At 43.0% G+C, this 238667-nt stretch overlaps 2 protein-coding genes and 1 long non-coding RNA gene across 3 annotated transcripts; all 3 read right to left on the bottom strand.

Annotated features, from left to right (window-relative positions):
• Positions 1-4448: 4448 nt before the first annotated feature.
• LOC124236437 (cytochrome c oxidase assembly factor 6 homolog) lies at positions 4449-12118 on the bottom strand. Its single transcript, XM_046655442.1, has 3 exons — positions 12053-12118; positions 11261-11420; positions 4449-4749 (listed from the first exon to the last, which is right to left on the bottom strand). Exons 2-3 carry the CDS (start codon positions 11402-11404, stop codon positions 4654-4656), a joined length of 240 nt encoding a protein of 79 aa, XP_046511398.1. The 5' UTR covers positions 11405-11420; positions 12053-12118; the 3' UTR covers positions 4449-4653.
• A 62582-nt stretch (positions 12119-74700) lies between these two features.
• Positions 74701-192305, bottom strand: SLC35F3 (solute carrier family 35 member F3). Its single transcript, XM_046651964.1, has 7 exons — positions 192096-192305; positions 176697-177024; positions 89185-89404; positions 82544-82669; positions 80309-80501; positions 79383-79472; positions 74701-76143 (listed from the first exon to the last, which is right to left on the bottom strand). The coding sequence occupies exons 1-7, from the start codon at positions 192169-192171 to the stop codon at positions 75908-75910; spliced, it is 1269 nt and encodes a 422-aa protein (XP_046507920.1). The 5' UTR covers positions 192172-192305; the 3' UTR covers positions 74701-75907.
• LOC124234649 (uncharacterized) lies at positions 134652-151926 on the bottom strand. Its single transcript, XR_006887366.1, has 3 exons — positions 151844-151926; positions 136706-136792; positions 134652-134725 (listed from the first exon to the last, which is right to left on the bottom strand). It is a non-coding gene; the product is annotated as an uncharacterized LOC124234649 (long non-coding RNA).
• Positions 192306-238667: the final 46362 nt, after the last annotated feature.

Here is a 238667-nt window from a genome sequence, read left to right as displayed (position 1 = left end):
TTTAATTTATTTTTAAAGCCATGAGCTAGGCCATAATCATTCCTGTGAAGCTTTTAGGAAGTTTTTCATATAATACCTTTGCTCAGAGTTCAAATAGTGATCAGAAGTAGTCTATATTTTGAAAACTGTCATATGGACCCAAAGGAGGTGAATTACTCTTGCACATCACTACCAAAAGTGAGAAGGGGACCACGAAGGTTGATTTACTGTTTCTGTTGTTCTGAGGTTTCTTGTTTGTTTGTTTGACTGGGCCACTTCATTACCTAGCGGTAACCATTTATCACCGTCTGGCAATGAACTTCAATTACATCTGAGTCCTTTTTAATAACATTTAAATTTCAGGGTCCATTACCTGTATTTTTTTCTTCTGTAGCTTTATTAAAATAATTTTTGTTTTGCAGAAGAGTTGCAAAGATAGTAGTTTCCATGCACTGCACCCAGATGCCTCTAATAGGATCTTACATAACTATGGACATTTACCAAACTAAGAAACCAACATTGATAATGGTGCTGTTCACTAAACTACAGATCTGGTCTATAGTCATATTTCCTGTTATCCCACTAATCTCTTTTCTGTTCCAGGAGCCAGTCCAGGCCACTACATTGCATTTAGTTATCACGTCTCCTTAGTCTCCTCCAATCCCTGATAGATCCTCAGTCTTTCCTTGTCTTTCATGACCTTGACACTTTTGAAGAGTACTAGTCATAACTATGTCCAGTTGTGGTTTGTCTGGTCTTTTCTCATGATCAGACTGAGGTTATGGGTCTTAAGGAAGGATACTGCAGTGGAGTGCCCTTGTCATCACGTCTCAGCATGACTTACTGCCTCAACCATTTGTTGAAGGCAACGTTTGCTATGTTCTTCTCTGTAAAGTTGCTATTTTTCAGTTTCCACAGTCTGTGTGTTAGGAGTGAGTCACTAAGCCCCGCCTACAATCAAGGGTGGGAAAATAAGCTTCATCTCTTCGGGGGAGGAGTATCAAAGAATTTGGGGGCAACTGTTAAAACTACTACAGTAATTAATAAATATTTTGGGAGAGATACTTGGAGGCTGTGCCAATATACTGTTTCTCCTGAACGTTTTGCCCACTGATTTTAGCATTCATCAGTGGACATTGCCTGTACCAGTTATTATTGTAGTGTTCCTTTTTTTTTTTTTTTAGGAAGATTAGCCCTGAGCTAAATGCTGCCAATCCTCCTCTTTTTTCTGAGGAAGACTGGCCCTGAGCTAACATCCGTGCCCATCTTCCTTTACTTTATATATGGGATGCCTACCACAGCATGGCTTGCCTAGCAGTGCCATGTCGGCACCCGGGATCCAAACCGGCAAACCCCGGGCCACCGAAGCAGAACGTGTGAATTTAACCACTGCACCACTGTGCCGGCCCTTACTGTAGTGTTCTAGTGGTGATATTCTGTATTTCCCTCGTTTCTTCTACATTCATTACTTGGAATTCTTCTGTGAGGAAGACTTGTCCCTTATTTAGTCATGTTTATATCAATGTGGATGGTTGGCTCTCGTGTCCTTTTGACATGCTTTTTTTCTGAGTACTTCCTTACTTTCTAGCACTACAGAATGCTCCAGGCTCTTTGGTTTTCTCTACCCTAGTTTCTAGAATCAGACATTTCTCCAAGGAGCATTGGTTCCGTTTATTGGAGAATGGCATTAGAAACCAAGATCTGGGTGCTAGATGTGCTTGTTGCTAGTGGGGTATCACTGCAGGCCCTGTCAGGAGGCAGAGCTAGGGAATCTAGGTGTCTTCCAACCCACGTGTATGTATATAAATACAATGTCTAGCTGTTAACATAAACATCTCTGACACCAATCGAACACCATAGGATTCATTCTAACATTGACCTCTTGCTTATTTTTACCTTTTTTCTGACATAAACCTCGTGCTCATTATTGTGGTTTCAGAATTGCTAAACCATACCCCTGTGAAACTCAGCAATTTGTATCTCTTTTCGTCTTTAGCTTTACAGTATCCAGTCAGAAGAGCATTTTTCATTTATTGAGATTAGCCCCCATCTTACCTACCCCACTGAAAAGTGAGTTTATGTCATATATTTATAATATGGTTAGACTCATTTATGACAATCTGCATTCCAAACTGGAATCCCTCCAAAATTTTGGCTGACCTGATTTTAATGTGCATACCATCAGAGTCACTCTTTGCAGTGTACAGTTTTGTGGGTTTTGACAAGTACATACTCACAGATCCACCCCTGCAGTACCACAGAAAACAGTGTCAGTACCTAAAAATTCCTTTGTGTAACTCCTTCACAGTCAACCACTTCTCCATTCCCAACCACTGATCTGTTCTCTATACTAATTTTGCCTTTTCCACAATCAAATAAATAGCAGCATATAATTTATAGCCTTTTGGGTCCGGTTTCTTTCACGTAGCAAAATGTGTATAAGGTTCATCCATGTTGTTGCCTGAGTCAGAAGTTCACTTCTTCCTATTGCTGAGCGGTATTCCAGTGTATAGACAGACCACAGCTTGTTTATGCATTCCTCTATTTCAGGCACCTGGGTGTTTTCCAGTTTTTGGCAATTATGAATGAAGCTGCTATAAACATTCATATAGGTTTTGTTTTCAGTTTATTTGGTGAACTATGTAGGAATGGGGTTGTTGGGTCATAAGGTAAGCATGTTTATAAGAAACTCCAAACTGTTTTCCAAAGGGGTTTTACCATTTTGCATTCCCACCAGCAGTGGCTGTGAGTTTCTGTTGCTCTGCATCCTCATCAGCACTTGGTACTGTCAACTTTTTTTTAAGCCATTCTAATAGATATGTAGTGATAGATCATCATGGTTTTAATTTGCATTATTCTACTAAGATGGAGCTTCTTTTTATAATATTATTCATAACACTATAAGTAGATATGTGAAAATATCTATTCACATAATTTGCCTACTTTTTAAACTTGGGTGATTTTTAAGTTGTAAGTTCTTTATTCTGGATACAAGTTCTTTATGAGATATGTAATTTGCAAATACTGTCTCCCAGTCTGTAATTTATCTTTTCAGTCTCTTATTGTAGCTTTTACAGAGCAAAAAGTTTTAATTTTGATAAAGTCCAACTTAGCATATTTTTTCCTTGTATGGATTGTGCTTTTGATGTTATCTAAAAATTCATTTCCAAACCCAAAATCATGCAGAATTTCTCATTTTCTTGTAGAAGTTTTATAGTTTTATATTTTACATTTAGGTCTAGGATGCACTTTGAGTTGGGTTTTTAATAAGGTATGATGTATACATCCATGTTCATTTTGTGTGTGTGGGTGCACAATTTTTCCAGCACCATTTGTTGCAGATTATTCTTTCTCCATTGAATTGCCTTTGCATGTGTGTCCAAATTCACTTGACTCTATTAGTGTCAGTATATTTGTGGACTCTCTCTTCTGTTCCACTGAACTGTGTGTCTGTCCTTCTGCCAATACTATACTGTTTTGATTACTGTAGCTTTATAGTAAGCCTTGAAATCACGTAATATGAATCCTCCAACTTTATTCTTTTCAGAATTGTTTTAGCTTTTAGGTCCTTTGTCTTTCCCTACAAATTTTAGAATCAGCTTGTCAATAGTGAGTATCTACAAAAAATCTTGTTGGAATTTTGATTGGGATTGTGTTGAACCCATAGAACAAACTGGGGAGACTTTTAACAATACCTTAACAATATTTAGTAGTCCAATCCATGAATACAGTATATCTCTCCAATTAATTAGATCTTCTCTGATTTCAAGTGTTTTGTAGTTCTCAGCATATAGCCAATTGCACGTATTGTTAGATTTATACCTAAGTATTCCCTTTATTTTTTATTTTTTTAGTGCTATTGTAAATGGTATATTTAAAAATTTCATTTTAAATTCCAATTATTCATTGCTAGTATACAGGAATATGATTTTCCTTTGTATATTGATTTGTTTCCTGCCATCTAAGATTCACTTATTGGTTCTAGGAGCTTTTTTGTCAATTCTTTGGGATTTTCTACATGGAATAGTAATATTATCTGTGAACAGAGCTAGTTTTATTTCGTCCTTCTCAATCTTCTGCTTTCTGTTTCTGTTTTGTCTTAATGAAGTAGCTAGGAACCCAGCACAATGTTGAACAGGAGAAGTGAGAGACAACATCTTTACTGTGTTACTGATTTAGGGAAAAAGCATTCATTGTCTCATTATTAAGTATGATATTAACTGTAGGTTTTTTGTAGATGGTCTTTATTATTTTACCTGTATATTTTAAGTTCAAGCTTCTTCCAGTCCTCCTTTTTTGTGCCTGTATAAAAATGCTAAGTCCCAGGACGCACAATGACAACCTACTTTTTTCAGTATCTAGATCGATAATAATATTTGCCTACCACCCATCCTCCACTAAAAGAAAAAAATGTGTTTTTTAATGGGCTTTTTCTTAAAATATAGAATTCTTACAAAATGAAAACTAAGCATATTTCATCCCATTTTATTTCAATTCTTCAGTTTGAATGATGGGATCTTCCGTTTCTTGATCACTTTAATTACTGAGAGTTGTACATATGGAGTAAGTATTGATGTTCACCATGATTCAAACCGCTGTTGGCCCCTTGTCAATGGAGCATTTGTGAATGTCCACAAAGAACAGATTCAACCTTCCTGAAAAGTTCAGGACAGCTTAGGACTCTGCACTTGTTTTTGAAGGCTGGAATTCTCCTGCTTCAAATTTTTCTTTGAATTTTAAGTAGTCTCTTCTTTTATCAAAATATTTTATCTGTGGAGAGAAAAGGGTTTGAAATAAGGGCAAGTTATGCAGCTTACATAAACAAAAGCACAGATTTAAATGTAACAAATGCTTCAATATAAGTTGTATAAGTGGCATAAGTGATTTATATTCTAGAACCACTTTGAATCAATGCATTTGATGTATAAGAGTCTCTAAAGAGGGTGCAGACCAGTGAGTCCTAATCCTCTTTGGGTTACAGCTCCTGTTGAGAACTGGAGTAACCCATGAGTCTTCTCCTTAGGAAACGTACATGTTCTCAGACGCGTGAAACTTGCCTTGCAAGTTCAGACAGTTCTAGAGCTCCCAGGTCCTAAGACTTCATGATTTAAAGACACTATACAAGTTCTTCTTATCAAATGAAAGTTTATTAAATTTTGTAATTCATTAGCTGTGATATTTTTATCAAGTTTATCTCATCCAGAAACATACATTTAAGGAGACACATAGTTAAAAATTATATTTATGAACTATCAGGAAGTAAATTGATGGTAAAACTTAAGTAAATTAAAGACTTCATTTTATTATTTCTATTTATGTCCTCCTCTTGCCATAGGAAATCTGAAGTATCTTAAAGCCCCATACTCTGAAACAGTAAAATCACAGCAGAAAATCAAGGTCAACGCAAAACTGTCACAGTATCTGTATCTGAGCTGCTCTGCAGACAAGGCAAAGGCAGAACACCACACACGTTCACTGTCAGAATAGAAAACACTAGTTCTCTTGTGAAAAGCTTTTCTTAGGATTTAATTCTTAAATTATTCAGAGGAGCCTGAGTAAGTGAAAATTAGAGTAGACCGAGAATATGAAAACCTGCCCTGCCGGGTCTCAAACTGGAGTGAGACACAAACAAGGCCAGCTGCATAGGGAACACCTCTCCTGAGGACACACCACAGCCACGGGGTGTCCTACCAGACCCCTCTGAGTGCCTACTACTTCCTTATGAACCAAGAAACCTTGTTCTCTGGAATCACAGACTATCAGAAATTTGCTCTTTGAAGTTAGGTCAGTAAGAATGAAACACCCTCCTTTTGCCTGGAGGATCTAAGGCACTTGGACACAGAGAAGCAGCCAGGATTTCCAACCCAGGTGCAGGACTTCAAATGAGGGATTTCTCAACATGACATTCAGCATTTATCTCTGTAGAGAATAGGACCCTGGACCCACTTCTCAGGCCGGAGCTGATGATGACCTGTTTAGACGCAGCCCTGCTTTGCTCTGAGCCTATCAAAGCACCACTTCCCTTCAATTTTACCTAAACTCCACCCTTCCCCCAAATCCTCGGACAACTCCTTTCTTTTGGTTGGTGAGATGCCCACAGTTCCTCTGGAGTGCGGTGTCCCTGGTTACAGCACATTCATAAATCTGACTGTCAGACTACAGACTTACTCCTGGTTGTCTTAGCTGACTGGGCTGGGGCAGGTGTTATTTATAAAGGATATCAGATGAAGAAGTAGACAATGTCCTTTACATTTTTGTGGCAAATTAACAGATCTTTGCATCTGCTGCCATGTCTCCAACTGCCTAACGGACAATTCTATTTAGAAATCCTCTTGACACTTCAGCCCCAGTTTGTCCAGAACTTAGCTCTTCTCCAAACTTGTTTCTCCTCGTCTAGTACCTATTTCAATGAATGTATCACTATCCACCCAAACACTTAGATCTCTTTCACCCTCTTCCTCACTACAGTACAGGCCCTCATCATTTCTCGCTCGGATTGCTGTAATAGGTCCTTAACTGGTTTCTCTACCATCCTTAATCCATCTCTCACACTGCTGCCAAGTATAACCTTTTTGAAACCCAAATCTGATCAAGCCACTTGCTTGTTTAAAGATCTTTCTTGCTTCAAGGTCAACATCTAAACTCCTCGGTAAGACAAACAAGGCCAGTCATGGCTTAATCTCTGCCCATGTCTCTCCTCTCTGAATTTACCACGTTTCTAAAATGCTAGCTGTACAGAGCTCCTCCATTTCCTGAATGTGCTTATTTCATGTGCATCCTGCCTCCATGCCTTTGCATATACCATACTCTGCCTGAAAAGCTCTCCTCCTCAGCCTTCACCTCCTCATTCAATGAACAGTAGAGGATCCTCATATGGTGCACTCTCTAAAAGTCTAATGAATGTCTAAAAAGCTAATGAATCAACAAAGGTTTATTGAGAAGCATTGTGTACATATAACATGAGTGTCCCCTAAGCCATTAAAGGGGATTCAAGATAGTAGTGTGAAGGCCAAAATATTGGAATTTCTGAAACATTTCAAAGGTTTATAGGAAAAAGACAATATCTGAAATTGATATTGGGATCAAATATCTTAGATGTCTGGTTGCTCTATTTGTGGAAGACTTCTGGATGATGCTAGAATGTTAGACCTGATCCCTGCTTCCTAAGTTATGAAACAACAAGAGACTTTAAATAGGACCATTATACAAGTTAGATTGATGAGTGCTATAAAAGATAAGCAAGATGCTAGAGAAGAGTAATTTGTTTTTGTGACAGCTAGCATATTAGTTGTATGGCATATTTATTATGTAACAAATTGTATTTTTAGTGTTTTATGATAGAAGTATCATTGTAAATTTCCATCTGATGGGTTTATTTTTATCTTTATTCTTTGGCTGTGACTTCAGCTAAGTAAAAGAACACAAACTTTCAGATCACAGAGACCTACATTCAAATTCCCTCTCTACTGCTTTACTGGTTAGCTGATCTCGAACAAATTATTTCACCTTTGTGAGCCTTAGTTCCTACTGTGTAAAACAGATACAATAGTACCTCACAAGAGTGAATGAAAATTAAAGCGCTAATGAACAAAACATCTCACATTCGATGCATTCAAATGATATTTCCATTCTCTCCCCTCCTCTCTACCTCCCTACCTTCTCACACATATCTCTGGAAAAATCTTTAAATTTTTAGTCTATGGCTGTTGGGTAAGACTTCAAAAAGGTAATACTTGAGTAGAGAGCACAGGTGAACAGGCAGCAAAGGACTGAGGGAGCAGGCTAAGAAACGGAACTCAATTACCAGCTTAGCAGAGTACTGCAGAAGAAAACAGTTTTACACGGAGCAGTGGCTATCACTGCCAAATGCTCCAGAAGTCAATTAGAATATTTGGCTATACTACCCACTTCCCTTCTTTGTTGGAGTCATCTATAACTGCAGGTCACTCTCATTTTCTCCAACAGCACTCATAACTCTTGGGTGATTTTAGTATCCATGTGGTTGACCCTCTAATAACCTGGACTCTCAGTTCCTTGACCTCTCCAATGATCTTGTCTTCCAAACTGTCCTACTCCCAGGAGGAAAACCTAGACCTTGTCCTTACCAACAAATACAGCCCTTCCATAATCCCAATTCTAAGCATCCCATTCTCCAAACACCACCTCTTCACTTGCCGTGCAGGATGCTGATGCCAACAACCCATTGATCCCACCACGTTTGCATTGACAGTCATTCTTCTCATATCCTCACTCATCTCCTTACTCCTGAACTCAAAGCTCTCCAATGGCTTCCTCTATCACTCAGAGTAAAAGTCACCGTCCCTGGCCTCCCATCACCTCTCTGACCCTAACTTCTGCTATTCTCCCCTTGCTGTTTGTTAAACACACTGGGCCTGTCCCCACTGCAGGGCTGCTGTTTGTGTTATCCCGCTTCCCTCCTGAGAACACTCCTTCAGTAATTCCTGCAGTGAAGGTTGGGGCCCTGGCCTCGGAGTGTTGGTGTCTTTCACTGAGGTTGGGAGCACAGAGGAGAGGCCTGCTGGGTACAGGATGGGGAATAGTTCAGTCTTGTAGATGCAGAGGTCAAGGTTGGTCCTTGTGAACAGCTAACTAGAAAGCCTGAGGGGTGCTTCTGGAGTTGGAGAGAAAGCCAGGCTGGAGATGCAAATTTGGGCATCAACACATAAATGATACTTTAAGCCATGGCTATAGACAAGATTGCCTCGGGAGAGTGAGTAGCAGAGAAGGGAACTCTAAAGAGCATTGGCTTAAGAGACATGCAGGAAAGCATTCCAAGAAAGCAGCAGCTGCTGAGATGGAGGAGGAAAATTAGGGGAGTGAATTGTAAAGGGACCCAAGGAGATAGGGCTTTTGTACTGAAATAGACTCGAATCATGACTAAGCTTCTAAAACAACATGAAACATGCAGGCTGTTTTCATGGATCGTGGAGCAGGGAAGAGCATGGGTCTGGACTCAGACCACTGAGCTCAAATCCAGGCTCTGCACTTACGGGTGACTTCACGTCAATGTGCGTGTGTCCTCGTCTGTAAAACTGGGTAACAAAGTTATTGTGAGGAAGAGATGAGATAGATGATGCATTTGAAGTGCTTGGAACATGTCAATAAATGTTAGCTGTGATTAGGACACAGTGACCTGGAGAGAGGGTGAGTCCTCATGGCATGGCACTCAGCCTGTGTAGGAGTAGAAGAGACGTACAATAAACCAGCAACTGGCTGGCTGTAAAAAACCCTTTATGATGCAGACAACAGAAGTTGCCCTGAAGTTAGCGGAGTGGGAAGGTCTATTAGCCACTAGGTTGGATAAAAAGCAGCAGGGGTTTTGGGGAAAGAGAGAGGATAAAAAATAGGACTGAAGTGTGACTTACCAAAGGGGCTAAGACAGTGACTCCCAACTGTGGTTATCTCCAGGATCACCTGTAGAGCCAGAGCCCTTTAAAAGAAGCTTGGGTTCCATTTCCAGAAATTCAGCAGATCTGAGGTGAGGTCTAGGACATAGCTATTTTTTAAAAACTCTTCATATGGTTTTTTTTTTTTTTTAAAGATTGGCACCTGGGCTAACAACTGTTGCCAATCTTTTTTTTTTTTTTCCTGCTTTTTTCTCTCCCCAAACCCCCCCCGTACACAGTTGTATATCTTAGTTGCAGGTCCTTGTAGTTGTGGGATGTGGGATGCCGCCTCAACGCGGCCTGACGAGCAGTGCCATGTCCGCGCCCAGGATCCGAACCCTGGGCCGCCGCAGAGGAGCGCGCGAACTTAACCACTCAGCCATGGAGCCAGCCGCTCTTCATATGATTCTGACGTGCAGCCTGAGTGAAAAATCATGGCTAAGCTGTCAAAAGACAAGGTCTCATAGTGGCAGAGTTCTCCTGGGAAAATGTAGGAGTGGAACCCGCCAACACTCTGGCCGTGACTTACCTCAAAGGTCTGGCTCTTCGTCTTCATCACCCTCTGCCACCCTCAGAGTCCCAAGTCCTTCCCTGTTCTCAGCCCCACCTTGCTCTCAGTGACATGGGCCAGAGAGCAGAGGGGGAGAAGGGGACGGCAGAGGCAGTAGCGGTTATCAAGGCCTTAAGGGAATCAGGCATGATGTCAGCCCAGACTCCCATGTTTTCTATCTTCTTAAACCAGGAATTACTCTCAATGCGTCTATCTAATGGGAAAACCAGGGATGCATAACATTTTTTGCCTAAATCATTATCTAATCCAATCATAAAGCCCCACGTTTATCAGTTTTCAGTTTAGAGGTCAAGTTAGACATTTGATCTTCATAGTAATCCCGTGAGATGGTTGCATCATGCCAGTTTTACAGACGAAGAGTTCATCGACAGCAGTTTCTATTCACTGCATTCATTCCCAGCTCACTCCTTCAATATGGCCTACACCTTTCTTGTGACCTCCTTCAAGCCACAGGCTCATCTAAAATTTGAGGTTTGAGAGGCTGAAGACCCTAAATCCATGTCATTTCTAAAAGGATCTGTTCTCACACTACTTGTCATACTTTGGAGCAGCATGAAACAGTGAAAAAGCACAGATAAATCCAGGTTGAAATCTCCCATCAGCCAGCTGGGCCTGACTTCGAATTACAGTTCTGCCACTTACCAGTACTGAGCAAGTTATTCCAATACTCAGCTTCAGCTGCCTCCTCTGGAAATTGAGACCACCACCACTCATCTCCACGGGTACTGACGAAGGAGCATGGAGCACTTAAGTAGCAGGACCACTGACTAAGCTCAATGATGCTAGCTCCCTTTCCCAACCCCCTCCCACACTAAGGACAGGCAATACGGAGCACGAACTGTCAGGGAGGCATTTGGGGCAGCTGGTGGCAGAATCCACCATATGAACATTTTCTTCCACTTCCTAAACTCCTTTCTTTATATTTTGGGTATATGTGACTATATGATTTTGGGTGGGCACCTTTATTTCTGTTAGTAGCTCTAGGCCACTGAATTTGCCAACTCTTGCCCAAGATTAAATTTATCCCTTCAGAAGATCCCAGAGAAGTCTACCGATTCAGTAGGTTGGAATTTTTGGGTTATTGTTCATATGTTTGTTTTGATTTTCAATGATCTTTAAAGTGTCAGGTGACATTTTCCAAAGGTCTGCCGGATATAAGTACATAAAACAAGCCTGGATCACCAGACAAGGTTTTCTCTGCTGCTCACAGAACTGTTGATGTGACATGCCTTAGACAGCTCTTCACTTCACTGTAAGCTGTGTATTTTAACAGTGAACAGAAACACGTCCAAATGTGACTTACCCACTGTTGGGGACAACTTGATTCAAATGATCTCCGTAACTTCTGGCATTTAGAAACGTCCTCTGTGTTCTCATCTAAACACTTCCAGTACTCGTCCCGGGCTCCCCAGCAAGCCTGCCTTTCCTTCATAGATGGGGCTGCCATTCCCAGTGGGCTCAAGCTGTTGGCCAAGATAACATTGGACATTAACAAGGAACTTGTAATTTTAGAGAAAGCAAAGCAAGGAAAACACTCTTTCCCTCCAACCCCCTCTTTTTAAAGTTAGTGATGCAACTGAAACTAATCAGTTCTAAATTAACGATGCCATAGGAGCACTCGCTTTTGAAGCTTATCTCCCATACTATGTAATCTGATCCGTCGCTGGGGCGGCAGCGTAGTCTCAGGAAGCCCGCGTTAGAGTTACGACTCTTGCACGTAGTCTGTCACTCAGGGCAGCTCATTTATTCTCTCGAGCCCGTTTCCCCATCGCTAAAACGGCCGTGGCAGTGGCCATTTTATAAGGCTGCTGTTCGAACGAAACTGCGGTACAAATAAACGCACGGGAGCAAAGCTGCCAAGTAGGACGAGGAGCGCTCCCCATTTTGCAGAAGAAGAACCCGAGGTTTGCGGGCACCGCCAGGACCCACCGGCAAGCCGACCTCTCCGCGCGCCCAGAGGCCGGTCCCTTCGGCGCTGGCGGGAGGAAACGGTCACGCAGCCCTACGACCGGGGGAGAAGGGCGCGGTGAGAGTGCTCGTGCACGGGCGCGGGCTTAAGAGGCGGAGAACGCCAGACTCGGAGAACACAACTCACGCGGCGAGCTCCCTGGCCTTGCAAAGACCTGTCCGGCCTCCGGTTACTGTTCTGGGGGGCGGGACTTCCGGCTTCGCTCTCCGCCGGTCGGGGTAACTTCCGGGCCCTCGCGGCGAAGGAGGCGGTGCCTGGGGCTGTGCAGGTGCAATTCGAGTAGGATCTGGTCCCTCCTTAGAGCGGCCTTGAGCTTGCTAATTGCTAACGTTCTGGTGCCTGTTTACCCGCCCTTTTTCACAGCTTTGACCAGCGGTGCCCCTTGCGTGAGTGGACATTTCTATGTATGTCTCGCCCGGCGCCGCCCGGAAGGCTCAAGGTGCGAGCCCTTCGGGTCGAGGAGGCGCCTTGTGGGAGTCTGCGCCTGAGGGATGGGGCGGGCGACGCGGGAGAGCGGTGAGGGTCTAACTCCTCGCTCTGAGATTAAAAGAAAAGAACGGAACGGCCCCACGAAGAGGCAGGGGGCGCCCCCGGGACGTGGCAAGTGAGTGACCGAGCTGAGACCCCAGGGCCCTGAGCCCCCTCTCCTGGCTGAGCCTTCATCTGGTGCAGCGCCCAGCGTCAGCCCCTTCCCTTCAGCCCTGGCGGCTGTCAGCTGTGGATGGAGAAGGTCCTCTTATTGCCATTCGGAGACGCCTAGTGAAAAAATAGGAGAGCAGAGTTCCCGTCGGTGAGAGGTGGTAGCTGGCGTGAAAATGTGAGCCCGATGCGAGTTCACAGCCCGGATCTGTGGACGTGCATCTGAAATTGGCCGGGGGCAGTGCAGTTGGTCAGGAGAGCGGGGAAAATAAATTTTCGTGTTATTGTTTTAACCTCACTTGTGGCTTCTTTACTCCCCAACGCCAAGGCATTTTTAAAAGAGTGAAAAGAGCTGCTGCAGAGGTTTCGAAAGGATGCTATTTTTAATACATAAGTGAGTTAGTATCTCTCAGCAGAATCTTTATTTAAAAGCACGTTTACGATAAAGTTGAGTCAGTTGTCTGGCGTCTGGTTCCCGTCACGGATTCCATCTGCTCCAGCATCTCATCCTGTTGAAGTTCTCAGTGCTTATAAACCTCATAAGCAGTTTACAGCTCTGCACTCAGTGCCGGTGTTTGATCTTGTCCACATTCAACAAAGGCGGGTTTTCAAGGTGGCCTTGTGAAGCTAACTCCCACCAAACATATGTTCTACAGTATGGGAAGTATTTCTGTAATAGTTAAGGCATTCTAATAGTGGACTGCTTTAGCTTTACCAGAGCCGCTCATTTCTTTTACACTGTGTCTATCAAGGGCGGCTTATAGAAAGATAGTATTTTTTAAATATGACTGATGAGATATAAAACAGAGGAAAGGAGTCTTGGATTACTTCTGAGTCAAAAAAAAGGAATACTTTTTAAATTTAAGTTTATATGTATTTAATGATAAGTATATAAAGTGAAACCTGACAGAATTACAAAGAAAAAAACAGATGGTCATGTTGGGTGATTTTAACAAGCCTTTCTCAGTGATTGTTAAGATGAGCAAAAGAAAAATCAATGAGGATATAGAAAGTTTGAATAACATGATTTACAAACGTGACCTAATGAATGTACATGGAATAACACAACCAAAATCAGAATGTACGTTTTTTTGAAAGCAAACATGACGCATTACCAAAACTGACCACATCCTTAGCTGTAACACAACGCTCAACAAATTTTAAAGATTGAAATCACCCAGCACGTTTTTTTTTACCAAAATGCAATTAAGCTAGAACTCAATAAAGAACTATAAAAACAAGTCCATATAACCCTTAGTCAGAGTCATAATGGTAATGAGAAAATATTTTGAGCTGAATAAAATACAATAGCAAGACCTGTGGAATGAAGCTAAAGCAATATTTGGAGGGAAATTGATAGCCTTAAGTAAGTATATTAGAAAAGAGGCTGAAAAGTCTTTAGCTAAAAATCCCTTTTCAAGAAATTAGAAAAAGGAGAGAAAAATTAAAGGAAGTAGAAAGAGGGAAATAATGTTAAGAGCAGAAACTAGTGAAATGGGAAACAAAAGTAGTGGTGTACCAGAGACAACCTGTACTGGCTCAAGAGAGCCAATTGTGCACACCTCTTTCTAACTCCATGGTCAATAACATCAAATTGGTAGCTTGAAATTGCCCATGATAGGAGTATTCACAGACTGGAAATCAGCAAATAAGCTAGTGTTTTGTTGTGTTCAGAGCCAATTCATTAGCACCCCACTGCATATAGTAGATTCAAAAAATCCAGAAGTTGATTTTTTTGGAAAAGACTAATAAAATTGACAAATATCTGATAGTATGGAGCAATGAAAGGAGAAATGTACACAACCAATATCAGTAAAGAAAACCATACTTTGGACATCAAAGTTAGAACAACCTATAAACAATTTAATGCAAATAAAATTTAGATGAATGTACAAATTTCAAGAAAAACACAACTAGCTGACTCAAGACGTAAAAAATATGAATAATCCTAAACCATTAAATAATTTGAGTCAGTAGTCAAGAGTCTTCACATGCAAATTCCAGGTGCATGGCTCCACCAGTAAATCCCTCCAAACGTTGAAATAATTCCGTTCTTATTGTATGAGGCTGCCATAACTTTTGTACTAATTACAAAATCCCCAAACCTCTGAAACACCAGACTCTTTAGAACTCATTTGGTGAAAATGTGACATGAGGCTCTTTATTCATTATTTATTTGTCATTATATATATCACTTATTATTTATATATCACTTAGGTGACTATATATATGTTTTGCTGTAAAAATACCAATATGTTTGATTATAGATGTTGTCCGAGTTCTTGCTGAGAGTATTACATAGTATATGTTGTATGTTCCATAATAGCTTTCCAATATCCAAAAAAGTCTGCATTTCAAAACACATATGGCTCCAAGGATTTCAGATAAATTATGTGAACCTGTATGGAGTAATGTTTTTATGAATTTAAGATTGAGAAGAATTTGTTTTAGCTGTAAAGGAAAAGATCAATAAATTCAACTACATTAAAATTAAGGACTTTTATTTACCAAACAACGCTATAAAGGGAGTGGAAAAGACAAAGCCACAATGTGAGAGAAGTTTGCAAGACTTATAACAAAGAATTAGTACCTAGAATATATAAAGAACAACTACAAATCAATAGACAACATAATTTTTTAAATAGGCAAAAGGCTTAAATAGGCACAGTACCAAAGATGAAATAGAAATGACCAGTGTAAGAAAATATGCACGTCCTTATTAGTAACCACAGAAATGAACATGAAAATCACAATGCAATACTATTAAAAACCCACCTAGACACCCACCCGTCCAAATAATAATTAAAAAGTCTGACATTAACAAATTTTAACAAGGATGAAGCGAAAAGAATCCTCGTACACTGAAGGTAGTATTATGGATACAATCCTTTGAAAACTGTGTGGCATTATCTACTAAAATTGAAGATACACAGTCACTATGACTCAGCAATTCTGTTCTACAGAATCTCTTGTATGTGCATCTTTGTAATAGCTAAAAACAGCATACAGCCCAAACTTAGGTCAACAACAGAATGAATAAATTACCGCATAGTCACACTGTGAAATATGATGCAGCAATGAAAAGGAGCAAATTGTAGCCAACCATTTACAATAACATGATGAATCTCAATATTGAGTGAAGGAAGCAAGTCGAACAAAGAATAGACACTGTGTGTTTCCACTTACATAAGGTTCAAAAACTGGTAAAATTCAACTACAGTTTAGGATATATACATAAGTAGTAAAACCATTAGGAAAAGAGAAATGGGTTATGATCAGGGAGGGATACACAGGGGGATTCTGAGATGCTAACAATATTCTATTTCTGGACCTGCATGTTTGTTTTATAATTATTCTTTAAATAAACTGTACAAGTATGTCTTAGTCACTCTTCTGGATGAATGATATATGTCACAATTTTTAAACAAAGAAAGAAAATAGAGTAATTGTTTGGCCTGAGAAAGGTTATCTTTAGTACACAGAAAGGTAAAAATAATGGTCATATAGAACATTTATAGTGTGATTACTAAATTGTTAATGGATTTAACGTCTTATGTGCTCTTCTAGGTCCAAAGTTGGTAGTCTTAACGCTAACTGCCACCTGTGCAGCTGGGCAATTCCTACTGGGCAGTGGTGGGCCTAAGGCACAGACAGAGGAAGTATTACCAAAGGGATTCAATGAACTGTAATAATGGTCCAACCCTTACCCCCAAGGAGGTCTGTGGTTCTCCACTTGAGAAACACTGGTTTAGCCAACAGAGTAAAAACAACTAGAAAAGAACTTTTGAGATGTTGATAAGGCAAAAAAAAAAAAAAAAAAAAAAAAGAAAAAAATTAATGAAGGATAAAAGTTTCAAAAACCAAATTCACCTTATAAAATATTGACTATGGACAAATAAAAGAATGTAGGTGCCATAAGATGATTTCAGATGTGCTGTTTTGACACAAAGGGAGTGAAATCTCCCAGCCTATGTTTGGAGGAGAGAGGAGGCGAAGAGAAGTCAGTGTGAAGAGGTGGAAGACATGCTGTGCTGGCTGTTCCATCCAGAAGAAATTTCCTGTGGGTGTTCTCTAGTCTGATCTAAGTAGAACCCCAAACCACTGGTAGGCAGGGCCAGACAGACCCAGTAGCACTGAAAACATATGTGTTGTTTTTCTGTTGCTGCCCACAGACTTTTATTTATAATCTGTACTGTTTTACATAGCAGTTATCACAGACACCTACTCAGGGACACAAACAGGAGCAAGTCCTGTGACTTCAGTGTTGCTGCAGAGATCCTTCTGAATTACTTTTCGAGCTCTGCACTGGCTCCTGTCTTTATGCTCCAAGATGCTGTCCTTTTTTTTCTCCTCTTTTCTCTGCGTTCTGTTTTCCTCGGTGAGCTGATTCACTTGCATAGCTTCAGTTATCACTTCCATCAGAAAGACTTGCAGGTCTGTATTTTAGTCCTAAAAGAACTTTGTGCCAGTTTTCTCTTTGCAGCTCCCTAATACACGTCTCTACTCGTCTGTCCTTCCATCACTGCAGTAAGTTCAAAATCTCATAGCATTCTCTCCAGGAAGCTCCTCTCTCTAAGCTGTTTCTTTTCATCGGTTCTACAACTCCTTTGTCTGCCAGTTAGGAACCCTTGAATCCTCTTCCATGCTTCTTGCTGTGTGCTTACACAGCCAATCTACTTCATAGACATCAAGCACCTGCCCAGGGCCAGGCCCTGCTCTAGGCCTTAGGGATAGAAAGACAAATAGGGATAGGTCTCAGCCCTTGAGAAGCTCAGTCTAGCAGGGGATGTAGGCCATATTATGCTCTAATAAAGGGTAGTCGGAGCATGACAGAGGTGTGCACCAGCACAGTGGGAACTCGGAGGGGAGCTTGCCCGGAGAAATCAGGAAGGGAAACACAGGCAACATTAGAGACAGCAGTGTGTACGTTCTGGAACCAGACTAGGCTGGAATCCTACCTCCTCCAGGGTCAAGCTGTGTGACCTTGGGCAGCTTACTAAACCTTTGTGCACATTGGTTTCCTCAACTGAGAATGTGGAGGAGAGTAATATCTACATCAGGTTTCTTGTGCAAGTTAAACGAAATAATCCATGCAAAGCACTTAGACCAGTGCCTAGCATACAGAAAGATTTCATTCATTCAACAAATATTTATTGAGAACTTACTATGTGCCAGGCACTGTTTTAAGGACTTGGGAGACGTTAGAGAACAGTGTATGTAGGTGAACATTCCTGCCCTCATGGAACGTGCATTCTAGCAGGGAGACAATAGCAACAAACATAAAAAAATAACTTCTATGTATAGTAGATTAGATAAGTGTTACAGGAAAAAGAACAAGATAAGTGCTAGTTATTAATACTACTATATTTTAGAGATCACTTGATCTTGGACTTAAAGGGAGAGGAATTCTTTAAAGAGAATAATACTATGTTTCATCAAATCTAAGATGCAGTAATTATAATTTTCACCTTTATTTTATGTACCAGTAGGAAAGGAAAAAGCACTGCCAATTAAACTATAGCACAATGCTTTTTTATTACCCAGGATTCCTATCTTAAACTTATTAAAACCTATTTAGACATATTCAGGCGTGAAATTTTTTAAATCATGTCACACTTATACATCCATAAGAAGGAAAATAAAAGCAGAAATTGATTAAAGTACGCCTGAAACTTCTTATATTTGGAGTTCTAGTCTTAGGATTCAGTCACCAATGTCTTTTTCCATCAATCTTATCATCTATGCCATTAAGCACTTTGAGCCAGTCTTCTTATCTTCTCCCCTCCTCCCCTCCTCTTGTCTTGTCTTTTAGGATGCGCAGAAGAGCTAAAAGCCATTGGTGCTGAGCAGTTCAGCCAACTTTGCAATTAGGTAAGCATCTGTATTCCAGGCACGTTGCTAAACACGCTTACCCTCTCCTCCAGCCCTTCCCTTACTGCTTTGATTCCAAGAGGTTAAGAGTGCCCCCTTCTGATCTCCTAGATTTTCGTCTAGGCAGCTGACACTCTGCAAGTTTGGATGCTTGTCCTTTTGATGTGTAAGCACACACAGGCAGTGATAACTATGTTGTGGTTAGCTTCTGGGCAACACGACTGTTAGACACCATCCTAGTGTCCCACATGTGAAAATGCGGGAACAAAAATGGAGGTGTTAGAGTCAATGAAATACTGCAGTAATAACCACACTATTTTCCTTTTCTGAGTATTTGCTCTTTGTCAGGCACTGGGCTAAACATTTGATACCTACGATCTCATTTACTCTTTAGAACAACCCATTGAGGTAAGCACCCTATTATTCCCATTTTACAGAGCTGCATTATCCAATAGAAATATAAGGTAAGCCACATACGTAGTTTTAAATTTTCTAGTAACTACATTTAAAAAAAGTAAAATAGAAACAGGTGAAATTAATTGTAATAATATATTTCCTTTAACCCAATATATTTAAAATATTATCATTTCATCCTGTAATCAACCTAAAATATTAATATTTCTTTTTTTTCATACTAAGTCTTCTAAATCCAGTGTGTATTTTAACTTAAAACACATCTTAGTTTGGACTAACACATTTCAAGTGCTCAGTGGCCACATGTGGCCAACAGCGACCGTATTGGACAGCACAGTTAGACATGACAGGTTTCCAGAGTTTAAGTTGTCTAAGACACACATTAAGTGTGGGGCAGAGTGGAAACTCCAAGTCAGATCTTAACAAAGGGTTATGCTCTCTAAACTGTACCCTATGGGAGGGAAGAACCTTCTGGACAGAGCAAACAGTAATACAAATATCCAGAGTTGGGGCAGAGCAAGTCTCTTATAAACTGTAAATGACTGACTATGGCTGAAACATAGGCTGTGGGATGGGGGTCTGGGGCGGAGGGGATCGTAGGCCTCTGTCACTGGAGCCTACTGTTCCTGGATTGAAAACAGCGCTTAACTCTTTTCTTCTAAATTCTGACCCTTTCATTCACATGTTTAACAGACATCTATTCAGTCCCTACCACCGGTATGGGGCCACTATGGTGATCCAGACAGAGTCCCGGCCTGAAGTTGTTGCCAAGCCCCCAACTCCCTCAGGCCATGTATGATGGATTCTGTGTCATCCAAGTTCCAGGTCCTTTCCCTCCCATCCATCCTGCCCTACACGGGCAGACGGAGCCTTCACAAGTGCTGCTTTCATCATGTTCCCCGTTCCTCAAGAACAACAATGAACAGCTATTTGATTTCTCAGTCTTGCTCTCTGGGGTCTCCGTAATCTGACTCCAGCCTTTCCTGACCATGCTGATTCCTCCCTGCTCTCTCAGTCAGGCCCCCTCATGACCCACGTGTCCACCCACTCATTCCCACATCTATACTAGTTCTTATCTCTGCGTTGCCTTGATGCCCTTCTCCCTGCTCAGCAGCCAAACTCATACACCCTGCCCGACTTAGCCCACCAATATCCTTCCAGAAGACTTCGGTGACAGGAGGCCACATTCATTTTGTCTTTCCCTAACAGCTTTTGTATTCGTAGGCAGTAAAACATGCTTGTAATTAACCCTGTCCATTTATTTCACATCTGTACGTTTGGTCCCCTCAACTCTACGTAGGGCAGGGGGTTGACAATTTCCGAATTATTAGTACAGACTACCTTATAACTGCATGTGGAAGACACTTAGGAAACACCTGCATGAAAGACAGGAAACACATGTTGAAACAGAATTGCTTTACTTAATACAGAATCTCTCTCATTTGATCTGCAAACACTTGCAGAGTGTCTTAGGTACCAAGTCCTAGGTAGTGGAAAGCAGAGCTAAATGAAACCCAGTCCTTGCCTTAGATTTGTGCATGATCTGGTGAGGGGAGTCAGACATGAAAACCAAAAGCCACAATGTAACATATACTAATACTGAGCTATGGGCCGAGCGCTTTGAACGTAGAAGACAGAGTAACACATTCTTCCTGGGGGAGCCAGGGACCTTCACTGAGGAAGTGAACTTTGAGCTCACCTTAAAGGATGAGAGGACGTTTCCCAAATATGATGGGGAAAGGAGGCATTTCAGAGACCCACGTGCACAAAGGGACTTTGTACTGTCACAGGGACATATAGACTGCCTTACTGTTCTTCAGACTCACTAAGCACTTCCCCACTTTAGAGCCTTTGTACTTGCTGGTCCCTGGGGCCCCTCTGCCTGCAATGTTTTCCCCCAACCACCTCTCCTCCTCCAAGTCATTGCTCACCCAGGTCTACCCAAATGTCCCTATTTAAATGGAAACCTGCTCCCACCTCCTTTGATGATCTCAATACCAATTTTGAATATTCCATTCTTTCCCCATTGATTTAAGATGTCAAATTAATCCATGGATGTTTGTAATATTTATAGTCTCTGCTGGGTAAATCAATCAATCTACTATATCTATGTATCTGTGTATCTATCTCTCCATATCCATCCATCCATCTATACAGCTAAGCTTGTCTTATTCACTCAAAACCCATACATTTGTTGTTGTTGTTGTTATTATTTGTTGATTACTGAGAGAGGCATATTAAATATGTTACTAAAATTGTGTATTTGTTTCTTTTTTAATATTTCTAACAGTTAGAATAGCTCACAGCTATTTGTTAGGATTATATATTCCATCAATATAAAGTCCCTATTTACTCAATATTTCTGGCCTTGAATTTTATTATATTATCTGGTGTTAATATGACCTCATCTACTTTCCTTTTTGTAGCATTTCTTCAGTATATCTTTTCTCAGTCTTTTATTTTCAACCTTTTTTTCTGTCGTTTCATTTTAGTTTTACCTATTATACACAGCGTATAGTGACATTTAAAAAATCTTATCTGAGAATCCTTGTTTTTAAATGGGTGATTGTAACCTATTTTCATTTACAAGGATTACAAATATGTTTCAAATTATTCCAGGCTATCCAAGCCTCTTTCTAGTAATCTGGAGCAAATGGGAGCCCACGTTCCATAGACCTAGTATTTGAAAGTTACAAATCAAGCTAAAATTAATAGGTTCCATTCTTTATCCCGATAAATGTACCTTTGTAATGGCGACATTTAAAAGTATGTTTATAAGTATGATCTTTGTATGACTACAAGTTGCCAGAATGTCAAAGACAGCTGAATTAAATTATTCCATACTGGGTGTCATATTGATGGATGTCTTAGTCTATGCGTGCTGCTGTAACAAGATAGCACAGACTGGGTAGCTTCTAAACTATAAAAATTTTCTCTTGCCATTATGGAGGCTGGCAGTCCGAGATCAGGGTGCCAGCGTGGTCAGATGAGGGTTCCCTTCGGGGTCATAGACTGCTCCTTGTATTGCCACCTGTGGGATCTCTGTTAGAAGAGAACTAATGAATCCCATTCATGAGGGCTCCACCCTCAGAACCTAATCGCCTCCCAAAGGCCCCACCTCCGAAGGGGTTAGAATTTCAACATACGAATTTCAGATGGATACATTCAGACCATAGCAATGGACCCACAATATTTGATTAATTAAATAATTTATACAAAAGTATATATTTATTCTACAAAATGCATTTTTCTTGGCTTCATTTCAGCAAAATTATGATGCTAAATAAAGATTTTCACATAATTTGTGTACAGATCTAAAAGAATTAAAAAGTAAATGTAACTGTATTCAAAGTACACAAAATTTGAATATACACTCATAAAAAATGTAAAATGAAGTCAATGTAAAGAATTGAAAAATTAAAATTGTTTTTACATACATTCACAGTATGGTTATTCTAAAATATTCAAACTTATCTATTAAAATTTAAAAGGCAAAATAAATGATAATCGATGGCTATGAAAGAATAAATCATTATTAAAAGAGAGTTGAATTTTTATTTAATTTTCTGAAAATTTAAATTTTTTTATAAAAAATATAGTGTTTGCAAGTTTAATGTACAAAGTTTATCTGGTTGTCAATTTAACAAGTTGTACCATATTTCATTCATGTTAAATCTAGACCACTATGTATACACCTTTGAATATTATGAATTGCTTAACATTGAAAATATTCTTTATTCACCAAGTGCAACTGTTATGAATATCATACTAATTTGTGAGTATCTTCAGAACCATGAATTGAAACACAAATGGGGGCTTGCCACTCCTGGGAAAAAGGTATTTTGTAATTCAAGAATTGACTGCATTCCTGGTACCTGAGAAGAAGGACTTGACGAGTTAATGTATTTTTTCTCTTACCGAAGTACTTCTGCCATGCAAATCTTCCCTCTACACTGAAGCATCTACGTGCTGACATCAGCAGTGACACAACACCAAACTTTCGTGATATTGGGATGCAGTCACCATCTGTTTCAAGGATCTAGACCCAGTTATGAGAGCTGATATTTAGAGTTGAGTCCCAGAGCTGAAGGCTGGATCCAGTGACTGAGTAACCTGTTCTTGTTTTATACAATCCTCTGAAAATATTAATCATACCTTATTTTAAAGTCTTATGTTCATTAATTTACTCTTTTTCCTCAGATTGTAGTACCGCTGACTTCTGTGTTTAATAGCTTCGTTCATAGTGTTGGTTTTGCTTAAATGCTCGGTGAATCTTGTAGTCTATCTGTTCATACTCATCACTGCTAATTTATGTTTTAGTCAGTATCCTGACTCATTTCATTGAGGGGAATTATAGTTGGGTGGGGTGTGTGGATAGACTGCCTTCTGTGTGTGGGGTCTCTCCCTGGCCCACTTGGAGGGTCTCTTGTGTCATGACTTCCCCTTCGGGAAATAATCACCGTGTGCCAGAATCAGCTGCATCTTTCCTTTTTCTTCTTCACCTCTACTGGGTTGAGGGGGCCCAGAGTTATCTCATCCTAGTTCTGCTCCCCTCACCATCGCAAACAAATACAGCTCTTCCCAGGCAGGTTAATCCCTTTGGTTAGCAAGCATTCTAGCATTTAACCCTAGGGGCATGTGCCACAACTGCCTGCCTTCGTCCTACCCGGCTGTTTGGATTCGTGAGCGTTGTCAGCGCTGCCCCTTTATGTTTTCATTTTGGTGGGGAGTTTCTCTGGAGCCATGTAGGGGGAAATGGCTCATACTCTTGATAACACTTTCTCCTGTGTATGTTTTAAATGGCAGTTTCATTTGCTTAGTTTCCTTTCCATGAGTAAAATCCCACCTCCTTTCTATCCTCAAGAACTCCTCAACATTCCTGAGCCTCTATTTTCAGGACTTGGGTTGGGAGAGAAAATAGGTACTTCATCTGCCATCTTAATCTAATCTCTTTCCTGACATTTTTTTCCTCCATTTTGAATAAAAGACTTTTTTAACGAGCAGTTTTAGGTTCACAGCAAAATTGAGAGGAAGGTACAGAGATTTCCCATATGCCCCCTGCCTCCACGCATGCATAGCCTGTTATCAACATCACTAACCAGAGTGGTCTCTTTGTTACAATTGATGAATGTACATTGACACATCATCATCACTCAATGTCCATAGTTTACCTTAGGGTTCACTCTTGGTGTTGGGCATTCTATGGGTTTGGACAAATGTTTGATGTGTATCCTTTATTACAGTGTCATCCAGAGTCTTTTCACTGCTCCAACAACAGTGTTCTGCCTATTCATCTCTCCCCCTCCCCTAACCCCTGGCAACCCCTGATCTTTATATTGCCTTCATAGTTTGCCTTTTCCAGAATGTCATATAGTTGGAATCATACAATATGTAGCTTTTTCAGATTGGCTTCTTTCACTTAGTAACATGTATTTAAGTTTCCTCCATGTTTTTTCATGGCTTGATGGCTCATTTCTTTTTAGCACTGAATAATATTCTAGTGTCTGGATGTAACACAGTTTATTTATTTATTCACCTACTGAAGGACATCTTGGTGCTTCTAACTCTTGGCAATTATGAATAAAGCTGTTATAAACATCCATGTGCAGGTTTTTGTGTGGACATGAGTTTTCAACTTCTTTGGGAAGAATGGGATTACTGGATCGTATTGTAAAACTATGTTTAGCTTTATAAGAAACTGCCAAACTATGTTCCAAAGTGCCTATACCATTTTGCCTTCCCACCATCAGTGAATGAGAGTTCCCATTGCTCCATATCCTCACTAACGTTTGGTGTTCTCAGTGTTCCAGATTTTGGCCATTCTCATAGGTATACAGTGGTGTCTCATTGTTGTTTTAATTTGCGCTTCCCTGATGACATGTGATGTAGAGCATCTTTTCACATGCCTATTTATCACTATATAACTTCTTTGGCGAGCTGTCTGTGAAGATCTTTGGCCTACTTTTTAATTGTTTTGTTTGTTTTCTTATTGAGTTTTAAGAGTTCTTTGTATATTTTGGATAACAATCCTTTATGAGATGTGTCTTTTGCAAATACTTTTTCTCCCAGTCTGTGGCTTGTCTCCTCATTCTCTTGACACTACTTTTGCAGAGATGTTTTCAATTTTAATGATGTCCAAATTATGAATTATTTCTTTCGTAGATCATGCTTTCGGTATTGTATCTAAAAAATCATTACCATACCCAAGGTCATCTAGGTTTTCTCCTGTGTTGTCTTCTAGGAGTTTGACAGTTTTCCATTTTACCTTTAAGTCTGTGATCTATTTTGAGTTAATTTTTGGAAAGGTGTAAGATCCGTGTTTAGATTCATGTTTTTGCACGTGGATGTCCAGTTGTTCCTGCACCATTGTGTAAGAGACTATCTTTGCTCCATTGTTTTGCCTTTGATCCTTTGTCAAAGACCAGTTGGCTATATTTATTTCTATAAATAAATCTATTTCTGGGTTCTCGATTCTATTCCATTGATTTGTCTGTTCTTTCACCAATACCACACTGTCTTGATTACTGTAGCTTTACAGCAAGTCTTGAAATCAAGCAGTGTCAGTCCTCCAACTTTGTTCTTCTCCTTCAATATTGGGTTGGCTGTTCTGGGTCTTTTACCTTTCCATATCAACCTTAGAATCATTTTTGTCAATATCTATAACATAACTTCCTGGAATTTTCAATGCAATTAGATTGAATTTATAGATCAAGTTTGGAATAACTGATGTCTTAATATTGAGTCTTCCTATCTATGAACATGGAATATCTCTCCATCTATTTGATTCTTTTATTTTATTCATGTGAGTTTTGTGGTTTTCCTCATATAGATCTTATCCATATTTTGTTAGATTTATGCCTACATATTTCATTTTTGAGAAGTGCTAATGTAAATACTATTGTGTTTTTAATTTCAAATTCCACTTTTTCATCACTGGCTTATAGGAAAGTGATTGCTTTTTGTATATTAACCTTGTATCCTGCAACCTTGCTATAATCACTTACTAGTTCTAGGAGTTTTTGTCGATTCTTTTGGATTTTCTGCATAGACGATCATGTCACCTGCAAACAAAGACATTTTTATGTTTTCCTTCCCAATCTGTACACCTTTTATTTCTTTTTCTTGTTTTACTGCAATAGCAGAAACTTCCAGTCCTTTGTTGAAAAGGAGTAGTAAGAGGGGACATCCTTGCCTTGTACCTGATCTTAGTGGCAAAGCTTCAAGTTTCTCACCATTAAGTATGATGTTAGCTGTATGGTTTTTGTAGATAGCTTTATCAAGATGAGAAAGTTCCCCTCTATTCCTAGTTTACTGAGTATATTTATCATAAACGGGTGTTGGATTTTGTCAAATATTTTTTCTGCACCTATTGATGTGATCATATGATCACATGATTTTTCTTTTTTTAGGCTGATTTTTCTTTTCTTTGATGTGATGGATTACATTAATTGATTTTCTAATGCTGAACCAGTCTTGCATATGTGGGATAAATCCTGCTTGCTTGTGATGTATAATCCTTTTCATACATTGTTGGATTCAATTTGCTAATATTTTGTTGAGGATTTTTTGCATCTGTGTTCATCAGAGGTATATGATTTTGGCATTAGGGTAATGTTGACCTCATAGAATGAGTTAGGGAGTATTCCCTCTGCCTCTACCTTCTGAAAGAGATTGTAGAGCATTGGTATAATTTCCTTCTTAAATTTTTGGTAGAATTCACTAGAGAACCCATCTCAATCTGTGCTGTTTTGGAAGATTATGATTTATTGATACAATTTCTTTAATAGGTATAGGCCTATTCAGGGTGTCTAATTCTTCTCTGTGAGTTTTGGCAGATTATGTCTTTCAAGGAATTGATCTATTTCATCTTGGTTATTGAATTTGTGGGCATAGTTATTCATAGTATTCCTTTATTATCTTTGTAATTTTCACAGAATCTGTAGTGATGTGCCCTCTTTTATTTCTGATAGTGGTAATTTGTGTCCTCTCTTTTTTTCTTAGTTAGCCTGGCTAGAGGCCTATCTAAGATTTTATTTTTTCTTTTTCCCCCCAAAGCCCTCTGGTACATAGTTGTATATTTTAGTTGTAGGTCCTTCTGGTTGTGGCATGTGGGATGCCACCTCAACGTGGCCTGATGAGCGGTGCCATGTCTGCACCCAGGATCCGAACCTGTGGGCCACTGCAGCGGAGCGCAAGAACTTAACCACTTGGCCCCGGGGGCCACCCTGAGGCTTATCAATTTTATTGATCTTTTTTAAAAACCAGCTTTTGTTTTGTTGATTTTCTCTATTGATTTCTTATTTGTGATTTCATTGATTTCTGCTCAAATTCTTATTATTTTCTTTCTTCTGCTTACTTTGGATTTAATTTGCTTGTCTTTTTCTAGTTTCCTGCAGTGGAAACTTAGATTACTGATTTTGAATCTTTCTCCTTTTCTACTATATGCATGCAATGTTATATTTTCCCTGTAAGTACTGCTTTTCTTGCATCCCACAAATTTTGATAAGTTGTGTTTTCATCTTCATTTAGTTCAAAAATATTTTAAAATTTTCTCTTGAGATTTCTTTTATCCACGTGTTATTTAGAAGTATGTTGTTTAATCTCCATGTATTTGGGGATTTTCCAGTTTTTTTCTGTTGTTGATTTCTAGTCTAATTTCATTGTGGTTCAAGTGCAGAAACTGTATGATTTACATTCCTTTAAATTTGTTAAGGTGTGTTTTATAGCCCAAAATGTGGTCTTTTTGTTGAATGTTCCACTTGAGCTTGAGAAGAATGTGTGTTCTGCTGTTGTTGGATGAAGTAGTCTATAGATGTCCATTATATCCACTTGATTGAGTTCAATTTTGTCCTTACTGGTTTTCTGCCTTTGGCTCTGTCCATTTCTGAGAGAGGGATGCTCTACTCATGGTGGGTCACCGGAACACAAGAATCACTCACACTTGCTTAAAAGCAGCAAGAGAAAAACAACTTGTTACATACAAGGAACTCCCATAAGAATATCAGCAGATTTTTCAGCAGAAATTTTGAAGACCAGAAGGGAGTGGCATGATATATTCAAAGTGCTGAAAGAAAGAACTTCCAACCAAGCATACTCTACCCAGCAAAGTTATCATTCAGAATTGAAGGCGAGATACAGTGTTTTCCAGACAAGCAGAACTAAAGGAGTTCATCACCACTAAACTGCCTTCACAAGAAATGCTAAAGGCACCTCTTTAAGCTGAGAAAAAAGGGTGCTAGTCAGTGACAAGAAAATACATGGATGCATAAATCTCACTGGTAAAGGTAAATATATAGTAAAGGTAGTGGATTAATCACTTATAAAACTAGTATGAAGGCTAAAGACAAACATAGTAAAAATAACTGTAATGTAATTACAATAACTAGTTAAGGAAGACACAAGATAAGAAGATGTAAAATGTGACATCAAAAGCATAAAACATGGGAGGTGAGTAAAAATGTAGAACTTTAGAAGGCATTTGAACTTAAGTTGTTATCAACTTAAAATAAACTGTTACAAATGTAAGTCGTTATATGTAAGCCTCATGGTAACCAAAAAACCAGATTCTACACAAAAGATAATGAGAAAGGAATCAAAGCCTACCTCTAAAGAAAGTCATCAAACCACAAAAGAAGAGAGCAAGAGAAGAAGAAAGGAACAGAGGAACTACCAAATAGCCAGAAAACAATTAACAGCATGGCAATTAGCACATACCTATCAATAATTACTTTAAATGTAAATGGATTAAATTCTCCAATCAAAAGACACAGAGTGGCTGAATGGATAAAAAAACAAGACCCACCTATACGCTGCCTACAAGAGACTCATTTCAGATGGAAGTAGACACACAGACTGAAAACGAAGGAATGGAAAAAGGTATTCTATGTGAATGGAAACAAAAAAAGGCTGAGATAGCTTACTTATATTGGACAAAATTGACTTTAAAACAAAGACTGTAATAAGAGACAAAGAAGGACATTACACAATGATAAAGAGGTCAATCAAACAAGAGAATATAATATTTGTAAATATTTCTACACCCAACATAGAAGCACCTAAATATATAAAGCAAATGTTAACAGACGTAAAGGGAGAAATAGAGAGCAATACAATGACAGTAGGGGACTTTAATACTCCACTTATATCAATGGATACATCATTCAGAAAGAAAATCAATTAGGAAACATCGATCTTAACACACTGGGACAGATGGACTTAACAGATATACACAGAACATTCCATCAAAAGCAAAAGTATACAGTTCTTCTCAAGTGCACATGGAACATTATCTAGAGTAAACCATACGTTAGGCCACAAAACAATTTTAACAAAATTAAGAGGATTGACATAATATCAAGTATCTTTTCCAACCACAATTGTATGAAACTAGAAATAATTATAAGAATAAAACTGAAAAATTCACAAATATGTGAAGATTAAACAACATGCTACTGAACAATGGGTCAATGAAGAAATAAAAAAAGAAATAAAAAATACCTGAGACAAATGAAAATATAATACCAAAAATTATGGGTTGTATCAAAAACAGTGCTAAGAGGGAAGTCCATAACAATAAATTCCTACCTCAAGAAATAAGAAAATCTCAAATAACCTAATTTACACCTCAAGGAAATAGAAAAAGAAGAACAAGTGAAGTACAAAGTTAGTAGAAGGAAGAAAATAACAAAGATCAGAGCAGAAATAAACGAAATAGAGACTAAAAAAACAACAGGAAAGATCAATGAAACCCAGACCTGTTCTTTGAAAAGATAGAGAAAATTGACAAACCTTTAGCTAGACTCACCTAGAAAAAATGAGAGAAGACTCAAATAAATAAAATCAGAAATGAAAGAGGAAATGTTACAATAGATGCCACAGAAATACAAAGGATCATAAGAGATTACTACGAACAATTATAGGTCACCAAATTGGAAAACCTAGAAGAAATGGATGAATTCCTGTAAACATACAACCTTCCCAGACTGAATCATGAAAAATAGAAAAACTGAACAGATCAATTACTAGCAAGGAGATTGAATCAGTAATCAAAGTCACCTAATAAACAAAAGTCCAGGACCAGACAGGTTCATGGGGAATTCTACTAAACATTCAAAGAAGAATTAATACCAATGTTTTTCAAACTCTTCCAAAAAATAGAAGAGGAGAGAACACTTCCAAACTCATTTTATGAGGCCAGCATTACTCTGATACCAAAACCAGACAAGGACATCACAAGAAAATAAAATTACAAGCCAATATTCCTGATGAACTTAGATGTAAAAATCATCAACAAAACATTAGCAAACCAAATTCAACAATACATTAGAAGGATCACACACCATGATCAAGTGGGATTTACTCTAGGGACACAAGGATGTTTCAACATCTGCAAATCAATCAATGTGATACACCACATTAACAAAAAGAAGGATAAAAATCACATGGTCATCTCGATAGATGCAGAAAAAAACATTTGACAAAATTCAACATCCATTTATGATAAAAATTCTCAACAGAGTGGATTTAGAGGGAATGCACATCAACATAATAAAGGCCATATATGATAAGCCCACAGTTAACATCATACTCAATGGTGAAAAGCTGAAAGTTTTCCCTCTAAGATTGGGAACAAGACAAGGAAGCCCTTCTCCTGACACTTTTTTTTCTGAGGAAGATTAGCCCTGAGCTAACTTCTGCCAATCCTCTTTTTGCTGAGGAAGACTGGCCCTGAGCTAACATCTGTGCCCATCTTCCTCTACTTTATATGTGGGACGCCTACCACAGCATGGCTTGCCAAGCGGTGCCATGTCCACACCCGGGATCTGAACCGGCGATCCCCAGGACGCCGAAGCAGAACATGCGGACTTAACCGCTGCACCACCAGGCCAGCCCCACCACTTTTATCAACATAGTATTAGAAGTCCTAGCCAGAGCTATTAGGCAAGAAAAATAAGTGAAAGTCATCCAAATTGGAAAGGAAGAAGTAAAACTGTCACTATTTACAGACGACATGATATTATATATAGAAGACCCTAAAGACTCCACCAAAAAACTGTTAGAACTAGTAAATGAATTCAGTAAAGTCGCAGGATACAAAATCAATATACAGAAATCTATTGTGTTTCCATACACAAATAACAAACTATCAGAAAGGGAAATTAAGAAAACAAGCTCATTTACAATCACATCAAAAAGAATAAAATACCTAGGAAAAAATTCAACCACGGATGTGGAAGACCTGTACACTGAAAACTAGAAGACATTGATGAAAGAAATTGAAGACAACACAAATTACTGGAAAGATTTTCCATGCTCATGGACTGGAAGAGTTAATATTGCTAAAATGTCCATACTATCCAAAGCAATATACATATTCAATGCAATCCCTATCAAAATTCCAATGCCGTTTTTCACATAAATACGGTCATGCATCGCTTAATGACCATGATACATTCTGAGAAATGCGGCATTAGGCAATTTCGTCATTGTGTGAACATCATAGGGTGTACTTACACAAACCTAGATGATAAAACCTTCTATACACCTAGGCTATATGGTACTAATGTTATAGGACCTCCTTCATATACGTGGCTCATCGTTGACCAAAAGATCATTATACAGCTCATGTAGAACAAACAATCCTAAAATTTGTATGGAACCACAAAAGACCCTGAATAGCTAAAGCAATCTTAGGAAAGAAGAACAAATCCGGAGGTATCATGCTGCCTGATTTCAAATTATTTTACAAAGCTATAATAATCAAAACAGTATGATAAGCAACTGGCCCAGTGGCACAGGGGTTAAGTTCACACGTTCCACTTCTCTGTGGCCCAGGGTTTGCCGGTTCGGATCCCGGGTGCAGACATGGTACTGCTCGGCAAAAGCCATGCTGTGGTAGGTGTCCCACGTATAAAGTGGAGGGAGATGGGCATGGATGTTAGCTCAGGGCCAGGCTTCCTCAGCCAAAAGAGCAGGATTGGCAGTAGTTAGCTCAGGGCTAATGTTCCTCAAAAAAACCCCACAAAAAATAAAAAACAGTATAGTATAAAAACAGATACACAGATCAAGGGAATAGAATAGAGTGCCGAGAAATAAACCCACAAATATATGGTCAATTAATTTACAACAAAGGACCCAAGAATACACATGGAGGAAAGGACAGTCTCTTCGATAAATGGTGTTGGGAAAATTGGACAGCCATGTGTAAAAGAAAGAAACTGGACCACAATCTTACACCATGCATAAAAATTAACTCAAAACAGATTAAAGACTTGAATTTAAGACCTGAAACCATAAAACTTCTAGAAGAAAATACAAGTGATAAGCTCCTTGACATCGGTCTTGGTGATGGTTTTTTGGATTTGGCAAGAAAAAGCAAAGGCAACAAAAGGAAAAATAATCAAGTGTATATGCACCCCCATGTTCATTGCAGCATTGTTTACAATAGCTAAGATATGGAAACAAACTAAATGTCCATTGTTGGATGAATGGATACACAAAATGTGGTGTATACATAAAATATATACAATATAATAATATATAATATATATAATTCCATGTATAATGGAACATTATTCAGCCACAAAAAAGAATGAAATCCTGCCATTGTGACAACATAGATGGAACTTTAGGGCATTATGCTCAGTGAAATCGGTCAAAGAAATATAAATACTGTATGATTTCACTTACATGTGGAATCTAAACCAAAAACACGAGCTCGTAGACACAGAGAAGAGATTGGTGGTTGCCAGAGGTGAGGGGTGAGTGAAATGGGTATAGGGAGTCAAAAGATCCAAATTTCCAGTTATAAAATAAATAAATCATAGGGACGTAATGTACACCCTGGCAACTATACTTAATACTATACTGCATATTTGAAAGTTGCTAAGAGAGTAAATCTTAAAAGTTCTCATCACAAGAAAAAAAGATTCTGTAACTATGTATGGTGATGAATGTTAACTAGACTCATTGTGGTGATCATTTCACAGTATATACAAATATTGAATCATTATGTTAAAAAAAAGGAATCACTCCAAACTGTGCAAGCACATTTGAAGCCTCGCTTACATCAAGCCACTCATTCCATTGGCCAAATAAGACTTGGGGCCAAGCCCAAAGTCAGTGTCATGGGTGAAATATACCTTGCCCCAAGTGGATGGGGGTGGTGAGTGCAATATGCTGAGCAATACGCCAACACATCTCAGTTTTGAGGTGGGAAAGGAGGAAAGAAAGCACTAAACCATCAATTCTTAACTCACAGAGGGTAGAGGGTTAGACCCGCCGTGAAAGAGGACTTGGGGCAGGAGAAGGTCATTTAATGTCACAAGAGGCCTACTCATACTAGGTATGCTCTCTGATTACCTTAAAATGTTGCACAGAAATAAATTTACCCAATACCCACTATTGGATAGAGATACAACTATGACAAAAATGAGGCTCTGTTTTTGTAGCATAAATTGCTCTTTTCACAACTGTGGCTTTAAGGAACATTGATAGAGTCAAGATTGCCAAGTGTATACGTCTATCCCCAACCTCTCTCTTACGCTCCAAAGCCATGTGTTTAACGGCCTCATAACATCCCCACAAGACAGTACCTCAAACTAATATGTCCAAAACTAAACTCTTGATTTCCCTCTAAATCTATTATTCCCGTTATCTTTCCCATCTTAGAAAATGCAACTTTATCCATCGAGCTGCTCAGTCCAAAAACCTTAATGGCAGCAAACAGATTGTTGGCAAATTTAGAGTTTCTTGCACGTTAAGGCAGTATCTACAGCAAGGGATTTCTGAAGATGGCAGGAAAAACTCCTCTGCTAATGGAAGCTTCTTTGAAAACAGGAGAGGGTGAGAGGTGAGGAAAGGGAGGAAGAAAACAGAATTCCATCTTGCACATGGTGGAGGTAAGCTTGAAGGGAAAAAGCACTGGATGCCCTCACCAGACCCCTCCAGCCTGTAACAGCCTTTGATGCTATGATATGAAATATATATTTGCAAAGCTAATGCTCTGTTTAGATGCAGTCCATGCAAACACTGTCTCAATAGGCTACTCTTTGATTCCCGCTTAGAAGAGGCCCTGTTTGTGAAGATGAAACAGGAAATAAGCTTCTTTCCCATTAAGAGAATGCAAATAATAGACCTTCAGCACTTCTGGGAATTAAATTCTGTGTTATAGAAACCAATGTTGGGGCTGTCCCAGTGGTGCAGCAGTTAAGTTCCCATACTCTGCTTCGGTGGCCAGGGGTTCACCAGTTCGGATCATGGGCACAGACCTACACACCACTTATCAAACCATGCTGTGGCAGGCATCCCACATATAAAGTAGAGGAAGATGGGCACAGATGTTAGCTCAGGGCCAATCTTCCTCAGCAAAAAGAGGAGAAAGAAAGAAACCAATGTTAATTAAATAGCCAGTTCTAACTCACTGCATACCTTTAAGACCTAACAGTTTGCCTCAAATTTCATTATATATAAGGTCATATGACCTAGACTTTGGTGTTAATTTTGTTCCCAGGCAAGGACATAAATGAGCATGTATTTCAAAAAGAGTTAGTTAGTGAAAGCTTCTTATACCAGCGTAGATGAACGTTGTGAGTTGACCCCTTTCCTATTCTATTTATAGAAAACACAATAGGTGGAAGAGAGAAGCTCACGTTTCATTAAGCCCTATGAATATTTTTCAGTGTTTTACAGTTTATAGAGCACTTTTCACATGTGTTGCCTCATTTGATCCACACAAGAATCCTGTGAGATGCTAATGTAATCTGGCTTTAAAGATGACTTTCCAGAGAGATTAAGTAACTTGCTCAACCTCACAAAGCTGGCACACGGCAGAGTCAAGATGCCAACCCAGGTCTTCAGATTCTATCTCCGCCACCCCACACTGACATTTACCCTGACAGATGGTGGTAGACCTCTGGCCAGGCAGCTTTCCTCAAAGGAACACACTGAGGTGGTCCTCTGTAATTGGAAGGAAAGCAAAAACAACAAAATGTGCTTGGGAGCATCTTCTGGTTTTCCCCTTTTCCAGGAATTTAAAGAAGAGAGAGGAGAGAAAGTGCCTGCAGAGAGGAGCCTCAGTGAGCAGCGAGTGCCCGGCCCTGTAGGGATCCCAAGGCTCTGTGCTGGGTACCACCAGCTTCATGACAGAGACGAGAGCAGTGGGGATGGAAGTCCAGTGCAGGCCAAGGGGGTGCATTGTCTATAGAGTTTTAAACATGCATCTGTAATAACATATACATAATATGTACTATATGATAATATATGCATAATAACCTGTGTAATGTCAATGAACAAGAGGCATAAACTGTACGAGAATCAAAAATTTTTATTTGGGGCCTTAGGAATTGCAATTTGGGAGACACAGACTCAAGTGGAAACTCAAATGTGCTCCAAGGAGAACAAAAGAGGCAAGGGTTTATGAAGGCAAAAAGAGAAATTCCAGCCAAGTTGTATAGGTTGTCTTGCAAGACTTGTGGTTCGTGCTGGCAGCAACTGTCACTTCTTGGCTACATGTGACTGGCTGCTAAGGCCATCCCTAAGGCAGGAAGTTCTTATCTATGGGAGTAAGCGTATTTCTTGGAAGCAGGTCAGACTGATGGTGGCGAGGCACAGTTCAAGATCTTACTTTCCACCTGGGTAGAGATGTGGGTAAGCCCCACTTCCCTCATGGCCTCCCAGTTCCATTTTAGGTGCCCTTGATGTGTGACTCCATTTTGTAATCACCTTCCACAATACACACACACACACATGTATATGCTTCAAATTAGCACACTTGTATTACTTATTCTTTTGTTTTTAAGGACGATTGGCTCTGAGCTAATGTCTGCTGCCAATCTTTTTGCTTGAGGAAGATTGCCGCTGAGCCAACATCTGTGCCAATCTTCCTCCGCTTTATGTGGGGCGCTGCCACAGCATGGCTTGACCAGCGGTGCTAGGTCTGTGCTCGGGATCCAAACCTGTGAACTGCTGGCTGCCAAAGCAGAGCGTGCGAACTTAACCGCTACACCATTGGGCGAGCTGCCTGCTTATTCTTTAATAAACATTGTATTCTACCTGGAATTTAATTCGAGAACTCCGAGAACTCCGGTTATAGTCAGTCTCTGACATACACAGACTCTGCTAGCCTATTCTTCTTGAGTAAGTTTGTATCAGAATTGCTGTCTTTCAACGGAGTTCCTCACCCCAGCCCCTGTGGTCCTGCATAGTCCTACATTTAAAGAACAGACTTGAACAAAATGATTGCACAGTGACTGTAAAGGCAGAGAAACAGATCTTAAGTTACTTCAAGTCTCTCATTCTGTGTGACTATTTGAGCTTCTTGTGTTTAAAATTAAACAGAGGGAAAACTGCAAGGTGCAATATTTTTGTTTGGTAAGTACCAATTTCAGTTTACATATGAGATATTTTACTGATATTTGAATATATTTCATGCTAGAATGTATTCTTTTAATTATTAATTGTCTTAAAACTGAAGAGGGGATCAAGAAAATAAGATGTTATTTCAGAGATATAATTTAGTAGTTTTTTGGTGTGAACTTTTAGATAGGGTTAATCAGGCACAAAAATATTTGCAAACAGCCAGATTCAGGCAGAAACAATGGGCAGTAGAAAACTACGTTTTAAAATTGCTCCTTGAAGATCTGTGCACAAAATTTGTGGAGAAGGTCAGTAAGTGAGCAACAACATAATGTGAGAAAATTGATATGCACTTTGAAGAGAAATTCACATTTCAGAGAAGAATGCAAAGAGAAACTACAAAAGCAGCTGGTCAGATATTGCCAGAAGAAATCACAGGGGTGATGTTTGAAAGCCTCGAACATTCTCACCAAGAACTGGGTCCCATTCTAAAGCGATACAATAATGTCAATGTTCAGTATGATTCAGTGATGTTCTCTAATTTTTGCAGAAGAAAACTTTCAGAAGCTTTTACAAGTATAATAAAAATTTATGATGGATTCTCAGATGGAGATAATCTAGTGGAATTCTTTTGACTGCAGAGATATTCGAAAGCTGCTGGAATTGAGCTCCCCAATTCTGAGATAATACGAACAGCACTGCAATTTCCAGAGTTCACTGTGAAATGGGGTTTTTATGAATATCTGCCAAAAATATACTTAAGGCTTTTTCTAAATATTTATATATCTTCTCTTCATATGAGAAATATCTTAAATAAAATTAATGAGTTTTTAATTAACTGTGATTGAAGATCAATGGACTCATCCGACCATATTGTCTAATGAACATGAACATGTAAAGATAAATTCTGCTTGCTCAAGTTGAAACCTGAAAACGTAAACAGCAATGTTTCATAGTCATTACTGTCCAAGGTCAATATGTAGGAATATATTTGTTTGTTTTTCAAAAAGTATATTTATGTTGTTAAAAACGTTACCCATTCCTTTTTCCTTTTTTGCGTGTAATATTTATTTTACTTTGATTTTACTGATTATATATACAAAGTTCAATAAAGAAAATGTTCACTGTTTCTTTCCTATTCATTATTATTGTTTCACTTTATAATTATCACTGAAAGTAATTTTGCTATATAGAGGAGGAATGTTTGCAACACGATCAGCTCTGGGTGTAAATATGTTAGGTGTGGCACTGGGTGAGGTGCAGGGCTGGAAAGGCATAGATCTACACATGTGAGAATTAAATGGAAGTCTATCTGCTCAGCTGTGTTACCTTGAACCCCATTCTCTAGCCCCAATTCCATAAGGCCAGTATCAGGTACATATTGCCTATCCCTTGACTACACCTTGGGCAAGACAGTGAAAGATCTCATTGTAGAGAAACCGAGGGGCTCTAGAGAAGAGAATTTGAGGAACTGACATGTGGAGGTTCCTTCAAAAAGCCTAGCTTGCTCCTCGATCAGTGCAGAATGCAGCCCAGCAGTCCACTGGTCCACTCACACTAGCAGAATACAAACCAACTCTTCACTGCCTGACTCCACACACCCAGCCAAGAATTACCCAATCTTTGAGACAGACTTCCAAAGTGAAAAGAGAGACTAGAATAAACAAAGTATAAAGAGCTAGAAGGAAATAGACAACACAGAGAACAGAGGAAAACAACACAAATAATAATTTCTCCCTTCAGAGGGATGAGAGAAAATGTACATCCAAAAAAAGTAGGATAGTTGTTACATATAAAAGGTAACAATCAGGGAATAAGAAAGGATTCTGAGAAACTCAGAACGCGATAAACACTTTTTAAAAGTCAACAGAAAGAGTCTTTACCCACATAACACAAAAGGCATTGACCGAAAAGAAAAAAATAGATAACATGGAATTCACCAAAATTAAAAACTGATTCTCATTAAAAGACATCGATAATAATAAAAGACATTGGAAAGGCAAGCCACAGACTTGGAAAAACATCTGTAGTACATAGGTCTAACAGAGGACTTGTACAAGAATATAAAAAAAGCACTGGTACAAATCAATAAGAAGTAGAGAAAGTATGCCATTTTTTTTTTAATTGGCAAAAAGACTTGAATAGCTACTTTACAAAGAAAGGTGCTACACAAAGGTCTAAAAAAGTACATAAAAAGGAGCTTTCCATGATTAGTCATCAGAAAAAAAAATGAAACTAAAACTGTAACGAGATACTATTATCCCATCAGAATGGCTAAAATTTAAAAATATTGACAATATCAAGTTTCGATAAGGATGTTAGCCTCTGACACTCTTATTACAAAATGATAAAACTACCTCAGAAAACTTTTAAGCAGTTTCTAATAAGTTAAATATACACCTATTTGTGACCTGGCATTTCACCTCTAGATACACATCAGGGAGAAGTGAATGCATATATCTACAAAAAGGCTTACAAAAGAATGTTCATAGCGGCCTAATTCATAATAACTAAAAACTGGAAACAACCTACAAGCCCATTAACAATGGAGCAGATAAACATGCTATAGTATATTCATACAATGGAATTTTACTAAGCAATAAAAAAAGAATCAACTACTGACACATGCAACAATGTAAATTTCCTTAAAAAATCATGATGAACAAAAGAAGTCAGACACAAAAAAGTACATATTGTATAATTCACTTACATAACAATTGAATAGGCCAAGCTAATCTATGTTGATAGGAGTAAAAATAGTGGTTTTTCTCTTGTGGGAGGAGGTTTTGGTGGGAAAAAGGGCATAAAGCAAATTTCTGGGGGTAATGGATGTGTTTTATATCATGATCTGGGTGATGATCACAGGTAAAGAGTCATTTAGTTGTACATTTATTGTTGTTTTGACTTTAGTATGCATAAATTATATCTCAATAAAGCACTGCAAGGGACAAATCAACTCGTTTCAGAGCAACCTACTTGTTGGAAACAACCAGAAAAGGCACCAACACAACAAGAAGAGAGAAGAGATGTGCAGAGGGGTAAATCTCACATTTGGCACTTTTTTTCTCAAGGCATTTGCCAGTTTGAAAGCTGTCACTCAAAAGTTGAGAAGATGAGCAGGGCTTGTGACCAATTTTTAGGGCTGGAGGAACAAAAATTAAAATTCAGATTCCATCAATGAGAAGGATTCCTCCTAGAAACTCAGGCTTTCATTTGAGGCGCCAAAGGTCTATACTCTAGTAATTGGGTAAAAAAACACAAAAACGATCAGTGCTCATCTATTAGTTTCCTGTGGCTGCTGTAACAAATACCACAAACATGGTCTCTTAAAAGAATAGATATTTATTTTCTCAGAGTTCTGGAGGCCACAAGTCCAAAATCAGTATCACTGGGCCAAAATTAAGGTGTCAGCAGGACCACACTCTCTCCCAAGGCTCCAGGGGAGAATTCATTCCTTGCCTCTTCCAGCTTCTGGTAGTTGCCAACATCCCTTAATTTATGGCCACATCACTCCAATCTCTCCATTTGTAGTCACATCGCATCCTTTTTTTCTGTGATTGCATTGAGGGCCTACCAGGATAATCTCTCCATCTGAAGATCCTTAACTTAATGACATCTACAAAGTCCTTTTCTGCCTTACAAGGTAACAATCACAGGTCCTGGGGATCAGGATGTGGACATCTTTCGGGACAGGGGTGATGGGTTACTATTCAGCTAACCATATCTCACAAGAATTAAAGTTTAGCCTTGAATAATCTTAATCTCTGATTGGATTAAGGTAACCTGTCCTAGTCTAATTGCTAGACAGAAGCAAAAGTAAGTCCTCTCTGGAGGAAAATAACATCATTCAGAGCTTTAAACTATATCTGTAATTTTTCAAACAAAATATTTGAAATGTCAATCAAAAATAACCAGATATAAAAAAGAATTAGATGAAAATTAAGAGGAGGATATAGACCGTACAAACAGATTCACAGAAGATACAAATTTTGGAGTTACCAGATACAGACTTTAAAATAACTATGATTAGTATATTTAAGAAATTAAATGATAAAGTGGGAATTTTTGGCAATGAAATAGATACTTTAAAGGAGAAACAAACAGAAATACTAAAAGTGAAAAATACTTTCACTAAAATTATATGTTATGAGTATAGTAGATTAGACACAACAGAAGAAAAAATTTAAACTGGAAGATATGTCAGAAGAAAAATACTCAGATTAAAGCATGGAAAACAAAAAGATGGAAAATACAGAAACGAGCATGAAAATATATGACACACATTGAAAAGTTTTAACATATGTATAATCAGATCTTGAGAGGAAGGAGAGGAAGGAGAGAATGGAATGTGTGCAATATTTAAATAGCTATCGACTGAGAATTTTCCAAAACTAAATACACCAAGCCACAGATTGAGAAAACACTATTAAACCCAAGCACTGCGAACATCAAGCCCAGATTTAAGAATCACTATTAACAACTAAGCACACACTAAAACTAGTGAGAATCAAAGATAAAGAGAAAAATCTTAAGTGCAGACAGAGAGACAAAAAAAGAAATTTCATCTTCAAAGGACCAATAATAAGATACACTGTTGGCTTCTTAACAGAAAGAAGACTGAAAAAGTTTATTGTGTAGTGAGAATGGTATCTTCAAAATGATGAGAGAAAAGAACCGGCAACATAGAAATCTATACTTTGCAAAAAATGGCTTCAAAAATTGGGGAGAAATCAATACATCTTACAACAGAAAAGAAGTGAGAGAATTCAAGAGCAACAGACCTCAACTCAAGAAAACATGGGAAGGAGTTCTTCATGCAGAAAGAAAATTAGTCTAGAGAGAAGGATGGAGAGACAGACAAGATATATTGAATATGCCTAATTAAAATGGTAAATCTGTGGGCATACCTAAATAAACATTAATTACATAAAATATTAATTAAAATGTTTTGTTGGGTTTGAAATATATATAGATCCATAAATTATATAACATATTGATAAATCATACATTTAAATATCTTTATATATTTATTAATATATCATTATATGTTTAGTGTATATTTATATTTTTGTACATGTTTTTATATAATATATTGAACACATAAATATAGTATGTATATTTAAATAAATACATATTTAAAATACGTTATATTTAATATTTATTATATTTTGATGTATTTGTATATATTTTATAATATAATATTGTATTTTTTATTACACTGTAAACAATTGTATATTTATTTTATATATATATTTAAATATATATTTTTATAGATATAATTAAAATTTACAACAATAAACCAAAAAGTTAGAGGGAGTTGTATGAAATTAAAGTGTTCTAAGGTTTCAGGATTGTCCAGAAAATAGTAAAAGTCTAGGTTATATTAGACTTTAATGAATCAAAGATGAATATTGTTATCTCTAGGTTAAGTAGCTAATAAAAAAAAGGTAAAAGAATGTAACTATACATAATAATGAGGAAATGGCATAAAATCTCGATTAATAAAAAAGAAGACAAAAATAATAGCAACATAGTGTGGGGTTTATAACATATTTAAAAGTAAAACGTATTATAACAATAGCACAAAGACTGTTAGGGAAGAGATGAAAATAGACTATTGTATGCTTCTTATAGTACAAGTGAAGTGGTGTAACATCAGTTAAAGATAGAACGTGATAAATTTAAAATGCATACTATAAACCCTAAGGCAACCACTGTAATTTTTTATAACAGAGATATAGCCAGTAAATCAACAAAGAAGATAAAATTGAATCATGAAAATATTCAATTAATTCAAAATTAGACAGAAAAAGAGGTAAAAATAAAAAAGAACAAACAGGACAAATAAAAACCAAATTTTAAGATGATGGATATAAACCTAACCATATTGATAATCACATAAAGTGTAAATAGCCCAAATATACTCAATTAAAAGACAGAGATTTTCAGATTGGGTTAAAAAAAAAAACCCAACTATACTCTGCCTACAAGAAATGCATTTCAAATAGGCAAGTAGGTTAAAGTGAAAAGACAAAAAAAGATATACTATGGTACACTAATCAAAAGAAAGCTGGAGTGGCTTTATTAATATCAGACAAAATAGATATCAAAGCAAAGAATATTATCACAAATAAAGAAGATCATTTTATAGTGATAAAGGAGTTTATCAATCAAATTAATCAAAAGGATATAATCCTAAACGTTTATGCCCCAATAACTGAGTTTCAAAATACATAAAGCAAAAAATAATAGAACTGCAAAGAGAAATGCACTAACACAGAATATAGTCAGAGATTTCAATACCACTCTGTCAATAATTGAGAGAACAAGTAGACAGCAAATCAGCAAAGATGTAGAAGATTTGGACAACACTATCAACCAAATTGACTTGATTGATATTTTTAGAACTTTTCACCCAAGAACAGCAGAATAAACATTCTTCAAGGTGGACATGAAACATTTACTAAGATAGACCATATTCTGAGCTATAAAACAGAATTCAAGCCATTCCACACTTGAATTTAATTAGAAGTCAATAACATAAAGATCTCTGGAGAATCCCTATATATTTGGAAACTAAATAACATATTTCTAAATAACCCATAGATCAAGGAAGGAATCAGAACAGAAATTAAAAGCATTTTAATGGAATGAAAATAAAAAATACAACATATCAAAATTTGAGGGATGTAGCTTAAACATTACTTAGGGAGAAAATTTTAGCACTGAAGGTTTAGCTTAGAAAACATGACAGATTGAACTCAATGATCAAAGCTTCTATTTTAAGAAACTGGGGGGAAAAACAAAAAATTAAACCCAAAATAACGGAATAGGAAAATAATAAAGATCTAAGTGGAAATGAGTAAGATAGAGAACAGATAAAACAATATAGAAAATCTTTGAGAAGGTCAATAAAATTGATAAACCTCTAGCCAGACTGATCAGGAGAAAAGGAAAGATACAAATTACCAACATTAGAAATGAGAAATGTAACATCACTACAGATTCCACAGATATAAAAAAAATGGTAAGAGAATAATATGAACAATTTTCTGTCACAAATTTGACTAGTTAGATGAAATAGACAAATCCCCTGAAGGACACAAAATACAAAACTCACTTAAAAATGAATAGGTAACCTGAATAGCACTTTCTAGTGCTATACCTGAAGAGCACTCTTCCAGAAAATGGAAAAGTAGGAATAATTCCCAACTCATAATGAGGCTAGCATTATCCCAATATCAAGCTAGGCAAAGACATTACAAGAAAAGAACTACAAAACAATATTCCTCAAGAAAATAGATGCCAAAATTCTAAAGAATATTTTAGCAAATTGAATCCAACAATATTTTTTCTCCACTACAAAATATTTCAATATTTCCCTAGCACCAGTTACATAATAGTAGGAACAGGATCATCCTTGTCTTGTTTTCTTCTGTCTTTGCATCTTTAAAAGGAAAAAGCAATTTCAAGATCTTTTTTAATTTTTATTTTATTTATTTTAATTAGCTTTTTATTGAGATTGCGATAGTTTACAACCTTGTGAAATTTCAGTTGTACATTATTGTTTGTCAGTCACGTTGTAGGTGCAATCCAACAATATTTTTAAAAGATAATATATCTTGATCAACTGGGGGTTTATCTCAGGAATGCAAGGTTGGTTTAACATTGGGAAAAAAATCAATGTAATTCACTATATTACCAAACATAAAGAGAAACCATATGATCACTTCAGTAGATATAGAAAAACATTTGACAAAAACCGACATCTGTTTCTGATAAAAACCTCTCAGAAAAGTAGGAATAGAAGGGATCAACCTAATGAAAGGCATGTACAAGAAACCTACAAGAAACATCACAGTTAATGGTGGAAGACTGAACACTTTCCACCAAAGATCAAGAACAGTAAGAGGATAACTCTCACCTGATGTCTTACTATTCGACACTGCAATGGAGATTTTAGCCTGCGTCATAAACCAGGAGAAAGAAAAAAAATGCAACCAGACTGAAAGAAAGAAGTACAACTGTCTTTACTCTCAGATAACATTATTATCTATGTAGAAAATATGATGGAATCAACAAGAAGTGGTACTTCCAATATATATTGTTACCTTCTTCCAAACAATCTTCCTTACAACTTTTTATCAAGTGCCTAGCCACTCAAAATAAAGGCTACACTTTCCAGACTCCTTGTAGCTAGGTATGGCTATATGACTAATTCTTGACATGTGAGTAAAGATATGTTTTGTTGACTTCTGAGAACTTTCCTACAAACATAACTGATATGCACCATAAGGCAAACTTGGAGATAGAAAGAATCTGACTGGACCCCTTCCTAGAGTAGAGCTGTCATACCAACAATAGACAGCCTATCTCTGGACATTTGCATAAGAGAGATATATAAACTCCTATCTTGATGAAGGCATGACTTTAGGTCTTTGTTACTTGCAGCTGAAGAAATGGAAAAAATTTGATCATATTTCCCTTAGAGACAAAATTAGTGGATTGGTCCAATAAATCCAACATCCTACCAACAGTTCAAGAAAGAGCAAACAGAGAAAAGGAAGAGGAGGAAATTTCCCAGAGCCAAAGGACACAAGACTCTAGATTGAAAAGGTTCCCCAAGTGCCTACCAAAAGGCTTGAAAGAGATTCATATTGAGGTATGTTATTGTGAAATTTCAGAATAATAGAGAAGACATTGGAAGCTTCCAGAAAGCTAAATAGAGACTACTTACAAATTATTAGCAATCAGAATGGCTTCATATTTCTCACTAGTGGCATCAGAAGCCAGATGACAATAAATCAAATGACTTCAAAATTCTGAGGGAAAATTATTTGCAGCTCAGAATTCTAGAGCCAGCTAAACTATCAATCAAAGGTGAGGGCAGGATAAAGACGTTTTCAGATATGCAAGGACCCAGATTCCTCCCATATACTCTTCTGCAAGAAGCTACGGAATATACCTTCCATGAAAACAAGGAATTAAAACAAGAAAGAAGATGCCACAGGATCCAGGAAAGAGGATTTCTGCTACAAAGGGAAGTCTCACAATTAGATCTCTGCAGAGAGTAACCAACACATATAGCAGCAGAAGGAAGGAGATTCCAGAAGATAAACACATACACCTGTTAATATGCATACGGCAGAAACGTTGGACCATTTGAGAAAAAAAATTAACGATAGGTAGATAGAAATTCAGAGCCTCAGAAAGGGCTAGTATCAACCCCCACTAAAAAGGAAGGAGAAAAAGGAAAAATATTTGAGTAGTAGATTACTTGGCTCAGTAGCGAACAAGGTTGGTATTACCATAATAATGTAAATACTGACTATTAATTTAACCAAAAGTTGTTTAAAAATTAAGTAAGGGGAATGAAGGGAATGTAAGCCGTGATGGGGAGGGAGGTATGCAGAGCGAAGAGAATAGCTTCAGGGGTGGATTTTGTGGCCAAGTTGCCTTCAAATCCTAGCTCACTTCTTACTAGCTGTATGATCTTACGTAAGCTACTCAACTTCTGTCCCTGAGTTTCCTCATTTGTAAAATGAGGATAATAATACTACTTATCTCAGTTATTGTAAGGATAGGATGAATATGTGTGCATGTGTGTGTATATAAAGTATACATAAGTATATAAAATGTACTGATAAAAATGCTTGGCACAAAATAAATTACTCAAATATTTATTACGTTATCATATTTTCATTAACATAGTGGAAGTCAATATATATTCCCTAAACTTGATAAGTTAAAAATGCCAGTATAAACATGCTATTTAAAAAGATAGAGATAAGGAAAATAGAAGAGGTGAGGGTAAGGGGTAGAGCAGAGGACTGCAGACTTTCGTATAATCCTTTTAGATCTCTTTGATTTAATAAAAAGCGTTGTGCACAGACTACTATGATAAAAGTAAAACTTAGTTCCAAACAAGGTGGCCTTAGTCCCCAAAGCATTCTGCCTATTGGAAGGTCACTGAGTGAGCCTTAATGAGCTCTTCCTGCTATCTTCATGTAATGGCATCCATCTATTTCCCCAACTCACTTCTCCTCCATTAAGCGTAATCATCTTTGCTTACTCGAAGGCCTGTCACTTAAAGCACAGCTGGTTTCCATAGCAAATTGAAGGCCAAACATGAGGGAGAAAACTCCCACCAAGTCAACATGGCCTCTCCCCAGAGTCTCATACAAGCTAGTGTCTCCCATTTTCTCTAACAGACTTTACTAGCTATGTGACTTTTGGCAAGTCATTCACCTCTCTGTGCTTATTTGCTGTGAATTGTAGCAAGTCTGCAGGGAAATCTAGAGTTGACGCTCTACCCCCTTGTGAACTCGCTTTTAAGGAATAGTCATCAAAGCAATGTTAGACAGGCTTTCAGTGAACAGGTGCTCCCTGAACGTCCCCTGAACAGGGAGCAGAACACTGTTCTGAGAACTCTTCCATAACACAGAGAGCATATTCTGAAACAGGCCCCCAGTCCTTCATTACACTCTCTGTCTCATGTACTTTGAAGAAAAATCGTAGGGTGTTAGTCTGGCTATGGATGCATTTACTAATCTCATTGGTAAGAAATTGCTAAGAAAAGTTTTATAACTTAACTCATCACACTTAATTCAAAAATATAACAATTAGAAATTTATTTCTCTACAATAAAGGTCAAAATACATCTGGGGATTGAAACTCTGGAGGATGGAGGAATGGAGACAGAGGATTAGCTATTATAATTATTTGCATATCTAAAGGTTGTTTTCTGGCAAAACCACCACCACTATTAACAGACACGAGCGTAAAAAGTTAACCATCACCACCAAGAAAGTTTCAACGAGCAATAGCTGTTTAGTATTTCCTAGATGATGCTTTCATACTATTAAAATTCAAGATATTTCTTTGACACAGACCCATGCGTTCCCATGGAAACCCACATCATTACTAGACAACTAAGGGCTCAGGCTGGCACAGTTAGATTATTTTAAAATTTTCAGAAAATTCAGATCTACTTAGATAAAAATCATGCTTCTTGGCTAAGTTAAAACTCTATTTCATATTCCCCTCTGCCAGATTTGAAACTTTTCATTTAGCCTCAATAAACACAAACAACAATAGAGTTTCTAATTGATCTTGTGAATTCTACAACTCTATTAGCCAGATAGATACTAAAGGAGTTACAGTTGCCTGAAGGTTTTATGAAGGATCTGTTTGAGAAAATCCATACTTTCTTTGGAGGTTGATTGAAAACCAAGGAATGGAACTGAGATTCAAGCGTCTGGAACAGGAAAGAAGTTGCAGTTTAAAGGAATGCACAGAAAATGTCAATAGTCTCATCTCATAGGGTTGGTGAAAGGCTTAAATAAGATAATGAAGGTAAATCATGTGTATTGATATAAGCAATCAGTAATATCTGCTATTATTGCTGAGAACTGTGGACTGGATGCTATTATACATGGGTATTATGCTGTTGGATAAGCATAGCCCGGAGAGTTTGAGTAATCATTAACCCAGAGGGAGGTCACTTTTCGGATTATTATTTGGGCTATGACTTTTGTACATTTTGTAGTCAAATTAGAGAAGCATACTCGAAGATGCTTATCTGACCTACAGGGGGTCTGGGGCCAGAGGAGATAGCTCATAGTTTTAATGACAGACTCAAGATCAACAAGATCTCAACAGACTGGGATGATGGGCTGGAATAGACAATATTTAATCATGCTACTTTCCTGTAGTCACTTCTAGTGGCTTTCTATTGCTGACCAACAAATGCCCTGGTGTCTCAGCACGGCACGGAAGACCCTCACCTTGGGACTTAGCCTGTTATCTGATTTTATCTCCTACCCAAACAGCATGTAAAACGTTGATCAGCTTAAACTAGTTTTGCTTCCTTAGAACAGGTTGTTGATTAATCAAACTTTGCTCAATAACAGAGACAGCAATGCACATGTACCAGGCAGGAACCTATAACCCCAGGATGATCCTGGAATGAAGAATCTTCATAAATGTTGCCACCTGAGTCCTTTATGAAGCAAGAAGCCCTTCAATAAGGAAAATATGGCTTCTAGCAGCTTGATTACCATATGTGGATTGATTTGAGACTAGCCCATCACCTTCTGCCCCTAACTCCTTAAATTTTTCCCTGAACCCTGGATTGGGGAGTCAGATTTGAGAGCCTTGCCTCTTGTCTCCTTGCCAGTCAACCTTGCAATAAAGCCTTTTCTTTTCTGAAAAACTGGTGCCATAGTATTGGCTTTTACGCATGTTGGGCAGTGGACCCTTGCTCGCTAACACTACAGATGCCCCTAATACTACAGATTTCCCCTACAGATGTCCATCTCTTTATCTGAGCTATTTCCTGTTCCCACATCTTGCCCCTAACATTCTGCTTCTCTTCCTGCTTTTCCGTTCATCTGAACTACTCTGTCATCCACCTGTTTCCGAAAATCCTATTCATCCTATTAGGTCCAACTCAAAACGTTATTTCCTTCATGAAGTAATTTCCCATCCCCCCAGATCAAAACAACATAAAGTGTGTACCTGAGTCAACTGAGAGTCAATTGTCTCATGCTGCCTTGTATTAGAGGTTTGGTGACCTCGATCAGCCCTCTTGTTAATTTCTAAGTTTCTCAAAGACAAGAGCTGTTTCAATATGCAGATTCCATTTTAAAAAATATTTAGAGAACAAATAAATGATAAATGTGAAATCTTGTTTGTGTCAAAGATAAAACAATTTCAGGAGAATAGGATGGAATGAACATCTAACTAAATCTTAGGGGTCTAGTTGACCATAAGTAGAATAAATACAAATACTGTGGGCACTAAACGCTAACATGAATAGGCTACACTGTTCAGACGAGAGAACAACTCTCATGTTATCAGATATGAAGCTCAGATTATTCAATGCTTAGGGAATGCTACAAATTGGGCTTATGAAGGTAAGGGGCTTCACCTGTAGGGTGGTGAATTATCATTTACCCTGCCAGTAACAGCACATTCCTCGCTCTGGAAACTGATTAAATCTCTACACATTCTCACACCCAACGGGGACTAAGAAGCTTGACTCCTATGTCTCTGGCCACGGCTGGAAAGGGGACACACCAGCCAAAAATGAATGGGCTCATCTTATGGCGGGAAATCAAAATGCTGACTGCTGGAAGGGATAGGCTGAGACCCATGAATCAGGATGGGAGCACAAGAGGGGTGACCACTATGGGGGTTAAGCTCAAAATCTGTGGGCCAGGCCAAAAGCCATGAGGGAGGTGGCCACTGGAGGAAGGGGAGGGGCAGCTCTGTCACTGAAGGCTCAGGGTTAACTGGGGGAAGCATCTACGTTTGCACAGTTTCTCTTTTCTGTAATCATTTCTGTTTTTGCGCCACCTCAGTCTTTCTTAAAGTTCTTTTAAAAAGTAAGGTGAGCCCTCTGGTTTCCAGTTCTGCAAGTAAGAAGCTTAGAAGTCACCATTCCGTCCTAACAACAGATTAAGAGATCAATGACTCTTCTGGGATCTGTAAGAGAGGTAAAGATACAGGGCGAACCACTGCCCCCGAGATTGGAGAGACAGACAGATGAATACAGAGAAAACTTACCACAGCAGAGACAAATGAGCAGAAACTGCCCTGGGAACCAACACCAGGGTAGAAAAACCAGAACTGTAATTGATGGATTCCTGGAGGCTCAGAGTGAATAACTCTGGGAGTTAAAAACTCCATGGGGACCCAGTCATAGAAGGGCCTCCACCAATTGTGGGTTTTACTTCCAGGAGCTTGACTAGGTTTCCACAGTAAATATTGGAAAAACATCCCCTCATGCTTCTGGCAGGAGAAGGGGAAGAGAAACCATTTTGGTTTACACCAGTGCACTCTGGTGTGCTGGGACGCATAGGCTGAGACCCTGAATCGGGATGGAAGCACAAGAGAGGTGCTTCTGTTCTTCTTAACAAGGCCTGTGCTCAGGAGAAACTAGTTAACCAGAGCCTAACCTGCTGGAGTATTATCAGAGCCTAAATGACCTGAGGGAAGGGAAATACCCAACTCTAGTCATCAATAACCTTCCACGTGGGAAAAGAGAAATACCCAACTCCAGCCCATGCTAGCCATCTTCCCCAACCTAAGAGAGGAGAAAAAACTAAGATTCATTTGAGAAGTCTACAGTCCAGAGGCACAGGCACACTAAAAGAGTGAGACCTAATCTTAAGCCTGTAGAGTGGTTCCCCTCCCCCATACTCACCACCACATTGCTAAAGGCGTATTTACAGCAGTTCCTTTTATCTGGTACCTCATGCCTGGCTATCAAGAAAAAATTTATAAGGCATACCAAAAGGAAAAAAACATAACTTGAAGAGACAGAGCAAGCATCAGCATCAGACATGGCAGAAATGTTGGAATTATCAGATTGGGAATTTATAGCAACTATGATTAATATACTAGGGACTCTAATGGGTAAAATAGACAGCATGAAAGAACAGATGGGCAAGGTAAGCAGAGAGATGGAAGTCCTAAGAAAGAACCAAAAGGAAATGCTTCAGAACACTGTAACAGAAATAAAGAATGCCTTTGATGGGCTGTTAGTAGACTGGACACAGCTGAGGAAAGAATCTCTGAGCTAGAGGACATAGCCAATAGAAACCTCCCAAACTGAAAAGCAATGACAACAAAGACTGAAATAAAACAGAAAAGAATACCCCAGGACTGTGGGATAACTACTGAAGTTGTAACATATGTGTAATGGGAATTCCAGAAGGAGAAGAAAGAGAGAAATGAATGGAAGAAATACTTGAAACAACAATAACTGAGAATTTCCCCAAATTGATGGCAGACACCAAACCACGGATCCAGGAAGCTCAGAGAACACAAAGCAGGATAAATTAAAAAACAAAACAAAACAAAACAATGACACCTAGGCATAGCATTTTCAAACTATAGATAATCAAAGATAAGGGAAAAAATCCTGAAAGAAGCCACAGGAAAAAAACACCTTACACCTGACTTCTCAGAAACCATGCAAGCAAGAGAAGGAGTGAAACATTTAAAGTGTTGAGAGAAAAAACTCACCAATCTAGAATTCTGTATTCCACAAAATTATCCTTCCAAAATGGAGAAATAAAAAAATATTGAGGAAATCTGTTGCCAGTAGACCTGCCTTGCGAGAAATATTAAAAGAAGTTCTTTAGAGAGAAGGAAAAATAAAATAGGTCAGAAACCTGTATCTACATATATAAAGGAAGAGCACTGAAAAAGGAATAAACAAAGGTAAAATAAAAACTTTTATTTTTCTTATTCCTAATTGATGTAACAGATAACAGTGGGTTCAAAATAATAATAGCAATGATGTATTCAATTATATGTGCTTAGGTTTACATGTTATGTTTATAAATGTGTCTGTATATATATATATATATATATATCTATGCTTATGCATGCTTATGTATAAATGAAATGAATGACAGCAATGATATAAGGGATGGGGGAGAATTAGGATTATTTTGTTATTATAAGGTACTCATACTACATGTGATGTGGCATAGTGTTATTTGAAAGTAGTGTGATTTTTGTAAATATATATTGCAAACTGTAGGGCAATCACTAAAAAAATTAAAAAATAAGTATAACTGATATGCTAAGAAAGGAGAAAAAATGGAATCATATAAAATGCTCAATTACAACCACAAAAGGCAGAGAAAAAGTGGAAGACACAAATAGGAACAAAGAACAAGGGCAGCTTTATCTGTGGAACAGACCTGAATGTCCCCTTTAGGGGAGCCCCACTGTCAGCCTGCTGCCCAGCCTGGACCAAGCCTCAAGTGCAGCAGAGCTGCTCAGCTGAGCCAAGCCTACGTCAGCCAAAGTGCAGTCACCTGCAGCCAGTGGGCATGAACAAATGCGTGCTGGTTACAAGTCACTGAGTGTGAGGGGGATTATTTTATTTTATTTTACTGAGGTCATAATAGTTTACAACATTGTGAAATTTCAGTTGTGCATTATTTGTCAGTTACCATATAAATGTGCCCTTTACCCCTTATGCCCACCTCCCACCTCCCTTCCCCTCTGGACAACCACCTCTTTGTCCACGTGTTTATCTTCCACATATGAGTGAAATCTTATGGTGTTTGTCTTTCTCTGTCTGGCTTATTTCACTTATAATACCCTCAAGATCCATCCACGTTGTTGTGAATGGGACGATTTTACAGCTGGATAGTATTCCATTGTGTATATATATATATATATATATATATATATATATATATATACACCATACCTTCTTTATCCATTCATCAGTTGATGGGCATTTGGGTTGCTTCCACATCTTGGCTATTGTGAACAATGCTTCAATGAACATAGGGGGTGCATAAGTCTCTTTGAATTGTTGATTTCAAGTTCTTTGAATAAATACTTAGTAGTGGGATAGCTGGGTCATATGCTGTTTCCATTTTAAATTTTTTGAGAAATCTCCATATTGTTTTCCATAGTGGCTGCACCCGTTTGCATTCCCATCAGCATTCCACATCCTCTCCAACATTTGTTATTTTTTGTCTTGGTGATTATAGCCATTCTAACAGGTGTAAGGTGATAGCTCATTGTAGTTTGATTTTATTTCCCTAGTGATTAGTGATGTTGAACACTTTTTCATGTGGCTATTGGCCATCTGTATATCTTCTTTGGGAAAATGTTCATATCCTCTGCCAATTTTTTGATTGGATTGTTTGTTTTTTTGTTGTTAACTTGTCTGAGTTCTTTATGTATTTTAAAGATTAACCCCTTGTTGGATGTATGATTTGCAAATATTTACTCCAAGTTGGTGGGTTGCTCTTTCATTTTGTTCCTGGTTTCCTTTGCCTTGCAGAAGCTCTTTAGTCTGATGTAGCCCCATTTGTTTTTCTGTTGTTTCCCTTGCCCGAGTGTATGTGGTATTTGAAAAGATGTTTTTAAGGCTAATGTCAAAGACTGTAGCGCCTATATTTTCTTAAGGGAGTTTTATGGTTTTACATCTTACCTTCAAGTCTTCAATCCATTTTGAGTTAATTTTTATGTGTGGTGTAAGACAATGGTCTACCTTCATTCTTTTGCATGTGGCTGGCCAGTTTTCCTAACACCATTTATTGAAGAGACTTTGCTTTCTCCATTGTATGTTCTTGGCTCCTTTGTCAAAGATTAGCTGTCCATAGATGTGTGGTTTTATTTCTGGGGTTTGGATTCTATTCCACTGATCTGTGTGTCTGTTTTCTGTTTTTGTACTAGTGCCATGCTATTTTGATTATAGCTCTATAGTATATTTTGAAGTCAGGGATTGTGATGCCTCCAGCTTTGGTCTTTTTTCTCAGGATTGCTTTAGCTATTTGGGGTCTTCTGTGGCCCCATATGAATTTTGGGATTCTTTGTTCTATTTCCATGAAGAATGTCATTGGGTTTCTGATTGGGATTATGCTGAATCCATAGATTGTTTTAGGTAGTATGAACATTTTAACTATGTTTATTCTTCCAACCCATGTGCATGGAATATCATTCCATTTGTTTATGTCATCATCGATTTCTTTCAGTACTGTCTTACAGTTTTCATTGTATAGGTCTTTCACCTCCTTGGTTAAATTTATTCCTAGATATTTTATTCTTTTTGTTGTGATTGTAAATGGGATTTTATTCTTGACTTCTCTTTCTGTTAGTTCATTATTAGAGTATAGAAATGCAACTGACTTTTGTAAGTAGATTTTTGTACCCTGCCACTTTGCTTTAGTTGTTGATTATTTCTAATAGTTTTCCAATGAATTCTTTAGGGTTTTCTATATATAGAATATGTTATCTGCAAACAGTGAGAGTTTCACTTCTTCCTTGCCGATTTGGATACTTTTATTTTTTAAAGATTGACACCTGAGCTAACAGGTGTTGCTAATCTACTTCTTTTCTTCTTCTTCCTCCCAAAGTCCCCCAGTACATAGTTGTATATTCTAGTTGTAGGTCCTTCTGGTTGTGCTATGTGGAACGCATCCTCAGCATGGCTTGCTGAGTGGTGCCATGTCTGCGCCAAGGATCCGCACCTGTGCAACCCTGGCCTGCCAAAGCAGAGTGTGAGAACTTAACCACTTGGCCATGGGGCTGGCCCCCCTGGATACCTTTTATTTCCTTTTTTTGCCTAATTTCTCTGGCCAAAGCCTCCAGTGCCATGTTGAATAAGAGTGGTGAGAGTGGGCACACTTGTCTTGTTCCTGTTCTCAGAGGGATGGCTTTCAATTTTTCCCCATTGAGTGTGATGTTGGCTGTGAGTTTCTCATATATGGCCTTTATTATGTTGAGGTACTTTACTTCTATACCCATTTTATTGACAGTTTTTCTCATAAATGGGTGTTGGATCTTGTCAGAAGCTTTCTCTACATCTATTGAGATGATCGTGAGGTTTTTATTCCTCATTTCGTTAATGTAGTATATCACATTGATTGGTATGCGATTGTTGAACCATCCCTGCATCCCTGGTACAAATCCCACTTGATCATGCTGTATGATCTTTTTTTTTTTTATTATTAATGTTATGATAGATTACAACCTTGTGAGATTTCAGTTGTATATTTTTGTTAGTCATGTTGTGGGTACACCACTTCCCCCTTTGTGCCCTCCCCCCACCCCCCCTTTTCCCTGGTAACCACCGATCTGATCTCCTTATCAATATACTAACTTCCACCTATGAGTGGAGTCATATAGAGTTCGTCTTTCTCTGACTGGCTTATTTCGCTTAACATAATACCCTCGAGGTCCATCCATGTTGCTGTGAATGGGCCAATTTTGTCTTTTTTTATGGCTGAGTAGTATTCCATTGTGTATATATACCACATCTTCTTTATCCAATCATCAGTTTCTGGGCATGTAGGTTGGTTCCACGTCTTGGCTATTGTAAATAATGCTGCGATGAACATAGGGGTGCAACGGACTCTTGAGATTTCTGATTTCAGGTTCTTGGGATAGATACCCAGTAATGGGATGGCTGGGTCATAGGGTATTTCTATTTTTAACTTTTTGAGAAATCTCCGTACTGTTTTCCATAGTGGCTGTACCAGTTTGCATTCCCACCAACAGTGTATGAGGTTCCTTTTTCTCCACAACCTCTCCAACATTTGTCGCTCTTGGTTTTGGATGTTTTTGCCAATCTAACGGGTGTAAGGTGATATCTTAGTGTAGTTTTGATTTGCATTTCCCTGATGATTAGCGATGATGAACATCTTTTCATGTGTCTATTGGCCATATTCATATCTTCTTTTGAGAAATGTCTGTTCATGTCCTCTGCCCATTTTTTGATCGGGTTGTTTGTTTTTGTGTTGTTAAGCAGTGTGAGTTCTTTGTATATTATGGAGATTGACCCTTTGTTGGATAAGTGGCTTGTAAATATTTTTTCCCAATTAGTGAGCTGTTTTTTTGTTTCAATCCTGTTTTCCCTTGCCTTGAAGAAGCTCTTTAGTCTGATGAAGTCCCATTTGTTTATTCTTTCTATTGTTTCCCTCAACTGAGGAGTTATAGTGTCCGAAAAGATTCTTTTGAAACTGATGTCAAAGAGTGTACTGCCTATATTCTCTTCCAAAAGACTTATTGTCTCAGGCCTAATCTTTAGGTCTTTGATCCATTTTGAGTTTATTTTGGTGTGTGGTGAAAAAGAATGGTCAATTTTCAATCTTTTGCATGTGGCTGTCCAGTTTTCCCAGCACCATTTGTTGAAGAGACTTTCTTTTCTCCATTGTAGGCCCTCAGCTCCTTTGTCGAAGATTAGCTGTCCATAGATGTGTGGTTTTATCTCTGGGCTTTCAATTCTGTTCCATTGATCTGTGGACCTGTTTTTGTACTAGTACCATGCTGTTTTGATCACTGTAGCTTTGTAGTATGTTGTGAAATCGGGGATTGTGATTCCGCCGGCTTTGTTTTTCTTGCTCAGGATTGCTTTAGCAATTCGCGGTCTTTTGTTCCCCCATATGAATTTTAGGATTGTTTGTTCAATTTCTGTGAAGAATGTTCTTGGGATTCTGATTGGGATAGCATTGGATCTGTAGATTGCTTTAGGTAGTATGGACATTTTAACTATGTTTATTCTTCCAATCCATGTGCATGGAATGTCTTTCCATCTCTTTATGTCATCGTCAGTTTCTTTCAAGAAAGTCTTGTAGTTTTCATTGTATAGATCCTTCACTTGCTTGGTTAAGTTTATCCCAAGGTATTTTATTCTTTTTGTTGCGATTGTGAATGGGATTGAGTTCTTGAGTTCTTTTTCTGTTAGTTCATTGTTAGTGTATAGAAATGCTACTGATTTACGCACGTTAATTTTATACCCTGCTACTTTGCTGTAGTTGTTGATTATTTCTAATAGTTTTTCTATGGATTCTTTGGGGTTTTCTATATATAAGATCATATCATCTGCAAACAGCGAGAGTTTTACTTCTTCGTTACCTATTTGGATTCCTTTTATTTCTTTTTCCTGCTGAATTGCTCTGGCCAGCACCTCCAGTACTATGTTGAATAGGAGTGGTGAAAGTGGGCACCCTTGTCTTGTTCCTGTCCTCAGAGGGATGGCTTTCAGTTTTTGTCCATTGAGTATGATGTTGGCTGTGGGTCTGTCATATATGGCCTTTATTATGTTGAGGTACTTTCCTTCTATACCCATTTTATTGAGGGTTTTTATCATAAATGGGTGTTGGATCTTGTCGAATGCTTTCTCTGCATCTATTGAGATGATCATGTGGTTTTTGTTTTTCATTTTGTTGATGTAGTGTATCACGTTGATTGACTTGTGGAAGTTGAACCATCCCTGTGTCCCTGGTATAAATCCCACTTGATCATGGTGTATAATCTTTTTGATGTATTGCTGTATTCGGTTTGCCAAAATTTTGTTGAGGATTTTTGCATCTATGTTCATCAGTGATATCGGCCTGTAGTTCTCCTTCTTTGTGTTGTCCTTGTCAGGTTTGGGGATCAGAGTGATGTTGGCTTCATAGAATGTGTTAGGGAATATTCCATCTTTCTCAATTTTCTGGAACAGTTTGAGAAGAATAGGTATTAAGTCTTCTTTGAATGTTTGGTAGAATTCTCCAGAGAAGCCGTCCAGTCCTGGACTCTTATTTTTGGGGAGGTTTTTGATTACCGTTTCTATTTCCTTACTTGTGATTGGCCTATTCAGATTCTCCATTTCTTCCTGATTCAGTTTGGGGAGATTGCAGGAGTCTAGGAATTTGTCCATTTCTTCCAGGTTGTTCAATTTGTTGACATATAGTTTTTCATAGTATTCTCTTATGATCTCTTGTATTTCATTGGTATCTGTTGTGATTTCTCCTCTCTCATTCCTAATTTTATTTATTTGCGATTTCTCTCTTCTTTTCTTGGTGAGTCTGGCTAAAGGTTTGTCAATTTTGTTAATTCTTTCGAAGAACCAACTCTTTGTTTCATTGATCCTTTCTATTGTCTTTTTTGTTTCAATATCATTTATTTCTGCTCTTATTTTTATTATTTCCCTCCTTCTACTGACTCTGGGCTTTGTTTGTTCTTCTTTTTCTAGTTCTGTTAGGTGTTGTTTGAGGTTGCTTATGTGAGCTTTTTCTTGTTTAGTGAGGTGAGCCTGTATTGCGATAAATTTCCCTCTTAGGACTACTTTTGCTGCATCCCAAATGATTTGGTATGTCGTGTTCTCATTTTCATTTGTCTCCAGATAATATTTGATTTCTTCTTTAATTTCTGCAATGATCCATTGTTTGTTCAGAAGCGTGTTGTTCAGTCTCCACATTTTTGCACCTTTCTCTGCTTTTTTCTTGTAGTTGATTTCTAGTTTCATAGCATTATGATCAGAAAAGATACTTGATATTATTTCAACTCTGTTGTATTTATTGATGTTTGCTTTGTTTCCCAAAATATGGTCAATCCTTGAGAATGTTCCATGTGCACTTGAGAAGAATGTGTAACCTGCTGTTTTTGGATGAAGTGTTCTATATATATATCTATTAAGTCCATCTGGTCTAATTTTTCATTTAATTCTATTATTTCATTGTTGATTTTCTGTCTGGATGTTCTGTCCATTGGTGTTAATGGGGTGTTGAGGTCCCCTACTATTATTGTATTGTTGTTGATGTCTTCTTTTAGTTCTATTAAGAGTTGCTTTACAAATTTTGGTGCTCCTGTGTTGGGTGCGTATATATTTATAAGTGTTATGTCTTCTTGGTGGACAGTCCCTTTTATCATTATATACTGTCCCTCTTTGTCTTTCTTTATCTGTTTTGCTTTGAAATCTACCTTGTCTGATATTAGTATAGCGACAGCTGCTTTCTTTTGTTCATTATTAGCTTGGAGTATTGTCCTCCATCCCTTCACTCTGAGTCTGTGTTTGTCTTTGGGGCTGAGGTGTGTTTCCTGGAGGCAGCATATTGTTGGGTCTTGTTCTTTGATCCATCCTGCCACTCTGTGTCTTTTGATTGGGGAGTTCAATCCGTTTACATTTAGAGTGATGATTGAGATGTGGGGGCCTACCACTACCATTTTGTGTCTTGTTTTCTGGTTTTCTTCAATTTCCTTTGTTTCTCGTCCCATGGTTTAATCTGTTCTGATGAAGAGCTGCTACTCTCTGTTGTTGTCCTTCTACTTATCTCCTCTGCTCTTGGTTTTGTAGCCCCTTTCCTTTTTTGGATTTTTCAGGAATGAGGGTTTTCCTGAGGATTTCCTGAAGAGGAGGTTTTGTGGCAATGAACTCCCTTAATTTTTGTTTATCTGGGAAAGTTTTTATTTCTCCATCGAATTTGAAGGATATTTTCGCTGGGTAGAGAATTCTCGGCTGTAGATTTTTGTCCTTCAGATTTTTGAATATATCATTCCACTCTCTTTTAGCCTGTAAAGTTTCTGCTGAGAAATCTGCTGATAGCCTGATGGGGGTTCCTTTGTAGGTTAGTTTCTTTTGCCTGGCTGTCCTTAGTATTTTCTCCTTGTCGTTGACTTTTGCTAGCTTCACTACTATATGCCATGGAGTTGGTCTTCTTGCATTGATAAAGTTTGGAGATGTATTGGCTTCTGTCACCTGAAAATCCATCTCTCTCACCATATTTGGGAAGTTCTCAGCCATTATTTCTTTGACTAGGCTTTCTGCCCCTTTCTCCTTCTCTTCTCCCTCTGGTATACCTATAATCCTTATGTTGCATGTCCTAATTGTGTCTGATAATTCTTGGAGAGTTTCTCCATTTCTTTTTAGTCTTACTTCTCTCTTCTCCTCTGCCTGTAGCAATTCTATATTGTCATCTTCCAAATTGCTAATTCTTTCCTCCATATTATCGGCCCTACTGTTCAGTGCATCTAGATTTTTCTTAATCTCCTCTATTGTGTTCTTCATTTCCAATATTTCTGTTTGGTTCTTCTTTATTGTATCAAACTCTTTTGTGACATAGCTCCTGAACTCGTTGAGTTGTCGGTCAGAATTCTCTCTTAACTCAGTGAGTATTTTAATGATGGCTGTTTTGAAGTCATCATCATTTAGGTTATATATCTCATTTTCTTTGGGATTGTTTTCTGTGTATTTGTTATTTTCCTTCTGTTCTGGAGATTTAATGCATTTTTTCATATTGCTTGATGTTGTTGATTTGTGCCTCCGCATAGAGATAGAGTTTAGTTGCTCCTTTCACTTGTTTCTGCTGCTGCGGTGGGTGAGCAGCTGTTTATACTGCACCAACCAGGAACCCTATCCGCAGTTGCTAACTGGGCCTGGGCCCCTCCTCGTAGTCACAGTGGTCCTTTGGATTCCCTCCTCTGCCATGGGGGCCGTCACAGGGGGGCTTCAGGCTGCTGGTGCCTACTGTTGCAGCCCACCATGATGTGCTCCCTCCTTGGGGTCTGCAACGGTGTTATGGGATTTTCCAGCGGCCAGGGGTAGGATCACTTATATTTGTCGCTCCGTCACTGTCGGCACCCACAAAATCTCACTTGTCCACTATGGGTCGCAGGAGAGCTATTGGCATCTTCTACAGTCTGTGGTTAGTTCACCTAGCTATGCTACTTTTGTCCCAGTGTCTTCCAGCCTTGTGGCTGCCGGATGGGTGCTTTCTACCAGTGCTGTGCAGAGGCTTTCCCTGAGGCTGCTGTGAGCCTGTAGGGTTTCCCCTAGGCTACAGAGCTGGGTCGCTGGAACTCCACCCAGCCCCAGTCCTGTTCCCCAGGAACTCGGGGAGCCCTTTGCCCTGTCTTGGGGGGATAGCCGGAGATCCTGATTTCAGTGGTAGCTGGTCAGCTGCTGCCCTGCCTGATATTCTCCTCTCCGGGACCCTCCTGGTGTTGTGGATGCTGGGAGTGGTCCCTCCACTAATAGCAGACAGAGAGTTTTCTCTGCTGCCCAGGCAGAACTCTGGAGCTTCCCCTCCGGGCCGCGGAGCGGGCCTCTGGAGCTTCACCCAGCCCCAGTCCTCTCCAAGATCTCCGGCAATCCCTAGCCCCACGGGGCGGGCAACGGCAGCTGGAGGTCACCTCGCCCTCTGGGATTCTCTCCGGGACTTTCCTGGAGTTGAATGCTGGGTGTGGCACCTCCGCTAATGGCAACAGAGAGTTTTGTCTGCTGCCTGGGCAGAACTCTGGAGCTTCCCCTCCGGGGCACAGAGCCGGCCTCTGGAGCTTCACCCAGCCCCAGTCCTCTCCGAGATCTCTGATAATCCCTAGCCCCACGGGGCGGGCAATGGCAGCTGGAGGTCACCTTGCCCTCTGGGATTCTCTCCAGGACTTTCCCGGAGTTGTGAATGCTGGGCGTAGCCCCTCCACTAATGGCAGACAGAGAGTTTTGTCTGCTGCCCGGGCAGAACTCTGGAGCTTCCCCTCCGGGCCGCGGAGTCGGCCTCTGGAGCTTCACCCAGCCCCAGTCCGCTCCGAGATCTCTGGCAATCCCTAGCCCCACTGTGCAGGCAGTGGCAGCCGGGGGACCTCCGTACCTTCAGCAATTCTCTCTGGGACCCTCAGGGCGCCGTGAACACTAGGCGGGATCTCCCCACCAATGGCAGGGAGAGACTCTCCCCGCGGGCTCAGGTGTGTAACTCTAGAGTTTCCCTCTGCGTTTAGGAGTAATTGCGGGGCGTTTAGGTAGGGTTCTGGTCACCTGTTTCCACCGTCGCTCCTCTGTTGTGTGCTCGCTCCTGCCCTAGATGTGTGTTGATCTTCTGGGGGCGTCCGTTGGAAGAAAGCCACTTGCGGGTACTAGGCTGTTCGGTCGGGGTCAGAGAGTTTTCACCTATTTCCACATCCTCCCGGAGGAAAGTCCATCCGCCTTCCGGTGTATAGTCGCGTGGGTCTCTCAGACGTCCTGAGATGCTGTCTGGATATCCTTTGTTAAGCGATAAGTGTCCAAATAATTGTAGACTCGAAGGGGGAGAGACAAAGAGGACTACTCACGGCGCCATCTTGGATCCTTCTGCTGTATGATCTTTTTAATGTATTGCTATATTTGGTTTTCCAATACTTTGTTGAGGATTTTTGCATCTGTGTTCATCAGTGATATTGGCCTGTAATTTTCCTTCTTTCTGTTGTCCTTGTCTGGCTTTGGGATTAGGGTGATGTTGGCCTCATAGAATGAGTCAGGAAGTGTTCCATCTTCTTCAATTTTTTGGAATAGTTTGAGAAGGATAGGTATTAAGCCTTCTTTGAATGTTTGGTAGAATTCTCCTAAGAAGCCATCTGGTCCTTGACTTCTATTTTTGGAAGTTTTTGATTACTGTTTCAATCTCTTTACTTGTGATTGGTCTATTCAGACTTTCTATTTCTTCTTGATTCAGTTTTGGGAGGTCATATGAGTTTAGGAATTCATCCATTTCTTCTAGATTGTCCAATTTGTTGGCATATAGTTTTTCACAGTATTCTCTTACAATCCTTTGCATTTCTGTAATATCTGTGTAATTTCTCCTCTTTCATTTCTAATTTTACTTATTTGAGTCTTCTCTCTTTTTTTCTTAGTGATTCTGGCTAAGGGTTTGTCAATTTTGTTTATCTTCTCAAAGAACCAGATCTTAGTTTCATTCTTCCACTGTTTTTTGTGGTTTCTATTTCATTTTTATGCTCTAATTTTTATTATTTTCTTCCTTCTGTTGATTTTGGGCTTAGTTTGTTCTTCTTTTTCTGGTTCTGTTAGATGTAGTTTAAGATTACTTATTTGAGATTTTTCTTGTTTGTTAAGGTGGGCTTGTATTGCTATGAATTTCCCTCTTAGGATCACTTTTGCTACATCCCATATCAGTTGGTATGGTGTATTTTCATTTTCACTTATCTCCAAATATTTTTTTATTTCTCCTTTAATTTATTCATTGATCCATTGGTTGTTCAGTAGCATGTTGTTTAGTCTCCACGTATTTGTCACTTTCCCAGCTTTATTCTTGTAGTTGATTTCCAGTTTCATAGCATTATGGTTGGAAAAGATGCTTGATATGATTTCAACGTTCTTAAATTTATTGTGGCTTGCCTTGTTGCCCAACATATGTTCTATTTTGAGAATGTTCCAAGTGCACTTGAGAAGAATGTGTATTCTGGTATTTTTGGATGAGATGTTCTCTATATATCTATTAAGTCCATCTGGTCTAGTTTTTCCTTTAATTCCACTATTTCCTTATTGACTGTCTGGATGATTACTTTGATGTAAGTAGGGTGTTGAAGTCCCCTACTGTTATTGTGTTGCTGTTAATTTCTCCTTTTAGGTCTGTTAATAGTCAGTTTATGTACTTTGGTGCTCCTGTGTTAGGTGCATATATATTTATAAGTGATATGTCCTCTTGGTGGAATGTCCCTTTTATCATTATATACTTCCCCTCTTTGTCTCTCATTGCACTTTTAATCTTGAAGTCTACTTTGTCTGACATAATTATGGCGACCCCTGCTTTCTTTTGCTTGTCATTAGCTTGGAGTATCATCTTCCATCCCTTCACTTTGAGCCTGTGTTTGTTTTTAGAGCTGAGATGTGTTTCTGGAGGCAGCATATTGTTGGATCTTGTTTTTTAGACACAGGCACTCTGTGTCTTTTGATTGGTGAATTCAGTCCACTTACATTTAGAGTAATTATTGATATATGAAGGCTTAATGCTGCCATTTTATCACTTGTTTTTGGGTTCTTCTGTATTTCCATTGTTCCTCATCCCATTTGTTTCTAACTGCCAATTCAGACTGGTGTTTCTCTATGATGGTTTTCTCAGTTTTCTCTTTATTTATAGTTTGCATCTCTGTTCTGATTTTTTATTTAATGGTTACTGTGAGGTTAATATAAAAGATCTTGTAATTGAGACAGTCCATTTTCTGATAACCTCTTATTTCCTTAGTCTAAGCAGGTTCTATCGCTTTCCTCTTCCCCATCTAAGTTATTGTTGTCACAACTTATTCCGCTTTGTGTCATGAGTTTGTGATTAAAATGAAGTGATTATAGTTACTTTTGATGCTTCCCTTCCCTTTATGTTTAATGTTATAATTATTTGCTAACCTGTTCTGATAGAGAGCTGCAATTTTCTGATTTCGTCTGTTTATCTTCTTGCTCAAGGCTTTGTAAACTCTTTTTATTTCCAGGTATGAGGACCTTCTTGATCATTCCTCGTAAAAGGGGGTCTTGTGGTGATGAACTCCCTCAGCTTTTGTTTATCTGGGAAAGTTTTTGTCTTGTAGAATTTTGAATGTATCATTCCAATCTCTCCTAGCCTATAAGGTTTCTGCTGAGAAATCTGCTGAAAGCCTGATGGGAGTCCCTTTGTAAGTTATTTTCTTCTGACTTGCTGCCCTTCATATCTTTTCTTTGTCATTGACTTTCACCAGGTTTACTAATATATGCCTTGGAGAAGGTCTTTTTACATTGATGTAATTAAAAGTTCTATTAGCTTCATTTGCATGTAATTCCAGTGCATTCTCCAGGTTTGAGAAGGTCTCAGCTATTATTTCTTTGAACAAGCTCTCTCTTCCTCTTTCCCCCTCTTCTCCCTCTGGAACACCTATAATCCTTATGTTGCATTTCCTAATTGAGTCTGATATTTCTCAGAGAATTTCATTTCATTTTAGTCTTAGTTCTCTCTCCTCCTCCATCTGCAACATTCATATATTTCTGTCCTTTAAATTACTGATTCTGTTAGCTCTGTTGTTTAAGGATTCCAGATTTTTCTTTATCTCATTCATTGTGTTTTTCATCTCCAACACTTCCCATTGGTTTTTTTTTTTTGTAGTTTCAATCTCCTTTGTGAAGGATTCCCTCTGTTCATTAATTTTATTCTTGAGATATTAAACTGCCTTTTTGAGTTTACTTGTAACTTGTTGAATTTCTTTATGATAGCTATTTTGAATTCTCTGCCATTTAGATTGTAAATTTCTGTAACTTCAAGATTGATTTCTGGGTACTTGTCATTTTCCTTCTGGTCTGGAGTGTTCATATGGCTTTTCAGACTATGTGACAGAATGGATTTGTGCTGTCGCATAGTGGTAGTATCTGGTCACAGATTCCACCTGCCACCACTGCTGAGGATCAGGAGCTATGTCTTCTGACCCCTCTGGGACCCCTGGCAGATGTGCCTGTCTGTTGGAAGCTGTGCCAACTGGGCTTGCCTGCTTTTGCCTGCTGGCCACTACTGTTTTACACACATATGCGCAGGTACTCTGGCAAGGATCCTCTGTTCTGGCTGACTGGCCAAGCTGGTGTGCCAAGTAGGAGGGCAATTTCTTTTGCATGTGCAATCCCACATGCCTCTGCTCTGCACTCACTCTCTGCCGGCCTGGGCTGCTCGACTTCATGTGGATGCTCCCACGATTGCTTAGCTGCCTTAATGTGTCTTGTTCCCATAGGCTAGGAGGCAATTCTGAGAGCACAAGAGTTCCTGTGGAGTTCCTTTTTCCCCTTCTCCTCTCAGTGTCTTGCACCAGCTGCTGCAAGGTCCTGTGCCCTCATCGCTGCAATTTGAGGAGAGAGAGGAAATCTCCTTACCCCCCTCCACTGCCTCCTGGGTGGGTCCAGCACCCCCACCTTCAGATGTATGGCTGAGTGGATCTTTCAGACACCTATTCTGTTGTGTGAATGTCCTCTGTTGGTCTATTAATGTCCTTTTTGTTGTATCTCAGGGAGAGAGACTAAGGGAAGAGTTTACTCCACCATGATGCTGACATCACTCCAGGAGGTACATTTTTAACGCAGCATTATTGTGGCAATAAGCCTGGCTGCCCTATGTCCCATTTTCTCAGCAGTATATTAGGTGATTTACTGGGAAATCATTGAAACGAATTCTGGTTAAATAAATTAATGGATTCTATGAGCTCAATGGATGGCTCTTCCCAGAAACTGATTTTGAATTTCAAAAAGACCTTTCTGTGCTATGCCTCAAAAGAATGACTCCATCAGTGGTCATCAGAGTGACCAAGGTGGTAAGCTAATAGCTGTAGACATGTACCCAAAGCAGATCTAAAGAATCTTTTCTACTCCTTATGCAGGGTGGTGCTCAGAAGCCTAGTATTGACTGGACTGAAAGGGCAAGCCAACTGAATCATAGCAAGTGCTACTATTTCTTGTTATTGCTGTAAACTGGAGCTATATTGAATATTGAGTTAAATTATTAAAATCTCAAAAGTTATTCATTATAGCAAAAGATCATAGATGATGAAGAAGTCATTTTAGTTTCTAGTTTTTAGTATTAAATGTTCAAAGCAATTCCAAGATCATATATGAGAGTGACAGACTAGTACAGATGAAAGGGTACATATATAGAGTCCTTAATATGCTCATTCATAAACACAGAATTTTTAGAATTGATTTCTCATCATAAGTGAAGTATAAAACAACTTGGCAACAACCTAAAAGAGTCTTAGGATTCTCTGTGGTTGAGTTGTTTGGAAATATGTAGTATTTCCTGCAATCATCTATTATTAATTCTAATGTTAGTAAAATCATCCATATAGTATATACTTCCGAGTTCCCATAAAAGTTAAAAGAGTTTCTATTTTCAGTTTTGACTTTTCTGCTTGCTGACTTTTTATCAGAAATCCCCACTGAACTCTCTCAGCCAGACCTTGGCCTAGGAACTGAAATGCTCTCCTTATTGATTCTTTGCTGCTTGTGTCGTTGCTTGCTTGATTGATCTGGTAACGTCTCTGTATTGAAAGGAGCCCACTCTCGATTCCATTAGCCACTTTTATGAGCATGGCAGCCATATGCAGTCCTAGATGGGATTCTGGGACCAGCCTGCCTCCACCTGACAGTGTGCAAGGCCCCTGGGCTCTGCTCTTTGGAAAGTATTTAGACAGATGCTGGCTGCCTGCTCCCTCCCAGAGTTCCATTATAGTGCTTTGCGAAGGAGGGAGACCTCCCCAGTGGGATGTTCACCATATGCCCCTTTTAGTCATAGTCAGTTTATGTATCAGTCAGAAAAAGGTGGGTATTTGGAAGCATTATTCAAGATTTGGACCCTACCTATTTTTCCAGTCTTATCTTCTTCCATAGATATTGACAGACATACACACATTCTATTTATATATATGTCCATATATGTCTCCATCTGTATCTCCATATGTATCTTATGCACTTGTGCCCCTGCACTCTATATACCATGAATAGTAATCTCAAAGGCCCACAGAGCCCAGGTAAGTAATGCAAAGAGCAAAGGCCAGTGCAAACACACAGCAGATACTTGTGAATGGTCTGGTGAAGGGTGTAGCCACAACTAGGGTTTGCTGATTTTTGCTATGAAATGCAGACCTTATATTGCTGCAAGCTTCTGTCAAGAGAAGTTATTCAAGAGAAATCAGAAATCCATATTTTTATGTGAAATCTCCCAATTTAAAAATGTTGGCTATAATGCCTCTAAAATGCAGTAAATGCAAGAAATGTAAATTGGTGCCGTCACCATGGGAAACAATGTGGAGGTTCCTCAAGAAATTAGAAATAAGACTAGCATATGATCCAGCAACTCCACTTCTGGATAAATGTCCAAAGAAAACAAAATCACTATCTCAAAGAGATATCTGCATCCATGTGTTCTTGAGGGCATTATGCTAAGTGAAATAAATCAGACAAAGACAAATACTGTATGATATCACTTACACGTGGAATCTAAAAAAGCTGAACTCATAGATACAGAGAACAGACTGGTGGTTGCCAGGGATGGCGGACTGGGGATGGGGAAGACAGGTGAAGGTGGTCAAAAGCTACACACTTCCAGTTATGAGATAAATCCTGGGGATGTAAGTACAGCATGGTGGCTATAGTTAACAATACTGCATTGTATATCTGAAAGTTGACAAGAGAGTAGATCTTAAAAGTTCTCATTACACACACACACAACGCAACTATGTGAGGTGATAGATTTCAACCAAACTTATTGTGTTAATCAATTCACAGTATATACATATTTCAAATCATTATGTTGTATACTTTAAACTGATACAGTGTTATATGTCAATTATATCTCAATAAAACTGGAAAAAATAAAATAAACTCCTTTAAATCATATAGGAAAAAATGCAATCAAAACAACTATGTATGTCACCAATGTATACAAAAGACAACTTGCACGTCACCATTTCTCAACTTTTGGCTTCCCATTTCTTACTTTCTCATTTTTGTACAGCTATTTCCTCTGTTTTTAGTCCTCTTCTCCCACTTTATTTCCCTTGAAAATGCCCTCTCACATGGGCTCTCGTCTATAAAGTTTTCCTGGTCTCTCTCTTGCTAGGCCGCCAGTCAGTTTTAGCCCCACATTATCTATCCTTGTATATATAACCACCATAGTTCTTAGCACGTTCTGTTTTTTTTAAATCTGTCTCCATTCATAGCTCATGCCCTTAAAAAAATTGTGGTAAAATATATGTAATGTAAAATTTGAAATTTCAACTATTTTTAAGTGTACTATTCAGTGGCATTAATTATATTCATGCTGTTATGTAACCATTACTACTACCTGTTTCTAAAACTTTTCATCCAAACAAAAACTTGGTACCCACTGAGCAATAACTTCCCATTTCCTCTTCCCCCGGGCCCTGGTAACCACGTCTACTTTCTATCTCTATGACAGAACGTCTATGGGGTACCTCATATTCTAGGTACATTGCCTAAGTGGAGTCATACAGTATTTGTCCTTTTGTGACTGGCTTATTTCACTTACAATGTTTTCAAGATTTATCCATGTTGTAGCATGCTCAGAACTTCATTCCTTTTTAAGGCCGAATAGTATTCCACTGTATGTATATATCATATTTTGTTTATCCATTCATGTTTTAATGGACACTGGGTTACTTCCACCTTTTGGCCATTGCGAATAATATCGCAGTAAACATTGGTGTATGAGTATCTGTTTAAACTCCTGTTTTCAGTTCTTTTGGGTTTATACCTTGGAATGGAACTGCTTGGTCATATGGTAATTCTATGTTTAGCTTTTTGAGGAACTGGGAAATTTTCCATGGCAGCTGTACCATTTTACATTCTCACTAGCAACATATGAGGGTTCCAATTTCTCCACACTCTCACCAACAATTTTTATTTCTGTTTTTTAAAAAAATATATAGGAGCCAGCCCGGTGGTGTAGTGGTTAAGTTCGTATGCTCTGCTTAGGCAGCCCGGGGTTTGCGGGTTTGGATCCTGAGTGTGGACCTACACACTGCTCATCAAGCCATGCTGTGGTGGCGTCCCACATACAACATGGAGGAAGATTAGCTCACTGACAATCTTTCTCAGGCAAAAGGAGAAAGATTAGCACAGATGTTAGCTCAGGGCCAGTCTTCCTCTGCAGTCACATGGTCTTGGGCAAGTGTCTTGAGAAGTACTTAGAGCCATAGGACATTCTGCAGATTGTAAGTTGCTCTCACAAACATACGCGTGACAACCCTGGGGACCAGGGTTTCAGTGCATTGTATGTACTTTGATTTATCTCAGCAGTTTAAGAAGCAGATGTCCCTCTTTTTGTCTCTGCCCTCAAAATCTTTTCATTCATCTTGTGCTCAGAAGTCCTGGTCAAATGTTTTTAAGTGACCTCTTGGCATCTAAAATTCTAATAACATTTGTCCTGTAGGAGGAAAGATGGCAGAACATGGGTTATTTCTTAACTTCTTGGAAACACCAAGAAAAATACTCTGCAACAGATAAGACCTAGAATTTCATCTTATTAAATGGTCATTAGCAAGAGAGAGAAAAGGATCTGCCAGCGTATTCAGGAAGGTAGTTGAGACTACTAAATAGTAACTTAACACCTGCTCTGAGATTAAAAAAATAAGGAGGAAATTAAATGCTATCAGAAAATATGAGACCATCCAGATAAAAGTAACCTGTAAAAACTTTTGATGCAATAATGCCTTCAGGTGAGCCAGATCTGGGGCAAGTTAAATGTCCAAATGTGCTTTAGACTTTAAATTGGTGCTGATAGTAAGACTTGATTTAAAAAAATTAAGCTTTGGAGAAAAACACCAGGGCCACCGTCAATCGTAATTGCAATGCTATAAGGGTGAAGAAGGTCCCCAGGCTGTAGCTGGATGAGTATAGGTCTAGTGCTAAACGGTATCATTAAAAAAAAAAATAGTGATTATTATGTAGTGATTAGTTTGCATGGATGATTTATTTATAAAACGTTAAAAAAAAAAAGAAATAGCCTAATTGGTTGGAAAGATGTGCTACAGAAAATCCCACAGTAAACGTGCCATATGCGTGCAGACACACTCACACACAGGGCCCTTGAGGAAATCTAACATCTGGTGTAATACCATTCAGCAGGGCTACCTACAAAACAGAGATATTTGCAAAATCTGAGAAAAGTGCTGGATTACCAGCATCCCCTTGAGGCTGCCTGCTGTACACACTCCAGATTATAAAGGAAGGTAGGCCCTAAATGCCATTTTCTCACTCGGGAGATGAAGTCAGATAACAGGCAGAGCAAGAGAACAATGGGTGAATAATTACATCTAGTTGGTGTAATTGAGTTTCCAGTTCCCACAAATGGAGGTGCCAGACGAGGGTGGTCAGGGGATAAAACAGTGAAGGCAAACTCTAATCCCTGATCAATACGTAGAAGTGGAAAAAGAACACATACCAAGAGCTTTCTTTTCTTTCTTTCCAAATTTCCCCCTTCTTGGTATGCAGAGATTGGCTGGGGGTTCATCAAACTGATCCATTTCCCGAACTGCGAGCAGAAGTGAGGTGAGCCAGCTCCAGTCTCCTCTCCGGTCTGTCACCACCACCCTGAAGCTTCATGTTGAAGACGAAGGGCCGCACAGAAGGGGTCCGGGTCCGAGTCACTGCTCAGGGGAGAGCTGCCCGATGATCAAGAATATCTGTTTGGACGTGAGCGAGTTTGGGCTATGCAACAGGTGTGTTTGTGCCAGCAGCTCGTGCTCCACATTGCCACTTCCACTCCTCATCCACACTGCTGCAGGGGGGCGAAAACAGGGCCTGCAAGATGGTGGGTTAACTGTTGTCTCTCCCTAGCCTCTGAGATTCCCACAGTGTTGGCGTACAACTGAATTCCTAACGAGTTGAACTATTAGGTGGCCAGCTGGTTTTCTATCCCCGATGAGGAATAAACACCCAGGATTCCTGGAATTTCCTTCTGGAGGCCTTTAAGTCTCTCTAATTTTGTTTCTTATGGCAAAGAGCCTCTTCCTTAGGGTGCCTTTCTGTTGCTCTCAGAGAGAAAGAGCCTGGGAGCTCCCTCAAGTCCTTCTCGGAGAGACGGCTGGGTGTGGGGCTCCCTCTGGGCTCCTCTCATGTGTCACAGGCTACGAGGCCAACTGCAGCTATAGCTGGGTTGTAGCTTCATGGGTATTTCTAAATGTTCTCCAGGAAATGTATTCTTTTTTCAACAAGAAAAAATTCACAATTTTTTTTGTCATGAGCTAAAATTCACAGTGATACACAGAAAGCAATAGGATATATTGAAGTATATGAAGAAACCATTTGGTTTAAAATTAATTCATCCTGACCTTGTTTTTCCAAAAGGTCCTGACCTGGCCTGTTAAGTATGCATTGGACATCTGCTTTAAACATTCACATGTCCCAAGGCCAAGAATGATGCCCTTAACGACAGGGGCGTAGCTTTCCGACCTCCATATCGGCATTTCCTTAAGGATAAGCATCTCTTCCTGGAAACTGAGGATTAATTACCGACCTGCTGTGCTCACCTTGTGACCTCTGACCTGCTGTGCTGTGACTGTTGTAAAAGAGATATTCCTGTGATATGTGATGTCTGCTCTTTGCTTCAAGACGATATATAACCGCTCTGTACACCCCACTTCTTGGGCGTTTTTCCTTATAAATCAAGGATTATGGATTATTTGTATCGACAATAGTAATTACACTGCAATTACATAAAATTTCATTTCCTATGATTTTACTAACTCAACATTTTTTGGATAATTTAGAGAAGATTTACCTCAGCTGAAGTGTACCACTATTTTAACTCAATAAAAGGATTTTTCTCAAGAATTTGGCAATGCTGAACACATGAAAAAATATGTAAGGGAATATATTATTGTTTAAAATTCCTTTAAAAAATATTTTAAGAACTATGAAGAACTTTTAAACCCTCTTTATTTATCACTGTTGTATTTCTTATAAATCATTCTTATCGATTCTTTAAAGCAGTTCCACCAAGAGTCCTGCTACATCATAATGAGCCCGGTTTCAAGAAGTGTCAGGACCAGGAAGGAAAACAAACAAACAAATCCCAAATAAACAAAGCTGTAACTTTTCTTTGAGCATCTCAGTTTTCTCCCACATATTATTCAGATTTCTTGGACTCAAGCAACAGAAATGGCGTCCTGCCATCTTAAACAAAGAATGTATTGGAAGGTTCTTTGGGACTGTGGGAGTCTGAAGGATCTGTCTGGTAATGGGGAGGAGCCATGGATCTCCGTGGTGGGAGGAGGCCAGACCCATGGCAGGGACCTCAGGCGCTGGCTGGTCAGCCCAGCTCTCCTGGGCTATCCTTGGGGTCTGACATCCCTGGTCTCAGAGTTGAAGTCCTGGGAGACTGCAGCCCACTGGGTGAGCCCAGATCACACTCTCTTCTCTCTCCCCAGACTGTGGGTGGGTCCCAGATGGAGAATCTGTTCCCTTAGCTTCTGCAACAATAGCAAGGCTCTATTTCCAACAGGGATCAGATGCTACACAGCCAAAGACAAGCCAACAACCCAACAAATGTCCTCTCTACTTGTGAGATTTTGGCAAAGGAATTTTAAATCTTTTTTGAAGCAACCATTTATCTATTCATTAAACTGCTTTGTTAAGACATAATTCACATACCATGAAATTCCCATTTAAAGTGTTCATCGAATTTTAGCATATTTGCAGAATTCCGCAACCACTCCCACATTCTAATTTTAGAATAGATCATTTATTTTAAAATTGAAGATAAAGAACTCCATGTCATGCGTCCTTGGCTAGATTTGCAAACACGCCTGTTCTACAGGGTGGTTAAGTCTCTGACCACGGTTTCCTCTCTCCTGATTCTCTTGATCCTTGTTGGCCCAAGAAAGGCAAGAGCTCAGGGTCCGCACAGGGCGTGTGGTTCCTAGAGACAGCTGTGACTCCGTGTGGCAGACAGCCGGCTGGTCCCATCACGCCCTCTGGCCCCAAATGACCACATTCTGAAGGGGCGGGCTGGAGACTGTGGAGGGCCTTTGCCCCTTCATCAGCACCAGAGGCCCCAGCATCCTCTTTGTACCTCTGTCTTCGCTCTGCTTCACTCCTTAAAGGAATGAACATAGAAAAATCCTTTCATTGCTGTCCAGACTGGTCTCTAGAGGGAGACAATTCCCCAGACAGAGCAGGGGTGGAGACTGTTGCCCAAAGCCACCCCAAGGTTCCATCTGCAGGAACCCCCTTCTGGAATTTTCTGTTCATGCATCCCTTCCAGGTTTGCCAGAGCTCATCCCAGTCCTTGAAACCTGCTTGGGGGTGGGGGTAGGGGTTGTGATTTGTATCTTTCTGGAAAGAAGTCTCTCAAATCTCCCCACCCCCACCCCAACTGATGTTTAGAATGTCCTGAAAAAGAGCATTAAAACTCCTGAGAGTTTTAACCCTTTTATTTCATATACCTCACTCTTCATAGTTTTTTTTATTGTGAAATATACATAACATTACCATTTTGATGTGTACAGTTCAGTGGTATTAAATACATTCACATTGTTGTGCAAACACCACCACCATCCATCTCTAGAACTTTTTCATGTTATAAAGCTGGAACTCTGTACCCATTGCACACTAACTCCTCATTCCCCCCTCCCCAGAGCCCCTAGTAACCACCATTCTATTTTCTGTCTCTATGATTTTGACTCCTCTAGGTACCTTATATAAGCAGAATCATATGTGTCCTTTTGTGTATGGCTTGTTACATTGAGCATAATGTCTTCAAGATTCATCCATGTTGTAGCATGTGTCATAATTTCATTTTTTAAGGCTGGATAATATTCCATTGTATGTATGTACCACATTTTGTCTATCCATTCATCTGTTGATGGACACTTGGGTTGCTTCCACCTCTTGGCTATTGTGAATGATGCTCTATGATCAGAGGTGTACAGTATCTCTTTGAGTTTCTGCTTTCAATTCTTTTGGGTCTTCATAGTTTTTTATGCCCAAGGGGAGAATAGGGTAAATCTGCTCTAGCGTAGGGCTTCCCAAATTTTTCATGTTATGGCTTACAAAGGAAAGATTTGTTTGGCTCCCTGCAGCAACTGGAAGGGTTGGGAGCCCAGACAGAGTCGTGGGTGACTGGCCCAGGATCCTGCTGGCCCAGGCTCCACTGTGGGGGCTGAGGGGATCCCCCTCACAGCACACATTGGAACATTGCAAGGAGTTCTGCTCTGAACAGCTAGACTCTCCAGGTCCTGACCCCATGTAGCAAGTGGTGCGTGGTATGTAGATGCTCTAGCAAGTGGTGGGTGGCGGGATGAGGTGTCCTAAAGAGGCTCATCATCTCCTCTCTGCTCACATCCCCTCTGCGAGAATCTGGCCCTTTGCAGCCACAGAATGAGAGACATTGAACTGCACAGCCTCTGGCCACAGCTGCCTGGAACACATTACTGAAGCTGGGTAAAGCAGATTCTCTGTAGAGCTAGAATTAGGTTAGGACACCCCGGGCAGAAGTTAGGTGTGGGGGCTGAGTTGGAAGACCGTGCTGATTCAGGGACTGAGGCCGCCATTTTGTGGCAGCTATGAGAGACCAGTGTAAGCCGAGCTGTGGAACCAGTCTGTAAAGGAAAGGGAGACAGAAGCAACACCCAGGGCTGAGGAGACGGCAGGCACCTGGAGGCAGAAAGAGGACACGAGAAAGGAGGAGGGGAGGGAAACGCTGCCTCAGACTTATTTTCTTCTAGGCCCGGCTGAGCGGTCTGCATTCCACTTTTGTGAAAGTCAAATCTGTCTTCACAATAAGAATTTTCTTCCCCTGAGGGGGGTGGATGGGTTTATAAGCCCTGAAGGTGCAGGAAGGTGGGGCTTGCTGGGGGAACAGTGCAAGGCAAGGAAGAATGTATCTCGTGTAGTGGGAAAGTAACAAAGTGGCCACCAAGACAGCGCTAAATGCTTCTTTTTTAAATAGTTTATTAATCTGGCCAAACAGGTAATGGAAACAGAGAATAATAATTTGCTAAAAAGTTCAGGTCATGAATGCCCTTTCCCCTATGAAACGAAAGACTCCATGGTTACAGAGTGCACCATTGGGTTATGACAACATTTCAAAATAAAGTTTCCATTTTGTATGTAACAATGTAAACTTCAAAAATAGTAAACTCTAGTCCCCTTGTCCCTCTTTACAGATCTATCACAGATAGAATTTTCTGGCAGACCTAAATTGTGTAAGTAAACAGCCTGGTGCTTAAAAGTTTCATAAAAAGGTTTACAGATTCAGTAAATAATTTTTCAGTCTTGGTCATGAAGTAAAAGCAACGAGCAATTCACCACCCCCTGTGGAGCCGACCTGATATGCACACTGCACACCGAGAACCACGTTCCATTATACTGGTCATCAGCTTTGTCATTTTTGTACACACACACACCCATATATATATATAATTTTATTTGTTTCTAAAGATTTCTACGTCTAAATTATAAGACGGCGCCAGTGACTTATAATGTCACCTCGCTTCACAAAGGTAAAGACGAAAATTCTGTAGAAGGCACTGTAATTTCTCTTGCATGATCTTACACAGACACGTGAGAGCAAGCCAGCTGGGCGTGGATTTATCTCCTTTTCTGTTACCCGGCTCAGGCCTGGCCTCTAACTGCCATCCCGAGATTAGCCACAGTCGATGGTGTTTGATGTCCATTACCCTTTCACAGTCCATCCGTCTCTCCGTCCAAATCAACTTACAGTTATCTTTTGGTTCATTGAAATCCCTTAAAATTAAGAGTACAGCTCTGGTATAAAACAAAATATGACCTACCATAGCTGAAAAATAATCACAGTGTGCAATGTAATTTCGGTTGCTAAGATTCAAAACATTTGCCCGGCCTTGTCAAGAACGTGTGACATCCAAAACAATCGAGGCAAGCAGAATTTTCACTTGCTTTTACATTCATTTAAAAAGAGCTGAGAGGTTCTTCTTTTCTCTTTCATATTGAATTGGTACCCTTTAGTGAAAGGGCTGATGTGAAAAAGTGCAAGCAAATTGGACATGCCAATAAATACCGTATAACTTACTGCAGATTACCAAAACTGTACAGGTATGTACACCTTACCCAGCTGAGGTTCCCCTGTCGGGAACAGACCTCCAGATCCTTAACAGAGCGGTCACCGCGGAGACCCAGAGAGCGGGCGTCCGTCAGTGGGCGAAGGAAGGGCGGGCCCTCCTGCTCTTGCTCTGAGGTCCCGAGCCCGGGTCCGCGCTGCCCTCAGCCGTCTCCTCCTTCTTCCTCACTTTGAGGCGGGTGAGCAGCTTAATCAACCAGACATCCCACTCCTCTGGCAGGAGCAGAAGGAGGAAGCCCAGGCCGATGATGATGATGGCGATGACCCGGACCCCGTTGAAGACTATCTTACTGGTGTAGTGATCAACCACTGCAGGGGAGAGAGAACTCGGGTTACTGGGCAACAAGCCAGGCCCGGCTCAGGGCGAAGATGCGCGTCCTCGAGATGGGCGGGGCCTCCAGCGTCCCTTTCTGCGGGGACGGGAAGGGGAGAGGTCTCCTCTGACCACCGACTCCTGCTCGCTTTGGTTTTGTTCCAGGTGGCCGGGGCTGTCTCTAGCCAGTCACCCTTCCCTTTATAAAACCTCTCTGGGAAGAGGCCTCGCACTCGTATTTCACTTCCCCACACTGATCTGAGCCCTTAGTGCGAGAGACCAAAGAAAACACGAGGGGCAGTTGGAGAAAGGGACAGACATCAAAGTTTCATCGAGGCCACCTCTGGGTGGCAGGATAATGAAAACATTAGTACTTTCTTTATATTTCTGGTACTGTTTACATTCTCTACAGCAACATATGCTACTTTTACAAATTAAAAGCATTATTTCACAAGACATGCAAATATATGTATATTTTGAAGACCAAACTTGGCCTGGTTCTTTGAAGATGATAAGCATAAATTCTGGTTCTGCCCTAGGGCATCCCACTATTTAATGTTTATAAAGGCCCACCGGGCACAGGGCTCATTCCTGCCTCACATCAGGTGAGGGAAGAAAATGAGCAGCAGGACTCATGTCAGTTAATAAAAACCCAGATCCTCATTCTCTTCTGAGCCAGAAGGTCAAAAGTGTTGTAGATGTTAAGGCTTTTTCCTTCTCTCTTTTTTTTTTTTTGCTTTCTTTCTCTTTTCTTTTTTTAATTTTTAATTTTTTTTTTATTTTGAGGAAGATTAGCCCTGAGCTAACATCTACCACCAATCCTCCTCTTTTTGCTGAGGAAGACTGGCCCTGAGCTAACATCTGTGCCCATCTTCCTCTACTTTATATGTGAGATGCCTGCCACAGCATGGTGTGCCCAGTGGTGCCATGTCTACACCCGGGATCCGAGCTGGCGAACCCTGGGTCGCCGAAGAGGAATGTGTGAACTCAACTGCTGGGCCACCAGACCGGCCCCTTCTTTCTCTTTTCTTAACTAAACCAGACAAAGCAAATTTGGAGTCTGCCTTCTAGACAAGAGAGAACCAGATTGCTTTTCTATTATATCATTTTTGGTGAAAAAGAGGGTTTGCTGACTTCAGAGCGTGTGGCTTTAGAAAACGGACTTCCTGGACAGCTGGCCACCAGCTCTCCACATGTAAGGGTTGTTCAGCGGCCCAGTTGGACGCTGGCTCTGTCATTCTCCTCTCGTGTTCCTCCTCTTCCTCCGGCCTCCCCCCTCCCCAGCTCTCACCTGTCTAGAGCGTGGGCGGAGAAGGAGTAAGAAGGATAAAAGTTAAACCTGAAAAAAAACTTTGTTAGTAGCCCTCCTGTGGAATTAAAGTGCCCCTTGTATCCATTCAGAAATACTTTAATTTTTAATATTGGCAAAACATTCTGATAATTCAACGGAAGGGGATAGTCAATTAGCAAGTCACAGGACATGCCCTAGAGACAGACGTCAGGGAGAGTCCAAAGGCCCTCAGTGGCTCCGCTCTGACATGTCCCATAATAGCCCACTCCTCTGCTTCTCTTTTGCAGTAGAGAAGTGAATGGGGTTCCTCCCTCTGACACATTATTACACCTCTTATGTTGCAGGTAAGCGATAAGAGATGATTCTGATTAATCTCTCCAACACCTGGCTGTGTGATACGGTCAAAGTCAGCTTCTATGTAAGAGCTTCCTGGAATATGTCTTCGTGGTAAGAATGCTGTGTGACTATAAAGACTCAATAAGACATAGGGGGAGTAAGTTACTTACTTACTGGTAAGCTATTTTTCAGAAGCCTGCAGCATCTGGAGACTGACAGACTGGACAGCTTTCTACCAGCTCTCCAGGAGCCTGGGGGTTTACTGCTGTTGAAGTGCCATCCCATAGATTATTTCATTTGGTTCTCATGTCGACCAAGGTAATGAGGGTCGGTGCAACCTTCACTGTGAGGGGGGACAAGCTAAGGCCCAGGGAGGTGATGAGTTGGGACCACCGTCCTCCAGGTGGGCAGTCCGCTGATGCCCTAGCAAGGCCTCTTTTCACACTGCCACCCTGAGGCCCTTCTAGAAGAGTCGGGGGCCAGGGTAAGGCACATATGGAACCTGTGGGATGGGAGGGGTGAGAAACCAAACCATGGGCAAGGGCTGAGGAAATGGGGCACTGCACAGCGTCAGAGGCTGCCGTTCTGGGAGGTTAATCCTCCAACGGACCAGAGCGGGAGGGCTCTGGAGATGGCTTCTGAGGAGCTGAGCCAGGGCCGGGCTGAGTGCTCTGGGGAGACATGCTTCACAAACCCTCGCCTGGCTGAGAATTATGCAGGGGGTCAGAGGGGAGGAAGGGGGATTCTGGGAAGAAAATCCAAGATTCATACCAGAATGAGCCGGGAAAAGGAAGGAGATGAGGGGCAGGTGACGACAAGCTTTGGAAGAGCTGCCACCTGAGTGCGTTGGCAGGTACCCAGCGGAAAACAGGCCAGGTGCTGAGGAGCCGGGCAAGGGGCACCCTCTCCTCTGGGGGCGAGGATACTGTTCATGCTTCTTCAGTTTATCAACACGTCTTCACGTCATACCCGTCAGACTCTGAGCAAATCTCCCCCAGAAAGTCACTTATGAAAATTGAATGTTTTTCCTGCTACATATTTTTCTACATTTACTAGTAATATTAATTATAGTCATCTCTGATCCCCACATCAGTTAGAATCCAGATGGCTTTAGACTTTCTGTATCTTGGTGTGGTAAGTGAAAATCAACCCATTATGGAGAAAATATTGCATATATAACAAACCCACATTTTACCTAAGCGCTTTCTTTCTATGCAGGAGGTTAAACATGCATTCTATACCAGGGATGACGAGAATATACGTGAGTATGTGTGCGTGCATGTGTGTATGTGTGCATGTGTATTTGCAAGTGTGTGTGCATATTTGTGTTTGTATGTGTGCATGAATATTTGTGTGTTTGCGGTTTGTGTGCATGTCTGTGTGCGTGCATGCACGTTTTTGTATGTGTGCACGTGTATTTGTGTTTGCAAGTGTGTGTGCATGTCTGTGTGTGCACATGCGTGTTTATATGTGTGCATGTGTATTTGTGTGTTTGCGAGTGTGTGTGCATGTTTGTGTGTTTGTGAGTGTGTGTGTGTTTGTGTGTGTGTGCACGTGTGTGCTTACAAGCAGATATAGGAAGCCGTATAAGAAGCCATATACATTTACCTGCATTCACAGGTACACTGAGGACGATTCCAAGAGACATCAGAGTGGGATATGTAACAGCAATTCCAAAATTTAATACAATATTGAATGCTGAAATAAAGAATAAACACACGGGTGTTATTCATGACAGGCCTGGACGCTCAGACTCCAGCTTCTCTGCTGGCGCTGGAGGCAGGAGTGACTGCTGCCCTTTGCTCTGACTCAGTGAACTCGGGGCTCCTGCAAGGGCTCCAGGACTTGGGGAGTAGGGACAAACATCCTGATTACTCAGCTCTCCTCTCTTCCCTGAGCTTTGAAGGAGGGAAAAGAAATTTGGAAAAGGTAACCAGTGAGAAGGCCCCAGAGCAGAGGACTGGAGCCATCCTGCTCATCCTACCGACTCAGCTTTTCTCTGTCGCTGGCAATGGTTCTGGGGTGACCATAAACAGGAGCTGCAGTTTTAGAGGCAACAGGGTGAGGCCCCTCCTTGGTTGCTTCTCTGCTTAAGACCAGCCCTATATTAGGTAATGGTGATGATGATAATAATAATGATAACTGATAATATTTATTGAACATCAACACATATCGGGCAGTGTTCTAAGAGCTTGGCATGCATTAATTTACCAACCCCTTACCAGCCCTATAAGGAATATACTATTATCAGTAGGTAACATATAAAATGCTGGGCTATAAGTTCACTATTCAGAGCAGCAAGGACCATGGCTACCACTGCAGCGACTGCGGCCCTGGAATTAGAATCCGATGTCTTCATCACCAAGGCTTTCCTTCGTGAAACAGAACGATCTTGGAAAGCACGGGGAACGTAAGGGTAACAATAGACTGTTTTTCTCCTCCCAGCGCGGTTTCCAAAGATGCCCCCGAGCTGCACAGATCCTGCTGCTCAGTCACTGCTCTCTGGGGATCCTGACGGGGTGATCGCCACTTACTCAATAAGAGGACTGAAAATCCACAAAGGTTTCCCCAAGGAATGTCATCGAAAGAGCTCCAGTATTCCACTTTGGTAAAGTAGAGGATGACAGGAATACAGGTGATGAAGAGGATGTTAAACACACCCAAAATGGACAAAAATAAGGCGGCTTCTCCAAACTTAGCGCTGCCCAGGAGGAGCTTGAAGAGAACCTGCCAGAGAGAGAGAGGAGGAGGGGTGAAGGTTCAGACTCCAACTTGCCACTGAAGCGAGTGCGCTTGGTAAGGTCGGGGCTGGACCACAGGCCCGACAGCCATATGACAGGCACATTCTACCCTACCAGGCTGCAGTGACCGCGCTCACTTATGCACACAGCCAAATCTCAGTAACATCACGGTGGACGGTTACGCTCTGGCTACACAGAGAGCATTTTCAGGAACCATGGGTTGTCACACTAGGCTTGATTTGTCTGTGTTGTGTTCATGACACCATATCCCAGCTTCAGAGCATCCGAAGATGAGGAAGCCACCTATTAGAAATATCTGCCGTGATTACACGTGGGACCCCTAAAATTGATCTCTGACCTTGTACAACACAGTTTGCAAACTACTGCCCCTAAGAAAAGGGCTTTGGCTGCATGATATTTTCTATAAATTGAAGGTACAGAGATTATAACACTCAAAGCTCAACCCACCACCCTGGTCCAGAAATGGCATGGCTTTGAGCGGAATGCACCCAACTTTGACTTCTTGCACCTGTTCTTGTTTTACATATTTCAGGTGTGTGAAAGGCCAGAAAGCGAGGGACAAATGCGACTGGACTGGCTGGGAAGCTGAACTTACAGAGGCAGCAGGCCCCAGTAGAGCCCTTGTGTTAAGTGAACTATTGACGGTTACAGAACTGGTGGTCCAATTTGAATCTCTGCATTGTTGTCTCTCCTACTTTTCCTGCTTGTCCTTTGTCAGCCGTCTCACAGCTCTTTCAGGTCTTTCTGGGCATATGTGCAGAAAGCGTTTAAGGGAAATAAGTCGTTTTCAGTCCTCTACCTACCAGGTCCTTTGGGTAAAGGGATAAAGAGCAGGCAGTGGAGGAGATGGAAATGGAAGTCCAAATCAGAATATTTGTGTTCACTGTAGATTGAATTTCTATATGTTCCCTGCTTCCCATTAGCACAGAGCTAACTGAGTATAGCAGAGTGTGGCCTTTTAATATTTTCTGCATTTGGAGAGTGGCTTTGGAGTCTCAGAATGGTGCTGAACTATCACGTCCTCTTGGTGAGGTGTGTTCCAGAGAAGGAAGATGACACGTGTCTCTCTCTGTGGGCAGGGAGGGCAGGGAGCAGAGGAAGGATATCTTAGAAGGCACAGTCATTTCACTTTCCAAAATGATCAAATGCATTACTCACAGAGCTGGGGAAAAAAAAAGCCTTTTCTTATCATTTTCTACAGTACTTAATTTTCTCTGTCCTACTGTCTGGATCCACAAAGGGCCAATAAGCTAAAATCTCATTTCTCATTGAATCCTCCAGGTCAGTTTCCCAACTTGGAGACCAAATTTGCATTCTCCACTAGGGACCTAAAGAGAAGGAGAGAGGAAGAAAGGGGAATCCAGAGGAGAGAGCAGCCAGGAGCAGGGATGGAGCAGGGGAGGAAACAGCGAGGGACTCGAGTCAGGGGATAAAAATCATTTCCTCTAGACCTGCAGTGGGACATGCTTTCCAATGGCTCCCAACGTTTTGTCAAAAATATTTTATAATCCCCATCTTAGAGTAGTTGTGCTTTCATTTATTCAGCCTATGGGCAATGCTTGAAACGCACATGGATTCATGCTGGGTACTGGTGGCTGCGGAAAACTCCCGTGATAAAAAGATTTAAATGACAAAGCTGCTCCAGATATTCAAATCTTCATGCCTAATCTGGTGGGAAATTGTCTGAGGAAACAATGAGCCAGCCATTTAGGGACCCTGACCCTTCTCCTGTCCTTGCCCAACAATGAAGTTGCTAATCAGACTCTGTGATCCACTGTTTCCCTCATTTTGTCCCAAATGCTGCAAATGTATGGCCATTGATGCAAAGGTCTAGAAAGCCAAAGCCGAAAGCAGTAGCATGCCTCGGCACTGCAAGTCTCAGTTTGCCTAGTGCACATTGCGAACAACCACTCATCACCATCAAAGGCTGAAGTAATGGGCCAGCCATGCTGGGACCTGCTGCTGTCTCAGAGGAAAGCTCAGAGAGCTTGCTCCCCGTGCACTCACCTTGTAGAGGGCAGACATGGATGCGGAGCCCACCACCAGTGCTATGCCGATGACAGAGTGGCTGTGGAAGCCATCTGCGTAGGTCATCATCACGATCCCAGCGATGGCGAGGATGGCAGCCACAATCTGGATAGAAGGAAGAAGAGGGCCGTCAGGGTAATGGTGGGGAACTGGATGGCCACCTAAGTGCTGATGCAGTAGAAATGTTCACGGGGCTCAATAACATGAGGGGAGAGTGGTGTCTCCTTTCTAGTCCTTCTTTGGAGAACAACAAGCAAAGCCTACTCTCCTGTCTAAATACTGCTCCTGCTTAGAAGCGGACACTTAGCAAAGCTCGGCATGACCAAAGACCCGGAAACAGTCAGAAGCAAGGAGAGGCGCCGTGGCTTAGCGTCCCGTGGTAGTCAGTCACCGTCATTCTTAGACAGCTGAGAGGAGGTGGTCATAATCCCCACCACAGGCACTTTGGTCATGACAACAGTTGGCTGACACCTGGAAATTACCTCCTAGTTCCTTCCCAGCCTTCTGAAAGCACCTCACGTGATCTTGCTTTATGTATTTCATCTCAACAGAGAGGGCGCGGTGAAGACCGCAGATCTTGGCTGCATTTCACACTCCAGCACTCCAGAACGTGTGTCACCTGCCAAGCAGGGCTACAGACAGTGTCCCAACCTGGAGGTGCAGTTCCTTTACTCAGCTGCTGCGGGACCCTCCCCCAACGGCCCCCCTGGATCCTGTTCTCGTCTAGATACAGACTTCTCAGGTTGAACGGGAACTCCCAGGGGATGCACACATTTCTGTTGTGCAAGTGAAATCGTCGGAGTCCACAGGAGACACCACTTCCCAGAGCAGAAATGCATTAGAGCGGAAAGTAAGTACAAGTTCTAATGGGAGGTGGTCATGGAGCTGCATCAGTACCGCGGGCTGGGAAGCGGGGAGGGGGTGATGTAGGCAGAACACAGGGGAGGGCAGAACGATGGGTGCAATACAGGTTTCAATGGCTGGATTTACTGTGAGTTTTATCCCTCTCATGCATCATTCCAAATTGACCTCAGCTATCTATAACAATATCAAATAGCTAACATTTACTGAGGGGTCATGGATAAGTGTTTTCTGTGTATTTTCTCATTGAATCCTCAAAATACATAAATGTTATCATTCATTTCATTTTATAGACATAAAAACTTAGGCTCAGAGAGGGTAACTAACTTGCCCAAAGTCACAGAGCTGCTGTGGCAGAGCAGCGACACAGATTCCAGGTCTGTCCGATTGCAAAGTCAGTGTTTATATATATAAATAGGAAAGTATGAGTCACATAATAAGGCATTGCCAGCCAAACTCTGAGATTTGAGCTGAGGTTTCCTTTGTGGTTTAAACAAAATTTTTAGGTTAGTGCAAGTTACTGTGGTTGAATCTCAGAGTTTGTCTGGGTTACAAACTTCTTCTGGTGTATTCCTCAAGCAATGGTTTCATCTAATGATAGATCCATAACACAGAGGTCCTTGAGAGAGCAGGTGATTATCATTTCCTGGAGAAGAGCCAGGCCCTAATTGTCTACTTGTTCCTTCCGGTTTGATAATCCACTTTTAGCCAGTGGCATCATTCTGCATCACGGGGTGCAGACATTTCATATTCAAATGTACTTGTCCTGTGTACAACTGTTCATTAAGAAAAGGAAACAGAGACAGCAAGACAATCAGTATAGCCCCCCAAGAGAACAAGAAAGGAGCAAGTGAGCAAGCAGGCAGGGAGAGGGGATGGCTCCTGCTCCAGGGGACACGCATCACGCAAAGATGCCACTTGGGATGGTTCAGGCTGCCTCAGCATGGGAGGTCAACAGAGAGAAAAATAATTAGAAAAAGAAAGGAGGGAAGAAAATAGCTACATTTCAGATGTTTTGGTCCATCTCTAAAGGTGCCTGAGTTTTCCAAACTTAGGGCTGAAGTTTGAGGAAATGAAGGAGAACAAGGGGTTATTTCTTCCTAAAGACTTAAAGGCAGGTTTCCAGCCTCTTCCTCTCTCTTCTCTGTTGAGTAAATAATAAACAGCTAAAAGCTTCTGCCTGTGCTGTGCTGTGCAGTGCGGGGGAGCTGAGGGAAGGGGCTGAGGGCTGAGAAATAGAGAGTGTGGGTGGTCACCGGCCTTCCGGTCAGCATTTGAGGAGCCCAGGGCCCATGAGTTCGTTATGAGAGGTGGCATCAAGGGACAGCGATCCCCTCATTCATGCCTCCAGCTCTTTTCCTCCTGGGGGGTCCCAGCCCCAAGTCATGGGATCGGCCAACCCAGCTGTGGGGCACCTGCTCTCTGGGCATCAGCAGCCCTGCTGGGACACCCCCAGCCCTAAGCCTGGGGCCCGACCAAGGTGCTGGAGGGGAAACTGGAGGCTCTACCCCAATGCAACCCCCCTACAGCGGAGCAGTTGGAACATAACCTACGGGTTTGGGGGGCAGAGCCTGAGAGTCCGTCCTCAAGCCTGAACTCCTTGGAAGGTTCCAGCTCTATCTTTAAAAGTAAGTGTCTATTTTACATTGTACCCCACTACATCTCTGGGTTTCTTGGTTTACACTTGGAAATATTTCCCTGCCTGTTTCCTACACTGAGATGAACTCTCCAGGAAGGCTGGTCACGCTTGGCCTGTGCTTTCCCACACCCCTCACCTTCCAGATCTGCGTGTCCCTGGAGGAGGATGCTGAGTGTGACGACGAAATAAAGACAGGTGAATTCCCCTACTTCCCCGTGCCTCTCCTGTCTCACACTCTCCTGTTGCCCCCTCTCCCCCCGTGTAGCCCACTGAACTATCCTAAAACAAGCACTTTGGGATCTAGACTAATGGGTAACAGTGGCCTTGAGACCCAGGGCCGAGAGCCGCCATCTCTACCTTGGCTGGGAAGAATCAGCTGGAGAAGAGGAAGAAACGCAGATGTGGGAGACACTGCGGCCGGCACATTGCCACTTAATCTCTTGCTGGTGGCCTCACCTAGTGTGGGGATCCTATTGTAATCTGTCTGGCCCCGGGGCTCCAGACTCAGTGCCCCAGCAACTCAGTGACATGTCCTGTATCCCTCACGGCCACACTGCTCCTATCCGATGTCAGGCCGAGGGAAGGAGAGCAAAGTGTTGAGCGTGAGGAAGAACGAGGAGGGTGGTGCAGGGCTGGGTGAGTCTGGTCACCTCCCTGCCCAGCGCTCCCCACTCCTGCTAAGAGTGCGATGGGCTGCGTGTCCTCTGCCAGTCAGAGCTGTAATGTGTTGTAGATTTGTACGGTTTGGGCAATTTTGAAGAAGGGAGAGAACAGACTAATTTTTAAATATATTTCCCCCAGCTCTTTCCCTCCCGGCTCCTGGACTGCTCTCATCCCCTCAAAGCAAGAGTTTGGAGGGAATTTAGAGATCCTCCGGTTCATCCCTCTTATTTCGGAGACTGGAAAGGGATGTGGGCTGTGAGCTCCTCTTGCTGTGCTCAGGGGGCAGAGGACAGCCTCCCAAACAGAGGGAGTCAGGGTCAGAGTCGGAGTTCTGTTCAGGGATGGCCCCTGGTGAAACACTGAAAGCATCGTAATTACTGGAAACATCAGCTGCAATCTGACTGAGATGGGGGCTGGTCTGGGAAAAAGGGCAGGATCCCCAGGGATGTGCTGCTGGGGTTTGAGGACCCCCTGGGATGATCTCTTAGCTCGCGTTCTTGCTCCTTCGTCAGTCCCTCCTGGTGTGAAAGCCCTAACTGTAGTGGGCGGTTATTAACAGCCGCTGAACCATCAGAGAACCACCATCTTCCGTTTCCCTGGAGCTGTGGGCTAGGGATGGTCTCTCTGACCCGGGTGAGTGAGCTTCATCTTTAGGAGGGGCCATACTTCACGTCCCCTGAGTTCTACTTACTCTCATCCCACCACTGCTTTTGCTACACAAAGCTGCCTCCCTAAATAGTTGTCAGCTTCTGACACTGTCAACAAAAGGACTGGGCTGATCCATGAAATCCCCCTACTTAAAAAGGAATAATAACGACAAGACTGTGAAAGACAATATTTATTGAGTTTTATGTGCCAGACACGCATCATCTTATTTTACTCTCACATCTGTTCTATAAGATGAGCATGAATATTCTGTTTTAAAATGAGGTAAGTAAGGCTCAGAGATGTTAAGTAAGTTGCTCAAGGTTCAACAGCTTCTAAGAGGGAACCACAATCCACATCCTAGTCACTTGACTCTAGACTGGAGCACCCCCTTTTCTGTTAGAAACCTCGAGTCTGGAGAGCCAGGAAACAGATGAAAAGCACATCGAAGCACAGAGTCAGAGGGTGACACAGGGGCCAGCTTGGGCTCCTTTCAACAGCCACCTCTGGTGCCAGAAGTGGCTGGGATGTCCTCAGAATTAGGAGATACATTTGCTTCTTTCTGGTCTATGCGCAGGACTGGGACCTGTTGATGTTTTCCAGGAACACAGCCCTTGTGATCTGAGTAATTGTCTTAATAACACAAGTCCTCTGTGCTGTCTGTCCCCAAGCATAATGCTGAGGCTCCATCATGTTCTTTATGTCTGTGTGACTCTCAAGCTTCTATGCTCAGCTGTCCAGGATGGGGAACAGTGTCGGCTCCCTTCAGTCATTGGAAATTACCCAGTGGAAGGTGCTGGATAACCCAGCAGTCAGAGAGAAGTCTAAGAGAACCCATGCACCAGGCAGCTATTCTCTTGGGCTTAGATTTCCTCCTGTCTATCAAGGGGGAAATTCAGGCACTGGCCAGCTGCTGGTCTCTCACAGATTTTCCTGGCTCTCTGAACCTTTGAACACGAGAAGAGGGAAATCCACCACGCCTTAGAGTGGAAAGCTCTCAGGTGACGGGTCATGTACTTCTAAGAGGAGTAGTGATTATCAGAGAGCCCCACGCTGCACGGTGCTTTACAGGTTATAAAATTCCACCACCACCCCGGCTCCTTGGACCTGTGTTTTGGTGCTGGCCTAGAGCCAAAGGCTTCAACACAAAACTCTGTCCCGTCCACAGTGGTCAGCACAGACCAGATGGGTCGAGTGGCCAGGAAGGCTAGACCATATCAGTTCAGGGACGTTGGGGGTACCCTCTTATCCATGTAGAGCAATAAAAGAAAGATCTGGATGTTCCAGATTGTTCTCTATGAGTCTGGGAGGCTTTCCAGTATTTTCACACCTCCTCTTAACCTCAAAAACTTCCTTTTCTCTGTTCAGACGCAGAAGCTTCTTTTCAGTGACTGGGTCTCGCTTGGGATTTGCTTGGGATATCAGAATCAGGCCCCAAAGTCCCACGAATTCCCTTGGCTCTTTGCACCAAAATAAGGTCATGCAGGGCACGCACTCGTGGCGTGGGGCCCCGGGACAGCTGAGTCTGCGGTGTCCAGTCAGGCAGGCCGTTGCACAGATTACTGCCGGAAGTACCTGCATTTCTTGCGGAGAAGCATTAGATCATTTATTTGCTGAAAGCTGTTCTGGGTGGCAGCGCAGGGAGTGAGTTTTTATTCCAAAATTAACACGAAGCCCCAAAACAAATTCTCCCCCTGCTGCAAACTAAAAATACGACCCAGCAGCTGACTCATGTCCCCGCTGCTGTCTGAATAACTGGGTGGGCGTGAATCTGCCGCTGGGGTGATGTCATTGTTCCCAGGGCAGTGAGTGAAGGACACAGTAGAGGGCCTGGGGCTGGCCCCTCACTGGGTGCCAGCATGACTGCTCTCGTGGGACTGCCCATCAGAAGGGCTCTCAGCTTCACGGCCGGCCACATGGTCTGGGGGGCAGGAAGGAGGAAGAGACGCTCTCTGGTGACAAGAGAACTAGCTGCGTGGCTGAATCCTCTTTTTGTCCCTGTTTGTGGAAAGGTGATGATGGGCAGTAGCAGCTCCTGGCCACCAGAGGGAGACAAGCAGAAGCCACCAGGATTCTGTCCACACTATTGTCACCTGTTCCTGTTATTCAGGGCCAGTCCCTTGCTATTTCCACTGACATTTGATAGTGCAGTTATCACATTTCATATGACTGTTATGAAATTTGACTAGATTTTAATGGAATTTACTAAGTCTAGGTTGTAACAACGAGAGGTAATTCAAGGGGTATAATTCACTCCCCGTTCGTCTAGGGTGGGAAGGAAGTAAAACTGTCCCTCCACAGTTTGGATTTAGCGGAAGTGTGTCTGGCCCACTTCAGCTTGTACACGTAGTCCAGACAAGGGGCCTCCCGAGACCACACACCCGTGTGGATGTGAAGGACGCCCTGGCTTTCAGATACCTCCTAAGCAGAGAGTGGCAGTGTTAGCAGAGAGCTCCAGGCTGCAGGGCACTGCTGCCCATGAGAGAGGGAGTGAGCACGCAGAGAGGGGAGCACATCACCAGCCCCGGGGTGGGGGGGTCCCCGACTGGCACACACTTTAGGGAATGCTTGTTGAAATGCTTGAAATGAAAGGTGCTTTAATGAATGCTTGTATGGTTTGCAAGCAAGAAGGTTTGCAAGGCACACCGAGAACCAGGCCCTCTGCTGGGCTCCTTTTCTGCTGCAGATCAGAAGGAAAGTGGTCAGCAGCTTATGCTTATGGTCCAGCACATGGAGCTAATAAGCAAGCCAATGGGCAGGTTTTGGTGGACATGACTGAGTGAGGGAGGAAGACAGATAATAAGGAACTTACCCTCACTCCCATGAATCTGTCCCTGAGAACGATCCATGAGAGCAAGAACACAAAAGCTTTGTTGCAGCAGAACAACACGGAGACATCCGTAGTGTTTATTTTCTTTATTGCATGTAAGTACAGGTAGTTTGTGAGTGTCCAAAGAACACCAAAGGGTGCTGCCTTGGTAAAAAACACCTTCAAAGTCAAGCCATTGTCTCCAAAAAATCGACAGCACTCCCTAAAACAAGGAAAGAGAGGCAGTGTTATTATATTCTTGGGTTGAGACAGACCATTTTTTTCTTATACCCAGTTTTTGTGTATTTTTTAAGCAAATATAGGAAGGGGTGAAGTCTTTTTATTTATTATTTTTTATAAACATCTTTCTATTAAAGCTCTTCAACCTATTGCTTTAGTCCATTGAAGAAAACGTCGCACAATGATCTGACGTCATGGATTATTCCTTCTGTTCATTTTGGGTTTAGAGGGGATGGCTCTAGACAGAAGGTAATGTTGGGATTATCTGACCTGAAGAAGGCCCAAGGCCATGTTGATGGACTGAGAGATTCTGTCCTTTGCTTAGTAAGAGAAGGAAGCCACTAGCTCTTTTTATTTTTGGGGGTGGTGGTGGTGGAGACTTGAAGAGAACATTGAAACATATTTTTAAAAATCTGCCCCAAACTGAAATTGTCTTTGTTATCAGGCAGGGGCAGTCATTTCTGGGGTGCATCTAAAACATTTTGGCTATGATACAAATGGTGTCACCTATCTATACATTTTCTCCTTGAGGCCGTTCTGAGAGTTTGTTATTCTACCATGAGGAACTTCATGTCCTAACCAGGTCTAAAAGACGAGCACAGGAGGAGTGAGCAGATCCGAGGGTTCAGCATCTTAAGAGAGAATGAGATGAGGAAACACCTGTAGAAGAAAGTTTTTCAATGCCATTCTAGATTCTAGGGGGAAGGACCACTGATATTTAAAAAATGCTGAAGAAAAATAAAGCCAACCATCTACATGCAGAAGATAGTAGAGGAGGCTGCTGGGGAGAAAGCCTGGAGAGAGCTCTGAGAGGGGCGTGGTCTACAGACAGCCAGCAGCTGTCCTGACTGTCGGGAGCAAAGATCATTGCTCTTCTGGGCTTGACGAGCCACGCTAGGAGACAGATGAGTGAGGGCGTGCTGCTCCCACGGCCGTCACTGTCCAGGCTCACAGACAGGGCCCAGCGTGGCCGTGTACGAGTGAGGAGGACAGGAGTCAGTGAAAGAAAAGGTATAACTAGAATAAGCCAAATACACCGGGGTGGGGGAAGAGCTGTGGCCTGTGCCACTTAAAATGCAGCAGTAAAGGAGGAAAATGAAAAATAAGTCAAAGGGGATTTGATGTGATTTAAAATTTAATTTTGTTTGTTCTTACCATCATCAATCTAAAATGAAATCTGCCTTTGTTCATTGCTCAACTATGTGGCATATCTATAGAAGAAAGAGAAAACTCATCACCCTTCACTAAACTCAGTCCTATGTTTCTTCTAAACAAACTAGCACCAGGTAACACATCCCAATCACTAAATTTACCATCAAACCAATTCAACTGAATTGATTCCATTTTGGTTTTATAGAGATGAAACTCTCATCTGATAGGTTGATATTCGTTTGCTGTGTAGTTTTCATATAACTGTTCAGCTGCATTTTCTATGAGATTTTCTCAAGCCCCTATTCACAGAAGAGTCTTCTTTCCTCCAGGGATAGTGACCAAGGTTGGCTCCCTTGATTTCTGTGATTATGGGCTATCAAGTGATGCCAGTCCCTTGAGTATGATCAACAGGAAATACAAGTATTCCTTCCTGCCATTAATGTCACTCTATTTTAGCTATATTTAGAGGTTACTCTTCTTAAGGGAACACAATGCAAGTAGGATTTCCAAGTTTCCCCTGAAAGTCAATGGGACACCGTACATCCTCTCTGAGAGTCTGTGTTTGATTCCTCCAAAGTGTGATGGTTATAGAAGTCATGGGGAAGGGGCGGGGTACAGACATGACTGTATATTGATGGCCCAAGTTGCTGACTGGAAGTGGGGAGCGAAGTGGGGATCCATTCTGGAGATGGAAGAGGCAAGATTTCTGGGCCCAGTAGAGCTCTGTTGGCCCTTTGAAGACTAATGGCCTGGGGATTACAGCTCAGGTGGATAGATTTTGGTTTTAATTAGACCAAGTGACTGGCCCCCAAGGCCAGTGATGGTGCTGTTTTAAGACCAAAGACTGTGCACTCATCTTTGTCAGCTGGCTTGTCCCTATATACCCTTAATTGCAAGGGGACCCAAGAGAGATGAGGAGTACAAATCCACTTCTTCCAGAGACTTCTTCTTACATACAAAGAATATAGTACAGGAGATGCGTTCTTGACTGATTTCCACGTAACTGACATGATAGTCTAATGCCCTTCATTTCCTGGCAGACTAAAGGCCCCAGGCTGGCAGGTTACTCTCCAGCGTGCTCCAGCCCTTTGCTTCCTACCAATTGAGTCATGTGTTGACTGAGATTTAGATGTGTTTGTTTCCATTCTGCTTGTGCCAGTTGTTCTTGGTTATTTCAACTGGATAATTCAATTAAATATTTCCTAAACCAATGAACTATAAATGAGAAGAGAAAGTTGCGTTTTTCCTATAGAATCTAAGTCGAGAGCTTCAAAGAAGGCTTAATAAAAGCAAGTCACTAAGATATTGCTATTGAATTAGGTGTGAATGAAATACTGTGAAAGACAGGAAAAATGGTAAAAATCTATAAGTTCTGCACTCATGCCATTTGACAAATACCTCTGTTCTTGGTACTCTTTAAAGAACCCTGACTGGGATAGCCTGGCTTGGTGGGATTAAGATGGCTTGTCATTTAATTCAAATCAACAAACACTTGTTTGTCTTGTTATAGTCACAGTTCTAAACAAGGTACTGTGACTGATACATAACAAGTAACCAGTCTCGGCTCTTGAGAAGATTATGGTACAATTGGGGAGATAAGACTGATTCCTCAATAGGAAGCAATGCGAGTTTAGATATAATCACATATTAGGTGTGGAATATAATAACGCCATAGAATTTCTGTTAGTGGAGAGAGTTAGACTGATGGGAGAGGTTCTCATAAAAGATATAGATTCTGAATTAAAAAATAATTGGAGACAAATGAAAATGAAAACACAACATACCAACTCTTATGGGATGCAACAAAAGTGGTACTAAAAGGGAAATGAAACTAAGAGCTGGTTCTTTGAGAAGATAAACAAAATTGACAAACCCTTAGCCAGACTCACTAAGAAAAAAAGAGAGAAGGCTCAAATAAGGAAATAAAAGAAATTAAAGTTAAAAAAGAAAGTGGAGAAATTACCATGGATACCACAGAAATACAAAGTATTGTAAGAGAATATTTTGAAAAACTATATGCCAACAAATTGGATAACCTAGAAGAAATGGATACATTCTTAGAATCATACAACCTCCCAAAGGTGAATCAAGAAGAAATAGAGAATCTGAATAGGCCAATCACAAGTAAAGAGATTGAAATAGCAATCAAAAATCTCCCCAAAAACAAAAGTCCAGGACCAGATGACTTCTCTGGAGACTTCTACCAAACATTCAAAAAAATTTAATACCTATCCTTCTCAAACTATTCCGGAAAATTGAAGACAATGGGATGCTTCCTGACTCAATCTGCAAGGCCAACAGTACCCTCGTATCAAAACCAGGCAGGGACAACACAAAGAAGGAAAATTACATGCCAATATTGCTGATGAACACAGATGCAAAAGTCCTCAATAAAATATTAGCAAATCAAATACAGCAATATATTAAAAAGATCATACACCATGATCAAGTGGGATTTATACCAGAGACGCAGGGATGGTTCAACATTCATAAATCAACCAGTGTGATACACCATATAAACAAAATGAGGAAAAAAATCACATGATCATCTCAATAGATGCAGAAAAAGCATTTGACAAGATCCAATATACATTTATGATAAAGACTCCCAATAAAATGGGTATAGAAAGAAAGTATCTCAACATAATAAACGTGATATATGAGAAACCCACAGCCAACATCATACTCAACGTCAAAAAACTGAAAGTCACTCCTTTGAGAACAGGAACAAGACATGGGTGCTCGCTCTCACAACTCTTATTCAACATAGTGCTGGAGGTTTTGGCCAGAGCAATTAGGCAAGAAAAAGAAATAGAAGGTATCCAAACTGGAAAGGAAGAAGTAAAACTTTTGCTGTTTGCAGATGACGTGATTCTATATGTAGAAAACCTTAAAGAATCCACCAAAAAACTACTAGAAATAATCAACAACTATAGGAAAGTTGCAGGGTAGAAAATCATCATACAAAAATCAGTTGCATTTCTATACACTAACAATGAACTAGCAGAAAGAGAAATTAAGAATACAATTCCATTTGCAATCGCAACAAAAAGAACAAAATATCCTGGAATAAATTTAATCAACGAGGTGAAAGACCTATACACTGAAAACTATAAGACATTATTGAAAGAAATCGAAGAAGCCATAAAGAAATGGAACGATATTCCATGCTCATGGAATCCTAAAATTTACATGGAACAACAGAAGAGCCTGAGTAGCCAAAACAATCCTATGAAAAAAGAACAAGCCTGGAGGCATCACAATCCCTAAATTTAATATACACTACAAAGCTATAGTAGTCAAAATAGCATGGTACTGGCACAAAAACAGACACACAGATCAATAGAACAGTTTGAAAGCCCAGAAATGAACCCACACATCTACAGACAGCTAATGTTTGACAAAGGAGCTAAGAACATACGATGGAGAAAGGAAAGTCTCTTCAACAAATGGTGCTGGGAAAACTGGACAGCCACATGCAAAAGAATGAAAGTAGACCATTATCTTACACCATGCACAAAAATCAACTCAAAATGGATTAAAGTCTTGAATGTAAGACATGAAATCATACAACTCCTAGAAGTAAATATAGGCAGTATACTCTCCAACATCAGTGTCAGCGATATTTTTTCAAATACCATGTCTATTCAGGCAAGGGAAACAAAAGAAAAAATAAACACTAAATAAACACTAAATAATAATAAAGAAAAAATAAACACTAAATAAACACTAAAAAGCTTCTGCAAAGCAAAGGAAACCATCAACAAAATGAAAAGACAACCCACTAACTGGGAGAAAATATTGCAAATCATATATCTGACAGGGGTTAGTTTCCAAAACATGTAAAGAATTCATACAACTAAACAACAAAAAAACCAAAGAACTCAATCAAAAACTGGGCAGAGGAAATGAACAGACATTTTTCCAAAGAAGATATACAGATGTCCAACAGGCACAGGAAAAGGTGTTCAACATCACAAATTATCAGGGAAATGCAAAGCAAAACTACAAATGAGATATCACCTCACTCCCATCAGAATGGTATAATCAACAAGAAAAGAAATAACGAATGTTGGAGAAGATGTGGAGAAAAGAGAACCCTCCTACACTGCTGGTGGGAATGCAAACTGGTGCAGTAACTATGGAAAACAGAATGGAGATTTCTCAAAAAACTAAAAATAGAAATACCATATGACCCAGCTATCCCACTACTGAGTATTTATCCAAAGAACATGAAATCAACAATACAAAGAGATTTATGCACCCCTATGTTCACTGCAGCATTATTCACAATAGCCAAGACATGGAAGCAACCCAAGTGCCCATCAACTGATGAATGGATAAAGAAGATGTGGTGTATATATATAAGTACACACACACACACACACACACACACAGGAATACTACTCAGCCATAAAAAAGGATGAAATTAGCCCTTTTGCAGAAACATGGATGGACCTTGAGTGTACAATGTTAATTGAAATAAGCCAGACAGTGGAAGACAAACACCATATAATTTCACTCATATGTGGACGATAAACAAACACATGAATAAGGAGAACACATTAGCAGTTAGCCAAGGGGAAGCGGGTGGGGGGGAGGGAGAAAGGGATAATGGGGCACATATGTATGGTGACAGATGAAAACTAGACTACTGGGGGTAAGCAAGATTCATTCTATACAGAAACTGATATATACTAATGTACACCTGAAATTACACAATGTTATAAACCAATATGTCCTCAATAAAATAATTTTTTAAAAAAAGGTGGGTTTGAGCTGAACCTTGAAGGACAGGTAGGATTTATACAGTTGGGGTCAGGGGAGAGAGAATATTCTAGATAAGACAAGAAATTGTATCCATGAAACAAGAACAAATGGCTATAAAAAAGGAAATAATCTTGGAAATGAAATATAGGATAGCCAAATGAAAAAACTCAATAGAAGAGTTGGAATTTAAAGTTAAGATACTCTCCCATGAGAGAGAAAGAGAAAGAGAGAAGGAAAGAAAAGATAAAATTAGAAGGTCAAACCAGAATGTCCAATATTGAACTAAAAGAAACATCAGAAAGAGAAAATGGAAAAAATGAAGCAGGGGGAGATTACAAAAGAAATTATTCAAGAAAATGTTGTAGAACTCTAGGGCATGAATTGTCATAAGGAAAAGGCCTATCAAGTACCAAGCAAACTGAATGAAGAAAAAAAACACAAGGCACATATTTGTCACATAAAGGGACGAAGATAAGAATGAAAAGCTCCCAAGAGAAATAAAACCAAATGGGTTGAAGGGATAGGAAATCATAATAGCACTAGACATCTCAACCAAAAAAATGGAAGCCATACAATAAAGGCCTTAACATTTTTCAAGGAAATGCTTTTCAAGCCAGAATTCTATAACCATCCAACCATCAATCAAATGTGAAGGTAGAATACAGACATTTTCAGTTAGCAGTACTGGAAAACATTGTCTCCCAAGCCACTGGAGGATAGATTGCATCAACACAGGGTGTAAACCAAGGAAGAGGAAGGCACAGCAGCAGGAGGCAAGGCTCCAACACAGGCAAGAGTGAAACCTCGTTCGAGAGGATGCTCTGCCGTAGACCAGAGAGGCGCAGAGGGTTCTAGGAGGGGAGTCCCCGGGGAAGTCTGTCATCAAGCAAGCACAGGGAAAATATTGATGGATTTTGGAGATGGTGAAACATTTATGAAAAAAAAGCAATCATTAATGGAAATCAAGGTAAATGAGACAAAAGAGGCAAATATTACTGGCAGGAGAAATGACAGGTTGTTCACAAAAGGAGACAGAGTTGGTGAGCAAGAATTGCATGCTTATACTAATGAAAACATTATTAACCCAAACTTGGGATAGCATTATACTGGAGGGAACAGAAGCATGGTGGGACAGAAATCAACGGAGGTCTACATTTAAGAAAAATGGAGATAAGAATTTAACTTAGGTAAATTGGCATAAATACCACAAGAACTGGGAGTGGCTGAGAGGGAGCAGGGGTGGAGCAGGAGTTGCTGTTTTTTCATGATAATTCTTTGACTACTGCTCTGCTTTTCCAAAATAAATGCGTGTATTAAAATTGCTCAAAATAAAGATTGTTTAAAAACACACGAGAGAGAGGTCAAGTCACTGTGGTTGAAGGTGACATGTGAGAGCTGAGACAGCCTTGAGGATTGCAGTTTGAAAACCATAGACAGAGAAAACCTCTACAAGTTGCAGATAAGGATGGTGTAGCCCAGATGGATTAAACGACACAAGTTCAATCAGACATCGGTGAGCCAGCCCCGCAGCTCTGCCCCCTCCTCAAGAACTCTCCCAACGATCCCCTCTCTCTTTTGGATCCTTTCCATCACCATTGAAATATGTCTAAGCCTCGCCAACCTTAAAATACCCCGCAAAGCAAAAGCAGGCATCTTGTCAGCCCCTTTTCCTCTGTCTTGCCCTCTTTCAGAGCCAAACGTTTTCAGAATAGTCACCTGCGCTGATGTCCCCATGACCACCTCTCTCACTCTTCAGCTCACTCTAATCCAGTGGCTGCTCCCACCACCCACCCAAACCTCTAGACTGATGACTAATGACCTTGGAGTTGCAAAATCCAATAGGTACTTTTCCGTGTTCATCTTACTCTTGGACGCTTCTGACATTGTTGACTGTTCCTCCTTCAAACACCCTTCTTGACTTCCAACTTAGCACATTCCCCTTGGTTTCCTCCATCCTCTCCACACCCTTCCAAGGCTTCCTCTGCAAGACTTCTTTGGTGTTTTCCCAGGGTTCCCTTCTAGTTCCTCCTCTTTTTACCCTGCAGTCACTGAGCAATCTCATCTACTGTCATGGTTTCAAAGCCCAGCTGATGACTCTCCAGTCAAGACACCTCTTCTATCAGATCTGCATCTGCAACCTGGACATCCCAGACACCTCTAATTCAGCCTTCCCAAATGAGCACTTTATCTTCCACTTCAATTCTCAATCATGATATCGCACCACGATTCATATTCCTAACCAGGCTAGATACTTGGGAATCCTTCTTAACTTCTCCTTTTTCTTCTTCACATCTAGTTCATCACCGAGGCCTATAGATTATTTCTCGTAACTATCTTATTCCCATGGTCCCTGTACTGCCTGGCTTAATGCTTCTGTCTCCTCTATCCCCTCTCACTTGGACCACTGCTGCTGGAATCTAATTGAGCTTCTCTCTCCATTGTTGTCTCATCTCCAATTTGATCCATTCCATACTCCAAGCTACAGTCAGAGAGGTCCTCCTCTTCGCTCACTTACCCTTAAGATAATGGCCAAACTCCCCATAAGACTTACCAGGTCCTTCCTGACCTGGCCTTCACCCTTCCTTTAACTTTATCCATCACTCCTACTCTGAACGGAAGCCATCTTGAATCATTTCAGTTCTGTGAATTCAATGCTCTTTCTTCCTCTGCTCTAGATTTCAAAGGATTTTCTGTTTCCTTTTCCTGAAACACGCTTCCTTTTTCCCTCTTCCTTTGTTTAGTTTCTTTCCATCCACTGGGCATCCGCTCATAAATCCTCTTCAGTGAAACGCTCCTGATGTGTGCTCCCCAAATTCCTTGTATTCCTCCTCATACACACAGGACCCTCTACTGTAATTGCACTTCACTATAACTGCGTATTTAATTGACTTCTTCACTAGAACGTAAACTCCATGTGGTCTTTCGACTTTTGCGTCATCTTATATTCTCAGGGTATATACGTTAATATATATGTAACATGTGTTAACAAATTCTTTTTTTTTTTTTACAGAATGAATGTGCTTATTCCTTTATGGGGGACTACTGATTTTCAAATAATGATGCATAGACCATCAATCTTAAAAATCCCTCCAGGGAGCTTTCGAAAATATGGATTGCATGGATTCAACCCTAGGCATATTCAATCATATTGTCTAGTGAGGGGTCAAGGATTCTGAAGAGAATTGGGCAGTTTATATGAGGGATACCTTCTTAACAACATTCCATAATTCAAAATGTACAAATCTTGATTAGCATTCCCACAGTAGCACCGTATTTCTGTTTGCCAGCTAATGTCAACACCGCCACCTGGCTTACAGTTCACTTGGCCTCCCAGAGTTGATAATGTGATTCATTTAACTTTTAGAATCTCAATGGAGTCACATTATTTGAAATTTTATGCATAAATGAAACATCTGTCATGCTTATATTTTGTTACTGCAAATTTGCATTAAAATGTGACTGCACTGTATTTAAAAACATTTCCAAATGATTCTCAGGTGCAGCTAAGTTTGGATCCAAAATTCATGCTATCTCTCTCTCTTTCACTGTTTTCTTTCTTTTCAAAACATATTTTTAAGTTGTGGTAAAATCCATATAACATAACATTTACCATCTTAGCCATTTTGAAGTGTACAGTTCAGTAGTTTAAGTACATTCATGTTGCTCGGTAACCAATCTCCAGAACTCTTTCATCCTGCAAAACTGAAACTCTGTACTAGTTAAACAACTCCCCAATTCTTCCCTCCCCAGAGCTGATGGCAATCGCCATTCTACTGTCTGTGTCTACGACTTTGACTACTCTAGGTACCCTATCTCAGTGGGATCATACAGTATTTGTCCTTTTGTGATTGGCTTATTTCACTTAGCACAATGTCCTCAAGGTTCATCCATGTTGTGTCATGTGTCAGAATTTCCTTCCTCTTTAAGGCTGAATAATATTTCATTGTATGTACACACCACATTTTGTTTATCCATTCATCTGTTTATGGACACTTGGGCTGCTTCCACCTTGACTATTGTGATAACGCTGCTATGAACATGACAAATACCTTTTTGAGACCCATATTTCAATTCTTTGGTATACATACCCAGTAGTGGAATTGCTGGATCATGTGGTAATTCTACTTTTCATTTTTTTTGAGGAAAATGGCTGCACCATTTTACATTCCACCAAAAATATACAAGGGTTCCAATTTCCCCACATCCTGATCAACATTTGTTATTTTCTGTTTTTTAAATTTTTATTTTTTATTGTAGCCATTACAATGGATGTAAGGTGATATCTCGTTGTGGTCATGATTAGTGATTTTGAGCATCTTTTCAGGAACTTTCTCCCCATCTGTATATCATCTTTGAAGAAATGTCTATTCAAGTCCTTTGCCCATTTTTCAATTGTTTCTTTTTGTTGTCATTGAGTTGTAGGAGTTCTTTTATATTCTGGCTATTAACTCATTATCAGATATATGATTTGCAAATATTTTCTCCCATTCCATAGGTTGCCTTTTCACTCTGTTGATTGTGTCCTTTGATACACAAAAGTTTTTAATTTTGATGTAGTCCAATTTATCTGTTATTACTTTTGTTGCCTGTGTGTCTGGTGTCATATCCAAGAAATCATTGCCAAATACAATTCTGTAAAGCTTTCTTCCTTAGTTTTCTTCTAAGATTTTTATAGTGTTATCCCTGACATTTGGATCTTTGATCTATTTTGAGTTAATTTTTGCCTATGGTGTAAAGTTAGGATCCAACTTTGCTCACTTGTGTATGGATATTAAGTTTTCTTAGCACTATTTGTTGAAAAGACTGTCCTCTCCCCATTGAATGCTCTTGGCATTTTTGCTGAAAATCATTTGACCATATATATGAGGGTTTATTTCTGGATTTTCTATTCTATTCCATTGGTCTTTATATCTCTCTTCATGCCATACCCCACTTCGTGCCAGTTTTGATTACTGTAGCTTTATAGTAGGTTTTGAAATCAGGAAATGCAAGACTTCCAACTTTGTTCTTCTTTTTCAAGACTGTTTTGGCTATTTGGAGTCCCTTGAGATTCCATATGAATTTTAAGATGGATTTTTCTATTTATGCAAAAAACACTGTTGGGATTTTGATAGGAATTGCATTAAATCTGTAGATTGCTTTGAGTAGTATTGATATCTTATCAATATTAAGTCTTCCAATCCATGAACACTGGATGTCTTTCCATTTCTTTGTGTCTTCTTTAATTTCTTTCAGGAATGTTTTATAGCTTCCCATATACAAGTCTTTCACCTCCTCATTTAGGTTTATTCCTAAGTATTTTATTCTTTTTGATGATATTGCAAATGGAATTGTTTTATTTTCTTTCTTCTTTAGAAATACTTTAAAAAATTGAAGTATAACATATATTTCCTTAAGTGCAGAAAGATTAGGGTGTATAGTTTAATTTTTACAAGTAAAATCATACATGTAACACCATCTCTATCAAGATAAAGAATATACCAGCACTCCAGAAGCTTCCCCTGTGCCCTCTCCTAGTCATTTCTTATCCCTCTAAATATAATCATTATGGAGAGTTCTGTCTCCATAGTTTAATTTTTCCTTTATAAAGTTGGAATCATACATTATGTACTCTTTGGTGTCTGGTTTCTTTTACTCAATATTATGTCTGAGAGATTTTATCTGTATTGTTGTAGGTAGCAGTAACTCACTTGATATATAGTATCTAACTTTATGAATATATCACAATTTACCCATTCTCCACAGCTTATGGACATTGAGTGGTTTGGAATATGAATAATGCTGCTATGGACATTCCTGAGTATATCTTTTGATGCACATCTATATGCATTTACGTGGGACATGTACCAAAGAGTGGAAATGCAGGATCAGAGGGTATGTATATGGTTAGCTTTAGAAAATACTGAAATACAGTTTTCCAAAGTAGTTTACTAGTTTATACTCCCACCAATCTTTTAATTGAAACTTTATTTACATTTAATGTAGTTACTCCTATATTTGGGTTTAATTCTGTCACCTTACTATTCCTTTCTATTTGCCGCATCTGTTCTTTATTCTTTTTATTTGTCTTCTTTGGCATTATTATGGGTTAATCAAATTAAAAAAATGATCCCATCTCTCCAACATCAGCTTGTTAGAAATACATTCTTTTATTATTCTTCCAGTGGTAGATATTACAACATGTATTCTTGACTTATCAGAATATATTTTACTTGATAGTTTTATCACTTCTGGGACAATACAAGGGCCTTATAATGCTTTAATTCCATCTGACACATTTCTTTACCATGTTTTGGGCTTTTATTGCCATGAATTTTTATACTACATATTTTAAAACTCTGTAATGCATTACTACTACTCTTTTAGACAGTCAGTATTTCTTTACATTTTACGACATATTTACTCTTTCTAAAGTTCATCATTCTTGCTTGAGTTGTACTTCCATCTGGGATCATTCCTTCTGCCTCAAGTATCCCTTTAAGTATTTCTTCTCATGTTGGTCTGTTTGCATGAGAATATCCTTATTTTGCCTTCACTATTTAAAGGGTATTTTTACTGGGCTTAGAATTCTAGATTGACGGTCATATTCTTTCAGCCCTTAAGATATCATTCCATTGTCTTCTGGCTTTCAGTTTTTCTGTTGAGAAGTCAATTGTCAGTTCTTAGTTTTGCTCTTTTGATGCCAATGTATCTTCTTTTCCAGCTTCTTTAAAGATTTGTATCAACTTTGGTTTTTAGAAGATTTGCCATGATGTTCATAGGTGTGGTTTTCTTTTATTTTTTTGGCTTGGGATTTGTAAATCTTTTTGAAACTGTAGCTTGATGTCTTTCATCAGTTTTGAGAAATTCTTGGCCAATATACCTCTCCTCTTTATTCCTGAGACTCCAATTATACACATATAGGATCTTTTCACTGTTCCCTATATGTATCTTTTGCTTCTTTTTATATTTCCCATCTATTTTTCAATTTGTGCTTTAATGTAAATATTTGCAATTGACCAACTAAATATTTGCAAAAATATTTTCCATTTTACTAATCCTCTCTATTATTGTGTCTAACCTGTTCTTAAATCCAAGATTCTTAATTTCTATTATTATGTTTTTCAGTTTTAGGATTTCCATTTGATTATTTTTCCCAGATTTTAGTACTCTGGTGAAATACATTCATCTATTTATTCTCTTAAACATAATAATCAGTTATTTTACAGTGTGCATTTGATAATTCCAAAATCTATAACATCTCTGGATTTGTTTCTAATCTTTATTTTTCTTTCTTGAGTTTTGTCATCTGTTCCTGTTTCCTGGCAAGCTTTGTTATTTTTCATTGATGGCAGATTATGTATGAAAAATTGTTGGGCTGTGAATGATGTTATCTTCTTCTAGTGTGGATTTAATTTCTTTCTGCATGAAGATTACCTTGACTAATTGATGTTGGTCAATTTATGTTTTTTTGCTCTGAAACAGAGAAAATTTCTACTGCCATCCATGGAGGTGGGAATGGGAATATATATTTTCATCGATTAAGTCCAAATGCAGTCTCTGAAGAGGGTGAGGGGGTGGGGTTAAGATGTAGACGGAATATCACTTCTACAGATGCCAAGGCACTCCAGACAACTGCATTCCAAGATGAGAAACCAGACTCTTAACTTGGTTCATGTGCAAGAACTATCCCCAGATACAAATCATTAGGATAGTGCTTGCCGAAACAAAACATGACCAAGATCTCACTTTCTAGAAAAATGACAAAAACGTTGGGCAAACATATGGCCTACTTTTATGCTATCAGGAGGCAGGGGCAACCCAAGCAATTTGGTGCAAACAGCTTAGATAGCTCTGGGAGATAGGGAACATCCCTGGCGCACACAGACTTCTACATTTTGTGGGGACCTCTAGGTCATGAATGACTCAATGCTGGTTTTCAAAGTGCCCACTGTTAAAACCATGGCAATCTGATATGGCTAAGAGGACAAGCAGGACATGCCCAACTGATGGCAGGCAGAGGCCCCCTCCATTAAGCATGGTGTGGTGCCAGGGATATGGGGCTCAGCTTCAGGGCAAGGAGCTCAGGACAGAGCTTAGATTCCTAGGGAGTAAATCCAGCCTTGAGCATAAGGAAGGGGGACTACTGATTTTCTTCCTGGATCTCTCTGCATTGAGTGGCTCTGGCCTGCTTTTGTACCTGTGGCTCAAATCTCTGTACTAAGTTCTTTTTGTCGGGGTCATTAATAATTCTGTCAGCCAACGTTTTTAACCCCCACCCTCCCTGTCCACAGCTTGTACTGAAATAAGATTGCATAAATGTTAGTATAGCTTGATGGTGATAGAATATATTTCTATTTCAGGAACACACATACATAGCAGATCAAAAATATGTATGTTTAAGTAGATTGATAGATTGAAAAAGAGAGACTGAATAATGTGTTAAATAGAAATATAATTAAACTAAATGACTAATTTTGGCTTCCCTTTGGTCACAAATACGAACCATATTTATTGAAAATAAAAATGATTGGAAAGATTAGCATAGCAAAAGTAGACCCATAATCACAGTTATACCCTTTGATCTTCCTCCTTTGCTAGTTCTTAAAGGGTACAGTCATTTGGGCTAAAATGTCATTTAAATATATTTGGATATGCAAAAGACAGTTAAATTGGTGGGTTCTGGCTCAGAAGATATTAAACGGAATAAGTAAAGAATGTAACCAATCAAAGAGTGAAAAACTAAGAAACTGTGATAAGGAAGAAATGAAAATAGGTTCTGGGAAGTCAAAATAGTAAATCAACAGGGCAGTCATTGGGGGTTTGGGGAAAGGCAGAGACATGGAGACGTAGGATAAATTCCCAAAGTAGTGCTCAGCAACAGGCTGACATGATCTCTTAGAACCAAAGGGGAAGGAAACCAGTCTCTTGGAACAGAACTGCATTTCTATGACAGTCTTCCAAGGAGACTCTGGGAAACTCCACAACCCCTTGGTTTGGTAGATAGAATGGGTGCATACCACTGTGGACAATGCCCAGCTCTCCTATGACACTGGAAGAGGCACCCCTGTACAGCATGCCCTCCACGGATGAACAAAGAGACGATTTCTGCAGATGAACAAAGAGATCATCTACTTGATTCATATTTGCACAGACACATCCCAGAAAAAGCCAAGTGGACTGGGCAAGCTTGTAAGAATGAAGAAGAAATTTAATGTGTACTCCTTTTGTGGTTGGTCTGAAAGGCAATATGCTTACTGCTTGTGGCCTATTTACATATCAGATTGATCAAGATTTCAGAAACTTAAAAATTTTTAATTCATTCTGAAATTCAAAAAAGTTACCTCATCTACTCTAAGTGTGGTCCTTGAACTAAGCCATGTTCATTCATACAAAAATACAGACCACCAGGACAGTGCTTCCTGAAGAAAACATGGACAAGATCTCCCTTTCTAGCTAATTATCAGCGTTTACTTTCAACAAAAAGATTGATCCAAAACCAGCATTGAAGATGCTTCAGCTCTTTGCCAACGCACTTAAAGGGGACGTCAGTGATGGACATGACAGACATAGGAGATAGCAAAACAGTAAGAGTGAGGCACTGAGGAAGCTCCCGCGCACCTTTGGGAGCCTTGGGTGTGCCGCCATTTTGTAAGCGTCCAGGACCCTCAAGGGAGGATAGGAGCGCCTTAAATCGAAGATATGTGTTGTTTCTCTAAAGCAGGACTTTTGTCTGTCAGTTACTTCTTTTAGCCAAAATGAAGTTCCTGAGGGAAAGAAGCCCTTTTGTCATATTTAGAAAGAAAAACATTGGAGAAGAAAAAAAGAGTTATTAGGGTCTGCAACAAGGGGAGCCAAGCCCTGGGAACAGAAGAGTCTCTCATCGAGAGTCTTACAGACAGGCTGGAACCTCGTATGAACAGACAGAAAGGGGAGAGAAGATGCAACCATAGGACAGAAGAACTGGACTGAAACACTGACCTCACCCCCGGGGACGGGAAATGCCAATTAGCAACCTAGTCATGGGGGTTGTGGTTAGAGCTAAGGTAGATCTATGGTCTAACTGTAATGATTGTTTTGCTTTAGTTACTGTTGTTTAACTTCTTCCTTCTAAAACTACATGCATGTGGTAAAAAGCTCAGACTACATAAGGGTCCTGAAAATTACCTATCTCCCACTCCCAACCCCCGCTTCTCCCCCACAGTCAATCACCTGGACAGGTTTGTGCCTTCTTCCGGGAAGAGCCTATTCAGATTCAAACGTAAGTGGATAGATCTTTTTTTTTTTTTTTAACACACAGATATTTATATATAATTTAATTACACAGTAAATTGATAAGCTTATCCACAGTGTGATTAAGGATGTTAAATAATTCCTTCACCTTTTAAAAGCCCTAATTAAAGAATCCTGGTTAAAGGATGCATACAGGCATTAAGGATGGCCTGGGCCTATGGCGTGTGCCTGCACCCCAGCCTTCTGGGCAAGAGGAGGAGGAGGCACAGAAAAATATTCAAAGAAGAGAAAAACCCGAGTTCAGGGCCATGAGGAGGCTGCACTTTAATTCCAAGAAGTGATCCAGTTGGATTCCTGCTCTCCACAACGGGCTTTTAAAAATATTAAGTTTGGAACATTTTATTTGCTTTCTTAAAGCAATTTTAGGGGCCAGCCCCATGGCTGAGTGGCTAAGTTCGCACACTCCCCTTCGGCAGCCCAGGGTTCCCCGGTTCGGATCCTGGTGTGGACCCAGACACTGCTCATCAAGCTGTGCTGTGGCAGCATCCCATATAGAAGAGCTAGAATGATCTACAATTAAGATATACAACTATATACTGGGTCCTTGGGGAGAAAAAAAAAAGGGAGGAAGATTGGCAACAGATGTTAGCTTAGGGTCAATCTTCCTCACCAAAAAGTATACTTTAAAAAACAAAAACCAATTTTAAAAATAGAAAACAATGTCGAAGAAAAATTTGAAAAGAGAAAAGAAGTGTTACTCATGACGAAACCATTTCAACATAATCATGCTTCTGACATATTTCCATTGGTCTTTCTCCCACACAGATGTGTTTACACAGGTGTAATCAGTGTGTACATGCAAGCCCATATCTTGCTTTTTAACTGATGACGTCTCATAAGAATGTTCCTTTAGTGTCACATGGTTTTCTACTTGCTGACTTGTGTCTCTGCCTGTGTGGAACTGGGGCTGGTGATATGCAGAATGTATAGACATCTGCACAGACATTCTGCAGAGAATTGGGGCTGGTGGATATATCGCGATAGTCTCAGCTATTCTCCTATTACTGGACACTACAGTACTCCCAATTTTTCCTATTATAATAATAAAAATTATAATAAAAAAGGTGACATATATCTTCATGCTTATCGTTTTCTACAAATTTTAGAATTTTTCCTGAGGAATAACTGCATTCACAGTAGAATGTTGGGGAGTTTATAGATGACCCAAGTGCTGTTTATAAAATTCACTGCCAACTCACATGATTAGGGCACATCTGTATAATTAACCATATTATAAAGGAAACAGGTGCCATGGGGAGAATGAGGTTCCAGCCCCCTGTGGTGTACCTGGATGCTCATTTTGGATCCAAGGGGTAGTTCCCCAGAATCCAGCACATATTGATGGATTTTATTGGAAGACAGATGGCAGAATGGCCTAGAAGCACAGCATATTTATAGTCCCATGCCACTTCATAGCTTGATTCAGAGTATCAGTGAGCAGGTTGTAAGGAGGTTGTAAAAGATAGTCACTCCAGCATGAGCAGGAAGGCTGGACTCTATTAAGTGGTATGTTTTCAACTTTGAGATTCTGAGATTAGACAATAAAACCTTTATAACAGGCAAAAGTCAGATTGGCATCCAGCTACTATTGGGTAGATGTGTATATCCTCTTTTTTTTTTTTTTTTTGCATTTGCATTTATTTAGAGCTTGAAGCAAATAAGGAGCAGAGACCAGTTACTAAAGTCATGAATAAGGTTTTTGTTTATTTTGAAAAACTTTAAGACGTCTTTTGGGTATTTTCAAGTAAAATGGTTTTCCCATGTAAGTACCACTGCTCCTAAGTAAGTGAAAATGTGTTTGCATTTCCCACAGGTACGTTTCAATGTTGCACATCTTCCCTTCCATAGCAGACCCAGGCTTAGCCAAAGTATCCTTGTATATGCAAATCAAGTTTTAAAAGACTTGTGTAAACAAACAAAGGTTAACTTTTACAGCACAAACAGAAACAAAATACTGAACCCTTTTGTTAGCTTGATTTCCTATACTGCAAGTTTTCTAGGTAACTAGTAGAGTGTTTTGTTAGCAGTGAGTCCAGAAATTATCTGTGTCTGACTAAAATTGCATGCACCTCTCTCTCTCTCTCTCTCATTCTTGGTCAGTTCTGGAAACATGCCTGAGACATTTACAGACAAAAAAAGATGGGTCTTCTGTGATGTTAGTGGTGTTGTCCTTTCTGGAAAGGGATTCGAGAGAAATGGAGGGCATGCACAGCATACAAAGAATTTTGGGGGCCGGCCCGATGGCGCAGCGGTTAAGTTCGCATGTTCCGCTTCTTGGAGGCCCGGGGTTCGTCGGTTCGGATCCCGGGTGCGGACATGGCACCGCTTGGCAAAAGCCATGCTGTGGTAGGCATCTCACGTATAAAGTAGAGGAAGATGGGCATAGATGTTAGCTCCGGGCCAGTCTTCCTCAGCAAAAAGAGGAGGACTGGCAGTAGTTAGCTCAGGGCTAATCTTCCTCAAAAAAAAAAAAAAAAGAATTTTGGTCCCTAAGATGTCCCCCCAGGACTAGTCCAGCCTCAACCATGTCTTAGAGAGGGAACATTTAATAAGCACAGATTGCATACATGTCCCACTAACTAGGAATTTCACAGCCTCCTCCACAGGAATCTGTTTTTGTTTGGGGCTCAGCTGGTTATTTTGCACGCACAATCAAACAGCAGAAGTATCTGAAAAGCGCAGAGAGAGGGCCTGCTCCCTGATTGCTGTCCTGTCCACAGGACTCTTGGTTAACCTGCTAATTACAGTGAAGTGATTCTGCATTCCATGCGCAAAGCGGAGATCGAAGCTGCAAAGACAGGGACAACCAACAGCTTCCATTTAGGTATGGAGACTAAAGTGCCAACTGAAGTGGTCTGGCCACTTAGGAAGAAGGATGGCCCACAGAGTTGCAGTGCATTTCCTCCCAATCTGAAACAGCCTCTTGATGTCAGAACCATTCTCCCTGTTCTAGAGAGTTCATTCAGATATCTGCAGCATGGGATACAGCTGCTCTGAGAACCTTTGCTTGTGATAATCCACTTAACCCAGCGAGACTGGACACAGGGTTTTCTGTAGCAGCAAGACGCCACAGGACCATCTGTTGCAATGGGATTTCTCTCCTGTGCAGGCAGGAGATAACAGGCTGGAGATGGGTTCTTAGGAGAGGCGTTAGAGCTGAAATGGAAGCAGTGGCTCAGGAAAGAGTTAACTTTCTGCTTTAATGAAGCGCAGTGCCCTGCAAAGCAGAGGGACACAGCACCGAGCACTCGTTCCACAGGTCCCAGCAAATAACAGCTGCTGGGCTTTTACTTCTCCTTTGCTGCCTTTTCCGCTACTTCCGCTTGAGCAATGAGTCATTTTGAGTTTCACTAAGCTGTCGAGAGTTGAACCAGGAATACATTTTTACAACACATGACCTGACAGCACTTTTATCACAGAGTGGAGAAGGCGTAGCACATCTGTGGATCTTTCCTTGGCCATCTAGAAGAAGTTGGAGTTCAGACTTGGTAAGAATGGTTGGGTGATACAGGATCTGATGGTGCCCACTGGAGTCCCAGAATTGAACACTACAGCTGTAGCAGATGCCTGCATTTATCTGCTGGCCGGCCTCGCTTTCTTCCCTTTCTGTTCCAGCCTGTTTCCCATCCTTCAGTGGAAAGTTCAAGGCTTGAGGCCTTGGCCTCAGCTAATGACCAGTGTGTTCTCTGCATTTGTCACAGTGAAAGGCAATGGCGTTTTGGTACCAGTTAGTGGCCAGAAAGGCAATCGTCAAAGCCCAAGCTTTGCAAGGGAGTAACGCAGTGTACAATGAGATATTTCATGCATATATTCTCATAGATCCACCCCACAGATATCCAAGAACAGTCTAACGGGATAGTTAAAATATGCTATACGGGTTCCAAAAGACCTTGCCTGACATTAATATCATCTGCTGTCCTTGGCCTTTCTCAGAGAAGCACAAGCAATCTCTTGTCCTAATGACCTGCCTACGAGAGCTGGCTGCAGGAATGCAGAGCTGCTGTCGCAGGGCCCAGCTAGGTGACAGGAGAGCTCAGAGATTGCATCCTGCCTCACTAGGAACCAAGCCATGTCCCCGTACTGGGTTGAACTCAGTTCCCTAGGGCCATGCTCCCATGGGCTTCAGAAGTTCAGAGTCACCCCTCCACTGCCATCCCCTTCACACAACCACCAGTCACCCCCTCTTCCAGGGCTTCCTCTTGGGACCTCCAGCTCCCCCAGGTGCCCTGCAAATCTGCCCACATAATACTCTGTGCCGCGTTCCCTCACATCTCTGCAGAGTTTTATAATTACTATTTGTATCAATGTCTCTTCCAATCAACCACTGATATCTTTCCGGAAGGAGGAGCTGGTGTCTTAGTCACCTTTGTACCTGCCAGGACCAAAGACAACGTCTGACTCAAAAGTGGTACTCAACAAATATTGGTGAATAAATGAGCAAAACTCAGCTCTTGATATTTAGGCGTATTTTGCCAATGTCGGTCCATTTATTCTGCTAGAAAGTTTAGCAAGTGGATATCCTAAAACTGTGGACTATCCATGCTGGCAGGGATGTTAGCAACCCAACTTGCTTATTTTGGATGTGGAGAAGCTCAGGGACAGAGGTGATGAGTTCTGCCCAGGGCCGGGGAGCTAGTTAGTAGCCTGGCTACGTCTAGGCTAGAGGCTTCTGGTTTACTTCCCCAGTCTGTGCATTTATTTTAGTGAAACCTGAGTGGTGGCTGATGCGCCAGGTAAAACAGAATATCGTATCATGAAGAGAGTAGCTGCCCACCGCATCTGCCAGCCAGGACAGAATGAAAAAACAAAGCAGAGCCCGCTACAGTGGTTCCTTTGCCACTTCGGCTCGGCGGCTGTTGAAGGGGCCTGTGTGGGGTGTTGAGCGTAAGGAATCTGCCCCCCGGATTTTGCAGGAATGGGCATGGGACTCAGGGTCTACTCCCTGTGACTAATTAAGCCGATGCGTGGGCAATGCTGTTTGCTATTTTCAGGAGCTGTGTCAAAACTATTTAAAACCATGGGCATAAATTTATCTTTACAAAGAAAAATTCAGGGAAGTTAGCCTGAAGGCTCTCCCTCTGGCTTTATCGACAGATTTCTGCTTTTAAAAATCACCTTCTTTCAAACTGAAGAGATGTAAAGATTTGTGTAATTCTGTCAGATGAATAGGCTGTGTTTTCCTGATCTGAAACCTAGAGAAAAACTAAGATAACACAAACTCAATAGCGGTTGCAAAATCAGGGTTGTTACTAAGGAGAACAATTTTACAAAAGTTGGAATGAAATTCTATTGTATCTCAAGGACAGAAATACTTACACATAGGGTCCATCCCATAATGTGCCATTTTGGATAGAACTGATTTATATTAACTACAACAGCTTTTCAAGGCTGGCACCAGGAGATGGTATGCGGATGTGTGTCCACTTATTTTGAAGGTTTTCCTCTTTGTGTGTCTCTCTCTTTCTCTCTCTCTCTCTTGCTCTCCTGCACACACAGAGCCAGAACTGACTCCACCCAAATGAACTGCTTGGACTTCTTCAGAGTTGGGTGGATTTCCATGGCACACACCAATGGTTCCTTTTCAAAAATAAAATAGATTTGATCTTAGGAACTGACTAAAGTCATATTGCGTGGCCCTGTGCTGTTGACTAGAGACATGCGTTGTTTACTCTCGAAAAGTCACTGGCAATTCCCTGAGATTCAAGGATTCAAAAACAGCTGAGAGAAAGCTGTCCTTGCTTTTGGGTGTTTCTCTAGCTTAGCGAAAACTCCAGGGGACACCTGAGTTCCTGCTCTCGCTTCCTCCCATCCTAGACTCAGGCCTCCACCCAAGGGACTGTTGTTCTCAGGGTCCTGTTTACTCCAGAGCTTCCCAACGCACCTTCCTATTTCCCATTTGTCTGAAAATCCTATTTATAGTTCCTTTCTGTCCACCCAGAGTCTACAAACACCCAGTTCCGTCAGCTCAGGTTGTGAGAGAGGTAATCTACATTATCTAGGAAAGTGGAAGTTTTTAAAGTGGCCCCCATATGCCAGGGCAGAGGTGTCTGGAGGCAGGATCTTGCTCAAGTTCCCCATTTTGGGAACCTGATAACAAGTCTTAGGAGTCTTAAACCTAAAAATGAAATAGCTATATGTCTTGAGGCCTCAGTTTTTTTATCTGTGAAATGCAGGACCAGTTCGAATGATCTCACGGATCCTTGTGCAGTCAATAATCTATGAATAAGTAATTCATATCCTAGCAGCTTCAAAATCTAAAGGTGGAAATAGCTCCCTGGAGCAGAGGCGCAGGCCAAACACCACTGTTCCCGGGGCCCTAGTCTGTGAGCAGCAGGAGGACAGGCCAAGCCTGCACGGCTCCTTCCTCTTTGTTCGCAGGGGCCACCCCAAACAGCAACGAACCTTTACTCTGGGCATATTAAAACCAGAGCAGTGTGGGCCCCAGGCACCATATTGCAAACTTTCAGGGTCCTTTCCCATTTAAGACAGGGCATTTAGGAGTGTCAGCTACCTGTGTCAGGATTTTAACATCTATTCCAGCCTCCCGGAATGCTCCACTAAGCATCACGATTGTTTTCATCATTTCTTGGTAACAGTTCAGGAAGCAGATGATTTAGGGAGCCAAAATCTTCCCTGATCATGTTCTCTACGTGAGACCAGAATCGAGACCCCACCAGTCTGCAGAGGGGCGCAGCTCAGAAGCCAGATGGCTTCCCTGCTGTCCTCAGGCAGACTTGGAAGGAATCAATGGCTTCAACCACTGCTATGCTTGTCGTGGTTCTAAGTGTGCTGAGTGGTCAAAACTCAGCAGAAAAGGCAGCAGACAGGCACTGAGGCAACATTTACGGGGATGGATGAATCAAGGCCCCACAAATCTCTGCGCGCCTTATCCCAAGACACATAAGCACGAGCCACCAGACCTTCAGCCAAGCTCAGACACATGCAATCTGAGATTGGTGAGTATGCTTTCCCTGGAGCCAAGACACCTGGGTACCGCCCTCTGCCACTTTCTACTTCATGTTCCCCTGTTACTCTCATCCCACCTCAGAGCTGGTGCTCCATTTTTGTCCTCCACACATCAAGGACCTCCACCAGCTTTTTGGTTTTTGCCTTAAAGTATACTTGGAGAGTACCAGGTCCAACTGTAGTCATTTTTACTACCGAGATGCAAGGCCCTGACTGTGGTGAACACAAATTATAGTGGCTTCTCCAATCACAAAAATCCCCTTAGTGGCCAGTTCTGTGCTACGTGCCTCCCCATTATTTTGGGGAACTACTCCTCCTCCTGAGGCACCCCAACGCCCCTCAAGCTCTGGCCGAGGTCCTCATAGTGTGGTCCAGAGACCAGCAGCATCAGCATTGCCCGAGAGCTTGTTAGGACAGCGGAATCTCAGGCTCCAACTCAGATCTCCTGCTTGAGATCAGAATATGTATTTTAATGAATTCGCCTGGTCGTCTGTGCAGCATTAGCATTTGAGAAGCTCTCCTCTAATGATCTGGATTGAATGGCAGGTGCTGCCTCTTGCCTTTCTGGCCACAGTGATATGTGTGTGTGTGTGTGTGTGTGTAGGATCAGGCATGTGACCCAAACTGGGCTCTAGTCTCTCATCCCCAACAGCCATATTAATCAGCCCTCAGCTTTTTCAAATCTTTGATGGAAAAGACTCTATTCTTCTTTAGTGGCAAATCTGAAGTTTAAGCCACATCTATTGGTGGTCTGTCCCCAATCCCAGTAAGAGAAAATCAGGCCAGGACACAGAGCAGCAGAGTTGAGTGAGACCAAAGGAGGAAGCAAGAGGGGAAGGAATGAGGTTAGTCCTACTAGCTTTCAAGTTTCCTGTTCCAGTCCTCCATGTTCTAGAATGTTCTGGCTCATTCCAACCTAAAGCCAGGTGCTCAACTCCTTCATCAAGCCTCTGTAGTATTCTTCCAGTAAATCCCATTTTTTTTTTTTTTTTTGCTTGTTGATGAGGGTCCCCACCCTTGACATTGGACTCCAGGACATGGGGTAAGTGAAGGCATTGCTTCCATTTCAGACTCTCCTGCAAGTGTACAGAGGGCAATCCCTTTCTTGAGACATAGAGGCTGCCCTGCTGTGGGCCCTGTGTTTGCTGGAGTATAATTACAATATGCCTCAGTGGGTATATATTTCATGTACGTTTACCTGGGGGTTTGCTGTACTTTTTAATCTGAAGATTTGTATCTTGCACCATTTCTGGAAATTTTTTCTTATTATTCTTTTAAAAATTGCTTCTCCCCATTTTCTGTTTTTGGAGCTCATATTACATGAATGTTGTAGCTTTTTATTTTATTGTTTCTTAACATTCCACTGTATCTCCTCATTCAATGCCTCATCTTTTTTCTTTGTATTTTCCATCTCTTTATGTCTCTATGTTTTATTCTGAGTGATTTCCTCAAAATAATCTTCCAATTCACTAATTCTCTTTTCAGATGTATCTGGTTTACTGTTTAACTCATCAATTTCTAGAACGTTTACATAGTTAGCTTTCAATTTGGTCCCCCATCTACAATGCCCCCTTCTCTTCTTTCTTTGAACATTCTGAACAGACTTTTAATGAACTTTTTTGTTTTGTTCAGTAGTTCCTGGGGTGTGAATTCCACCATTTGTTGCAGTTTGCTAACTTTCTCTCTCATGGTATTTTTTTTTAACTTTGTGATTTGCAGGTTTGACTTTGGGCTCATTTCAAGTGGCAGTTGTTTTCTGTGAAAATATCATGTGTTGTATTATGGAGATGTCCCCATGGGGCAGTTTCACGGTTGCTTCTGCATGGATCCCATGGGTCTCCCTGGACTTGGGCAGCTTTTTTGTTAATTTCTTAGCTCATGGCTTGGCTCTGCCTGGTTTAAGTGAATTTGGCTCCATACCTGCACACAGCATAGGCTTGGGGTCCTAATTTCTAACAGGTAACTTTTTCGTCTCATGTAACAAAGGTCTGTGCCACACCCCTGATTTTATAAGCAGGGTTTTTCTTGTCTCCTCTCATAGATGGGAAGGCCCTTCTTGGATTTCCAGCTTTATTTAGAGAGGAATACTCACATTCCAAATCATACATCAGGCTAATAGGCTCAAACTGGGGCATATAGTTAATTCTGATTTCCTGTGGGTGTTTGAGTCTTTGCTACTTCTTAATTTCCGGCACCTGGCCCTGCCCTTTCTTTGATTTCAACAACAGTATGTATTTTCAATAAGCTCCTGTGGATTTTTTATGGTGGTGGTAGGTGGTTCCATGCTGTCATCAGCTTCTTTAAGGCTGTAACTCTTTTTTTTAATAATTATTTCACTGAAGTCATATTGGTTTATAACATTGTGTAATTTCAGGTGTACATTAGTATATATCAGTTTCTGTATAGACTGCATCTTGCTCACCCCGAATAGTCTAGTTTTTATCTATCACCATACCTATGTGCCCCTTTACCCCTTTCATCCTCCCCCCCACCCCCTTCCCCTCTGGTAATCACTAATTTGTTCTCCTTCTCCATGGTTTGTCTTCCACATATGAGTGAAATCATATGGTGTTTGTCTTTCTCTGGCTTATTTTGCTTAACATCATACCCTCAAGGTCCATCCATACTTCTGCAAATGGGATGATTTTGTCTGTTTTTATGGCTGAGTAGTATTCCATTGTATATATATATACACCACATCTTCTTTATTCATTAATCAGTTGATGGACACTTGGGTTGCTTTCACATCTTGGCTATTGTGAATAATGCTGCAGTGAACATAGGGGTGCATAAATCTCTTTGTATTGTTGATTTCTTGTTCTTTGGAGAAATACCCAGTAGTGGGATAGCTGGATTGTATGGTATTTCTGTTTTCAGTTTTTTGAGAAATCTCCATATTGTTTTCCATAGTGGCTGCACCAGTTTGCATTCCCACCAGCAGTGTAGGAGAGTTCCCTTTGCTCCACATCCTCTCCAACATTTGTTATTTTTTATCTTGTTGATTATAGCCATTCTGATGGGTGTAGGGTGACACCTCATTGTAGTTTTGCTTGGCATTTCCCTGATAATTTGTGATGTTGAACATTTTTTCATGTGCCTATTGGCCATTTGTATATCTTCTTTGGCAAAATGTCTGTTCATATCCTATGCCCATGTTTTGATTGGGTTGTTTGTGTTTTGCTGTTGAGTTCTTTATATATTTTGGAAATTAACCCCTTGCCAGATATATGATTTGCAAATATTTTGTCCCAGTTGGTGGGTTGTCTTTTCGTTTTGTTCATGGTTTCCTTTGCCGTAAGCTTTTGTCTGATGTAGGTCCATTTGTTTATTTTTTCTTTTGTTTCCCTTGCATGAGTAGACATGGTATTTGAAAAAATACTGCTAAGACTGATGTCAAAGAGTATATTGCCTATATTTTCTTTTAGGCATATTATGGTTTCAGGTCTTACATTCAAGACTTTAATCCAATTTCAGTTAATTTTTGTGTATGGTGTATTTTCGTGCTTTTGCATGTGGCTGTCCAGTTTTCCCAGCACCATTTATTGAAGAGATTTTCCATCTCCATTGTATGTCCTTGGCTCCTCTGTTGAAGATTAGCTGTACAAAGATGCGTGGCTTTATCTCTGGGCTTTCAATTCTGTTCTATTGATCTGTGTGTCTGTTTTTGTGCCAGTACCATGCTGTTTTGATTACTATTGCTTTGTAGTCTATTTTGAATTCAGGTATTGTGATGCCTCCAGCTTTGTTCTTTTTCTCAGGATTGTTTTGGTTATTCAGGGTCTTTTGTTGTTCCATATAAATTTTGGGATTTGTTTTTCTATTTCTGAGAAGAATGGCATTGGGATTCTGATATGGATTGCATTGAATCTGTAGATTGCTTTAGATAATTGGACATTTTAACTATTTTTATTTTTCCTATCCATGAGAATGGAATATCTTTCCATTTCTTTATGTTTTCTTTGATTTCTTTCAATAATGTCTTATAGTTTTCAGTGTATAGATCTTTCACCTCTTTGGTTAAATTTATTCCTAAACATTTTGTTCTTTTTGTTGTGATTGTAAATGGGATTGTATTCCTGACTTCTCTTTCTGCCAGTTTGTTATTAGGGTGTTGAAATGCAATTGATTATTGTAAGTTGATTTTGTATCCTACAACTTGGCTGTAGTTGTTGCTTATTTCTAATAGTTTTCTCATGGGTTCTTTAGGGTTTCTATATTTAGAATCATGACATCCACAAACGGTGAGAGTTTTACTTCTTCCTTTCCAATTTGGACACTTTTTATTTCTTTTTCTTGCCTAACTTCTCCGGCAAAAACCTGCAGTATTACGTTGAATAAGAGTGGTGAAAGTGGCCACCCTTGTCTTGTTCCTGTTAAAGGGATGGCTTTCAGTTTTTCACCATTAAGTCTGATGTTGGCTGTGGGTTTGTCATATATGGCCTTTACTATGTTGAGGTACTTTCCTTATATATCCATTTTATTGAGAGTTTTTTTAATCATAGATGGGTGTTGCATCTTGTCAAATGCTTTTTCTGCATCTATTGAGATGACCAGGTGATTTTTATTTCTCATTTTGTTTATGTGGTGTATCACATTGTTTGATTTACAGATGTTGAATCACACCTGCATCCCTGGTATAAATCCCAATTGATCATGGTGTATGATCCTTTTAATGTATTGCTGTATTTGATTTGATAATATTTTGTTGAGGATTTTTGCATCTATGTTCTTTAGTGATACTGCCCTATAATTTTCCTTTTTTGTGTTGTCCTTGTCTGGTTTTGGTATCAGGGTGATGTTGGCCTCATAGAATGAGCTGGGAAGTGTCCCATCTTCTTCAATTTTTCAGAATAGTTTGAGAAGGTATTAAATCTCCTTTGACTGTTTGGTAGAATTCTCCAGAGAAGCCATCTGGTCTTGGACTTTTGTTTTTTGAGAGGTTTTTGATTACTGTTTCAATCTCTTTACTTGTGATTGGTCTACTCAGATTCTTTACTTCTTCTTGTTTTAGGAGGTTGTATGATTCTAAAAATGTGTCCATTTCTTCTAGGTTATGCAAACCTTGGCATATAGTTTTTCATAGTATTCTCTTATAATCCTTTGTATTTCTGTGGTATCTGTTGTAATTTCTCCTCTTTCATTTTAAATTTTATTTATTTGAGCCTTGTGTCTTTTTTTCCTACTGAGTGTGGCTACAGGTTTGTCAATTTTGCTTATCTTTCCAAAGAACTAGCTCTTAGCTTCATTGATCCTTTCTACTGTTTTTTTTTTTTAGTCTCTATTTTATTTATTTCTCCTCTAATATTATTTCCCTCCTTTTGCTGACTTTGGGCTTTGTTTGTTCTTCTTTTTCTCGTTCTGTTAAGTGTAGTTTAAGATTACATATTTGAGATTTTTTTTCTTGTTTGTTCAGGAAGATTGTATTGCTATAAATTTCCCTCTTAGTACTGCTTTTGCTGCATCCCATAAGAGGTGGTATGTTGTGTTTTCATTTTCATTTGTCCCCAGGTATTTTTTGATTTCTCCTTTCATTTCTTCATTGATTCAATGGTTGCTCAGTAGCATGTTGTTTAGCCTCCACATATTTGTGAATTTCCCAGGCTTTTTCTTTCAGTTGATTTCTAGTTTCATAGCATTGTCTTCAGAAACGATGCTTGATAGGATTTCAATCTTCTTAAATTTATTGAGGCTTGCCTGTTTCTCAATATATGGTCTTTCTTTGAGAACATTCCATGTGCACTTGAGGAAAATGTGTATTCCGCTGGTTTTGGATGGAGTGTTGTCTATGTATCTATTATTAGATTTGCTATTTCATTTAAGGCCACTCTTTCCTGGTTGATTTTCTGTCTGGAAGATCTATCCATTGATGTAAGTGGGGTGTTGAGGTCCCCTACTATTATTGTGTTGCTGTCAATTTCTCCCCTTATGTCTGTTAATAATTGCTTTATATTGTTTGGTGCTCCTGTGTTAGGTGCACATATATTCATAAGAATTATGTTCTCTTGGTGGAATGTCCCTTTTATCATTATATACTGCCCCTCCTTGTCTCTTACTGTCTTTATTTATCTTGAAGTTTGCTTTGTCTCTTATAAGTATGGCAGCACCTGCTTTCTTTTGCTTGCCATTTTCTTGGAGTATCGTCTTCCATCCCTACACTCTGAGCCTTGTTTGTCTTTAGAGCTGAGATGTGTTTCTTGGAGGCAGCATATTGTTGGGTCTTGTTTTTTAATCCATCTCGCCACTCTGTCTTTTGATTAGAGAATTCAATCCATTTACATTTAGAGTGATTGTTGATATATGAAGGCTTAGTACTGCCATTTTATCTTTTGTTTTCTTATTGTTCTATATTTCCATTGTTTCTTTTCTCTTGTATTTCTGACTGCCATTTCAGTTTGGTGGTTTTCTCTTTATCTATGATTTGTGGCTCTGCTTTGATATTTTGTTTAAGGTCACCATGAAGTTTGTATAAAAGATCTCATCAATGAGATCGTCCATTTTCTGATAGCCTGTTATCTCTATTAGCCTAAGCAGACTCCACCCCTTCTGCTTCCCCATCTGAGTTAGTGTTGTGACGAATTATTCCTTTTTGTGTTGAGAATTTGTGACTAAATTGAAGTGTTTATAGTTATTTTTGATGCTTTCCTTCCCTTTATCTTTTATGTCATAATTGTTTGCTAATCTATTCTGATAGAGAGCTGAAATTTCCTGACTTTTTTCTATTTATCTCCTTGCTCAAAGCTTTGTAAACCTTTGCCTTTTTGTTTCAGGTAGGAGGGCTTCCTTCATCGTTTCTTGTAAGGCAAGTCTAGGGGTGATGAATCCCTCAGCTTTTGTTTATCTGGGAAAGCTTTTACTTCTTCATCATATCTGAAGCATAATTTTGCTTGATAGAGTATTCTTGGCTGAAAGTTTTTGTCTTTCAGTATTTTGAATATATCATTTCCATTCTCTCCTAGCCTGTAAAGTTTCTGCTGAGAAATATGCTGAAAGCCTGATTTGGGTTCCTTTGTAGGCTATTTTATTCTGCCTTGCTGCCCTTAATATTTTTTCTTTGTCATTAACTTTTGACAGTTTTAATATTATACGCCTTGAAGAAGGTCTTTTTGCATTGATGTAGTTAGGAGTTCTATTGGCTTCATGTACTTGTAAGTCCAGTTCATGTACTTGTTCTTTCCCCAGGTTTGGGAAGTTCTCATCTCTTATTTCTTTGAACAAGCTCTCTGCTCCTTTCTCCCTCCCTTCTCTCTCTGGAATATCTATAATCCTTATGCTATTTTTCCTGAGTTGGATATTTCTCAAAGAATTTCTTCATTTTTTAAAATCTTAGTTCTCTCTCCTCCTCCACCTGAAGCATTTTTATATTTCTATCTTCTAATTCACTAATTGTGTCCTCCTTAAGGTCTGCTCTATTTTTTATCTCATTAATTTTGTTCTTCATATCCAGAATGTCTGTATAGTTTTTCTAAGGGCTTCAATGTCTTTGGTGAAGTATTCCTTCTGTTCATTAATTTTATTCCTGAGTGCAATGAAGTGTCTTTCTGTGTTTTCTTGTAACTCACTGAGTTTCTTTATGACAACTATTTTGAATTCTCTGTCATTTAGGTTGTAATCTTCTGTGACTTCAGGATTGGTTTCTGGAGACTTACCATTTTCCTTCTGCTCTGCAGCACTACTGTGGTTCTTCATGGTGTTTGGTGAATTGATCCCTGCTGGTGCACTTGTGGAAGTATCAGGTCACAGATTCCACCTGCCAGTGCTGGGGCAACGGGCAGGAGTTGTGTTTTCTGACCCCATCCTGTGTGCTGGTCGTCATGCCAATCAGGCCACTCTGCATTCAAGCAGGCTGGCCACAGCTGCTTGGCAGGTTGAGCTCAGGCAGGCAGGGCCTCTGTGCTTGGTGGGCAGGTCATGGCTTTGTGCTGTGCTGGTGAGTGGGTTATGCTTACTTGGGCGGAGCCTCTGTGCTCAGCCAATGGGTCTAGCTGAGCTGCTGCACTAGGTGGGAGAGGCACTTTCACACAGGTCAGTGCTGTGCTCATGGATGGGTTGACCAAGCTGCTGTGCTTGGTGGGCAGGATGCCTTTGTGTGGGCTGAGCCACCACTGCTCAGTTGGGAGTGTTAGCATGGGCAGGGCAGCCTCGGTAGGTGGGTGCTCCCACGGTGCTTGGCTACTGCTCTGCAAGCTTTCTCATGTGGGCCAGGCTGCCCCTGCCTCCACTCACAGTCACTCTGGCAGTTGTGTGAGGATCTGTGACCTGGATCGCTGCCTCTGGGGAGGGGGCAGAGTCCACTCACCTAGTTCCCCTGTTTCCCAAGGATCCAGTCCACCCACCTTCAGATGTAGAGCTGCATGGATCTCTCAGGCATCCTGTTGTGTTGTGTAGGGAATCCTCTGTTGGTTAATGAATGTCCATTTAGTTGTAACTTAGAGTGTAGAGACAAAGGGAACAGCTCACTCTGCTGTGATGCTGATGTCCCTCCAAGCTCTTATGGAATTTTATTCAGTATTTCTATGTGTTGGAGCAGGTTGCAGAGAAAAGAGTTTCTCACGTCAACTTGGTCTGCATATTGCCTGGAAGTTCTGGTGACAAAGGTCCTCCAGGATCCCTGGGAGAGCAGTTGTCTCCTAAGTTGTCTCCTATGGAAGCTTAATATGACAACATCACTGGGCCTCAATTAACTAGCTTGTCAAGGTTCTTGGAACTACATCTGACTTACAGATTGTGCTCATGATAGATACACTTTCTCTTCCTCCATTTTTTCTCTGGGTTATTGGAGTATGATGCTTATAATTCTCTGTCCAAATAATCAGGGAAGCCGAAGACTTCTGATGACCTCCTGAGATACCAATCCCATTTGAATGGGGCAGCACCACAGCTCCGGTAGCCTGTGGTTCTTACTGCTTTGATCAGGAGGCAGCACGGGTCAGAGTATAAAACATAATAACTTTTGAAGCCAGAGAGACACAGATTAAACTCGGCTTCACTACATGTCACTTGTGGGGACATAAGCATCTTGTGAAATCTTTGGAATCTTTAATTTCCTCAGCAAGAAAGTGAGCATTTTAATAGGAACCTTAGAGTACCATGGTGGTGGTTGAATGAGATGATATGAGTTAAGCAATCGCCACACTGGCTGATGTGGTAGAAACTCCTCGTATATTATCTTCTCTTCCTTCCCCTTCCCTGCTTTCAAAAACGACAGACTTCAATCTACAAAAAATACTTTGAGGCTTGAGTCTAATCTCTCATGCTGCCCACAGACCAGACAAAATGTCCTTAGCATTTTGTACTAAATCACAGTTCACACAGAGATTAGCATGATGGCATTTCAAAAACTTTTATTAATGGTTGATAAATGGTAAGAGTCATAAGGAATTTTTTTTGAAAAGTACTAATGTATAATGGTTTATATCTTGAGCATTTACTTAAAGTTCTACCAAATTCTAGATCATATTCAACCACCTCCACTTCCTAATGCTGAGAGCTGTACTACCTTCTTCACTTTCACAGGGGCAGTGCTCACGCTTGGGGGAGGGGGAGTCTATACTGTGGCATAGACCCTGCACTTGAATGTTTGGGTAACATAAAGATTTGTCCTACACCACACTCAACATGGAGGCAACTGTCTTTCAACCCAAAGTCAATGCAAATGAAGGAACTGGAATTTGAGCTTAGAGTCAAAGTGAATGATCCTATTCAGATATTGAAGTCTCACATCCTTGAGCAAAAGCTTTCAGTACACTGCAGCAGCCCTTCACTGATGCTGCTAATGATGCAGACAGGCAGCAAAGAAGTGTGGTTAAAGGAACAGGCTCCAGAGCCAGACGGCTTGGGTCCAAATCCTGGGTAGAGTAGTGACTCAGGCCAGCTACTTAATCTCTCTGTGTCTCAATTTCACCATCTATAAAATGGGAATAATAATAATATTCTCCTCATGTGGTTGTTAAATGAATTGCTTTGCATATTAGATTAGTGCCTAGTGCATGGTAAGCATTAAAAAAATGTTAGCTATTATTATTATTATTATTACTGATTGTTTTGGAGGGTTCATAAAGCCCTCCTTAAGAAGGCTCACCAAGCAACATGTCCCAGGACAGCATGGATTTGGGTGTTGGGCAGACCTAGAGTTGAAACTTCCCTCTTCCATTTGTTAGCTGTGTGACTTGTGTGAGTTATTTAACTTGTGTGAATCTGTTTCCTTATGTCCAACATGCGTCTATGGCATAACTTGCAGTTTACTGTGAAGGTAAAATAAGAGAGTACGTGGGAAAAGGCAGTGTTTGGCTGGTGCTTCCTAAATATTAGTTACTTTTTTTATTGACACAAAACTCACTATTTTTGAGGAAGTCCAGAGCTTTTTGGAGGGCTCTGAGGGAATATTCTCTTTTTATCTTGATTTATGATCCAGCTTCATATAACTACTACATATTGGTCCTAATTCTACCTCTTAAAACCAATCTCATACCTTTTCTATTAGATAGACAATCAAACATTTGGAGGTGTCTTCTCTCCAGACTGATTACCCCGGTTTCTCTCACATCACGTGGGACTCGACTTCGGGTCTTCTTGCCACCCTCATTGCCACTCAGCCGTGTCTCTCTTAAAATGTGGCCCCACACAACATTACTAGTATAATCTGATCATTCCTTAATTCAAATTATTGTACTTTCTTATGTAATCTGGATTAAATAAAAAACTTTGATGGCCTCACCATGCAAATAACTCACGTTAAGGTTATAATCACTTGAAGTCCTTTTCAGCTGTGTGGCTGTTGGGCCGTCCCATCCCCTGCACCCAGCCTGCTCCTGTATTTTGTGGGTCCATGTGGACACTTTACATTTGTTCCTATTAAACGTCTTGTTATATCTGGCTCTGCTTTCTAGCCAGCCAGATCTTATTGGATCTTGATTTTATCATGCAAGACATCATCATCCTGCCTAGATTTTATGTCATTTACAACTTCGACAAATGTAACTTTTATGCTTTTCCCAAAGTTATTGATAAAAATATTGAACAAGACTAGACTGTAGGCTAAGGCCAGTTAGAGGTCCTAAGAAGTCCCCTGAGGTTGACTAGGTAATTGACTTGCATCTTTGGGGGCAGCTATTCCAGGCCCTGCCTGTCTTGCTTCCAACCCTTGTTTCTTCACCCAAGCTTCTTATAAGATGAAGTTGAATGGTTTGCAGAAGTTCAGCTATATAGTGTCTACTACATATTCTTGAGCCACCACTCAGGAATCCTCACCAAAAAAGGAAATGGTGCCCAACTGACAAGACAGATCCTTGGAGAATGTGAGTCGCTTCTTAGAGATCACGACTTGTGTTAAAGGCTCCCAAACCGTTCAGCCTAGCATTTTGCCTGGGATCAAATCTGGCGTGCAAGTTGGAATTTGTGGAGTCTTTCTTCTTCCCTTGTCCATCTCTATTCTTCTGCTCTTCTTTCTCCCCAGAGCCCCTCAAAGACCACTAGCTGTGAGTCAGTGATCTCACTTGCTAGTTCCATTGATGACTTGGAATGTCACCATTTGGACGAAGTGACCTGGACACGGGCATTTAGAGGAGCCAGGCACTCTCTCACTCCCTCCCTCTCACTCTGGGCCTTAGGTGGCCTCTAATTTTTCCCCTATTCTTTTGAATTCTTTAACACAGGAGACAGAACGACAATTAAAGACTTTCTCCTTCTCTTCTGCATCTTCCTACATTCCCAAAACCACTAGAACAGAGCCAGGCACGCAGAAGCAGCTCAACTGACATTTGTTGGATGTATGAATTCTATTTGAAACCAAGCCAACTGTTCCAGTACAAACTCATACAGGGAGGTGAAGAGTTCTGGGTAGACATTTATGTGGGACATCAACAGGAGCGGAGGGAGGAGTGGACATGTGCCATACAGCAAACGCTTGTTTTGTGCACGGATTTAGAAGTCAGATACACCTGGATATGATTTCTGCCCATATCACTTCCTAGCTGGATAATCTGGGGAAGGTTCATTTTCCTCTCTGAGCCTCAATTTTGTCAACTATAAAATGGGGCTAATAATGCCTATTTTCAAAAGTTATGATCAATATTTCATTAGATACTGTGTCTAAACAGTCCTGATATAGTAAGTGCTCCAAAAGTGGTGTCTGCTGCTGCTAGTGCTCTCAATTATAATCATCATCATCAAAATTAGCATGTCCTTAAACATTCCAGGAATGGAGGTGACCATTCTCATGCTGTAATGCCGGGCGCCACACTTTTGCCACCAGTCAACACGTCTATGGAGAAGGCCTGCACATGATTGCTGGTCAAGAGAGTTGTGAGGACCCATCCTCCAGGCCCGTATTCTCTGTTAGGCTGGATTCTCCTGCCTTCAAAGATTTCTGCCCTTTCAAGCATTCTAGAATTCAGCCGTCTTTCAATGGTGGTCCACATTTATGGAATCCATTCAGTCTCACTCTTCTTAGAGTCTGCCTTAGGAACAACTGACCAGTCCAATTTTCTGCAGTGCTATTTTGCATTCCCCAGTATCTTCAATAAAGCATCACATAGACCTAAACTCATGGTTGCTAAGTAGCAGTGAGTTGCACAATTATTTATTCTTAGTTATTTGTGGAGAAAATGACAGTAATTAGGATAAAATACTTGTCTTTTGTGTTTTAAGAATATTTGTTGGGTGAAGCACAGGAGGTGAGTTAGTTTGTTCAAAATAGTTGCTGGAAAATCGAGGTTTGGCTTGTGGTCACGTGCTCTTTGATTTGGGCCAGGCTGTTGGGAGATGGAGAGAGTCCCCCATCCGGAAGCGGCCATCAGGCCCCTGGGAAGGCTCTGTTCTTGACCATGGAGAAGAGCTCTCCTCCAAGGTCTAGCTCAGGTCAAGAGCAGGGGTTGGAGGAGACCACCAGGTCCAAGCCCATTTGGATCATAAGTTAAAGGCCAGGAGGGACTGAAGGCTCACTTAGGCCTGTTATCAGGCTTGGGGACCAGATGAGCGTTTGAGGCTCTGGTCCAGGCTAGCAATAGGGACTGTGTATCAGTTTGGTGGGTCCTCTGAACATTTATTTATTCCTCTGGAACTGAGCACAGCAGTAACCGTCTGGTGAAGGATTCAGGGCTATTTCCTTCCTGTAGAGCTTGACTAACAGGGGCCTATGTGCATCTCAGCACAACAATGTCAAAAGGTGTTAGAGGGGCCTTCATTCTGCTCAGCAGCTCACTCCACAGGGCTGTGAGGTTAGGATGCTCCTCTCCACTATGTACCAGAGGAAATGTATGCTTCAGAGAATAACTGAGAGCTTAAGCTCAGCCTCAGGCCGGCAGCTACAGCATGCTCCTTGCTCCCGGGCCGGGACTGCAGCTCTGACAGTAATTTGACAGGATGCATAATAGATGAGCAAGTGGTTGGTTGGGCCTTCACAATGCACTATAATCCCGAGACAAAATACACAGAAATCTTCACACGAGCTTGATGTGATTGATTCACAGGATCTGACAATGCAGGGCGTCTATTTCCAAGTGAAAGGCTGAGCTATTTCGAAGGTCACCTTGGGAGTGTGGGTTATTTTACCATTTCTCATGGACCCTTTGCCAGTTCTAGAAAAAAACCTGAGGTGCCTACTTTGTTTGCATATACTTATTCCATGATGTGTGTCTAAGGAATCCATTTTCTTGTTGTTCGGAGACTTAAATAGTCTGTTTTAACACCTCAGTAAATCTCTGGCTTTCCAATGGGGTATCGCAGTTGATGTAGACTGACTTTACGTCCATTCTCTTCTCTGCCAACTGGGAACCAAGAGGAAACATGCCTCAGATCATGCATACTAGTTGGCTCGGGCAGCCATAACAAACTACCACAGGCTGGGGGCTTAGACAACAGAAATTCATTGTGTCACAGTTCTGGAGGCTGGAAGGCCCAGATCAAGGTGTTGGCAGGTTTGGTTTCTTCTGAGGCCTCTGTCCTTGGCTTGTAGATGGCCGTCTTCTCCTTCTGTCCTCACATGATCTTCTCTCTGTGTGTGTCTGTGTCCTAACCTCCTCTTCTTAGTGGTTAGGGCCCACTCTAATGACCTCATTTTAACTTAATCATCTGTTTAAAGGCCCTATCTCCAAATAAAGTCACATTCTGACGTACTAGGAGTTAGAACCTAAACATGAATTTTGGGGGACACAACTGAGCCTGTAACACTCAATGTAAGGACAGAGAAGCCTGGGAAGGCACTCTGCAGTCCCCACCATGACCTCTGCTGACTTTTGCCTCAAGGAGGACATTTGGCACTGAAGACAAGTTGCTATGCAGAGTCTGCAGGCACTTCACATTGGTGTCTCAGTGGCCCAGCCCTGCAGACAGAACCTGAGCACTCTAGCTAGGATGAGGATGGTGTAGGGGGTAAGCAAGATAGTGTTGGGGGTCACACATGGGTTCAAATCATGCCCGTGATAACTGACAAGATATTCAACCTGTCTGAGCCTCAGTTCTCCATCTTTAAAAAGGAGATGGTAATGACACTTACCTCCTAGGATGACTGTGCAGGTGAAATGAGATATGCTTAGCACCGTGCTGGCACCTGGCGAGTGCTCATCCCTAGTAACATAAAAGGAAAGGGACTGCCTGGCTTTGGGAGAGTCATCCAAGTCTGTCTAGGGGCCTAGTCCCTCTACTTCCTGTCTGTCCTTAATTCAGCACGCACTACCCAACCATTTACTTGTCCCACCCCACTCCCCTTGGAAAACACACAGTTCTGTTAATACTGTGCTGTGACTTGGTCTCGAGGGCATCCCTTGTTATTCTTCTCTCCATTGGCTTCCCATAAACAGACTGGCAAAGCCTGTTTCAGAGAGAGGGTGAATTCATTCAATGAGGAATCTCAGTAGAAAAGTTAAAACACAGCCATTAGTTATTCGAATTATAGCTCTTTCTCGGTATTGTGAATTTGCTTAGGCATCTGAAAGTAGGTGGTGAGCAAGAACTAGTTGAAGATAAAGTGCAGGCTGCGTAGGAGGAAGTCCACTAGTTACTCCAAGTGCTTTGGCGGGCATTCTCATTTTGGGTGAAGCCATGGGCTGAAAACAAGCAGGAACCGTCTCCATTAAGGGTACATTGGATGGAAGCAAATGAGGAAGCTCTGCCCTTGAAATGCTAATAGTTTTCATTCTAAAAGGAAGTGGCTCCTGGTGGAAAAAAAGGTGGGGCTATTCCTGGCGTTTGTGTCAGGATCAAAGGAGAGAGAAGCAGACCTCTCCAGCCACAGGAACAACAGTGAGCCAGTTAATGAGGCAGGTGCCACTAACGTAGCCGCTGTCAAGGGTGATCATTTGTTAAGTGAACAAGGATGAATTGGGTAATGGTGCCTGACATGCCAGCTAATCCAGGAAAGTCTAACTAATGTGCTGTGAAATAAAAACACATTGCTGATTTACATAATGGCACAAAGCCAAGTTCTGATAACACAACTGTAAATGGGACCAATTCACAAATTAGCATTTTTAGTCTTGGTTGTTTTAAACTTGAGACAGTCTTTGGCTATATATTTTTTTTCCTGTTCTAGACGGAGCCTGTAAGGGAAGCTGCCTCACTCAGGCCCATTCCACAAACAGCCCGCCTATGTCCTGGACGTCTTGTCCACTTCCACTTCTGTGCTGGGCCCTGGCCCTTCACTCTCTCAGGGCCCTTTATTCTCCAACTCCTGCCCTCTGTTGCAGGTCTCTGGGCACTCGACGCCAACACTGTGCTCTGACCTGCAGACCACGCCTGCCCACCTGACTCTCAGAACCTCACTCCCTGGCACGGCAGGCCTAGGAGCCATCAGCTTACGGGGGGGGGGGGGGGGGGGGGGGGGGGGGGGTTGAAAGTTGGAAGCCACATGTTTATCTCCCCTCTGCCTTTCCATCTGTTATTAAAAAACACACGAGTCCAACTGATGCCAGCCCTGATATCAGTTCCCCATAGTAAACCCAGCATATATGAGATTAAAACCAAAGCACTCTTTCCCTACTTACTCCTTGCGTCCCCAGCTCCAGAAACCGATATCCACCATGGAGACAGACAGCCAAGGGCAACCACCTGGATTCCTTATCATCTCCTCCTCCTTTCTGCAAGCAGCCTCCCAAGGCCGAACACAGGCTGGTGGGAAAGCCTCCACTTCTCCCCCACCCAACTCCACAAGCAGCCACATTCCTCACAAACGGTTAAAACCCCTGCCTCCCATCTTTCGGGAAGATGAGATGAAATGAGACAAATTTGGGGGCTCACTCTTGTCTCCCGGCTGACATATCTGAAATAAAAACCCTTTCCTTGCCATAAGCCTGGCGTTCCAGTTTTTATTTGGCCCCTCTCGTGCGGTGGGTAAAGAACTCATGTTTGTAGGCACTAACACAACCAAGCCCCACAAAAAGTTCTCTGAGAAAGACTACGAAATGACAACATTCCAGCTTTAGTCTTTCTCTCTCCCAAAGGATGCAGTGTATCCTCCTTGAAGAGTTAATAACTTCTTTCTCAGCCATTCACCTTCTCATTTTGCTTTTGCCTCCCAGAAAACCAATATAAAACCGTAAATCTTATTTGTCGTAATTTCTAGCCACAGGCTACTGCTGTGTCTTTTTGAGGCGTGTCATATTCTCTTGGTTACGATGAAAGAACAAGAGGAATCTCTATGGAAGGTGATATGGGGTAGGATGAAATGGGGGCACCCTTCTTTAGAAAAGAGATTAGCATTTAATAAGACTAGGCTAGAACACAAACCCACTTCCAAAGCTGGTCATTTAGAAGAGTTTTAAAGCAGAAGGCCATGAGCATGGAAACTCTCTTCCCACCTTCTCAGGACGGCTGTAAACCTGGCTTTGGGTGGGGGCTGAGAAGGCCCGTGTGTCTGGGTGTAAGGAATACCTCTGCCTGGAGACTCTGGTTATGGCACAAAGTGCTTGCCTCCACATTCAATATCTCATCCCCCTTTGCTTCTCCTCTTCCCCCTCAGAAAATCACAACAGAACAAAACGTGGCTGCTTGGTGAGCTGCCTTCACTCTAAAGCTCCCCAATCAGAAAACAACATCTGAGAAACAGGGATGGAGCAGCCTGCAAAGCACATCGGAATCCCGTGTCCGCCTTGCTGATTTCACTGCCCCCAGCCCCTCTCCACGACCATTATCCACAGAGACCGGGAGGACTTCTCCTACAGAGGCCAAGCTCCTGGGAGAGAGGGTCTTTCCTCTTCTGTTTCCTCCTACACTACCCTACCCCACCCTTGCCTGCAGTATAGCAACCCACAGTTGGCTATTAAAATGCCGTTGAAACCACTGTGACTTTGAGGGCACCACTATCTGCAAAACAGATAGATTTGAGTTACCATGCAATGCAGGTCAACTTGACTTGGCTAAAAATCTCTTCCAAGCATCCCTAGTTTTATGTCCAGGCTCCTCCTGTGACCAGATCCTACAGAGGGTCTATTCTTCTTGCTGGCTCATCTTTATTGCTATCTACTCAGTACCACATGAGAGGCATTCCTCTTCAATTCCTCTAACCTCAAGAAAGCAGATGGCTTTCTCTTTGGGTACCTGGTCCTGGAAATATAGGGAATACAAATTATTTTCCTATAGCTGTCTGACCTTTGGCTTTATGCTATCTATAGATGTGCCCAAGAAGGCCACAGGAGCTCTTCTGTTAGAGGTGTCCGTGACCTTGCCAGCAATCCTGAATCATTCCTCTGCTCCTCCTCCTCCTCTCACAGACTCTCTGGAACTCTAATCTCTTCTCTGCTGGCATCTGCTCCCTAACTCAGAGAATTCCATCTAGATAGGCCGCCATCTTGTGGCGACTCTCTGCTCTCAGACCCTTTCACCCTTAAGCCTCACTGCTCTCAGAGGTCATGTGGGGTGACCAGCCTTTCATTCTGGCCTCTTTCACCTCCCGCAGCCCTGGCTGGAGCTCCACAAGCTCATAGACTCCGCCAGGAGTAGGAAACCACCACTTGAAGGGGAAGGCCATTCTAGTACTGTCCAGCTCCAAAACTAAGACATTCTTCCTTCATCGAGTCTTTGTGTAGCAGCAATGTGGTACTAATAGACACAGCTGACGTTTATGGGGGCCACAGGTCTAAGAAGTGGTGGAGCAGGATTTGAACCCAGGAAATTGGACTCCACTGTCTGCATTCATAACCACCACAAGCTATGTCCAGCCTTCTTGGAGAGTTCTAATTTTGCCCTCTAAAGCAATTTAAAAAATAGCGAAAGTTTGGCCTCCCTTGTACATGATAGTGCCTCAAAATATTCGGAAACACTGACGAGATACCCTTCTCCCAGCCTTTCTCTTCAAGTTAAGCATTTTAAATTCTCCCTCAAGCTGTGCTGTACAATTTGGTAGACACTAGGTATATGTGGCTTTTTACATTTGAATTAACTGAAATGAAATAAAACTAAAAATTCAGTTCCTCAGTCGAACCAGCCATATTTCAAGTGTGCAACAGTAATGTGGGCCAAGTGGGGGCTTTACTGGACGCCGCAGACAGACCATCTGCACCATCACAGGAAGTGCTATTGGACAGCACTGCTCCAAGGTCATCCAACCGACAGATTTTCTAGATGGATTACCATTGTGATCATCCTCCTTTGTACGTACTCTCAAGGAATGGAGAACGGATGCCAGCCCACACCGTAAAACTTGTGATCCTAGGGCAGAATTTCGGGTGAATGTGAGCACTGTGTTCTGGACACGTTAGTGTCTACTACATACCAACTGTGGCCCACTCTGTCTGATTCACAGCACAGGTCCCATATGGCCCTGCTAAACACTATGAGCACACCCTTCTAGGTCTGGGGCTTTATCAGAATCACATATTTTGGCTCTAAATATTGAACTTAGTTCCAGGGTGTAATACCTTAGATCAGGGGTTCTGCAAACTATGGCTCATTGCCAAATCCAGCTTGATGCCTGTTTTGAAAATAAAGTCTGATTGACATACAGCCATGCTCATTCATTTATGTATTATTGATGGCTGCATACCCCCTACAATGGCAGAGTTTAGTAGTTGCAACAGAAATTAAAAGTATTCACTATCCGGCCCTTCTCAGAGAAAGTTTGCCAACCCCACCTTAGGTCTGAAGAGCTTTCACTGACTCATTAGACCAATACACTATTATGGGGGAAAATGTGGAGGAGACAGCATCCATCTTTGCAAGAACTGAGGTTCCGCTTGTGCCGAAGACAGTCTGCCGGCGGTGGGACTTCTTTAGCATTCTAATTCCTAACAGAATTCTCACAATCCAGCGCTTTTTTGGTAACAATTCCTAATATATTTAGTTGGGTTAATTATGGTGACTCAGTCAGATTGGACCATTCAACAGCTGAAACCAAGAAGCCTAATTTGGAAATGGGTTGTTTAGATAACATTTTCAAAGTAAGCGATTCCCAGAAATTCTGACTTAGCAAGTCGAGGGGGACCTAGGACCCTGCACTTTAACAAGCTCCCTAAGTGATTCAGATGTAGGAAGACCACTTGTCATATTCTAAGAAACACTCATATTTTTAATTAAATGACAAGCTCCCCCACAGTGGTCCCTTGAAAAGTGGAGGCACCTGTGGGCCTTCCAGGAACACGTGTACCTGAAGGGGCCTTCCTCTTGCAAATGAAAGCAGGATGGCCACCACTTTTTCAGTTCTCTCTTTTTACCCATGTCACCTCTGGATCCCAGTGACTTTGTCAGCACCTCCAGATTCTGTTGGAAGTGATTCCAGACCCATCTCCCTGGGAAGTAGGCAGGAAGCTCCAGCAGCTTCTGGGGAAGGGCAACACCAGAGAACTCTTTTCACCTTAACACCTACCTGGGAGCACATTTTTGCTGGGTGCCTCGGTTTACCCCAGCAGAATGATGGACTAGATGCACCCTGGGTGAACAGCTCTGGGCAGCTGCCGTGTGGGACTCTGGAGCTGGGGAAGCTGGTGGCTGTAGGGGTGGAGGCCACTGAGCCAGGGGAGAAAATACTGGTTGGTGGCTTGAGGAACATGAGGCTGGGGTGAGGAAGAACAAGCAGTTCCCAAGGGAACAGAGAGAGCTGGAGTCAAAAGAATCCTGGTGGGAGATTGGGGGCTGGGTCCCAATTCTGGCCGTGTGGCTGGGGTGATGGCTTAACCTCCTTGGCTTTTATTTCCTCATTATTAAAACCAGGGAACTGGATTAGATATGCTCTCTGAAGTTCCATCCTATGAAAGTCTGACAAGTTTGTCCACATGGAGTTCCATAAGTCCTCGTCTTCCTACACCTCATGACGGCTTCCCACTGTAGCTGGAACAAACCTGAGCTTCTGCCCACAGTGGTCAAGGCCTCAGATTGCCCTCACCCCCACCCCTGTGCTCCAGCATGTGGCACTGCTTTTGTCCTTCTAACTTCCAAGCTTGTAACTGCCCCAGAGTCTTATTCAATAACTTGCTTCAGAGGACCCACATCATGTGAAATTGCATGGTTGTATGTACTATAGATGCATGCACATATCTTTATATATGTAATCTACATGTGTATGCATGTACATATGTGCACGTGGATGTGGACTGTGTATGTGCATCTGTGTATGGATGTGTGTGCGCCTAAGCGCACATGTGTGTAGGTCTGCATTCACTGTCGGCCGCCTTCACGAGAATGAACGCTCGGTGAGGGCCGGCGCTTGGTCTGTTTGCTGGGCTATCACCAGAGACTGGAACGTGCTTGGAACATCTGAGACACTCAATCAGTATTCACTGGAAGAATGAATAAGTTATATGTCAACTGTATCTCAGTAAAACTGGGGGGAAAAGAACAAATAAGTGATTGACTAAATCAATGAAAAAAAATAAAGCAGAAAAGAAATAAGGGAGGTGTTAAGAATCTCCTTCCATTCTGCACTGGATCAAAGAAGGAATAAGTGATTTGCTCAAGATTATGTAAAAGCCAGCAATAGGTCAGGGGAAAGAAAAACCCCAAATTCGAATTCCTCTATCTTCCCCTTAAACCATGGTGAGTGGAGCTTACCGAAGCTCGAGGATGCAGGGGTGTTATAAGGCACACTGTGAAATCAGTTACCGCACGGAACATGGGGTTTTATGACAAGAGGTCACTTTTAGGTTCTCGCTAAGTGACGTACTCCTTGCCCAGCAGATACTGACAGGGCGCCCGACATTCACATGTGTGCCCCTAATGCCGCAGCTATGCCCCCTAACCTTGACCCTCCTGGCTGCACAGAGTTCTGGCAGCTGGATTTAGTTTTCCATCCTTGGATTGCGTACGGTGAAGGATTTCGTGAAGCCCTCCCTCCCTCCTCTCAGACAGGCTCCTCCGGCTCCTGGTGACGTCAGAGAAGTTGGCATCAAACCGGTAAGAATGGCTCTAGTCTTTCTTCTTTTCCTCTTAAGCAACTGAGAAATTACTATTTTAAGTTACCAGTGTTCAGAGCCCAGCATTGGGGGAGAGAAACACCTGGAAACTGCCCCTGGCAGTTCTGCATGGGCCCCTTTGTGTTTTCCACCTGCCATCACTGTTGATGATAGTAGCAAGGGGCCAGACGTTGGCCTTCATGGGCACTAAATGTTATTTATAACAAGGATGCCACTATACGCTTGCTGGATTCCACTATCTGTGGTTCTTTTTCCTTTTTTTTAAGCAGATTTTAATGTATATGAATACATTTTTAACCAAAATATTATGTCCTAGAGTGCGGCCTATTTTGTACACAAACGTTGCTAAGTGGTCTATGATGAGTAAGGGAGGTTCAAAATCACTCTTACCGGTCAGTCTTAACTTTCCTAGACTTGGATGCCTCCAGGAGCTGATTCCTGGCACCCTTGGGCTAGGGGACTTCCCAGACTGTTTGTTTCCCCCATTGCTCCCACTGCTTCAGATGTCATTTTATGAATTTCCCATCATTCACCAAGGCCCCACATGTTCCTTCAAGTCTCTCCCCTACCCCTTCTTACCTTATTCGAGACCCTCACCACTCTGCCTGGATTACTGCAGCAACCCTTCAGAAAGCCTTCCCAGCCAGTCCAGCCTTCACTGGGACCTGTCCCCAAATCCTACACATTTATAGTCTGTATCATATAACTTATGACTCATTCACACCTGTGTCAGGCCTTCTGGGAGTCATGGATAAAGGGCGAGCCATAGGAATCCATCACCGAAACTCTGAGGTCTTGTAAGCAAGAGCCTACGAAAAGGGTAGGAAAAATAAGTAAAGACATAGCTGGAAGTCAGATGTCTGGCTTTGGGAATAATGAGGCAAATGAAAAATCAATGCATTGATGGAGGAAATTTGTCTACAGAAAAATAGGCAGGGGCAGCTAGAGTGAGCCAATACTGGTAAATCTCTGGAACACAGAGGTATCAGATGATTATGTAATGTCATGTGATTAAATAATGGTTTGAGGACAGAAGAAAGAGGCTGAGGGTAAGCAAGAAAGGCACTGGTAAGTGCTGACCAGACAGTCACTTCAAGGCTTGTGGTCTCAACTCAGCCCCTTCTAGTTAACAAATCCCAGGTGCAGCCATGATCCTATAAGGACTTCAAAGTCCACCTGAAAATTCTGGCACTGTGCTGGCACTGTGCCGTGGCTCACCAGGGGCAGTGTCCCTGCTGTCCCAGCTGGTAGAGAGAAACAGCCAGGCAATCAGGTCCCACAAAGACCAGGAACCATATGGAACCACGCAATGTTTCATTTGGAAAGCAACTCTATACAGGTACATCACCATCATGGACAGGAAAGGAGGGTGGAAAAACACGTGGGATTTAAGAAAGATCTGACATTGCTTTCATGCATCTTTAGAAGGAGCAATAAAGCTTCTCTGATGAAGTCACAGGCCACAGATTCACAGGGGTGGGAGAGATCTTAAGAGCACGGAGGCCAACCCCACATCCATCGCTCGACTTCCTTCCCAACCCATCTGATGGCGGTTGGATGGGCCAATGCTTGCACTCACACTCACCCCACCCTCCGGCCCACTCTATCTCAGGACAGCTTCATATGTGGGGAAGGACCACGGGTAAAGAGGTCACAGGTAGAACAGCACTCCAACAGAATGTATGCAAAGTGGTGTTGAAGATGTTCTTGATGTGTGACTTCTTAACCTTTCTGATCTTGTAGTCTATGGTGAAAGTGAGTTGTTCTGCTCCTAGAACCCCTTGTGTCTTGTTTCCTGTCTTTGGAAAGTTTCACTGATAGTGATTCACCGCTCTCTTATCATCCTACTTTCCATACTCTGGCAAGCATACACAGTTCTAGAATATTCCATTAGGATTGCCAGCCAATGTTTCTTAAGTACTAAAGAGTTCTATCACTCTCTGCTGGTGGTCCTCACATATTTATTAAGTAGAGCTCAGTCACTGAATTAATTGAAGGTCAGGGCATTATCATTATTCACTGGGATGATGGAATCAGATTGTTTTACCAGGAATATTTTAGTTTTCCTTTGCAAGCAAAGTCTATTAATGCGATGATGGAGCTTGAGACTTAACTCTCTGATGAATGAGACTTTTGCTTTAGGCTAGATTTTATTTTAAATAATATCCATAACAAATAACACTTTAAATTTTATAACATCTTTTCCATTTTCCCTTATGGGTCTCAAAGGACCTCACAAAACGCCTGTAAAATAAAAGATTAAAGAAGGAAGCATTTTTTTCTACTTTGCAAAAGGAAGAAGCTCTGACTCTGAGAAGCTAAGACATTTACTAATAACCCCAGGAATGAATCCATTAATCAACAAGGCCAGACTGTAGATGTTTCCAGTTTCCATACTGATCGTTTTCACAAGATTTCAGTGACAAGCATTTCAAGAACTCTTTTTTTTTTACTATCTGAAAAGAATAAAGAATGAGTCATCATACTGTTGGTTCTCTGTACATGGTACAAAACAAGAGTTCCTTTTCTCAGTGCTTGTGTCTGCCCAGGACCTCCTCCCAATAGTAGAGATAAGCCTAGATAGAAATCCTATCCCAGTGGTGACCACTGGAGTCACTCAATGGATTAAATCGACTCATATTTCCCCCGAATCTTTAAATTTACAGCTACTCTCCTACTATTTTAGGAAGCCTATGATTTGGACTTTATCCAATTTTTAATTTTGCAATAAAATTCCACAGGCAATGGTATAAAGAACCCAAGAAGTACACACTTAGGCTACTGCTTACGATAAATCATCCTGCTGTCGGAGCTGTGTTGCTGGAGAGAAGATCCCTTCTTCCCCAGGAATAGGCCATATTTTCCCATTTCACAACCTGCAAGGAATTGGCATTGCTTAATGCTAAACCTTCCATAAGCAGGATGAGGATAACTTTTGAGCAATTTATCAAGCTTCCCTCTTCTGGGCTGCCATGACACCTGGCCCCCATCTTCACAAGACCTTGCATTAGGCAGGCATCACCCCCGTTTGGCCTTGATAGCTGCTACAGAGAACATCCCTCAAGAACGAAACCTGAAACAAGTGGTTGCCTTTTTCTCTCCGAGAAAGCTCTTCGCTGGCATCAGCTTGGAATGGCATCCATCACAATCAGCAAGTGTGGGCCAGCACAGGCTCCAGAATGTGCAATGAGCTTTGTGGGCAATTACCAGCTTTCCCATGGACTCTGGAGGGCCAGGGTGAAGTGAATGTCATCTGAACAGCAGACATTATGGCTTGAAAGCCTCATGCTGCCCTAGATCACCATAGTGAAATGGTGAAGGAAGCCTCAAAATTTTTATTTGTATCACTGGCCATGCCTCTCCCACAAACCCTGGCATAGCCCTCAATTTGTAAACAACTTGATAGATTTATTTATTTTTTATCTCTAAGAAGCTGAGATGGCCTACGAACTTAGAATCTCAAGGGATGCCAAATAGCCAAAATAATCTTGGAAAATAACAAAATTGGAGGTCTCACACATTACAAAGGAACAGTAATCAAAACAGTGTGGTACTGGCATAAAGACAGACATATAGAACAATGGAACAGAATAGAAAGCTCAGAAATAAATCCTTGCATATATGGTCAAATGATTTTCGACAAGGGTGCCAACATCATTCAATGGGGAAATGACAGTCTTTCCAACAAACGGTGTTGGGAAACTACATGCAAAAGAATGAATTTGGATCCTTTCCATACACTATATAGAAAAGTTAACTCAAAATGGATCAAAGACCTAAAAATAAGACCTAACAGTACAACACAGAGAAGAAAACATAGAGGAAAAGCCTCGGAATATTGTATTTGGCAATGATTTCTTGGATATGACACCAGACACATAGGCAACAAAAGCAAAAATAGAGAAATTGAACTATGTCAAAATTCAAAACTTCTGTGCATCAAAGGACACAATCAACAGAGTGAAAAGGTCACCTAAAGAATGGGAGAAAATATTTGCAAATCGTATTTCTGATAATGGGCTAATATCCAGAATATATAAAAAATTCCTGCAACTCAACAGCAACAATGACAAAAAAAAAAAACCCAAATAGCTTGATTAAAAAATGGGCAAAGGGACAGAGGGGATCCAAGATGGCGCCGTGAGTAGTCCTCTTTGTCTCTCCCCCTTCGAGTCTACAATTATTTGGACACTTATCGCTTAACAAAGGATATCCAGACAGCATCTCAGGACGTCTGAGATACCCACACGACTATACATCGGAAGGCGGACGGACTTTCCTCCGGGAGGATGTGGAAATAGGTGAAAACTCTCTGACCCTGACCGAACAGCCTAGTACCCGCAAGCGGCTTTCTTCCAACGGATGCCCCCAGAAGATCAACACACATCTAGGGCAGGAGTGAGCACACAACAGAGGAGTGACGGTGGAAACAGGTGACCAGAGCCCTACCTAAACCCCCGCAATTACTCCTAAACGCAGAGGGAAACTTTGGAGTTGCACACCTGGGCCCGTGGGGAGAGTCTCTCCCCGCCATTGGCGGGGAGATCCCGCCTGGTGTTCGTGGCGCCCGGAGGGTCCCAGAGAGAGTCGCTGAGGGTACGGAGGTCTCCCAGCTGCCACTGCTGGCATGGTGGGGCTAGGGATTGCTGGAGATCTCTGAGTGGACTGGGACTGGGTGAAGCTCCAAAGGCCGACTCCATGCCCCGGAGGGGAAGCTCCGGAGTTCTGCCCGGGCAGCAGACAAAACTCTCTGTCTGCCATTAGCGGAGGGGCCACGCCCAGCATTCACGGCTCCGGGAAAGTCCCGGAGAGAATCCCAGAGGGTGGGGTGACCTCCAGCTGCCATTGCCCGCCCTGTGGGGCTAGGGATTGCCGGAGATCTCGGAGAGGACTGGGGCTGGGTGAAGCTCCAGAGGCCTGCTCTGCGCCCCAGAGGGGAAGCTCCAGAGTTCTGCCCGGGCAGCAGACAGAACTCTCTGTCTGCCTTTAGCAGAGGGGCAACGCCCAGCATTCAACTCCGGGAAAGTCCCGGAGAGAATCCCAGAGGGAGGGGCGACCCCCAGATGCCGTTGCCCGCCCCGTGGGGCTAGGGATTCCCGGAGATCTTGGAGAGGACTGGGGCTGGGTGAAGCTCCAGAGGCCCGCTCCGTGCCCCAGAGGGGAAGATCCAGAGTTCTGCCCGGGCAGCAGACAAAACTCTCTGTCTGCTATTAGCGGAGGGGCCACGCCTAGCATCCACAATACCGGGAGGGTCCCAGAGAGGAGAATATTAGGCAGGGTAGCAGTTGACCAGCTACCACTGAAATCAGGATCTCTGGCTATTCCCCCAAGACAGGGCAAAGGGCTCCCCGAGTTCCTGGGGAACAGGACTGGGGCTGGGGGGAGTTCCAGCGACCCAGCTCCGTAGCCTAGGGGGAAACCCTACAGGCTCACAGCAGCCTTAGGGAAAGCCTCTGCACAGCACCAGTAGAAAGCACCCAGCCAGCAGCCACAAGGCTAGAAGACCCCAGGACAAAAGCAGCATAGCTAGGTGAACTAACCACAGACTGTAGAAGATGCCAATAGCTCTCCTGTGACCCACAGTGGACAAGTGAGATTTTGTGGGTGCCGACAGCAAAGGAGCGACAAATATAAGTGATCCCTCCCCTGGCCGCTGTAAAAGCCCATAACACCGTTGCAGACCCCAAGGAGGGAGCACGTCTAGGTGGGCTGCAACAGTAGGCACCAGCAGCCTGAAGCCCCCCTGTGATGGCCCCCACAGCAGAGGAGGGAATCCAAAGGACCACTGTGACTACGAGGAGGGGCCCAGGCCTAGTTAGCAACTGCGGACAGGGTTCCTGGTTGGTGCAGTATAAACAGCTGCTCCCCCATCACAGCAGCTGAAACAAGTGAAAGGAGCAACTAAACTCTATCTCCATGCGGAGGCACAAATCAACAACATTAAGCAATATGAAAAAATACATTAAATCTCCAGAACAGAACGAAAATAACAAATACACAGAAAACAATCCCAAAGAAAATGAGATATATAACCTAAAAGATGATGACTTCAAAACAGCCATCATTAAAATACTCAATGAGTTAAAAGAGAATTCTGACCGACAACTCAACGAGTTCAGGAGCTATGTCACAAAAGAGTTTGATACGATAAAGAAGAACCAAACAGAAATATTGGAAATGAAGAACACAATAGAGGAGATTAAGAAAAATCTAGATGCTCTGAACAGTAGGGCCGATAATATGGAGGAAAGAATTAGCAATTTGGAAGACGGCAATATAGAATTGCTGCAGGCAGAGGAGGAGAGAGAAGCAAGACTAAAAAGAAATGAAGAAACTCTCCGAGAATTATCAGACACAATTAGGACATGCAACGTAAGGATTATAGGTATACCAGAGGGAGAAGAGAAGGAGAAAGGGGCAGAAAGCCTATTCAAAGAAATAATGGCTGAGAACTTCCCAAATCTGGTGAGAGAGATGGATCTTCAGGTGACAGAAGCCAATAGATCTCCAAACTTTATCAATGCAAGAAGACCAACTCCATGGCATATAGTAGTGAAGCTAGCAAAAGTCAACGACAAGGAGAAAATACTAAGGACAACCAGGCAAAAGAAACTAACCTACAAAGGAACCCCCATCAGGCTATCAGCAGATTTCTCAGCAGAAACTTTACAGGCTAGAAGAGAGTGGAATGATATATTCAAAAATCTGAAGGACAAAAATCTACAGCCGAGAATTCTCTACCCAGCGAAAATATCCTTCAAATACGATGGAGAAATAAAAACTTTCCCAGATAAACAAAAATTAAGGGAGTTCATTGCCACAAAACCTCCTCTTCAAGAAATGCTCAGGAAAACCCTCATTCCTGAAAAATCCAAAAAAGGAAAGGGGCTACAAAACCAAGAGCAGAGGAGATAAGTAGAAGGACAACAACAGAGAGTAGCAGCTCAACATCAGAACAGATTAAACCATGGGACGAGAAACAAAGGAAATTGAAGAAAACCGGAAAACAAGACACAAAATGGTAGTGGTAGACCCCCACATCTCAATAATCACTCTAAATGTAAATGGATTGAACTCCGCAATCAAAAGACACAGAGTGGCAGGATGGATCAAAGAACAAGACCCAACAATATGCTGCCTCCAGGAAACACACCTCAGCCCCAAAGACAAACACAGACTCAGAGTGAAGGGATGGAGGACAATACTCCAAGCTAATAATGAACAAAAGAAAGCAGCTGTCGCTATACTAATATCAGACAAAGTAGACTTCAAAGCAAAACAGATAAAGAAAGACAAAGAGGGACAGTATATAATGATAAAAGGGATTCTCCACCAAGAAGACATAACACTTATAAATATATACGCACCCAACACAGGAGCACCAAAATTTGTAAAGCAACTCTTAATAGAACTAAAAGAAGACATTAACAACAATACAATAATAGTAGGGGACCTCAACACACCATTAACACCAATGGACAGAACATCCAGACAGAAAATCAACAAGGAAATAATAGAATTAAATGAAAAATTAGACCAGATGGACTTAATAGATATATATAGAACACTTCATCCAAAAACAGCAGGTTACACATTCTTCTCAAGTGCACATGGAACATTCTCAAGGATTGACCATATTTGGGGAAACAAAGCTGGCATCAATAAATACAAGAGAGTTGAAATAATATCAAGTATCTTTTCTGATCATAATGCTATTAAACTAGAAATCAACTACAAGAAAAAAGCAGAGAAAGGTGCAAAAATGTGGAGACTAAACAACACGCTTCTGAACAAACAATGGATGATTGAAGAAATTAAAGAAGAAATCAAATTTTATCTGGAGACAAATGAAAATGAGAACACTACATACCAAATCATTTGGCATGCAGCAAAAGCAGTCCTAACAGGGAAATTCATCGCAATACAGGCTCACCTCACTAAACAAGAAAAAGCTCACATAAGCAACCTCAAACGACACCTAACAGAACTAGAAAAAGAAGAACAAACAAAGCCCAGAGTCAGTAGAAGGAGGGAAATAATAAAAATAAGAGCAGAAATAAACGATATTGAAACCAAAAAGACAATAGAAAGGATCAATGAAACAAAGAGTTGGTTCTTCGAAAGAATTAACAAAATTGACAAACCCCTAGCCAGACTCACCAAGAAAAGAAGAGAGAAATCGCAAATTAATAAAATTAGGAATGACAGAGGAGAAATCACAACAGATACCAATGAAATACAAGAGATCATAAGAGAATACTATGAAAAACTATATGCCAACAAATTGAACAACCTGGAAGAAATGGACAAATTCCTAGACTCCTACAATCTCCCCAAACTGAATCAGGAAGAAATGGAGAATCTGAATAGGCCAATCACAAGTAAGGAAATAGAAACGGTAATCAAAAACCTCCCCAAAAATAAGAGTCCAGGACCAGATGGCTTCTCTGGAGAATTCTACCAAACATTCAAAGAAGATTTAATACCTATTCTCCTCAAACTGTTCCAGAAAATTGAGAAAGATGGAGAACTCCCTAACACATTCTATGAAGCCAACATCACTCTGATCCCCAAACCTGACAAGGACAACACAAAGAAGGAGAACTGCAGGCCGATATCACTGATGAACATAGATGCAAAAATCCTCAACAAAATTTTGGCAAACCGAATACAGCAATACATCAAAAAGATTATACACCATGATCAAGTGGGATTTATACCAGGGACACAGGGATGGTTCAAGATCCGCAAGTCAATCAACGTGATACACTACATCAACAAAATGAAAAACAAAAACCACATGATCATCTCAATAGATGCAGAGAAAGCATTCGACAAGATCCAACACCCATTTATGATAAAAACCCTCAATAAAATGGGTATAGAAGGAAAGTACCTCAACATAATAAAGGCCATATATGACAGACCCACAGCCAACATCATACTCAATGGACAAAAACTGAAAGCCATCCCTCTGAGGACAGGAACAAGACAAGGGTGCCCACTTTCACCACTCCTATTCAACATAGTACTGGAGGTGCTGGCCAGAGCAATTCAGCAGGAAAAAGAAATAAAAGGAATCCAAACAGGTAACGAAGAAGTAAAACTCTCGCTGTTTGCAGATGACATGATCTTATATATAGAAAACCCCAAAGAATCCATAGAAAAACTATTAGAAATAATCAACAACTACAGCAAAGTAGCAGGGTATAAAATCAACATACATAAATCAGTAGCATTTCTATACACTAACAATGAACTAACAGAAAAAGAACTCAAGAACTCAATCCCATTCACAATCACAACGAAAAGAATAAAATACCTTGGGATAAACTTAACCAAGGAAGTGAAGGATCTACACAATGAAAACTACGAGACTTTCTTGAAAGAAACTGACGATGACATAAAGAGATGGAAAGACATTCCATGCACATGGATTGGAAGAATAAACATAGTTAAAATGTCCATACTACCTAAAGCAATCTACAGATTCAATGCTATCCCAATCAGAATCCCAAGAACATTCTTTACAGAAATTGAACAAACAATCCTAAAATTCATATGGGGCAACAAAAGACCGTGAATTGCTAAAGCAATCCTGAGCAAGAAAAACAAAGCCGGAGGCATCACAATCCCCAATTTCAAAACATACTACAAAGCTACAGTGATCAAAACAGCATGGTACTGGTACAAAAACAGGTCCACAGATCAATGGAACAGAATTGAAAGCTCAGAGATAAAACCACACATCTATGGACAGCTAATGTTCGACAAAGGAGCTGAGGGCCTACAATGGAGAAAAGAAAGTCTCTTCAACAAATGGTGCTGGGAAAACTGGACAGCCACATGCAAAAGATTGAAAATTGACCATTCTTTTTCACCACACACCAAAATAAACTCAAAATGGATCAAAGACCTAAAGATTAGGTCTGAGACAATAAGTCTTTTGGAAGAGAATATAGGCAGTACACTCTTTGACATCAGTTTCAAAAGAATCTTTTTGGACACTATAACTCCTCAGTTGAGGGAAACAATAGAAAGAATAAACAAATGGGACTTCATCAGACTAAAGAGCTTCTTCAAGGCAAGGGAAAACAGGATTGAAACAAAAAAACAGCTCACTAATTGGGAAAAAATATTTACAAGCCACTTGTCCGACAAAGAGTTAATCTCCATAATATACAAAGAACTCACACTGCTTAACAACAAAAAAACAAACAACCCGATCAAAAAATGGGCAGAGGACATGAACAGACATTTCTCAAAAGAAGATATGAATATGGCCAATAGACACATGAAAAGATGTTCATCATCGCTAATCATCAGGGAAATGCAAATCAAAACTACACTAAGATATCACCTTACACCCGTTAGATTGGCAAAAACATCCAAAACCAAGAGCGACAAATGTTGGAGAGGTTGTGGAGAAAAAGGAACCCTCATACACTGTTGGTGGGAATGCAAACTGCTACAGCCACTATGGAAAACAGTGTGGAGATTTCTCAAAATGTTAAAAATAGAAATACCCTATGACCCAGCCATCCCATTACTGGGTATCTATCCTAAGAACCTGATATCAGAAATCTCAAGAGTCCGTTGCACCCCTATGTTCATCGCAGCATTATTTACAATAGCCAAGACATGGAACCAACCTACATGCCCAGAAACTGATGATTGGATAAAGAAGATGTGGTATATATACACAATGGAATACTACTCAGCCATAAAAAAAGACAAAATTGGCCCATTCACAACAATGTGGATGGACCTCGAGGGTATTATGTTAAGCGAAATAAGCCAGTCAGAGAAAGACGAACTCTATATGACTCCACTCATAGGTGGAAGTTAGTATATTGATAAGGAGATCAGATCGGTGGTTACCAGGGAAAAGGGGGGGTGGGGGGAGGGCACAAAGGGGGAAGTGGTGTACCCACAACATGACTAACAAAAATGTACATCTGAAATCTCACAAGGTTGTAATCTATCATAACATTAATAAAAAAAAAAATGGGCAAAGGATTTGAACTGACATTTCTCCAAAGATGATATAACAAGCATATGAAAGATGGTCAACATCACTAATCATTAGGTAAATGCAAATCAAAGACATGATGAGATATCCCTTCACACCCACTAGGAGGGATACTATAAAAAAACACAACGGAAAATAACCATTGTTGATGAGGATGTGGAGAAATTGGAACCCTCTGCACTGTTGGTGGGAATGTAAAATCGTGCAGCCACTATGGAAAACAGTATGGCAGTTCCTCAAAAATGTAAAAATGGCATAACCATATGATCCAGCAATTCCATGTATACATTCAAAAGAAATGAAAGCAGGGTCTCACAGAGGTATTTGCACACCCACGTATTTGCACATAGCAGCATTATTCACAATGGCCAAGAGGCAGAAGCCATCCAAGTATCTATTGATGGAAGAATGGATAAGCATTCGAATCGAATATTAGTCAGCTTTAATAAGGAAGGAAATTCTGACAAAGGATACAACATAGATGAACCTTGAGGACATAAGGTTAGTTATGCATAGGGCTAAGAGGCATAATAAGTGACATGAGAGGCATACTGCCAAGGGAAATAAGTCAGTCACACAGATACCGTATGGTTCCATTGGTATGAAATACCTAGAGTAATCAAATACAGAGAAACAGAAAGTAGAATGGTGGCTACCAGAGGCTGGGGGAGGGGTAACAGGAGTTAGTGTTTAATGGGGACAGAGTTTCAGTTTGGGCAGATGAAAAGTTCTGGTGATGGTTGCACAATAGTGTGAAGTACTTAATGCCCTTGAATTGTACAAATAAAAATGGTTAAGATGGTAAACTGTATGCTGTGTCTATTTTACCACAGTTTTAAAAAGCTGAATGCCTGTTCTCTGCCAGGCACTATTCTAGGTTCTGGGATGTGGCAGTGGACAGAGCAAAGTCCCTCCCCTCATCCATCCTGGTAGAGAGAGTAAATAAGCACACCCATCAGTAAAGAGAGTGGACCAGATGCTCCTGAGAGCTACAGAGAAGAGACAGAGTGGGGTGAGGGAGGAAGGGCATGCTGAGCTCGAGGCTCAGGGAAAGCCTCTTTGAGGGGAGACATCTGAGCAGAGACCTGAAGCAAGAGTGGGCTGTGCAGATGCCAAGGGGAGAGACTCTTAGAAAGAGGGAAAACAAAGGGCAGAGACTCGGGGCAGGTACGTCCTTGACAAGTTCAAGATCCAGGAAGGCTGGAGTATGGGTGGAGCCGAGTAAGCCCAGGAGAGAGAACCAGGGATGAGGTGGGAGAAGGATCAGGCCTCGACCACATGAGAGGCAGACTTTGGCTTTTATTCTGAGTGACGTGGGAGGTCACTGCACGGGTTTGAGTAGAGGAGTGACCGGAGGACTTGTGTTGGGAAGGCTCGCCCTGTGCTGTCTTGAGAATAGACTGCAGGGAGGCAAAGGAAGGAGACGGAGAAGCATTGGGAGGCTAACTCAGAACTCCAGGGGAGAGAGAATCATGTGTTGGTTTGGGGTGGACGTGGTGGGGCTGGTGAGAAGCGGCCAGTTTCCAGACACATTACAGGTGTGCAGTCAACAGGATTCCCTGGTGGGTTGGATAGGGCAGGAGAGAAAGAGAGGCATCAAAAATCAGGCTGAGATTTTATAATAATCTCATAACTTGAGGTAGGGGAAGACTGTGGGAAGAACAGATGGGAGCGGTGATTAAAGGGTTTGATTTTTGACACGTTACATTTGAGATGGCTTTTAGCTATTCAAGGGCAGATGTTGGGTTGGGAGTTGGTTACAGGTGTTGGAATGTCCAGCCTAGGACATACATTTGGGAGTCTCCATCCTGAAGATATGAGACTGGAAGAGCTCCTCCAGTGAGCCAATGTGGATATCTCAGGGGAAAGGACCGAGGATGAGCATGAGGCCCTGGGCTGTTCAGAGGTCAGGGAGGCCGGAGGAACTAGTAAGGCAGTCTGAGAAGGAACAGCCCAAGTTGGAAGCAGGTGACACAGAGAGTGTGGTGTCCCATTAGCCAGGTGAAGACGTGTTTTCAGAAGGGAGGAGAGATCAAGTGATAGGTTAAGTAAGACTAGAACTGAGAATGACCACTGGATTTGGCAACAAATGACTCTGATAAGAGCTTAATTGGTGGTAATAGGGGTTTAAGAGACAAAGGGAGATGGACAGTATAGACTACTCTTCAGGTGAGTTTTGCCGTATTCAGAGAGGTGGCACCTGGTCAAGAGTATTTTTTAAATTCTTAGAGTTATCATATTACAATTAGCTGATGGGAAGGATTTATGAAGAGGTAACGCTGGTGTGATGTCCGTGAGGAGACAGCAAGCGGAAGGTCCCTAGCATATACCTGGAGGGTGGGCCTGAGATAGGAGCATGGCAAATGGCATTCTGGATAGTAATCCTTTGTCAGTATTTGCATTGCTAATATTTTCTCCCAAATTATGGTGCCTTTTTATGAAAGGTAGTCTTAACTTTAATGTAGTCAGTCGAGCAACTTCACTTTATGACCCAGGGTGGTCCTTGCGAGCTGTGCAGACCCTGGGTGGGGCACATGTCCCCAGGCTAAGACTGGGTCAAAGGCTTACTGATAGCTCTGGATTTTTGCTTTCACCTCAGTTTTGGTTTCTTCATTTAAGAGGTTTAAAAATGTTTTATCCAGCATCATTTTCAGGTGAAGGTTTTATAGGATCTCAATATTATACTGCCAGAAACTGAACTCATGGCTTCTGTTTTTAAAAAGAAATTGGAGAGAGAAAGAGTCTCTGATACTCTGATTTGTGAACAGTCTCCTGGCTCCAGGGTATCATGGCAGAGATTCTGGCAGGGACCACAGCTCTCATCCAGCACAAGTAAGCTGGCCAGAGGCTTGGCTTTGAAAGGATGCTTCATCCAGTGGCCATTCCCCAGTGGATCCGGGTGGGTGACCCTCAAGTTGGACAGTCACCTGGCTGACACAGGGACACTTCCTGAAGGCCATTTCTCTCTGGGCCTTCCTGAAACCCGTTATCTTATGCAAAGAGAGAGTGCCGGTCCTGAGGAACTTCCAGCCTGTAACATTCTACATAAACCCTAAGCATTTTACTTCACCCCTTTTGAAAATAGCATATAGCTGAATTGGAAAAATCTGACTTTAGTCTCTGTGTCTAATAGATCAATTTAATCTCTTTATACATTGACATTTATTGTAATTAGTGGTCTGTTTGAACTGACTTCTACCATCTTATTTTGTGTCTTCTGTGGACCAAGCTTCATGTTTGCTTATTTTTGTTTCTCCTTTCCTAGGTTTCGATGGATTTATTTCCTCTACACAGTTCATGTACATATTATTAATGAGCAGTTATCTTTAAATTTTTAGCATGAAAATTTAATGTTATATTTTTCTTAAAAGTCTAAAGTTAATCAGTATGTCTTGCTTTCTCTTGAATAAGAAAAGGACTTTAGAATATCTAACTTCTCTCTGAAATTCTCACTTTTATTTTGCATGTTATTATAATTCAGCACATTAGATCCACTTCATTTTGCAGTCAATAATTACTACCAATTTCTTTGTGCCTCATGGGTTCTTTCATCCTATCCTGTGCTGCATTTTTCGTAAATTCTTCAGACTTCCCTTATTTATAGGTTTTTCTTGGTGCTTTTCCAAACCTGTCTTTTAAAAATACATTGTATTAGTTTTCTACTGCTGCTGTAACAAATGAATATAAACATAGAGGCTTAAGTAGCACAAATGCTCTTACAGTTTCATAGCTCAGAAGTCTTACTGGGCTAAAATTAAGGTGTCTGGAGGGCTGCATCTTTTCTGGAAGTTCTGGGGAAGGAGCCATTTCCTTGCTCATTTGGGTTGCTGGCAGAAATCAGTTTCTTGTCTTTGTAGGACTGAGGTCCCCATTTCCCAGCTGGCTGTCAGCTGAGGCTTGTTCCCAGCTTCTAAAGCCGCCCTCCTTCCTTGGGTGTGTCCCTTTCCTTCATCTTCAAAGCCATCAAAGGCAGGTCAAGTCCGTTCGAATCTCTCCCGCCTTTTCTGTCTTCTCATTTCTGACTCATTCCCCACCTCCCTCTTCTACTTTTAAGGACCTTTGTGATTATATTGGACCCACATCCAGGATGTTGATAATCCAAGATGCTCTCCGCATCTCAGGGTTCTTAACATTAATCACATCTGCAAAGTCCCTTTTGCCATGTCATTACTCTGCCTACCACATCTGTTGTTCTTGTTGTATGGGTCATATTTCTTCCTTTATCTCTTTGCTTATGTTAAAAATACTTAGGGTGAGACTGCTCTTTCCCTTGCTCAGTTATCTGAAGCTCATGGAGTAGGAGCATCTCCCATCTTCTGCCTTCTTCTCAGAGCAGTGAGCTCATCTTCCTGGAACCGTCTGCCATGGCAGGGAGTTCTGGGTGGTGGAGTTCCTAAAGGGAAGTTTTGCATTTGCCTTTGCCATGGCTCTGCGGTGTTCACAGTTCTGGGTTTTTTTTTTTTTTTTTTAATGGTTTTGGGTTTTTGCACTGCAGATTTTGACTTTGATTTCTCAACTGAGCATGAAGCAAGCTTGGGTTCTAATTTTTTTGTGGGTGCCTTTTCTTTTAACCCTTCACCCACAGCAGGTGATATTCTTCCATGCCACTTCCCTGGGCCGTTAGCAGTCTTTCTAGTTCCCCAGGAAAGGGCATCTTTATCTCAGCCTGAGCCCCACCTAACTCCTGAGCTTTGCTCATAGCTAATGAGTAGGGAGGAAAGGTGAGGGATAGGATACAGAAAGGGCTGACTTCACGTGCAGGTACCTGCATAGCTGTGCAGGGCCTCAAAATCAGGGGAGTTTCAATGGGTTGATGCTCTGTTGTAACTGTCTTGAAATTCTTAATACTTTTGAACAAGGGGCCCTGTGTTTTCATTTTGCACCAGGCCCAGCAAATTATGCAGATGAATCCCGACAGTAGATCAAGGATGAGGGTAGTGAGGATCATGAAAGGGAGTCAGAGGATGGGAGAGAGGGTCAGGGAAGGAATGAGCGATGAGGAGTAAAATGAGGGTGGGTGATTCATCATGTCATACGTTTACTGGAAATAAAAACACAAAAGCAGTGATGGTACACACTGAAGTCGTCAAGTTATCATATAAAAAAATCCTCTTTGGAATGAACAACCCTATTTTCTCAATAAATAAATTGAAGAGAGAGAAAGAGAGACTATAGACTTATTTAAAAGACTTACAAGGCATATCAATCAGTGACATTCAGCAGACAACTGTAAATTTGAACACTGACTACATATTTGATACTGTTAAGGAATTATTAATTATTTTAGGTATGATATTGGTATTATGGTTGTTTTTAATAGAGAGTCCTTATACAGTATGGAAATACTGAAGTATTTATGCATGAAATAATATGACGTCTGGGATTTGTTTCAAAATAATACAGGAGCAAGCAGGGGTAAGGATATAGATGAAACACAACCAGCCACGAATTGATAATTGTTGAAGTTGGATAAATAGCTACATGGAGGGGTCCACTGTACTCTTCTGTATCCTTGTAAATGTTTAAAGTGGTCTATAATAAAAAGTTAAAAAATTTCCTCTGTGCCAAAATCCCTGCCTTTGGGCCACAAGCATCAGGAAAGATAGAACTTACATTCAAATGAATTGTGTAGTGGGAAATGAGGAGCTATATTAAAGGAGCTCAGGTGCTGAAAGCTACGGCCTGCTTAAGGCACTCCTGGGAAGACCCTCCTGGAGATGACGGAGCAGCGGGGCATCTCCCAGTGGAACCCAAGAACACCAGCGAGAACAGACTGAGCAACTGCATCTCCGTTATCAGGCCCTTTTTGCACATTATGAAAGAAGCTGGTTTTCAAACCATTATGATATATTATTTAGAAACCATATACCAATATCCTGCAGTCATTAAAATGATGGCTACAAAGACTGTAGTGTTACCCAAAAGACACTGCTCAAGGAAAACACCAGGTACCAGATTATATCATCTCAGTTATATCAACATATGCAAATGAGATGTGTAAGGAAACACATCAAAGTGAAAATGATGGCTGAGTCTGAATTATGATTGCTTTTTCCCCCTTTATTCTAGCTTATTATTGTTTGGAATGAAAACAGGCTTTTATAATTCCAAACACAAATTTATTACTTTTTTAACACAAAGCCAAATGTTACACAGTCTATCCAAGGGAGTCTGGCCCTCTGTGGAGAGTGCTCGTTTTGACGTTGGTTCTACATAAACTGCTGGTAGCCTGGCTGCAGGCTCCACCAACACTTGTCTAAAGGCTCCTTGAGATCCACCCCCTGAATTCAAGGTTAAAACTTCTAACCTTCTCTGGAGTCTCTGTTTTCCCTGACACAGAGATAAAGACAATCCCCAGTCATTCCTACCTGAGGCTGCACACAGAAGTCACGTGGAGAGCTGCCTGGTCCCACCCCTGAAGATCCTGCTTTAGTTGTTCTAGGGTGGGGCATCTGGACACTTAAAGCCCCCCTGGTGACTCTAGGGTCAGTCAGGGTTGAGCACAACTGTCCTGCCTTCTGTGGATGGTACTAGTCAATCTCAGGTGTTCCCTGTGTCTAAAGTGTTGCTTCCATCTACGTGCTTCTCAAACTTAAACCTGCATCAGAATCAACCAGACAGCTTGTTAAAACACCAACTGTTGGGCCCCCAAACCAGAGGCTCTGATTCAGTGGGTCCAGGGTGGGGCCTGAGAATCTGCATTCCTAACAAGTTCTCAAGGGGTGCAGATGCTGCTCCTCCAGGGCCCACACTTGGAGACCCACCTGACATTAAATGAAGGCTCAGAACACCGTTGCCTCCTCCCCTGAACAGAGCCCACAACATAGAAGTCAGATAAATTTTACCTAACTTTGCCCAAGAGAGGCGGAACAGAGGGTTTACTTAACATACTAACCATAATCTTAATAAGAAGTAAAATTCTCATTAGAAGTTTCTGTTCTCTTTTGAAATTCTTCCAACTCTTTACTATTCTTCTTCTTTTAAAATTCTTCTTTTCTCTTTCAAGCACTCCCACTCCTCACTCTCGACAGAACCGCAATCTTCCCTAACGGCTAGTCCCGGGCTCCCAGATCTTCCATCTGTGCCTCTTATGTCCCTCCCTTTCTTAGACGGAGCTTACCCAGTCTTGCCCCACCGGCAGCGTCCTGTGCAGTGAGCAGGGTTAACAGGATCAATCATTTGAGTTACTGTACATAGCAACTCTTTTCTTTTACCAGCAATCTTGTGTGTGTGTGTGTTTGATCCCATCAGCAAGGTAACCAAATGCAAAGCCCCATGACCGTGGGCACACCTGCTGCAGATACGAACTATAACCCAGAATTGTGACAACCTGGAAATGTAAGCAGCCTGCTCTTGTTCCAAGGCCAAACCCATTAGTCAAATAGCTGTTTGTTTAATGAAAACTCAGCTCTATCTGGTAAGTAAATGTTAGAACACAGTCTTCTTTCCCCAAAGCAGACTGAGTTCGAGTAACCCCGACCTGGTGGTTGGGTGTGGGGAGTGAGAAGAAGGTGGGGACCAGAGCCCATGTCTTGGCACCGCCGAGGGTCTTACCACCTACCCTGAGGCCACAACAAGAACTCTGTTCTGGAAGAAGTACCTGAAGCTGGTGCATGTCACAGCTTACCTGCAGGAAACGGGCTGATGGGATGGGCCAAGAGAGGCTTCATTTGGCACGCTCGGGTCCTGATTCTGCCAAAATCAAATGCCAGGGGACCTCCCGAGGATCGGGAAGGGAAATAATGAGGAGAGCTCCCCTGGAAGGAAGTGGAGCTGTTTCCTTCTGCAAGAAGAGCCAGACCTGAAAGCTGCCTGCCCCCCACCCACCCTCATTTCTAGACTGCCAACCCTGTGCCAGACACTGGGCTAGGACTTTTACATGCACTCTTTACTAATGCATTTATTCTCAAATTATTTCCATAGTCATAACAAACAACCCAGTAAGGTTGGTCTTATCAACCCCATGTCACAGGTGAGTAAACCAAGGCTCAGAAGAATAAATACTTTGCCCCAATACACACTGAGCCAGGACCACAGCAGGTCTGTTCCTGTGCTGGCCCGTTAGAGAATGCCTTGAGAGTTGAGCTTGTGTCTTAGTCATCACTTGCCCTCCAGCACTCAGCACAGAATTTGGCACATTAAGTGCTAAGCAAATATTTGTTGAATATTTACCTAGCCAGGTAATAGTCCTGGCAGGAGCCTTAAAGGCTGGAGAGATGTCAATGTCATGAGGATATAAGGGTCTAGGACTTCTTCCCTGAAAACCCAGATTTGAGCCTCCGACCTGCTGACTGCGTGACACTAGTTAAGTCCTTTTATTTTTCTCAGTTTCCCTATCAATGCATATCTTTCAGAGGCGGGGCAGGGTGCAATAGTGTCCCAAACAATAACACCACGATCCTGCTGGCAGGATCACCATGGGGAGTCCAGGCCTGCCACATTCCTTTTTCCTGCCCAGAAGAGGGTGTGGGAGGCTGGACGGCCTGCCAGCAGCAAGCCCTGGTTGGCATTTTGTTAGTCAAAACTGTACTTAATAAAATTCTTTTCACTTTTAAGAGAAAAAGAATTTCAGTCCATAAACCTTTTCATTTTTCTTGGTTTAGCCTCATGTAGGGAAAAAAAGAAAAGAAAAGAAAAATCCATATTGATGTTTGGATTTCTAACTTCTTCTCTCTAATAGGCACCTTGTTGTGTATACTTGGCAGCTGCAAAGGAGGGAGGCAAGCACAGAGAAGTCCAGTCAAGCGTCTTGTTCTTGCTCTTGGATAATTATGATGGAGGGGAAGTGAGGGAGAAATGAGGGACTAACATTTGTGGTGACACGTGCTCACTTGTGAAATGACTCTTTGCATCTAATCCTCATATTAGCTTTACGACGTTAAGATGATTTGTTTTCCCTTCTCAGTAGGTGAAAAAGACAAGGCTCCACAAGGTTAAGTGAATGGCCCACAGTACTCAGATATTTGAATCCCATATCCCACGCCTGGACACCGGAATTTTATCCCCCAGCCTAGGCTAGTTAGTCTTCACCATCAAAACCCAAGAAGGAGGATGCTGGAATCAGAGACCAAAACCTCCGCCCAGCAGGCTCTGATCCTGAGCAGAACTCACGTAGCACAAACCTCAAACTCCACAAGACACTTTTATCTAAATTCCAGATGGTTCTCTCTGCACTCACTTCTGAAGTACAAAGGAAAACTTCACGCCTTTGGTCTAAGCTGCTAGATTTTTTTCTTTAAGTGAGAACGTGTTGAAGAACAGAAGGGCAGACTTTTGCTTTTGAGTCCACACAGCAGCCTTCCACAAAGTGTGGAATCCCCTGGGGGCTTGTTATAAATTCAGAGCCCCCGGTCCACAGTCCACTAGTGGCAGAAGGAATCAGAAGGTGTAGCCTCAGAGCCTGGGGATCAGCATTTGAACTGGCTCCCTGGGTGATTCTTCAACACACCAAACTCTGAGAACGGCTGAGACACAGTAACCAGTACTAAAGAGCCTGATGTAGAGAAGAGAGAATATTCAATTATCATGCCAATTAATTTCAAGGAGATGGGTGCTTCAAAAAGATGCAAAGAAAGGTTCATTTTTTTCACAGAGGTTAAACGCTGCCTCCTCCCCCCTTACCTACACTACCCATTGCCTTAGCAAACTTTTTCTTCAGGAGTGGCTCAAAATACTGCAGTTCAATCTCTGCCAAAATTAACTGTCAACGAAAGGGGCCTGAATTAGTATGATTTGGCTATACTGAAGCTGTGAGTTCACTGGCTAAAGGCATCAGCATAGAAACAAAGCTATCACTGACTATAGCCGGCTGACTAATAGATACACAACCACCCAAGAGTAAAAACAACCCACCTCTGCCTAGACAAGGGTGTCAGCATAAGTCAGGAGGAGCAGCCCTGCCCAGAGGAGCCGGAGCATCTCCAGCTACATCTGGAGAAGCATTCTGAAAGCGCACTTAGCAGCTCAGTTCTGTGTGCTACAGCCCAGATTGAATAAAAACCGTCTTTCATCCTCTCTTATTACTGTTGGTTCCAATTAGTTAATGGGAGGTGGGAAGCGATTAGCTTGTACTGAGCTGCAGCGGTATGCTTTTGTTTAGGGTTTATGCAGGATACTGGAGGAAGAATTAGAATGCACGTGTGACGAGCTCTTTTAAAGCGAAGATTTAACACAACAGCAGGCATCAGAATCTTGCAGGGGGAAGGACTCTTAGAGGTCATCTTGTCCTACAGCAAAATGCTAAAATTCTCCCTTTTCACTTGGAAGGTCTGAAGGCAGCTGTCAGGCTCTCCAAAAGTCTCACTTTGTCCAGGATAAATATTCTCAGTTCTGTCAGTCATTCTTCGGATGAAATGGCTTTCTGTCCCCCCTCTCCTCAATGATCCCATCCTTCCTCTGGACACAATAAGTCATCAAAACCCTTATAAGACTGTGGAGTTCAGAACAGGACACATTATTCCACATGGTCCTATCAGTGCAGAATGCAGCGTGACTCTTATCTCCACCAGTCAGCATGGCGTACTTTAATTAACCCAGGCAAGAATGACATTACTTCCTGCGGAGCTGTCTGATACCGCTGGCTTGCCTTCATCGGGCCACTAAAACCAAGACTTGTCCTGTAAGCACCGATGCAACAAGCCACAGGTGCAATCTACACTGAACATTTGAAATTAGTATTTTGAACTTAAACAGATACTATATGATAGATAATGTTTGTTAAATCTTGCCTTGCTGGTTCAGGCCAATCATGTCCCTCTTGTCAGTATCTTCTCTCATACCCATAGGGCCATCCACTGTTTGAGCCATTAGTTCAGCTTGGTTTCATTTACGTAGCTGATTTTTAAAATGCATCCTGTTACTCCAAGGCATTCTCACACCTTTAGCACTGCAGTCTCTTCAATTACAAAGTTGCATAGGAAAGCAAAAATCATCCTAATGTGAAATTAGTCCCTAATGAACCAACTTTAAGGCAATATAAAAGTATTTCCTACTCAAATATCTTTCCCCATGCAACACTAGCATCGATGTCCATCCTTTGATTCAACATCCTTGTCCATCTTCTTTTGCCGAGTCCAAATATAGGGAAATTAGTTGCAAAGTGAATGGCAAATCTTGCCAAAAACCAAAAATGAAACAAACCAGTAATCCATGGCAGTGATGCTAGGGAACAGATCAAGTCATACACAAAGCCACTGACCAATGAGGGTCAGCAGATTTAGAAGATTTAGCAACTAAAGAAGAGACATTTAATAAGGATAATGACTTCCAAGAGAGTTTAAAAGAGAATGGCACAAATATAAAGTATTTAGAGGAGACTTCAAAAAAACTGTTAAAGCTCTTATAAAAATAATACTCTTTAGGATCACGCGGCAAAAGTCAAACATGAAGTGAAGGATGGTATTTTGTGCTATCATACAATTTTGGCATAAAAATTACACTCCAAAGTCACTCACCTCACTTAAAAAAATTAACTTCATTAAGGTATAATTTACACACAATACAATGAAGGTATTTTAAGTTGTAAATATCCATGAGTTTTGATACATTTACACAACCAATATTACTACCACAATCAAGATACAGAACATTTCCATCACCCCCCAAAAGTTACGTGATTCACTTTTTAGTCATTCTAAGAATTCATTGTTGCATTTATAAAGTGAATTTTAAAAAGGCTTATTTTCATAATTTTTAGTTTTATTTTCAGAGAAGTTTTCAATTATTTTTCCTACTTTTAATTTTGATATTTAAAAAAATAGATTTTATTTTTTAGAGCAGTTTTAAGTTTAGAGAAAAATCCAGCAGAAAGTACAGGAGGTTGCCATATACCCAGCCCCACCCCCACCCCTCCATTATTAAGGTCTTGCATTGGTGATACATTTGTTACAACTGACAAACCAGTATTGATACACTACTATTAACTAAAGTCTATGATTTAAATTAGGATTCACTCTTTGTGTTGTATAGTTTTTGGGGGGAAGTTTTATAAATGTGTAGAGTCATGGACCCACCATCAAGATATCACTGCCTTAAAACTCCCCTGCGCTTCACCTATTTGTCCCCCTCCTCCTGCTCCGCCTCCCCACTGATCACTGATCTGTGTTTTATGGTATCTATAGTTCTGCCTTTTCCAGAATGTCATATAGTTGGAATCACAGTATATAGCCTTTTCAGATTCGTGGTTCTACTGTTGAATTTTTTTCATTCTCTTAACAGTGTCTTTCACAAAGCAGAAGTTTTTAATTAATTATCACATTTGAAAATACACTATATGAACCAAATTATCATGGGCTAACAAAGACTCCTACCACATTTGAACATCTTAGTTACCGCCAAAAGTCCTGAATGGGACAGTTCACAGGTGTTGAATGTTGGATGGCTCCTGATCAACTAAAACATGCTGACAAAGATTTCACGGCTAATTTGCCATTGTTTTATAAATGAACCGTTCTGGCTTCTGGCTATGCCTTTCTTTATTAAGTGCTCACAAACTATTTAATAATTCACTCATGAGTTCTACTATGAGTCCATGCTATGCTTATTTGGTGGACAGTCTTTTTTCCCACCATTTGGAAAACCGAGAAATGATCCTCTAATATCCTTCCTTTTCTTATAACGTCTTTCACTGTCGTGTTTAAAAGCTTCTTCCTTACCCTGGCATGGAATTAACTTGGGCCTGAAGACTTGAAGATACTTAGAGTGGCTAAGTGTACTTCTTTAATCTTAGCTCCTTTCTTGGATTTTAACACCTTCTTAGTAAAGTTTGTGCTTCACTTTCCTTACTACATTTGAAGATTATCCTTCTTGGATTGGAAAAGATGGTGACACTTCTCCAATGGTTTGGTACCAAAAGGGTGAAACCCAAGCCTGCATCACTAGTGGCCTCTGGAAAGGAGAAGGCGAGGCCTGGCAGAAGCATTCTTGGTTGACTTAGGAGGGCTGGTGCAGCTCGTTGGAGGCTGCAATGAGTTCCAGAATGAGTTTTGAGAACAGGAGAGCATGTGAACACTATTCAAGGATAGAGAAAGTTAGTGTACATTTTGGCTTTGAAGGAGCCAAAAGCAGAAAGGAGACAACCAGCCTATAAGAACACTAGGTCCAACCCACACCTACAGGGAGGAAAACTAAGCTCTACCTCTTGAAGAGAAGAATATCAAAGAATTCTGGTGTATAATTTATTTTTTTACTGAGGTAACATTGGTTTATAACACTGTATAAATTTCAGGTGTACCTTATTATATTTCAGTTTCTCTGTAGATTACATCATGTTCACCATCCAAAGACTAATCGCCATCCACCACTGCACACATGTTCCTTATCACCCCTTTCGCCCTCCTTGCTCCTTCGGGTATATTTTAAAATAACCATGCACCCCATGCTTCCCTGTCTCCACCAGTCCTTTATGTTTTACTCCTGTTTTTTAAAGTAGAAAATCAACTTCTTTTTTTTCAGCTAATTTTTGTTGAGTGAATTTCTTGAGTTACATCAAATAGAATATACCCGGGATGAATCTCTTGGCTATCGTTGTGAGATGAGTTTAACATCCTGGGCATCACATTATCATTACCGGGAAACGAATGTTCTAGACTCTAGTCTGACACACAGAAGATGTGACTGAACTTAAGGTATCAACAGGCTTTGGTGTCTATCTGTAGGGCCCTTCTCTTTGATTGACTGACTGACTAGCCGTTGATATTTCTTTCATTGCTCTAAAATCAGTCATCTGGTGGTTAGAGTAGCTACACAGACTAGCTCACATTGAGGGTAAAGAGACGAGCCCCCTGACAGAAGTAGGCATTCGGACTTGCTTTTTTACTGCCATTCAACATTGACCCAAAAGCCCTGAAGCCAAGCTATAAAACATACAGTGAACATCCTTATATACGCAGGTGTCTGCCGGATAAATTCTAGAAGCAGAATTGATTGGTTAACGGACATTTAAAACTTGCATAGACATTGTCAACTTGTCCTCCAAAATTATTGTACCAATTCATCCTCCTACCACAGCATATGAGAGTGCCAAATTCTTCTCGCCTTCACTTACACTGGGTATCATCAAACGCTTTGATTTTTGCCATGTAAGACCCACAGCTGTTCTCACCATGCTGGCACACAGAGGAGGGCTAGTATCTGTGAAAACCTTTCAACAAGTGTCAAGTTCATGCAGAATTCGTGATGGTATTCTATTGAATGTATAAGAGTAGAGGATGAGAACTAGGTCAGAAAGGTGGCAGATGGATCAAAAGGGAACGAGAAGTGGCTTTAGCTGACAAGGGCTGTGAGCACCCACACTGTGTACAGCTGAAGAGCATTCCACTGTAAGCCACAGTCCCTTTTTGCTAGTGCCCCACTGATGAATATTTTAGGTTGTTCTAAACTGTAACTAATTACAAACAATGCTGCAATGATACCTTGTTCATACTTCATGATCTGAGCTTACTTGTCCCTCCCCTCATGTAAATTCCGAGAAGCGACTAGGTCAAAGAGGATTCGCATTTGTGATTTTGATACGTACTACTATACAAATTACCCTACGTAAGATTTACTAGTTTACACCCCACCAGCAATGTATTAAAGTAATTGTTTCCTCATAGTTTTACCAACATAGCATATTATCAAATCTTCTTTTTATTGATTTACTTGTTAATCTCACAGGTAAAAAAAAACCTATTTTAATTACCATTTCTCTTATAATGAGTGAGATTAAGCATTTTTTCATACATGTATGAGCCATTTTCTTTTCCTTTCCTATGAATAACCTGTCATATCCTTTGCACATTTTTCTATTGAATTGTTGGTCATTTTTATATTAATTTGTAAAGACTCTATTTATAAGAGAGCTTAACTCTTTGTCTATTACGTGAATTGCAAATATTTTCCCCAGTTTGTTAGTTTGTTTCTTTCACTTTGCTTATGGTGATTTTTTTTTTTTTTTTGCCAAGCAGTAGTCTTTAAACTTTTTTTAACGTAGCTTAATTTATAATTTATTAATCTTTTTTTGATGATTTCTAGACTTTGTATCACAGTGAGAAAGGCAATAAGAGAAAGGTAATAAAAAGATTACCTCAGGGGCTGGCCCTATGGCTTAGTGGTTAATTTGGTGCCCTCTGCTTCAGCAGCCCGGGTTCAGTTCTTGGGGGCAAACCTATACCACTTGTCAGCAGGCATGTTGTGGTGGCAACCCACATACAAAATAAAGGAAGACTGGCATAGACGTTAGATCAGGGCATATCTTCCTCAAGCAAAAAGAGGAAGATTGTCAATAGATGTTAGTGAGGCAAATCTTCCTCAGCAAAAAAAAAAAAAAAAAAGATTACCCCAGGTTTTTATCTAGTCCTCATAAAATTTCAGATTTTACACCTAAACCCCATTTGGAATTTATCTAGGCTTATAGTAGGAGGTATGAGTTAAATTTATTTTTTCCTAGATGACTTCCTGGTTGTCCCAATATCACTTACTAAATAGTTCATCCTTCCTTCACTTATAGGCGATACCACACGGACCATAAACAAAAGTTCTTTATGTATTTAGTTCTCCTCTGGATGTTCTGTTTTGTTTTGATTGGTCTTCTGTCTACACATGTGCCAAGCCCCCACTGCTTAAATTCCTGAGGCTTCCTAGCGTATTTTAACTGCTAGAACAGCTAGTTCCCCTTACTGCTCTTCTTTTCAGGGCTTTCTTGTCTACTTCCTAAAACGAACCTTTTGATACTTTAATCGCGCTCATAAATGAATGTGGGGAGATTGACATTTTTATGTTTGTTGAGTCTCAGGCGAGTTTAAAGTTTTCTTCCTAGAGGTCCCATAAATTTTTATTATGTTTATTACTAGGGATTTCAAATGGTTTTGGTTGAGCTTGCAAATGGGCTCTTTTCTTCCATACAGTTTCTATCTGGTTGTTATTTCCATTATTAGCCTACAGGGCCAAGGGGTCAAACTCAGATGATCTTTTAATTTAAAATCTCTCCATGCCCACCCAACATTTCATGAAGCTCAAGATGATATGGTCACTTTCTCTTGTGTCTATGTAACCTTCATTCACTAAGCTGTTTTTTCCTTATTGGTCAACTAGCCCCATTCCTAGTTATTTCCTTCACCTCTTGAGCAATGAAATTATCCTAAAGAAGGTCAGGGATATATCAGAGGACCAAACTTTAGCTTAATGAGGCATCCAGCAATGGTCAGGACATTGAAATATCCCATTGCTCTCACGGGTTCCCTGTGGAGTGTGCTGGCACTGCAATCTGTAGTAAGCAGGGCTCATGTCTGGCCTCCCTCTGCTGGGGGACCAGGGCCCAGTTCCCCACACCCTTCTCTCTGCCTTTGCTTCTGTCCCAACCAAACGCTCTACTCTTTTCTATCGCCAGGCTCACCAATTGCCACATGTTGCATCTCCTTTTAGCTTAGGGTTCCATCCATTACTTCTTCTATTTGAAATAATTATTTAAATATCTTGAAAACTGTGCTTCTTAGAATGCTGGGACATGTGTTATCTTCACTAGAAAATGGCCTCTACGATTAACTCTCCTGTTATATGCCACCTGTAAGGCGCCAGTGCTCATCAACGCTTCAGAGATTGAGAAGTTCTGCAAGAAAAAAACCACACTTCACAAATTGATTTGACAATTACAAATTTGACACAGAAACCTAATGAACGCTCTGTACCACCCGCATTCTGTGGACCTCAGTTTGGGAGATGCAGCCTCAAGACAATAAGAACCTAGATCTGCTTGAGTCACTCTGCTGGGGACACCCGGGATATCAATTTTCTGCCTAGGCTGAAGGGTCAAGTTCACCTGTGAACTGTGAACTGGACAGAGCACTCAAATTCAAATTTACCCTCAGGACGACTACATAATTAGCAGGGCCTCGTTTTATTTTCAGTAAAATAAAAATACGGGGTCCTGGCTGGGGGCAGGGCAGTCAACCTCTTCTTCCCACAGGACTGCTGCCCCAACCCATGGTAGATGGGTGACCCCAAGAGATTGCAGCCTCCATGCCAGGATGCACTCGGTACCTGGATGGGTTGGACAAGAGGCCCCCACTGAGACACTGGCCAAATGCGCCACAAGAGGTGAGAACCATAAGGAATCTGTTCAGACCCACAAGGCAAGGGGGAGGCACCCCTCCTGCCTGAGGGGTCCCCAGTGATGTGAGGCAAACACGTGGGCTAGCCTCCCTGCTGGAGGAGAAGGAAAAGGACATGAGGAATTCATTTTTCTCATTCGAAGGGATGGAAGCTTCCATATGGGATGGAAGTGACCATGGCAGTCAGCAATTCCCTGCAGGAATTTGGGAATTTGTGACTTAGACACCAGCTACCGCTTGCTTCCTGGGGCGTGTTTCATAAGACTCGCTCGCAGCACTAGCAGCTTTCCCCTCCTCCTGGTATAAGTACAAACAAGTGATTCTGTCGGAAGAAAACCAGAATACAGCTCACATGGACCTGCAAGCCCACACTGTAGCTGCACAGGTGATGTTTTCACCTGGCCTTCACACTGAGTGGGGGTCCATGACTCTGGACCGGCAGGCGGTGGGGAAAGACATTTTGTTCACCTAAGCGGCAACAAAGAAAAGAATTTGGTTTATAGGCTGTGAGGTGGTGCTTCTGGTAGGAACAGACTTTCATCCCAGGCCTTAGCATCTGATCAAGAAGAACAGAAATATGACTGGGAGGAAGATCACTGCCTTCGGAATACAGCCAGGGCAGCTCTTCTTGAACCTTTTATCTATATAGCATTTCCCTGTGTGGCTTTTTTTTAATTAGATGAAAGTACTTCTCTGCTAAAGACCCCCAAACCAAAAACTAGCCAACCAACCAACCAACCCAGTCAACTGACGAACCAAACAACCAACTGACCAAACAACTAGCCAAACTAACCAACAATAAAGTTTAAAACCATTGCTACATTTTTCTCTCTCTCTCCTTCTCTCCCTCTCTTTTCTGTTTCAAGCACTCAGCACTCAGTACACCCATGCACCTGGCCTTGGAACTGCTTAGGAGGCCACGCTGGTGCCTGCACGCCACCCCATTTGGTTTCACAACGTGGTTTCCAGCCCCATGAACTGTGCCGGGTCTTGGACTTGGCTGTGGCCTTTGCTCCTTCAAGACCATCACATCCTGCCATGTCTATCGCCTCCCCTGTGCCCTTCCCTGGCTCTGAGGACAGCACCACGGTCTAGCCTCATCCCTCACCTATACCAGCTGACTTGAATGCACATGGCAGCCAACAAAGGCTGCCAGTTCTCAGCGCGCTCCATCCACAGAGCCACAGTAACACTCTCCTCTGCTGTCCCTGCCGCTTCAGGGAGCAATTTCCTCTTCATGCCTTAACTCATCACATGCCTGTTTTTGTCTTACGTGTGGTTTTTATTAATGCTAGATCTTCTGGCAGTTCAGTGCATAAAAGGACGTGACTTGGGTTACAAATTACTGTGTTGTCAGTGGCCTGTAATACTGCAGTCCTTGAACACGATTTGCATAAAAATAATTTACATCTTTAGAAGGGGAAAAAAATCAGTATGGAAAGAGGTATCAAGGAGTTACCTGGAAAGTAAACACATCATGCTTCTGTTCTGGCAGTTCCAGAGTAGTTTTCCACTCACTGAATCATTTATTATCAGTTCTATTAGCCTTCTCTAGCCAGGTTGATATGATTTTCTGTGCTACTGATAAAGGCCCTGCTTCTCAGAGAACAGAGATGGCTAAGGCAGTAGCTGAAGTCCAAGGTGGAGCTGGAGCAGACATCTGCTCTAGAGGTCCCCACTGGTGTCTGGATGGGCTTGAAGGCTAGCCAGGCCCCCGTCCACCAGCTTCAGGTGAAATCAGCGTTCTGACTTCTCCCCCAGGTCAGGATAAAGGCTCCTTGAGGACCTGCTGCTTCCTCGATAGAATCCTCCTCCAGAGCCACGTCTTCTGCCTCCTAAACCCCAACCTTCCAGTGCTGGCCGCCTTTGGTAGCCCAGTAACACCTCTTTCCAACAGAGGCAAGTCCACCACCTCCCCACATGCCACATTTCCTTTCGATGTTGTAACAGATGGTATTTTCTAAACGTGGTAGCAACAATACCTCCCATTTCATGAAGTTTCCCTCCAGAGACCCTGCCACCCTCCAGTTGAAGAGTGGGGTCTATGTCCCCCTTAAAGCTGGGTGGGCCTGTGACTACCTTGACAGGAAGAGGATAGCGGAAATGTCACTGGTGACCTCTGAGGCCAGGTCCTAAAAGGACACCACTGGGGTTCTGAGCCACCATAAGAGTGGTCCCACTACCCTGGGCCACAGGCTGTGAGGAAGCCCAGGCCACCTGAAGAGACCACGTGTAAGGGCTTAGATTGACAGTCCCAGCTGATGTAGCAGGTGACAGCCAGCATCAACCATGAGACATTGAGGAAAGATGCCCCAGATGATTGCACCCCCAACTGTTGAGTTACCCATCCAGCAAATGTTCCCACTGGAGGCTCCTGACATCATGGAGCAGAGAAAAGCCATCCCTGATGCCCTGTCAGAGTCCCTGCTCCACAGAGTCCCAAAGTAGAATGAAATGGGTGTTTGTGCCATCAAGTTTTGGGGTAGCTTGTTAAACAGCAAGAGTAACTGAAATAGATGTAAAAGTCTCAAATCTCACAGCAGATTAAAACGTTTGCAAGACTTTTAAGAACTTAAATGCACAAATCCTCTAAATTTCTCTGTTCTGGGATACAGTCAGGGAATAGTTTTAAGAGAATATGAAACACAAGCCAATATAAACGCCCAAGTGAACCTTTATGAGGATGGGTTTTTACTCTGGCTTCGATCAGACAGCGTTAAGGGGCATCTCCTGAGCTGGAGTCTAATAATTTCAAACCTGACTGATTTCTAAAAAATGTCCGATGGTCACACACTTCTTTTTCTAAAAGTGCTTTATAATTAAAGAGCTCTTTCAGAATTGCATCAGTTCATCATCTGGATGGGGGGGGGGCCTCCTGTTGTAAGGACAGTGGGTCACTTCCAGGGCTGCTCCCTTGAGAGTGCCTTCTGAGAGCTGATCTCAGCAAGCTGCTCTGACAGTGAGCATGAGAATGACAATATTGACATTGCCCACATGACAATTTCTTCTTTCCTTCCCCTTCTTTCCTCCCTTCTTCCAGCAGCCGTTATGTATGTACTCAGTACCAAGCACTGAGCTAGGTGCTGGGGGTATGCAGGTGAGCAAGACAGACACGATCCCTGTCCTTATGTTTAAAGGCTGTCTTTTTTCTGTCCAGATACACTTTAAAATTTTTATTATATTCAGAATACAAATGAAGCGACAGGAAAGATTTTGGGTAGTGAGGATGTCCAAGGGCCTGTGATTGAGGATGCAGGTTTTCAGATGGACTCCAACTCCGTGGGCTGGGTGTAAAGATGGGGACTATATTAATTAGCACCATGCTAGCTGCTGTGTCGAACCCCTAGTTCGGAGGCTTGGCACAACAGAAGTTCAGTTCTGATTCATGTCGTTGGAAGACAGATGGCATTTCACCACTTGGTGATTCTCCTTCTGTTTGTGGTCTGTCATCCCTTGGAGCCTGGAAATTCTGTGCGTGCAGCCAGCGGAGCAGGAAAGGGGAGGGTGGGAAATGCCCGCCTGCTTCTCATCTGCCTTGGTGGATATGTATCACTTTGGAGAGAAGTCGCTTGGCCCAGTTCCGATGCCGAGGGAGGCCGAGGGATATAGTCCCTGGCTGGACAGGTCCTCCTTGCAACAACCCTTCACTGTGGCAGAAGAAGCAGGGATCTTTGTGGCAGAGTTCCCATCTCTGCTGCAGGATGATTTCAAAGTCCACCACAGCGCCAGTGCGCTAAGGAGCACCGGTGGCTTCCTTAGGACTCCTGAGAGCGGGGGGCTTGGCCAAGAGACCTAGCTGGCTCAGTATCTCCTCTCCAGGAAAGATCTACTAAGCCTCACACGTCCCCAAAGAGGATTCTGCAAAATGCATGTGTACACATGTCCCTCAGTTCACCTTGTCAATTCTCCCTGCTCCCTACATGGGACAAAAACATCTTTACCAAGAATCAAGTGCACTCTGTGCTGGGCTTAAACACACCAACTTTCATCCAACTGTAATACAACCAAACATTTAAAAGAATAACCAATAAGCATGTAAAAGACCCAATCCCTCCAACACCATTTCATAATAAAATATTAACAAGCCTGTCCCCACTCTGTTGGTGGAGCATTTAAAGCCTTTCTTTGAAAAAATTCTCTTCCATTTTCCCCCCAGAGAAACGTGGCAAAATAATGCCATATAATGGTTTTAACAATATGTTCGTGCAACAAGGGAGCTTTAGCTTCCAGTGCTTTTCATTTATTTTATGTTATAAATTAATAATGTATGGAAGATTGAGAGTAACTCTTTAGATATAAGTGTCATAAAGTAAGGCACTTGGATAAGAAAAGCATGAAAGGATCCTGATGTACTCCAAAATGCTACATTAAGTACATAAATCATTCTGTTTTCTCTCTACTTAAAGTAGAAAACAGCCAAGGAGGTAAATGTAATTACTATAATTCTATTTTAAATGGCCCAGGAAGCACGAGAATAGAATTTGCAAAGATATCAGAAAAGGCAGCTTATTCTGGCCAATCAGATTTTTCATCTTTTGTGACAAACTCAAGTAGCTGATAATGGGGTGTGGTCATCAAACGATTACGCAGTTTCAATGACGGAGAGCGTTCCGGGACCAGGTCCACTGGCTCTAAGACCCAAGGAACTCATTAACGGCTGGGGTCTCTCTTAGAACTTGATGACCTAGGCTAGGAAACGCATCTGAACTTTCCCAGGGACCCTCAGCTGGAGACCCCCTCCAACCCGCTTCAGGCCCAGACCTGCAGGGGTTTGGGTGGGGGGGTGGAGGAGAGGGCTGGCCCGAGGGTGGCCCAGTCTGCTCTGGCTCCTGCTTGGAGTAGATAAAACTGTTTTGTGAAGGGGGCTGACTCTGAAGCACTCAGCACAGACCCTGGCTATGTAACAGGATTTGGTTTGATTCTACTTTAAAACCGAGGCATAACAATTTTCAGTGTTTCCTTTTCCCATAGGCTCCCAATCCTTCGCTGAGGGAAGCCTATGTTGAATGTAATATGATGAAATTACATACAGAAGATGCAAGAGCTAACAAGTCCCTTTGCTCTGTGGCTCAATTAGAAATGAAACAGCTCAAAGAAATATGGTACGAGCAGTAGGGCTGTTCAGGCAGAGAATGACAATTAAAAACCAATACCACAGTAATCATCGTTCCAGCAGAGGGGGAGACGCGACCACCGTTAATTCAGCACCAACCAAAGGCCGAGTCCCAGGCAAGGGGATTTGCATAAAGCACCCTAAATCTTGCAGCCAGCCTGTGGAAATAGGCATTATTGGCCCCATTCTTAACTATGAGAACACTAAAGTGAAAGGAGCACTTATAAATAATTCTCCCAAAGTCACGCAGATCCTAAGTGGTGGATCTGAGAAGTTGAACCAGCCTGACTCCAGGGCCTGGGGTCCCTTCCTTCTGCCACGTGGCCTCGTTCCTCTCTGTATCTCTGACGCCTGGCATGGATACCATACTAGTATGTATGCACTAGTGTGGGGCGGGAATGGGGGCAAGTGCTTTGGAAGCCATTATAATGTCTGTTCCTATGGACAGGGGTGTCCATTCCAATTAAGCTAGGAATTGTGTACAATAAAGGCTAAGGTAGTGCCCGTGGAAGAAAAAGAACATGACAGCCGTGCATCTGCTTTATCATTCTACACAGTCCCAGCATTTTCCCCATTTTTCTTTTTTAGCTTTCAAAAGAACAAACAGTGTCAAAAGCTTGACAGGACATTGCTTTCTAGACAAATGAATCACCTTGCATTTCCGTCTGGCTTTTAGCTCATGTGCTAGAATGACGTGACAATGGCATATACCACAGGAGTTCTCTGCCCTTTTCCTGTCAAACTTGTCTCAAAGATCATCTCTGCCAAGAAACGCCCCTTCCCCAAAAGCCCAAAATGATGACAGGGCTGATGCTATCCTCTCTGCTGTGGGCCTCACACTGGCTACGTGGTTTATCTGAATCTTCATAAGGAGAAAGACTCAGACGTCTGTGGTTGGAACATCCTCCATCATTACCACCACCATCACCATCATCATCACTATCACTATTATTCACCATCTTCACTGTCATCATTACCACCATCATGATCTTACGATTTGTACAAAGCAGGAGCCATGATCTGTATGAGTTTTGGTATTCACATTTAGAGTCAACCAAAGATAGGTAGGAAACCTCTGGACCAAGGGCACTTCAGGGCTTTATATACACTATCACATTTAATTCTGTTCAGCTAGAACACAAGATTTACATAGGAGCTACGAGAGCCCAGAGGATGGGCAACCCCAATTGCAACCCTCAGAGGTAGGATTTGGTCCTCATTTTACAGATAAGGATTGAGGCTTACAGCTTTGGGTGACTGATCCATGGCCATATGGTCAAATAAAGGCAAAGCTGGGTTTCAAACCTGAGCTAATGGCAAGCCCGCATTCTTATTTTATCTCAGTGCCCCACGCTTGGGCTAGTAGCGTTCTTATCCCTGTTGTTCCATACTCCCCAGGCATTGCCTCCATGTTCCTTCCCATGAGGAGAGAATATTGACCCACTTCTTTCATGGTAGCATTCCTGGAGAGGTCTGGACTGAAGGGAACAAAGGTCTCATGCCCCTTCTCTGAGCATGTGTGGCCTCTGACGATTTGGATGAGCTGGATCAGAGAATCCTCAAAGTCCCCTTCTGATCTTTTGAGATCTCTACATGGATGATCTTTTTCCTAAATGTGGCGAGATTTTTATATTTCCATGTGCCTGTGGCTTACTAGTCTTGACTCTATGACTAAGAATCATGTGGAAAGCAAGAAACAGCTCAACATTAGCTGGGTGGGATGGAGGGCAGTCTCTTATTCCTGGTCACATCAGCCGTGTGCCCTCTTCCTGCAGCCCATACACACCTGCACCGGCCTCTCTGCACTTCTTGCGTGCCACACACAGGAGCCCTTCTCCATCGTCTGGCTCATACAAACGTTAACTGCTCCTCAAGACCCAGCGGCTGAAGGATCACCCCTCTGGGAAGCCATCTCTCTTGCTCTCCATCGTCTATGCCACTGCAACACTGACCTTGCAGGTGTTCACAGGGACCCTGCTGCTGCTGCTTTGTGCTAAAAATGTTACTAAATCTCTCATGGATAAGTCCAGTCAAAGGCATCTTGATTCCCAAAGAGCCATAATCACACTGATATGGCCATTATTTAAATGGCTGCCATTCTTCAAACCCACAAACGTAAGCATTGGATGTGACCTTTTGCAAAATTTCAATGAAACTGCACGGGGAAGCATAACATTGCTGCAGCTGAATTAGACACGCCCTGAAACTTCAAGGTTAAATCGCATAACTTCCTTCAACAGCTGAACTTCCAAGACAAATCCTTGAATCTGTTCAAGGATTAACAGAGACCTCAGATCACTAGGGGATGAACGTGCCTGAAGCACATGAGAACAGAGGGGATTGGGAGCTAATACTATATTTCCACTTGCCTCAGTAAAGGCTGAAAACCCACTTGTGAAATATCCTGAACTCCTCTATGGGGGTGTCTGGTTGTCCCTGAATTTCACTGAGATGAGGCCAGCAGCTGTGTAACTGAGCTGTGGTGGTGGGGTTGGTGTGTTATCTGAGGGGAAATAAATGAGCTCCACTAAGAATACTACAATGATAGGATGGAGGGGAGGACACTGTGGATGGTGGGGACATGGCGTAAATGTACGAGGGCAGTGTCACTCTCTGGGGTATGAGGACAATGCTCTGTGCCTCATTTCTCTACTGACGCATCCTTGAATATTTCAAATGATATCTTAAATCAGGCAGAGACTATCTAAACGTATGTCAGCTGCCCTCATCTCATTTCTTCCTTTGTTGACACTGGGACCCGTTATGACTTCCTACTTAGACTTGGAGCACTGATTACATGCTATCCTTTGGCTGTACCATACGTCTCCTGCTCAGGTGGCTACATGTGAACATGTGTGTGTGGTGTATGTGCATGTGGTGTGTGTGTGTGTGTGTGCAGGGGGGAGGTACTTTGCCTCAGCAGCAAACCTGACCAAAATCTCCTGGCATGAAGCTGTCAGTGCATCATTGCCATTATTTACCACCAAGCAGAAGACACAGGCCAAATTGAAAACTCCGGTTCCACATATTTTGCCCATTTTTTCTAGACCAATTACAAAAAGAAACAAACAACAACAACAGAAACACCAACTGGGAGGGCTCTGGATGAAGCTTGTTGTTTTTTTGGGTTGATGATTCTTGGAAATAAGACAGGAAATAAGACAGCTACAGATTAGGAGAAAGGGTGAACGCAAAGGGATGTGCTGAGGGTGGCATGTTTCGCTCTGTCCTCCCCTCCCCTCCCTGGGCTTCCTGAGCTGGTGGCCAGCAAGGGCTCTTGGGTCCCACTGGAGGCCAAGCTGGTCAGGCCTCCTCGCCACTGGACTCCTGTATCCCGGGGCCCAGGGTGGCTTTACCCTTGGGTTATGAACATCTCAAGGGCAGGAACGTGCTTAGAGCTTCTTTTCTGCAGTGCCCCGCAGTCATGGTCAGAGTTGGCAGTCATGAATGCTTACTGTAGGAATGAATGCTTGCAGGAATAGAGAATGAATGAACCAGTGAGTAACCAGGGCTGACCCAGGTGTTTGGGTCTGCATGGGATGGAGAGATGCTGGGGTAACCACAGGCCCCTAGAGACAGACAGGTCCCCAGCCTGACATCACTGCCCTCCACCCAGCATCCCTACCCTCCAGCCTTGCTCCGTCTTTCTCCATAGCACTCAGCACCATTGGACATATTAGATTTTATTTGTTTAATCTTGGTTTCCTCACTAAAAGCAAGCTCCACGAAGGCACAGATTTCCCTTGCTTTGGTCACTGCTGTATCCCCAGCACCTAGACCAGTGCCTGACACATAGAAAACCTTCGACAGATTTTTTGGGATGAATTAAGGGAATATCTCTAACCTCCGAGAATGGAGGGTCCTTGCCGCCTTGTTTCCGGTGTGTCCTCCCTCCATAAGGAAGAACTGTTGACGGGAGCAACAGGCCAGAGCATGTCTAGGCAATGAAGCCCATCAGCTTGCGTCCCATGGGAGGCCCAGCAGCGCCAGGAAGGCAGGGACGTGCTGGGCGTCACAGATTAGGGCTGCCTTGGTGGAGCCTTAGCATTCACACACGCCCCAAAACACATACCAATGTGTCCTGGATGGAAGATTTCTCCCCCATTTACAGAATGCCTGAATTTGGTGACAAAACAACAATTGAAACACTTTTCACTAACACAAGAGTTTGCTGTAGGTTGAAGAAGTTGACAGTACAAAGAAAGAGACCCGGCTTTGCAATACTTCCAGATTTACACTCAAGGATCTTGCTATTGCTCAGGAACTAGGTGCCCTTACCCAAAATCAAACAAATAGACAAAACCCCCAAATACCTGAGAGTCATTCTACTTCTGATCCATAACCAGTTACGTAATGAGCACCTGAATCCTGCTTCTGAAAGCAGCTCTGATTATACCAGTCCTGTATTCAAAAACTTTCCAAGGCTCCCACTGCCTGCAGAGTAGAGCCCTGTCCCTTGATCCAGCCACCAAAGCCCTTTCCATCTGGGCCTCACTCTGATTTTTTAGTCTTAACACCCTCTCTGCCCTGTCCTCGGACCCAAGCTGCAGCCGAGGCAGTCTGCCTGCACTTCCGCCCGCCTCCTCCTTACGTCCCCTGCTGTGTTTTATATGGTCTCTCTCCCACTCGCCTGTGAGCTCCTAAGCTCAGGACATCTGTGTCATCCACACCTGCCCACGTGCCCTGGGCACACAGATATCGAGTAACCGTTCAACCAGACCAACACTCCAGTCTTGCACTCTATTCCCTTCACCACAGAGCTGCAGTAGTGGTCTTTCTAAAGATCCAGACTGATGGCTTCTCTGCTCTGCCCAGGACCCTTCGAAGCCTCCCCCCAACATTCACACCAGAACTAACCCTCTCTGCATGGCGTGGGAGGTTCACTGGGGTCTGCTCCTGCCCGACTCCCTGATCTTCTCTGTCGCCTCACCCCACCTACCTCCTACCCTGAGTCAGCGGCTCCCTCGGGTGCCACGCTCTCTCTGTCCAGCCTGTGTGCTCTTTCCACACCACTCTGCCTGCCTAGGACTCAGCACCGAGACGACCATCTGCTCCTCTTTAAAGGGACTGTTCCGGGGTTACTTCCTCTAAGAAACCTGTCCACTCTGCCCCAGGACCCACACACCTGGGCCTCTCCCCTGAGCTCCCCTGCATATACTCCTCCCCCCTTGCTTGGCTATCTGACTCTCTTACAGGGCTGCGGGCTCCTCGAGGACAGGGACCAATCATCGCTGGATCCCTAGTGCCTCGCCCAGAGAAGCAGTGCAGTAACCATTTTCAGAATGAACCAACCTCCAGATTGCCATTGCTCCACTCAGCTCCTTAGACTCGGAACGCTACAGCTGCAAGACCCGCTATGGTTCCTGTGTAAATCTTTGCAGCTACACACACCAGCCGTGTAGGATTTACAGTATAAGGCATCAAAACTACCCTTTTCCCTTTCTTGGTTCAGAATGTTTCTCAGCATTTCTGAAACAATCAATTGGCTAGCTTACAGGAGGCTGAAACTACAAAAGACAGAGGAAAATATCTGTCACCGCTATATCCTTCACTTTTTTTGGCCGCTGCACAATGGCAGAAGGTCCCAGCATTTGCTTACGAAAAGAGGTCATTACTGGTAGAAATTTCTGGAAGATCTTCTGACAAGATGGCAATGCCTCAGATCTGCTCTGGCCAAGTTCTGCTGGCTGTGGCAGCCTCCAGGATCTGAGAAGCCGTCTTCCTGTCCCAGGGTCAGAGGGGCTGGGAGGTTGTGTGTCATCACACCTGTCCTCGACAGCCTCTCCAGGGCCATGGACCAATATGGCCTCTTCCCTGTGGCTCCCCTGGTGCTCAGTGTGCAGGAGTCTCCTGGGAGCTGAGTTCCCATCAGGTCATGCCTGCAGTTTCTGCAGCACCCAGGCAAATCTCTGCTGCCAGAGCCCTCCCTGCATCCTGGGCACTATTATTTCCTCAGGGTGTCCCTGTGGCCAGGTGTCAGCAAGAAAGAGGGAAGACGAGGACAGGGATGTCCATCATCTGGGGGAAGGGAGGGGCTCACTTTTCTCCAGAATGTTTTGGGGTGCTTACTGGGGAGACCACAGGCATGAGGTTGAAAACCCAGGACAGTTGGGCTGGGAGGTTTTCACATTCTCACTCGAATTCCTGACAGCAGTGCTGGGTCATGAGAAGCCCTGGTCAGTCATAGGATGCCCCATGCAGCCAGTGGGGCCACATGCTGATATCTCCAAGGCGTGACCCCGCAGGGGTTAGCTCCCCCTTTAAGGCCCATCCTGTAGTTTAAAGAGGCCACCACAAGGCAGCTGATGCACTAGGCATGGGCTGCATCCTTCCATAGAACCCACAGAAGACATACAATACAGTGATGGTGCCTCGCATTTTTACGGCACTTCACACTTTATAGGGCACTTGCAGATATGGTGTCTCATTTGATCACACAACAATCTTTTCGGCAAGTCGGTGCATGTGTCATCACCTTCTGTTTTTGAACAAGCATCTGAGGCTCCCAGAGCTCAGATGACTTGCCCATGAAGCCTTCTGGCCTTGTAAGTGGCAGAGGACCAGGGCTCAAACATCCTTGCGGCCCCAAGCGAGCCCCCTGTCAGTTACACATGGTACGGTAAGACCTCATTCCTATATTTGGTCAGATAGGCAGTATTTTAAAAAACCTGTAGCTGAGACTCAACAACTCCAGGATCTTTACAGTCAGCGTGCAGCCCGTGGGCCAGCAGTACCAGCATCCCCTGGAAGCTCATTGGGAAAGCAGAATCTCGGATCCACCCAGACCTGCTGAATCAGGTGGGCCCTTCAACAAGGTCCAGGTGACCCACAGAGCGTTGCAGTTTGAGGAGCTCTGTGCCTGGCAATAAGTGCTTTGCTCTATGTGCTTGGGCTGACTTTTCTAGCTTCACATTGGGTAAGTAGCCTAGGTGGGGAGGGCTTGGAGAAAAGAAACTTCCATCTGATTGCTGGCTCATCTGTCCAGCTTCCCTCTTTGTGAAACAGCTCTCTACCTTTCTCCTTTTGTCCCCAGCACCCTGTTAAAACACTTTTAGCCAGAGAGACAGCTCCGCTGCCAACTCTAGATCTTCTCTCTGCTGTTAATTTTGATGAAAACACAAAAATGGAAGATGTGATTTCAGTTTTCCTTGATTTCTGGGAATCCTAAAGTCTCTCTAAAGAACTCCCAATTTGAGTTGTGACAGAGTTGTGATTTCCTACGTAAAGTCTGTGATGTTAAAATTTTTCTCTCCCTTTTTGGAGAAAGCCTCTCCCTTCACTCCTCCAGCGGTGTGCATGGCTTAACCTACAAACCCAATAATTGGTTGGTAAGTCAATGGCTCTGCTTAGCTACAGGGCGAGCACAGCTTACAATCAGAAAAATTTTTCTTCAGAGGTGGAGCTAAGTTTTATTACAGAAATTAAGCAAGGTTTTAACTGGCTTCACTAATCAAGTTATGATTATTCTCCTCTCCCCTCCCCATTGTCCTCCAGTTGACACAGCTGCCACCATAATTCTTTCATGATTCTTCCCAGGTATTTTTATAGGAAGACAATAGGCTGAAATCGAGGTGTTGATGTTTTTCTATGTTTAACTAATCCGCTTCAATGACCCTTCCCTTTTCCCTACCCTGACCTTTTGACCACTACTGAGCTTGGTTCCCTCTGTGTGGTTTCCAGCACAATCACTTACATGGTTTCAGGCTAGCCCTAAGTGACTAGCAGTGCCTGTCCTGTTGTAAGGTAAGCGATGGTCATGTTCAGGACACATGCCCCTCAGGGGAGGCCCTCTTTCAGCCTGCATGGTTGAAGGGGGAAGGGAAAGGGCATTTCATCTTTTCTCCCAGTAATTATCACGAGAGGGCACATAAGCTCTCAGCCCTTTGTTAGAGGCAGCAGCAGCATGTTCTAGTCCATTTAAAGACAGGCAAACCTCTAACTACAAATTAAATACACTTAGGGCTACTTAACCATGAAATACATCATTTACTGAATATTTGCTTTTCTCTGCGACTAAAAGCAGGCCATTATTTTTCTCTTGCCTTTGGGACAATCTTGGGCCCCATCAAAGTTTCTAAACCGATTGGTTTCAGTCTGCTTTTGGCTGCTGTTCCGAAGAGGTGCATTAAGTGCCTCTTGAGCAATTTCTGGCTTGTTCATGAGCCACTGGTGTAAGTCAACCCTGAGAATGCCCCAGGCCAGGGTTCCAGTTCCGGGCTCCTCGCTCCATGTTCCTGCATGCCTTGTCTCTAGAATTCACTCCCAACCCTTTTCACTCTGGGGACTTGTGAGGCTGGCCCTGTGACTCAGTCCAAGTGCCATCAGAGTGCCCTCCTCTAGCACTAGTGCTCTGATTTACAACTTGGTCTTTTGAAAGAAGCCAGCCCAACTCCCCTCTGAACATTAAAAATTTTGGCACCTCACAGTTCCAACTTTAACTTTCCAGGGACACAACTGTAGATTCCCAGACAGAAATTCTGCTCTGAATCTGGACCTCCATTCCCAACCCTCTTTGCTCCTTGGACCCAATCATGGTTTTAGTTACCTTGTGACTTCTAAGGGCAATTTCAGAACGGGGCTGAAGTTTGAAGCAGGTAGTAAATGGGACCTGGAGATTTTGTGGGGGGGTGTGTTTCGCGGGGTGGGATGAGGTGGGGAAGAAGGCAGTAGTGATGGTATGAAGAGGCTTCAGCTTTCAAATTTTTTTCCATCTCCGGGACTGACAAAACATAAGTTCCCAGGGCCTACCTGGTTACCTTAGCCAGTACTCTTTCCCGGGTTTTTTTTTTCTGAGTAGATCTAATTTGAGCCAGCAGCAAGGCCTAGACACAGCCCATGGGGGCCTCCACTTCGGGCAACCACGAGAACCAGTGATTGGCCTAGATAAGGGTCAAGGTCAATACCAACAATTTGACCCCTGCGGAGGGCTATGGGGAGCCCTGCTGTATATTGAAGTGGAGGGTTGGGTCAGAATTTCTGGCCTCATTCTGAAAGGGATATCATACCAAGGGACTCCATATGAGAAAACACGATCCACGAAGTCCAGACCCTGCTTTGACTTTGATAGCACACTGCCAGATATTCAGACCCATGCAATCACGTGAGCAAAGGAGGAAGCGTCTTGGATTGGAAAGTGAATGGGTAACCAATTCTTTGCAGTGAACGTGTATCCTCATGAGGGAAGGTAAGCTACAGGAAGCCACTGAGTCACCTGGCCTGAGGAGGGGTGACAGAGCTAGAGAGTTCTCCCATTTCTACCCTTTTTGGGGACCTACCACAGGCCATCTCTGGAAGATGCTTTCTCTCTGCCTTCTCCAGTTCAAATAAAGGAGCTCCTAGGACTGAGGGGCTGGAGGCCCAGGCAGGAAGCATTCACCACCCTGAGAAAAGAGAGTTCCCATCCTGGCCCCACTGAGACAGCAGGTGAGATGTGACTTCTCACCGCTGTTCCCACTGGCCGTTCCAGTGCCAGACGCCAGGACGGCCCAGCAGCATCAGCGCTTAGGAGAGCAGCCCCAGGGCAGGGCCGGCCGCCGGGAGGCACCTACCTGTATCTCTGCTTCACAGACTGCTTCTCCGCAGACTTGCAGACGTGCCCCGCGTAGTACAACGGAAAGAATAGAAAGTTCCAGTTGGTGGCAAACCACGTGAGAGTGAAAGGCGCATCGAACTTCCTGAAGGTAAGCTTGGCGAGTTGCGTGGAGCCTGCCCAGGAGGAGCACACGCACAGCACCACTGCCACGCCCCAGAAAATCTTCTTGAGCTGCGCCCGGGAGCATCTCCAGCAGCGGCGGCTCCCTCTCCCGCCGGCCTCCGCTCCAGCCGCCGGCGCCTGGGCCTCCGCCGGGCCCGGGGAGTCCCGGGGGCGCTCCTCCCCTGGAGGAAGAGAAGCGCGCGGTTAACCGGGCCTCCAACCCTTCACGTCGCAGCTCGGACCAGGGTGAGGGGCGGGGTCAAGAGGGCACTAGACCCCACTGCCATGGTCAAGGCCAGCCACCTTGGAAGGGGATGCGGAGCGGGGGTAGGGGGCGTGGAGGCAGCTTCCAGAAACAGAACTTAAATAGAAGACAGGTTTCTGCTGGTTTTCTGATCCTTCAGAATCTTGACCCTCAAAGTGTGATCCATGGGCTGGCAGCATCAGCACCGCACCCTCCCCCCCCCCGGGGCCCCCCCCTCCCCCGCAAGCTTGTTGGAAATGCAGAATCTCAGGCCCTACCCCAGAGCCCCAGAATCAGAATCTGCATTTCAACAGGTGACCTGTGTGCCCATCAGCGTTTGGGAAACACTTCTCCTGAAAACACAGAGCGGCTGAAATAGTTTCACTCCAGTTTGTGTCACCTGACTCGTCCTGCCCTTCTACTGGGTACTGGGCAGTGCTAGGGGCTGGGTCACAGGCCTTGACCTCTAGAAGCTCCCAGTGTATTGACAGCAGCTCCTCCCTGCCTGTTCCTTAAAGGCACATTTGCCGAGATTCTCCTCTTACTTTGCATGTAAAGCAAAAATAGACATTTCCCTCTCATCTCTTTATTGCTTCTGACTGGCTTCCTGCTGATGGCCTTCAGTCTCACTTCGAAGCGCTACTTAAAAACCACAGCCTTGGCAGCTGCTCCTGTGAGAGGGCCCAGACGCTCTGTACTAGAGCCCGCCGTGTGACTTCTGGAAACCAGGCTGCAGCCCAACGAGCGGCCCTGCAGCAGCGCTGTTCCCACAGACCATGAGAAGGGGGGCAAGGCGTTATTTTCCACTGTTTGGTTTTCATTCATGATTGTGTGCATGTCAGTCAGCTGGAAATTTCAACAGAGCTGTAACTCGGGCAGGGTAGAACCGTGGACAGAGGCACATTTCCAGAGCACAGCACACTTGCCTTTTATAGGTTCAGACCGGCACTTCGCTGAATGGGGGCACACAGTGCTAAGCGGTCATCACCACTATAGGGGTCTAGGAGATGTGTACAAAATATACTGGGGTCAAATGTACTCTATATACTTCATTTAAACTTAATAGTAATTCAAGTAGCTTTAGCAACATTAAATCAAGTTTTATATATCATCCTCTCTGAAACATAATAATTTTGAGGCAAAATCTTGATTCAAGGTAGCCTATTATACAGGTGTTAGCTACTCCTATCATTAATTGCCAGGCCTGGCTGCATCTGTTTTAGCCAAAGGTAATCCCAAGCCTTATGTGGCTAGTCAAGGAGAGATAATGTCTTTTACTGGCCCCAATCCTGCTTGACACCATCTATGTTGTGCTTCATTACCTGCTTTATTAATATTTAATCTCCTGCTTCCTCTTACTTTTCACGTGTGTATAGATCCTGGTCTGAAAGCCCTTGGAAAACCAAATGCTTAACCACACCCTCTGAGCTTCCAACAAGTTGTTTATTTCTGTCCTGGGCTGGGGGGCAGGGAGAAGCAGAGGAGGGCAAAGGCAAGGATCATTCCCACCTTTTGCATCCTGCCCTCCCACCAGGACATCTTGACTTTTTTCGCAGTGAATCTCCACAACTTGAGGCAAATTCAATTTCAGACAGAAGCATGCACATTTCAGTTTATACTCTTATCACCTGACATTTTGGGTTAGCCTCTGCAACCTTTCATTATTGGGATAATTTTCAAGCAGTATTTGGGGTGAGGGAGATATTTCAACTATCAGCATCACTGTCAAAAACTCATACTGAAAAAGATAATTATAGAGATGAAAAAAAGTCCACAAAGAAATAAAATGCAGTTTCAAAGTACCAACTTCCCACTTAAGAATGGACTCTGGAGGAGGCTGAATAAATTTGGGCTTACAGCATGTTTTTTCATTTAGTTTTTCATTATGGAAAATAAAGTTTTAAGACTTAAAGAGTTAAGTGGTGACTGATGCTGTGTAGCTGTTACAATGAAAGAGAAAAATCACCAAATTATGTAACATTGTATTGTTAAAATGCTCCTATAGATTTATACTAAAGAGGTTATTCTCTAACTTTGTAACTTCTCTGGATCACTTACTAAGGGAATATTAATAATACACAAGCAAAATAAAGGCATTCAAAACTAAAATCTACACTATTATTTAAAAAGAAGATAGAATAATGTCTCCCAAAGCATAATGCAGTTAACAAGCATTATAGGAAAAAAGGATTCCGTGATCAGAAAAGTTTGGAAAGCGCTAGGTAGATCAGAGACAGGTTCCTTTGCTGTAGGAATATTCAGGGCTAATGGCCACTCCGAATTTCCAAAAAGCATCTATAGAATGAGTGCTTCCCATATTATTTAAATGTCACCCCTGTGGTAGGGCTGGTGTCCCTTGGAACACACTTTAGGAAACACTGGAATAGACCCATGAAGAATCGTAAATATCCAAACCTAATTCATTGCAAACTTTCCATTTCACTGTACTCAGCCTCTTATGATAATAATCACTTATCAATTTCATTACCTCTCTCATTCCTAATACTTCTGTTAAACTCGATTGACCTCACATAACCTAAAAATATTCCCTACAAATACTTTATTAAAGTACTGAATAGCATAAATAAAAAGCAATCGATACTAATCTTAACACTCAGAGATATTACTGTTGACATTTTTTGGCATTTCCCCTGTTTTTTTTTTGTCTTTGCACCACACACGCACATGCACGCTTACACAGGAAAAGTGCGATCACATTCTATTTCCATCCAGCATTCATTTAACCTAATGCATAACAGCATAGACTTTATAAACCTCACAGGGCTGCTACCTACAGCATGACATATCCTAGGAGCATTTCAGTTGGCTAGGAAATTGCCATAAGGCATCTGCCCTGTGCCAAGAGCTTTGGGCGGTCAATAAATAAATAAAAAACATGATTACTCTTCTTCAGGAATTTACAGTCTACCTAAGAGTGATAAAATGTACCTATGAAAGAATTACAGAACAATCATGTGCAAAATGGAGAGATTTTGACAGTTAACAGAAATTCTGAAGGGATGGCAGCCAGAGTGGGCTGTGATAATTGTGAAAAGAATCAGAGACGGCGGAAGCTTGGCCTGGGCCTTGAAGATAGAGAAGCAAAGTTCAGGGTCAGGAACACACGTGGTCTGCTGAGGGGCAGTGAGGAAGATGGTAAGATCTAGACCCTCTGCTGTGTTGCCCCCCTGCAACGCCCGATCTTGCTTCGGTCAGACATGGAGCAGGTCAGACGTTCAGCCAGATTGGCTGAAGTGACTGGAGCAAGTTTGGATGTTAACCCTTCTTTGTTAAGGAAGTACGTGCCCAACGTCCATACAAACAGATAAAATTAGTTAAAGAGTAAGTATGGAGTGACATAAGAAATCTGAGTAGCAGATGCATTTATTCTCCACTATCTGAAATGCTGCAAATATGACCCTCTCTACACACCATTCTCAGGGTCATTTTCAATGAACTGGTCCAATTTATACTCAGATTTCAGAGGGAAGGAATTACAATGAGGGGGCTAGTATCCCTTCTCAAAAGCCTCTTGAATCTTCAAGTGCAGGAAACTTTTGTTTACTTTCCCTCCCTTCCGAAATTGCAAGTCACGCGATTCCTCTGTCTGATTTCACTCCTTCATTACAGCTGAAAGAGGCAGTGCAGACCGCCTCAAAGAAATCAATGTGGAATCACCCTCACGCTGTTTCCTATCCCAGCTCCTCTGACGAGTATTACATGGCTAGAAATACTATTTATGTCACCCTTGCCCTCTCACTCTCCAACACACTCTCTCTGCTAACAACTACTCTATGATCTTGTACCTTCCATTCTAACCTTGTGCTTTAGCCAACAGTTCTGGGAGCAAAGCACAGCAGATTACATACTCTGGCTCAATGGTTGTGCTGACAGATGCTGTAATTGTCGAGTCAAGCGTCTCCCTTTGGCTGTGTTGTCTTAAATACTCTGTTTACGCCATTTAATTCACTCAGAAGCTCCGGGGGATGGGAGGGCTCTTTCCCGTTCTGTTGTCTGAGTTGCTTCCATTGAGCATTTTGGAGAAAGTTGTGTGTATGTGTGTGTATAGGGGGAGTGTTCTCATGTACACATATGTACTCCATGGCATTGAGAGATGGAACCATCTCACCGTGTGTGTGTGTGAATTTCCATCCTGAGCTCTGTCTCAGAGCCAGGCAATTCAAACCATGCATCAGTCTTCCCACTTGCAGAATCAAGCTTGATGCCTGTCTCCTACCAGGGATTTCTAGAACATTCCCACTCTGTGGTCAAGCAGAGCACTACCTAGAAGCAGTGTCTGCTCAGCAGAAGGAAACCCTAGGTCATAATGGGTGAGGTGGAGGTTTAGCTGACAACTTATTCTGGGACCAAGGCAAGTCTTTTGTCTTGTGAACTGTCCACTGCTTTCCCCTAAGAAAATGATGAATTGAGGGCTTTTTATGTTTATGTAGTGAAAATCATTTCTACAATAAGAAAGCAAGAAAAATTGGAAAATCATTCACTCCCAACTTAAAGTTCCCATAAAATGGCTCTTCCAAACTTCCAAGAGAACACAAATGTTTCTTTTTTGAGGTCCCCTGAGAACAGGTGGACCCTCGTTGACTCTCTCTTGAAAAAGTTTTGCACTTAGAAAGTTCCCAAGTCATGTCTTAGGGGTAAAGGACCCAGAGGTGGGATTAAAGACCAACTATTGGCTGGTATGGCCCCAGCCTCTCAAGAGCAAAGGAGATATCATTGCAGAGAGGATGGGAGGAGACACCTGTCAATGACATCTCCATCAACAAGATCTATACAGTTAATTTTTTATAGTTTTTTTTGAGGCATCATTTTCATAAACATAAAATTCACCTATTTTAGGAGTACAATTCATGACTTTTCGTAAATTTACAGAACTGTGAAACCATCACCACTATCCAGTCTTAGAACAGTTCCATCACCTCAAAATGAGTCCTCATGCCCATTTGCAGTCACTCTCCATTTCTACCCAACTCCGGGTTAAAAATCTGTTTTCTATCTCTACAGATTTGCCTACTCTGGATATCTGATCTCTCTCATTTAGCACAACGTCTTTGACGTTCCTCCATGTTGCAGCATGTGTCATTAGCTCATTCTTTTTATGGCCAGGTTGTATTCCATTGTATGGCTACTGCTTATTTTGTTATCCACTCATCAGTTGGTGGACATGTGTATTGATTCTAGTTTTGGGTTACGGTGAACAATGCTGCTATGAACAATCACATATAAATCTTTGTGTGGATATATTTCCATTTCTCTTGGGGGGACTAGCTAGGTTTTAAGCTACTCATCCAACAACATTTACTGACACCTACTGTGGGGCACAAGGCAGACACGCCCTTCCCTGAAGAGCTTGCTTAGTCCACGTGGCAGAGCTTAGAGCACCTGCATCTTAGAGGGTTCAGTGGCTCTAACTCCACCAAACAGGACACAGTTGAGAGCTGTTCTGGGAATGAAACCCCCTCCCCCTTTTTTCCTGACAGGGAAAGAGGGCCTGATGAACGATTTCCCATTTATCGATCACTGATGCATATACCACTTCAGGGCCTGGCAAGTACAATTCATCTCCCAAAAATCTAGTCGGGTTCTGTTTATCTCATCTACTCATTAAACACTTTCCCAGTGAATTTATGTGCGATTGTTTTTTTTTAAGCAGTGGTTTGGAGGAAAGGCAAGAAGAAGCTGTCACATGTTTAAGGCCACCACAGGCCCTGGAGTTCCCAAAGCAATCTTCATTTCACATATCCTGACCCATTATGCCCACCTGCATGGGCCAGACCATCTGTTTGGATTCTTGGACTTGGGGTCAGAAAATACTCCCACTGTTCACACATGACCAAGGCCCCAGCCACACTCCTGACTAGCACTGGTCTCAGGAAAGAACATAATCCACAGATAATTAAAGTTGGATGCTGACCCTGAGTAAAGGAGAAGGAGAGGGCACAGGGAAGTAAAGGGACAAATGACAGTCAAACACCCCATGTCTATGTCTATGCGCTCTGCCAGGAGATTTTATATATCTTTTTTAACCTGTCATAATGCTGGTGGTCAGTGTGACTATTCTTGTTTTGCAGACTGGACAGCGGAGGCTCTGGGAGTTACTCCCACAAGGTCACAGATTAGTGACTAGCTGAGATGCAGTTCCAAGCATCTCTCTGACTCCAAAGCATCAACAGGAATGGAGAGCATCCTTGTTCTTCCTTTTGAAAGTCAATTAGGGTCATAGTGCTAAACACCCCAGTCGGAAACGCTGATCACTAAGAGAGACTTGAGGTTTCCAGAGGATAGACCTTGTTTTTAAATTTGGAAAAGCCTGAGTGTGTATGGAACTCTGAACCAAGACTCACCATCCTGAAATGAGGGCTGTTATGACTGAATGTTTGTGAACCCCTGAAATTCATATGCCAAAGCTGTAACCCCCAGTGTGGCTCTATTTGCAGATGGAGTCTCTAAGAAACTAATTAAAATTAGGTCACAAGATTGGGGCCCTGATCTGATAGGGTTGGCAGCCTTATAAGAAGAGATGGCAGAAAGCTCATTCTCTCACTCTCTCTGTGTGCATACACAAAGGAAAGGCCATCTGAGGACGTAGCCAGGTGGTGGCCGTCTACAAGCCCAGAAGAGAGTCCTCACCAGAAACCAAATTTGCTAACATCTGGGTCTTGGACTTCCAGCCTCCAGAAAGTGAGAAAATAAATGTCTGTTGTTTAAGTCACCCGGTCGGAGCAGTGTGTAACCTGAGAGTGTTACAGTGGAGAGTGTACTGTGGCTGTGAAGGTATGAGGTAGGGCCTGAGAGCCGCCGCTATGCAGGACGTGGTGACAAGTTGTGGATGAGAGTATTTATTCTGATGACCGTTTAGGGGAAGAAACAACTGCACTGCATGACTAGATTAGAAATATTAGGTACTGTCCCCTATTTGTTTGCCTCCTGTGAATTGCTTAAGCCTTGGTTGTGAGGTGATTCTCAGAGGCTGCGTGTAGAGACAGGAGAAAACATGGCGGCAGCAAAGTCATTTTCAAAAACCAAAATTCTTTCCCTGGTGTGGAGACAGAATTGGGAGGTGAATGAAAGCTGCTTTTTTCGGAGCGGAGTGGGGTGGTAGGAGGCTTCTCCGAGGTCCCCCTGAAGCTCCACCCTGCAGCAGTATGAGAGCTGCCCTGGATCGCTTCAATCTGGGCCACTTACTCCACCATCTCTGAATAGATGTCTGTATTGGCTTTTCCACCCGACTCCACATTTCTTTAGAGGGCCCCACGTAACTCCCAAATTTCCAAAGAACACCACCTCATGCAGTGGATTTAAGACAGTCCTGGAACGTACACAGCCTAAGGCAAACATGACTTGTCAGAAAATGACTGGATATGGGTAAGCTCTACCTAATGCCATTTGTGCTTTGGGGGATGTCTGCGTTGGGAGGGAGCAAGAACCGTGTTTCAATACGTGCTGTGAAAACATTTGAGCTGGAGGGGATCAGTTTTAATCTGCGTGCCCTGCTAGCCCCGGCCTGTGCAGCCTCCTGGAATCTCACCATTTTCATGGCTGGGCACATCGCACCTCTGTATACACAGCGGGTGCTCACTGTTGCAGATCTGGTGATATTTTGGTGCTGCTAATGACCCCCACACAAACAGACAGAAGGGCAGATTCCTCTTTTCTGATGTTTTTCCTTGTCAGATGGTTCCTTCAACTTTTATGTGGACTGGAGCTCAGGCTGTTGGAGCTCAGAGGACAGACAGGGTTTTACCAGAGGGCAGATTATAAGTGGGGCCGGCCCCTCCAGGCAGCTGGTGCCTCTGCGGGTGCCCCGGAGCCTTCTCCCCTGGAGGGGAGCAGGAAAACAGGGCAGTATTTTAACTGATGGCATGGGCCATTACACAATTTACCTTGAAGAACAAAGCACAGTTTTCTAAAATAGACTGCCATTCTCAGCAGAGTCGTTCATCTGTAAGGCAGGACTGCGTTTGCTCAGTCAAGGACCTATGTGGGGTCAGCCTAAGACCTTAAATGAGTCCTCTCAGGCTTCATCTCCTCCCTGAGGGCAAGCCTTCTGCACCAGTTGAGGGTGACATGGCTGAGCCTAATCCCAGGCTGGGAGTAAGGATCTTCTATGAAAAGACCTGGGTCAGCTCCAGGCAAAGTTTGGAAGCTGCACACCTTCTCTCTGAGGTCTTTCTATACCTCTATTTGCACCACCTCAACATCTGGGCATCTTGTCTTGAGTCCAGCGGTTTCTTGTTGCTGAAGATTCACAGAGCAAGCTGTCCTCACCTATCTGGGCTGTCCTCCCTCTGCTCAAATCCCAAATCCCACCCCTGAAAGTGATGTGTTTGCTTAACTCCCCCTGCCTGCCCACTGACACACAGAGGCCACATTTCTTATTTGTCCTGGAGCTCATTCCTTCAGAGCTCTGCTCTCTGACTATAGCTAGTGAAGGGTTTTAATCAGATAAACCAATCTCTGCTAATGAGTAAGCTACTTAATAGACTCACACAACGTTTCTGCTGAAAAAGCCTATGGAAGATCTATCCCAATCCCCTTTCTTTTCAAAAAAGAGAAGCCCAGGCTCCAAGATGTGAGGAGACATGTCCAATATATTCATCAGCTAGTGGGGGAGCAGGAAATGAGAGCTGGGTGTCCTGACCCACCCAGTGTTCTTACCTGTACCTGCTTTCCCCAAGTTACATGACGTCTTAACCAGTGAAAACATATCACACGCCAAAAAGGCTTTTAAGAATTACATCCCTTCTTGGCTCTCCCAATATAGCTATTCTGAACCCTCTCCCACCTCTGCAAGCCTTCCATCCCCGTCCATCATTTTCAGCAGACGATTCCACTTCCTACTTACAAAGATCAAACTCACCAGCTCAGGTCCTGGGCTTCCCTCCCACGCTCTCCACATTTCTCCAGGTCTTTGCCCATCATCTCTTCCCCAGCTCCTTTCAAGGCTCCCCACCCCTTCTCTCGTCTGTGCTTCCTTCCCATACCCCCCCGCCTCCCCCGGGCCATTGCTGCATCAATCCCCTTTGTCTTGGGGCAACCTCAGACCTGTCCTGGAACCAGCCTCCTTCCTCTGCTTTACAGACATGCCTGGCTCTCAAAATCTCTCCCCTTCCCCCTAAAGACAGCATAACTTCTCTTACCTCTCTCCCTGCCAAACACCTTAACCGAGTGTCCTGCTCTTGCTCTTCTCCTCCCTCATCAAACACTCACCCTTGCAAAGTGGCTCACAGAGCAGCACCCACTTAAAACTCTACCAAACCACCCCTCTGGCTGTATCTGATGCCACATCACATTCCTTCTTTCCTTGGTTTCTTCCTGTCGTTTCCGTGATGCCATATGATCTGGGTCCTCTGTTTTAGCCGTTCCAGCTTCTCTTCTGCCTTGCCTGTCTCCCAAATGTACCTGGCCACTGGGTTTCTGGCCTGTCCATTTGTTCCCACGGAGCCATCTCCCTTTCCCTTGGTTTGTCACTCAGCCCTCACCACCTTTTTCCCCGCCACTTGTCTGCTGCACACCTGCACTTGAAGGCACTGCCAAGGCCTCATACTCAGCTTGTCTGGATTTGACTTCCCCATCCCTCCCTCACAGATGCGTTTCCCCTCCTGCCACTACAGTGACTGCGAAGGGCATGGCCATTCCCTGCGCTGTTCAGGCTTAAACTTCAGAGCTGTCTTTGAGGTTCCCTTTCCAGCCCTCCTACTTATACTCTGTCACCACGATCTGTCGATTCCTCCACTGTCCTGTCCCTGTCCTTGCCATGGCTGGCATAGTGGTTACGATATGGGCACACCATGCAGCAGGTGTCTCACAGAATGAATGCCCCAGTCGCCCTGTACTCGCTTCCTCACCTGTATGGTGGGAATAATGCCAGGAGCCACTGCACAGGGATGTTTGAGCACAGAACCAGGCAACCCAGGTCAGGGGCTCATGGCAAGACCAGAGCAAATGTTCCCAGCACACTGAGTACCATGAGCTCATGCCCGGCCTGCGGCGATCACTGCCCAACATGGCTCCCTGTCTCCAGAGGATACTTCCAGATGTTTCTCGAATTTTTTTCACTGTGACCTTCAGCGCACACACATACATGCACATGCACACACTGAAATAAAGGCATCACAGATCAACCTTGATGCTTATTGGATGTATACACTTTGGTACTTTTTGAGTCCATCCTAATTTCTTTATTAAAGAATATTTATTGTGGTTGATGAACTAGATTTCCTGACCCATTTGGAACACCACAGCTATAGAAGACCGGCTTATTTATTCAGACCTAGATGGCGTCTTTCTCCTCTTCCATGGCGCCCCAGTTCTGCCTGTTTCAGTCCTCTCTCCTAAGCCCAGCATTCAGGAGGCCTCCACGTTTGCCCATGGTCAGCCTTAACCTCCACACTTCCCTTCTCCTCTCCCTTCTTTAGACAACTTAAACTCCTGCCCCAGTAAACCACTTGCAAATCTACCCTTTCCTAACTCTGCACCTTTGACTATGGGGCTGCCTTTGCCAGGAACGCCATGTTCTCACCTCCCACTTGTGACAGCAGGGGGCAGAGGGACACCCTCTATCATGGCATCCTGATCATGCTTCCAGGAAGACCAAGGCCAATGAACATGCAGTCATCCCCTGGAGTTTGGAGACAAGACAGATTCTGAGGCCACATCCATGCTCAGCAGGAAAGAGTCTCTTGTCAGATTATACCATCTTGGCAAAGCGGGAGGTAATGGTGGCAAGAGTGCTGCTTAGTGACCATCTGCGTCCCAGCAGAAGTGAGCTCGCCTCCACTGAAACACACCCTTTATTTTACACTCCTTTCATGGAATTTAAAAACAAAATTACATTTCGACACGTAATCATTATTGATGTGCATTTGTGACATTTTTCATTTGTTTGGAAGCTCCGTTGGGTCAAGAATTATAATTTACTCCTCTTAGCATCCCCAGTCCTATATGGTTCATTCTCTTGAACACATTAGTATGCATTTGATCAACACGTGAATGCCTTTTGTGACTGAGGTCTCAGGCCTAGGACAATGCGACCTGAGAATATTTTTGGGTGTGGGAACCCTTTGGCAGGAGACTTCTCAAGACTCCTCTCAGATTGGGCCAGCAGGGCTGGGTCTCCAAATTCATAATATTGAGCATCCCAGGACGACAGTGGTCTCCAAATTCATAATATTGAGCATCCCAGGACGACAGTCTTGTCCCATTAACAAAAACAAAGCAGCCAGACCTACACTGGGGACAGCTGAGACAGGCCGATTGCCCCGGAGCAGAAGCACTGAGAACGTCAACAGCACTGGACCCTGTGAGCCCCAAGGGGTGGGGGTCCAGACCTCCATGTCATGTTGTATGGGAGCTTTAGGGAGCAGACACGCACTGAGCACTTACAAAGTGCCAGGAGCAGATGTAATTCTCACTGCTACTCAAACAAAATGCAGTTGCGCAAAGGTTTCACAACATGTTGGAGCCAGGCAGATACGCATGTGAAGCCTGGCCCCCTTGCTTTCTAACTGTATGACCTTGCATGAATGGTTGCTCTGAGCCTCCATTTCCCCATCTGTAAACTGGGGTAACACTGCTTACTTTTCCTTTGGGAGAAACAGAGATAAGGTAGGAGTCTCCCCAAGCAAAGTGCCCGCAACAGTGGTAGGCTCATTAACAAATACTATTATTCTCATTATTAGGAGGGATGTATTGTTACCCTCATTTCCACACGAGAGAACTGATGCCCAGAGAGCTTTAACCATTAGCCAGAGTTACTTGGTTCAGCATGAGAGGTGGGCACTTCCTCCTCCTCAGGAAGGCCTCCTCCACAGGAAGCCCTCCTTCCTCCTCAGGAAGGCTTCTTTCCTCCTCAGGAAGGCCTCCTCCACAAGAAGGCTTCCTTCTTCCTCAGAAAGGCCTCCTTCCTCCACAGGAAGGCCTCCTCCGCCACAGGAGGCCTCTTCCCTCCTCAAGAAGGCCTCCTTCCACAAGAAGTCCTCTTTCCTCCTCAGGAAGGCCGCCTCCTCAGGAAGGCCCCCTCCTCAGGAAGGCCTCCTCAGATTACTTGATTGTCAGTGTCCCTGTGAAACTTTGTTCTTAGCTCTGAACCAGAGCTTACTACCTTTTACTAGATAATTTACCTATCTGTATGTTTCTTTCCCAATAGACTGGAACTTCCTTAAGAGAATGAAGCTAGTGTTATTCATTTTTGCATTTCCAGGGTCTTGCTAACTACAGAAAGGACACAGAGTAGGGTCAAATGAGGTATTTGTTGAGTAAATAAAGTCATCTTGTCCATCTTCCTGTGTTTGAATTCAACCAAGCACTGCATTTTCTATTTTGGTTTTATATGTACCACAAGCTGGTGCCTTCTTGCCTCCTTTTAGAAGACACACTCCACAAGCTAATAAATATTCCTAGCTGGCTGCGTTCCCTCACTGTAGCCTGTCTGCCATCCACACAGAAACAGCCACACTATGGGGACCACCTTGCCCTGTGCATCCAAGGCAAGCGAAATGATTCAGCCCTTCCAAAACAGGCACACGAGATGCAAATGGTTTCAAAAAATAGACTAAAAGCCAAACTGAACAAAAACACCCAGGAAAAACCCAAGCAGAGAGAAAGAGCTCCATGTAAGCCCAGGCATAGCAAGGGCAGGTTTTATTTGGCCCTGACCTGCAGACTTTCGCTGACACACACCTGGGTATTCTATACAAAAAAGCAACTGGAGACTTTCTGGTGTCACGGGAACTCTCCAGATGCTCCTAGATGCTGTCCTCACACATGTACCCGTTTAGAGCAGCAAGAAGCTTTGCTGAAGGTGTGAGACGGTCTGTGATTGGAAGCTCGCCAGACATTTATTAAGCATCTACTGTATGCCAGATGCGTGCTGGGGATTGTCACCTACCCTCTCTCACTGCATTCCCAATAGTCTGCTGAGGTAGGTTGTTACTTTGGTTTTACAGTTGAGGAAACTGAGGCTCAGTGCTTAAGATTTATACAAGTCAAACTGCATAAGGGGATGAGGACAGTCCAATTCTCAGTTTAATACACTTGCCGTTAACCACAGTCATTTATGCGCAAATGTTGCTTAAAAATGGTTTTCTAAGGCTGTCAATGTGAACAGCAGGCTCAAAGCCCCCCGTGGCAGTAGCCCCAAGGGAACGAAGGGACTACGGTATTCCTGTTTTCATTCCTGAAGGCAAACTCCAGTCCTGGCTGGAATGGAGTCCCTGGGCCTGGCACGTCACTCACCGCCTCCCGCAGCACGGCTGAGGTCAGAGCGCCAGCCTGGCAGGCCTCACCATCCATGGCCAGCCTGACTCTGAGTGCAGCTCGGACCTGTCCTGCACAAGGGGGCTGGGGGCTGCCCGAGGGAGACACCCCGATGCTGGCAGCACAGCCAACCTGCCTCACTTAAAAGGTGATGAGGGGCGACTTGCCATGAGGACCCCGTGAGGGAGCAGACACTTCCAGTCTCCCTAAGGGAAATAAATATCCAACCCTTCCCCTCCCTAATTTGCACACACATCTGGGCAAAGTCCCTGAGAAGGCGTGGAAATGCAACGCCCCCTGGGGGAGGTAGCCCAGGCACTAAATTCACGTGTAGATGTCTGATACCAAGTCTTTCCCAAGACTGGGATGGGGGAACGAGGGAGACAGCTACACCAAGGAAAAAAGTCAACCTCCTAAAGACAGAAAATGACGAGAAATAGGTAAGTAGTTGCATGGTAGTGCAAAAGGATATTCTGAAAAGCATGGGTTTGGGCAGACAGCCCCGGATTCCATTCCTGCTTCACCACCCGCTAGCTGTGGGGCTTGGACAAGTCCAGCCACCCTTCTGGGCCTCACAGTTCCCATCTATAGGATGGGGGTAATGGTACCAGGATGGCTCTTGGCAGGCCGCTGTGCATGGGCTGAGTGCGGAGCACACAACTGCCCTGTTGGCCTCCGTCTTGCTCTCACTGTAACCAACAAGCACTCACGAGGGGATACAGGGTCCTCAGAAGCCATCATACAGAGGTCCCAGCTCCAGGCTGCAGTCCCAGGGGCTCAGCAGAAGCTGGGCTCTCTCTCGGAGCCCATGCTCCCTGCCCTGCCTCCCCCCAGCTTGCCCTGGGCTCTGTTAGCTCAGGATAAGTGAGGGCCTGGAGCTGAAGGGGTCTACCTTCCTCTCCCCATCGGCTGGCTGTCCCTTTCCAGCCCTCACCTGGCCAACTTGATCAGCTCTAGGGAGACAGTCATTCCACCTCTGCCTCCGGGGGGTGAGGAGTTAAGGACTCGACTGGTCTATCTCTGCTCCCCTCTCCCCGACATAGGAAAGCAGGGTCCCCTTTACTCCAGCAGAGTAACAGCTGTGTCTGAGTAAGGCTCGGCTCTCCACGGAGGTTGGTGGGTTCTTTCTCATGGTCTCTGCCTCATGTCCCCTGAGTAGTGGAAAAAACATGTTTGTAGGCTGGTGGTGGCTTTTCTCACCTGCTTGCCCTGACTGTTGCCACAGAGCTGGGTACTTACTTCACTGGTGGGCTGGGGGGGTTCAGAGCCTCAGGGGCGATGTCTCAGCCTGCAGCAGCCCTCTCCTGCCTCCACCAGCTGAGCAACATTTCTGGTCTGCCTGGGAGGAGCAGGATGCTCCAAACACAGGGGGCTCGAGGGTACAGCGTGTGAGGAGGGCACTGGTTCGCGTCTGGACGACTCCCTCCTACCCAGCTAGCAAGTGCCTCAGGACGGGTGGGAAAGGAGCAGAGGCCGCCGCTGCTGCCGCCGCCAGATGTGCTGGGGGCCTCCCGGGAAGGGCTCAGCCCAGTGCTCGCGGCAGCATCGTGGGCAGCCTCGCAGCCCCGCCGCAGCTCAGGGCAGCCCGGGAGCCACCGAGTGGCCACCCGCCGCTGGCAGAGCGGCGCAGCACTGCAGGCGACGCTTCCTGGGAGCACGGAGCCCCCCGGCCAGGCAGCCCCCGCCGCGATGCAGCGCCCCCGCCTCCGGCCCCCGCCGCCCCCGGGCCGTTACCTTCCACTTTGGTGAGGGTAAGGACCGGACTGTTGCAGGCGCTGAGCGGGGCCACCCGGGCTGAGTGCTTCTTCATGATGAGCCTTCCGCCTGCAGGAGCACCGCCGCCGATCGCCTACATCCTGGGGCCGGCTGGAGCGCGCCTCTCTCGGTTCGGGGGCCTCCTCCGCGGAGGATCGCGAGCGGTGTCGCTCAGGCCCTGCCTCCCGGGGCTGGGGCTGCCGGTGGGGCTCCTGTCGCCGAGCGGCTCACTGCGGCGGCCGCCCCTCCAAGCACATCTTCCCTGGTCGTGCAGCCACCCGCGACACGCGCGCACAGCCGCCTGCTCGGAGCTTGCTGCAAACTCCAACGTCACGTACAAGTGCACTCCCCGCTCCCACCCCGCCGGCTCACCTGCTCCGCCCCCCGCCCTGGGATGCCCAGCCCCGCAGCCCGAGTCCCCCCCTGAGAGCCTGGTCCTGGCTGCAGCCTCAGGGCTGGACAGCAGCGCTGGCCACCAACTCCCCATCTGCCCTTTAATAAGAGCAGCGCCTGGGGGGAGACCCTGAGAACTCAGCCTCAGTGTCTCCCAAGTTTAAAAAGGCAAGCGTTTGACTTTGTTTTGAGAGCTGACTCCTCCCTGCGCAAAGTCCTGAATTGTTGGATTACAGGATGAGTCAGAAAACAGTAAAGATTCCCACGGCTCGCGTTAACTTCGTTGAAGGAACCTAGGGGCGCATTATCTTGTCTGGCCCCAGTGGACAGTTCCTTTTTGGGAAGAAAATGCAAAGTCCACAGAAGCAAAGCAGCCACAAGAAAATAAAGGTTTGAGGCGATTTCTACTCCTGCTCCATCATCCCAGCCCAGAGAAGCCAGACTCCCTGGGAAGCAGAGAAAGCTTCATTTCTGCCCAGAGTTTCAGAACTCTCTGCTACAGCAGCAGGTCTGGCCATCGCCTCTGCAGGCACTGGTCTCGCTGCTCCCACTCAGACCCAGCTGTAAGCTACTGGCCAATGATGCTTGTTAAAAAGCAATGACATACCTATTGCATCATTGGCTAGGGCCATCCCTGAGTGACCACTGAGTCCCCAGCAGCGTTTATCCCATGATGGTGCATCATCAAAGGTGCCCTGCCATTGTTCTGCAGGTAGGATGCACTAGTAGCGGCCCCAGAAGTCGAAGGGCCTTATGGGCATCTCATTCACACATGCCCAGCCATCAGTTTTGGTCCCAGTCTCCATCGGGAATCTGAAGGTTCAGTGGTGATTTAAGGTGGGTTTTGTTGTTATCGTTAAGTCCTTACCCAGAGTTTCAGAACCTCCCACTCTACCTGGTTTCCTGTCTCAAAGATGATATTCTACTGTACGATGTCATTCTTGTCCCTAAGAAGAGTAACTCAGTGGAGGGGTGGAGGCAGAGCAATATGATTTTCCTAGCTTGGCACCTGCCAGCTGGTTCTGGTGATATCGACTGCATACTCCCAGGACTCTGGCAGAAGTGGTTCCTGGAAGTTACTCTTGTAGGGTTCTTGTTATTACTTGCCCTCCTGAACAGCCATGATGAATATAATGACCCCTAGGTCTCCAAAAAGCCCGGGCTTTTCAGGGTTGCTTCCTCACTGCTATATCCAAGAAAAGGTTTTTAGGGTCTCTGCAGAGCCCTCCAGCGGAAGCCTCCACACCATATACCTCTCACAAGGAACTTGTCCCAAGACCCCTAGAGATGACACAAGTCACTAAGATGACACCATTCCCTTCTTTGTAAAAATTCAGCACAAAGAAGCTTAAAGCAAAAGAATCTCCCATTATATATTAAAGATGGCCTTTTTATCAAAACACAATGTTCCTATGTTTTGTTTCGTCAATTAACATTTATTATATCCACAATAACTAAAACAAATATCACATAACAACAGTACCCATTTTTTGAGCACTATGCGTCAAGTACTGTGAGAAGTGTTTTACATAAATCATTTCATTTTCTACTCACAAAAGTTCTGTAAGATTGCTTTTACTTTGTTTTACAGATGGGGAAATAGGCTAAGAGAGCTTAAATAAAATGTCCCAGGTTATAGAGGGAGTAACTGGCTGAGCAGGCATTTAAATCCAAGCCTGAATGAATCAAAAGCCTACACTTAGAACTGTTATGCTGTTCTCTTATAAGTGTAAAATGCAAAAATTCCACATAACTATTCCAATTCAGGTGGGAGATACTAGTCAAGTAATCCATAATCTATTTCCTTTCATCTGGATGTGGCTTTGATAGATTTCATCACACTCGTGTACCCCTTGGAGGACCTGAGCTCTGCTGGGGTCTCCCCTAGCACTTCAACATTTAGTGTATGTGCTGCTAAAGTGAACAACCTTTGCCCTTCAAATTGGCCTGTCCACACTCATCCTACTAGGTAGATCACAACAAAAGTGCCCAATAAATATTTGTCTGGTTTTTAGACATCTACTTCCTATTTATTGCAATGTTATATACAAGTCAAATAGATAATTAAATACGGCTGAATACCCTTGTCATTAGCTTCACTCATTGAATAACTGTAACCTAAACACTGATACTCCAGGACCTTTGCCATCTGAGGGTCATCACCTCCTCATGTCTGCCAACCTTTGCTTGTCAAAGAGGAGGTACTAATAGTCTTCTCAACTTCCTCCCCTTAATTTTAAGTACTGAGTGCTGTTTCCTTTCTCTATACTCAACTCCATCAGCCTTGTGTTTCCACCAAAAAACCTTACACCCCCCAACCCCCCCCCCCCCCGACCTTCTCACACCCCTCCTTTTTAATTCAGAGTTCCTGCTGCTCGACCCTACAAGGACTGCTACTCCTCACTTCTCACCTGTGTTGGGAATGGGTGTGGTCGGGATGCAATTTACAAACTCACATAGATAAATTATTCTAGAAAGTTAACTGTGTTCTGGTGTGTGCACACACCAGTATTTTGAGAATTTCAACAACTGAAAACTCTATGCTGGAGTTAGGTTATAATGACCTAATGAGAGGACACCTAGAAAGTCACGCAAGCTCCCTGCTTAAAAACCCAAATCTTAAATTAAACACACACACACAAAGGTGCTAACAGTTCTTTCAATAAAGAGAGAGACATGGTCCCCGAAGTATCAATGGGAACAACACGGTATGAATAATACTCAGGCAAGTAGTTCGGTCATTTGACCTCTGACGCCTGTTCGTCTTTGGAGGGTATTACTGTGAGCTAATAATTGAAGAATGTCATTGGGCATCTACCTGTCTTAAATTTAGCATTACAGGAATTTATCTGAAAGGGGAACTGGGGTGACTTTTCTCAGGTCATATTCATTAAGAGATCTTCCTTGTCATCTTCTAAAATTGTATGGTACAATGGTTTGCTCATCAAAGCCAAGCATTTCCTTAGCTCTATAGGAGATGGCATCTGTTCTGAGAGAAGCCTGTTCTTTGTCACTAACCCCACTCTCGTCTGCTTTTCTCTTTTCAGTGATGAGGCTGGGGAGGTGGGATATTTAATGGCAATGTGTGGCAGTCTGGTATGGTGGCCTCATAAAGAGCAGGTGGGTTTTGTGTTCTTAGGATTACAGTCCAAACATTGAAGGCAGTTCACTGAAGAGATACAGGAGTAACAAGCCTTTGATGCAGAACTTACATACCATGAGCATGAATTTTACACGCCCTGACCTGCTCCCAGCAGCCTCCCTGCTTACCCCCCGCTTCCCACTTGCAAACCAGAGAAAAGAAGTGAAAGAGAAGTCCCAGATAAGAAAGGAGATGAAACAACCAGTTCCTCCTACCACCGAGTGGCTATATTTAAATTGCAACACACTGGTGGGGGCCCAGCTATGGCCGTTTAGGAAGAGAACAGCAGACAAGCCGGGGTGAATCATCAGGAAGGGGGTAGCTAGGTAGGACCTGGCTGATTCTTCAAATTTTGGAGGCTTACCACTTTTTTTTTCTGGTACTGGTCTCCCAGCTCTGGGCTTATATTCAGGCTTCAGTCTTTCTAAATAACTTGTGTTGCCCAAACAACCTGTTCTGGCCTTCCCAGACTGACTCATACTTCCGCCATCCATGGTGGTCACTGGCCTATTCTTTCCTCTCTTCTAGCAGGTGAATATCTATAGCCCCACTGCACTACTCCAAGAAGGGGTCCAATCCCTATGGTGGGGTCAAGGAATACGTATGATTCTCTTCAGGCCAAGAGAGCATGGAAAATGCCTTGAACAACAGCCAACAGCTTGAATTTGAGCTCCAGCCCTGTCAATAAGGGTGGCCAACCTCGAGCTGTCACTCAGCCTACTCTGGTCTCAGTTTCCTAATGTGGGCACAAGAGAGTTGGACCACATTGGCACTTTTCAAATTGTGTTTCCTAGTCTCTGTGCAAAGCAACTCTCCTTTTATCTGTTGGGATTCCATGTTAGATTTGATTTATAAAAAAGTTGTCACTGTGAAAAGAAAATTTTGAAAACCATTGATTGGATAATCTCCAAGGTTCCATTTGGCTTTAAAATTTGGTGTGTATGAAACTATCTTCCTAGATAAAGCAACTGTCCAAAGACCTTAAAAGACTCTTATCCTCCATGAATGTCTCCAGTTAGTTAAGGAGACTTGCTTCAAGAAGTTTTCTCACTTTTTTGACATAGTCAGAAATACATTTATGTTTGTCAAAATATGTAGAGTTGTATATTAAAAAGGATGAATTTTACTGCTTGTAAATTATGTATCAATTTAAAAATTGGGGAAAATACATTTTACACATACATAACTGATTTAAATATTTAATTTATTAATATTATTATATTATCTATAATATATATTATACATTATATTAATGTTAAATATTAATTTAATTAATCACACATCCTTATCCCATGTGAGCACTGCTATTCTATTCTATTCATTTTGTTCTGTTCTTTCATTGAAAAAAAAATATGCTGATTGCGATCAACTAAGTTGGTTTTATTACGATCCACTCATGGGTCATAATCCATGTGGTTTGAAAAATACAGTTAAAAATCACATTCTTTGTAAGTTATGTGAAGACCTTTACTTCATCTGTTAAAATAAGTAATAAAAATTTAAAAATCCAGCTAAGAGGTTCAATAGTCAGAAAACAGACCACTTCAATTAATTCACTCTGAAATATCAACACTGTTTCATAGTCCTCCACACTATTAAATAGCGGGAATAACAAATTATTTTTGTGGTTACCAGTGTTTAAAAATAATCACTTAAAGTAGTTCCAGGAACCAGAAATGGAGTTTTAACTAAATAAATCAGTCCGCAGCATTCAGAAGCTTTCAGAGTGGAGCAAGCAGTGGTATTTCCAACAGGAGAGAAAGTCTAATGATTGAAAGAAATTGACTCCCAGGCACTGGGCAGCTCATTCCTCTGACCTGGCAGGAATAACTGATAACCTTTTCAACAACTCCAAGTGGAAGTGCAGGGAAACAAGAACCCCTAGACACGACACTTGGTGGCCTTCCTCATCTTCACAGGTCCCTTTTTTTCCTCTGCAATGTGGATCACCAGGACAAACTCAGCCTCATGAGGCTCCCACTGGGATTTCTCCCCTTTCCCTAGGGAGAAATGTCAAGATTGGGTAACTGCAGGCAGGACTTCAAGAGGCAAGACCACTGGATGTCATGATTGAGCTTCCAGACACATCCCCTCCAGGCACCTCTATGAGTGCTCCATGATGACTAGACAACAGCTAGACCTGGGATCATGACAAACAAAAGGAAAGGCACAGAGATGAGAAGGGGATGTCTGATTGCTTTCTTTGTGGATCCTAGTCACAGGCTCATCCCATGCTCAGTGGCAGACACCAGCAGGTGGCCCTCTGCTGCATCAAGCCATGGTGTGGTGGGAGCTGAGGAGGGGCCGCTGCCCTGGGACAGCAGCACGGCCAGGAGGGAGCTCATGAACAGACAGCTGGGGAAAGCTGGGGCTCCTTTCCTGGGACCTTCAGAGTCCCAGCAAGGTGCCAACACAGATAATATAGAGGGCGTAGAGGAACCACATGGTGTCTACTCCCCAGCAGGTACTCAAGAAATGATCATTCTCTTCCATCTTGGGAAACAGACATGCCCGCTTCCACACATTCCTTCTAACACTGTGACTCAGTATGGAAAAGGGCATTGCTTATAAATGGTTTCAGTTGTGCAAGCTGTTTAATCTCTCCACGGTCAGTCATTGCATCTTTAAAATGGAAATGATAAGAGTAGATACCGTATAGTGTTGTTGTGAAGATTAAGGGAATTAATATATGTAAAGTGCTTATAATAGCACCTGGCAAAAAGTAAGCACTCAGAACACATCAGTTATTATTTTCAGTCTCTCCCACTAGGTTCCTTAATGGGGAGGGTCCATCTCTGGTTTGTTGTATCTCCTGTGCCTAATATAGTATATGGCTTATGTAGTAGGTACTCAAGCAAGAAGGAAGGAAGGGAGGGAGGAAGGAGAGAAAAAAGAAAGGAAGGAAGTATATCCACAGGTCCCAGAATTCTAGAGTTTTCTAGAATTATCTCTCCACCCTCCTCTCAGATTATCCCATTCTGCCTGCATGGTAACAGGAGTGACACAGCCATGCTGGCTGACTCCTTTCTGCTCAGGACTCTGTGCATCTCACTGGCTTCATCTCAGAACAAGTGTTTTGGAGACCAGGACGCTGGACTCAAGGTGAGGAGAGAGATCCGATGCCATTTAGTTCAGAAATAGCTGCGGCTTGTGTTCCGGATGATTCATCGACCACAGCTGGACTCCTGGCTGATTCCTCTGCTCTTCCTCCTTTGTGCAGTGGCAACTAGAATACTGACCTGTATCAGATCTTCATCAATGCCAGGGGCAGACTCTCTTGGCTGGTGTTTGTTTCCAAGGGTGAATCAAGGGGACTGGCCATGAGACTCAGCTTGAAAAGAAGAAAGATGTGTGGGTTTGGGAAGGAGCCTGCCCTACTCTTTAGTTCCTGGGTGCAGGGTGGGCCAGGACCTGCAGGCAAGGATCACGTTCAGTGAGGATGGAGAGGATTGAAGGTGGGCAGACAGAGACTCAGAAGTCCTGCTCTCTGAGACTAAGATGGCCCTCTGCGCTTCTCTGAAGGCAGCAATCATGTCTGCCTTGCCCTGGGGTTATTTGTACACTTGCTTCAGCTTCCTGCTGACTGTGGAGGCCGGAACATGCCCTCAATAAGCATTGTTGAATGAATGAAAAGTCCCTGGGGCAGAAAGAAGCAGGAACTTACCAGTGGTTTAGGTGGAGGAGAAGCAGATTTAGCAGGTCTGCGGGGGCAGGTTCTGTCCAGATCAGCTTCCTGGACCAGCCCTGCAAACAGCCCCTTCGGGAATCAGGACAGTCCTGCATATTCACCAAAGGAGCTCCAGGCAGCACACACCCCCTCTGTGCAGGTGACCTCTGGGCACCCTGCTCCTCATGCCGTTGTCCCCAGGCCCCGCTGGCTTTCCTCTCCCAGGAACCTGGCTCTCCTGCTAGAGTCTCCGCTTGGGCTGATGGATCTAGGAAATAGCTGGGCTTTCCTGATGCCTGGCCTAGCTCTGCCCTTCCATGACAACACCAGGAGCCTCCAAGAATCATGGAGACTGTGTCATGCGTTTCCTTGTAGGGGCTTTACTGAGTGTTGCACAGACGTGCCTGAAAACTGCTGAACACACCACCGGCTGCCCGACGTGTTCCCTGTCACAGCAGCTGCTACATGCCCCCTCCCCAGCACGGCCCCCTCCCCATCCACAAGGTGCCCTCACCCTCTCCTACCCAGCACTGCTCACACACCCCGAGCTCCAGGCCCACCGTCCTCCTCACCAAGCAGAACCTCCTGGGAACTGTCATGCTGACCGGCCAGAAAGGGAGAACCCCCTGGAATTGCAGTGACTAAAATCCTCCTCCTTGCTAGACTTCCCCCAGGAAGTCTTGGTCCAGGTTTGGTTTGCCCATAAGGGGGAAGTTTCCTCTGGATATCGGTGCCCTCTGCTCCCCACTCCAGATAACAGCAGTGGCTTTGACTCTTGGCCAAGTTGCTCTCATTAGAATCCCTCAGCCCTGCCCCAGACTTCTGGCTGTTTTCTGCCACTTGGCCTGGCTTCAGAGAAAGGTGGGGCCCTGGTGGAGGCCAGCAAGGCCAGGTTCTCGGAGAAGGAGGGCTCAGAGTGTGACTAGCATACCTGGTGCCAGCAGCTCTGTGGCTTTCTGTCGGAGCCTTTGATTGAGCGCTTATTCTGTTCCTGAGGGTGTGCTTCCTGCTCAGTGACAACGAAGGTGCCTTCTGACCAGTGACACCCCATGCATGACATGCTGGGACCGTTACCTCAGAGCACAGCTGACCAAGTCCAATGTACCTCTGTGAACTCACTGGGTGCGAGTAAAAATTTTGCACGCCAGAGACTGCCAAATGACCTCACGGGCCAAAAACTATAAAATACTCTGAAGAAATGATTGTGTCTTCCCAAAAATAAGTGTTGAGAATTGACATTTTTCTCTGCTGTATTTTACAAGATATCTATTGACCTATGCTGGCCACGTGGAGGCATGGGTATTCACAAGAAATTGCAGTAGTCACCAGAGGAGTGGGTGCAGGACAAAGGGAGAGAGAAGTTCCACAATTTTATCAGCTAGGAGGAACACAGCTCATTCTTTTGCAAAAGCAAACAAACCAAAATTCTGCTTAAGGCAAAGGCTGAAAGAGGAGGTCCCACAAATACTGGAAAAAAGCAAGAAGAGGCCTGAGGTCTAGGGGTACATCGTGCTCCTGACTGAGGCAGTTAGTCAGGTCTTTCTCCCAAAACGATTGGCTAGTGTAGGGCAAGGGGACCAGCCCCAAGATTTCCCTAATGCTCCACCCAGGTCGGTTTGGAGGGTTAAATGTATGAATGGTTTGTTCCTAAAATTATCTCGCTGATGTCAGAGTATTTCTGTCTTGTGGACTCCAAACTACCTTCCAACAAATAACTCCTCATCACTTTGACAAAGGTGGGCTTGTCGGGGCTCCAGGGGTGCATCTGAGATGAAGTGTTAGTATCCCAATGACAAATGACCAGCCTGCAGCCCTCACTAGGGAGACAACCAGGCTTGGTTCAGGTTGGCCACAGCACACCAGCACAATAATACTTTTCTAGCTCCATGGGAACCTTTTGAAATTACCTAGTCAAACTTTGTTCTTGGATTTTTGTCAACCCTCACTTTGATTTTAAGATGATTATCCTTGGAAATTTCATGTACTGCTGATGGCAGTAAAAGTTGATATACCCTTTCTGAAAGTTGGCAATATATTTTGAAATTCCTAAGAAGTAATGTTTGTGGCCTCTTACCCACTATTTTTATTTTTAGGAATTTTTCCCAAGAAAGAATCTGATGTGAACAAGGATAAATTACAAAGATGCTCATCCAAGTTCTATTACTAGTAAGCAAAAATGTGGAAACAGGTTAAATGTTCAACAACAAGGAAATGAGAAATAAAGCCTAGTGTTTTTACACAGAAGAGTGTAATGTGGCCAATAAAACAAGTTATTCAATACCACAGGGAAAGAGCTAAAGAGAAAGAATAAGGTGCACAGTTTATACCCAATATGACCTTTACACGTATTACATATTCCCTTCACATCCAGACCATATCACTCATGTATATATAGCCACGCATATATATCTATTCAGAAAAAGAGAAATAGGCTACCAATTTTTTCTTCCCATTTTTTCTAAGTGCCACAATAAAAATAGTGATTCATTCACTTCTCCTTGAGACTTCTCTAAAAGAAAATGTTGCCTACTTTTAGAAATTCGGTTCAGTAGAGGATGGGGTAGAGACCATTCTCGATGTTTTTTAAAGGGTCTAAAAATGTGTCTCATAAACAGCTATAAATGCTAGTAAAAACAGGAAAAGTCTTCACGTATGAGTGTATAAAATAATGGTGTGTCTGTCTTTTCTTTTAAAATATTTAGATAACCTCTATTCTTTTATATAAAACTCTTTTAGGTCTGTACTTTTAAAGCCAGTGTCCCTCTGTATTTTTAGAATTGTCTATTATAACATCAAAATTAAATATACAGTCCACTTCCCGTATTTTAAATATTTTGTTTTCTCACATCCTTTTTCTATTCTTGCTGTACAAATTTTCAGAACATGCTAGTAATGAGACAAAGAGAGGGGAGAATGAGAAAAGGCTGACTTCTTCCCGTGTGACTGAAGGAACACAGCGTACCTACAGCTCCTGAGATGGTGACACTCATCAGTCCGGTGGAGCTCTCTGCTGGCACAGCAAGGACCAGTCACCTTGCCTTCCGACTGCTTCTTTAGGATGCTCTGTCTTTGCTCCAATCTCCGTGAAGTCTTTCCCAGTCCTCTCCCTCATCTCTTCACTCCTGCTTAAACGGAGTTTTAAACTTTGCCCTAGAGTGTACATGACTGAGAAGGCTATTGTGTCTGTTTTACACAAGAGCCTGCCACCTTCTTGTGTCCTGGCCAGGCTCTGTGGTGCTCCCAGGCCCTCACAATGGCAGGTGTCTGAAATACAGAGGGCTCCAGCCCATGAGGGAGGCGTGAGCTCTGGCGTGATGGTGGGAAACAGCCCCACAATGCATTGCTTTCATCCCTTTCAGCACATCAACCATAGTTATCAGCTTCAGGGCACAGGTTAGAAATTATTAGACACAGGTTTTATTAATGGATTTGTGTACACCCATTAGATATTGTTTATTAATATAGATACTTCTCAGCGTGGATTTATTTGGTCTGATGTGTTCTCTCTACTTCCTGAAAGCTCAAAAGAACAAACTGTAACACAATCACTTACCCATCTTCTCTCAGGCTTTCTTTCTGTCCTTGCTACTGTCTAAAACATGCCCCTCTCCATCTACACCTTACCCCCTCTCTTGAGCCCACTTTTTGTAAAACTTATAAGAATAAAAACAAAGAACACACCATCCAAAGAAAACCGTCATGCATGTACACATTCAAGATTCGAATTCCCTGCTCACTGCAGTGAGGACCAAACCCGGTAGCAGGTCTGTGTGGAGCCCAGCTTACAGGAAATACTCACAAGAGAAGCTCATCGATTTTTGTTTTAACCTTGACTGTTCATTTAAAGTGAGTAGGTATCAAATGCTCTATTGATAGCAGGATTCTAATTTGGAATTGGTAGTAACCTAAAACACCTAAGACGTGAAGGATAATTGTAGCTTGAAAATCTGTCTCCAGCATTCTCAGAGTTTAAGGCACACTTGACCCAGGGCTCTTGAAGCATTATTTGATTCAGTAAGGAGATGGGAGAAATACACCTCAAAGCGTTCAACTCAACAGTCCTTGGAGCTAATGGAAGCTAACAAATATGTAAACCTAAGGTGTCAGCATAAACTGGAAGAAAAAAATCACTTTCATTGCAAAATATATATCTATAACCCTGCCCAGAAATGATATAGGTAAACATAAGTCCATCTTCCACCAGATATATTAATTCATAGAAAACTTCTATATGAATTCGAACAGTAGTGATGGAATCCCACTGGCATCTGGAGTGCATGGGCCCAATCCATGCATATTTACGCACTGTGGTGACAGTTCACTCTTGCTTGCTAGTGACTTGGGGTATGGCTTACAGAGGACACCCTGTGCCCATGCAAGGGGCCCTGGACATTGTCTAAGACATTGTTTGTACTCTCCCAAGTACAAAGGGCTTGGAAAACACCTAATACATCACCTTTAGTTTGGGCCAGGAAGGAGAAAGAAGAAGAGGACAAGAGAGAAACAAAAAACTACGTCTATTCTGGGAACAGTGAATAGAAACAACCTAAATATACCTCCGGAAGTGCACAGCGGCCAAAATGACGAGGTCTGTCTCACAGCTGACAGCATTTCAGATGGACAGGACCTGTCTGCATTTCAGAGACTCTTTTGGAGGTAAAATAAAGAGGCCACTCTTTCTTGGACTTCAGTTTTAAACTTTAGACAAGATGCAGGAAACTTATAGTGTCTTCAAAGTGACTCCTTGTTTTTGAAAGGAAGTTGTACCTCTAGGAAAAAAACAAAACAAGAAAACCCCTCAATCTTAAGAAATAAAAGACAATGTGAGTGCTTCCAGCTCCAAGTGGAAGTTTTCTGGGAGACGGAAGATTCACATGGGGAGACGGAAGATGAACTGGGGCATCTGGTAAGGCTCTGAGGCAGTTTTGTCAGAAAGTTGAGCATAGGCAAAATAGCATCATATGCTTCTCATCACATGCTTCTCATCACATGCTTCTTCACCAAGAGAGTGAAAAGACAACAAATAGAATGGGAGAAAATATGTGCAGATCATCTATCTGATTAAAGATGTATCTAAAATATATAAAGAACTCTGATAACTCAATAATAAAAAGACAAATAACCCAATAAAAATAATAGGTAAAGGTGATTAAAAAGTGAGCCAAAGACCTTATGGATACCTCACCAAAGAAGATATACAGAAGGCAAATAAGCATATGAGGAGATGCTCCACATCATGTGTCATCAGGGAAATGCAAACTAAAGCAACAATGAGATACCGCTACACATCCATTAGAATGGCCAAAATCTGAAACACTGACAACACCAAATGCTGATGAGGATGTACAGCAACACAAACTCTCGTATACTGCTGTTGGGAATGCAAAATGGTATGACCCTTTGGAAGACAGTTTGGCAGTTTCTTACAAAGCTAAACATACTCTTACCATATGATCCAGCAATCACGCTCCTTGGTATTTACCCAAAGGAGCTAAAAACTTAGGTCCCACAAAAACCTGTACATGAACGTTTATAGCAGCTCTATTCATAATTGCCAAAACTTGGAACCAACCAAGACGCCCTTCAGTAGGTGAATAGATAAGTAAACCGTGGTGCATCCAGACAATCAAATATTATTTAGTGCTAAAGTGAAACAAGCTACTAAGCCACGACAAGACTTTGAGGAATCGCAAATGCATATACTAAGTGAAATAAGCTGATCTGAAAAGGCTACATACTGTATGATTCCAACTATGTGACATTCTGGAAAAGGCAAAGCTACGGAGATAGTAAAAAGATCAGTGGTTGCCAGAGGTGTGGGGGGGAGGGGGAGAGAGGAATAGGAAGAACACAGAGGATTTTCAGGGCAGCAAAAATACTCTGTATGATATTATGATGAAGGATATATGTCATTATATATTTGTCCAAACTCAGAGAATGTTCAACACCAAGAGTGAACTCTAAGGTAAACTGCGGATTTTGGGTGGTTATGATGTGTCAACATAGGTTCATCCTTGGTAAAAAACGTTCTGATGAGTGATGTTGATAATGGTGGAGGCTATGCTTGTGTGGAGGCAGAGGGTACATGGGAAATCTCTGTACCTTCCTCTCAATTTTTTTCTTTTTTTTTTAAAGATTTTATTTTCCCTTTTTCTCCCCAAAGCCCCCTGGTACATAGTTGTATATTTTTAGTTGTGGCTCCTTGTAGTTGTGGCATGTGGGATGCGGCCTCAGCATGGCCTGATGAGCAGTGCCACATCCACACCCAGGATCCGAACCTGCGAAACCTTGGCCGCCAAATTTGGAGCACAGAAACTTAACCACTCGGCCACGGCGCTGGCCCCCTTCCTCTCAATTTTGATGTAAACCTAAAACTTCTCTAAAACAACAGTCTTTTAAAAATTTTTTTAAAAAATGAGCTGAGGCTCTGAATAGGCATTTCTCCAAAGAAGATATACAAATGGCTAATAAGCACATGAAAAGATGCTCAACATCAAAAGACATCAGGGAAATGCAAATCAAACCACAATGAAATACCACTTCATACCCAGTAGGATGGCTAGAACCAAAATGTCTGACAATAACAAGTGTTGACAAAGATGTGGAGAAATTGAGAAGAAAACCTCATAAACCGCTGGTAGAATTGTAAAATATGCAGCCACTTTGGAAAACAGTTGGGTAGTTCCTCAAAAGGTTAAGCATAGAGTTATTATCTGACCCAGCAATTCTACCTCTAGGTATATACCCAGGAGAAATAAAAACATATGTCCATACAAAAACTTATACACAAATGTTTATAGTAGCATTATTCATAACAGCCCCAAATGGAAACACCTCAAATGTAGGTCAACTATTGAACAAATACAGAAAACACAGTATATCTGCAGAATGGAATATCACTCCGCAATAAAAAGGAATGAAGTACTGATGCATGTGATAACAGTGATGAGCCTTGAAAAGATGGGAAGTAAAAGAAGCCAGACATAAAAGACAACATCGTATATCATCCCACTTACATGAAATGTCCGGAATAGGCAAATTTCTAGAGACAGAAAAGTCGATTAGTTGGCATAGTAGAAGAGTTGGGGGTGACTGCTCATGGGTATGAGGTTTCCTTTGGGGTGATAAAAACATCCTAAAATTAACTGTGAGGGTTGCATAATTCTGTGAATATACTAAAAATATTGAATTGCACATTTTAAGTAGGTGAATTGTGCGGTTTGTGAATTATATCTCAATAAAGCTGTTATTACAAAAACACTCATATTCTTCTTAAAACCTGAGATAAAAGTTTATTCTGAACTATGGTTACAACATATCTACTGGTAGCTATTATTAAATAGTGACTTTTTTAACAAAAATATTAATAGCAGTTTACTGTGTTTGGTGGCATTGCAAAGTGACTTTTAAAATTATATTTTGGTTCCCTTTTTTTGACTGATTTTTCTTAAGCAAGTATGTACTAAAAGTGTTATTATAAAAACAAATAAAAAGAAACTGGCCAGGTTTAAAAAAAGACAAAATACAGTCTTCGAGAGATCAACCTACTACCGTGTATGCCTTAGGCCTTTGGCATTCTTACAGTATTTGTCCTCAGAGCCCATTCAGCTACTATCGATGATTATAATCTACATCTAAGTATTTCAGCTCCTGCCTCTGTGAAATGGGCATGGCTCTATCTTCCTTGCCTGGGGGTGGGCAGGATTGAGTGGGACCCTGTATTAATCAGAACTCCACAGGTGCTGCAATGTGGCCCTGGGGCCAACTGTTCCACTCACAGGCTGGACGAGGCTGCCAGGGGCTGGCCTGGCTGCCCACGTGCCTCTTTCAGCTCTGCCCCTCAGCAAAGTACAAGCCCACATCATGGGACGGCACGGTGCTTACAAAGAGCCAAAATGCAAGGCTTAAGTCTAGGAATGTCAAGGGCTGCTGTAGATTTCCAAGAAAAGTTCTCTTCTCAACTCTTATCTTTCCGCTTTTCTATGTACATTTTTCCGAAATGCCAAAATAGGGAAAACAATGCAAAAATAGGGACTCAATCTCCCTTTTCCTACAGTGCATGACTTTCTACAGCATAATTACTTCTTTTTCTTTCTAGAGCCTTAGAAGATCTACCACTTTACAAAGATACCTAGAACTGGCAGTCAATCTCAGCAGGACTCATGCTTTCTACCAACTTCTGCTTTGTCACTAAGCAGGAGGGTTCCCAAGGGAACTCTACATCAAGGCCACTTAGGACAAGGTTATAACGACCAAGCATACAAGAAGCATCTTAAAGTGAGTCTTGTACATATATCTTTTTCAAAATCTTCGAAGCCTACACATGGTGCAGTCCAGATGATTTACCATATAACCCAGGAAGTGGCAAACCAGCTCTCTGAAAATAAAGGCCCGGATCTGCATCATTTTCCAACTGCCGTGGTATAAATACTGATGCTACGGTCCATTTCAAGTTTTCAACATGATGTCACTGAACTTGAAATTGGGAGGAGATGTGTACAATTGTCTCTTGTGAGCTGCGATGAGTCAACTTCAGTAACTGGTAGGTGTGTTTAAGGACACATTAATGACAATAAAATTTTAGACCACCCAGTTCAGCGATTGCAGCACCACAGTCCGAGAATACATCAGTGAGGGGGTTGGTGAATGAACTAAAATGCACCTCTTTAATCTTAACTGCCTATTGTGGTCCTCAGAGCTGGATGCCCAGACTATCTCAGTTATCCATCAGGTGTTAAACCACCCTGGGCCGAACAGATTGGAGCAGACTGGGGAAGCTCAATTCTTTTGACACCTACATCGAAATATACTCTAGTGTCGCTTAAACGTTCTTCCTTTCCAAAGAGACTTTTCATTAAATTCTGCTGACTCTCTCGCATGAACATGTTTTAAACTGTCTTGTCTCTCCTCTGTCTCCACTCTAATTCATTTTCCAATGAGCCTTGGCCTGCACCATGCTAGAGTTTCTTGACTGGTCACTTGGCACCAAGTCCTAGCCTCTCTTCCCCACTCGCTGCCACCAGAGGGGTCTTTCTAAAACATAAGCCCTCCCGGCCCAGGTGTTCCAGTCCCTGCTCATCGCCCACCTGGCTCCTCCCTGCAGACACGCTCATCTTCCTTTAGCACCTCTGCCTGGAATACACTTTCCTTCCTATCCGTCTGTTGCTTTCTACTTCTTTTTTCAATCTCAGCTTAAGTGTCTCTTTTCCTAGGATGCCTCCTCTGGCGCTCAGCCCAGGTCAGGTCACTATCTCACACACACTCCCGGTGGCCAGCCTCAGCCCCTTTCTGTAGCATCTGTCACCCTTTCCCTAGATTGGCAGCGATGCCCGTATTCACTTAGTCTTGGGTCCTCCTGCTCTGAGTAAGCTCCAGCAGGACTGGACTCTGGTTTACAGCCTGATCTTTAGTGCTTGCATGATCCAGGGCACACAGGGGGCCGCTCAAAAGTTGGTCTACGGACTGATGGAAGGCGTTAAGCAAGGAGGGAGGAAGGGCTCTGTAACTTGTTCACTTAAACCCCCTGATTTCTCCCCACCATCGAGAGCAGGAGTTTTCGACTCTGGTTGCTCATTAGATCAATTGAAAATACAGATGCTGAGGCCCCATCTCAGATCAACTAAACAATCTCAGGGGGATGAGGTACACCTGGGAATCTGTATTCCTAAAGAGCGTCCCAGGTGTTCTGCTGCAGAGTGAGGACAGAGAATCACTGACCTAGACGATAGACCTATGCGCCTTAGCAAGGCGTATTAGCTTTCCCCCGATGTCTCCAAACTCTCTCCTCCACCTCCACCTTCCACTGCCCTGTCTTCCAGAACCAGCTTTATAACGTTATAGATGCTCTTCCTCCCCCTCCCACTCCCTTGGCATGGAAAACGCCTCCTCCTCCTCACTTTTGAAGACCCAGATCAGATGCATCCTCCTCTGAGAAGACATTCCTGATTCTCCAAGGCAGAGCTACTCCATTCTATGCTTCCATCAACACTGCGTGCATGCAGAACTTAGGATGGCATGTGCAGTTCCCAAAGTGTGTTCCTTGGAACACTAGCTACTAGGGTTGGGGGCTATGGGAAATGGGAAATGCTGCACAATACATACCCCCCTTGAAGATCCACAATGTACATTAGCTTATTAAAGGCTCTGAGAAGACCTGCAATAAAAACAAAAAACGCAAAACAAAAACCTGCTGAAATTGATTTAACGCACTGTCTCTTCCACTTATTTGATCACAGCCCCCAGCCCAACACTTATGAATACCCCCCCAGGAGTTGCTGTAATTATTTGTCTAAAAATATTTCTTTCTGGACTAGTCTCTGGGCTCCTGGAAGACAGGGATCATGACTACTTAGCTTTCCTTCTTTGCTACTTGGCAAACTTTTAGCATTAGCACGCATTTTGAACAAATCACTGAGTACTTACTTTGCTCCCTCTTGTGACTTTTCTCTGAAAAGCTAAATTATGGGGATTTCTGCCATTTGCTTTTTCAATATGTTTGCTCAGAAGGGACATGTTGAGTTTCTGCTCCATTCCTACAGAGACCAACTCCACAGCAATTTAGACACTGGAGCACGATCCTTGCCTGCCTCATGCAGCTGTCACTAGCATTTTATTTCCCCATCTATCACAGTTTCCTGAACAGTTTCATCATTTAAAAGAAATACATAATCCAGGTAATCAACAGGACGATGAGCAAAATGCCTTCATAGGAACTAATTTCTGACTTGAGCAGAGGGTGCTAGTCAATGTAGCTGGACGCCTATGATAGCTCTTCTAGATACCTCCCTTCTTTTTCATCTGAAGTCACTTAGCTGCCAGGTTGATATTCACCAGGTTAAGCATCTACTAAAAATCTCTCCAGTGCCCCTGGAGTACAAGTTGGTTTCCATATGCCGACAGATCTTCCTATGTTTATATTTATAGCATATGACAGGTGAGAGGAAGACCTGGCAGGGATTTCTAACAGCTAAATGTTAATTATGACCACAGTTTGTGTAGCTTATCAGAGGAATAAATCTATTTGATCTTGTTAAGAATAAAAATTGTGGGTTTCATTCAGCTGCCTCTGTTTTTCTGGTTGGTCTCTCAACACAACAGATGTGTTATTGCTGCAAACACGCTCACATTACAACCTGATGCTGATTCTTTTAAAATTCCTTTTGCTTCAAATCAATGACCTTGAGTCAAGGTCAATGAGGATTCTGAAGCATCTCTGTAAGGGCTCATCGTACAGGACTGCAGTCCTCTGTGGGGGAGTGACAGAAGGCGTGTGGCTAGATTTTACAGCCCGAGGGTCTGCTCAGCTGTCACCCTCTATCCTGGGGTTCTCCATGAGTGACAGAACTCCCTCCACTTCTCCCTGCACCCACCCCCTCACCCACCCTGGGGTGTGGTAATGGAGGGGTTCCTATTGATCTGTTTGTTCATTGATTCAGCCAATGCTTATTGAGCACCTATTATATTCCAGGCACTGTGCTGGTGGCTGGGGATTGACAAAGATTCCTCCTTGGCCAGACTCTAGTCAGGCTCCTCTGAACCCTCTTCTCAATTAGGCCACAACCTTGGCCTATAAGGACTTGAACAAAACACTAATGTAGTTTCCAACATCTCAAGGCCACATCCCTGGGACGACCCTACCTCCTCTTAAAGTGCCCGTCTGAGAAATTTCAAGGCTGTCAAAAGAATGGACTGTTGGTTCCAGCCAACATCTGATGACAGACCCGTCACCCAGTCTCTGTGGGAGGGTAGGAGCCAAACTTCAACAAGCACCTGCTAACAAACCCAGATGGGTTTCATATGAACCAACCCCTCTTCTTGTTTTTTGTAATGCTTCACTTCTCTGACTCTACTGGTCCCCCGCCATCCCCCCTCCCTACTCCCTGGTTCTCCTTTTAAAGCACAGAATCATAGAAAACAGAAATCAGAATGGAGTTCAGCACTTTCCCCTACTGTCAGTAGTCACTGAATAAAATTTGTGTTACTGCTTTAACTCCTGTCTGGCTGTGTTTATCTTTCAGGATGGAGCCAATGCCCTCCTGGGGCCTGTATTTCAGTGGGGGGACAAACAATGAGCAAGTAAATGAAGGAAGTGGCGTGATGTGCGGGTGTCAGGGATAGTCGTCTCTTTTAGAGTGTGAAAACTGAGCTGAAACCTGAAGGAAGGATGAGCCAGGCTTTTAAAGACCTGGCACTTGAACACTCCAGCCAGAGGGGACACAAGAAAGGGAGGCTACTGTCACAAGAGTGAAGCACGCAGGAGGAGCCTTGAGAGACGAGGAAAAGCAGGTGGGAACCCAGCCCACATGGACTGGAGGCCTTGATAAATCTGGATTTTAAAATTTTCCTTTATTTGCTTGGCCAGGGTATTGCTTAGGAGCCAAAAGTGGGAGAAGTCAGGTGGAATAAAGTCAAATTTGAATCAAGAAATTGTAATGTGGGAATTAGATGGAAATAAGGCAAGAGATGAATTTGTAATGTGACACTCAGGATCATGCTGAGGCTGGGAGGGGCTGGAGGAAAGGGGTGCCTGAGACGGTCTATGATGTCTTTGACAAAGACTGCCTTGGAAACTGCTCACAAGAGGCTTGGCCTGGAGAGTGAGGGGCAAAGGAAGCGGCAGACAGAGGAAGGGCTCTGACCACATGTGTCCTCGGTTGCTCCTTCCCATGTCTTCACTTGCTTCCAACATGTGGTTGATCTTCCTTGTGCTTCTCAGAGATGTGTGCAGTTTTAAGAGGCGGGGATGCTGAGCCACTGTAGTACCCCCCGCTCAGAAAGAAGCATCTGAGGAGTGCTCACTGGAAGGCTGGCAGAAAGGATGCTGAAAGTCTGGGGCCAAGAGTGGATCCCAGTATATATGCTCTTTCTAAACATGCAGAAACCTGTTGTGTTTCTAACTGCTCCTCTGTAGAACTGGGCATGGGGTGGGAGAACATAAAAGGAAATAGGGAAATGGGTTAAAAATCACCAGAATTGGAACAATCTGAGACCAGGATGTGCTGGAGGAAACAGGCGAGTCATCTTCTATCACAGGGAGTGTCTGGAGATGTCTAGAGAGCCGCTCACATTGGTGCCCACATCTATTCCCAAGCCCTTATGAAGGGGTCTGGCTGACCCTCTGTGTGCCCAGCAGCTGCTTGTTCTCACTTCCTATGTCTGGGATCCTCTCTTCTACCCCAGCTGAGTCATTTGTTGACAACCCTATACTTGTGTGGGCAAGTCCAAGTGGTTTTCCGTTTACCTGGGAAGTTGGAAACTTTAGGTCCAGCATCTCATTTAAAACCGGTTGACTCCTTGCTTCTTTCACACAGTGTGGGGTCTGCAGGCAATAGCTGGCGCCCCTGCAGGTGCTGATGGAAGGTGACAACAGTGACAAGAGTCTAGAATCAAGAATCCAAGGACCCACCATCAATTTTCCCTTCCCAATCGGGAAGTTGCTGTGTGTGTCAGGCCAATATCCCTGGAGTTCAGAGCAAGGAGGGCTGGCCACCAAGGTGGGTAGGAAAGCTGGAGGACCTTAAGATGAGGAAGGAGGAATGAGAGAGAAGTAGGATCCCGAGCCAGGCCGGAAAGCAGGGTGAGAGCTCACCAGGAGCCAAAGGAAAAGGGAAGATGCTCACAGCCCTGAGCGCTTCTCAAGTTCCAGGCTCATCACCGGATCTCCTGCCATGGTGTCCCATCAATGCGATAATAATACTGCCCTGCAAGAGTGCTGTGAAGATTAGCCGAGCCGGGCTCCTAAAGCACCTAGCACAGCACTTGAATATAGTGAGTCACTTCTATTGCCGCTGTTATTTAAAATAATTGCTGCTATGATTAGACTCATGACTGGACCCAAGTTGTGTCAACAGAACAGAATATTGGAGAACAGGGCGACGGGGAAGAATCATTATCATCACTAGTGATCCTGATGGGATGTCTACCCTCTACACCTGCCACTTGACACTTTTAAGTCTCAGAGCACTGGTCTCTGGGCAAACAGGTGGGAGATTGGGCCATGGGGAGAATTTAGAAAGACTAGGAGGAGACAGCAAGGCTAGAAGAGGGCACCCTGTTGGTCCCAGTCTCAGAGCAGAGGGGCCATGTCAGCTCTCTGCTGGGGGCTTGCGAAGCATCCACTGAGACTTGGGATCTGTCCCCATGCTGATTCTCTGCTTGCTGGCCATGTCTTAAAAAAACAAATGCTGCTCAGGTCAAAGTTCTCTCAGTATCGACAGCCAACCCCAGGAGCACTTGGCCAACACCATCAAGTGATGACTTAGCACAGAGGGCCCGTCACATGCTTGAGCAATGCTTGAGACCAGGTCAGGAATAGGAATGCAACGTGCCTGCTTGGTCGATCTGCACCCTGCCCGGTGAACCACACACCAAACACCTGCGGGGAGAATGGGAGGGCACTATGTGATGTGCGGATGGAAAAGAAACAAAATGTTGGGCCTTACAGACTTGAGAGATTAAAACTTCCTGCCCATTAAAGATTCACTTCGGACTGGAAGATCCAAGATGGCGGCATGAGCAGACTTCTTTGTCTCTCTCTTTCGAATCTACAACTAATTGGACATTCATCGCTTGACAAAGGATATCTATATAGCATCTCAGGACATCGGAGAGACCCACACTGCTATACATCAGAAGGCGGATGGACTTCCCTCCGGGAGGAGGTGGAGATAGGTGAAAACTCTCCGACCCCGACCCCCGAACAGCCTAGAGCCTGCGGGCGGCTTTTTTCCAGCGGATGCCCCCAGAACATCACCACACGCCAAGGGCAGGAGGGAGCACACGCCAGAGGAGTGACAGTGGAAACAGGTGAACAGAGCCCTACCTAAGCCCCCTGCAATTACACCTAAGCCCAGAGGGAAGCTCCAGAGTTACACACCAGAGGCGGTGGGGAAAACCCCTACCCGCCATTAGCGGAGAGGTCCCGCCCAGCATCCACAACGCCTGGGGGCCCCCGGAGAGAATCCCAAGCGGCGCACCGGCCCGCCAGCTGCCGCCGCCAGCTCCTCTGACTGGGCTTTCGCCAGGGAGGGGATCGGGACTACCGGAGATCTCCTGGGAGAGCTCCGGGACTGGGTGGAGCTCCAGCGGCTGGCTGAGCGGCCCGGGGGAGAAACTCTAGAGTTCAGTCCCGGCAGCAGACAGAGTCTTTCCCTGCCATTATCAGAGAGGCCCCACCCCACACCCACGGCGCCTGGGGGCCCCAGGAGAGAATCCCAGGCGGCTCACCGGCCCGCCAGCTGCCACCACTGGCTCCTCTGACCGGGCTTTCACCAGGGAGAGGCTCGGGACTACCAGAGATCTCCTGGGAGAGGTCCGGGGCTGGGTGGAGCTCCAGCGGCTGGCTACATGGCCTGGGGGAGAAACTCTGAAGTCCCATCCGGGCAGCAGGCAGGGTCTTTGCCTGCCATTATCGGAGAGGCCCCGCCCAGCATCCACAATGCCAGGAGGGTCCCAAAGAGGAGAATCCCAGGCAGGGCAGCAACCGACCAGCTGCCACTGAACTCAAGGTATCCGGCTATCCCCCAGACAGGGCAATGGGCTCCCCGAGATCCTAGGGGAGAGGACTGGGGCTGGGTGGAGTTCCAGCGACCTGGCTCTGTGGCCCAGGGGGAAACTCTACAGTCTCACAGAAGCCTCAGCCATAGCCTCTGCACAGCACTAGTAGAGAGCACCCGTCCGGCAACCACAAGGCTGGAAGACCCTGGGACAAAAGTAGCATAGCTAGGCGAGCTAACCACAGACTGTAGAAAATGCCCATAGCTCTGCTGTGACCCATAGTGGACAAGCGAGATTTTGTGGGCACCAACAGTGACAGAGCTGCAAATATAAGTGATCCTGCCCCCGGCCGCTGGGAAAACCCATAAAACCACTGCAGAACCTATGGAGGGAGCACGTCTAGGTGGTCTGCAACAGTAGGCACCAGCAGTCTGAAGCCCCCCTGTGATGGCCTCCACAGCTGAAGAGGGAACCCACAGGATCACTGTGACTGTGAGGAGGGGCCCAGGCCCAGTTAGCAACAGCTGATAGGGTTCCTGGTTGGAGCAGTATAAACAGCTGTTCCCCCACCACACCAGTAGAAACAAGTGGAAGCAGTAACTAAACTCTATCTCTATGCGGAGGCACAAATCTACACCATCAAGCAATATGAAAAACTATATTAAATCTCCAGAACAGAAGGAAAATGACAAACACACAGAAAACAATCCCAAAGACAATGAAATATACAACCTAAATGATGATGACTTCAAAACAGCCCTCATTAAAAAACTCAATGAGTTAAAAGAGAATTCAGATAGACAACTCAACGAGTTAAGGAGCTATGTCACAAAAGAGTTTGATACTATAAAGAAGAACAAAACAGAAATACCGGAAATGAAGAACACAATAGAGGAGATTAAGAAAAATCTAGATGCACTGAACAGTAGGGCTGATAATATGGAGGAAAGAATTAGCAATTTGGAAGATAGGAATATAGAAATGCTGCAGGCAGAGGAGGAGAGAGAACTAAGACTAAAAAGAAATGAAGAAACTCTCTGAGAATTATCTGACGCAATTAGGAGATGCAACCTAAGGATTATAGGTATACCAGAGGGAGAAGAGAGGGAGAAGGGGGCAGAAAGCCTGTTCAAAGAAATAATGGCTGAGAACTTCCCAAACCTGGGGAGAGAGATGGAACTTCATGTGACGGAAGCCAATAGATCTCCAAACTTTATCAGTGCAAGTAGACCAACCCCAAGACATATAGTAGTGAAGCTAGCAAAAGTCAACGACAAGGAGAGAATACTAAAGGCAGCCAGGCAGAAGAAATTAACCTACAAAGGAACCCCCATCAGGCTTTCAGCAGATTTCTCAGCAGAAACTTTACAGGCTAGAAGAGAGTGGAATGACATATTCAAAAATCTGAAGGACAAAAACCTGCAGCCAAGAATTCTCTACCCAGTGAAAATATCCTTCAAATACGATGGAGAAATAAAAACTTTCCCAGATAAACAAAAATTAAGGGAGTTCATTGCCACCAAACCTCCTCTTCAAGAAATGCTCAGGAAAAACCTCATTCCTGAAAAATCAAAAAAAGGAAAGGGACTACAAAACCAAGAGCAAAGGAGATAAGTAGAAGGACAACAACGGAGAGTAGTAGCTCTCCATCAGAACAGACTAAACCATGGGATGAGAAACAAAGGAAATTGAAGAGAACCGGAAAACAAGGCATAAAATGCCAGCGGTAGGCCCCCACATTTCAATAATCACTCTAAATGTAAATGGATTGAACTCTCCAATCAAAAGACACAGAGTGGCAGGATGGATCAAAGAACAAGACCCAACAATATGCTGCCTCCAGCAAACACACCTCAGCCTCAAAGACAAACACAGACTCAGAGTGAAGGGATGGAGAACAATACTCCAAGCTAATAATGAACAAAAGAAAGCAGCTGTCGCTATACTAATATCAGACAAAGTAGACTTCAAAGCAAAACAGATAAAGAAAGACAAAGAGGGACAGTATATAATGATAAAAGGGACTCTCCACCAAGAAGACATAACACTTATAAATATATACGCACCCAAAACAGGAGCACCAAAATTTGTAAAGCAACTCTTAACAGAACTAAAAGAAGACATCAACAACAATACTATAATAGTAGGGGACCTCAACACCCCATTAACACCAATGGATAGAACATCCAGACAGAAAATCAACAAGGAAATTATAGAATTAAATGAAAAATTAGACCAGATGGACTTAATAGATATATATATAAACTTCATCCAAAAACAGCAGGCTACACATTCTTCTCAAGTGCGCATGGAACATTCTCAAGAATAGACCATATTTTGGGAAATAAAGCTGGCATCAATAAATACAAGAGAGTTGAAATAATATCAAGCATCTTTTCTGATCATAATGCTATGAAACTAGAAATCAACTACAAGAATAAAGCAGAGAAAGGTGCAAAAATGTGGAGACTAAACAACACGCTTCTGAACAAGCAATGGATTATTGAAGAAATTAAAGAAGAAATCAAATATTATCTGGAGACAAATGAAAATGAGAGCATGTCATACCAAATCATTTGGGATGCAGCAAAAGCAGTCCTAAGAGGGAAATTCATCGCAATACAGGCTCACCTCACAAAACAAGAAAAAGCTCACATAAGCAACCTCAAAGGACACCTAACAGAATTAGAAAAAGAAGAACAAACGAAGCCCAGAGTCAGTAGAAGGAGGGAAATAATAAAAATAAGAGCAGAAATAAACGATATTGAAACTAAAAAGACAGTAGAAAGGATCAATGAAACAAAGAGTTGGTTCTTCGAAAAAATTAACAAAATCGACAAACCCTTGGCCAGACTCACCAAGAAAAGAAGAGAGAAATCTCAAATAAATAAAATTAGGAATGAGAGAGGAGAAATCACAACAGATACCAAAGAAATACAAGGGATCATAAGAGAATACTATGAAAAACTATATGCCAACAAACTGAACAACTTGGAAGAAATGGACAGATTCCTGGACTCTTACAACCTCCCCAAACTGAACCAGGAAGAAATGGAGAATCTGAATAGGCCAATCACAAGTAAAGAAATAGAAACAGTAATCAAAAACCTCCCCCCATATAAGAGTCCAGGACGGGACGGCTTCTCTGGAGAATTCTACCAAACATTCAAAGAAGATTTAATACCTATCCTTCTCAAACTATTCCAGAAAGTTGAGGAAGATGGAGTACTCCCCAACACATTCTATGAAGCCAACATCACTCTGATCCCCAAACCTGACAAGGACCACACAAAGAAGGAGAACTACAGGCCGATATCACTGATGAACATAGATGCAAAAATCCTCAACAAAATTCTGGCAAACCGAATACAGCAATACATCAAAAAGATTATACACCATGATCAAGTGGGATTTATACCAGGGACACAGGGATGGTTCAACATCTGCAAGTCAATCAACGTGATACACTACATTAACAAATGAGAAACAAAAACCTCATGATCATCTCAATAGATGCAGAGAAGGCATTCGACAAGATCCAACACTCATTTATGATAAAAACCCTCAATAAAATGGGTATAGAAGGAAAGTACCTCAACATAATAAAGGCCATATATGACAAACCCACAGCCAACATCATACTCAATGGACAAAAACTGAAAGCCATCCCTCTGAGGACAGGAACAAGACAAGGGTGCCCACTTTCACCAATCCTATTCAACAGAGTACTAGAGGTGTTGGCCAGAGCAATTTGGCAGGAAAAAGAAATAAAAGGAATCCAAATAGGCAATGAAGAAGTAAAACTCTCGTTGTTTGCAGATGACATGATCTTACATATAGAAAACCCCAAAGAATCCATAGGAAAGCTATTAGAAACAATCAACAGCTACAGCAAAGTTGCAGGGTATAAAATCAACATACATAAATCAGTAGCATTTCTATACACTAACAATGAACTAACAGAAAAAGAACTCAAGAACTCAATCCCATTTACAATCACAATGAAAAGAATAAAATACCTTGGGATAAATTTAACCAAGGAAGTAAAAGATTTATACAATGAAAACTACAAGACTTTCTTGAAAGAAATTGACGACGACATAAAGAGATCGAAAGACATTCCATGCAGATGGATTGGAAGAATAAACATAGTTAAAATGTCCATACTACCTAAAGCAATCTACAGATTCAACGCTATCCCAATCAGAATCCCAAGGACATTCTTTACAGAAATTGAACAAAGAATCCTAAAATTCATTTGGGGCAGCAAAAGACCACGAATTGCTAAAGAAATCCTGAGTAAGAAAAACAAAGCCAGAGGCATCACAATCCCCGATTTCAAAACATACTACAAAGCTACAGTGATCAAAACAGCATGGTACTGGTACAAAAACAGGTCCACAGATCAATGGAACAGAAGTGAAAGCCCAGAGATAAAACCACACATCTATGGACAGCTAATCTTTGACAAAGGAGCTAAGGGCCTACAATGGAGAAAAGAAAGTCTCTTCAACAAATGGTGCTGGGAAAACTGGACAGCCACAGGTAAAAGAATGAAAATCGACCATTCTTTTTCACCATTCACAAAAATAAACTCAAAATGGATCAAAGACTTAAAGATTAGCCCTGAAACAATAAGTCTTCTAGAAGAGAATATAGGCAGTACGCTCTTTGACATCAGTTTCAAAAGAATCTTTTCGGACACTATAACTCCTCAGATGAGGGAAACAACAGAAACAATAAACAAATGGGACTTCATCAGACTAAAGAGTTTCTTCAAAGCAAGGGAAAACAGGATTGAAACAAAAAAACAGCCCACTAATTGGGAAAAAATATTTACAAGCTACTTATCCGACAAAGGATTAATATCCATAATATACAAAGAACTCACACAGCTTAACAACAAAAAAACAAACAACCCGATCAAAAAATGGGCAGAGGACATGAACAGACATTTCTCCAAAGAAGATATAAGTATGGCCAAGAGACACATGAAAAGATGTTCATCATCGCTAATCATCAGGGAAATGCAAATCAAAACTACACTAAGATATCACCTTACACCCGTTAGATTGGCAAAAATATCCAAAACCGAAAGAGACAAATGTTGGAGAGGTTGTGGAGAAAAAGGAACCCTCATACACTGTTGGTGGGAATGCAAACTAGTGCAGCCACTATGGAAAACAGTATGGAGATTTCTCAAAAAGTTAAAAATAGAAATACCCTATGACCCAGCTATCCCACCACTGGGTATCTATCCTAAGAACCTGAAATCAGCAATCCCAAGAATCCCATGCACCCCTATGTTCATCGCAGCATTATGTACAATAGCCAAGATGTGGAACCAACCTAAATGCCCAGAAACTGACGACTGGATAAAGAAGATATGGTATATATACACAATGGAATACTACTCAGCCATAAAAAAGGACCAAATTGTTCCATTCGCATCAACATGGATGGACCTTGAGGGTATTATGTTAAGCGAAATAAGCCAGACAGAGAAAGACGAACTCTATATGACCCCACTTATAGGTGGAAGTTAACATATAGACATGGAGAACCGATAGATGGTTACCAGGGAAAAGGGGGGGGTGGGGGGAGGGCACAAAGGGGGAAGTGGTGTATCCACAACATTACTAACAATAATGTAAAACTGAAATCTCACAAGGTTGTAATCTATCATAATCTTAATAAAAAAAAAAAGATTCACTTCGCAGCTTGTTTTCTCTATCAGTGCTAAAAATTAAAGTCTTAAGTCTGAGAGGCCTACAGGCTCAGTATATGCTCTATTACAGGAGCCACTATGTTTCATAGACTTTACAAAGCACGCAAAATAGCTTGAATTCCTAAAACATCAATCTTACATAGAGGAAGAGCATTTTGCTATGAGACAGAATATTTATTTAATAAGACCATTTACCATGGAAAGTAGAAAAAACCAGTAAATTGAATGATAGCAACAAGGAGTGATCATTATGGTTCCTAAATGACCCAATGACTGATGAGAAATGACATAGCAATATGTGCATTTGGTTTTTAAACACTGTGTTCCATGATGGTTGAAAATGGACTAGCAAAAAGCAATGATCTTAAAAACAACTAGGTCTGTTTTTATAACGTCTAACACAAAGGCTGGAAATGAACCAACATAGATTTGGATTGAAAGTCCTTTTTTGTTGCAGCTGATATCTCTTGTGATATGTCAATGAAAGTAGGTTACTAGATAAATAAAAAGAATAAATTATAAACTGCTCTGCCTGTGCCCAGCACATAGTAGGTATTCAACAAAGGAATGTTGCTAAACAACAGATGAACAGATGGATGGACGGAAGCAAGAGCAGGGCACTCTCACAGCTTTGTGAAGGGGCCCACAATGTGGTGTTTTGCACTTAAATTAGAAGTTTCATGAATATGAGACAAAACGTTCACATGGCCACAATCACCATTATTAAATAATGGACCCCACATTGTATCGATACTCCTTACCTGACTAAAGAGAAACTTTGGGTACAGATATTGCTGACATAAAGACAGGGGCTATCACTGCCCCAGCCAAGACAGTATTGTTTTTATAAAAGTGATTCTGACTGGCCAGGTGTTTATGAATGTATTTCCACCGAAGACTCATGCCATGCCAAGTCCTGGGTGCCTTAGATTTTCACAAGGACAATAAAATGAGAAGATTTCCATTGGTTGTTTTGTTCTTTTTTTGCTGAGGAAGATTAGCCCTGAGCTAACACCTGTTGCCAATCCTCCTCTTTTATGGCATGAGGAATAGTAGCCCCAAGCTAATACCTATACCAATCTTCCTCTATTTCGCATGTGGGTTGCTGCCTCACCGTGGCTGACAAGTAGTGTAGGTCAGCACCCAGGATCCGAACCTATGAACCCAGGCTACTGAAGCGGAGTGTGTCAAACTACACCACTAGGCTGGCCCTGAGAATCCCATTTTTAAAAAATTAAAACATACCACTTTGAAATATTTATGTATATAAAAAAAGCATGTATTTTCTTAAGAGAATTGTTTCCCTCAGAATCCAGACAAAATCAGGGAAAAGACTGACCAATGTGATTCTATGAAAATAAAAATGTTTGCTTTATTTTAAAAACAGCTTCAGTGAAGTAGAAAGTCAAATAAATTGGGAACATTTTGGAAATTATAACTCAAAGGGTTAATATTACTAATATAAAAAAGTTCTAAAAATAGCGAAACAAAAGACCAACAATTTTATAGAGAATGGGCTAGAGATACGACCAGACAGTTCATAGATAAAGAAATGTATATAAGATAAATAATTCCTGGGAATATAATGTACAGCATGGTGACTAAGGTTAATAATATTGTATTGTGTGTTTGAAAGTTGCTAAAAAAGATCTTGAACGTTCTTACCACATACACACAAAAACTGTAACTATGTGCAGTGAGAGATGTTAATAACTAGATGTAAACTTTATTGTGGTGAATATTTCACATCATGTACATATATCAAATCACACTGTACACCTTAAACTAACACAGTGTTATATGTCAACCATATCTCAATAAAACTGAGGGAGGGCTGGCCCAGTTGCCCAGTGGTTAAGTTCACACATTCCACTTTGGTGGCCCAGGGTTCACCGGTTCAGATCCTGGGTGCGGACATGGCACCGCTTGGCAAGCCATGCTGTGGTAGACGTCCCACAGATAAAGTAGAGGAAGATGGGCACAGATGTTAGCTCAGGGCCAGTCTTCCTCAGCAAAAAGAGGAGGATTGGCAGCAGATGTTAGCTCAGGGCTAATCTTCCTCAAAAAAAAAAAAAAAACTGAGGGAAAAAAGAAATGCAAATGTCACTTAAGCATAACCTCAAGACAAATGTAAATTAAACTGCATGATTTTTCATTTATCAAACTGACAAAAATCCAGAAGTTTGACAACACACTGCAATTGGCAAGGCTGTAGGGAAACAGATACCAATCACTGCTGGTCGGGATGTAAAAGGACACAACCTATGAGGGGACATTTAGTATCATCCAGCAAAATGATGTATGCACTTACCTTTTGCTCCATTCATCCCAGGAGATATACCAAAAGACATCACACAGAGGACGTGCAGCAGCACTATTTCTTACAGCAAAAGACTGGAAAGAGCACACGTGGTCACCAGCCGGGGATGGAGAGTAAAGCAGGACAGGCTCACAGGACAGGGTCTCAGGCAGCTGAAGAAAGCAAGGAGCGCTTTCAGCGCCTTGACTGGGGCCTCCGAATACTGTCTCCCACTAAACCACACGGGGTTCCTTAGAAAAATGACTGATTCTGAGTCTGAAGCAGTAAATGTGCAAGATAATTCTAGAATATATTGTCATACCAGAAAGAAAGGAAGCTATCAAAGAGTCAGGTCAAAAGGACACAAGATCCCTCTGGCCAAAGAAAGGACAACTGGAGTATCAATAAATGTAATAACTGCAACGGATCTGAATACACCAAATATGTCTGAATCCATGAGTTTATAAAAATACTTGGAAAAAAACTTATTGGTCACCTTTGGAGGATGGAAGCCAACTTATTATTTTTAAAACTGGTTAAAAAAAGGGAAAGAATTAATTTATTTCATCATTCCCATATGAACTGTGCTTTAGGGTTATGAAATAGTTGATCAAAGAAAGCTTCTCTTTACAGAAGCTTTCCGGCGAGTAAAATAAAATAGACTATCACTATTTGCAGCCTCTGATGAATTAATGGATTTAAGCAATTCATTAATGGTTACTAATATATAAATAGATAACCAGACAATATGCATCTTGTTATGGAAATATACAGAGCCAGATATAAATTATTCTGGAAAAAAACAAAAACAAAAAGACAGAGAATTAGACCAGAATCCAAGCCAGCTTTTGTCTAACTACATCTAATTATCACTTTACAGGAAATATAGAGGACAAAGGAATATGTTAAATGACACCACAGAGATGCAATCAGCAAAATTCAGACTGTGGAATGCTCTTAAGACGAAAAAATTCTGCTTTCTTCAACAAATAAATTGCAAGAGGCAAAAAATAAAATGGAGAAAGCATATATAGATTAAAAGACATTTTGGAGACATATCAACTAATTGAAATACATGGATCTTATTTGGATCCTGGTTCAAACAAACTGAAAAAAAGGATTTATGTGATAATTTGGGGAATTTGAACACTGGATAATTTATAATAACGGTATTGTAAGGTTTAAAAAAATAAAGTGCTTATTTTTATTTTTTAGAAATACACACATTTAGAAATAATTCAAAAGAAATGATATGAAGTCTGGAATTTTCTTTAATCTGATGGAAGGGAGAGAATGGGTGGGGGTATAGATGAAACAAGATTGGTTATGAATTGCTAATTGTTGAAGCTGGCTAATGGACACATGGAAGGTCATTGAACTATTCTTTCTACTTTGTAAATGTTGCATTTTCCACAATAAAAAGATAAATAAGGGCCAGCCCTGGTGGCCTAGTGGTGAAATTCAGTGGCCTGGCGTGGACCTACACCACTCATCTGTTAGTGGTCATTCTGTGGCAGTGGGTCACATACAAAAAGAGGAAGACTGGCAACAGATGTTAGCTCAGGAAGAATCTTCCTCAGCAAAAAAAAAAAAAAAAAAGAAAGAAAGAAAGAAAGAAAGATAAATAATGTAAAATATTAAGAAGCAATAATAGTCTCCTATGTCTGCCCTTCTTCCTTGCTTGGGTGTGATGATTTTTATTTCTGGAACACTTTACTTCAGGACTCTGTGAATTTCACGGAACTTAAATCAGTTCCTAGATGCCTTTGTGGTAGAAGGTGGCAGATGTAAGAACTAAGGAGGAGAGGTGAATGAAATCCCAGGATTAAGACTTCAAATAGACAGCAACCTGGTGATTCTAAATTCAGTGCCCATGAGCCCTCCTAACCAGGCATTTGAAGTGGAATAAAGGGGTGTGTGCATGCATGTGTGTGTGTGCACGCATTTATGTGTCTTCTAAAGTCCTGTGGGACATGAGCCACTAACGAGGCCCTCTCAGCCAGTGCTGTCAGCTGCACTCACCATGCAGAAGTGATGTCTTTCTTCCTCCTGATGCCCTCCTTCTTTAGGGAGGAATTTAAGAAAACTTGAAGGTCAAGGCAGACATCCCTTGGTCCCTAATTCATTAAGCTCTAAACTTGTGCCCAAGCAAAGGCCACAGGATGCACTGACCCCTAGCCCCTGCAGGCATCTTTGAGAAGACCTAGGGCGAAGAGCCAGCCACCTCCTTTCAGGGAAGTCAGAGAAAGCCCCAGAGTGGTGAAGCAACCGTCTGAGGTCCCACGCAGACGCAACAGAGGTACCGACTTAGAGCTCCAGACTGTCTCTTCTAAACCACGTGCTCTCATTACTCGCCTTCACTTTCTAGAGGCTGACAGGGGATTAGAAAGATTTTATATGGAAATCCAGTCCAAATAATTCTAGGATAGAGCTATACATACCCTACCACTGAATTACTGAAATTTCCTTCTGCAGGGCGCCTCAGTGACGACCCAAGGTCGCAGAGCTTAGGAAGAGGAGCGAGCCAGGGGAAGAAACATCTTTTTCTTTTGCTATTCATTCTAAGGAAGCATCGTGAATTCCACTGCTGAAGTCAGAGGCCTTTGCAATCAGTCTCAGATAACTGGCCTGCTTCATTCAGCAGCCCGCCCCTCCACTGCCTTTATTCTCTTCTTTAATTGAACCTGAATTGTGAAGTTATTTTTAACATAACTGATAAAATTCAAGAGAGTTAATGCCATGCCCTCGGGCTCATAAAAAAAACCCTTTTTCCCTTGGATGGGCTTCAATTTGGTGCTGATAAGAAAGCCAGGTATTAGCGAAGGACTATCTGAACATGGGAGTTAAGCCTGCTGTCCCGAGACTTAAGGTTTGATTTTAAAACAATGTCTTTTTTTGCCTTAGTTTTAAAATGCTTTCCAGCTCCCATGTATCAGCTTCACTGAGGTGGAATCAAGAAGAGGGACCTTCAGCCTAATGGGAACATTCTCCAAAATTCTTCTACTCACTATCGTCACCTTAGTTCTATCCTAGCCAGGTCTGAAATCATCACAGCTGAGGCAATTCACAGGCAGTGTTCCAGGGGAGCGAGTGTGGCGCCAGGAGGCTGACCGTGTCACACGGAGCCACCACACACCTCTCTGTGCCTCAGTTTCCATGTCCAGTAAAAGGAGATGGTAGTCCGACCACATGACATTCGGAAAAGGCAAAATTATGGAGACAGTAAAAAGATCAGTGGTTGCCACAGGTTGAGGGGAGGGAGGAAGGAACAGGCAGAACAGAGAGGATTTGAGGGCAGTGAAACTAGTCTGTCTGATACTCTAACGCTGGACACATGTCATTATACATTTGTCCAAATGTCCAAATAGAGTGTATGACACACCAAGAGTGAACCCTAATGTAAACTATGGATTTTGGGCGATTAAGACGTGTCAGTGTAGGTTCATCAGTTGTAACAAATGTACCCCTCTGGTGGGGGACATTGACAGTAGGGGAGGCGGTACATGGGCGGTTGGGGGAGGGAGTATACGAGACCTCTGTACTTTCTGCTCAGTCTGGCTGTGAATCTAAAACTGCTCTGAAAAAATAAAGTCTATTAAAAAAAAAGATGGCAGAAGCTGCCTGAGCTATCTGATAGGATTGGCATGAAGTTCAAAGAGAGAAATGATACAAATGCTGATTAAAAATAGCCAGATAAATATGTGTAGTATGGTTATTATTAAAAGTCACGATAAGAGGTCCTATTCCGATGGACTGGAGACGTCGGGTGCAGCCCGCCCCTGCCACCTGAGCCTCGGGACTTTGTGTGGTAAGCGCATATCCCAAGCACACAGTAGGGCAACAATTATACCCACTGGGAAACGCACAACCAAGTGAGAACAGCATTTCCCAGGAGGCCACTTGGAGGATGGTACTCTCATTACTAAAACGCTATCATGGTTCAAACATTTTTGGAATTCCCTTTTAGAACAAGCTTCCAGAATCCTATTTTTGGAATTCTCACGGTATAGATTTAGTTTGTGGAAAGGGTTAAAAGCTCGATGAATAAAGTATGCCCCAAATGAGGTGGGACTGTTAAGCAATCATGAGCTGATTTTCTTGCTCGGTTGTAAGAAATTAAAGAGAAACATACTTGCAAAGCTGTACCACAGCTTGCACAAGAGAAAACCTGTAGCAAATCACGACCTGCCACAGGAACCATCTAGGCTCATCTGTTCTCAGGAGCTGGTGAGAAAGTGCTTCCTCCTAAGCACTGTTTGTGTTTTAACCTGAAGCCTTAGAAGCCCAAAATGCAAACCAGCACTCCAAGACCAAGACTCCAAGAATAATTCTCCAAAGACAGAATTCCAGCTGTGGAGCCATTTTCCTGAAGGGAAAGATCCGACTTAGAACCTCTGGAACAGCAGTTATCAGAGTTTAGAGAACAGAACAAGAACCTGGAGAGATTTTTTTAGGTAGTTTCCTGGGCTCCACTTGCAGATGCTCTAACTTAATATGTTTGCGGCGGGGCCCAGGAATGTGCTTTTCTCACAACTGCCCAGGTTGAGCCTGGGTGGTTCTGAAGTAGATGGTTCACAATAGAGAAGGCTGGCCCGCTGGCTCCCTGGGTTCGCCACTGGTGGGCTATCAGAGTGCACAGTGCAGGGGAGGGAGCAGGGGCTTTGAAGAGTGACTGTCTAAAAGGACTGGCCAATAGGTTCTGATGGGGATGCTGTTCTGAAATCAGGAGCGCCTGAGGGACCAGCTTGTTCCACACATTCACGGCCAAGGGGGGATGTGAGGTCTTCACAGCCTCACACGTGGAACCAGCTTCCTGTGGCCAACTCTCTATACAACATCACACTAAAGATTTCACAGATTTTCTCTTTGTCCTTCCTTGGAAACTGGCTTTTCCATAAACAACTGTAGACTCCAGACACTCTCTGGAGACACAGACCAGCTTCCTCTTCTCTTCAAAAATTAACTACCTTAAAACACTTGAAATCTCTAGTAGTCGGCAAGTGCTGTGAAATTTCTCCCCCTCAGCAAAGGCTGCAAACCTGCCATAGGAAGCAGAAGTGTGTACAAAGTCTTCAAGAGCCTCTTGGCAGCACGTGTCTCACGCAGAACTCCAGCACGTGGCTCAGGAAGAAGATTCATCGATGTCCCAGAAAAGCATCACGCTCCGCCTTCTGATCCCCTCCACCCTCTCTGGCAGAAGGGCTTGGGGTGGTGCAGGTGGGCACTGGGCCGTGGCTCTTGGGAAGCACTATTAAGGTGGGGAGCCTTTGAAGGGGAGGGATGGGGTCAGAGCTGTGCTTGAGAGAGAGGCGCTTGGCAGGGCGTGGAGGGAGGGAGAGACGTGCAGCACTACGGAGGCAAGAGCAAGAGTCCGGTGAGAGGTGTTGACTGTGGACCGTGCCCTGGAATGAAAAGAGGGTGCGGTGTGTGTCTGGGTCTGATCCCTGTGTTCTTGGACTCTTGACCTGGCCCTGAGTTGTCCTCCCTTCACGCTGACCTGGCTGTCTTACTGGGGACCTCCTGGCCCTGCTGGTATCTCTGGGCTCTGAGACCTGCTGCCCACCTAGCCATTAGTCCTGTGTCTGTCCTCCACAGATAGCTCAGCTCCTGGCCACGGCCCCCTTGCTGTCTAGAAGCCATAGACAAACCATCCAACCTTGCGTCTGTCCTGCACACACAGCTGAGCTCTTGTCCATGGCCTCTTGCTGTCAAGAAACCACGGACAGCCTTTCAGAGCCAGTGGTTTACCCAGACTTCTTTTCTAGCCAGTTGGTATGAAGCCACTGCTTCTTCTGAGACAGTGGATGAGTTAAATAGGTTTGCAGGGTGTTTCTAACTAACCACTCCTCTTGCTCCAGTCTCTTTTTCTTTACCAAAGGCTGAAGAAATGGTTCTTCTTTCCCAATATGCAGTCGCCCACCAGGAGCAATGTTCTTCACCTTAGCCACACCGGAAAAGCTTTCGCTGTCAAGGAGTGTCGGGCAGGGAAATGAGTCAGAGGAGCTGAGACCCTGGGCCCACAAAGCTGGCAGTCCTGATGGAGACTGAAAGGGAGATGGGAGGAATCTTATTGTCTGAGATGCCAGCAGACTTGTAGGTAGCTGGATTTTACTGCTGCTCACCATTCTATGTGTTTTTGAGGTGTTCTGTGAATTTCAGAGTTTTTCGTAGGCTCAGAAACAGGCATACAGTTTCAGTGTCTTGAGTGGGGATGTCACCATAGTTACGTTGTCCAATAAACTTTTTCATTTGTGTGTCTCTCACTTCAATGCATTATTTTATTAAAATCTCTAATCAAGGAAGCTCTGACTGTATCTATCTTGCAAGAAATCCTCTTCATTTTGATCAAAGAGAACAATCTTTATTAACCATTTTTTTCTCTCACTATGTCCAGAAGAAGTAGGACAATTAATTATGTTTCATTCTTAAATGCCTCTGTCCACTGCCATTCTTCTAGGCGCCTGTAGGTGGGTGCGGGGAGCGTAGGCGCAGCCCTGCGTGTGCTGCACAAAGCTTTAACCTGTGACTGGCCCTTCGCATGGGGAGGGGACGCCGAGGCCTTCCTCACAGGCCAGAGCTGGTGGCAGTGGCTGCAGCTCTGCCCCAGCTCTGCGAGGAATGGCTTTTGATGTCCTTTTGTCTAAACGGAATGAAGTGAGGAACATGAGTGGCCTGGGTTTGTTCAGTCAAAAACCAGACCAGACAAGAGTCTGTGTCATTTTGTTCTCTTGCTCAGCAGTGCTGTCTGCTCTGCAGACATGAGGTAAGTGCCAAAGAATTCCCAGAGATGCAAAGGGGTGGAGAGAGGGCAGAGGAGGCGGGCAGGGAGGGCCCGGTGCCCACCAGGCCAGTGCCTGCACCACCTCACTGTCCTAGCCCTGGGCAGGAGGCAGGGACAATGACGCTCACTCTGGGGACTTTGAGCTGCCCACCCCGCTCCACTCCTCCATCTGGCATTCCCTCAAGCCTGGCCCATTGTTGGGGTTGAACTGTGTCTCCCAAAAGATACACTGAAGTCTGAACTCTCAGAACCTCAAAATGTGACTTGATTTGGAAATAGAGTCATTGCAGACGTAATTAGTTAAGATAAGGTCCTGCTGGAGTGGGGAGGCCCCTAATTTGATATGACTGGCCTTCTTATAAGAGGAGGAGACAGACACCGGAGGAAGATGGCCAAGTGAAGACAGAAACAGAGATAGGAGTTTCATTGCCAGAAGCCAAGGAATGCCTGGAGCCCCGAACCTGGGAGAGGCAAGGAAGGGCCGCCCTGCAGAGACTCTGGAGAGAGCCTGGCCCTGCCGGCACCTTGATCCCTGACTTCTGGCCTCCACAGCCGTGAGAGAATAAATTTCTCTTGTTTTAAGCCACCAAGTTTGTGGTACTTTTTTACAGCAGCCCAAGCAAACAAATAGATCCATGTTCTGTTTTCTATGAATAAAAGTGGGCATAAGGGAAGCTGCGTGTTTTGAGCCTGTGTTTCTCGGAGTGAGCCTGGCAGACCATCCACTTGAAACTCACCTGGAGAACGCATTCAGAACGCAGTATCCTGGGACCCAGCCCTGCTGCACAGAATCGGAATCTCCAAGGGTCCAGGCCTGGAACAGACCTTCATCACCGGCCCTCTGGGGGATGTGCACGTACCTCACTGCGGGTTTGGGACCTCAACTTCCACAGATCCTAAAATTCAGCCTTATCAATTCCCTTGGGGGTAATCTGAGCAGGGTAAATTTGTGTGGGCTAACCAAGCTCACGATGGGTTGGGCTCTAACTCAAAAAGCAAATGAATGTACTAATTTATTACAACGGGGAGCTGATGTACATCAAATGCCAGCGCTGCTGGGCACTCTAGCATCTTTGTAGACATAAAGCACTAACTCATCACAAAATGTTAGGATGAGGCTGAAACTAGAAGCCTCATGTTTTGGATGAAGAAAGAGATTCAGAGAAGTTAACCGAGTTGCCTAAGACCACACAGCTAGAAAGTTGATGGCGCTGGATTTGAACCCGCAGCCTCCCAGCTACCACTGCACTATCTTGCCACTTTGGGGAGCTCACGATGGTGCATCCATCGTTACCCACAGCCTCAGCAGTGGAGACTCTGTCACACTGCTTCCCCTGCCCCAGCTCATCAGTTCCTTCTGAAGCGTAAACACGGAGGTTCCTGACTCGGAAGTCAGTGTAGACCCTGAACCCACCCTGTCAACTGGGAACACGGCAAGAGGGGGCTGTTTCCTCTCTCCCTTCTCTCTCCAAGGAGCACACCTCCATTGCCCTGGGTGGAAGACGCCAGGGCCCACACAGTAGCCGTGGTGTTTTCGGTCGTTTGGGTCACTAAGCAGGGCAGTATTCGTTCTTTCCTGAAGGGTGTGGCCACGCTTACTACAGTCACTGCAGTGCCACGCCCTGTTCTCCATGCTGTGGGTGAAACTGGGTGCTGCGCACGCACCTCCCCTCGCATCAGGAATTTACATGTATCTGAACGTGCATCGTTTCATGTCACCCCACTGGCAAAACCCTCAAAAACAACACTTTTCATCCCAGCGGCAGGGTAGCATCACCAGGGGAGCTCTGAAGAGTCCTCCCCAGACCTCTGGGGCTGGGGCCCGAGCATCAGGCCTCTTCAGCTCCCTAGGAGAGGGCCCTGCGCAGCCGAGTTTGGGAGGCAGGCGTCAGAGTCCCCTGGAGCCTCCTGATTTAGGAGGGCTGGCGCGAGGCCTGGGAATGTGCATTTCCAACATGCCTCCAGGTGCTGCCGATGCTGCCAGCTGGGAACCACACGCTGAGAAGCACTGGGTTGGGGAAGAGTGGGCAGAATGAAGAGTCTCATGGCTGTGAGACACTCAACCTATTATTACAGGATGTATGGAAACTTCTCTTAAGTGAGCTAAGCATGAGTTTGCAAATTAAATTTCTTAATTCTATTCTTGGCTTCACCCAATAAGGACCATTTTGGCTTGCCAAGATCCTGAGAGGGCGACTGTCCTCATGGCAGGGCCACATCAAAGTGACTTAGGAGGAAAGGAAATGATGCTTTATTGCAACCGTACGTACTTGCTGTAAACGTGGTTGCTGGAACACTCCGCAAATCAGTGGCCAGGCTTGCTGAGGCTCATGGGCTCCCCTCTGCTGCTCCGCTCTCAGCAGCACCAAATGCCTTCAGCTCTGGGCCTCGGCAGCTTTTGGTCTCTCTGTGTTGTGGACCCTGTACCTATAAAGCTGAATTCTGAGGCCTGAGGTCTCCTAGGAGCCAGGACACACTAAGGGTGGCAGTGAGAGGGCAGAGGCACCACAGGGCATCTGAGCTTTTGCTCCTATGCCCAGGAGGAAGATGGACTCCCAGAGGGGACCCACCAGCCACTTGGGGATGGGAATGGGTACTCCATATCCTGGGTTCTGCCTGCCAGCTGGTGACCTAGACACCACGGAGCCCCCTAAGGACATCTGGCCAAAATGTGTGGTTGAATTCCTGCCTTTGTGCCAGCCACTTGACTTCAGCTCCTACTTGGTAGGCGGCAGGGGGAGGTAGAAATAGCTTTGTTTTGGACGTTAGCTAGACATATTAAGCCCGAGCAACTTCCCTTCCCAGCGAGTGACTGAACCTCTGAGAGCCTCAGCATCCACGTCTGTACTGGGAACAGACCACCTGCCTTGTAAGGCTCTGGTGAGGATTAAACGAGATGGGAACACAGGGCAAGTCCGAGCACAATGCCCAGCACATGGGGCTTCATGTCTGTCTACTGCTACGGTTCTGTCTTTTGACCTGTCCTGGGGTAGGAGGATATATTTATTCATCAGAGTTTTCCTGAGAAACAGAACCAATAGGATGTGTCTGTCTGTCCATCTATCTATCGCTCTATGTATCTATCTATCAATCAATCAGTCGATATTTTAAGGAACTGGCTCATGTAATTGTGGAGGTTGGCAAGTCCGAAATCGCAGGGCAGGCCAACAGGCTGGAGACCCAGGGAGGAGCTGATGTTGCAGACCAAAGGCAGTCTTTTGGCAGAATTCCCTCTTTCTTTGGGGAGGTCAGGTTTTTTTCTTAAGGCCTCCAGTTGATTGGATGGGCCGACCCACATTATGAAGGATATTCTGGTTTATTTCCAAACTACTGATTTAAATGTTAATCTTATCTAAAAAGCACCCTCACAAGAAAGACTGGTGTTTGACCAAGTATCTGGATACCATGCCCAGTCAAACGGTCACATAAAATTAGCCATCATACAGGCAGAGAGAGGGCAGGACTGGAGCAGATCCAAAAGACTTATAATATCCACTCGGGGAGAATGGGCTTCATCTTCACCGCCGGGCATCTGGGAGCTCTGCATGCGCCCGCTGGACCACAGGGAGGCCGGTGTGGACTCCCAATGGAACAGGTGCGTGGCTGCCTCCTGGGGTAGGACTGTGGACCCCGCGGTTAACACAGTGCCCAGGGGACAGAAGGATGCCCCTGTTCAGGGCATTACTCTTGGGAAGTCACAGCCAGAAAAACTCAGGGACCCAGCAAAGCTTTCAGGCAGAGGCCAGTGTCCCTTCGGCTGCCCATCACTATATGGTCACAGAGTGTCAGAGCCCAGAGGAACCGATGGGAAAACAGAGGCCCAGGGAGGGAATGGCTTGCTCCAGGTCACGTCTCCAGGTGGCTACGGAGCTGGGGTGAAGGCCCAGGCCTCCTGACTATAGCTCCTAGACCAGGCTGCAGACACATCTGAGGAGCTACCAATGACAGCCATGCCTCCTGGGGAAGGGACTCCCCAGGGGGCCTGTCTACAGTGCAGTATGTACTGGCTCTAGCTGGTGATCCAGGATACACACCTCACCAAAGCCAGGCCAAACCTATTCCCTCTCCTGGAACTGGAACACAGGGACGAGATGCAGAGACCGTGAATCCTTGGGACCAAACTTCGTGAAGGCAGCCGTGCCATGACAGCATGCTACTGGTCATGCGTCACAGGTGTCCTGTCCTCCTCTCCCTAGACAGGCTGTCCAATAATTCTGTGGGTTCCGTGAAATACCTCGGGTCCTCTCATAAGATTTCCTTTATGCTTAAGGCTGCCGGGGCCCCAGCCCCAAACTCTCACCCTGCGTTTCCTGGCAGGCAGTCATCAGAGAATCACAGACTGTGCTCCACATGCCAAGAGCCATTAAGAGCCACTGCTGTAAATAACAGTGACCCTCTGGAAAGCTGTCTTGTCCTGTCCTGTCCACTTGGAACGGCTGTTCACAGAGGCTCGCTGCTGCGTGACAACCAGAATGGTAATAACACTTCCAGGATGGTCTGAGCCCCAGTTCTGTGCCTCGTTAATTACAGGGCTCAAGGACAAACGGCACGGGAGGGTAGTGGAGAGGTGACTGCAGGTGACTGGCTGGGCTGTGTGGGGTGATCTGCCGGTCAGCAGGGATGTGGAGGCCCCCATCCTGTGGACTCCTGGGGGAGCATCCCCAGCCATCACAGGTTCTCTGAGAGGCTCAATGACGTGAAGATGCAGTAAATCTGTAACAGACTTTCAGAGATCTCCTGAAAGTCATATTCCATCCCTAAGGTGCAGGGCCCTGCCTTGGTGGCTTCAGTTCAGCCTGAGTGACATAGAGTTAGCTACATCAGAGGTTCTTGACCCAAAGAACTGAGGAGATCAGGGCAGGGGTTGGTAAACTATGACCCCCTGGCCAATTTGGCCGCCATTTTTTCTACAAGTAGAATTGTATCGGCCACAGCTACACCCACTTGCTTACGTGTTGTCCGTGGCTGCTTTGGGCTACAACGGCAGAGCTGAGTAGTTGTGACAGAGCCTAAAATGGCCCACGAAGCCTAAAATATTACCATCTGGCCCTTTCCAGAAAAAGTGTGCTGACCTCTGGACTAGGGGATTGAACATGGGCCGGGCAGCAGGACAGCCACCTAGGAAACCCTAGGCAAGTCAGCCTCACCCGCCCTGCCTGTCTCATCTGTATACGGATCAATGCTATCTCCCTCACCGAGTTGTGGCGGAGATGCGATTTTCCGGCACAAGGGACGTATTCAATGCTAATTTTTCCCTCTGCTTGCTACAAATGGGGCTTGTGATGACTGCCCTGTCTGCTTCAAAAGGTGGTTCTTCTTTTCCAATAGATGTGAAAGTGCTCTGAAAAGTGCAAGGTATTCTACAGCTGTAAGACCTCACTGCAAACAAGTATTATTCTTGAGATGAGAAGTCTGGAGCCACACACCAGGCTGAATCTAAGGGTCCTATACTGGTTGACATGTCACAGAGAAGCCTGCCTGGCCTGGACGCGGATCTGATGCCCCTTTGCGATTACTTGCTCACTTGCACTCTGACTGGGCCTCCTGGAGGCGCCTGCATCCCCAGGGCTCCAGCCCATGTGAGCTGTGGGGCCTGGGGCATTTCCTTTGCCTCTCTAGTCTGTTTCTCACTTGATGCTGCCTGTACTTCTCTCAGTGAAGTGCTGGGGAAATGTAATGAGATTTAATGACATACGAAGAGCTTCCCATAAGAGGCTCTAAAGCGTTAGCTATTGTTTCCATTGTAATTCTGGTCACAGCTGGAGTGAACAGCTGGGAGGCCGTGAGTGATCTGCGCAGAGGGTCCGAGATGGAGCAAGAGGAAAATGAAGAGAATGCAATGGTATGTGGTTCCTAACCTGGCCCCTGCTATAGGTCCGACCACCGAGAGAGGAGTCATCTCTCCATTTCTGGGTGGAACCCCAAGTGACCTGGAACAATGACAAATGGAGAAGATGCTACCTGGATCCTCACACGCCTTAGGGGTGGCCGACACTAACAAGAAGAGGGAAAAAGCCTTTAACATCCTGCCTCGTTTGGGCATAGAATTCAAGTGGTACCCCAGCAGGTGTTAAGTTTTCCCTGGTGGTCTGGGAATATTTCTTAACCCCACGAAACCACTACTGAAGAACCTCCGACTACGAAAGGAACTGCAAGATGGAGGATTTCCTTTACAAAAGACCTAAAAATGCGTTGATGTGAGCCAAGAGGCTGTCCTTCATCCCAAACGGTTCCAGAGTCCCTAATTTTAGTGCAATCGACACAACTCTCAGTCTGACCAAGGTCAGAGGGGCTTCCCCAGCCCCCTCCCATCCTGATGAACTTCGAAGGGCACAGAAGCTCAGGAGCTGCAGCCCTGGGGCCACCCATTCCCCGCTTCAGATTCCAGGGCTCCTCCAGCCTGTCTCTGCCAGACGCGCCCCCAGACAGAAGCCCCCGCTTGGGACAGGTACACACAGCTCCACACGGGACAGCTGCTGCCCTCCCTGAGAGGGCAAGAGGCGGTAGTGGAGATGGAATATTCTATTTTCTCTTTTATTAAAATCAAGGCTTTCTTATGATACTATAAAGATGGACATACGTCCTTACACATTTCTCATAACTCTTGGAATATACACACCAAGAGTGAACCCTAAGACAAACCACTGACTTTGGGTGATAATGTTGGGGCGGGGGGATACGGGAACTCTCTGTACCTTCCTCTTAATTTTGCCGTGAACCTAAAACTGCTCTGAAGAATAAAGTCTATTAAGAAAAATCGAGGCTAGAGATAAGCTGACCATGAAATGAAAAGAGCAAGCTCGTCACGGAAGCTGTCCCAGCTGCAGGACGTGGGTACCACAGCTCCTCAGGGCAGAGTTCAGTCAACAGCTCAGACACTGTCTCTTTACAGATAATATGATGGAGATGGAGCTCTGGGTCTTTACTCTTTTTTTAATGAGAAGCCCTCTTCGGAAAGACAGTGCTACTTTTTCTATATGCTATTTTTGTAAAATAAAGAAAATTGTTGCCCCCAAATATCACAGTATTATCTCACAAAATGTCAATAAAATATTCACAATCATCCTTGAGAAAATTACCAGCAATAATCTCCCGATGTTTCTATGGAGTGTGATGATTAATCACCCTCCCTTACCTGATGTTCCATTCAGATGGGAGGATTCCTCCTTCATCCCTGAAGAAAGGGTGGCCAACTGTGATGGGCCGGCAGGAGGTAGGCAGCCCTGCACCATGCTAAACAAGAAGGAAAAGCAACAGCGAAAAAGCCTTGGCATCTGTATTTCAAGTGTAAGCTGTGTAGCCACGATTCTAATTACTGTGCCTAGGGGGAGTAGAGGTGGTGAAGGGCACACTGCTCAGAGACAACTCACAAGGGCTGGGGAGGAGAGAGAGGGGAGGGAAGGGGGAGAGAGAGACAGAGAAAGAGAGGGAGGGAGGAGGCAGACAGTAACAGAGTCAGGGAGAGAGAGGGAAAAATTTCTAGAGTCAAGATCCGTTCCTTATATTCTTCCCTGCACTCTTTTGAAGGGGAGATTTTTTTCTCTTTCTTTTTGAGGAGGAATATTACTTTTATCTTTGAAATTGAGAGGCAGAAGCTGACAGTTCCCAATAAACTCTTTCTCTCCCGGGCATTGGGCAAAGGGAAGAAGTTAAATGACTCTCAGGGAACTGGACAGCCAGAGGGGAGCCCTCTCAGGAGAAAGGCATGGCAGAGCTGGAAGAGAATCGAAGTTTGGTTCACCAGGTGGCTCAGGAGAGAGGGCAAGAGCCTTGCCAAATTCAGCTGATGAGTTTCAAAACAAGGCCATCTGTGTGATGGGGCACTGAAACATCTGCTCAGTTCACGTTCTCCTCCCCTCCCTACACAGAAAATTTGCTCTTGGAAATCTATCAAGATGAAAGTGTTTCACACCAAACGGACAGAGGTGGCTGCCCCAGACTGCCGTTCTTCGGGCATTGCGAGCTCGTCCAATTTGTTTTCCTTCCCCTTCTGCCTCCATCGTCAACGCAGTATACGTCACCTCCTCACACGCTGTCCCTCCCCCTCTACCTCAGCACAGTACACCTTGACCTACAGGACCTCTCCTCCTGCCTTTGCCTCAGTCTTCCTTTTCCCCACCCTGCCTGCAATTACTCCCCTGTGCCATCCACACACGGCTTTCATCCACTTTCTCCCCAACATCCAGTGTCTAGCAAATAAGTGTGCTGCATTACCAATGTATGTCGGTAGGCAGAAGAGAAGGAATGTATTAATATCAACATCCAATTACGTGAGGCAATTTGTGGTAGAAATACCAAATCCTGCAAGAAAAAAAAAAATGACGAAAGTTCAAAATGTTGTGAGGCTTTAGAAATAAGACAGTCTTTACGGGCAAAGGCATTAAGCAACCTGCAAGGCAGAGATATATTCCCCAGGGAGGAAAGCTGTCTGTGCAGACAGCCAGGACAGCAGTGGTGGAGAGGCCAACGTTTATAGACGCGCAGCGTGGGACCTGCGTCACTGTTCCTGTTTACCCTTCATGTTCTTAGAGGGTCCGCTTGGGACAGAGTTACTACACTCAGCACCATATAGAAACCCAAGAGAAGTAGTGTGCTGGACCCCTCGCTATTAGGAAGAATACAGCCAGAGACAGGTCACGTCACACCTCGGGTTCCCCAGGGGAATATGCAGAGGGACCCTCAGGAAAACAGACATGGCTTACTACATAGGGCGTTGGCCCTCTATCATCTGCCGTCCTCCCAGCAGGCCACACTGAGCCTTCATAATTCCTTTGATTTTCTTGCTCTGACATCCTCGGTTCCTTTTCCTATGGCCTTAAGGTATCAAGGCTTCAGTGGCCTTGTATTAAGGCCTTAAGTTATCAAGGCTTCAACGGACAAGTAAAGAGAAACCCCAAGTGAAATGGTCTTTTCCCCCAAGGTCTAGGGCAGAAGTGGCCTCAGCTGCTCACTCTGAGCTTCCGTTACCCCAGACTCACTTCAGCTTTGCTGGCCTTTGCGGGGAGGAGTGAGTGAGGAGAGCAGAAGTGCGCCAGGCGAGAGAGGC

The sequence above is a fragment of the Equus quagga genome, chromosome 2 (assembly GCF_021613505.1).
Source record: "Equus quagga isolate Etosha38 chromosome 2, UCLA_HA_Equagga_1.0, whole genome shotgun sequence".
NCBI classification, from domain to species: domain Eukaryota; kingdom Metazoa; phylum Chordata; class Mammalia; order Perissodactyla; family Equidae; genus Equus; species Equus quagga.
Note: the sequence above shows the minus strand (reverse complement) of the source record. Positions and strands in the feature narration are given on the sequence as shown.

Excerpts from the sequence above, each read along its gene's own strand:
- LOC124236437 (XM_046655442.1), bottom strand. The coding sequence starts at position 11,404 with ATGGCAGCCCCATCTATGAAGGAAAGGCAGGCTTGCTGGGGAGCCCGG. Across the intron at positions 4,750-11,260 it reads CAAGTTGTCCCCAACAGTGG|ATAAAATATTTTGATAAAAG; the intron begins GTAAGTCACATT and ends TTCTCTCCACAG.
- SLC35F3 (XM_046651964.1), bottom strand. The coding sequence starts at position 192,171 with ATGAAGAAGCACTCAGCCCGGGTGGCCCCGCTCAGCGCCTGCAACAGT. Across the intron at positions 177,025-192,095 it reads TACCCTCACCAAAGTGGAAG|GGGAGGAGCGCCCCCGGGAC; the intron begins GTAACGGCCCGG and ends CTCTTCCTCCAG. Across the intron at positions 80,502-82,543 it reads CCATGTCTGCCCTCTACAAG|GTTCTCTTCAAGCTCCTCCT; the intron begins GTGAGTGCACGG and ends TCTCTCTGGCAG.